This window comes from Panthera leo, chromosome B1, assembly GCF_018350215.1.
Source record: "Panthera leo isolate Ple1 chromosome B1, P.leo_Ple1_pat1.1, whole genome shotgun sequence".
NCBI lineage: Eukaryota > Metazoa > Chordata > Mammalia > Carnivora > Felidae > Panthera > Panthera leo.
Genome location: NC_056682.1, coordinates 183,002,852 through 183,275,322, shown reverse-complemented (window position 1 = coordinate 183,275,322; position 272,471 = coordinate 183,002,852). Strand labels below are relative to the sequence as shown.

General features: G+C 40.9%; 1 protein-coding gene, 1 long non-coding RNA gene and 1 pseudogene across 6 annotated transcripts; 1 reads left to right on the top strand and 2 right to left on the bottom strand.

Moving 5' to 3' along the window:
• Positions 1-53,716: 53,716 nt before the first annotated feature.
• LOC122218529 lies at positions 53,717-54,314 on the bottom strand (annotated as a pseudogene).
• A 28,679-nt stretch (positions 54,315-82,993) lies between these two features.
• LOC122218528 lies at positions 82,994-86,867 on the bottom strand. The gene is made up of 4 exons (XR_006201993.1): positions 86,786-86,867; positions 84,300-84,557; positions 83,887-84,016; positions 82,994-83,610 (listed from the first exon to the last, which is right to left on the bottom strand). It is a non-coding gene; the product is annotated as an uncharacterized LOC122218528 (long non-coding RNA).
• Positions 86,868-86,920: 53 nt separating this feature from the next.
• On the top strand, positions 86,921-238,700 carry STIM2 (stromal interaction molecule 2). Of its 5 annotated transcripts, XM_042936731.1 has the most exons (14): positions 124,836-125,014; positions 125,961-126,093; positions 149,047-149,177; positions 176,362-176,476; positions 207,131-207,242; positions 210,910-211,025; positions 213,881-214,058; positions 214,800-214,977; positions 219,733-219,900; positions 220,158-220,181; positions 220,613-220,713; positions 220,946-221,184; positions 231,033-231,306; positions 236,179-238,699. In XM_042936731.1, exons 3-14 carry the CDS (start codon positions 149,130-149,132, stop codon positions 236,654-236,656), a joined length of 2,031 nt encoding a protein of 676 aa, XP_042792665.1. In that variant the 5' UTR covers positions 124,836-125,014; positions 125,961-126,093; positions 149,047-149,129; the 3' UTR covers positions 236,657-238,699. The 5 variants fall into 5 exon arrangements, with proteins under 5 accessions (XP_042792667.1, XP_042792663.1, XP_042792664.1 ...); XM_042936733.1 differs by lacking the exons at positions 124,836-125,014; positions 125,961-126,093 and adding an exon at positions 86,921-86,942; XM_042936729.1 differs by lacking the exons at positions 124,836-125,014; positions 125,961-126,093 and adding an exon at positions 87,004-87,606 and having other exon boundaries at positions 236,179-238,700.
• Positions 238,701-272,471: the final 33,771 nt, after the last annotated feature.

Genomic DNA, 272,471 nt, shown 5'->3' with positions numbered 1-272,471 from the left:
CCTGGGTGGCTCAGTCAGTTGAGCGCCTGACTTCGGCTCGGGTCATGATCTCACAGCTCGTGAGTTCGAGCCCCGCATCAGGCTCTGTGCTGACAGCTCGGAGCCTGGAGCTTGCTTCGGATTCCATGTCTCCCTCTCCTGCCCTCCGCTGCTCACACTCTGTCTCTCTCTCCTTCAAAAATAAATAAACATTAAAAAAAAAAATTAAAAAGAGAGGATATAGGGTCTGGAGCTGCTGCCTAGAAATGGAAAGAGTGAAAAGCTGCCCTCTTGACCTGGTTGATCCCCCAGTCACATTCTACCAGTCTGCTCCCGGACTGGCACGTTACGTGAGCCAAAAGATTCTCTTTGCAACAGAAAGGATCCTAACTGAAGGAGTAGTTACCTTAACCTTTTAGGTGACCCACTACAACATGGGTATCATTACTTGGTACGGGATTCCTGTCTACATACTGCTTAAACTGGAGGAATCTTTTTTTTTTAACCTTTTTTCAATCAAGACACCACATGACCTTATAAGGATAAATTCTGGGTTTCAGACCTACTGAGCCACCCGAAGCACCTTAAACACACAGTGTGTCTCTCAACTTTGGCCCTTCGTCCATATAGCACCCTCTGCTGAGAATGCCTTCTCTTCCTTCTTTACCTCTTACTTGTACCTCAGAACCCAACTCGGGTGTTGCATCATCAGGGAAGACTGCTCCCTTATCAATTCTCCCCATACCCCAAGTTTACATAAGCTGGGTCATAATCATATATTAGCTTTCTTTCTCTTGTACTAGACTCCTAGTGACTCCTTAATGGCCGAAATGAATTCTTTTTCAGCTAGAACCTGGCATTGTGCTTGCCCTGTAGTGGGCTGTAATAAATATTTATTAAACAAACAGCTGAAATCATCTAATTCACTCATTTTACCGATAAGGAAACACGGGCAGTTCAATGACTTGTTCAGTGTTACGCAGCATTTTACCCACTAAGTTGATTTGTGGCCTTGTCCCTACAAGAGAGGATATCTTCCCTTCCAACGGGGAAGGCTATCTTGAGAGAAAAAAAAAACACTTCACACACAACTTACAGACACTTCAGCTCACTCAACTTTTTTCATTTAAATTCAATTTATTAAGGTATAACTTATGTGCGGTAAAATGTATGCATTTGAATGATATAGTTCCATAAGGTTTGACACACATCACCACATCACCATCTGCACCTCGATCATTTGTGGTGTAGAACATTCCCACCACCTGAAACGTTTCTCTTTAATCCCCTTCCCATTTGATCTCCCATATACACCTTCACTCCAGGCAGCCACTCGTCTGCTCTGTCCCTGAAGTTTAGATTGGCCTTTTCTAGAGTTTCATTTAAACAGAATGGTACATATGTACTCTTGTGTCTAGCTTCTTGTGCTCAGCACAATGTTTGACGGTCATCCATGTTGCCGTATGATTAGTTGTCCTTTCCTTTTTATCACTGAGCAGTATTTCATTGTGTGACTATTTCATACAGTTTGTTTATCCGTCATTGTTAATGGGCATCCACAGTGTTCTCATGTTTTGGTATATTATGGACACAGCTATTTTGAGCATTTGTGTGCAAGGCTTTCTGTGGACCCATAGCTTCCTTTTTTTTTTTTTTTGAGTAAATACCTAGGAGTAGAATGGCCGAGTCATACGTAAGCATAAATTTAACTTTCTACGAAACCTCTAAACTCTTTTCTGAGGTAGTTCTACCATTTTGCATGCCCACCAGCAGTGTGTAAGAGTTCCCCATGCTCCAAACCCTCACCAGCACTTGTTACTATCATGTTAATCATCCTAATAGGTGGTTTTCATTTGCATTTCCCCAATTACTGATGATGTTGAGCATCTTTTCATGCTTATTTGCCATTTATACATATTCGTTTGGAAAGTGTTCAAATATTGTGCCCATTTTTAATTAATTATCTTCAGTTGTAAGAATTTCTTATTCTGGATACACTTATGGTTTTAAAATTTTCTCCCATCCCGTGGCTTGTCTCTTAATTTTCTTAACTATCTTTCAAGGAGCAAAACTTTTAACTTTGTTGAATCAGTTTATCTTTTTTCTTTTTATGGATCATATTTTTTGTGTCCTATCCAAGAAATGTTTCCATAACTAAAGGACACAAGGATTTTTTTCCCCTATGTTTTCTTCTAGAAGCTTCAGTTTTAGCTCTTAATTTAAGGCTATGATCTTTTTTTTTTTTTTAAGTTTGTGTATAGTACAAAAGTTAAGGATTGAAGGTCATGTTTTTGCATATGGATGTGCAATTGTCCCAGCCCTATTTGCTAAAAAAACAAAAACAAAAACAAAAACAAAGCTATCCCTACTATGTCAGCCCCTCTGTATAAAATCAATTGATCATATATCTGTTAGCTTATTTCTGGACCCTTTCTATTCTGTTCCATGGATTTATATCTATCCTCCAATGCCACACTGTGTTGATTCTGCGGCTTTAGAGTAAATCTTGAAATTAGGTAGTATCAGTCCTCTAATTTCGTTTCCTATATCAAAATTATTTTTGCCTGTTCTAAGTTCTTTGCATTTCTAAATAACTTTTAGAACCAGCTTTCCCATTTGTACCAATTTTTTTAAAGGTGATGAGATTTGTATTGAGATAGCATTGAATCTCTAGATCAGTTGGAGACAATTGGTAACTCACCAATATGGAGCATTACAATCCATGAACATGAGATACCTCTCCATCTAGTTACGTCTTCTTTAATTCCATTCAGTAATATTTGGTAGTTCTCCATGTAGAGTCCTTATACATATTTGTCAAAATATCCCTAATTAATTCACATTTTATGCTTTTGTAAATGGTATTTTTAATTTCAATTTCCAATGGTTTGTTAATATAGAAACAGAATTGATTTTTTTAATATTGACCTTGTATCCTGAGACCTTGCTAAACTTACCACTTCTAATATCCCTTTTTGTAGCTTCCCTAAGATTTTCTACATATACAATATGTCATCTATAAATAAAGACAATTTTGCATTTTTTTCAAATCTATATGCTTTTTTTATTCACTGACTAGAACTTGCAATAGAATATAGATTTTAAATTAAATGTACCTCTTTCTCAAATAAGCGCAATAAATATTTTAACTATGTATCAGTGTAATAGTTTGGTCAATTTAGCAATAAAACAGTGGGAGGAAATGAAACAGATGCAGAAGGAGGTGGGAGACCTATCAATACACAGCGAAGAGAAATTTGGTCCGTTGTATGTCACTGATCATCCAAATGCTTTCTTCAAATTATTCCTTTTAATGTAAGCAGCTGGCCTCAGGTGTTATCAATGCCTTTTTTCCATTAATTAGGCAATTGTTTTCGTATTACTTCTTCAGTTGTTCTTAATCCTTAAAACTTTGTTCTTAGATAATGCGGTGTGTATATTCAACCTACATTAAATCCTTACTCAGAACACGGTATCCTGCTGAACATTCAATGTTGCTATGTATTTGTATGCTTGCTTTCTCAGTAACAAATGTGGTAAGAGAAAGTCCTTCTTATGTAAATGGAACACGAACACCTCTTTTTGCAGGCAATGGTGCCGTCCTTCCTTTGGTGGGAAGAGTAATGGTCCGCCATGTCCCAGTCCCTGAACTCATATGTGACCTTACATGGCAAAAGGCACTTTGCTTATGTGATTAAGTCAGATTTTGAGATGGGGAGATTATCTTGGGTTGTCAGGTGGGACCAATGTAGTGACCAGGGTCCTTCGAAGGGAAAGAGGGAGGCAGGCAGACGTGTCTGAGTCAGGGAGGGATGTGCTACTGGCTTTGACAATGGAGGAAGGGATACAGGTTGTTGTAGTAGCTGGAGAAGGCAAGGTGATGGGTTCTCCCCTACAGCCTTTAGGAAAAACCCAGCCCTGTTGACACCTTGATCTTAAGGCTTCTGACCTCCAGGACCATAAGATCGTAATTTTGTGTTGTTTTAAGCCACTAAATGTGTAGTCATTTATTGCAGCAACAACAGGAAATTAATCCACCTCCTCTCAGATAAATTGGATTTACCATATCAACTGTAACATGATAGCGAGTTCACATTGCTTTAATTCTCTTACCTATAAAATAGAGGATTCTACATGTCCGATGCCTCTCATGTGGTTTTTATAATGATCAAATAAGATAAAATGTGTAAAAATATTTTGAAGGCTACCTTCTGCTCTGCTACTGATAGGGAAAAGACCCCACAAAGTTCGGTAATTACAAGACAAGCATAACAGAGGAAGAGAGGTGTTGGGGAAAATGTATTGCCAAGTCCTAACATTTCTTTCCACGTGGAGGGAGTTCATTGGTGTAATGCTCCTCACTCCCTCTTCCCATGGAGGGGAGTAAATTATATTATTGATGAGGTTGGGATCAGTGAGTGGGGATACAAAGCCCACTCCTTTCTCTCATATTTCTCTTGGGATCCAGCAACCCAAAGCAAGCATATGTTCTGCACTGCTTCTCCACACCCTGGCTTTAGAAATCTGGATCCCATGGTATGGAAGGGGAGAGTGGTGGTTAGACGGGGTGGCTACAGTTGTTCAGTGCATCGCTGAGTGCATAAGTTTTGAAAAGCCTGTCCTTGCTGCAAAACTAAGTCACACTCCGGGGGGTTAACTTTATCAGTAAGAAAGATGATATATCTTCATCAGCTTTCATCTGCCTAGGTTTTAATTTTATCTCCCAAGCTCTCAGAACTCGGGCAGGAAGACAGGTGCTGTTTATTGGACCTCCAAGCCTTATTCAACTGGGCCAGGAAGTTAAGGGTCACAAGGAAGAAATGACAATGATGGGTCATGGAATCTAAGCTAGAAAAGAAAAGAAATGAAGGATAAGTACGGGATGGCGATAGATATGGAAACAGAGGGGTAGGAGGAGAGTGAAAGTAAAAACAAAAAACAAGTAAAAGCATTTTTAAAAAAATATTTGTTTTTTTAGAGAGAGAGTGCAGAAGGGGCAGGGGATGGGTGGGACAGAGTTTCCAAAGCAGGCTCTGCACTGACAGCAGAGAACCCAACGTGGGGCTCAAACTCACGAACCATGAGACCATGACCTGAGCCAGAGTTGGACGCTTAACCGACTGAGCCATCCAGGCGCCCTGAGTAAAAGCATTTTTGAAGGGAAGGTACCTCAGCAAGTAACTTGGAAGGATCATGCTTGTAACCGGAAGGAAATATTTGCGTTCGAAATTTTGAACTTGGTGCCAATTTTGTTGATGCCAAGATCTAAGGCATGGTGGATAGCTAAGGCAGAGTAGGAAAACATCGTTGACAGTATAAGGAAGTCAGGAAACCAAGAGTCCATGGCGTTGGATGACTCATCGGTCTAAATATTGAAGTCACCAAGAAGGATGACAGAAATAGGGAAGAAGAAGGAAACAGACTTGCGAGTTAGTTTTACCGAGAATCAGAAGGAAAGACTCAGAAAGTACTAGTTAGTAACTACAACTTGGAGGAGGAAGAATGGTGCGAGCAGATGGCATGAGCCTCAAAGGAGCAGAAGGGGTTCGCAAGAGGGAAGGGGGAGTACAACTCAAATTGGCACTGAGGAGTAAGGCTGGTGCTGAATCACTTTGGGTGTCAGAGAAAAGAAAGAACCCATTTGAGAGCGCTGCAGGGAACCGTGTCCCCAGGATACAGCCTGCTTCTAGTTACGTGAAGAGGGGCAGAGAACCTTCAGGAAAGAGGTTGAAAAATACAAGAGTTTATTGATTTCACCCTGGGAATTGGGAATTCCAAAGACAAAGGGGAGTGCTTCACTAGGGAGGGGAATAAAGAGTGGGGTGGGGATTAGGCCGATTAGAGGAAGGAAGTTTAGATAACTGATGACTGAGAGGCTTGGAATTCTGAGGCAGAGTGCCGTAAACAAGGCTGGGTGGACGGCTGATCCTCCCAGAGGTGACTGAGCGGCCTTCCGTTCTATTGCTTGGGTCCACACCGTTTCTTCCCGATGGGGCAGCTGCTCCCTCAGGCAGCCTGAGGTTGGCAGCTAATTATAGTCAGCTGCAGTTGTGGTTGCCTCTGACATAGCACTGCACTAGTTGGGTGACTTAGCTATTTTTTTTTTTCCACATCTAGTGAATTTGGTTCTCCAAATTCTTCACAAAAGTCTTCATGAAATAGAAAGCCACAGGTTATCTCCAGTACGCAACTTAATTTGCACCCATAGCATGTACAGTGATGAACTGACCCAAAGAGAGAGAGAGAGAGAGGGGTGGGGTGGGAGGGAATGAATGAATGAATGAGGATTACGAATGTCAATAGTAAGGGCCACCTGGGTGGCTCAGTCAAGCCCTCCGACTCTGGCTCAGGTCAAGATCTCGCAGTTCGTGGGTTCAAGCCCTGCGTCGGGCTCTGTGCTGACAGCTCCAGAGCCTGGAGCCTGCTTCAGATTCTCTCTCTCTCCCTCTCTGCCCCTCCCTCCTCACACTGTCTCTCTCTGTCTCAAAAATAAATAAACATTAAAAAAAATAAAAGAAAATAAAGAATGTCAATGGTATGACTCTATAGGGAGAAATAAGCAGGTTTTTCTTTGTCCCTCTGTCATCTTTCAAAGGACTGTAAGCCTTACCTTCAAAAAAGGGCATACGATTTTTTGTGTTGTTGGGCATCCTCCCCTAGTGTAGACGAAAACTGGCTGAATGATGAAGCATTTCATGTGTGAGAACCTCAAGAAAAGAAAGAGACTTGAATACATATGCAGAAAGAAAGATGTGGATCCATAGGCAGGCTGATAGAACCCCAACTCTGTCAGAGGCCTGATCTTACCAAGCTGGTGATGAAGTACAGAAATGTAAGGGGCCAATGTACGAGGGACGGAACTCCCCTGGGCAGAAGGCCACCCCAGGACTTCAGCCACAGGATAAGCTCAGTGGCCTCATCTGGTGAACAGGAATGACCTCGCACACTTCTCTTACCACTACATTCAACCACTGTGTGAAAACACCTCCCAGTATCACCCTCAGAATCTCTTTACTCTGAGGAATCACCAGACACCCATTCCATGTGAGGGAATTGGTTGGAAGAGACAGGGAGAGTTCCTATACCTGTGCTTTATAGAGAACCATGCATCTTAGTAACGCCTGTGCTAGAGACAGAGGGAACAGTCACCACTGCTGAAAACAAATATTTTCACAATATCCTCTATTTTTGTTTATACCCTATTAGACGTAGACTTGAAACCCAGTTCCAACACTTGCTAGCTGGGTGACCTTGGTAAAATTACCTAACCTTTATAAGCCTTAATTTCTTCATCTGTAAAATGCTAATCAATACCAAATAGGGCATATAGTATAAATTTCCTACTAAAAACTGTTTGAGCTGCGTTCCAAAAAATTTCCATATGTTGTGTTTTCATTTAGTTTAAATACTATCTAATTTCCCTCTGTGATTTGGTTGGCATCCTTTCAAATCTGTGGAGACTTGTTGGACGGCCCAAGATATGTTCCGTGTTCCATAAGAGTTCTGTGTGCACTTGAAATGAATGTGTCTTTTACTCTCGTTGGAGAAAGTGTAAGACGCATCATAAATTCGGTTAAAACCGGTGATAAAGAGAAAATCTTCAAAGCAGCCCAAGAATTCCCATTCTGTGCAGAACAGCAGGGTTAAGAATGGCAGCATATTACTGTTGGAAACATGCAAAATGAAGGACCGCGGACCAACATCTATAAAGCACTGCAAAAAATCGTGTCAGTCTAGAATTCTCTACCCAGTGAAGATATCTCTCAAAACTGAATGGGAAATAAAGACTCTTTTTTCATACATCGAAGAGCTGGAAGTATTCATTACCAGGAGACATGCCTCAAGTGGTAAAGGAAATCAAGTGGAAGAAAATCTGGGTCTACCGCCAAGGAATGAAGAGCACTGGAAATGATAATTATGTGAGTAAATAACAAAAAACAAAAACTTTGTTCTTATTATTTAAATTCGTTTTAAAAATAAACCATGTAGGGGCACCTGGCTAGCTCACAGTGGAAAGTGCACCCAACTTTTAATCTCGGGCTCATTGAAGCCCCATGTTGGGTGTAGAGAACAGTTAACTGAATCAATAAATAAACATATAAAGCAAAAATAATAATAAATCATGAGGTTTATGTATAAGTAAACTATGTGACCACAGTAGCACATCAGCAAGCAGGGTAGAAATGTAAGTACCCAGTGTTAGGTTCTATACATGAGTGGTACTCTATCACGTGAAGGCATAGTATCATTAATTAAAGATGTATGTAAAACTCCTAAAGCAACCACTTGAACAAAACAACCAAGCTACAATTAATCAGCTGAAGGAGATAAACTGGAATTATAAAAACATGCAGTTTGAAAGAAGGCAGAAAAAGAGTGAAAAGGAAGCAAAATACAGATAGAGAAAAGGAAACAAAATGCAGATTGTTTTACTGGATAAAAACAAACAAGCAAAAAAACCAATACCTAACTACGTGTTCCTTATAATAAACCCATTTTAATATGAAAACATAATTAGATTAAAAGTAAAAGGATGAAAAAAGACTTAGCAGGCTATCACTAATCAAAAGTAAGCTGGAATGGCTATATTAATATCAGACAAGTCAGATTTCAAAACAGAGAACATTATCATGATAAAAGGTGAAGTCCTCAAGAATACACGGCAGTCCCAAACATCTATACACACAGCTGAGTTTCTAAATATATGAAGTAAAATTGATAATGCTAAGAAAAATAGACAAATCTGAAATTGTAGTCAGAGATGTCAACATCCCTCAATCAATTATTTATAGGCAAAGTGGGCAGAAAAATCAGTAAGGAAATAAATGAACAACATTATTAGCCAAGTTCATTTAGTCATATTTATAGAACACTTCATCCAACAACAGCAAAATACACATTCATTTCAAGTGCACACAGAACTCTTATGGAACAGAGAACATATCTTGGGCCATTTAATGAGTCTCAACAGATTTAAAAGGATTCTAGCCATATAAAGTATGTTCTCTGGTAACAATGGAATTGTAGTAGAAATCAATAGCAAAGATATCTAGAGAAAACTTGAACTATTTGAAAACTAACACACTGCTAATTAACCCATGAATTGAAGAATACATCAAAAAGGGAAATTAGATAGTATTTGAACTAAATGAAAACACAATCTGTGGAAATTTTTGGAATGCAGCTAAAACAGTGTTTAGTGGGAAAATTGCACTCTAAAGTCTTATATTAGAAAAGTGGAAAGATTTCAAATCAATTATCTTAGCTCCATTAAAAAAATTAAAAAAAATAACATTCAACCAAAAATAGGGGGTAATTTCCAATCGAAATACAGCTCTTCCATATCTCATTTTGTCAACAATGGTAAACATGATTCTCAAGTACACAAGAAATGACAGAACAAAATATCTATAATTGTTTATCTTATCCAACGATTCACGTACCATAGTTTCAAAACAACGAAACTATCACCCTAACACAAAAAGGTTCTTAAATGTCTTTGTCATATGTTCACCTCCTTCTTGTACTATTACTTATAGTTGCACCATATCTATGTTCCAGAGCATATAGTCAGAATATACCACACCCCTCTTCCATTTAACCCTTATTTAGTCTTGGTTCTACAAGTAACTCTATTGAGTGCTCACCATCAATACTTAAGCCAGTGTCTTGCTAATCATTTTAGTTGTCTGAAGCTTTTTTTCTAGTAGATTCCTCAAGAAGGGCTCATGAGAGAGAGGGACAATAATCCCCAAGTCTTCATGCTGATTACAGTTTGTATGCATCTTTTTTTACCTGAAAGTAAGTTTAGCTGGATATAAAATCCTTGGCTCCCATTTTCTTTCCTTGAATATCTTAAATATGTTATTCTCTTTTCTTCTGCCCCAAAATGAGATGATAATCTAATTCTCTTTTCCTTATATGTCACCTGCCATTTTTGCCTCTATTTTCTAAGGCTTTGTTTCACTTTCTTTAAAGCCAAGTAATTAAAATATGTCTTGATGTTGGTTCTTTCCTGTTGATCTTCTGAGGTTCGTGGTGTGCTCTTTCAACATATAATTTGAATTTTTTTTTCCGGAAAATTTTCTTGATATAATTTTTAGTGTTTGTTGTGTTTCCTTGTTTTGTTTTGTTTTGTTTTGTTTTTCTACAGGAAACCCTGTATATCTTTATATAACTCTATTAGATAGGCTTTCTTATCCCCTTTTTTCAATTAATGAAACTGATGATCAGAAAAATTACATAAGTTGTTCAGGTTTCCACAGCTGGTAAGGGGAAGGTAGAACTCCAGTCTGCTTACCTCTGGATCCTGAGGTCTTTCTCCCACACTAGCTACCCAGGCCAGGTGTCACAAAGCTGGATTTTCCCTGTTTTTATTTCACTGCCTTTCTTTCCAATGGTCACTCTCATATGTCTTAAAACCTTGCTTCTCAAAGTAAGGTCCTCGGACCAGCAGCATTAGCATCTAAGGAGCATTGGCGCTCATTAGAACTGGGGAATCTCCTTTTCTTCAGGACAACTGAATGAGAATCCAAATTTTTGTAAGATGCCCTGGTAATTTCTGTTTGCATTAACAGTTGAGAAGCAGTGGTCTAGGAGAAAAATCTCAAGGTACTTTAGGCAGTGTTTCTCAAACTTTACTGCATGTTGGAATCACCCTGGAATCATTTAAAAATCCTGATACCCAGAGGCACCTGGGTGGCTCGGTCAGTTAAGAGTCCAACTTTTGATCTTGGCTCAGGTCATGATCTCATGGTTGGTGAGTTAGTTTGAGCCCCATGTCAGGCTCTCCCCTGCCAGCCCAGAGCCTGCTTGGGCTTTTCTCTCCGTCTCTCTCTGCCCCCTCCCCTTCTCGCTCGCTCTCAAAAAAAATAAACATTAAAAAATAAAATAAAATCAGGGGTGCCTGGGTGGCTCATTTGGTTGGGTGACCGACTTCAGCTCAGGTCATGATCTCACAGTTTGTGAGTCTGAGCCCCGCGTCGGGCTCTGTGCTGACAGCTCAGAGCCTGGAGCCTGCTTTGGGTTCTGTTCTCCTCCTCTCTCTACCCCTCCCCTGCTCATGCTCTGTGTCTCTCTGTCTCTCAATAATAAATAAACGTTAAAAAAAAATTTTTTTAAACAAAATAAAATCGAAATCAAAATCCTGACACCCAGGCCACAACCCTACCAATTAAATCAGAATCTCTGGGGGTGGAGTCCAGGTATCAATATATTTTTAAAAAGAAATTTTTTTTTTAACATTTATTTATTTTGAGACAGAGAGAGACAGAGCATGAAAGGGGAAGGTCAGAGAGAGAGGGAGACACAGAATCTGAAACAGGCTCCAGGCTCTGAGCTGTCAGCACAGAGTCCAACGCGGGGCTTGAACTCACGGACCATGAGATCATGACCTGAGCCGAAGTCAGACGCTTAACCGACTGAGCCACCCAGGCGCTCGTCAACGTAGTTTTAAAGTTCTGCCAAAGTACAGCCAGGTTTGGGAGCCAGTGGTCAAGGCAGTTCTCTTCTTTCATGTTCCTAGGAATCACCTGGGAGCATCTTAAATTACAGATGCTCATGCAGCGGATGGAGGGTGGGGTCTGGGATTTTGCATTTCCAGCAAGTTCCCAGATGACGGCTGCTGCTGGTTCCGAGGAGTTTCTGGTGCCAAATGAAACCGCCTGCCGTTTCCTTCAACAAGACCAACGGGTACAAATAGCACGGAATCCAGCAAGCTCCTGGAGGGCACAGGCCCGCCTGCTGATCTCTGTGGGCCATAAGACAAGGAACTCTAGGGCAGGGGAGGGGTGCCGCATACTCTTCTAGGGCCTTCCAGCTTACTTCACATCTGGTGCCCGGCTGAGCCGCCTCCTAGCTGGTTCCTGGGGCAGCACTGCAGTCCCAGGCCAAGAGCTCTTGCAAGCGCGCACCTCTCCCTGGCTGCCCGCCTCTCCCCTGGCTGCCTGCTTTCTCCTTCCCTAGTCTCTTTTCCGCACTTTGCCCTGGGTTCCTGGCTCTGGGCTCCCCGGGGCTCCCTGAGAAGTGCTCACTCTCCCCCCCCTGCCCCCCATGCTTACGTGGGCTTTGGACTCTGTCCAAACTGCAAAAGCTCGGGCCAGAACACTGGGAAACAGAAGCCAGGAGAACAAGGGCCACAGGCCTGAGTGCCTAAAAGACGCGGCAGGACAGAACGTGATTTGGTTTTCGGCCTGACTCCATCCGTGATGTGCAAGATTTGGGCTGACGACCGCAGCTTGGCGCGACTTGCCCTGTTCTTCCTCCAGCTTTTAATTTGCATATTTCTCTCCCTTGGCAAGACGCTAGCCACTGTCATCAGCAGGTTGTTTGAGGCAGCCCGGGGTTGGGTTTGCTGAGGCCCGGAGCTCTGACTCAAATCCCCTGGCCCGCGGCAGAGTGGGGACGGTTGCTTGCAAAGCAAAGGCTGAGTAAGGTCTTCTCTCTGGACACACCAAGGCTGAGGAATCCCCCCCGACAGCCTCCGCTGGCCCCGTTCCTGAGGGGGCAGGACACTCACCCAGAATTCCAGTGGGCCAGAAGCTCGCCTCTCCCACAGAGCAAACCGACTCCCTTGTCTCTAGGTTTGACAGAGGAAAGAACGAGGAGGGGTGGGGAGGGAAAAGCCGAGGACTTGCGGTGCCCATTGCCAAGGCAGCCAAGTCGGAGCGTCTTAAAATTTCAATTTCTACGTTGGGATCATCCATCCTGTGTTTTTTACCGGGGGCTTTGTTCACTGATATTTTCCTGAGCACTACTTACAAGGCATTTTCCCACATGCCAGATAAAATGAGTCATCAGGACACAACGTGTTTACCCTCTGGAATAACACTGTTTTCTCTTCCAGATCCTTAAGACTCTATTTAATTTCTTGCCAGTTTCTAAGGATTCAGAGAAAGCCACTCTGGGACCTAAAAGAATTAATGCAGCTCAAGGCTGAGCAGATTTCTCCTCTCTGCTGATCGTGTAATTAATCCTTATTGTTTCCCCAAAAGGTAGCCAAGGGAACGCTTCCTTCCCCGGGGAAGGTTCAACAGCCTCTCCAAAACCCTTGTCCCAGCTAGTAGTAAGTGGCCATGCACGCACGGCACAATCTGTGGGTTGGGCCCAGCCTCTTGGGATTGGCCTCTGGTCTCCCATAAGTAGTCTAAGTAGATGTAAGCTCCTGTCTTCACTTCCCCAACCCTAATAACACCCCCGGAATACTATTTCAAGGGAGCTGTTTTGAGGGCTGCAACAAAAGAAGAAATTCCCTGTTTTATAAGTAATTGGTCTAGCGAAACCTCACCTAGGGTGGTAGCTAATTAACTAAGAGGGAGCAGAGGAGGAAGCCTCTCTGGAGGAAATTCCATGACACGCAGAGAAATGAGCCAGGTGTGGAGGTTGGCTGGCTCTGGGACTGCCAGTGTCTGTGGGACCACTAAGAGCCTGTGGCAGCCGTAAGCATCCGACGAATGAGAGGAACTCCTTCAGGGCTCTAAGATTCAGGTCTGGAGCCACCTGCCCTGTAAAGCCCCAGAGTTACGATTCTGCTCTCCCCGCTCTGGTTCTCAGTGTGGTTGCCGGGGGAAGAGCATCAGCATGGCCCGGGAACTTGTCAGAAATGCACGTTCTCAGGCACTGTCCTAGATCTCCCGAGCCTGAATCCCTGGTGGTGGGATCCAGCACGTGCCTGAGCAAGTCCTCTAGGCGATTCCGGGGCAGGCTCGAGTTTGAGGACACCTGCTCTGCTGAAAAACTTCATTGTTTGTTCAGCCCCTTTTAAATCGGGATCATCCGGAGGGAAGAGGGGATGGGGATTTCAAATCAGCCTGCCTGGCTCTGAGGACTAGCTCTGCCACTTTCTAGTCCTGTGACCTTGTACATCTTCCCTCAGCTCTAGGATGGGGGAAGTAATGACTCTTCCCAGGAGGTCACGAGTGTCTGCCTCTTCCCCCCACCAGCAATCGATTGAATAGGAAATTTACAGAACATGACTCACTGTCCCTAGAATGGAAATCTGCAAGACAAGGAATGGCCACGCATGTGCAAGATGCTATGTTAATACATTTTTAATTAACATTTTTAAGTGGTTCTAGGTTTAAAAGAGTTCAGTTCAGCCTTTGAGTCCTGAGGATAAAGACTTTTTTTTCTTTTTTTTTAGCAGAAATATGTTTCCCCATGCTGACTCTCATCCAAATAGTTTCAAAGATTAGATTAAAACTTTCCTAAAAAGTGAAACTTAACTTCGTGCACTTATGCTTCCTTGTTCTTCTTTTTAAAAGAGAGAACAGATCATGTGAGCCTTGATTCTGTTTCTTTGTGTATGTAATTCAGGATTAGGCAAAGTTAAAATGGATCAAAATGATTTGAGCATTTTCCTTCTCTTCTCTTAAAGCAGAACATTTTCGACTCTGTTGCATGCTACACGGCTTTTTGCATACATATAAAAAAGCATATCTTTGTAGCAGGAATTTTAGAAAATACAGAGAAATATGAAGAAGAAAGAGAATACCCATATCCTACCACTCAGAGACAGCCACGGTTCATGTTTCAGTATATTTCTCCGTGGGTTGTTTTTTTCTGCTGAGGGGGAGGATTATTAACACGTGAATGTACCTAAGAACTTTTTAACGGGATCGTACCATTTTGTTGTGATCACCCTGCAGAGGTGAACCAAAGTTTGGTTCAGATGTCAAAACAGGTGATGCCACAGACACATACCGAGAGGATATGAAAAGGTTTGTTACGTTATCAGATTTCTGGGGAAGAGGGGTGCAGGGCAGGCTTCTAGGGAAGTCCAAGAATGGCTCAAGGGAGCAGGGAAAGGCAACTGGCGTTGGTTTTTATTGTGGTCGGAAGGGGGAGGCTGGGGTGAGGGCTCCTGCATAGCCCAGGCCTTGCACGGTTTGCCCGCCCTCTGATGCCAATGGAATGGCGACCCTGCGCTTTCTCGTCAGCTTGCCCAGGTCTGGGGCAGAAAGGGAGAGGGGACGGACGAGCTTGAAAGCTGTCACCAGCCAAACATCCAAACTGGAGTTAAGAGTCTTTATTACTTGCACAGTTTTGCATCTTTGTCTTAAATTTAATGTATGTTCTATGTTGAAGGGTGACCAAAAGTTTTATTGTCCAGCTAAATTTCTTTTGACCCTGGCATCTTGTGGCAACGCCAGTTCTCCCTGTAACTGGTCACTTATTCATTCATATTCCAGAATGATTTATGGATTAAAAGCACCATTGGTTCTTTTCTTATAAAACAAACAAACGAAAAGATCATGGGAGAATAAAACATAGCATATGTCCTGAAAGCAATGCATCCCTAGGTTTCCCTCGAAAATAAATACGGCTTGCTCAGGGAAAAGTATCCAGAGGGTTTTCTTGTTTGTGAGTATATTTGCATTTTTTATGATCGCACATAGTTCTCGCTATTCTGCAAAATATGACTGCAGAATGTGTGAGTCACATACCTAATCTGCTTTTAAATATTGGTTCTAAAGAACATAGGTACTTGTAATCCTACAGTTGGAGTCCACACCTTATAACAACAAAAGACAGCTCAAGTCAGCTTTGCAAACAGGAATCATAACTAACCGCGGGGCTATTTTTTCCATCTGTAATAAAGAATGTTCCAGCATCTTTAATGACCGAAGATAATCCTCTGTCGTCATCGTGCGCATCTCGGTTATAAAAATATATACGCTGCTTTGAAGAAAGGTTCTGGTCTGCTGATGTCAAGTGAAGGTCAGATTATGGAAAACTGGCATTGTTACAGCAAAAGATGAGGCCTACTTATGTTTTCTCTTGGTATTTTGAATAACGAATCTCACTACGTAGTTTCCAACTTGAAGATTTAATTAAGGGCATGAGGAGTGAGAACATTTTGAATAGATCAGGAAGATCAGAACAAACTGGAATATCTTATTCCAGGATAAAAAAGCACATGAAAGAAAGAAAGAAAGAAAGAAAGAAAGAAAGAAAGAAAGAAAAACTATTTGGTAGAAACATTAGCCAATCCTGCTTTTTCCCTCTAATGAAAACGAGCTTGTCGTCTCCGAGAAATACAGTGGGTATGATTTCTGAAGTGAAGTGGAAAGATTGGCAATGCAATGTCAAAATAGTAGCTAGATGAGGGGGGCCTGAGTGGCTCAGTCGGTGAAGTGTCAGACTTCCGCCCAGGTCATGATCTCGCAGCCCGTGAGTTCGAGCCCCGCGTCGGGCTCTGCGCTGACAGCTCGGAGCCTGGAGCCTGCTTCGGATTCCGTGTCTCGCTCTCTCTCTGCCCCTCCCCCGCTCACGCTCCGTGTCTCATAAATAAATAAATATTAAAAAAATTTAAAAAAAAATAGTAGCTAGATGAGGGCGGCACAAGACGGAAAGGCGGAGGCAGAGTGAACACGACGAGACAGAATGCTCTCCCACAGTTTTTAATTTAGAGAATCGGCTGTTCCTCCTACATCCCCTAAGAGGCATGGCCCAGGCCATGGCGGAAATGCTCCTGGAGCATGCCTTCTGGGACTGCGCTCTCCAGGAAGCTTCCCCACCCCGAGCTCCTGCTCCAGTCACCTGGGAGCCAGGCCAGAGCTGAGCACACCCTTCTTCCTCCTGGGAGCCCTGTGTGTTAACCTTGAGATGTTTAGCCACTCCATGCTTTTGGCTTCAAACTGCCTCTCCTGTTTTCCACCCTCAGTAAGAGCTCCCTCATTATCTTCACCAGGTATAGGAAACAACCTACATGAACTTGTTCACGCCAAGTGTTGGGGGGGGGGTGGGCGGGGGGAGGGGCACCGACCCTCTTCCTTCTCGGTTGCCCCGGCTGTGACAGAGGCTGTGGTTACTGACAGCAGCAGAGCAAGGATCCCAGGGCTTCTCCCAGTAAAGAATCTCGGAGGCTATGGCTTTGCGAGCATTTCTGTGCTCCATAAATCCAGGATGGAAAAGCCAGGGAGATTTAAGACTGGCGTCTAAGCCTCTTATCTCCCGGGCCCCAAGTCATCTAGTGACTGCCCAAAGCACTTGGCGGGAGCCCAGCCTGGATGGCAGGCTGGAGCTGGCTTCCTCATCACCTTGCCTCTGCAGGCAGTTCTGGCAAGTGCCTGGGCCAGTGGATGACTGGGCAAACCACCCGACTACAACCTAAAACACAACAGAAACCCTTGTTATGGGCATTCCCGAAGTTGGCTTTCCGATGCACCCGAGGGACATCCCCATGGGCTCTCTGTCTGCCTCTGCCTCCCCCCACCAGCTTCTAAGGCCTCTAGTTGTTGCCAAGCAAGAGCTCTGTGTGGTCATGTTCACTCTTGACCCGGAACAGGAGTGTTTGCGGTGACCTCAGTCTAACAAAGCTCCCGTGAATCTTCTGAAGACGTTAAGGAACTTAATTCCAGATCAAAATAACATGCTTGAGGATCCTTAGATCGCTTGCGTGGCACGTTCATGTCCCATTACTGAGCACTCTGAATTTGTGCAGGGAGAAGTAGTCCTCTGCCTTGGGGATCACTGGCGAATTATTTGTGGAGAGTTAAGAACTACCTTGATACACATTCAGGCTAAACCTCGGGCTGTATCACCCTCTAATATTAAAGAGTGAGGACTGATCATGAAAATAAAGATAATGGCCACAATTTGGTAAACACCGACTTTATGTCAGGTACCACGCTAGGCACTGCCTACATTCTCCCTAGTTTTCCCAAGAACACGAGACATTTTATGACCCCCGCTTCGCATGTTTGAAAACTGAGGCTCTGGGCGGTGAGGGGACTTGCCCAAGGCCACACAGCCTGTTAGAGTCAGTTCCACACCGGCTCTGCCTTTTATCTCCCTGCCCCCTCAATCTATTATTTTGGCATTGTATTGGCCATCTTTACAATCCAGTTCAAAAAGTTTGTATCTCGGGGATGACAAGTTCTTTTGAGCTAAGGGGGAAAATATTTCTCCCAAATCTCTCTCTCTCTTTCTCTCCCTCTCTTTCTCTGTCTTTAAGAGCTTTCACAGTAAGATAGGCTTTGCTGAACTGTGCATGCTGGGACTGAAGAAAATCAAAATGGCCCCGGAGAACGCCAAGAGCGCCTACCTCACGGGATTGTTTTGGCGGGATTCCAAAATGCGTGTGCGGTCAACACAATGCATATCACACAGTCAGCGCTGAAAATGTTGACTATCACCACCATGAGGATGGTGACAATGATAATGGCGATGATGCCATGGTGATTGCTGTCAAGAAGTTCACAGTCTAGTGGAGAAGGTACTCAAGTAAACAGATGATCCTAATACAGCATGGTGTGAATAATGCCTGAAGTCAGAGCAGGACCAGGGGGAGGAGAACTCAAGCCAGCCCCGGGGCAGGGGTGTGGCTGGGGACCACCGCATTCCGTCAACACTCAGACACCCAGTGCTTCTGGCACCGGGTGACTTACAATGGCCGCTCATCTATGGGTCTGGGTAAACAGGAACAGAGTTAGGTTCAGACAACTCCTACTTTCATCATTTCGTTTTCCTTGTGCTGCAGAGGACCAGGATCTCTAGCAGCTTTGAAAAATGTCCTCTTAGAGGCTACTGAGGAGTATTTCGGATTTGTATTCCAGTTATCAGAGATCCCATTGTAATATAAAGGGGCAGGCAGGATGGAAAGATAAAGAATTACGGTCGCCTAGGAAACGGAACACTACATTTCCTGTCTCAAGGCTGAAGTTCCGTGCTTGCTGCAGAATGTTTTTTGGGAAGAGTATAAAACCAGGGTTCTTTTGGGTTACTGGAGACTCTGGCTCAGGACACCGGCAAGAGGCCCTTTGTTGACCTTATGTGAATGGCTTCCCCTGGCTCAGGTCACCTGAAGACATGGCATCCTGGTTCCTGGTCATCTGGGAACATGGCTATTCTCAGCTGCCTATAAAAGCAGAGTAAATGTTCCATCATTGGCCAGTTGTCAGTAAGTATCCAATCTGCCCAAAGTGCTATGGCAGGCTTTACGAGGGACACCGGATCCCTGTCCTCAGCACTTCCAATCTAGTTAAGAAGATAACGTCCCCAATGTTTATAGCAGCACTATTGACAATAGCCAAAGTATGGAAAGAGCCCAAATGTCCATCGATGGATGACTGGATAAAAAAGATGTGGTATATATATACAATGGAGTACTACTCGGCAATCAAAAAGAAGGAAATCTTGCCATTTGTAACTACGTGGATGGAACTGGAGGGTCTTATGCTAAGTGAAATTAGAGAAAAACAAATATTATGTGGCTTTGCGCATATGAGGAATTTAAGATACTGAACAGCTGAACACAAGGGAAGGGAAGCAAAGAGAATATAAAAACAGGGAGGGGGACACAACATAAGAGACTCTTAAATATAGAGAACGGAGGGTTGCTGGAGGGGTTGTGGGAGGGGGGACGGGCTAAACGGGCAAGGGGCACTAAGGGATCGACTCCTGAGATCATTGTTGTACTATATGCCAACTAACTTGGATATAAATTAAACAATAAATACATTAAAAAAAAAAGATAATGTCTACACTAGGAGAGAAGTGTAGACAGTGTGGTGCTATAGTTGGGGTTCAGATACTGAGAGCCCCAGGAGTTTGGAAGAGGGAGAGAGCTGCCTTGCTGCATGTAGGTATTTGAGGGAGGAACAAAAGCATCAGTTGAGTGAGTGGATGGAGAGGTGGGTGGGTAGATGAACGTGGGCCTGGGTACAGCGGCATAACACGGAGGTTTTGAAGCCAGTTGGAGAAGAGCTGCTGTCCTGTGGTTTACCAGCTGAATGGCCTCAGGAGGCTTAACGAGCCCCTTCAGACCCAGCTCCCTCGCCTATAAAACAGAGACGACGATACTTGCCTCGGAAGCTTCCTGAGGGATTCATTCGCGGGTGGTAAGGCCTGCGAAGCAACCCGTGTATGGTTGGCACTCAATGGAGAACAACCATGCTTATTCGCCTTGGTAATGGTCTAGAAAAGTCTTCCAGTGGACATGGAATGAGAAGCAGGCCTCAGGAAAGACGGGGAAGAACAGAAAGTAGGAGAAGGGCAACCTGTCGGAAGAACTGGAGAATGAGAAGAGTACCTAGAAAATCTGGAGGCAAAGCAGCGGTGCTCCGAGAGGCTAACCAGAGCCACGGGCTCATGGGCTTAGAAAGTCGACTTGGCGCCTGAGTTGAGAGGCCTTGAAATGCCAAGAAGCTCCGGCTTTCCCCTGGGGGTCAGTTAGGAAGACTGAAGGTTCAGAAGGAAGCAGAAGGGCTCCCCCTGGGCCCCCTTTCTTCCTCTTCCTCAGCCCGACCTTGATCACATCCGGACTTCCTTTGAACTTGGAGGCTCTCATTTTTTTTTGTAGTATTTATAGTTCTCCTTACCTATGACAAGTAGTCTCTGGACTTCCTGTGCCCAAGACAGCTGCAGGACAGGGGCAGCCAGCTGTCCCCTCCATCCCCAGGGCAGCCGCCGAAAGGCGACTGCGAACACAAACCCTCTCTTGACCGTTAAGAAGCGAACGACTTTTAAAGATTAGCTGGCACCACGCGAAACGAGGCCCCTGAACCTCCCCTGTCAGATCCACGCTACCTGGGAATCCGAAGGAGCGGTCGGCCGTGACTCATGCTCTCTCAAGGCTCTGTGCAGAAGGCCGTCTGCCAGCAGATCCGGGGGCTCGGTTCCAGCAGCCAGACGCCTGGGGTTGTTGTGGGGACAGGCTGTGCTCTCCGCCACCACGCAGACCACATGGAGGCTGACACGGGAACCTACGAGGTGCCTGGAAGGTTTCCTTCCACAGGAGGCAGCAAAGGCAAGGGGAGAGGTTCTTTGTCCCCTGCTTTCTGGAAGCGGGAGTCGAGCGAAAGAGAGCCTAGAGTCCGGCTGACCTCAACGGACAAGGTTGACCTCAAGGGTGTCGTGCGGGGACACCCTTCAGGGAGCCTGTAAAGTCTGCAGAATTGGGCGGGTATGTGCGTTTTGTGAGGAGACGACCCACGGTTTTCGCCGGCTACTTTTCGTTCTAAGACCTCCTGCACGTCTTGAATCCATTTGGTCCAGAGAGCACGACTGACTCTCGAGAAGTCACTCCACCGGTGGGCAGCAGAGAAGAGGGTAGAGGCGGGCTCAGCGCCCTCCCGCTGCCCTGGCCCCACGAGGGGGCCTGAAGTGAGGTGACAGTCTGTGTTATTCTGAACATGGCCCCGGAGACAGAAATGAGATGCGTCAAGAGAGACCACTCGGAAAGTCCTTGGGCCACGGGCCCCTTTCCTCCTTCCAGTCGGCCCCTCCCCCATCAGGCAGGCAGTGACCAGGACAACACAGTCTCGGTGACAGGCACGTGCAATTGCAGAGGCTGCCTCACCGAGGACCCAGCACCCGGAGGGAGGGGGGATTGTTGGGGAGTTTCTGGCCCCCTTAGCTGTCCGCTCAGGAGAAACAAGCAGCTTGAGGATGAGCGGGGAGAAACGGGAGCACTCTGGGGTCTGAGAGTGACTGCTGCTTTTGTTGCTGTTGTTTGTCCCCATTTATTTGGAAGAGCGGTGGCCACTTGGACCTCACCTCTGTGGAACCTCACAGCGGTCGAAGCGATAAAGAGCCCTCGCTCTGGGGGCCAGCAACTGGGGTTTGAATCCCGGTTCCATCACTTATTACCGACACAACTTTAGGCGAGTTTCTTAACATCCCAGAACTTTTCTCGGGTGGGGAATAGCACATCAGGGCCCACCTTTGGCAGGCTGGCGTGTGCCAACTATTCACACGCAGCCACGCTCTTCTTCCCAGCCCAGCCTCCCTTGCCCTTGGGCCTGCTGTGTGATTGAATTCCTCAGTAAATGGGATGTGAGGGGAAGGGGTGTGCACTGATCCAGGCCTGGCCCAGCAAAACTTCCCCGGTGATCCTCTGGCTTCCCCACTGGCTGGCTGAGGGTGTCTAACAGGAACTTAAAGCCCCGTGGGATGACGGAGCCACCGAGTGGAAGGAGCCTGGGTCCCTGGATCACCATGTGGAAGGCCAGATACCTGCACTGAACTGTTATTTGAGTGAAAAAAAGCTTTCATTGCATTGAGATCCTGAGACTCTGGGTTGGGTTTCTACAGCAGTTAGTTTACTTCATAAAGTCGTTGCAAGAATTAAACGAATTCACATATGCAAAGTGCCCAACACAGTGCCCGGAACGTATATACATGAGCTATATACATAATTGCTATTATCATGATATTTGGACGATTGATAGGTAATGAGACAGATAAAGAGAATTATCTTTTTTTTTTGAGACATAATTATCTAAAAGGGTTGTAAAGGTAGTGGGCCAGAGTCTTTTCTCCCTGTTTCTTTTGAGATTCGGGACGTTAAGGTGCACAGCAGAATCGTTTGACTTGCATATATTGTGAAATCATCAGCACAAGAAGTTTAGTTAACTTTCATCATTTCAAATAGAGGCACACACAGAAAAGGGAAGAAAAATATCTTTTTTTCTTTGGGATGAGGACTCTTGGGACCTACTCTCTTAACACCTTTCAAACATACTATGCAACAGCGTTAACTGTAGTCACCACGCTGCATGTGACACCCTTAGTACCGATCTTAAAACCGCAAGTTGACGCCTCTTGACCACCTTTATCCAATCCCCCCACCCCTACTTCCGGTAACCACAAATCTGATCTCTTTTTCCAGGAGTTTGGTTTTTTTTGTTTGGTTGGTTGTCTTGTGGTTGGTTTGTTTGTTTTAGATTCCACATATAAGTGAGCTCATATAGTTTTTGTCTTTCTCCGTCTGATTTCTTTCACTTAGGTCGGAGTCTTATTTCTTAGATTATTACCAAGATAATATTAAAAATATATTTTACGGGGTGCCTGAGTGGCTCAGTCAGTTAAGCGTCCAAATCTTGACTTTGGCTCAGGTCATGGTCTCATAGTTCGTGAGTCTGAGCCCCACATCGGGCTCTGCACTGAGCGCCTGGTGCCTGCTTCGGACTCTGTGTCTCCCTCTCTCTCTGTTCCTCCTCCACTTGTTGCCCATCTCTCTCTCAAAATAAATAAAAATAATAAACTTTATATATATGCATACATTTACTTTACAGCTGTAGAGTTTGCATTTGGGGGTAAAAATGGCACTGTAGAAAAATAAATTGAGGGATTTATTACAACATTTCTATGTTTCTTGAAGAAAAAGAAACGGCAACCACTTTTCTCAAGGAGACATAATCTGGGTGAAATAGAGATTTTTTTCTTTAACCAAGTTATCTACGCAAAAATACTATCGTCTCTTTTCCAGTCACATAATTATTAAAATAATTTGCTTGTATGAGGAATAGAAGGAAAGAAGGAAGGAAGGGAGGAAGGAAGGTCATAACTGAGCCTACAACAGTAGACATTAGTATTTCTCCTGCAGTGTTGTCTTTCTGTCCCAGTCACAAAGGCTTAACCCCCAAGGTCATCATCAGTTTTTGTTTTTTGTGTTGTGTGTGTGTGTGTGCGTGTGTGTGTGTGTGTGTGTGTGTGTTTTACTATTACGATGACCTCCTACTAGCCAACCTGCTCCCAGTTTCCTCCTCACGCCTCCCTGCTCACTCCCAAATCCATCTAGCACACTTTCCACAGGATAATTGCCTCAAAATCTGCCTTTGTCACCATCTCTTTCCTGTTCCAAACCCTGCGTGGCCCTTGGTTGTTTCTCGCAGAGAATCTCAAACATTTTACAGAAGGGCTATAATGGTAGGGAAAAAAACTGGTGTGATGTATTCTTTAATCATTGATTGAATTCACTCAAATAACATTTCTGAGCACGTGCTATCAACCAAGGGATACAACAGTTAACAAAACAAGCACAACGTCTCTGCCCTCATGGAGCTTACTCTAGAATGTAGGAAGATAGAGAATAAATAAGTAAGTTAAATCATGATGCATTAAGTGGTGATAAACATAAGGAAAAAAAATAACTGTGGAGGAATAATAGTACATATCAAGAGAGGTGATAGGAGGATGTCATTTTATATAAGGTGATCAGGGGAAGACTCACTGAAAAGGGATATTTAAGCCAAGACCTAAAAGGTAGGGAGGAAAGTATGTACAGAGCTGAGAAAGAGCATTCCAGAAGGAAGAACTTTGGACCAAGAGCAGACGTGGTGTGTTTGAGGGGCAGCATGGAGTGCAGTGTGGCTGGCACGAGGTGAGTAGGAGAGTCCAGATCGAGTGAAGGCTAGAAAACAATCAGATGAGAGTTTGGCTTTTACCCTGAGTGAGCTGGGAAGCCATTGGAGGATTCCAAGAAAAGACACGTATTGAAATGATCGTTCTGGCTGTTGGATAGCAAAGGGCCTGACAAAGATAGAGCCAGAAGACCAGTAAGGAGCCCAAGATAGTAATTTGAGCAAGAGATGATGGATGATGGAAATTTAGACCAGGGTGGTACCCGTGGAAGCTCTAAATATAGTTTGAACATAGATCCAGGACGGTGTTCTGATTGATTGGATGTGGAGTATAAGAGTGAAAGAGTAAAAGAAGAATCCAGAGTGTGAAGCCTAAAAAGATAAAAGATGGCGTTGTCATTTAATGAGATGGGAGAGAAGCTGGTTTATTGTGGGAAGATTAGGAGTTTCCTTTTTGGGTGTGTGAAGCCAGATGCACACTAGACAACCAAGTGAGAATGACAAGTATGTGGTTGGAATTCAGGGGAAAGGTCCAGGCTGGAGACATAAATTTGGAAGCTGTCACCATATAGATGGTATTTGAATCTGTGAGACTGGCTGAGATCACCACTCAGAACACGTGGATAGTGATGACATCAAAGGGCTGAGACTGGGGGCCCCCCAAAACGAACTGGTCTGGTAAATGAGAAGGACCAACAGAGACTGAGGAGTGGCCACTGGGAGAGGTGAGACCAGCAGAACATGGGTCCTAGAAGCCAAGTGAAGGGTGCGTGATCCCAGAAGAGACTGATAAATGACATCAGATTTCTGCAACAGTCAAATAAGCTAAGGCAGTTAATTGGATTTAGCCACATGGAAGCTACTGGGTCCTTGAGCAAAGAGCAAAATGGGAATGGCTCTTTATCAGGATATTAGCAGAATCCTGATAAAGCCATCCCATCAGAAGAGACTAGGAGGAAGAGAAGTAGAAACAGTAAATGTCGACACACTTTGAATGAGTTTTGCTATAAAGGAAGCAAAATAGAGAGGCCATATCTAGAGGAGAATATGGGGTCGGGATGGTTTTCCTTAAGTTGGGAGAAATTCTATCGTAATTGTATGTCACCAGAAACTCAAGAGTTCATTGGCTGAAGTAGCCTGCCATAAGCATACAATTTGAAACCTTAAAGATGCACAGAAATTTTTCCTTTTACTCTGGAGAATATATGTTTTTTTTTTAAGTTTATTTATTTTGAGGGAGAGAGACAGAGCGTATGAGCAAAAGAGGGGCAGAGAGACAGAATCCCAAGCAGACGCCATGCTCAGTGCAGAATCTGTAGCAGGACTTAGTCTCCCAACTGTGAAATCATAACCAGAGCCAATAGCAAAAGTGTGATGCTCAAGTGACCGAGCCACCCGGGCACCCTGTTTTTTGTTTACAAGTCTCTATCCTCTCTGTGATATTGTGATTTACAAGAACAGATACACGTATTCGGGCTTTGTCCCCATTTCTGGCACAGAGCTCCTGAAACCCTTGAATTTCTTAAGTGATGAAGACAATAAAGGTGGCTTTTGGAAAGCCCCTAAGTAACCAAAGAATGAGAGCTGTTTGCCAGGGAACCCAGCCATGTGATTTGAGCATCCCACCCTCCCTCCGGTGTCTATCAGGATTCCTCCTTTGGTGTGTAACAGAAGTCCAATTCAAAGTTAACTAAGCAAATGTGGAATTTACTTGCTCACATAACTAGAAGGTTCAAAGGGGATGAATCAACTGCAGACATAGCAATCAAGCGTTCAGCTAAGGTCATTAAGAATCCGTCTCTGTCTCTGATCCTCTACCTTGACTTCTTTCTCAGACAGACTCTTCCTAGTGGTGACAAAGACCACCTCCAGCCACTGCAGACTCCCTTGCTTCCCTAGCACGTGAAATCTCAGGACAGAGAGAGTCTCTTTCCCGGTAGTTCCAACAAACCCTGGGAAGAGACTTGATTGGCCCATCTTGAGTCATGTGCCCATTCCTGGACCAATCACTGTGGCCAGGTAGACGCGGAACTCTGATTACCTAGGCCTGTGTCCTGTGGCTCCACCGTGACCTTAGAACTGAGATCCTCCCTTCTAGCCCGGGGATAAGGGAGAGGTTGTTCCCAAGGGGAAATTGATGTCCTGTTGCCTGAAGAAGGGGGATGCATATTACATGAGCAAAAGGAAATATTAATGTCCATTCTACACTACTAATTTCAATTTATTGTTGAAGGAAATTTTCCCATTTTACTCAAGAATTATTGTTGCTTACCTTTTCACATTTTGGGGGCTTATCTTGTCAATTCTTGGAACTTACTAGAAATTAAGTTTTTAAAAAGTAAGAAAATAAGCCAAATGAAACCAGGAAAATGAAATTAATAAAGACAGAAATCTAACATTAAAATAGAAATCAAGAAAATTGTGAAAGAATACATAAAAAACTGAATCATTTAAAAAGATTAATAGACTGAAGACTATAGATGCTGGAGAGGATGTGGAGAAACGGGAACCCTGTTGCACTGTTGGTGGGAATGCAAATTGGTGCAGCCACTCTGGAAAACAGTGTGGAGGTTCCTCAAAAAATTAAAAATAGACCTACCCTATGACCCAGCAATAGCACTGCTAGGAATTTACCAAGATACAGGAGTGCTGATGCATAGGGGCACTTGTACCCCAGTGTTTATAGCAGCACTCTCAACAATAGCCAAATTGTGGAAAGAGCCTAAATGTCCATCAACTGATGAATGGATAAAGAAATTGTGGTTTCTATACACAATGGAGTACTACGTGGCAATGAGAAAGAATGAAATATGGCCTCTTGTAGCAACATGGATGGAACTGGAGAGTGTGATGCTAAGTGAAATAAGCCATACAGAGAAAGACAGATACTGTATGTTTTCGCTCTTATGTGGATCCTGAGAAACTTAACAGAAACCATGGGGGAGGGGAAGGAAAAAAAAAAAAAGGAGGTTAGAGTGGGAGAGAGCCAAAGCATAAGAGACTCTTAAAAACTGAGAACTGAGGGTTGATGGGGGGTGGGAGGGAGGGGAGGGTGGGTGATGGGTATTGAGGAGGGCACCTTTTGGGGTGAGCACTGGGTGTTGTATGGAAACCAATTTCACAATAAATTTCATATATTGAAAAAAATAAAAATAAAAAATAAAAAATAAAAAGATTAATAGATCATATGAGCTTTGTTAAGGATAAAAGAAAGAATAGAAGCATAAAAATTTATAAATAAAAAAGAAGATACAACCACATATACAGAAGATATCAAAAGCCATAAATGGATGCACAATTGAAAACCTGAGAAATGTATGATTTTTAAATAAACTACAAAATATCAACATTAATCATAAAAGAACTAAAAACATTTTCAAAATTTAAAAATGGGTAATTAATGTTAGCTGATGTTATAGTAGTAATGTATCAAATCAACATGTTATACACCTTAAATTTATATACTGTTATTTGTCAAATTATATCTCAAGAAGAATAAAAAAAAATTAATTTTATTTATTTTGAGAGAGAGAGAGAGAGAGAGAGAGAGAACAAGTGGGAGGGGGCAGAGAGTGAGGGAGAGAGAGAATCCCAAACAGGAACCATAAGATGCTGACCTGAGATCAAGTTGTCTTAAGCAACTGAGCCACCCAGGTACCCCTAAAAACAAAACAACAACAACAAAAAAATGTAAAGGGATAATTAAATGTTACTTCAGTAATTCTAGGCCGTAGAAAAATGTAGAAAGTTCTGTAATTCAGAATTCAAAAAAGATAATCAACCAATCAGTGAAACATGCAAAATTTTTAAATTAGCCGATAGAAGCCAGCAATGAATCAAAGTAATATTCTCACAATCAAGTGGTGTTTATTCTAACAGTTCACGGTTAGTTTACTATAAGAAAATCTGTCAACATAATTCACTACTACAACATTTTTCCAATTTTCTATTAATGCTTAACAAATGACCCCAAAGCCTAGTGTCCTAAATACATAACAATGTATTATTTCTTGTGATTCTGTGGTGTGGCTGGGTTCAGCTGGGAAGTTCTGCTTCATACAGTGTAACTGAACGACTCACGATTGTCTTCAACTGGGAGTTCAGCTAGGCTGGAACATCCAAGATGCCTTCTCATCGTTTAGTAATTTAGCCCAAGCTTCGTTACACTTACGGTGTCTGGCTGCCAGGGGGGAAGGGTTGTTCTAAAAGGACCAATTCCGTTGTATAGGGGTTTATCAAGCTCTGGTTGCATCATCTGGCTGCTTATCAAGCTCTGGTCAACCATCATGATGATTGGTTGAAGTCACACAAAAAGCTATACAGAAGTGAGAATACTGGAAAATGTAGTTTGTTGGTGTCACCAGTGTAACAGTCTACCAAGAATATTAAAAGAGAAAAATCAAAGGACCCTGCCAACTAGTGCCCAAAACACATTTATAAAAATTTAACGGCCATTTTTTTTTTTTTTTTTTTTTGGTTTCCTATTTTTGAGAGAGAGATGGTGTCCACTTGTGAGAGCACAAGTGAGGGAGGAGCAGAGAGGGAGACAGAGAATTCGAAGCAGGTTTGGAGCTGTCCACACACACCCCTACGAGGGGCTCCAACCCATGAGCCAGGAGATCATGACCTGAGCCAAAGTCAGACAACCCCAACTGAGCCACCCAGGCACCCCTAATGGCCCTTTCTAATAAAAAGTTCAGACAAAGACGTGTGGGAACCAACTGCAAACATATCAAATCATGTGAGATCACCAATGTCCAACTCTTTTAAACCTATAAAACAGCATTTGCATGTGGTTTAACCTAATATTAACCCACATGGCAAGTGCAAAAACCATTTTCACTAAAATCTGGAACTTGAACAGAAAGCCGTAATCGATACTATTATTTAACATTATCTTGGGATTCTAACCAATGCATTGAGACACGAATATGAAATAACTGATATAAATGTCAAAAGAGTCTGATGGTTTATGATATGGTTATGTACTTAGAAAACCCAAGATAATCTTATAAAATATTACTAGAATTAATAAAAGAACTGAATGTTCTGTCTTCTGGCAATAAACATCTGGGTGAAAAAGTAGTAAATATGTTTCATTCAAAATAAACTAAAGGCTTGTCTAGAAATTGATTTAATAAGGACACTTAAATGAAAATATAACATCTGATCAAAATATCTAAACATAAATCTAACAAATAGAAAAAAAGTTTCTCAGTCTTGGTTGAGAAGACGACATAATGTAAAAGTCCATTCTCCCAAAATTAAGATGTAAATTTAATGCAATTACAGTTGAAAGGCCAGCAGCATTAGGAAGGTGAGAATTGGATAAAATTGTCTTAAAATGTATGCACAAGGATAAACGCCTGAGAAGAACTAAGGGAAAATATTGAATAGGTAGAAATTTAATATAAATTAAAATTAAGGGGGAAAATTATACAGTGAAAACTTTCCTCCTGTCCTTGTCTCAGATCTGCCCAAGTTTATCTCACCCCCCACCATTTGTATATCCTTCCAGAATTTTGACAGGTGATAGATAGATAGATATACAGAACTTGTTCTTTCCCTATTTTCTACATAAAGGGTATCATATTATACACTCTGAATCATGTTTTTCACTTACTAAATCTCCAAGGTATTTGTAGTACAAAAGAGCTTTGTGTTGTTTATTACATAGATGCTTCATGTTCTATTGTATAGATATAAAATAATTTATTTAACTAGTTCCCTATTATTGAACGTTGAGGTTGTTTGTAATGTTTTGTTACTGCCAGCAATGTTACGATGTGAGTGTGTGCGTCTGTGTGTGTGCACGCCTTTTCTCCTAAATATATCTGTAGAATAATTTCCCAAAAGTACCATCGCCAGGAATATACATTTGAAATACTGCCAAATTGCCTGACGTAGGGGTTGCACCAAGGGGTTATGCTTTTACCAGAAATGAATAAGAATCTGCTTGCCCATAGCATCACCAACAAGTTATGTTACCAAACTTTTGGCTTATTGCCAACTTAAGAGGTGAAAAATGGTATCTCACATAATTTTCATTTGTCCTTGTTTTTTCCGTCTTATTAAGAGTGAGATTGAGCATCTTTTAAGAGCCATTTGTAATTCCTTTTCAAAAACTCTTCATATTCTTTGCTTATATTTCTAATTGGTTGAAGGATAAACGAATGACTCAATGGAACAAAGCAGAGAGTCCCAACCATATATTTATAGTTTCAAGTAGGACAAAAGGGACTCTTCTTGTCTAGAAAAGGCAAATCAATAGACATAGAAAATAGATCTGTGGTTGCTTAGGCTAGAGGGTAAACAGATACAAGAAAACTTTTTGGGGTGATGGGAATGTTCTAAAACTGGATTGTGGTGATGGTTGCAAAACTCTATCAACTTACCAAAATCACTTAATGATGGATGAATTTCATAGCATGTAAATTATACTTCAATAAAGCTCCTTGTTTTGAAATTTAAACTTTTCATTCTAGTATAGTTAATAATAGTTTCGGGTGTACAATACAGTGATTAAACAATTCCACACAGCACCCAGTGCTCATCACAAGTGCCCTCCTTAATCCCCGTCACCTATTTCACTCATCCCCCCCCACCTCCCCTCTGGTAACCATCAGCTTGTTTTCTGTAGTTAAGAGTCTGTTTCTTGGTTTGTTTCTCTCTCTGTTTTTCCCTTTATTCATTTGTTTTGTTTCTTAAATTACACATATGAATGAAATTGTATAGTACATCTTTCTCTGACTGACTTATTTTGCTTAGCATTATGCTCTCTAGCTCCCTCCATGTGGTTGTAAATCAATAAAGCTGTCTTTAAAAAGTGATTTTTCAATCCAGTGGGGGAAGGATTAGGCATTAAATAAGGATGGAAGAATAAATGACGATCCAGCCAGAAGAAAATAAAATGAGACCTTCTCTCACCCCATACGCAACATAAGTTCTAGGTAGATTGAAGATCTATCAGTTTGTTCTCTGTAGTTAAGAGTCTGTTTCTTGGTTTGTTTCTGTCTCTTTTTTTTTCCTTTATTCGTTGTTTTGTTTGTAAAAAGTAAAACAATAATACTAGAACACCACACATAAAATGTAGGGTGGGTGAGAGCTTTTTAATCAATATTGGAAATTCAGAAGCTATAAAGCACGTATGTACACATTTGATGAGATAAAAATCGGAAGCTTTGGTTTGGAAAAGACACCATAAACTAAGTCAATAGATAAACGTTAGCCCGGGGAGCAAGTCAAAGTTCAAAGTGTGAACAGCTATAATAATAATAATATACAAAGAACTCTTACAAAACAAGGAAGTCAGGGATAAACACCACAACAGAAAACTGAGCAAAGGATATGAACAGGCAACTCACAGAAAAGCAATCCCAGGCGCCCAACATATATATGAAAAGAAGCTCAAACTCATGTGTAATCGGAGAGATAGGGAGTAAAGCCACAACAGGATATCAATTTACACTGATTGGATGGAAAAATGAGAGACCAAAAATCTCTGTTGCTAAAGGGGATATAGGGACTATACAGTACCTTTCTGGTTGGAAATACATATTAATGCAATCTTTTTGGAAAGCAATATGGCAACATCTTTTATGATTAAAAATACGTATGTGTTTGACTCAGGAATTGTACTCCCAGGAATCTATCTCTTTAAGACCTAAGGACATATATTCACAGAAATAGACTCCACTGTAACCAGTGATTAAATAAACAAACCAGCCAGAAACTGGAAACAAACTGAATATCATCTATATGGGAATGGTTACATCAATTATACTACTGCTATCCCATTGAGTTATATGTGACCATTAAAAAGCATAAATTCAAGGGGCGTCTGGGTGGCTCAGTCGGTTGAGCGTCTGACTTCGGCTCAGGTCATGATCTCAGGGTTCATGAGTTTGAGCCCCGCGTCGGGCTCTGTGCTGACAGCTCAGAGCCTGAAGCCTGTTTCAGATTCTGTGTCTCCCTCTCTCTCTGCCCCTCCCCTGCTCATGCTCTGTCTCTCTCTCTCTCTCTGTCAAAAATAAATAAACATTAAAAAAAAAGAAAGCATAAATTCAGGGTGGCAAAGTCTGCTTGGGATTCTCTCTCTCTCCCTCTCTCTCTGCCCCTCCCACACTCACTCTCTCTGTCACAAAAATAAATGAATACATTAATAAACTTAAAAAAAATTTTAATTAAAAATAAAAATAAAAAGGATAAATGGGAGCTAAACTGAGTGAATTAAGAGAGATTCCATTAGGTGCTGGAGGAAAAAAGGAAGACACAGAAAAATACAAAAATAATAAAACGGTGATAAACATATATGTATTTATATAGACGTACATTGATGTTTATAGGTGATTATATGACCACGGAGCAAAAATAGTGAAAGGCTAATGTCTTAGTCTCCTCCAGCTGCTATAACAAAATATCACAGACAGGATGGCTTTATCAGCAGACATTTATTTCCCACAGTTCGGGAAGCTGAAGTCCAAGTTCAAGGTGTGGCTAGATTTCATCTCTGGTAAAGACGCTTTTTCTGGCTCCCTGATGGCCCACCTCTGTCCTGCTGGCCAAGAGAGGAAGCTCTAAGGTCTCTTCCTCCTCTTATAAAGCCACTAATCCCACCATGGGGGCTCTACCCTCACTATCTCCCAAAGGCCCCGCCTCCTCATCCCATCACATTGAGAGGCAGGACTTCAATACACAAATTTGGAGAAACACAAACATCCAATCCATAACAGATCAATACTAGGTAGTCTATGCAGGTTGCCTGGGGGCACCAAGGCTGCGCTGAGGATGCGACAGAACAACTACAAAGGGAAAGGGGGACCAAAGAAGAAAATAAATTAAGATTCATCGGTTAAAATGAAGATTTACCTTTCACCAGCAGGTTTCAGCGCACCTGACAAACAGCTATTGCCTAGGAGATATCGCTCTGTTTTCAAGACGGAAAAATGCGGGCTCAGAGAGCATAATGTCCTCAGCCAGGGCCCCCCAGCAAGGCAGTTTCTGAGCCTCCTGACTTTCCCGTGGCTTGAATCCCAGATAAAGTATATTCCCAGCTAAATAGAAGTCATGGGTGTGGAATCGAGGAGCAAATGTATAGATGGTAAAGGCTGAAGCTTCGAGGACTGGGCTGGGGGGGGGGGGGGGGCGGGGGAGGGTGGTTTAGGAAGTGGCCTGCGACTAGAGCTGCCCAGGGTCACCTGGCTGGGCGGGGCGAGGGTGGCGGCCTCCCTGGGTTTCCGGAAGGAGCAGAAGTGAGAGCGGCCGCAGCCCTAGGCTTCAGCTACCACGGTCTAGCTCCAGGGTCTGCGGCGTCTGCGGCCAGCCGTGGCTTCGGAGGGCTGAGACGGGAGCAGGAGTGGGCGACCAGATGTAGCAGATGAGCGGGGAAATCTGTTCCTGGGTGGCTCTTGGCAGGACGTTCTGGCAGAGCCCGGGAGGAGGATGGCCAGGCAGGAGGTGGGGGGCGGGGAGGGGGGAGCGGAACGGCTCTTTTTCATTTTTGATTTTGCAGGGCCTTCTGCCCAAGAATCTGTCCTGGCTGCGTGTCTTTGGGAAACTGCAGCTAAATTATAGACAAAGAGAAGAGGCGGAGCGGTTGAGGTGGGAAACGTGGAATTTTCTGGAATTCAGTGGTCAATCTTAATTTCTCATTCTGTGGACTTGGCCCTCAGGACCTGGGGAATCTAAACCCTAAAAAATAAAAGCAAGCAGCGTTTTTTTTGTTTTTTTTTTTGTTTTTTTTTCTTCGTTGTTAAAAAGTTTACAACCTGTGATCCCGGACAGTGTATCATGAGTGTTCCCCCCAACCCCCCATCCTCCCCCTGGGACGTGACTCCCTCCAGAGCCGGTCCCCTGGGGCAAGTCCGAGGAACTCAGCTAAACTCACGTGTTGCAAAGGAGCAGGGTAGCAACTGTGCTTCGCTATAAGGGGCTCTGGCTTCGCCCCAAGGACGAGGCGTGACCGAGGCCGGGCTCTGCCCGAGCAGCTGCAGGGGAGGGGGGGTCAGCCTGGGCTTGCAGAACCTTCCACTCCTTCCTTGAGCACAGCCATCCGCTGTTTTCCTGCCCCCCACTTCCCGGGCACTCAGCGCGATAAATGAAGCTCTTAAATAAACGGGAAGAGGGGGACACAGTCCAGAGGGCAAGATTTATTTTTATTTAGAAAGGTTGAAGAGGAAAAATTTAGATCCGATTTAAATATTTACTTGAAGAGGAGATCCACAGACGGCTGTAACATTTCTAACCTAGACTCAGGACAAGAGGCTGACCGTTGCTTTTCCGAACTAAGCCATAGGCACCAGAGAAATCCCCTGGCTGAAAGAAAGAAAGAGGCCTGGAGACTCAGGAGATTCGTGAAATCTACTGAAGGCCACAGACGTTTGAATGCACGTGTCTGCGACCCTGGGCACCTTGCTCAGGCACTCTAAGCATTCTTGTTTCCATCTGTGACAGATGGAGGGGAGAAGGTATCTCACAAAATTCTTACGAGATTTAAAAAAACGAGAACTTTCATTCTTGTAAAGTGTTGGCACATAGGAGGTGTTTTGTTTTGGTTTTTTTCTAATGAAGGTATTTTTTTTAATGTTTATTTTTGAGAGAGAGAGAGAGAAAGACCACAGGCGGGGGGGGGGGGGGGGTGGCGGGGCAGGGGGGTCACACAGAGAAGGAGACACAGAATCCAAAGAGGCTCCAGGTTCTTAGCTGTCAGCACAGAACCCGGCACGGGGCTGGAACTCACAAGCCATGAGATCTTGACTTGAGTTGAAGTCGGAGGCTTAACCGACTGAGCCACCCAGGCCCCCAGGAAGTGCTTAATAAAAGCGAGCTTTTACCACTTGACCACAGTAGGCCTTCTAAGACTGCTGTGGCCCTCTTATATCAAGAGTCTGTGGGTCTGATATAGGCCCAGGGGTCTGTATTTCTAGCATACCCTCCAGAGTTCTCTACTGGGCAACCATGTTCAGGAAGCAGGGTCCCAGGAGCAGAGCCACACAGAAGTGGCCGTTATTCTCACCCCTGAAGAACCGTTCGGATTCAGCCTCTTGGCTTCAAAGACCAGCAAATGCCTAACACACAGGTTGAACTCAGGCTACTACCTCTGCCTGGCCTCATCCACCCCATCTCCCTATGGCACCCTAATTCTTCCAGAGAAATCCCCCCCTCCCCTTCACATGCAAGCGCAGTCCTGTCAACTGCACCCCAAACCCAGCCCTTTCTCCCAACCTCTGCCCTTACCTGGGCCAGCTTCCCCTCCTGCTCTGCTATTGACCGTTCTCCATGAACACAGCCAAGGAGCCCTTTATAAAGATGGAGTCGGGCGCCAGGGCCCCTCTGCTCTGAGGGCCTTCGCGTCTAACCTCATCTGCTCCTCGCTGCCTTGCGCTGTGCTTCAGCCCAGCCGCCTCCTTCCTCCCTCTCACACATGCTAAGCTTGTGCCTGACTCACGGCCTTGGCACCGGCTCTTCCCTCTTCCCTCCGGCTGGCACACTGGCTCGCCCCATCTGCCCTCCAGCCGGCTTTCTCCTCCGAGAGCTCCCAGAGCTCCTGCTTTCTCCTCAGACAAGCCCCCGCCTCCACGCCAGCCCCTCAGACACGAATGCCCCGGCTTCCAGAGCCAAAGGAAGCAGCTGTGTGACCCATGACGGGTTACTCAGCTTTTCTGGAGCTCCGTTTCCTCACCTCTAACATGGAGATAAGAATCGTACTTACCTCTTAGGGTTGCTAGGAGGATTGTATGAATTTACGTGTCCTTTTTTTTTTTTAATTTTTAAAATTAAAAATTTTCTCCAGTTTTATTGAGATACAATTGACGTATAGCCGTGTATTAGTTTAAGGTGGACAGCGTAACTATTTGATATATGTATATATTGTAAAATGATTACCACAATAAGTTTAACACCCATCCCCTCATATAGCTACAAATTTTTTCTTATGATGGGAACTTTTAAGTTCTCTTTTAAGTACTCTTAGGAACTTGCAAATATGCAACACAGTATTCTTTTTCTTCTAAAAATTACTTGAGAGAGAGAGAGAGAGAGGGAGAATGCATGCAAGAGAGGGAGAGGGGCAGAGGGAGAGAGAGAGACAATCCCAAGCAGGCCCCACACTCAGCGAGGACCCTGACGCGGGGCTTGATCCCATGACGTGAGCCGAAATCAAGAGTCAGACCCTCAAATGGTCGAGCCACCCAGACGCCCCTACAATACGGTATTCTTAACTGTAGTCGTAATGTTACACGTTACATCCCCAGAACTTACCTATCTTATAACTGAAAATGTACACCTTTTGACCCCCTTCACCTATTTCCATAACCCGCCCCCCCACGTCTGCCTCGGAAAACCGTACATTTGTCCTCTGTATTTATGAATTCATTTATTTTTTAAGATTCCACGTGTAAGTAAGATCGTACAGTGTTTGTCCTTCTCTGACTTATTTCACTTAGCATCATGCTCTCCAGGTTCATCCATGTTGTTGCAAATGGCAAGATTTCCTTCTTTTTTGATGTCTGAATAATGTTTCATTATACACACACACACACACACACACACACACACACATTCTTTAGCCATCCGTTCATCAATAGAAAATGTACATAGTTTAAAATGGTGCCGGGTCTTTAGTAAGTGCTCAATAAATATATAGTATTAGCTCATATTTAGGTCACGGGATTATACTAATTTACTTATGTGTCCACCTCTTCTGTAGACAGTGAAATTGTGGGAGAACTTACTCATTTTATATCCAGGCCAACTGGCAGGGTTTCTGGCATAAAGAAGACACCAAAACTGGGTTGAACAGTGTCCCCTGCCCCCCAAATCTATACCTATACAGAGTCTCGGAATGGGGCCTTATTTGGAAATAGAGTCTTTGCAGCTGCAAATAGCTAAGGTGAGATCATACTGGATTAGGATGGGCCCTAAATCCAATGACTGGTGTCCTCATAAAAGGCCATGTGAAGATACAGACACTGACACAGAGAGAAGAGAGGGCTATGCGATGAGAGGCAAAGATCACCCTGATGTACCTATGACCCCCAAAACGCAAAAGATTGCCAGCAAACGCCACAAGCCGGGAGACGCAACAAAGGATTGTCCCCTGGAGCCTCCAGAGAGAGCGTGGCCCCACCGACACCTTGACTTTGAACTTCCAGAACTGGAAGAGAATAAACGTCTGTGGTTCAAGCCACCCAGTTCATACTTTGGTGTGGCGGCCCTGGAAAAAATGACCCAACACCCAGTGACTGGTGCGTGAGTGAGTGAGTGAGTGAATAATTCCGACACCTCCTTCCCCCAAACTCTGACTCCCATGAGAAGGCAAAAGCTTCCCCTCTTCTCCCTAAGACGCTGCAGGAGGTTCCTAGGGGTGCTGGGATCCAGAGTCCTTGCCCCTCTCCATCTAGAAGTGGAGAGACCGGTAACTGCCCTGCCTCAGCCAAGGGCAGCTCTACGTAAACTGAGCCACCACTGTCACAAAGACAATGGCCTCTGTCCAGGAGGGAGGAAGTTGTTCAGACCCCACCACCGGTGGGACAACACTGGCCGGTGCCCACGGCGTGTAGTTGCGGGCTGACACCCAGCTCCCACAACCACTGCTCTGCCCTCTCTTGGGAAACCTCTCACTTCCTCTCTCACATCCTGGCTATTTATATATATATATCAAGCTGCCTCATTTTCCCAAGGGGGTCATTTGGTAAAGATAAAAATGGCTCCGAGAAACCACAGACCAAAATACGTTTCTGATGAGAACCGCCCACCCTTCCATGAGCCACTTGGCTTAGAGAGTTCATTCCCTCCCCTCCGCAGGGATCACAGTTTGCCCAGGACGCAAAAGCACCCAGGCTCTGTGGGCCTCTGTCTGGGTCCTGGAATCCTGGCCTTTTCAGGTCCACCCCGACATTCTCTAGGACAGGTCGTGGGTTGAAGACATAAGTAATCACAACTGATCTTACTTCCTCTGTGCACCGGGCACCGCGAGCATCACTGAATATTCATTACACCTCCAGGGCTAAGGGTTATTATGAACCCCACTTTGCTGATGGGGAAACTGAGGCATTAGGAGGTTGGATAAGTCGTCCAAGGTTACACGGCGAATAAGGCATAAACAATAAGCCAGACTGTGATGATGGCAGTCTGGCTCCAGAGCCCAGGCTCCCAGCCACTGCTCACGGCGCAGCTGAAGGACGCGTCTTTGCAGGAGGCAGACCATGGGTCACTGAGGACCCCAAAAAACGATTCCTCTAAGCCTGCTTACCTTGTTTGTTGTGTTTCTAAAAACAGCTAGTATGGATTTTCTTAGCAATCATCCACTACAAACCTTTACTGAAGCACAGAAGAATATGGAATTTGGAGTCAGTGGGACATAGACTCCATTCCTGGCGATGCCCTACTCGCTGTGTGACCTCGGGCAAGTCACTCAGCCTCTCTGGACCCTGGTTTCTCCATCTGCAAAGTGACGGCAATTACAAGTTGTCTGGCACACAGTAGGCATTCCGCAAGTTTAGTTCTGTCAGCCTCCTTCTGCCCAAGTAGATTTTCCATGAAATTTCACAGTTAAAGAGACATAACGTACCCACCTGTCTTAGCCCGTCTGGGCCTCCATAACAGACTACCATAGACCAGGTGGCTTAATAACAACAGAAATGGTTTTCTCACAGTTCTGGAGGGAGAAGAGTCCAAGACGAAGACCCTGTCCTCACGTGGTAGAAGGGAAAACTTTGGTCTCTTCAGTCCCCTATAAGGGCACGAATCCCATGGTTGAGGGCTCCACCGTCGTGCCCTGGTCACCTCCTAATACCGTCACACTGGAGGTTGGGATGTCAGCACATGAATTTGGTGAGGGGGGGGAGCACAATTTTCCATCTGTAGCACCCCCTAGGTCACACCTCATTTAAGTCAGATCATTATCAAGCCAAGAAATTTGATGGTGACAGGGACCTGCAGAAATTGAGAAGTCTGGTTACTGACCCTGGAGCACCAACCAAGCAATGATAAAGATGTATGGTAAACATTCAGAATGTGGTCCTTGCCGAGCGCCAATGACCTCGTCTCCTGGGGGGGACATAGTGTCCTGGAATGAACGCTGAACCTTGAGGCTAAAGATAAGCTTTGGCCTCCCGGCTCAATAGGGAATTGGTATTAATACCTGCTCTGCCCGGCGGACCCAGTGATTTTGAAGGAGAAGAGGTATGCAGTCAATGAAAAGTGATTTAGACGCTGTGTTGTGACAAGCTCACAAGTGTAAGGCATGGCTGGATAAAGCAGTGTTTGCCATGAAATGAGGGTTTGGGGCAGCGCAGATACCAGTCTGAATAGTGCAGGTCAAAGGCTGCGTCCCGGTGTGAGAGGTGGACTGGCTGTCCTTGATTCACTCGCCCCACTCTGTGCCCTGGGAGATGCTTCTCTTGGGCACATCATGTCACCGGAGCATCCGTCCTCTGGCCGGAGCATCTGATCCTTCGACACGGTGCTTCTGCCCTCAGCTTCTCGTCCAGCAAGCCGTCCCTGGTCAGGACTGCAATTTTCTGCCTCAGATCACACTCCTGTTGGGTAACCTGTCTTCCTCCATTCCAGCTCTCACCATCTTCCACCAAGAAGGTTGACTGGCTTAAGAAGACCTGTTTAGGGGAGTGGGGAAGAGGGCCAGGAAGAGGAAGGCGGCCAACACAGGGAGCATCCGTGGCACGTTGTGAGCCTTCTGCTCAGACCTCCGGAAACCAGCGTTGTAGAACAAGCCTCAGGGCTGTCCTGCCTGCGGGGAGAGGAGGCTGGGGTCCCCCCTTCGGGCCTTGGTGTACTGGGACTCCTGACACGTGCCTTCCCTCATGGCTGCCATTCATGACTGCCCACACCTCTGTCAACTGCGCTTTCACCTAACAACTCTCTTCTCTCCCCCTTGTGTGGGCTCTTTCCTGCCTTGACTCCAAGACCCGCCGTGTTCGTCCAGATTATTCTATCTGAATAACCAGTTGTAGTAGATGCTTGTGTCCCCCTTCATCCCTTGTCACTTGCTGTTCTTTTATACACCAATGGCTTCCTCTTCAAGTACCTGCGGGTACTCTCTGACTGAAGGCTCCCATGATCCTCACACAGGGAGGACGCAGTGTTGGGGCACTGAAGCGCCCAAGAGCAGCCCTTTGAGCAAAGACCAAGGGGATCCAGTGGGTAGCATTTCGCCCCTCAAGTGGAACGACTCTGAAGCTCATTCTACAGCTTTCCAGAGGTCTGAGGGGAGCTGCTCACGGCAACAACCTGCTTGTCAACACTCCCTGTAGTGGCCGCCTGCCCTTTCTCCAACCCGCTTCCCCATTCCCCTAACAGTTCTTTGAGTCACCTCCCAATTAGCCTTCTTGCCCTTGAATCTGTGTCTCAGAACCTGCTTCTGTGGGAACTCAGCCAGAGGTACCAGATGATCATACCTGGAAGGATGGGTGCCTTGATCGGTATAGGCCACCTCCAAGCCACCAGGGACTAACCCAGATTCCATGGCAGGGTTGACAAGACCTTTCACCAGCAGGCTTCTGCTCACTGTCCAGCTTCACTTTCCCCAGTAACTGTCCTCATTACACCGTCCCGCTTGACCTCCAGGGACCAGTTCTTGGAATATGTTTCAATCCTCTGGCCCTGTGCCATGCTATCTCTGTGTCAGGAACATCCTTCCCCATCATTCATTGGTCTACTTCCCACTTGCCTTCAAGGCGTCAGCCTTCCTTGACCACCCCCCACAAGCAAACACCCCAGCTGGGTGACATGTCCCTCTTACGTGCTCCCAGATTACTCTGTTCTGATATTGCCTACTTTCTCCCACTGGCCTGGAAGCTCCATGATGCAGGAACGCGATCTTACTCATCTTCAAATTCTGAAGCCTAGCACCGTAGGTACACGGAGGAGGTTTGGAACAAATGCTTGACGAATTAATGAAAAAAAAAAAAAGGTAGCAAATGGACAAAGCTTTTAATTTTGGACACGGAATAAGACACTGCCTCTCACACACGCGCTAACACAGGGTGAGAATCGTGAGGAAAGTCGAGACCACTTTTCCGGCTGCCAGATTACTTCCTGTAAAAGAGGTGCACTTTGGCTTTGAAGGTGATGAAGGGCGGTGATGGCTGGGCAACGGACTTGGAGAGGATGGGAAGCAGAAGCAGGAGGCGTTCCAGAGCGTAATATCCTAAGGCAGGACATTTCTGAGTCAGCCTGGGAAATGAGGAATGATCTGGGCCAGCAGAGTTCCGGATACCTAGAAGGGTGTTGGGGGGGGGGGGGGTGGGCAGCAAGGAAGGCGCAGATGGTGGTGTTTCCTCTGACTACACAGACACAGTCCCAAGGCACATGACTTTGCTTATTGTTTGATATACTGACCCTACCCACCCACCCCCAACATCTTTTCTTCCTTCCTCAGCTTCCTCTGTTAATGGGTGAGGCTTCCTGTTAAGTCGTTCTGAGAACGGTGTCTTTCAGAGCTTCAGAGACCAGGAATGCCTGCCAACAAAATTACCACTAGAGATCCCCACCGAATTCCATGAAACCATTCCTCCCGCTGCTGACCTGGCCGTTCCAGACCGTGCCAAGGGTCCACGGGGATAGAGAGTGGGAGATGTTGTCTTCGCTTTCAGGGGCCCGTCCTTGATGCGGGACTCAACGCCACTCAGGAAAAGTAGCTTGTCACTGCAGTTGTTGTCAACAAAGCCGAATTGTAACGAGCAGGGCCCTTGCTATTCAAAGTCAAATCCTGTGAATCACTTCCAGGACACAGGCTCTTGTAAAGTGGATCGCCATGTTCTTTTATTTTTAAATTCATATTTTTTAAAAGTCTGTATAAGGTAAATTTTCATTTTTCTAGAATCCAGATATGTATATATATACATATATATATATATATATATATATATATGTATATATATATGAGTAAGTAGTGAAAGAAAGACTATGTAAGGACAACATGCATTTGTAATATTGACAATAAAAGGCCACCAAATCCTAGGATGTTTTCTGAAAATTGAACCACTGGCAATAGTCCCTTATCCACAATTCCAAAATTCATTTAATAGCAAAAATTGACCTGAACTAATGAGAAGTCACTTATATTCATTTGTCTCACTACGAGCAAATGATCATACCTTTTGCTGCAGGCATATGAATGTGTTTTACTACAGGGTGCTGCCCTGGATTCTGCCTGGGGGGGGGGGGCGGGCATTGTATAATATATAGTTTATGGATGCTATTAGTTCTCTAGAATACAAAATCTTTTGAGTTCCAGAATGCATCTGGCCCAAAGAGCCTCAGGTGAGGGGTTACGGGCCTAAGCCTATAGAAATTATGTTCAACTTTATTTTAGTGTAGGCGCTTTTTAGGGTATTCCAGCTTTGTGAGGTTGGGACGCTGGCTATTCCCTTTTCATTGCCTGCCTCCTTCCTGTTCCCTCCTGGATCCATACTCCGCCATCCTGCCCTCTGCCCAGGGAGGCCACAAGTGGATGACCTCATTCTCGCTGACTCCCTTGATGGCCAAGGGCAGGGACCGGCGAAAGAACCGAAGGCCAAGAGAGGGAGGTTGGAGAGTTTCTTTCCACTACTTCTGGCCTCAGTGCCCGTCGCTGGCACTTCCTGCCCGGCAGCCCAGTTCACGTCCACAGCTGCAACACTCTGTGAGCTGGGGAAGATGATAGCGTCTCCTCCTTCAGCTCTTAGGAGAACTACTCCCCACTGATGCAGACCTTGGGATGCACCCACTGCATGCTTGTTCTCTGCACCCTGCCCACACCTTGTAAGCAGCCCCTTTATTAGAGTTTCTGCATTGCAACCAGCTGGAGCGAACACTTGTTTCCTGCCGCACAAGGACCAATGCACCGACAAACGAGAGTCCTTGTAGCGACCTGTAAAATGCATTGACCTGAAGTCAAGAGGCCCTAGTTCACGGGTTGGCTAGTTTGGGGCACTCACGTCACTTTTCTGGTCCTTGGGTTTCCCATCTGTAAAAAGGGGCTGATCATGCCTATGTCGGGGTGTGCTGTGATAATAAAACCAATTGATGTACGTGGAAAAGTCTAGGAAGCTCTAAAGAAGTCCAAAGAATTCAAGAACTCTTAGGAACCTAGAGTTATTCTGAATATTATGCACCACCAACCACCCCCCCCCCCCACCACCACCGCCCAACTCTTCTGGAGAAAAGAGTGTTTGTGTCTTAATCAGTTCAGGCTGCTATAACAAAAATACCAAAGACTGGGTAGTGTAAGCATTTATTTCTCACAGTTCTGGAGGCTGGGAAGTTCAGAGCAAGGTTGGCAGATTCTGTGTCTTGGTGAGAGCTGGCTTCTTGATTGGCAGGTGATCCTCATCTTCCTGTTGAATCCTCACATGGCAGAGAGAGGGATCCTATATCTCTTCCTCCTTTTATAAAGGTTTAATCGCATCATGAGGGCCCCACCATCTTGACCCAAGTATCTCCCAAGGCTCCACTTCCTACTACCATCCCATTGGGGATAAGGGTTTCAATATATGAACTGGGGGAGAGGTGGGGAACAAACATTCAATCCCTAAGAATTTGTTTAGAACAAAGTATCCCTATGCTCTCTTCTGAGACCGGAGGTGGCCACATGTGACTTGAAAAAGGAAAGCCCATGGTCTTCCCCCTCTCTCCTTCCTAAATGTCCACTTCAGGACTCAGATGTTCTTTGCTACCTGAGCTTAATTCCTATCATTCACTTCAGTGAGGGTCTTGGCAGAAGTTCGTGTGCTTAATCTTACACTAATCAATCTACTTTTCCTTTTCTATCTTCCACCATTTTGTAATTATTTGGGGTTTCATTTTTATGTCCTTCCAAGTCCTCAACATTGTATCCAGTTTAGCGGCTGCTTTATCTGCTTTAAAGTCACATGCTTCCCGGGGCGCCTGGGTAGCTCAGACGGTTAAGCAGCCGACTTCGGCTCAGGTCATGATCTCATGGTCCGTGAGTTCGAGCCCCGCGTCGGGCTCTGTGCTGACAGCTCAGAGCCTGGAGCCTGTTTCGGATTCTGTGTCTCCCTCTCTCTCTGACCCTCCCCCGTTCATGCTCTGTCTCTCTCTGTCTCAAAAATAAATAAACGTTAAAAAAAAAAAAAAAAAATTAAAAAAAAAAAAAATAAAGTCACATGCTTCCCTACAGCATAAAGTAATAATCTCTAGCAAGAACTCTATCACTCATGAAAATTCTTTCTTTTTTTTAAAGATTTTATTTTTAAGTAATCTCACACCCAACATGGGGCTCGAACTCACACCCCCCGAGGTCAAGAGTTGAATACTCTACCAACTGAGCCAGCCAGGCACCTCCAAAATTCTCTTCTCCTCTTTATCCCAACATCATCTCAAGCAAGAATCTCCTATGGATGGTTTCTACCAATAAGAAATTGTTGCTTTGGCTTTAGAAAAATCTAGATCGATTTTTGTGTGTGTGTATGTATGGTCAAAATTCATCAGAAAGATATGTAACTTTCTACTTTACTTTAATCATATAGGCTTGGCCTAAAAATCTGATCTTTCCCTGGAGGTGGTCTTTCCAGCACTACATGGTGTTCCCCATAAAAGGGAACAATCAACAAGATTAAGTTACTTTGAGTTCTTAATTGATTTTCCAGAACTTCCTCTTCCTATCACAAAACAGAGCCTTCTGAGCAACACATTCAATTTAGCCTAATCCTGCCTGTAGCTTTAGTAAACAAGATACATTCTGGAAATAAAACATGATTTCACATGTAAATGACAAATTGATACTTTCAACCTCCCAATAGCCCTCATTATTTATCTTTACCAAATCCTGTGCCAAAATAGATTCTGTCTTCATGTTGCACACCTTGAGATTGTTCGAATTCCTTTGATCCCTGGAGTTCTGTTGTACCAACGATTTGCTAGAAGTAAAGACGACATTCTTATAGGATTTGGCAATACTTACCTGTGCAAAGATTTTGGTCAGGCTAATCATGGTAGTTGTATTTATTTGTTATGACTTGGTGTAATTTTCCTTCTTGATAATTTATAGTTATACTTTAAAAGAAAAACAGAGTTAATCTCTTTTAAGTAAGACATGGCTTGACGCCCCCATTGTATGTATGGTAACCCAAATGGGGAACCGTATGCATTACTAGGTTCTAGGGCGGGAACACGCAGTACTTGCTATTACCCACCACCCAGGGCCTACAGAGCAGATGAATGCTCCCTGTGTGTGAGTTAAACAGAACTGAAGTTCAGTTCAGAAGAGGTCTCCTTCTTTTACCATGGGTCAGCAAACCTTTTCTATAAGGACCAAGTAGTAAATATGTTAGGCTTTTCAAGGCATATGGTCTCTGTTACAGCCTCTCAGTTCTGCCATTGTAGTGTAACAGTGGTCATAGACAATAGGGAAACAGATAACCATGGCTGTGTTCCAATAAAACTTTATTTACAAGATTGGTGTTGGGCTAGATTTTACGCAGGGGCTTCTAGCTTGCCATCCCTTGCTACACTGTGCTGTAATCATCTCTAACTTGTATCCTCCGTAAACCAGACACTTCTTCTAATGAAGATTCTCCCCTGTTAAAATTTTCAAAAATAAGATTCGGTCACTGGGCAACCCATCGTACAAATAATTGACTCAGGCGAGAATCATCAATGGATATTAAATTTTTTCTTTTAACGTTTATTTATTTTTGAGACAGAGAGAGACACAGCATGAATGGGGGAGGGGCAGAGAGAGAGGGAAACACAGAATCGGAAGCAGGCTCCAGGCTCTGAGCCATCAGCCCAGAGCCCAACACGGGGCTCGAACTCGCGGACAGCGAGATCGTGACCTGAGCTGAAGTCGGAGGCTTAACCGACTGAGCCACCCAGGCGCCCCTCATCAATGGATATTAAAACAAATGGGAGAGTCTGATGAGAAACAAGATACCTATATAGTCTCCAAATACCTCTCTACAGTATACTTACTAATTGCCAAGGGGAAAATAGTAACTTTACAGGGGAGGGCAGAAACCCCCTCCATCAAGTGATCGAAGTTAATATACCTGGTTGTGGGATTAAGCAAAACCGTATGCCTCACTTCCGTGGGATTCTAGCCCAAAGTAAATAACCTGAATCCAATCGTGTGAAAACCTCAAACAAATCCATGTTAAGGGACATGCTGCATAATGTTGGGTCTATACGCTTCCCAAATTATTAATGTCACAAAAGACAAAGACTGAAGAAGTGGTTCAGCTGCAGGAATAGACAGTGAATGCAATGCTTGATCTGGGATTTTTCTTTTTACGATAGACATTATTGGGATGATGGGCAAAATCTGAAAAATTTGTAGTCTGTAAACCGAGGAGGCGTTGGTATCAACGCTCGTTTCCAGATTTTGCTAACTGCACGGTGCTTGTGTCCCTGTTTTTAATCCGTACAGGCTGAAGTATTTACAGGTGAGTGGGCATCACGGCTGCAACTAGGGTGACCAGTTGTCTCATTTTTCCTGGGCCGGAAGGATGCAGGACTTTTCATGTTAATATCAGGAAAGTCCCAGGCAAAATGGGAGGGGTTGGTCACACTGACTGCAACTGACCCTCAGAAAGGTCAGGTAAAAAATGTATGTGGGCGCAAAACAAACGTGGTCCGGGTTAACATCTGGGGGATATGAGGGACGAATCTTTGCGCGATTCTTGCCATTTTTCTGTGTCTGAAATTATAGCAAAATAAAAAGGTGAAAGGAAGAAAAGCCCAAAACGGTTTGAAGAAACATCCCCCAAAGCAGATTCCAGTGTGTTGTGTCCCCGCAGCAAGGGCAGGGGACCAGGGCAGAAGCCACACTGATCTGAGTGGCTGGGTGTGCCCATCCCTACTGCGGAACAGGAAGTGGCTGTTTGCAAATATGAGATCGTGCCACAAATATCGACAGGGAAAGTTGTCAGTGATGTATTGATGAGGCAAATTAGACCTCTCCATTCAGCTTGCGTCGCATGAATCCCTGTGGCTGTTGAATCTGTGCGTGTGTAAAACTGTATGCGTACACACGCGTTTCGTGGTAATAGGAAGGTCAAAGACAGCAGGCCTCACAAACTTGAGAGTCCATAGAATCACCAGGTGAACTTGTTAAAATGCATATTCATACAGGGCTCTGCTCCTACTAAAGAAGCAGTTTGAGAGGGGACCCATGAATCTGCACTTCCAATGACCTCCTAGAATCAGCTATAAATCAAGCTATTTCCAATGGTTTCACCCAGAGAGTAGGAATTTTTACTTTTCACTTTAAAAAAAATTTTTTTTAACGTTTACTTTCGAGAGAGAAAGACAGACAGACCGTGAGCAGGGGAGAGGCAGAGAGAGAGAGAGAGGGAGACACAGAATCCAAAGCAGGCTCCAGGCTCTAAGCTGTCTGCATAGAGCCCGACGCGGGGCTCGAACCCACAAACCGTGAGATTACGACCTGAACTGAAGTCGGTCGCTTAACTGACTGAGCCACCCACGTGCCCCCTTACTTTTCATTTTGTACTAATTGTTTTACAAATAGCTACTTTAATTTTTTTTTAAGTTTATTTATTTATTTTGCGAAAGAGGGAGGGAGAGAGAGAAAGCAGGGGAGGGGCAGAGAGAGGAGAAAGAGAATCCCAAGCAGGCTCGGTGCTCTCAGCGCAGAGCCCGCCGCGGGGCTCGAACTCACAGACTGTGAGATTGTGACATGAGCTGAGATCAAGAGTCTGACACTTAACCGACTGAGCCACCCAGGCACGCCTCCTTTTTATTTTTTAAAAAGTGACATTTTATGAATATTTTAAAGCAAGCACGTGCCACTTTTATACTTTTAAAATTTATGTTTGGCCCTTGCCCTGATACCAGTCGTCTCTCACAGCCCCACACCTGCCCGACAGCCCGTGGACTCAAGACCAGAACTTCACTGACTGTCGACACCCGAGCCCCAGGGGAAGCAGAACATTGTAAGGCCATCTTGTTTAAGTGCTTCCTGATGTCAGACTCAAGGTAAAGCCCAGGGGTTAGCCCATATATAGAAAAATTATCTGAGCTTCTGGAAACAATGGCTGTGGCATCCTCCAAAAAATGGATGCCACGGAGACAGACGACACTTAACAAAGGCAGGTTGTGATCTCCCAGGGCAGCTGCTGGAAGCAAGGACAAAGCAAATCCCCCGGGGACTAACTGGTTCCTAAAACAAAAGAACAGCTGGGATTTTTTTCCTTAGTGTTTGTGAGCACTTTGCTCTGACCTTGGGTGTCTGTTTCCTTTCCCAGGATAGAGGCCCAGGAAGGTTCTGGGTACCAGAGAAGGTGCGTGGAGAGCAAGGTGGTTGGACGAAATCTCTGCTGTTGGGGATAGCTGCAAGGAGTGCCGATTCTTCTGGGGTCCTAGAGAATTCTTCCGGGGCCCGTCCCTGCTCTGTGTTGCTTGTGTGTTCCCTGAACAGAGTGGAGAGTGGTGGAGAGAGGAGGGAAGCGATCACACGGGGAAAAATTAAGTAAGAACTAAAAGTCTAAATGGAGCCAGCATCTAGTCATTTCTCGTCATTTCCGTGCCACACTCACAGGGGGTCCAAGCTGCCAGTGTCTCTCCCCCAGCTGGCTGTAATAGCCCTAGACAAGCCATAGCAATAGCAAAAGCTATGATGGCCCTGCTTCTGTTCTAGTCTCTTTCAGTCTGTGCTCAACACCGCCATCAAGGTCATTTGCCAATATCTAAATCAGACACACTGTGCTGCACCGGTGCTTCCGACGGTTTCCCATCTCACTCAGGATGAAGTCCAAACCCCTTAGGATGGCTCCTAAGGTGCTACCCAGCCGGGTTCGCAGACGTCTCTCTGACATTGTCCGATACTAGTCTCAGCCTCAATTACTCCTCTATGACTGAGCTGGCCCCTTACTCTTTCTCAAACTACCCAAACGTTTCATGCCTCTGGGCATCGGTACTTGCCCTTCCCTCTGCCTGGAATGCTTTTCCCTCAGATGGCTGCCTTTCTTCCTCACCAGTGTCAGTTCTCTGCTCAAATAACCCCTTCTCCATGAGGTTTTCTCTTGCAGCTGTGTCTGAAACCAGATTTCATACGCTCTCTCTGCTTTACTCTTCTCTTTGTCACTTACCACCACCTGACATGCTATACGTTTAACTTATTTGGCGATAGTCCTTGGCCCCATTAGACTGAAGCCTCCATCAGTGCAGAGATTTGTTTTCACGGCTGAATTGTCGGTCCCCAGAACATTTCCCGGAATATAGTAGGCACATAAATACCTGTTGACTGGTTACCAAATGGATGGGAATCTCTCTACTCAAGTTTCTGCATGCCCTGAGCCTGTGCTGCATTTGGTGCGGGGATGCGTGGGTTCTAACGTGATTCATGGAAGAGAGCACCACCTTTAGACTTACGCATGCGTGTGAATAAACACACAGTAGGTTCCAGACTGTTTGAAGGGCCTTTGCGTCCAAGCTGCTGTTTCTCTTAAAAGTCCGACCTTACGTCTTAGCAAATACAGTTAAATGCACCTATCGTGCATTTTAAACACCATCTTGGCTGAAAAAGTTTTAAAGGACTATTATAATTTTGGTTTGGAAATCGTTTGGTAATGAGTCACTCAGTGAATTTACAACTGGCTCTGAATTTGAGGGGCTCATCGGCACACCCTTGGGAGTTGTTTTGAAGTGAATCCAAATGTAACTTTCAAATAGTTCTCAAACGCAATGACGTTTTTATGAATAGTCAATGCAGTAGTTAGTGAAAGCTTTGTGCCTTGTAGGCATTTATGTGAGTGGGGGTCAATTCAGATTTTGTAATGTTCCTGGTGTACATTAGAGCTGACCTCATTTCTTTGGGGGACTCAACCATGTACATGGGCCCCTGCAACCTCAATAGGACCTAAGTTTTGGACCTAGAAAATCCAACAGATAAAACGGTCGTGGCAAGAATCAGGGATCAGAAAAAGGAGATCTCCCTTTACTGCCTGAGACTGTATGTCCTTGATGAGTGGTCGATGACTTGTGGGCGTGGCTGGGGGGGGGGCCCCGTAGATCCTTGATGAGCAGTCAATCATCTGTGGGCGTGGCTGGGAGCCAGGAAGCCACTGCGGGTCTCGCCATGGTTGTGGTCTCCCAGTGTGCTGTTGGGCACCAGTTAGCCTAGGACCCATTCTTCACGTGTGGCAGATCTCTGGGGGCCAGGCACGCCCCTTCCCTTTGTCACCCTCCTCTCCCCACTTCCATCATCTCCCGGACCCTGGCGGCAGAAGTGTTTTCACTGACATTTTATGACACTTTTGCAGAATTCGGTTGACTCATGTGAGACAAGATGGGGGATTTTTCTGCAGCAGCCGCCACGTGGGAAAACAGATCAGTTAGTCACATCAGATGCCAAGCCCTGCTGTTGTCTGTGCAGAGCATTTTTAATCATGTAGTCTTCAAAGCTGTCCCTCATTTGCAATGACATTAGCCTTGGTGAGTTTTTTTTCCCCCTCTCTTAAGCTGTCAGTCGCTGAGGTTTTCTTATTGCTTTCTCTGGCAGAGGCACATTTATTTATCGCAGAAGAGGCTGACTTTGAAAGGATTCGTGCAAACTCTCTGCTGGAAATGAAAAGAAAACATCTCATTCCCAGCCTGTGCTATCTACCGCAAACCTTTCACAACCAAAAGCTAGTGATCGTCCTGGCGGACAGATGTCATCTCAAGCAAGCATGGATCCCTCTGTTTGTTTTTCTTGCTAACCCTGCACGACTTTGAACCCACTCTGTAAATAAAAGAGCCAGGAGCACAAAACTCTTTACACTTCCTGCCTTCCACCCAGTGTGCTGACATTTCAAAGCCCCATATGTTTCCCTAAGCAACGTTTCATGAAAATACATATTAAAAATAAAAACAGTGTTTAGGTTATTTCAACCCAGGAGAAGAAAGTTGCCTGGGGCTGTTAACTGTGCCCTGTGAAGGGCAGTTTACAGGATGCTGTGATTGTCTCCGCCCCTTCTAATGGCAGCAGGCACTTCTGAAAGGCTTGAAATGGAGATGTGCTTGAAGATCTGTGACAAATGTATGCTTCTTCGTTTAGCCGTGCAAGTTAGAAATATTCTGCACTAAGCCACAGGCAGGATGTTGTTTTAGTAAATATTTCCCATCCAAGAATAAACAACTGGGGACACCTGGGTGGCTCAGTCGTTAAGCGTCCGAGTCTTGATTTTGGCTCAGGTCATGATCTCGCGGTTCATGAGTTGAAGCCCCGAGTCAGGCTCTGTGCTCTCTCAAAAATAAATAAAATAAATGTTAAAAAAAAATTAAAATTAAATTAAAAAATGAACAGCTGGATAGAGTTGAAAACAAGTCAGGCTACTAAAGACTTGGAACAGACATTTGCCAGTTTCCTCTTCAGCATGGATACTTCCCTTCCTGCTTTGATTTTCCTCGGGGATACACTCCTCTTCCATTCTCATTGGTGGTCAGGATGGGATTGATCCAGCCCCCAGCTCCAGGAATGGACTATAACGGGCTCAAGCCAATGATGTATCCCATTCCTCAGGCCACATGGATTGGTCAGGAATGAGCTTGTGATCCAATTTGGGCCAATGATTCATAGCGATAAATGCTTACATCAAGAAAAAAGAGCTCAAATAAACAACCTAACATTACACCTCAAGGAACCAGAAGAACCAATGAGGCCCAAAGTTAGCAGAAGGAAGGAAATCATGAAGATCAGAATGGAAATTATAAATGAAATAGAGTCTAAAAAGACACAAGGGGGAAAAAAATCAGTGAAACTAAGAGCTGCTTTTGAAAAAGATAAAACAGAGAAACCTTTAGCTAGACATACCAAAAAAAAAAAAAAAAAGAGGACTCAAATAAAATCAAAAATGAAAGAGGAGAGATTACAACTAACACCACAGAAATGCAGAGACTCAGAAGAAGCTGCTCTGAATGATTGTGTGGCAACAAACTGAACCATCTGGAAGAGATGGACAGATACCTGAAAGCATACAACCGACCAAGACTGAAATCATAAAGAAACGGAAATTCCGAGCAGACCTATTCCTCATAAGGAGATGGAATCGGTAACCAAAAACCTCCCAACAAAGAAGAATCCAGGACCAGGTGGCTTCACTGGTGAATTCTGCAAACCATTGAAAGAATTAACACCAAACCTTCTCGAACTCTTCCAGTTTGGGCCAGTGAGAGAAGTGACGCTCACGGGACTTGTCCGGGAAATACTACAGATTCTCTGTCCCTGGCTCACACCTGCTGTGGCGTGAGGATACGAGGTGTGGAGCTGCCAGAGCAATCCGCTAGCCTGGGGACAGAGCCTGTAGCTGCCAGGAGCCTTTGCGTGGAATCTGGAGATAATACTGTCACCGGTTTAAAACTAGGGAGACTGGAAGAGCCAGATCCTTGGGTGGCTTAGACTTCCTTGAAGCCAGCCCTACCTCTGGACTTTTCAGTTGTGTAAGTCAATAAATTCTCACCGTTGCTTACGCCGCGTCCGATTGAATTCTCTGTCAAGTGCAAACACGAGACCCAAATGATTCAAAGCCGCTAATGCTCTTCCTGGCCGTGCCTAGCCAGCATCTAAAGAAACTGAAATCTCCCCGTGAATGCATTTTCGTGCGTCTGTTATGATGGTTTTTAACTCACCAGCATCCTCCACTCTTCCTTTTCTACATGGAACCTCATTGTCTCTTAGGAAACCACCCTTCCCCCACTCTCACTCCCTGCCACCCTAGCCGACCCCGCCTCCTGGCTCCCACAGTAGACATGTAACCCAGGCATGACCAGTCAGGGCATTCCATTCATGTGACTATTTGATTGGATCGGGGATCAGTAAACTATCCCATGATGGCCAAGGAAAATCAGATCCAGGACTTTCATTTTAACTCTTATAAAAATGGCAGTTGGAGAATTTGCGGATGTAAACATCTCGATGGGCATATTTGCACCGTGAACTTCGTGCATGGAAAGAACATTCCTGAAAATAAAACAATAGAGAAAAAAGAAAGACAAAGGATAAAGAGATGGTGAGAGACAGACCAAGTCCTAAACAACTTTGCCTGAGGCCTGGATCCAGCCATACCTGAGGCATGTAAAGCAATAACTTCCTTCTTGTCAAGACAGTTTGATCTGGGTTTTCTGTCACTTGTAGTTTAGAATCTTGTATAATATGGACCTGAATTTTTTTTTTCGCACTGATACAAGTATTTATTTCTATTTATTGCAAAGCTCTTATTTTTCCTTAATGTGAGGTACTTAATGCAGAAAGTCTGGAAAACACAAAGAAACTAAAGCGAAATTTGCTTTTAGCGCTACACCTTTGAAATTATGACTGCTAACCTATAGTATGTTCTTTGAGTCTTTTCATATGCATGCTTATGGACTTCTGTAACATAATTTCCAGATCATGGAGATCGGGAATTTATTAAATTCCTTCTTTTTCACAGATGAAGTAAATTTTTTTCTTTCTTCTTATTTTTTTTTTTTGATTAACTGTTTACTGTCATAGGTTGATTCCAAATTTTTATTATAAATAATGTTTAAATGAATACACTTATTCATTTCTTTGTATGACATAAACTCCTAGGGGTAGAATTGCTGGGTAGGGGACGTGCTTGCTTAAGGTTTCTTTTTTTTTTTTTTTTTAACCTTGTTTCACACTTTATTCCCTGACTTCTGTAGCTTAATTAGCTGCAAAGAATGAATTGTGTCTAAGCAAAAACTGCAAAGCCCGGGCCCAAGGGGCTTGGGCTTAAACATGCTAGCGATCTAGATCGTATGAGATCCATAAACAACGTTTTAAAAAGCAATCCTAATATAAAATAGCAGCTCCCCGTGGTTTCTTCAGCTGCATCAAAATTCTCCACAACATCTGGAACTTCATCTTCACCCTCTTCGGTAGCCAGTGCTGCTTTTCCAGCCACAGGTTGCATGGGCAGAGCTCGGTCAGACCCACTTCTCAAACTAGTCAGACCCACTGCACCGCGATGGTTTAAGATCCTGGGTAGCGTTTCTGTCACCTGCTCGGTCTCCCCATAGCCTGTGATGGTGAAAGTGCTCGCTGCCGGGGAGACCTGGACTGTAGGGTTGTGAAGGTAGATGGCTGTTCCTCGGTTTGGGAACACACTCACTTCTTCAATACCGGAGATCTTGTTCAGCCCTAACTTCTTTAAGGTGAACTGAGGTTTTGTTTGTTTTTTATCGCCTGCAAACCACCTTCTCCTTTGGGCCAGCGGTTCCTTTCCCACCAATGCACCCTTGTGCTCGCAGGTTGGCGAGTTTCTCCCGGTTCGTGAGAGTTTCTTTCATCTTGTTGGAGCAGAAATGGGGACTCGGGTTGGCGCCCAAGGGGTCTGGGGGGGGGGGACCAGCTGACATTAGGGGCACACACGTGTGGGCGCAGGATGGTGTCTGGGGCTAAGACTTTTGATATAGTTTGTCATATTGCTCTGCAGAAGCCTGCTTGAATCTGTTCCTCTTGCTGCTCTGCCCGCCACACGATGGCACACACTGGCGACTACTGTTACCTCTATTACGACCAAGATGGACATTTTTTTCACATGTTGGTTGGCTATTTGTATATTTTCTTTTTTTTTTTTTAATTTTTTTTAACGTTTATTTATTTTTGAGACAGAGAGAGACAGAGCATGAACAGGGGAGGGTCACAGAGAGAGGGAGACACAGAATCTGAAACAGGCTCCAGGCTCTGAGCTGTCAGCACAGAGACCGACGCGGGGCTCGAACCCCGCGTGGACCGTGAGATCATGACCTGAGCCGAAGTCGGACGCTTAACCGACCAAGCCACCCAGGCGCCCCTGTTTTCTTTTTTAAAAAGGAAATCTTATCTTATTTTTTTTTTTATTAAAGTATATTTGACACACGATGTTGTGTTAGTTTCAGGGGTACAACTTAGTAATTTGCCAAGTCTCTGCATTATGCTGTGTTCACCCACAAGTTTGGTTACCATCTGTCCCCTTGCAGTATCATTGACTGTATTCCTTCTACTCTGCTTTTTATCCCATGACTTACTCACTCTGTAACTGGAGTCTTGTGTCTCCTTCTCCCCGTCACCTATTTTGCCCAACCCCCACTCTCCTCCGCTCTGGCAACCATCAGTTTGTTCTCTGTACTTATAGTTCTGATTCTGCTTTTGGTTTATTTATTTTCTTTCAAGATTCCTTTTAAGAGTGGAATTATATGATGTAGGTCTTTCTCAGTCTTATTTCAGTTAGTATAATACCCTCTCGGTCCATCCATGCGGTTTCAAATGGCATGATCTCATCTTTTTCGTGGCTGTGTAATACTCCGTTATATATACCACCTTTTCCTCATCCATTTGTCTATTGTTCGACACTTTGAGTGCCTATCGTATAATGCTGCAATAGACATAGGGGTGCATATATCTTTTCAAGTTAGTGTTTTCATTTTCCCTGGGTAAATACCCAATAGTGGAATTATTGGATCACCGGAGAGTTCTATTTTTCATTTTTTGAGGAACCTCCCTACTGTTTTCAGTGGCTGCACCGATTTACATCCCCACCGATAGTGGACGAGGGATCTTTTTTCTCCATGTCCTTGCCAACACTTCTTGTTTCTCATCTTTTTTATTTTAGCCATTCTAACAGATGTGAGGTGATAGCTCCTTGTGGTTTTCATTTGCATTTTCCTGCTGATTAGTGACATTGAACATCGTTTCATGTGTCTGTTGGCCACCTGTCTGTCTTCTTTAGAGGAATGTCTACTCAGTTCTTCTTCCTATATTTTCAATTTTTTTTAATGTTTATTTATTTCTGAGACAGAGAGAGACAGAGCATGAGTGGGGGAGGGGCAGAGAGAGAGGGGGACACGGAATCCGAAACAGGCTCCAGGCTGTGAGCCGTCAGCACAGAGCCCAATGCCGGGCTCGAACTCACAGACCGCGAGATCATGACCTGAGCCAAAGCTGGACTCTCAACCGACTGAGCCACCCAGGCACCCCTCTTCTTCCTATTTTTTAACTAGATTGGGTTTTTGTGGTGTTGAGTTGTAGAAGTAATTTATATATTTTTGATATTAACCCCTTATTGCATATATCATTTGCAAATATGTATTGATATTTTCTATATATTCTTGACTTGCCTCTTTACATCCCAAGGTTTGGAATTCTTTTTCTCTCTTTTCTTTCAGGAGTACCTGGAGAGATAAGGTAATGCCTCATTATCAACCATTTTAGTTAATTTTTCCACTGACATTTTCTGCATGTGCAAAAAACTCCAGACCCCAGTGGATGTATTTTGATTGGAAACATCCATTGTCCGTTGCTTTGAATTTTTTCTAACAATTTTCTCTATCACTGACCTGCCATGAGTTAATTACATTGACTCGAGAGGTACTATTGTGTATTATACTAGTTAATTTAAAATGGGTTTGGGACCAAGCTTTCTGGGGCCAAAACCCAGTCCTATCACTTAGCCATGGTGTGATATTGGATATTGTGCTGAAAATTTCTGTGCGTTTCCCTCATCTGTAAAATGGAGATAATAGTACCGATTACATAAGTTTTTTTTTCTTTTTAGAACAAGATCAGCCTTTTTTATATTTTTTATTTTTTTAAATTTACATAGGGTTTTTACAGTATCATTAAGAGGAGTCAAGCACTTGTGACGGGACCTCCTCATACAAGTTAGGCCCTCAATAAACATTAACTATTAGTAACAGACTATGAGAGCTACACCATGTTGAATGTTTACTGAGTTACAAATGAGATAAATAACCCGTGTGATCTTCACCAACTCTCTGAATTAACTTCTTTTGATATGTCCATCATATACATGAAGAAACTAAGATACATAGGGATTAAATAACTTAGCCAAATTCTCCTTGTTACTGTGGAACTAGGACTCACAGCCACCTGCATTGCCTCTGGGAAAATACAGAAGACAGAATTATTTGCATTTAAATTTTTTTTTTAATTTTCTTTGTAATGTTTATTTATTTTTGAGCACGAGCAGGGGAGGGCGGAGAGAGGGAGACACAGAATCCAAAGCAGGCTCCAGGCTCCAAGCTGTCAGCACAGAGCCCGATGTGGGGCTCGAACCCACGAACCATGAGATCATGACCTGAGCCAAAGCCGGGCACTTAACCAGCTGAGCCACCCAGGTGCCCCTTAAAAAATTTTTTTTAAGTTTCTTTATTTTGAGAGAGACAGAGACAACATTAGCAGGAGAAGGGTAGAGAGAGAGGGAGAGAGAGGGAGGATCCCAAGCAGGGTCTGTGCTCTCACTGCAGAGCCCGACGCGGGGCTCGCACTAAACTCATGAAACCATGAGATCATGACTTGAACCGAAACCAAGAGTTGGCTGCTCAACCGACTGAGCCAACCCGACACCCCCAGATTATTTGCATTTTTAAAAAGACCTCTCATTTGAAGACCATCTTTTTGTTAGAAAAGTTCATTTCCATTCCCTCTCTTGGTAGAACGTCACATTCTGCCTATCACTTAAACCGTAGAGCGATTTTGTCCAGCAAGCTAATACACAGTTAAGGATGACAATTACAATAAAAAGCAGGATATTTAAAACAATTTAAATCTTTTTAAAGATTTAACACAATTTAAAATTAAAGATTTAAAGCAATTTAAAACAATCTTACAGTACTGTCTGCTTACAGTAGTTGAAACATATTTAGAAAAAAAAAAATGAGTGGCATTCTACCGACCATGTTTTTAATTCTAAATACAAAGACCATCTCTATTAAGATAGTAGGGCTGTTACCATCATAAACGCTTCTCATTGCCCTTCAATACATCTCACAAAACACTCACTTTGGAAGTTATGGTTATAGTTGATGCCTACATGAATTTTGTCAGGTAAGGTTCAGCTAGATATTCAGCCATAACAACACCCAGTAAAGCTTGGCATAATGACGTTTCAAGATTTATGAGTCCGTTGGTAGGCAGAAAAGACATTGCTGTTTCTGCTTACTAAAGATTAGTGCCCGGTGTTCAGTAGATATTTATAATGGCTCTGGGTGTGGGTGGTGACGTAAATTGAGAGGACAGAGCAGAGAAAGCTCGGAGCGAAGTGTTATTGGCAATAAAAGATAAGCCCTTCCGGAGAAATAATAATAGATATGAAACAGGAATGAGCCTTCCCCGTCAAGTCAAGCAGTTCAGCCCCCTACTGAGATGTGGGGCAAGGAAGTCTCTCCCCTAAACTGGTTACTTAATGGCTTTTTCCCTAGAAGGTTTCACAACCTCTTTTATAAACTGTTAATGTGCTTATTCAATCGTATCATGGGGAAAGGTAACGAATTTTTAACTTTAACCAGGACAGCTTGACCTTGCCATCCTGTCTGGTGACCCAAGGCAGACTCCTGCTCAGAAGCTTTCTCTCCTTACCACAGTCTGTCGCCATAAATGACAAACAGAAAGACTGAAAACCTTCCATTTGCACTTTCGCTTGATTAAAATACTCAAATGTATGACTATTCAAATGATGTCTTGTCTTAGTCACCAGATCCGCCATTTGGGTCAAAACCATGAGGTTGGCTCCCACCTACTCACATCTGAATCCAAGCACATAGTTTTGAGGATGGGACGATTCTACTGGGCTTTGAGATGGACAGAGACTGCTTAACACGTACCTGCAGATTCCTCTAAGAAAACATTTTGAAATCGTTTCTCCAAGATCTGGTTTGGCAGATACTTTGATGTCTGTGGGATTAAAGGGTAGGATGGAAACTGTCCTGGGCTGCAAGTCAGAGTTCCTCAGCCCTGGTTCTCACTAGGTGCATGGTGCCCAAGAGAATTATTAGCAAGTACTCCGAGCCTCGGTTTCCTCTTCCCTAAAATGGGCAAAGAGAATCCACAAGCTGTGTGTGTGCACGCAAGGGGTGACCATTGTGATCTGCCCCCGGACTGACTTAATGTACATCAACCAGGGACATTAATTTTAGCCTCCTAGGCTGTAGCCTCAACTGTCTTAAATGGAGGCAGCCTGATTTGTGAACTCTGGCTTGGTCTAAAGTAGACTCTTCTGGCACTTTCTCCAGAAATTCACTATGGGAGCAGGGATGAAAGGAAAGCACTGAAACATCTGTGGCTGTTCCACATAATTTTGTAGCTGTTGCTTTTGGGCTGAAATCATTGGAATCAAATGGAGATCCTTCTGTCATTCCAAGTCATCTCTAGACTAGCCTTTGCTTAGATGGTAAAATACTTGATGGGTCGACATTTTAAAAAGTCCTGTTACAAACCATTGCTTCTTGGGGAGCCTTGGGTGGCTGAGTCAGTTAATCCTCCAACTCTTGATTCCAGCTCAGGCCATAATCTCACAGTTTGTTAGTTCGAGCCCCGTGTAGGGATTCTCTCTCTCTCTCTCTCTCTCTCTCTCTGTCCCTTTCCTGCTTGTGCATGTGTGTGTGTGCTCTCTCTCTCAAAATGAATAAAAACAAACATTAAAAAAATTGCTTCTCGAATTCATGATGCCCAAGCATAAGGCACTATGGTCAAGTAGTTAAGAGTGTGAACCCTGGAACCTCACCACCCTCCAATCCTGCTTTTGCCACTTATAAGCTGTGTGACCTTGGACAAGTTACTTATTTGTTTCATTGGTATTTCAGTTTCCTCATTGGTAAATAAAGATCATAAAAGTACCCACCTTATAGGATCATAGGGAGAGAGTGCTTAATTAACAAATGGAAAGGACTTAGGATATTCTAAGTGCTGTGTTCAGAGTTAGCCCTTAGCACAGTGTTTGGCAATTAGAGGCACTGAGTAAATGTTAGCTTTTACGTTACTGTTTTAAATGATAGAGGTCGTGATGCAGGAGAGTGGGAAGAAAGAACAGGACAGGGAGAATAGGACAAATCCATTTAGTTTGTACCCCTTAGTCATCGTATCTACAACTTTTATCAAACCAATTACCTTTCTGGAGAGCTACGAACTTTGCCTGGGCATCCACGGATGCCCAGAACTCAAGATTAGAAGGAAACACGAAGCTCAAATAACAGGTAATTAGAAGGAGCTCGCTTTGAAAAATATGTTTGCTTTTTAATGGAGCTTTAAATGAGCTCCTGGGAAGGTTATTATAAAGTGCTTGCTGGCACCAAGTGCCTTAATGGGAAAAGCCTTATTGCAATTTAGTTGTTTAAGTAATATACAGGCCATGTCCCTCCTGGGACTCAGTTCCTGCTGTGGGTGTGTTAAAGGTCTTTTGAATGTCCCAAGGTATTCTGAAGCTTCGGAAAAAATCACATTTAGAGCTAGAAGTTTCTTTAGAAATCATCTCCTTCCAAGCGACCTTTTTATGGCTGAAGAAACAAGACCAGAGGGGTTAAAAAATTTGCCTGAGGCCACCACTCGGCAACCAGGGAGCTAAAATCAACATCCACTTTCTTAACTTGTAGCCGGGTTCCTTTCCTGTAACACACTTCCAGTCTCCATAGAGGGAGGAACATGGTGGGGAGGGAGTGCTACATTCAAACAGGAAATTCTCCAATTTTTCCCCTCCCTCACGCAGCAAAAGGGATAAACTGATCACTTACCAGTAGCGACAATTACTATTTAGCAGAGAAATTATCTAGGCCAAGCAATGACTCACCGAATGTTCAGGGTAAAGTTTTATTAGAGGCAGGTAAGATTTCTTGTTTGTTTATTTTTAATTCATCAGCACCAAAACCTGTTGCTGCGTTGGGTCTAGGCAGCAGTTGGTGATGCCTGTGGACAAAGACCGTGACTGACTACCCAGGAGGTGGGGGGTTTCCACTCCCGGGAATTATTCTAGCAAGCGGTGTAACCTGACACAGGGCCAGCCCAGAGCTTTCCGGTGGGACAGGCCCTCAGCATGCCTACATATAGCTTACCTTTGGGAGATCTCTTCTGCACCCCTTCCATATCCATCAACAGTACAGGAACCATCCACTAAGTAGCCTGACTCGAGGAATAGGACTTCAGTGGTTTGGGCCATTTCATCCACTTATGGTTTCCCAACCTACCTTGGCCATGGCCCACAAAAGAGATTTCTGTAAAAAATCGACCCTACCAGAGGAGTGCTCAATCTCACATTTGAACTTGGGGGGAAGATTACATAACTGTTTACTGAACTTGACGAGTACTTGCAAATCACCCGCTCTGTTCCATCGATGAATAAACAATCCTTATATGCAAATGATACACACCCGTGTTTGGCCAGCACTTCCAAGCACTGTGTGTCAGCATGCCGGGGAGACTTCACCAGAGAGTTCTCTGCTCCCATCTTTAACTTGGCTGGCCAATCTTTCAGTTACTTTAGTTATGTGAGTGTATGTGACATCTGCCTCTGCAGAGAAGATGTTTCTGCAAAACGGACTTTCACTATACACCAAAGTGTGGACAAAAGTGAGCGATAGGAGATCGGTCCTTGCAATTAAGTGTGGGGCCCTCATGGAACTCTCAGGGCTGTGCAGTATTTGTGTGTTCCTGGCACAGTTACCACCTCTGACCTCTGCAGTAGTCTGTTACTGGAGATCCCCTAACCACCAGCTGACAGCTTCTGCAATTCAGAGGCAGACACAAGTTTTCGTTTGTATCTAAAGCCGCATAGGACAATGCCATAAATCTGCCCCTGCAGCCTAAAAACCCTTTAGGACCTCAGTTTTGAAAAACAAAGTGCCTGACTGTGAAGTGTGATTTTTCACGGCTCCTGGGATCTCCTTGATACTCTGCACACCCCCCTCCACAAAGTGGCCAGTGCCTGGAGTTCTGCCTTAGAGACTCATCCTTCCATAAAGAACTAATTAACCCAGACTGTGCAGGGAGGCTTCCGACCACGTGAACTCTTGAAATTATACATAGAGTTTGAGTGCATGTGCATTTGCCCATTTTCAGCTGTGAAGAGACGATCTTTACGTGTTTGCTGCTACCCAAAAATGTCAATAACCCACCAAAAGTTTAAGGGTGATTGTTGTTTTTTCTGATAAGATGTTTTAAGTTATGGGGCATTAAAGGTGCATGAAAACACATCGACGCCTGGGCATGAATGTTACATATCGCAAAGGAGGCCAACTGAAACCTTGCATAAGCTGCTTTCTAGGGAAAAAAGGCAAACAATAATTTAATTGACTTTTCTCCTAGTTTTCATTCAAAATAAAGTATCTGTATTAGTGAGAGAGAGATTATCATAACACGGATGCCACCTCTCTATGCTTAACTTCAAAAGTAAGGTCTGAACACACGTCTGGTGAGGATTCTGAAACTGACTCTGGAAAGTGTTGTCTCTTAGAACAGCAGTGCTCAGACTTCTATAAAGGGTCAGATAGTAAATATTTTTGGCTTTTCAGGCCACGTGATCTCTGCCAAGCTACACAACTCTGCTGTTGGGTGGAAAGTGGCCATTCACAACATGTAAACAAATGGGAGTGTGCTGTTTCAATAAAACTTTATTTACAAAAACAGGTGGTGGGCCAGATTTGGCCCATGGCAGCAGGTTGCCGATCCCCGTTTTAAAGTTTAAAGATGCCGTGGAATGAAAATAATAAGGCTCACATATCTGCCAGGTGTATAATCTATACCAGCTTCAAGCTACTTAGCAAAAACAAAATGCCTGATCTTGTTATCCTGCGGGTTGTTAACCTGGAATCGAAAGTAATTTCAACAAGTATCTCTACATGCTGGGCAAGCCACGGGTGATGTTAAACACCTAACAGTTAAAATTAAGAATTCCACATGTCAGATTTTTCCCGGGGATAAGACAAAAATAAAACTGGGTTCTTTAAAACGTGATTTGTCAGCCCGTGCAACTCAAGGAAATCAGATGTTTGGCAAATGACTACAGTAAAATAATGCTTTTACCTTACTGCCTCACTCCGGGTGGGAAATCCCTCCCTGATCGTCCAAAGGTAGCCTTTCTATTTTTTTCTAGAAACCTGATATCTTTTAGAATCACAGGCTTCTGGCATTGCAAACACAAGCAGGCAGTGCCTGCCAGGCTTCAGGCTGCTGCTTGTCCAAATGGGGAGAAAAGAGATCCTTGTGATGCTCCAAAAGTCTGCAACTGCTTTCATTTCCCAGGCAACATGGTGGAAAGGCTGGTCCTCTTTTTATTTTCCCCATTTGAAACAATTAGTCATTTTATCTTCCTGTTTAATATTTCGTTTTGAATGCTGCCTGGTTAGAACCTTTCGTGTCTGTACAGCAGCAGGCAGGGAAGGAGGCTTGAACAAATGAACTAAGAGGAAGGGAAAGGGGTTGGGATGGGCACCAGAGAAGCCGGGGACAAGTCAATCCCAAGGCGATGGAAGCATCTAGCAAAACTGAGATCGCTTCTCTGGCTCGAAATATGCTCCCTCGACATTAGTGAGTGCTGAATTCCCTGCAGGAAAAACACTCAAAATGTAAGTAAGCTCTGACCATCGTTCTCCAGGAGCTGAGTCGTGGCTGCAGACACACGGAGACCTGCATGGAGAGATTTTACTTGCCGGAAAACAGATTGAAATTGACACCAGTACTCAGACTTCACAAATGCCAAGGTAGGAGGTGGTGCAAGAGAGAAATCAGGGCTGCGATGCTTGTGTAAGATTCAGTAGGAAGGAAAGATATTCTTTTTTCTTTTAAAGTCAGGCTTTGGAGGCATAATTTACAAGCAGAAAAAACTCCCTTTTCAGTGCCTACTTCCCTGCATTTTGACACATACAGTGTTTGGTGGAACACTATTTCCACCACACAGAAAATTCCCTGGTGCTCCTTTGTAGTCAACCTCTGTGGCCACTCCCAGCCCCTGGCCACCACCGATTTGCTTTCTGTCCCTAGAGTTCTGCCTTTTTTCGCAATGGCAGATAAATGAAATCATACAGTGGGCAGCAGGAAAAAAAATGAGATTTTTAATCTCAAGAAAAGAGGAGATTTCCAGAGAACGAATATGTCTCAAGCACCGTAAGACAGATGGGGAGAGTGGGGTGGGGGAGGGGGAGAGGAGGGGAAGGCCCGGGTGGCTTAGTCAGTTGAGCTTCTGACTCTTGATCCCCGCTCAGGTCACGATCTCACGGTTCCTGAGTTCAAGCCCCGCATCAGGCTCTCTGCTGACAGCCCAGGGCCCGCTTCCGATTCTCTGTCCCTCTCTCCCTGCCCCTCCCCTGCTCATGCTCTCTCTCTCTCTCTCTCTCTCTCAGAAATAAACATTAGAAAAAAATTTTTTTTTAAAGGGCAGATGGGCAGCTGGTAAAGGTAGCTGGTGCTATAACAAGAGCCAAGGGTAATGGAGTGTCCTCTAGTATGTTCTTTCCACACAAAGTTCCTAGACGAATACCTGATCCCGTCTGATCCTTACTGTAAACCTTCACTGGTTTCCCCTGCCTTCAGGATAAAGCCCAAACTCTTCAGTGCGGCTTTCCAGGCCTTGCAAGATCTGACCCCCATCGGTTCCTCCAGCCCTGTCTCTCCCCATCCTTCTCCTCCCTGTTCTCTACTTCAAAATCCGTGTGCTGGCCACTCCGTATACACTCTGGTTCTTCCACATGAAGTGTACTCTCTCCCCAGCAGGCCTTTGGATGTGGGTTTCTATTGGGAGCATTTCCTGGCCCTCCCAGCTTGGTTCCGACACCATTCTGGTGGGCTCCAACACTCAGACCCCCTTGCCTTGGTGCTTATCAAACCACATCGTAACTGCATGTTTAATTGTGTCTTTCCAACTAGACTTTAAACTCCGTAAAGCTCCAGGGGAGCAGAAGCCACGTCTGTCTTACTTGCTGTTCTCTCTTCGGTATCTGGCAGCGTAGTTCCTCAAGGAATATACTTTAGGTTGAGCCTAAGAGACCAGTAAAATTCAGACAAAATTCAGGGGTGCCTGGGTGGCTCAGTCAGTTGAGCCTCTGACTCTTGATTTTGGCTCAGGTCATGATCTCGCGGTTTGTGAGTTCAATACCCACGTCGGGCTCTGTGCTCCTCTGTCTCCCTCTTTCTTTGCCCACCCCCTCTCTCTCAAAAATAAAAAAATGTAAAAAAAAAAATTCAAACAAAATTCAGAAGAGGGAGAAGTTTCTTTTAGTTGGGGGCGGTGGAGGGGCAGGGAAGGGGTGAAAAGTCCAGAAGTGCTTTGGGAAACACTCAGCATTTGAGCTGGGCCCTTGTCCAGGAGCTCCCCTGTAGCGTCATAGTCCACCTGTCCTTCCGTACTATGCTTTGTGGAGACAGGGTGGGGTATCTGAAAATTACCTTTCCCAGACTCTCTTGCCATCTGGACTCAGGGAAATCCAAAGGCAGCAGGAGAGTCCTGCTTTGGCTGCGGGAGTGAGGTAGTTGCTGGAGTAGCAGCAGGGTTTGGCGTTCCAGACTGTGGCAGCCCCCGCAGAGGCAACACCCCATTGAGCTGTTGCAGCCTGGGCCAGGGAGAACCCTCTGGCACATCCAGAAGTGACAAGCAGCATGAGTAGCAGGTGTGGATCTAGGGGTTTTAGACCAAGGGTGCTCAACTGTGGCTCCTTTTTTTGCTCCTTCAGCCCTCTTCCTCCTCCCTTTTGCTCTTCCCACCCTTCCAGCATCTCTGAAACCAGTTCCCTGGACTGAATTGAATTCCCTGTGTTTGAAACACCTAGAGTGGTTTCTATTCTCCTGTCCAAACCCAGTCCAATATGGCTTTGAAATCAGGATAAGGGATAATGACAGGGATTTTGTAGGGGAGAGCGACCATGAGCATAGGTCCAGAGGTGGGATAGTCTGCAGGAGTGTTTGGAGAAATCGTCGATTTGGCTGGGGCATGGTGATTGAATAGGAGAGTGGCAAGAGGAAAAGCCAGGGAGGCATAGCAGGCATATATTGTGGAGGAACTCAAATACTGGGTTGCAGAGTCTGCCCTGGCTTTGATCAATAGACGAGATTCACTGAGGAGTCAGGTGCTATGACTGGAGCTGGTCATGAGAAAATTGTTCTGTTTAGTGGTGCGTGTGATAAATTGGGAAGAAGGGAGGGACCTTCTTCACCCTGGCAAGAATATAATATTTAGAGGCTCTGGGGCTGGATTGGGTGAGATGAATGAGACAGCGAAAATCAAAGATGGCACCACAATTTTCCACCTTATTCACTGAGAGAAAGGTGGGGGCATTAGGCAAGGTCAGGAAGATAGAATTCAAGTGACCAGGAAGCTGTGGAAGGCAGACGAGAATCGGCATCTACATAGCCCTATGAATTTTCATCTGTCATCTCATTTGATTTCAATTCCAATTTTCTAGCTCTTTCCACTATACAATTGCTCGTTGGCATTGGCCTACAACTTGGCAAAGAAGCTGGGTTTATATAACATGATTTGGTAGTCATCTGCGTAGAAGAGAGAACCAAAAACATAATGCTGGGTGAGATCAGAGAGTAAAGGAATCCAGGCCCACAAGGATGCGTGTGGGCAGGTGGGTGGAAGGATGGAGGGTTGAAGGTGGGAGGAAGTAGAGAAATAGCAGGAAAGTAGGGAGCAGGAGGACCAAGACAGTTCTGGGCCTTGGAGGTCAAGGGAGACTTCATGAAAAATGGAACTTGCCACAACAGTCACCTCCTGCGAGGTGTTAAGAAGAATAAATACTGAAGAAAATTCCATGGAATTTGCAGACATCAATTTCAACGATGCAATGGACAGAATCTAGAATTCTAATGGCTAAAAAGTAGTTGAATAATGAGAACGTAAGAAAGTGAGAATGGCCTGTCTTTCCATTCTCTTGGCCCAGTTGGCATCCATTTCCTCTGCCTAACACAAAGCCCTTCCCTTCTCACACCCTCAGCGACACACCCATGAACTCCCCATCCCGTCTTCATCCAAGTCTAGGATGGGCCAACTGCTGGGATTGTGTGTACAGAGCTAGCTCGCTGACTTGGCAATTGCAGCCTATTGTGCAGGCTGAAGTTAATCATTAGCGTCAAAGTGTGATGCTCAGCGTTGTAGGTTAAGGGGGTTTACAGTTAGGCTCAGGGTTTTTTCTTAAGGATGTCTAGCAGTTTATTAAATGAAGGCTAACTGCTTTCCATAACTTCACTAGAAACCATCAGGAAAGAATTATACCACTCCCCACCCCCCACCGCCCTTTTTAATAAATGTAGCTTGTCTCATGTACTTGGCATTCACTCAAAGTCACAAAATCACATCAATGCACACCATTAAGTGTTGAAAGCCGCCTGTCTCACAAGACCCTGGTAAACTCCGCAGACCACGCTCTGCATCGTCAGCGAGGTAGGCCGCAGCGGGAGTGAGCAGGCTTCCTGTGCTTTGACAGACGAGCGGAAGCCCAGGTTACAATCTGATTACTTTGCAAGAGTTCCCAACCTTGACCTAAATCGCCCCGCAGAAATCCGCTAACAAATCAGAACAGAGCATCTCTGGTGGCCCCAAGCAAGAGGCATCCAGCTTTCAAAATCCTGGTACGTTCCCCTTCGCGGATGGGGTGTACTTCGCCCAGTTGAACCTTTCATAACATGCAGAGCCCTGCTAAATCTAGAGCTAACTCTGTGCCTGACAAAATACCAGCCTTCTAAATTACATTCCGTATGAACAAACACGACTGCAAAACATCCAAACAACGGTGCGGTGGGTGGAAACAGATGTCATCATTTATTTTCAGATTCGTTTATTCAACAATTGAAAAGAGGAATGTTGCTTATTCTACACAACAGCTTCGGATTTGAACAGTTTACTTGTTATTGAAAAAAAATATAGGGCTGTCAAATGGTTTTCTAGATTTTGGAAGTAGTGCCTCCACGCGGAATTCTGTGTTGTTCTGCGACACAAACATAATAGGTCTTCCCCGAAACCTGCTGTAAAAAATTCCGTTGCCCTAAGATAAAGTATTTTAAGGTAGCTTAAAAAAAAAAAAAAACAACAACAACACTCGGAATCAGTCTGAAACAACCTGATTTTATTTCTCCTAACGACCAATGCCGACAGCAATACATAGTCATGACTGGCATCTTTGAGTTTGACATGATCATCTGCAACGGTGAAATCTCAGTTAATTTCCACTGCTGGTCTTGAACTGATTGGTTGATTTTTTTCTAAAATGTAAAATTTTAAACGGAGATCTTCCTTCGAGTCATGTTGCTTTCCATCTTTCTCTGGTTATAAGGTGTGTGGGAAGGAGGATGCGGGAGACGTCCGGAGGGGTGGCTAGGTGGGTTCGAACCACGTTCCCGTCACCCTCGTTTAGGACAAGACACATCTGAGAACAACGAGCGCCTCCCCTTGCTGTCTCAGCTTCATCACCTCCCGTTCACGGCCCAGCCCACTGCCATCTGGCTTCCATTCCATCTCTCCATTCAGGCTGTTCCGAGTCAGATGTTACCAAGGTTTTCCCACTTGCCGGATCCGATGACCTATTTTTAGGCCCCTCTTACTTGACCTTTTGGCAGCATTGGACCCAGCGGCGCAGACCCGAGTTTCTGAACTCACGTGCCTACAGTAAGGGGCAAAACCGGGTTCAGTGAAGCGGCGCTTACGGATGCCTTGTGAGCCCTGGAAAGCGGTCACATGGTGGGCATGTGCCCCTTCTAGGAGACCAGCTGCTGCTCAGCTCTGGCTCGATTTTGGCCATGGAAACATGTTAAATCTCTTGATTTTTTTTTTTTTTTTTTTAAAGCTCAGTTTTTGTGAGACCGTTTCCAATTTTTAGATATTGGCTCAGATTCTTTATAATTTTTTTAACGTTTATTTATTTTTGAGAGAGACAGAGACAGAGCATGAGCGGGGGAGGGGCAGAGAGAGAGAGAGGGAGACACAGAACCCGAGGCAGGCTCCAGGCTCTGAGCTGTCAGCACAGAGCCCAGCATGGGGCTCAAACTCAGCAACTGCAAGATCATGACCTGAGCTGAAATCAGACGCTTAACCGACGGAGCCACCCAGGCGCCCCTGGCTCAGATTTTTTTTCAATGCTTGCGGGACAAGCAAACATCTCTCCAGACCTGCTAGGGGAAGCCTGTGCTGCAGAGGATTCCCGAGTTCTGCCGGCTTCTGGGCTACCCCTGTCTCTTCTGCCTGCTCATCTCTGCCTTACTTTCGCTTTTTTCCCCACCCACCTTTCTCCTGTTGAGGCTCCCTAGTCTACGTCCTTCTTTTTTTTATTATGAATATAATTTATTGTTCAAATTGGCTTCCATACAACACCCAGTGCTCATCCCAACAGGTGCCCTCCTCCGTGCCCATCACCCATTTTCCCCTCTCCCCACCCCTCCCATCCACTCTCAGTTTGTTCTCTGTATTTAAGAGTCTCTTGCCGTTTGCCTCCCTCCCTCTCTGTTTGTAACTATTTTTCCCCCTTCCCCTCCCCCCTGGTCTTCTGTTACGTTTCCCAAGATCCACATATGAGTGAAAACATATGATATCAGTCCTTCTCTGTCCCTAGTCTTCCTCCTCGGCTCTCTTCTCCCTCCGCCTCCTGGGTGACGTTGGGAGCCTAGGGCTGGCGCCATGGTTTTGCATCCGATGTGGTGACATGGGAGCCCACGCTCAAAAGGCCTCCGTGCTTGGGGTTTAATGCCCTGCAGCTGCTGTCTTCAAGTTCTTAAAATATCTTTGAATGTGTGTTTTATGAGTGAAGCCTAATGGGACAATGGAGCACATTCTGGAGGCTTGGCATCCCAATTCTGTGCACTCTCCCCACCTCCCTGGGAAGGGTTCTGGGCTCCTTCTCTTCGACCTTTGCACCCCTGGGTCCTGCCTGTCCCCCACCCCTGGCCCCCGCCATGCCTCCCCTACCCCTGTCCAAACTGCTGCCCTTCACTCTGGCAGGAATCTGAGCGCAGGCCCGAGGAGAGTGGAGGTCACAACCAGTGGCATCTGGGGCAAAGCCCAGCAGCGGTGGCTGTCACCTCACTCACTCCACCCCCAGGTTGACAGCAGTACAGCTCCATCAGTGGGCTAGTTGGCCAGGGCCAGCCTCTAGCCACCGTTGATCCAAACACCTAGCACATCCTGGCACGGAGGTTGCAACACACTTGGGGAGGCCCATCTGCTGTGGGTTGGGACAGCTGGCCTGTATAAAGGGGAAATGCCCGATTTGACTTCCTGGCTCCCTGCTGAGGTGTGGCACATTGGTGGTGGGGGTGCGGGGGGGGGGGATTGCTGGTGGGAGAGGAAACATGGCAGCGGTTAGGTCCACCTGCATGAGGACTTTGCCAGTCCCAGGGTGGGACCCCTGGCACCTGCAAGGCTCTGAATTCACCCTGCAAGTATCCCCAAATCCTTTGGGCCCACACCGTGCCTGGGGGAATCTTTTCTTCCTCCTTCTAACTTCCCTGAGTCTGGCTTGTGTTCATTTCTTATGACCAGCTTGAGTCACTGTCCAGGGTCAAGCCAAGAGATCCGTTGCATAATTTTAGTGATTCCAAGTTAAATGTTCTGATATTTGCATTTGGAACTGACATTGCACAATACAAAGATTAATGGTAAAATTCATGCCAATAAGTTTAAACTTTTATTTATTTAGAACAACGTTAAATAGCAAATAAAAACCTCTATGACATTTGGAAACAATTTCAAGTCTCTCCCTTTCTTCAATTTCCCATATCCAGTTGGCCACCAAGTTCCATCAGTTGTACTGAACGTTCCAAGCCCTCTGGTATCTCCGTGCTTGGGTAGGGTATGTGGTGCCTGAACTACCTGTTCAAAACCTGTTCAAAACCCAGATCATATATTATCTCCTCCAAAAAGCCTTTTTGTAACCGAGCAGGCAGAATTAGTCACTATATTTTCGGTGATCCAACAGCCTGTTTTTACAATATTTATTGTAATTATTCATTTATATGTCTGTCTCCCTTACTAGGCCGTGAGCAAATCAAAGATAGGGTATATTTATTTATCTGTATACTTTTTATGTCTAGCATAGTTTGTTGTAGACTTTCAGTAAGTGATAAATGGTACAGGAAAAATAAGACAGAATTTACAGGTACCAGAAAAAGCAGATTCTTGGGGTGCCTGGGTGGCACAGTCACTTAAGCATCTGAGTCTTGATTTGATCTTATGGTTTGTGAGTTTGAGTCCTACATCGGGCTGTGGACTGACAGAGCTGAGTCTGCTTGGGATTCTCTGTCTCCCTCTCTCTCTGCTCCTCCTCTGCTTGTGCTCTGTCTCTCTCTCTCTCTTTCAAAAAGAAATAAACATTAAAAAATAGCCTTAAAAAAAAAGAAAAAGCAGATTCTCACGGAGGGTAAATCTATTTGCTAGGGATACTTGAGCTCAGGGGCCGGGGGGGTGCATAAAATGAAGGTAGACCCCCCCATATCTGGGTTGAACATCTTGGATGTTCATTTCAATCACAGACTTGTTATAAAGAAGAAGAAGAAGAGAAGGAAGCAGCCAAAAAAAAAAAAATTCTTTGCTTCTGACAAAAACATGATTTAATGGAAATCAATGCGTTATAAGATAATTCCTGTACTTAAACAATTATTTTTTGGAAAGTTGTTAACATGACCCTTTATATTTTAAAAAATGTTTTGACATACAAAAAGCTGTCCATAATGTATATATCTTGATGGGCTTGGAGATACCCATGAAAGGATCACTATGATGTCTGATGTAAACTTATCCATCATCACCAAAACTTTTACCTCTTATATTCCCTCCTCCTCCTCCTCTTCCTCCTCCTCCTTCTCCTGCTTCTTCTTATTTTGTGATAAGAACACTTAACATAAGGTCTGCCTTCTTAGCAAATCTTTAAGTATGCAATACAGTGTTGTTACCCACAGGCACTACGCTGTACAGGAGATCTCTAGGACTTACTTATCCTGTATAACTGAAACCTCCGTGCCTTTGATAACACCTCCTTGTTTCCCCCTCCTCCCAGCCCCTGGCAAGCACCCTACTACTCACTCTCTGCTTCGAAGAGTTTGACTATTTTCTCTTCATCATGTAAGTGGTATCACGACACTTTTTAAAGCTTCATGCTTATTTAAACAGTATCAATGTCACGTCCCAGTATTCATGTGTCCCCAAACTTTTTAGTCATACCATGCATTGGATTGAGACTGCTCTATGTTCATTACATGTTTTTCTGTGTCTTACAAATAACCCGTCCTCCATCCACGTATCAGATGTTGGGACTAAATAGCTTGAGGAGTCAGAGAAAGGAGATGAGGTGCCAAAGCACTCTGGTGAAAATACTATGAAAAAAATGTTGTACTGACACCAGAGACCATTAATAACATATATTGCATTTTTATCAATATGAAATATGAAATCTGGGGCACGGTCTGTTGTTAATCCAAATTTTAAATGTGAGTAATGGCAGAGCAGGAGTTCTTTATTAAAAATGGAGTCATAAAAAATTAACTAAAGTCAGTGCAGGTATGATCCACAACTCCCCTGAAAATGCAGCTGATTATTTTTGGTAAGTCAGTACTTTCTTTTAATTTCGGAAATGAGGCTATCTACCACTTTCTGGGCAGAGTAATAGGCATTGACCTGGTCTGAGCTGGAGGCGTGGTAAAGTAGAGAGCTCTGTAGCAATTCCTAAATTAAATCTTTATAGCTCGATTCTACTGTTTCAGAATGTCTAGATCAAATCATCTTGGGTGTCTGTTACAAATGCCACTATGTGAGCCCCACTCCAGACCCACTAAATTAGGACCTTTGGAGGAAGGGCTGAGGAAGCTACATTTTTAACAAGCTCTCCATTTCGTCCCAAGTGACCATTAGCTGCTCCAGATTTTAGGAAAACCCAATTTCCAACATAGATACAATAATTTGAGATCGTCAAAGAAAACAACTTTTCATCTCTCTTCAACATCATTGGCAGAATTAGGAGTTCTAGCTTAAGTGAGTTTTCCAGAAGAATTTCAGTTTTCCAGAAGAATTTCATAAGTTCTAGAACTTCTAAATGTTTTAAACATTTTAATGAAAATCCTTCTACGCTGTGTTATATAATTCACCATCTTCCCAAACAGAATACATTGCACAAATGGGGCATCATTATTGGTGACTCAGGATCATTATTACAAGTATCCATTATTGTAAGAATAGCTTAAAAAGTTAGGAAGCCTGTAAACCTCCACTAAATGTTCCAGCTGGCTGTGTTTTTATGGTACTGCAATAGCTTTTTTGGTGTTTTGTTTAAATAATTTTCCTGTTTTCTTCCTTGCTGTCAGGTAACTTTTATTAATGGTATCATTACTTTTCCTACTTTCTGCTTTCGTCTTTAATAAGCTCTGGGAAAGCATGGGGAGGGAACTCTTTATGAGTAAAGTTTTTGCGTGGGTGCGAGGATGAGTTGGGATGCTTTCAGGTGTAATAAAAAGCCACAATTCAGACTGACTTAGACAATAAGGGAATTCATGATCTCACATAAAAAGCATCCGTGTTTTACATAGTTGAAATCAAACTGTATACACAAGTTTTATCCTGCTTTTTATACTTATTATATCAAGCCATTTCCTATGTCATTAATCCCTCTACAAATATTCTTATACGTAACATTTCACCATATTAATTCAACAAATGTTTCTGGGGGATTTTCTATGTGCGAAGCACAGGAAGATGATGGAGATGAAGTGGAGAGCAAGAATAGGCTGGTTCTGGGGCGCCTGGGTGGCTCAGTCAGTTGGGCAACGGACTTTGGCTCAGGTCATGATCTCACTGTTCATGGGTTCGAGCCCCACGTCAGGCTTCGTGCTTACAGCTAGGATCCTGGAGCCTTGCTTCGGATTCTGTGTCTCCCTCTCTCTCTCTGCCCCTCCCCCGCTCACACTCTGTCTCTCAAAAATAAATAAACGTTAAAAAAAAAAAAAAAAAAAAAAAGAATGGGCTGGTTCCCGGTGTCTAGGAGCTGTCAGTTTAGTAAAGTCTGCCATTATTTCTTTAACTGTTATTTTGTTTCCGGACAGTTATTTTGCAACGATAAATAATATTCTAATAAACATGTTGCTTAATTTGGGGTTTATTTCCATAAGAGTAATTCCTGAAAGGAATTATTGGGTCATATTAAGGTTCCTGTTCTATATATTTTTTGAGATTTTTTTAATTGTGGTAAAATACATATAAACAGATTTCTAAAATGGATTATACCTGGTTAGGTCTATTGACAGAATTTAAGTAATTCTTTTTCACAGTTTACTTGCCATAATTATATTTTTAAACTGTGTTAGTTAATAGTAGAAAAAAATTCTAGCAACCTTTTAACTGGTATTTCTTCATTCATTAGTCATGTAGGCCATTTTCAACTGTTTATATTTCTACTTTTGTGAAATGTCTATTTATATGTTCACCCTTCTATATATTAAAATCTTAAGATTTTTCTTATAGTCAGAGGTTTTTTTTTTTTTAAATAGAAGATAATTTTCCAATCATCAGATTTACTACACATATTTATCCCAGTTTATTTTAGCATTTTCATTTTGGCTAGGCTTCTTTTTGGATCTAAAGAAAATTTTTCACTTTAATGGAGTCAAATTTATCCGTTAGTATGTTTGTAAATGATACAACTTATTTTAAGCTTAGAAAAGTGTTTTCTACTAAGAGCATATTTCTTCACTGATGTTTTGCATTCAACACTTTGTCTGGAGTTGGATATATGGTGTAAGATGAACAGCAATTTATTTCCTTCTAAATAGCTAAGCGATTTCTACGGACTCTTTTTATTGCTAGCCTTTGTTCACCTTTCTGCTACATTTGACTGCTGCTAACCACTTCTTTTCAAAGTTCGTCTACTTTTTGGCTGCTCACTCTCTCCTGGTTTTCCTTGTACATTTTTGTTATTTCTTTTCAGCTTCCTTCACTGCACCTCCTCTTTATCCATTTCTAAGATCAATTTCAACCCTTTCTTCTTTTTAGGTTACACATTCTTTCTGAGTAATCTGCCTCTTGGATCCGTTTGCAAATGATGCCCTGCCATTTCTAAAACCTTTGGCAGACGCTTCTACCTGGGTTCCAGGTCTATGTGCTCAGTCATGGATTCATTCAATATCCACCAAATAGTAATTGAACATCTACTCTCCCAGGCACTTGTCTGGGCTCATACTTGTGGGTGAGAATGGCAATATGGTAAGTCTATACAATGTACAGTATTTTTTTTAGGTAAGGTAAGAGCTATGGAGAAAACTAAAGCAGGCAAGGAAGTTCAAACGTGTCTGTGGGTGGATGTGGGGGTTGCAGTTTTTTACCAAGTGGTCAGGGAAAGCCCCACTGAGGAGGAGACATTTATGCAAAGAGCTGAAGGAGACAGACGAGAGAGCAAACATGTGGTTATCCGTTGAAAGAACATTTCAGAAGGAAAAGCAAATGCAAAAGCCTTGAGGCAATGCTGTATCTGGTTTGTTTCAGGAATGAGGAGACCCCACACCTCCCCCAAATTCAAGGAGGAGAGAGCAACAAGATGCAAGGTCAGAGGTGTAATTGGAGCCAGATAACACAGGACCCAGTCACCATTTAATGGCTTTTCCTCCAAGAAAAATGGGCTATTTGAGGGTATTAAGAAGAGAAATAACATGACCTCTGGCAGATGTGTCGCGATAGAATTTGGAGGGCAAGGGCAAAGCAGGGAAGCCGGTTAAGAGGCAAGTGCAATAACCCAAGCAACTCAGGGTTGCTTGGACCAGAGCGGTAGCTGCAGAGGTGATAAAAAATGGTCAGATTATTTTTCTATTTCAAAGTTAGGGTCAATAGGATTTGCTGGGTGACGACGTAGGGATGAGAGGAGGGGTCTCTCAGTCACTGACTGAGATGGGAACGTAGAGAGAAGCAGGTTTGGGAGAGAATATCAGGAGCATGGTTTTTGAACATGTGAATTTGGGATGTTAATTAGATATTCAAGTGGAGATGTCAATATGAGTCTGGAGTTTACATGATAGCTCTGAGCCAGAAAAATGGATTTGGGAGTCAACAAAAGATGATGGCATTTAAAGCCATGAAAGCGGATGAAATTACCAAAGTGTCAGTGTAGGTAGAGAAGAGGTCTACACCCCGTGCTCTGGGAGCTCTGTCATATATTGAAATTGTTACTGCATTTTTGCACCTGCATATACTAAAGACATTTCAAACTAACTCTATCTTAAATTAAATTGCCCCTCCTCTTTAGTTCTTCAGTTCTATGTACAGAACCACCATTTTGGTAGAATAGCAAGTATCACTTTGAGCTTCCTCGTGGCCAAAGAATGAATACCACTTGTCAAGTTCTCAGACGTCTTGTTGCCATTGTTACTTCCTTCTCTTTCTTGACAATAATAAGCCACTAGCTTTTCTAAAGATCCCCTCCCACCCATTTTTGCTCCTGTGGGTGTACATCACTATGGCTTTCTTCCATCTGTCTGACCACATTGCTCATTAGGTAGAAATAAATCTCTAGGTTTAGATCTTTCAAATTATAATAGGGTGTACTAAGAGCTTTTGAAGTGGTTTGATATAAAATGCACACACACACACACACACACACACACACACATATCATGAGTTTGAGACCTCACAATGCCAAGCTCTATTATTCAATTATTTACATGATATTGTTGAGCAAAATATGATTGTTCTCCAAAGAGTGCATATTTACTGTTTTTTAAGAAAGTTTTTGCTTTCTCCATTTAATAAAAGTTCAGATGATATTACTGCGATTAGAATGTCTTTCTCTTCCCCTTTGTCTAGTTAGTCTTTGATTTGGTAACAGCTTCTTGTCCTTCAAAGCCATCTCAATTGTCGTCTCCTCTAAGAAGTCTTCCCTGGTGCCCCAGGAAGGCTGTGGTTATGGAGCATTCTAGTTTTACCTGTATCATCTCATTTTGTCTGTAAATATTTATACATATGTGTCCATCATTAGATGGAAAGCTGCTTGGGAGCAATCAATCCCTCTCTTTTTTTAAAAAAGTTTATTTATTTTGAGAGAGAGAGCTAGAGAGAGCACATGCACGTGCACACGTGTGCACGTGTGTGTGTGTGTGTGTGTGTGTACATGTGCGGGTGCAAGCAGGGAAAAGGCAGGGAGAGATGGAGAGAGAGAATCCCAAGTAGGCTCCAGGCTGTCAGCAGGCAGCCCCACCCAGGACTCAATCTCATGGACTGCGAGATCATGACCTGAGCAGAATTCAAGAGCCTGAGGTTTAACTGACTGAGCTCCACAATTGACTGAGCATCCTGCCAATTGCTTTCTTTCTTTTTTTTTTTTTTTAACCTTCTGATGTCCAACAAGTAGCACAGTGACTGGCACTAGTAATCAATTAGGAATTATAATTGATTGATTTGTAATCAATGAGTAAGTGTGTAATTAGTAAGACAAAGGGTATAAACCTGAGCAACTGAATTAATGTCCTTTGCAAACAAGAGAGCTTTAATTAGTACATGGAATGTTAGTTACCTGGAATTTAAATAAAAATTTGGAGAAATAAAAAAAAATAATAAGCACCTGGAAAAATTAAGATTCTCTTTTTGTTGGGGGCGCCCGGGTGGCTCAGTAGGTGAAGCGTCCCACTTCGGCCCAGGTCATGATCTCACAATTTGTGAGTTCGAGCCCCGTGTCAGGCTCTGTCCTGACAGCTTGGAACCTGGAACCTACTTCGGATTCTGTGTTTCCCTCTCTCTCTGCCCCTTCCCAGCTCATGCTCGCACTCTGTCTCTGTCAAAAATAAATAAACTTAAAAAAAAAAAAAGATTCTCTTTTTCTTGGGTGCACCTCTGAAGCTATATCATGTCAACTCTAAAACCTAAATCATTTCCCAGGTTTTAGGATCACCCAACACACTTATATTTGCAACTTTTGGTTGGCTCTGAAGCTAAGGGACATTTTCATTTTTTTTTTTTTTAATTTTTTTTAACGTTTATTTATTTTTGAGACAGAGAGAGACAGAGCATGAACAGGGGAGGGGCAGAGAGAGAGGGAGACACAGAATCTGAAACGGGCTCCAGGCTCTGAGCTGTCAGCACAGAGCTTGACGCGGGGCTCGAACTCACAGACCGTGAGATCATGACCTGAGCCGAAGTCGGACGCTCAACCGACCAAGCCACCCAGGCGCCCCCATTTTCATTATTTTTATAGCCAACTCATGCATGCTATCATGTTAATGGAAGGTTCTTTCAGGGATTGCACTTAGATCACTATTGCTTTTTAAACCATATTTTCTGCCACTCTACATTTGATTGTCTACCAGGTGCCAGGACTGTCTTAAATACTGTACTTATTTAAGCTTCAAGAGAGTCTTGTAATTTAGGTTTATTATTTTACATAGATAGGCCTTGTTATGGGTTGAATTGTGCCCTCCCCCATTCATATGGGAAGTCTTAACCCCCAGTACTCCAGAATGTGACTTTATTTGGAGATAGAGCCTTTGCAGGGGTAATCAAGTTCAAGCGAGGTTGTTAAGGTGGGCTTTGGTTCAATTTGACTGGTGTCCTTAAAAAATGGGGAAATTGACATATCCATAGAGGGAAGACAATGTGAAGAGACACAGGGAGATGTCCATCTATACGCCAAGGAAACAGACGGGGAACAGAGCCTGTTTTCACAGTCCTCAGAAGGAACCAGCCCTGCTGACACCCTGACCCTGGACTTTCGGCTTTCAGAATTTGTACGACAAATTTTTGTCCCATAAGCCAAATTTTTGTCCCATAAGGTCTGTGGTACTTTGTTGCGGCAGCCCTGGCAAATGAATACAGACACATAGTTTGGTTTTTCAATGGCAAAAAAAAAAAAAAATGTAGACCAATACCAGGATTGACTGGTTGCCAAGAGTTTTCCTTTTATTTTGAGGTATACTCTTTGACATCTCAAGCTTTGGCTGAGGGGTGCAAAGTGTGTAAACCTGACCTACTGAATTTCCTTTAATAGAGTCACTTGGGATCATTTGATCATTAGTTTAACTAAATTCCTTCTTTGCAGTTCTTTAAATATTTATTTTATTCTGTACTACCTCTATGGGTAGTGAAGCCGATAAATGTGTTCCTTGCTGTGATAAGTACTACTCTTTCTATCTGCACCTGCTTAGTGCATGAAAAACAATACAGAAAGGGCACATTTAGAGAACACGTGAATAATCTCATGGTGTTAAATTCAGTCTATATGCTGATGGCTCCTGAATTGAAATCTTCAGCTTGGGCTTTTCCTCTGGACTCCAGGATTGTTTATCAAACTGTCCACTGACATTTTTGCCGGATGCCTAATAGCACCTCCAGTTGAACCTAATCCAAAATAAGCTTCTAAACCTCCATCACCACCACCACCACCTGCCCCCAACCCACTCTCCTCACAATGTCCCCCACGGGAGGCCATTCTATGCTTCCAGACGCTTCTGCCAAACATTTCCGCATTATCTTTCGTGTTGCTCTCTGACACGTCGGATTTCGTTGGTCTGGGAAGCCTGTTGATTCTTCCTTTTAAGATTTACCAAGAATTCCACCACTTTAACCATCACTTCTGCTCCTATTCTGACCCAAACTTCCATCATCTCTTATCTGGGTTATTGCAGGAGGCTCCTAACTCTTGTTCCTGTTCCTGCCATGAAATAACTAGAGTGAAGCAATAAAGAAAGGATGCCTGTGGAGGTGGGGGAGGGGATGGGATGGGTGAAATAGGTGATGTGGATTAAGGAGGGCACTTGTGATGAGCACTGGGGGTGGTATGGAAGTGCTGATTAACTATATTGTACACCTGAAACCAACAGTACACTGTATGTTAACTAATTGAATTTTAAATTAAAAGAAAAAAAAGTATGCCTGATTGCATTGACGCTACTCAAAAACTTCCACTGGTTTCTGAACTCATTCAGAGGGAAAGGCTAAAGTTCTTACCATGATCTGTAACATCCTGCATGTTATGGCCCCTATCACGTCTCTTACAGGTTCTACTATTCTCTCCCTCGGTCTACTCTGGCCTTAGTAGACTACCTTCTTGCTATTTCTGAAACAAGCCACACACACCGTTTCCCCCAAACCCTTCTGCTTCCAGGGGTCCTCTCACCCCAGATAACTGTATAATTATTTCACTTCGTTCAAGTCCTTACTGAAAAGTCACCTCCACCCTCCTTGCTTTCTTAACCCCTTTAGCGCTTATCAATGTTTAACATGTGACATATTTTACTTATCTCACATATCACCGATCAGATTCCTCAATTAGAATGTAATTCCAAGGGATGGGTTTCCTTTTCTCCTTTTATTGGGTCATAGTAAAAGGGCCCGATCAATTTTGGCTATATAGCACTAATTTGTCCCAGTTAGAGAGACTACTTTAAAATCTTATTATCTTTTACCTTCTGGATTGGTAATAATGCCCTGAGAATGTGCTCCTCCATAATTTGAACCTCCACATTTCTAGGCTTTCTGCTTTCCATGTCAGGAAGGTTGTTCCCAATCTCTCCCGTGATGTTCCACTTCCCCATTGCAAACACATTTTGGAACACCTTTGTGTAAATTTTAAAACGTTTACCAGTTCCTGGAAGCTATATTATGTGAAGTATGAAATTATTCATAGACTCACTTGATTTTAATTTTTTGAGGCAAGAGCTTCTTGAACAAACTGTTTTCTTAACAATTTAGCCACACCAGAGGTTGTGGAACCAGCATTTGATGGTGGCAGAAATTATGAAATAACAAAGCATGAATGAATGAATGAATGAATGAATGAATGAATGAAATGTCTATCTTTCCTTTCATACACATACCTGACTGTGAGCTTCTCAGGTCTTCGACATAATAGGGATTCTCTTATTTATCTTTGATCCTATTACCTGACCCCTAAAATACATTCAGTATTTGAAAGCACGAAGGGCTTCTCTTAGTTCACCGTGCTTTTTATGCCTTGGTCCTCCCATGTTTCAGCCATTATCATTATATCGGAGCCAGTTTATGTAGCTCCCTGGATTTGCTTTGCCATCGTTTTCTGTGTAATGCTTTGATTACCATCTAGAACATTACTGCACTGCAACAGCCTCCTTCCAGGTTACAGAAGGGAGACTTACTGAACTCTGAGGCAGCCTTGGTGGTAGTGGCCTTGATGTTGTGAGGCTGTTTGCTCTAGGTCCCTTATGCTGCTTTGGGATATAACTTAATAACGTCTTGCTTCATGCCTTGAATCCCCAGCTTTTTTTAGGGGAGGCGGGGTGGGGGCAGGGGTGGTTCATATCTCCTGCAATAACCTTTGATTGACGGGAACGAGGAACTCCGGTGTTCTTCCTTCCTCTGTTCCAAAACACTGTGGTCTCCCAAGTCCTCCATGGAGACATCAGGTGAGACCGAACAGCCAGCACTCTTTCTTGTACCTCTGTGGCCAGCTCAGTAGTTCATCTTCTTGATTTTTTGCTATCTCTTTCCCTACTTCATTTCCCCTTTCCCCTCGCTCTTGCTTCGCTGGGGTTATATTCTCCAAGGAATTCCTGTCATATAGGCCTTTACCTCGGGTCCTGTGTTCTTGGAAACCTGGGTTAGAATATCATTGACTGTCCCTCCAGGCACATGACGCTGTAAAGCTTTTTACGTGCCTAGTTTTGTTGTATGTGCTTTTATGTATTTTTCATGTGTTCTCTCCACTTTCCTCTTTTGTGCAATTTATTTATTTTATTTTTTAATTTTTTTTTTTAATGTTTGATTTAGTTTTGAGAGGGAGAGAGACCGAGCACAAGTGGGGGAGGGTCAGAGAGAGAGGGAGACACAGAATCCTAAGCAGGCTCCAGGCTCTGAGCTGTCAGCACAGAGCCCGGTACGGGGCTCGAACTCGCGAGTTGTGAGATCATGACCTGAGCTGAAGTCGGACGCTTAACCGACTGAGCCACCCAGGCGTCCCTCTTTTGTGCAATTTAACTGAAAACAAGTTCTGTCCTTAACACCCTCAAGAGTTTAGATAATAATAGCCACCTGTGCACCAAGTCCCTTTACAACCATTTTTACCTCACAACAATCCTGTGTAGTTACGATCATTGTTGCCTTTTTACAGAATGGGAAACTAAGGCTAAGATGTTTAGAAACTTGGCCAAAGTCACACAATTGCTGTGTGAACGCTAGAATCTGTATCTTAAAGACACCATTCCTCAAATAAACCTCCAGCAAGGACCGGGCTTACAGGAACCGAGATATAGGAGCTCATGAAGGGTTTAAATTCCAAATGGCTGGACTTTTATGGCCATGTTGGTATACACTCAAACTTAACACCTTGCTTAACCTTGCAGTATCTGGATGGATTTTCCACAAAAGAAGAGTGAGGTGGGTAACCCTTTACAACTTTAAAAAGAAGTCTATTTTTCTCCTTCTTGCTCATGCATGTTCTATGGCATCTTTTCCAAAAATAGACACATTTGTATACTTTGAAAATGAGGGGAGGTAATGCCCTCTTAGATAATCTCTTCAAGTGTTTTTAAGAACCCCTAAGCAACTTTGTACCTCATAACTCACAGATGTTATAAATATTTGATTGGTGCTTTGGACCCATGGAACCACACTGTGCCCAAAACACATACTTTTCTGTCCTAAGCTTTCGTTCTAGAACAAACAGTTGGTCTTAGTGTGATTTAAGATTAGGTCAGTAGGCATCTGAACTTAGAAGCATACTCAAAAGTTTTTCCATCCCATCAATCACTTTTCTAGTCTCTTGCTGTCAAGAGTGTAGGCATATCATGTTTTACCTGTTGCATAATTTGCCTTTCATCTTCAGAATTATCATTACCGTCCAAGGACTCCTCTGTGTGCAAATGACATGGTGCTCATTTTCTCATCATTTTCGGTTATGAACATCTCTACTTTTGTCTTCTTCACAGTTTGATTCCTCTTTTTTAGGTCGTAACAGATATTATGTGATCGATAGTATTCATGGACCAGATTAAGCAGTAACAGAGCAAACACCCTTTTTAATAATAGAAATGACTCCATAAGCCCACTGATAAACTTTGGCAAAACTGACTTGCTTTTGCTCTGTTGGGTGGCTTTTTATTTTTTTTTTTAATTTTTTTTTTAATGTTTTTATTTATTTTTGAGACAGAGAGAGACAGAGCATGAACGGGGGAGGGGCAGAGAGAGAGGGAGACACAGAATCGGAAGCAGGCTCCAGGCTCTGAGCCATCAGCCCAGAGCCTGAGGCGGGGCTCGAACTCACGGACTGCGAGATCGTGACCTGAGCCGAAGTCGGACGCCCAACCGACTGAGCCACCCAGGCGCCCCTGGGTGGCTTTTTAAAAACTATGTTAATATGCCGAAATTCTTAAAAGAGTTTTTGGTTTTGGCCTCCGGATGCAAGATACCTTTTAAAAGACTTTCTTCCTCCATGTGCCAAGAAAGATGCAGTGAGGAAGTTTACCAACTTCACTTAGTTGGTTGAGGGCTCTTCCATGCCTTATTGGCTTTAGGGAGAAAGAATCTGGCAAATGAGTTATTCCACGATGTCACTTTTCTTCTTAGTATGTGGCTTTAATTCATTCAACAATTAGAAAACCATATTTATATGCAGAGGCTTCACTCTTTGGATCCTGGGGCCACCATATACGTAGTTACCACCTTAGAGATATTTCTAAAGGTCTCAGGACCTGAATTCCCTTGCAAGCCTGGGTGGGGAGTTAGTGGGAAAACAGAAAGTTGGTTGGTGCGCAACAGGGCTTCCACCAAAGGAAGTTCTTTGCATTTGTCCGAGGGGCTTAACTGTAATTTGCAAAAGAAGCGGGGTCTCGGATGATGCTCCGTCAGCCGCCAATATTCCAGGGTCGCGGAGTCAAGCCAAGAAATCTAACTCGCAAGTCGCTCTGTTGGGGAAAGGCGTGCTGGAGAAGCTCCGTGGGCGGGCAGGGCGCAGGAGGAAGCCCCTCTCAGTTACCGCGCACCGGAATTCCCCACGCCCCTACCTCCACCCCAGCTCCCGCTCCACGCCCACCCACAGCCTGCCGCGCCCGCCCGCGCGGTGACGTCATCGCCTGGCAGCCAGCCGCCTGGACGCACCGCCCACGGAGTGGGAGCCGGAAGCCAAGCTAGCTTCGGCGCGCTGGCGTCCCGGAACCGCGGGAGCCTGAGAGCTCGCGCACCTGGGGAAAAGGCGGTGGGAGACAGCGGGCATGCGCGAGGCTGCCTGGCGGCGCAGGCGCGCTTCTGGCTTCGCTCCCGGGACGAGATCCGGTTCTCCGGGTTGGAGCGGGTGGGGAGTCGTGGGCCGTCCTGGCAGCCGGGGAGAAGGGGGAGAAGAAGGAGATGGGGACGGAGCCCGACTCTTGGGAAGGGCTGGTTTGCTTCTGGGATGGGAGGGGCCGGCTGGACGGATCTTGCGTCTGTGCTGGGCGCGCCCCACGGAGTTAAGGCTTTTTTTTTTTTTTTTTTTGTCGGAAGATGAACTCAAACCACCACGCAGGCAAAGAGCGATGAGCTTATCCTAAATTAGGAACACGCTCAGAACACACGCCCAGAGCCTGGTGCCAGTTCTCCCTGAGGGATGAAAACGTACCTGTGTGCCAGGCAGCGCGCAAAGGCAGACCTGTTATTTCACTCTTCTCCCGCCACCAGCAGTCCTGTGGGGCTGGCATTATGACATGGTCCCTAATTTTCCCCTCCGAAAACCGAGGCCAGAGTAATTTTTCTACGGGTTACACAGCTGAAAAGTGGTGGAGTTGCCGTTTCCACGAGGTTTGTCTGATAAAAAGCTCAGTGCTCCCCATCACATGCTTGAAGTCAGAATGGGTGAAAATTAGACAGTAAAGATACTCTGTAAATGAATGGAAAGTCAAAAAGTTTGGACGTTAAAAACCGGGCTGCAGGAGTCAGGCAGGCGGAAAGGAGAAAGGTCTGTTTCCAAGTAGATTTTGAATGTGCTTTGGCAAGAGGAAAGAAGAAAGTTTGTGGGAGGCAAGGAAAAGGAAGGTAAAGGGTTGGAGGTGAGACAGGAAGTCTGAGATAAAAGGGAAGTGATTGTTTTAACGGGAACCTGGTGTTTCTGCTCGGCTTGCAAATAGAAGCATCTGTATGTAATTCTACAGATTGGCTTCTCTTCCAAAGCAATGGATTTTCTCTTTTCTGCACTTAGGTTTTTGCTAGATGCACAGTGACGCTCGCTATACCTCTGTTTCACAAGAGGATGCATTCTGGTCACTCTAATAGTCAGAAACTTCAGAACCCTTGACAAAGATGATATGAGATGATTTATTGCTGAACCCTGGCCTGAGACAGGTCTTTTCAGCGTTGGCAGGTATCTCCCTATCTCCTTTTTGGCTCCAGTGGTGAGAGGCATAAACAGTTAATCATAACCTCAAATCCAGTGCCCTTTCAGTGGCAACATCTATCTTTGAAAGGAAGGAGGGGTGCCTGGCTGGTTCAGTCTTTGGAGCATGTAACTCTTGATCTCTGGATGGTGAGTTCAAGCAAGCCCCAGGTCCTAGGGTGTGGAGCCTACTTGAAAGACAGAGAAAGAAAGAAAAAGAAAGAAAGAAACCCCCACATATCTTTGTTTAAAGAAGGTTGGCGTGGGTGATTTGTTAATTTGTTTGTGGTTTTATACTGCAATTATTGCTATAATACAGCTTGCTCTACCCAATTTAGCAACTGATTAAGTGCTACCTTGTATTAGTCTCTAATTATTTAATGGGTGTAAATTTTATCTCCTAAGCAAGATCATAAGATTTCCCAGGCAGGGACTGTGTTGTTTCTTATATCCCTGAGTACTGACTTAATAGACTTTTTTCTGTCTCTTATTCCTCCTGAATCCCAACTACTCAGTACCCTGCCTGGCACATACTAGGCATTCAGTAAATATTGAATGAATGAAATGTTGCCTTCTGGAGAGCAGAAAACAAGACTGTTATTTATATTTTTCTAGTCTTCCAGCAGAATTCTCTCCTTTTGGTAGACACTCAGCAAATGTGTGACTTGATTGCTGTGCCTTTCAGCAGGGGAAATATAATCTCCCTGTTGCCCTATGAAGAATTGCCACCTAAAACACTATGTTCCCAAGAAGTCTGTCAAGAAATAATTGTTGATAGATTGATTAGCTTCAAAGAAATTCTTGATTCTTTTCTGAAGTGTGCATCTGCCCTTCCACAGTGAATGATAATCATGGTTATATTGGCTACATTGCCTAAGAAATTCTTTGGGAGATTGTGTAATTTGAGGATCTTTTTGACTTAAGAAAACAAACCAACCAATAAAAACCAAAATCGAAGCCCTAACCCAACAATGAAAACCCAATACGAAACAGGACATTTATGCTTAAGAACCGTACCTGAAAATTTTAAACAACTTTTTGCTCTTGGGAAAGAGAATGGTGTGTGTGTGTGTGTGTGTGTAGGCGCGCTCTGCTTCGTTTCAGGTAGGTAAAGCCAAGTGTGAACAACCGTTCTGTAAACTTATTAAACTAACAGCAAAGAATCCTTGTTAGTGAGGTGGGAGTAGCGAGGTGGTGATTCAGGAAATGTTTGAACATAGGAAAGTCAGGGACAACGGCAAATCCATTTCAGTATTTCCATTCGGGGGTGCTAAATCTGGCCCTGTCTCCCATTTATCAGCTGTGGGACCTGGGGATAAGTTACTTAACATCTCTGGGCTGGGGTTGCCTCATTTGTACAATGGGGATGATAACGATACCACTATATAACTTTTAGAGTTACAATATGTAAATTTGCAAAGCCTTTCGAGCACTGCCTGGCACATGGGCTTGTAGCAAGCGCTTTAGGTAAATAAAACACTACGCTATGCTAACCTCCACTTCCACATTGCTAGCTTCTTGTAAGCCCCACCTATACTGAAATTCTAGAGACGCCGCTGTTTCTGATTACAAGGTTTTTTCGACCCATGCAATTATTTTTGTTGCCGTCTACATGCCTATAACTCGCCCAAACAATTTGGGAAGTCAGTACTCCTTTGTCCCGCCTCTTTGGTCCCCCCCCTACTCCTGTCTGGGCGGGGCCGTGAGTGGGGGAGGGGGCATGCCCGTCTTCCTACCCTCAAATCAAGCTGCTCAGCGAAAGCGTTAACTGCCTCCCCGCCGCACTCCGGTCCTCCCGGGAACGCCCCTGGAGGCGGGGCTGTGGCGCCGCGCAGGCGCAGTACAGCAGCGTCGCGCCTGCGCCGTGGAGGGGCTGAAGGAGGCGGGGGATTGGTATGCTGCGTGCGAGTGTGTGAGGGAGGAGGCGTCGGGGCCGAGCGTGGTACTACGACGGGCGCGGGCCGGAGAGGGCGGGGGGATGCGCCGCGGCGGCGGTGGCGCGGGCGCTGGGGCTGGTGTTGAGAGGCGCCAGAGCAGCGGATCCCGGTCTCGCCGCCGCAGGAGCGCGGGTGTCGCGCGCGGCCTGAAGACGCCGTACCTTTCTGCCCCTCACCTTTTTTTTTTTTTTTTTTTTTTAAATAACCGGAACCAATGAACGCAGCCGGGACCCGAGCTCCGGAGGCCGCCGGTGCCGAGGGGACCAGGCTGGCGCCCGGCAGGAGCTCGCGTCCGAGGCGGCGGGGGCGGCCCGAGGAGTCGCCGGCGGCGGCTGCAGCGCCTGGCAGAGCGGACGAGTGGCCGGCGGCCGTAGCGCCGCTGCGCTTTCCCCCTGCTCCTCCGCGCCCTCATCCTGCCGCGACGCCCGGCCCGGCCTCGGGCAGGCTGCGGCGGTGGCATTGGGCTGCGCTACTGGTGCTTGGGCTGCTGGTGGCCGGCGCGGCGGATGGATGCGAGCTGGTGTCCAGGCACCTCGGCGGGCGGCGGGCCTCGGGCTCTGCCGCCGCAGCCGCCTCCTCTCCCGCTGCGGCGGCGGGCGACAGTCCGGCGCTCATGACAGGTGAGGGCCCGGGGGGGTGGGGGGCGGCGGGCGGGGCGAGTCCGGCTGCTGAGGGACCCCCATCCCCGGGAGGGGCCCCTGCCGGGACCCCGCTATTCGACGGCCACGGGGCGATGCAGAGCGTGGCGCCCAGACGCCCGCGCCTTGGCCGCTGCTTCGTCGCGGTCCCCTACAGTCCGGACGCCTTCCCCCACCCCCCGCCGCCGCCGGCACCCCGCCCTCGACAGAGCCTCTCGACGGCACTCGCTTCCCCGCCCTACAGTCGGGTTCCCCGGTGTTCCACGCTGAGCAATGCGGCGGTCTCTCTTCCGTGCTGCAGAAGAGCCAGCAGGGTCTGCAGGGTACTGGGCTCAATTTTTTTTTTTTAAGCTGCTAGAAAAAGTCGGCAGCAGCAATGCGGTATTGAGTCGGCCTACGGTGCTGCTTTTGCAAAGGCAGCTGGCAGCGAGTCTCACAGGTTCAAAGCCCCGCTGAGCATAGTGTCCCCGGGGAGGCTGCTAAAGAGGATTCTTTGAGAGCCATAATACCTAGTGGTATGAGTGGTTCCGTATTAGTATGCGGAAACCTCTAAGTCTCATGTGTGTTTTTTGAAGGGTGGGAGGAACGTTTTAAAGGATGAGAAATATTTGCTGGTGGGAGCATCACTGGGTGACAAAGGGTGCCACCAGAAAGCTCTTCAGGTAACCAGAAACATACTTAAAATTTATCAAGTGCAGGGTATTCGGGGCTTGTATTTGAGCAAAACAGTTCTGATTGAGTGCATCAGCACCTTTGTAATACAGAACGTTCTCGAAATTACTGAAAACTTGCGAACATGTTGGGTAAGGATAGGTAGAAAATAGGATCCTTTTAAAGCTTTCCAGTGGCATGTATAAGCGGTCTGCATGGCTTAGGTAATGATGTAGGGATCTTGAAATGATTTCTTTTGGAAAAGTAGTGGAGCTGAAGTAATGTTTGTTTGCTTGTTTGTTTATTTATTGTACTTTATTTTTAAAAGTAATCCGTAGCTTTTCTGCATTGAATGCAAGACTAAAAAGGAAAAAGTAAAGTGGAACAAGATGACCCATCATTAATTTAACCAAAGTGATAGTCCAGCAGGCGTCTGAAAGTTACTAACAGCTGCTCTGAGAAGTGCTCAAGAGCTATATTCTTTGGAGCAAAGCAGCTATTCTCTGCGTTCTATGACAGGGTGTTTGCTATTTTAGAGAGGAGGGTGTTGGTAAGCTCTGTTAAGTGCTTTGTAGTTGTATGCAACATAATGAGCAGAATATTTAACTTGCTTTACCCTGAGACCTAGCAAGCTCCTCTAAAGGAAACTGGAAACCTCAAACCTATCACTGGGTAATTTGGAGAAAATGATTACAGAATACTCAGTATTAGGACCGTGATATGGTTTGGGAGGATATTTGGAATAATCTGAGGCTTGAATAGTCTTCATTCTCGAGATACAGATGTGGCAGATAAAAATGAAGAACAGTGATTATTAGGAAAGTAGCCAGATAAAACTATAATCGTGAAGGTTAAAGAAAGTAGGGAGATAAAACTGACTCTGAAGGTTTAATGCCTCATGCAGTAAGGGAGGGAGCAGAAATATTGGGGCTTCTAGAAGGTATAGCAGTGTGATGCTTGGTTTCTTGAGCAGAAGGGTTTGTTTAATAAATAATTGGCTAATGTTTTTATCAATATGTAATTGGTAGAAGGGCATATAATTCAGAAAATTTAGTATTTTTTAACCAGTGACAGTATAATGTATAATTATATCATACATAAAGTATAATGTAGATTATATCAAGGAAATTACTGCAGATGGAATTTTATTTTATTTAGCTGTTTATAATCCTTTTTGAAGATTTAAATTTCTCTGAGTTGTTTATGGCATTGTGAAAAAGGAAAGGTGATTCTTATTGGATAAAAAGTCTGGCGTATCACACAATGAGTTTGTGCTGTGGTGCTTTAAAATAAGTTTACAAAAATAGTATTAATTATGGAGTTTATTTTTAATGTTCTTTTCCTTTGTTGGAGTATTGATTTTTAACAAGTTAAACATTTCCATTTAAAGTTTAAAATAATCAGACTACACAATGTGCAAGTTAAATTGTGGTCATTAGTTTATTTAAATACAGTCAGTAGCACTGGTATCTGGGAAGTGGTAAATTGGAAGTCTGTAATAAAGTTGGAGCACATTGAAAATTTCTCTGAACTACGTATATGCTCTCTATAGGGCTCCTTCCTGTTCTTCTGATTATATGAATAACACTTTCATTTATGGTTTCCACTTGTAAATGTTGTGCTAGACCCAGAACATAATAGATTGTTGCTGATGTACACTTTAGGAAGTAGAATCATAGCCTGTACTTAATTACTGTTAACTACATTCTGGGTAGTGTTAATGGAGAGAAAAGGGGTAGAGAGCATTAGTAATAAAACGTAGCTACATGTGAATTTTGAAAGTGGACAATTCTTGAAAGAATTCTGAGAGAAGAATTGTTCTCTGGCTCTGTATTAAAATTGTCATTTAACTGTGAGTTTTCTTAATAGCTCTGAAAATGACAGTCCAAATCACATCTTCTCTTTTCCGCTACAGTTTGGTTCTTTAGGGACGTTGTAAGAGTTTGCCTCTTACTAATAAAACGTAGAAAGCATTCTTTTCCACTGATGTTTCCCTCTCAGTTTTATTTTTGAGGTTTAGTATATCCTAAGAATAAATTACCTTTAAGTCATCTATTGCATATTTCGTTTTGGGCAAGCAAGTGTTCTTACAGAGACTGAGAAATCATCAAAATAAACAGACTTACCATCATAATGAATATCCGTTTCTATTTTTCTTTTCTATATAACATTTTCAGGATTTTGCAAAAATTTGGTTTGGATGAGGTGAAACCAATATTTATACTATTGTGAAATAAAGGTTATATATGGGGATATAGGGCCCTTGCTTTGTAAGTGATTGAAATTTAAAGCAGGTTAGGGCTTGGTGACTAAGAGTTTGTTGATTACCATCTAAGGCAGTGCTTTAATAATTCAAAACATTTTTTTTCTTTTTTGCGTAACACATTTAGAATCAATGACTTGATCCCAGTAGAGAGAATAATTGATCTCATCTGGATATGGTCTCTGACAAATAGTTTATGAAAGGCAAGAAATACACTCAAATGTGTCATGTATATATGTGTGTGTGTGTGTGTATACATACATGCACACACGTATGTACATATATTTACATATATGTATATATTTACACACACACACATATATATGTATATGGAACACAGTTTTTTATTCTGGCAAAATATACAGAATTCAGTTGACCCTTGAGCAGCAGGGTTAGGAGTGCTGATGTCTACAGTTACAAATCCTAGTATAATTTTTGACTCCTCCAAAACTTAGCTACTAAAGCCTACTGTTGACTGGAAGCCTAATGTAAACAATTAACACATATTTCATGTTTTGTATTATGTACTGATTCTTAAAGTAAGTTAGAGAAAAGAAAGTGTAATTAATAAAATCATAAGAGAAAATACATTTACAATGCTGTACTGTATTTATAAAAAAAATCTGTATATAAGTGGATCCACAAAGTTTAAACCGACAGAGCTTAAGGGTCAACTGTAATTGACACATTTAAAACATATTTTCTTATATGTAGTTACTTGTTTCAGAATTAAAAAAAATTTTTTTTAATGTTTTGTTTATTTTTTGAGACAGAGAGAGACATAGTGTGAGCAGGGGAGGGGTAGAGAGAGAGCGAGGCACAGAATCCAAAGCAGGCTCCAGGCTCTGAGCTGTCAGCACAGAGCCTGTTGCGGGGCTGGAACTCACAAACTGCAAGATCATGACCTGAGCTGAAGTCGGACGCTTACCCGACTGAGCCACTCAGGCGCCCCAGTTTCAGAATTTTTTAAAACAAATTTTAGTTTCGGAAATATTTGTTTCTGTCGTTTTCTAAAGATGAGTTAATGCCACTTTCTTTAGTGCCTGTATAAAGGTTTACTTAACTATAATACTTGTCACTAGCTTGGTATGTTATTAGGAATGTAAAACACATTTTAAAATGTTTCTTGGAAGTATTAAAATTTCAGTGAAAACTTAAAGTATTCTTAATTTGAAGGAATACGATTTAGAAAGCGCCACTTTACTCAGTGTTAAACACATCTATGTAGTGGGGCTTTCGTTAATTTAGATGAAAATACTTTACATAAATATGATTATCATTGTAAAATCTTAAGGTTCACTTTTAAGTATCTCACCTTGAATGCCTAACATTTACGTAGCAAATGTCACCTTTTTATTTTTTTCTTTCTTTTTTTTTTTTTTATTGGTATTGGCTTGAGTATAGTTATGTACATGTTGCTTTGAGGAGTATTCTTTACAATGAATTTATAGTGCTAATGTTTATATTGTGACAGTGGTTAAACTTACAGTGTAGTTTACATAGTACTAGAAAATATTGTTCCTCTTTTTGTGAAATTGCTCTTTCCGAATTTAGCTTATATTTAGCTTATGAAGCCGTCTTTGGATGACTGGGTCTTCTGCTATATTTGCATTCTCTTTTGCCTTCCCAGGTAGTTCTCATTACTAGTCCTTTTCTTTATCAGTCTTTGGCCTTGCTGTAGGGGTTTTCCTTTCTTCTTTTCCTTTCTTTTCTTTTTGTTTTTGTTTTGTTCTCTAGCTAACTATAGGATTAAAGAATCTACTCATTTGTTTTTTGATATAGTCTATTCTGAACATTTAAGAATTAGTAATCTTACTGGTCTGGAAATATTGCATCCCTTGTACTTTTCTTGAGAATACCACGGCAGACCTGATTGGGCTCTTGAGGGAATCCCCTGCCTCGGGGTAACTTAGAGGACCAATTGGAAAAATGGGTTTGGGATTTGGCGTAGCTTTAGCAATAGGAGTATCCACATAGGAATTCTTTAATTTGCTAAGGGTTTTCTTGGTGGTTGGATACATGCTGAAGTTTTTAGATTAATTTAGACTTCTGAGTAACTATTATCAAGCATTTTGGATATTGGCAATGCAGTGTAGAATACTTTAAAATGGAGGTTGGAGATCTGTATCTATGTATATGGTAGCTAAAGTATAAACTGGTTAAGCTAATGTTAAACAGTTAATGGTATGATTAGTAAGCCATTTTTGATATTCACTGGAATTTGGACCTTATGTTATTAAGATCTATCAGATTTTATCAGCCAAGCACTTATTTTTTTTTTTTAATTTTTTTTTTTAACGTTTATTTATTTTTGAGACCGAGAGAGACAGAGCGTGAACGGGGGAGGGTCACAGAGAGAAGGAGACACAGAATCTGAAACAGGCTCCAGGCTCTGAGCTGTCAGCACAGAGCCTGACGCGGGGCTCGAACCCACGAACCGTGAGATCATGACCTGAGCCGAAGTCGGACTCTTAACCGACTGAGCCACCCAGGCGCCCCAGCCAAGCACTTATTAAGCACATGCAGAATACCGCATAATAGGAATGGGAAAGAATACAAACAAGAGTAGGACAATGAGTTGTGCCTATTGGGAATAATAGATATGTTTACTAAACTGTTACTAGTTGTCAGTATTGGGCTCAGTGATTTATATACATCACTATTTTTGATTCTGAGGTTAATCCTGTTGGAGATAACCTGCTACAGTCTTCATATAAAAGATGAGGAAACCTTTGGAGGATGATCTTAAGTAACTTGCCCAAAGTTATATTTAATAAATAGCAGAGTCAGAGATTGACCTGAGTTTCGTTGCTTTCAAAGCTTTGATTCTTAACTGGTATGTTATATGCATTCTTATACACACAACTAAATATAATAATGAGAGACTGTGATTAGTACCATAACAGACTGTAAAATGTTAGGGAAAGTAGGAGGGTAGAGTTTGAGTGGGACCTTGATAGCGACTTCTTGTGGTGATGAGTGAAAGAGCTTTCTGGAAGAAGGCATATGTAAGAATAAGGATTAAATTAATAGTTTTTTTTTTTTTTTTAAACGTTTATTTATTGAGACAGAGAGAGACAGAGCACGAACGGGGGAGAGTCAGAGAGAGAGGGAGACACAGAATCTGAAACAGGCTCCAGGCTCTGAGCTGTGAGCACAGAACCCGACGCGGGGCTTGAACTCACGGACTGTGAGATCATGACCTGAGCCGAAGTCAGACACTTAACCGACTGAGCCACCCAGGCACCCCAGGATTAAATTAATAGTTTTATTTGGAGTTCAGCATAGGGTGTATGTACAGTAGTGGGAAATGCAAAGACAAAGAAGATTTGGGCCAAATTATCAAGGGCTTTAATATTCCTTAGTTTATACCCTTTGTATTGAAATGCCAGCACGTTTAAAACTGTGGTACTCAACCAGTTCAGGAGTATGGGAAATTATATGTTTTCTTTTTTTATTAGAAGTTTTTTTTAAATGTAATTTTATTTTATTTTTGAGAGAGAGAGAAAGAGCACAAGCAGGGGAGGGGCAGAGAGAGAGGGAGACGCAGAATCTGAAGCAGACTCCAGGATCCGAGCTGTCAGCACAGAGCCCTATGTGGGGCTCGACCTCATGAAACATGAGATCATGACCTGAGCCGAAGTTGGAGGCTTAACTGACCGAGTCACCCAGGCGCCCCTGAAATTATACATTTGCTTAGCATTACTGGTTTTACTAGATTGTTTAAACGGAAAACAAACTTTCAGTGTTTAATCATTAGTGACTAACATTTAACAGTACCCAACATGCACATGTTATGGAGAATGCAGATTTAAATATTAAGGTAAAACCAAAGGTTTAAAAAGGTATTTTGATCTTTGCGTGTTTTGTTCGTAAGCTTAAGAGGAGTAAATCTGTTTTCTGGTCGGGTTAGGAAGCAGTGGTTTTTCAACATGAGACTGACATGATCTCTGTTTGAGAAAGTGGAGTCCAGGCAGACGGAAGTGAGGAGATAATAGAGCCGAATGAAGAGGTCAGTTAGGAAGCTGCATTGAAGTAAAGGTTTTGAGAGCTTAAATCATGAAGTTATGGTTATGAGGTGTTTAGAGAAAATTTTGTAAAAATTTGCTTTATTGTTAGGAAGGAATCTAGAAGAAGTCTAAGAAACAAAAAAATTACCTTTTACTTTTTTTCTTTTTTAATGTTTATTTATTTTGGGGGAGGAGGGACAGAGAGCAAGGAGAGAGAGAATCTCAAGCTGGGTCCACACTCACTGTGAAGTCTGATTCAGGGCTCGATCTCACGACTGTGAGATCATGACCTGAGCCGAAAATCAAGAGTCAGACGCTTAACTGACTGAGCTATCCAGGCGCCCTAAAAAATTGCCTTTGACTTTTAAACACCCTAGTGTTTGTAGAATGACTTAAATTGCTGCAAGTCCTTGAAAATATGCAAGAGGTGAAACAGTGTTGTATAGTGCCTTTATTTCAAATGTGCCTAGTTAAAATAAAAATTATTTTTATATGTGATTGGACTCATATGATGATTTACAAAGTTGTTTATATATGGCTTTTTAGTACTCCATATTTTAAAGTGCACGTTTGTTCTTTAATAAAGGATAACCGTTTTCAGATTGACTTAATACTATATTGCATCAAAATTGAACTTCCCCACCCCAACCATCTGTAAATAGCAGTATCTTGGAGTACTGGCATATTGTTTCAAAATTAACTTTTGAATTTTGCATCTGAATTTTAAGCTTGATCCTTAGGTGATGATTTCAAATGCCAAATCTAAATTATTTCTTCATTTCCTTATCCTTCTAGGTCTTTATGTTAGTAGATATTAGATAACTCCGTCCTTCTTGACACTTTCTAACCCTACCTTCAGTAACTGTTTTCCTTCACTGGTTTTACTGTTGCTAATTTTAAGGGTGGTTCTCTCCTGTCTCTGTCCTCAATCTTGTGTTCCTCTCATCTAGCTGAACATTTCCTTCTCAGAGAACTTCATTACTAGGAAAGTTCTAAATTGGGGATAGGAAACCCCAAGCCAATGATTGATTTGACTTGGCTTTATTTCATTTGGCTCTTTAGGTGATACTGTACAACCATGGTGGCTGCAGTCCTGAGAGTAATTTCCTTTCTGCTAGGCTTCCTTAGTCATATAGTTTAAAGTGAAACAACTTGGGATAAAGGCTAAGATTAGTTGTAGAGTGTTAAATAGTAACCATTTAGTGTTTTCTTTACCTGGTGGTAATTCCCCTCACCCCAGAACCACAGAGTAGTCAGCTGGACTAACATTCATCTCAGCACCCAAGCACCTGTATCTGTCCCAGTGTTTCTTGCAAAATGAATTTGCTTATGGCTCTTGGCCTCTGTTTAACTTATTTTCCCTCTGGTGGTTCTCACTTTCTCTACCCCTTTCTTTGTTCTTCCTGAACTTGCCATTATGTGGAACTGAAACACTTCAAAAATGACTTTATTGAATTAAATACTGGGTTTTTAATTGTAAAAATAATTGGAGTGAGTCTGATTTGTGTGATTTAAAAATACTGAACAACCCAGGGTACCTGGGTGGCTTAGTCAGTTAAGAGTCTGACTCTTGATTTTGGCTCAGGTCATGAACTCACAGTTCCTGAGATCTGTGCTGACAGCACTGAGCCTGCTTGGGATTCTCTCTCTCTCTCTCTCTCTCTCTCTCTCTCTCTCTCTCTCTTTTCCTCCCTCCCTCTCTCTCCCTCTCTCTCCCTCCCCCTCCCTCCCTCCCTCCCCCTCCCTCCCTCTCTCCCCCTCTCTCCCCCTCTCCCTCCCTCCCTCCCTCCCTCCCTCCCTCCCTCCCTCTCTCCCTCTGCCCCTCCCCCATTCATACTTTTTCTTTCTCTCAGAACAAGTAAATAAACATTAAAAGAAATACCAAACAACCTTATCACAAACCCCTTGGGTAATGAAAATGATTTGTAGTTGTTTGTTAAATGATTCTCAGTAAGTTAAAAAGGTTTTTTAAACCCTTACTGGAAATTTTTATCTGCTATTTACCATACAGGACATTTCACAGACCCATGTTATTGTGCAGGTATTTTCGTCCCTTTGTAAAAATATCTGGTGTTGAGGGGCATCTGGGTGGCTCAGTCAGTTGAACATTTGACTCTTGATTTTGGCTCAGGTCCTGATCTCATGGTTGGTGGGATCAAGCCCCACATCTGGCTCTGTGCTGACAGCATGGAGCCTGCTTGGGATTCTCTCCCTCTCTCTCTCTGCCCCTTCCTGCTTGCACTCTTTCTCCCTCTCAAAATAAATAAACATTAAAAAGAAAATCTGATGCTGAGTAAATAGTCTTAATCCTCCTTTATTCCTATTTTCCAACAATAATCCTCTGACTTTTCCATGTATGATAAGTATGTAATTTTTCCTGGTTCCCTACTTTCATCTTCAGCAATTCTTTCTGCTTTGTCACACACATTCAAACTGTTAATCTTTGATATTTCTTTCTTCTGTATTTCTGTATACCAAATTAAAAAAAAAATCTGCTTTAAATATTTGTTCATCTATGGGTATAGGTACTCTGCTATTTTATGAATTTGCTTTTTAAAACATCTCCTGTGATGTGCATCCAGTCTTTGGTTCTAGGTCTATTGAAATAGATCCTTAAAAGAAGTATAAAATCAGAAAGTCAGACTATGGTGAATCTGTGTGTGTGTGTGTGTGTGTGTGTGTGTGTGTACACATAAAGCTTTTAACATAATTAAGTGACTGTTTTATGCCAGATACGATGCAAGGAACTGGGGATATAAAGATGCCTGATCTCACCAACCATGAGATCAGGACCATTTTTATCATTGCAAGAACAATGTAAACTTGAAAATTGCCCAAGAGTAGATTGCATAATCTAAAAAAAAAAAGTATTAATATTGTATTTGTTTTTTAAAAGGAAACTGCTGTGGTAGCTTATCTAGTAGCATTACTGCATTTACTAAAAATATCATTAGAATATTTCTTAGAAGTTTTTTGTTACACATTTGCAGGATTGAAAATAAGCCTTCTTCCTTCTTTGGAACAAGGTGTGATGTAAATAAATATAGTTCTTTTTTGTTTGCTCTTTGGTATTTTATGCTTCACTAACAAGCAAACAAACAAACAAGATACTTCAGTTACTGTAATGTTCCAGTCACCAAGGTTGGTGTTTTGAATTTTAAGAGTAATAAGTTGTTGGGGCGTCTGGATGCCTCAGTCATTTAAGCATCTGACTTGGGCTCAGGTCATGATTTCATGGCTCGTGAGTTCGAGCCCCACATCGGGCTGTGTGCTGACAGCTCAGAGCCTGGAGCCTGCTTCAGATTCTGTGTCTCCCTCTCTTCTCTCTCTGCCCCTCCCCTGCTCACACTCTGTCTCTCTCTCAAAATTAAATAGACGTTAAAAAAAAAGAAAAGATTAATATGTTGTTGACCTTGCCATGTGTTCTAGGAGGAGATACCCCTTTTAAAGGGTGATAATACATTGTAACAAGAGTATAAGGGCATAAGGGCTATATTTAATAGAATTACAGAGATGGAGTTACTCATTTTGATGTGGAGAGGTGGGCTATTAATGAAGATTTTTTTTTTCCACAGTAGATAACTCACTGGGAATGCGTGAGAATTTGTCACATAGGGAAAAGTATAGCAGTGTGAGAGGAGGAAGCTGAGTAGGGAATGACATTTATTATAGACATTGCCATTTGAGAATGTTACATGGAGATTGTGAATTACCAAATACCTAAAATGCAACGGTCCTCCTGCCTGTAGTGTACCGCCATCCATATTTCCATGTGGGATTCATGTTTATGCCCGGCATTTTTGTATTTTATCTTATTTAATCCTTTAGAATCCTGGTGAGGTTATTATCACCCCCATAGATTACTACATATAATGGAGATTTAGGAGTGGTCTCAAATAGTTTATATCTTAAAAATCCTCCAGTGCCAAAGATCTGTATGATAAAGCACAGTGTATGATTGGAGGGGAATTAGGAAATGAGGCTGATGATACAGCAGAATTAAACATTCTGATTAATTTTAAATTCTTGGGCTTTATTGTCTAAAGAACATTATGAGTTTATTTTTCATTCATTTTTGGTAAATAGCCAGCTTTTTATTTCTTAAAATTTTGCATTTAGTATTCTGAAATCTTAAAAAATACTAATTTAAGATATATAATTTCTAGAAATTAGAAAAAATTGGTATCCTCATTAAGTGGGTAATTCCTATTTGTGGTTTGTTTTAATGAATATGCTGTAAGGATGGAGTGTCATTTTTAAGAAGCATAACATTTCATATCTTGAACTTTTACCTGGGTCACAAGTCTGCTCCCAGTTTTGTACAGTGAGATTAGGAGCATGGCCTCTAGACTAGAGCAGGATTTCTTGGGTGGTCCCAGTCTGACAGTGGTTTTGTAATTCGCGGTAGGTGATTTAATCTATTCATGCCTAAAAAGGGTTCCTGGACCCAATTCCAATGTGTGTGGGGAGACTCGCCCATACCAACAAGCAGTTCTCAGACACCAGCATGTGTCTGAGAATTCGTTGCAATTCTGACACTATCTACGTGCAGATAGAATCAGATTCCACAGGTTAGAAGTCTCAGTCCCACAAGACTACTCTCCACTTCAGAAGCCAGTCACAAGCCCAGGTTGTTACCTATGTTTCTGATTGACCTGTAAATCAGAGGTTCCCATGACCCCGTATTTGGGTTCATTTAGTTTGCTAGAGTGGCTCACAGAACTCAGGAAACCCATTTACTTACTAGATTACTAATTTATTACAAAGAATGTTAAAAGGTACAGATCAGCAGCCAGATGAGATGCCTAGGACAAAATCTCAAACAGAGGAGCTTTTGTCCTCCTGGAGTTTGGGGCTCTGGATAATGGCACATGGAAGCGTTCTGTTTCCCCAGAGTGGAAGCTGCCTGAACCCCCTTTTGGGTTTTTATGGAGACATTGGGTTTTCATTATATAGGTATGATTGATGAACTCAGTGGCCATTGGTGATTGATTCAACCAACCCCTCCCTCCTCCTTAGAAATCAGGGTGGGACTGAAAGTTCCAGATCTACATTCGAGCAGTATATGGTTCCTCTGGCAGCTAGCCCCCATCCTTTAGGTGCTTTGCAAAATTCGCCTTCAGTAACCTAAGCCCAGTTGTAGTGGGAAGGGTTTGTTATGAATAATAAGTCACTCCTTTCACCTTTATAGCTCTGAAGCTTTTTCAGAACAGGAAACAAGAGCCCAAATATAAAAGATGCTCTCTTTGCTCTTATCCATCAGGAAGTTCCATGGGTTTTGGGAACTGTGAGCCAAGTTTGGAAACTGTGGACAAAGACCAAACATGTATGAATTTTTATTTTGGTCATCTCCGTGACCAAATACATACATTTCTTATAAATTACAATATTACAGTGCCTAAATGTCCTTATCTCTAAAATGATTTGGCGATTACATGAGTTAATCTGTGTAAAGTGCTTAGAACAGAGTCTGGCAGATCTGAGTATTCAGTTGTTGGCTTTTTTTTCTTTTAACCTATAGATAAAGATGTAGGATAGTTGTAGAAATGTGCTGTGATATATTGAGTATTGTTAAGATGTTTTATGTTGCATTAAAAAATTTGAAGACATAGTTTGAGTCACATCTATGATCTAAATAACCATTAATGATCTGAGCTTTGAATGTATGTATGTATGTAACTATGGAGATTGAGATTGAGGAGTACTGTGGGATTTTTAAAAAATTGTGTCATTGGCTTAAATGATTTTTTTTTACCTTTTTGTAAGATTAAAAGATTTAAAGTATTCTGCAGTTGAAATATCAGATAAAATCTTTAAGGTCCCCATGAAGCTTGCATTTCATTTGGGAGTATAGGAAAAAAAAAAATGTTTTTAACTTGTGAGAAATGCTATCAAGGAACAAAAGAGGCCCAAGATAGAAAATAATGTGGATGGTGTGGGGACACCTACTAATTTAGGTAGGCTGGTTAGGAAGGGCTTCTGAGAAGGTGACATTTAAGGGGACATCTGAAGGGTCAGGAGCCAAATCTGTGAAGAGTCGGGTAATAGCATTCCACGAAATGGTAGTAGCATGGACAAAGACCAGGAGGCAAGAAAGAATTTGAATTATTTGAAGAAGCAAAAGTATCATTTTGACTGAGCATCTTGAGGAAGAGGGAGAGGAGTGTTTGATCTGGCTGTCCCAGTGGGAAGGGCCAGATGATACAGAGCCTCATAGACCATGTTTGGGGTTTATTCAGTGGGTGATAGGAAGCAGTTGAAGCACTTTAAGGAGAGTAGTTTATAATTCCTTTTTTGAGGGGAGGTTTGTTAGTGGTTTTTTTGCCCTGGAATTATTATGGAAAAGACATGTAACACAAAATTTACCATTTTAACCATTTTTTAAAAAGTTGTATTTATTTGTTTTGAGAGCATGTGTGTGTAAGCTGGGGAAGGGCAGAGGGAGAGAGAGAATCCCAGGTAGGCCCCTCGATGTCAGCACAGAGACATATGCGGGGCTCGATCCAGGTGAGACGATGACCTGAGCTGAAATGGATAATTGGATGCTTAATGGACAGAGCCACCCAGGTGCCCCTTAACCATTTTAAAGTGTGCAAATTCAGTAGTGTTAAGTATATCCACAGTGTTGTGAAACAGATCTCCAGAAGTTTTTAATCTTGCAAAACTGAAACTCCGTTAAATTTCAATCAGGAAAAGGAGGCAAACTGAAGAAGAAACAAAGAACTTTTATTTGGGGCCATAGAATTGGTAATTTAGGGAGCGCAGATTCACATAGCAGCTGGAGAAGTGTCCTGCTCATGTGGGGGAAAGCAAGGGGTTTTTATGAGAAAGAAGAAGGTAATTACATCACTTAGATATAGAAGAACGGACGAAAATGTTCATTGGTGCTAACCGGTTGAACTGCTTTTGATTATTCTCTAATCGACTACTTTATTGGTGCTATCAAATGAAACTATTCTTGGTATGCATTAGTTAACAGTTCTGTCTTCATGAAGTTCATACCAGCAGTTTTATGGTCCGAATGTCAGTTGTTCTGTTGTATTTTACTAGCAACTGCTGGAAACACTTGCCCCTTCTGGCTGAGTTTGAGTTCATTAATTAGAAAGGAAAGTGGAAGCTGCAGCTTTAAAGTGGAGTCTGTCTTTTCACACCATCAAACAGTAGTTCCTCACAGTCTCTGGGACCTTCATTCTGCTTTCGGTTTCTATGAATTTGACTCCTTTAGATACCTCAGTGTAAGTAGAATCATATAGTCTTTATTTTATCGTGACTAGCTTTGACTTAGCTTTAATGTCCTCAGTGTTCATCCATGTTGTAGCATATGGCAAGATTTCCTTCCTTCTTCAAGGCTAAATGATACTCCATTGCGTGTATGTGCCACATTTTTTATATCCGTTTGTCTGTCAGTGGACACTGGGGTTGCTCCTACCTTTTGGCTGTTGTGAGTAGTGTTGCTGTGAACGTGGGTGTGCAAATAGCTCTTTGAGACTGTGCTTTCAAGTCTTTTGTATATATATATTCAAAATGGGATTCAATATGGGATTGCTGGGTCATATGGTAATTCTATTTTTTGTCTTTTGAGGAACCTCATACTGTTTTCCATGGTGGTTATCCCATTTTACAGCCCCACCATCAGAGCACAAGTGTTTCAGTTGCTCCGTAATTTACATTTAAAGGATTTATTTGGCTGCTGTTTGGGGGATGAATTGTTGGGAGCAAGAGTCACCAAAAGGAGATTGCATAGGAAAGTAGTTATTAGTAGTCTAGTTGAGAATTACTAATGGCTTGGACTAGGATGGTAGGAGAAGAGGAGGGGTTAACAAGGTATTGTGGAGTTAGAATTGATTTGGCTTGCTGATGGATTGGGAAACAGCAGTGAGACAAAGGGAAGAATCAGTGACAGCTCTTAGATTGGTGACTTCTGGGTCCCTAGTGACCTCCACAATGCTAATGCAAGTAGGAAAGTCTTTCCCAGAAGCCCTCAAAATGTTTCTTCTCGTGTCTCCTATGTCAAGTCTGGGTTAGTAGACAAGGATTTCCCTTTTTAGAACAATCGTGTTTCATTCTCCTAGGACTGGGGGAGTGGCCCACTTTCCTGAGCACATTAGTACCCTATATATTTGAACAAAATGGAGGTTCTCTTAGGAAAGGAGAAGGGAGGGAATGACAGATTAACTAATTTGCTTTGTGAGTTTTGGGGAACTATCGTGATCTCTTTTGCCTCATTTGTAAACCGGGAATGTAAGTACCTCACAGGATTGTTGTGAAGATTAAAATAGTGGATTTGAAATGCTTAATGAGGAGTAAAATGCTCAGTAAATATTTTCTTTACCTGATTCCCTCTCCCCTCTTTTTTTTTTTTTTTTTTAACTTTGTATTTCTTTTAATGGTGCCACTGTTTTTCTAATCAATCAAACACAATTTCTTGGAGTTGCATTTGATCTTTCCCCCATTTTTCTATTCAAGTTCAGAGTGGGCACAAACTCCTTGATTATCTTTTGTATGTCATAAATATACTCCAGCAAAATTAGACTACCCCTTGTTCTTTGAATACACCTCATTGTCTCCCTTAGTCCCTTGCTTGCATGTTTCTCTCAAAGTAGAGTGTCATCTCCCATCTCTCAAGGTCCATTCCAGATATTTGTTCAGTCAGTAAATCTGTATTGAGAGTGTTCTATGTTCAGTGCACTGTTGTATGAGTTGTGGATACAGTGGTGGGAAAAGATTGACATGGTTCCTGCTCTCCGTATTTCTTTTGTCATAAAGTCTTTCCAAAGTTATCTTCAGTGAGGCATGACTTCTTCCACCTTGGAATTTTCTTAACAGATTGTTTATACCCTTTGTATTGCAATTCTAACTGGCAATATCTGTCTACTTATGTTGTATTACAGTGGTTCTTTCTTTTTTACCCATTTGAGGTTCTCTGTAACAATATCTTCTTTCTCATGGAGGTTGTCCCATAGCCTTCTAAATACTTTTCAACTTGAAGGTTTGTTTTTGGTTGTAATCTGTTGTAGTTGATGATGCCTTACATCTGTACAGTGATTAATGGTTTACAGATAGAACTTTGTGTCTAGTGTGTTCAGCACTTTACGATAATATGGGTAGTCTGGAGCATGGTATGATCTAATCACCGACATCTGTCCTTATCTAAGATGTTTTTTGTTGCTATTTGAAAAATTTTATGTGTTTAATATTCTTGGAAAAAAAGTGTAGCATATCTGTATTTGTGACTGCTAATAACTTTTAGTGGAAAAATGTTATAGGATCAACTTTCAGTTTTTCACTTACATAAACTAAGTAGTTATGATTAATATATTACTCAGTTGGCTTGAGTCATGAAGTCCTCTTTAGTTTATAATTTTACATCTTTTTGAAAGAGTTTAGGGAAATTAAAATGATGTGACTATTAAAAAGTCTGGAATTTTATTCAGTTTGTAATCTCATAGACATTTAAAAACGCTTAAAAAGTGCTGGTTAACGTGAAATTAAGAGTAGTAGAGTCCGTTTTAGGCATGGTCAGTGAGATTACATTGTGCTACTTAGTTTGGGAGTATATTTATTCAACAAATCTTTGAATGCCTACTGCTAGATACTTTTTAGGTGCTGGAGAAATAGAAAACTAAACAAGTCTCTGCTCTTATGATTTCACTCTTAGTGTTCTAGTCATTTGTCATGCAATAATAGTTTTGGTGTATACAGTATGTGATATTTGAACAAATTGGCAATGTCCTCATTTTGTGATTGCTGCTGATCCCAGTGTTCACTGGTTTCCACACTCTTGTAATTGAAACTGAGAGCCACGTTGTTTTTTACCTATTATTCTTTTTACTTATTTATAATATGTTATATAAGTCATGATAAATCTCTTTAAGTCTTCTACAAAGCATATATAAATATTTGTCTTTTAAAATCAACCTCAGTGCAGTATAATAGACCTAGAACTGGAACCCAGCTCTATTAACTCCTAGTGCTATGTTGTTTTTGCCATAGGCTATATACTATTTCTTTATGGGATCTATTTTTTTTTTTTTTTTTAATTTTTTTTTTCAACGTTTATTTATTTTTGGGACAGAGAGAGACAGAGCATGAACGGGGGAGGGACAGAGAGAGAGGGAGACACAGAATCGGAAACAGGCTCCAGGCTCTGAGCCATCAGCCCAGAGCCTGACGCGGGGCTCGAACTCCCGGACCGTGAGATCGTGACCTGGCTGAAGTCGGACGCTTAACCGACTGCGCCACCCAGGCGCCCCTTTATGGGATCTATTTTAAAATGTTATAGAAATGTGTAAATATGTTGGTCCTCTGAATTTAGTCAGACACATATGAAATTTTATAAGTTGTCTAAACTTATTTATAAAATTGTCATTTAGCTTTTATAGTGTACTAAAAATTAGTTTTACATTTTGAAGTCTTAAAAAATTTTTTTCAGGTAGCTGGCTGGTAGTCATGATATATTCGTCATAAATCTTGGTATGGAACTGTCAATAATTGGGACTTTTTCTTTTCTATTATAGATTAGTAAAAGAGTGAAAAAAATTATATTCTAGGGCCTGTGATTTATAATGAAAAGACTGTGCTTAGGAATTAAAAGATAATAAGATAAATCTTTTTTTTTTTTTTTTTTTTGTCTTTGGTCAGTTTTTAAAGATTTCTAGATATACAGCAGCTGTTTTTAGTTAAATACAAATTCCAAAGCAAGACATGGTATGTTTATAGATAATTTTTAATCATGATGAAGATGTACCTGAAAAGTCTTACCCTAGAAGAATTTGAAGTTGAAGAACTAACTTACAGGAAAAATAGGCTTCAAAGTGAGAGATCAATAACCCTATGAAAGTCTTTATTAACATTTATATTTGCTAAGAGGAAATGCCGTAGGAAAGAAATATTTGCATATTCTGAATTAGTACTTCAGAAAAGTTAATTTTTATTTATCTTTTCAATATAATGAAGTGTTCAGAATTTCCTTTTGTAGTTTGCAAGATGCTTGAAAACCCATCTTATTTCCTTTTATTTTTTTTAGAGAGAGAGAGAGCGCGTGCGTGAGTGGGGGAGAGGGACAGAGGAAGAGAGAGGGAATCTTAAGCAGGCTCCACGCTCAGTGTGGTGCCTGATGTGGGGCTCCATCCCACGACCCTGGGATCAATGACCTGAGCTGAAATCAAGAGTCAGATGCTCAACCGACTGAGCCACCCAGGTGTCCCTGAAAACCCAATTTAGGTTGTAGTAGACAGTATGCATTACTAAGGAGCATATTCATATGCTACTCAGTATTTAGTCCATCAGAAAGTTAGATATCCTTTTTCTGTTAGTTGGAATTGTTAATTTATATCTGAGGGTCCATGGTGGTTCCAGACGTGCTGATTGACTTAGATGAATAAAACGGGAAAAACTTTGGGTACGTTTATTTCACAGTTCTTTTTATATTCCTACTACTATGGCTCAAGCATCTTTAGTAATTCATAGAGTATTGGTAAAAATTGAGTTCTTCCTTTAGGAAACTTGTTATCAGGAGACATGAGGATTTTGAACATTCTGACTTGCCTCCGTTCCCACGACTTAAGTGGGTCTTTGGATCTTAGCACTTTCCCAGCTTTGAGACAGCAGAAGGATACTCTAAAGGTCAGGTAAACTTTACTTAGGTTTCCTTTAATTTAGGATTGCATTTTAAAAGTCTCAACCCTGTCTCTTCTCTGCTTTATTCTGATCAGTTTCTAGATGCCTCTTGTTTCCAGTCATCTGTGACACAAATTCTCACAATAGTGGACATGGTAAACCATAATTAAATTTGTAAAAGAATTTTCACAATGTAGAATGATCATCCCCGGGGATTTACTAAATTCATGCAAAGTAATTGTTTTTACAATACATAACTAAATGCCTTTATTTAATGTATTTGCTGAAAATTAATAGGTTTGGTTTTTTCTCTTTTTTTTTTTGTCAAAGTAATATAGTCTAAACATCTATATTTGTTTGGTTGCTGTTGGAAGGAAACTCTAATATGTGTTTATTTGGTTATAATTCATGTCTTTTTCATCTCTTACCACCCTTTTCTTCTCTTTCACCTGTTCCTCTAGTTAACTTTTTATGTGGAGATGGAAATAGTATGTTATTGTATTTTTATAGATAGTAGAGAGTATTTAACACTATCTGCTAAATACTTGCAGTATTTTATTATTTCAAGCTATATCTTTTGTCTCAACCCTTTGTTTTAACTTGCTCAATTTAAGATAATGATAGCTTCACAATTTTAAGAGTTTTCTGAGCTCCTTGGATCTGTGGTTTATTGTTTTTCATTAATTTTGGAATATCTCAACTATTCTCTTTTCAGATAATTTTTTTTTTGTCCTACTTTTCTTTCTTCTCCCTTTGGCACTCCAATTAAGGGTATGTTAGATCATTTGATACTGTCCCACAATTGTTGGGTGCATCCTTTTCTTTTCTTTTTTTTTTTTTTTTTTTTTTCAAACCCATTTTTACCCTTTTTATTTCAGTTTGGATAATTTCTGCTGACCTGTTTTAAGTGCACTGATAATTATGTGAAAGGAATTTTACACATTTGAAATTGTGTTTTTTTATTATCGTTTGACTGTCTTTCATAGTTTTCATATCTGTTGAGATTCTCCAGCTGTTTATACATATTGTCCAGATACTTTAACATATTAATTCTTTCCTCTAGATCTTTTAACATTAATCACAATTATTTTAGTCATCCTGTTTGATAATTCTAGCATCTGGGTTATCTCTGTGTTTTGGTTCTGTTTGCTTTATCTCTTGACAATGAAGTTTTTTCTTTTTTTCTTCCTTTTAAAAACGTGGTTCATAATTTTTTTAATGGCTCATAATTTTTGATTGACTGATAGCACAGTTGAGACTGAGATAAATATTGCCGATGTCCAGAAATGGGTGTGCTTCTTCTGTCAGACTATTAATGTGGTAGTTGAGATAGTTTTGCTAGTAGTTGAGCTGGGTATGGCTCTGTTGTTACTGGTCATTTTCGAGTGTACCACAGACCAGAAATTTCCTGTTACTTTGTGTTTTGTGTGGCCTGAGTAGTGTTCTTACTGCATTGGCTGCTGTCAGCAGCATGCCTGTACTGATGGGGGGCAGTGGAGGGGCTCCCTCTGTGTCCTAGATTTGTGGTGGGAGTGAAGGAGTGTTTGGTTTTCCTGATCTAGTTTAAGTCTTAGGCCTTGGGATTGGGCTTCCTCAGCCTTCTTCCTCTTCTCACAGTGGCAGCCAAACTCTGCCTTGTATCTGGGGGAGGGCTTAGGCTAGAGAGTTTCTTGTTCTTTGCCCAGGGGTAACGTACTTTGTTTTGGTGTGGGATCCAGGGATTCCTGGGCCAGGAGGGTTTCTTGTCCGTCTCCTGAAGCGGTGGGCTTTTACTTCTACCTCTTCCCAGGAGCAGTGGATATTTGCCTGGGCCCTGGGGATGTGAGAGTTTCCTAACCCTGTCTGTCTTTGCTTCTGTTGGTCTGTGCTTGTCCCTCAAACTGACTAATCATGGTTTTTGGTATGTGCCTCTTTGCCAGTGCTTTTCTTCCAGGCTATGGATTCTGTTCTCTTATCCTGTTACTTGTATTCCCTGTCTAGCTCTTGACTTCTGTTGACAATTATTTGCTCCTAGACTTCCATGGTCTAAGTTCCTGGTCTCGAGCTCCCTTTGCATTGTGTTCAGGTTGAGCTGTCAGCCTTACTTCCTAAGGTACTTACTGAAAAGTCAATAAACTTTTTGATTATTTTTGTGATTCAGGAATTGCCAGTTATTCTCGTTAATCTACATAACTGTGTGTAATACTAAACTCTTTAGACCTTAGGTTGTTGTGTAGTTTTTACCAAAAAGTCTCTAATGAGGATTATAGGATTCCATAGTTCTTCTTAGGGGTTCTTAATTTTTTAATCCTTGTTGCTCACCTGTGGTGAAGAGTGCATGGTGTTGTAGAGACTGAGTCAGATAACCTGGGTTTAAATTCCTGCTTCATCGTTTCTTTCATCTGGCCACTTCTCCATAAGACATTTGTTGACTCCTTTTTCTATTTTGGTGTTGGAGTCATTACTATGACTTCTGGCAGCTTTAATCTATGGAGCACAGTCATTGTGTTAAGTGTTTTTCATAGGTTCGCATGTAATCCTCTCTGCAACTTTAGAGAGCAGTAGGAATTATTTATAGTAATTATTGGAGGGATTATTGAGTAATTATTTTAGGAAACTGGAGGCCTGAATACTTAAGTGTCATATCCATTACCCCATATATAGTAAGAGATGCAGACCTTTAACAAACATTAGTTAACGTTCCATCTGATGTATGCTTCATAACATACTTAACTATTCCTTATTATTGGAAACACACTTGAAGTTTTAGTTTCATAAATAATGATTCATTCAGACTCCTAGGAGCTATACTTGATCGTTCTGGGTCCTTATCTCCCACATCCTGACCATCTGTTAGTAAATGCTATAACCACCCACACATATTTTGAGTTTTCTCCACTTTTCTCTATTTCCATTGCCATCACTCTAGTCCAGGCCACCATTACCTCTCATTGGGATGCCTGCAGTGGCTTCCTAACTTCTTGTTACTGCTCTTGACCTTCTACAGTCTGTTCTCCAAGAAGCCTGTAAAATTACACATAAGATCATATCCTTCTCCCTTCAGTAGCTTCCCTTTTTATTACAATAAAATAGACATTTCTCCTGGCCTGCAAATCCCTGCATGGTCTGGCTCCTGCCTACCTCTCCAGATTTATCTCCTTTTACCATTTTCTCCTACTCTGACTTCTTTTCTGCTGCTAGAATATGCCAAACTCTTTCCTTGTTTCTGAATTGTGGCACTTGAGGTTTCCTGTGTTTTGGCTGTTCCTCTATTCCTCAGCAGCTTCTTGCCTGGCTGCCTTTAGTTTTTGGTTTTGTATCTTTATCAGAAAGACTTACTTTGGTGATTGCCTATGGGAGCAGTTTCCTTCCTGCCTCTGCTCAACAAACGCATAAAACACATTTATATATTTATGTGCTTTTATATACTTACACATACTTATAACTAGAAATTATATTTTGATCTATTTAGTAACTTGCTACCTGTACTTACACGTAGAAGACTAAGCTCCTACAGGATTAGACCCGTGTCTGTCTTGTTCATATGTTACCTAGATAGTGTCTAGCGTGTCATAGGTAATCCATAAAACTTTTTGGATAGTGAATGTCTTGATTCACACCCTTTGTGCATAAACCTTTTTCTACGTTATGATGTTTTTTTCCTCCTTGAGAATAAAAAGCCAAAGAATTCAGGCAATGGAAATGTTTCATGTATTTTTTAAACATAATCTGCTAATTTAAACATTTCAGAAATGATCCCCTTCCTCCCCCTGGTTTTAGATCTTATGATACTTCAAGTGAGTGTTGTGTCATCTCCATTTTCATTCCTCTTTCATGTAGTTTTTCTTATTATTATAAACTTGGAAAATACAGACACATTTAGCAAAGAGAATAAAACAAATTTTATTCCTCGGGAACACTTTGGTATTCTTTTTTATATATGGCAAATATTATTTTATATAGTTGCAGTCTTCTTTGATGCAATTTTGCATCTTGTTTTTTTAAATTACATATTCTGAGTTTTTTCTTAACTAGTAAATGAAATAGAAGATGTAAATTATTTACTTGTCCTTACTGTTGGATAGATTCCCATTGTTGAATAGATGTTTTCAGTTCTGTTAAAAATATTTTTATAAACATTTATGCACATAAACCTTTTCTTCCTTCTGGATTTTAAGGCTATAATCCCATGAGCATACTATTAGAGTAAAAGGTATGAAAATTTTAAGATTAAAAATATATTGCTGACGGTAAAAATAATTGTATTCTGAAAAGATTATGTTTTTGAGTGCCCATTGGTATTTTAATTGAAAAAGAATCTTTGCTATTTGGGTGAAATATCATGTTTCATTTCTTTAATTATTGGAGTTTGAATGTTTTCGCCTTTGTGTATTGTTAAACACACTGTCCCTCTGATCAAAGGTTGGAATGGTCCTGACAACAGATCTCTTTTCTCAAACTAATAAGAGGATGAAGACTGATTCTTTTCTGACATTCCATTATGGTGACTCTTGTAAAAATGTGATACCATTAAATGAGCTCTCCGATAGGCAAATGGTGCTTTGATTTTCTCAGTGTTGTAAAGTTTCCACTGTTGGTGGTGGTTTTTTTTTTTTTTTTCTTCTTCCCCTCATTATGGTTTAATTCAGAAACCTAGTTTCTTGAATTTATAATTTAACAACTCAGGTTTCTGAGGAGTAAGTTACCATGAATATTAAAAATGTTGGTTGCCTTTATTTTCTGTTGCAAGTTTTTCTGGAATATTGACCTTTTTCTCTAAATGGCAAGGCCTGTGATAGATGCTTGATTGCATAGTTGGTCTGAAGTTTGTGTCATTTGTCTCACGGTTGGAACTATAGTGTGTAAATCCAGGCACTACCCATGTGCCCCTTCCACATGGAGACTGGTGACGGAGGCAACTGCAGAGTGAAAAAGAGGGAGGTTGGGAAGGGGAAGAGAGCATGGATGGAGGAAAAACTTAGCATGCGAACGTAGACCTGCCTTTTGAGTGTGTACCGTTACTAACTCAGAGTCTCTGTGCCTCAGTTTCTTCCTTTGGGGAAAAAGGAGATAATAATCTCTGTCTTTCAAGGTGCTAGTAAAGATTAAATTATATACACGCATAGCACATACATATATACCTGTGCTATAGGACATATTATTTTGTGTTCAGTAAATTAGGAAATTGTGTTTCTTTCCCCTAGGGAAATAAAGGATTGTTGTGATGTCTGGGAATACCATACTGTGAAGCACAGGTACGAGTTGTAATAATAGATGCTGGGACATTGTCTGAGGTGCTGAGCATATATATAGCAAGTGACAGTGTGGTGGGCAAAGCAGTTTAACAGATTCATTCTTTGTGACCAAGCCGTAGTAAAAGGGTTTAATTAACACAAAGTGTGAAAAGACTCTTTGAAAATTAATTTGAAATGAAAACTTCATGCTACATTTACGGATTTCTTTGAAGGAGGCTTATTGCCGTATCAGATAGTGCTCCTTTTGTAATGGAAGGAAAAAGCAAGTAAGATCTTGGAGCGTGGCAGCACAGAGTGGTGCAGGCACAACTGCAAGATTGTGTCTTTTGACGGGACATTGGTCACTTAATTTCCTGTGAGATGTCCATCAAATGGATTGTTAGCTGTCTATCGTCTTTGAAAAGTTATTGCTAACAACAGGATTATCGGATTGTCACCTGGATTAACACCGGGCAAATAGGTGAATCTCAGCAAACAAGAAAGTTATCTCAAGTAGGACTAAAATAATGGAATTACGCGCCTGAGTTCTTTATGTTCCTCTGGAAGAGGAAGTACTTGCTCTTGAATTCAGTCACATGCGCTTGGGCTTTCGAGTTCTTCTCATCTTTGTAACGAATTTGTTCCTAGTGAACATTCCTGAGCCCCTTCTGTGTGCCAAACTCTGTGCCAGCTCAGGGAATGGGGAGTTGAGGAATTCATATTCTAATGCGGAACAGCAGGTATAATTACAAAACATTGTGATAAGTATATATAAACAGTTGTGAGAGAATAAGGGGAGGAGATAAATGAAATCAAATGGGCTCAGAAGTAACATGGACTTAGGCCATTTCAGTCAGGCAGAACAGTGTACCTACTTAATGGGGTTGTCACATACAGTAAATGAGAACAGCATAGGAAAATGTTGAGTGCAACGTCTGCCACATAGTAGCTCTTACAAAGAGTTAGCTGTTGGTATTTTAAATTTCTGTAGTTTCTTTCTATGATGATGCAGTGCTGTAAATGGTTATTTATCTACTCCTTAAAGAAACTTGGCATAAAGAATTGAAAAAAGAACAAGAATGGGACTGGAGTATGACTTATTACTACTTTGAGCAACTGCTTTGGGAAATTAAAATTTGAAGAAAGCTAATAGTTCATGATCCTATTTTGTAGAAAAGTACTGTACAAGTTATTTTAAGAAGGGGTTCTTTGTTGCATTTCGGTGCCCATCTGTCAGTCGGCTGTGGTAGAAACACTGTTTATTTAGCATCATTGGGAGATTAAATATCCCACGTGAATGAAGAGCCAACATTTATTGAGTTCTTACTGTGTGTCAGGTGCTGTGATAAATGCTTTACACGAAATGACTCATTTGGTCCTCACAACAAGCTTCTGAGGTAGATCTTCGTTTTACAGGTGAGGTAACAGAGGTCCAGAGAACTTAAGTACAATTTTGCCAAACTGGCAAGTGCTAGACACAAGGTTCCACGAGCAGACTCAGATCCTTTTTTTTCTTTTTAAAGTTTTTAATGTTTGTTATTTTTGAGAGAGAGAGAGAGAGAGAGAGACCATGAGTGAGGGAGGGGTAAAGAGAGAGGGAGACACAGAATCCGAAGCAGGCTCCAGGCTCCCTGCTGTCAGCACGGGGCTTGAACCCATGAACCATGAGATCATGACCTGAGCCAAAGTCGGATGCTTAACAGACTGAGCCACCCAGGCGCCCCATACCAGAAGACTGAGATCGTTAACCAGTGTTCTTTTGACTCTTGAATAATTGCAGCTTAAGTCCTTTGAACTATAAACTTGTTTTATTTCAAACTTACTGGATGCAAGTTGTTTTTAAAATTTGTTAACTTCCTATGGCACCTGGGTGGCTCAGTGGGTTAAGCGTCCGACTTTGGCTCAGGTCATGATCTTATTATGAGTTCAAGTCCCACTTTGGGCTCTGTGCTGACAGCTAAGAGCCTGGAGCTGCTTTGGATTCTGTGTCTCCCTCTCTCTCTGTCCCTCCCCTGCTCGCTCTCTCTCTCTCTCTCTCTCTCTCTCTCTCAAAAATAAACAAACATTAAAAAAAAAAATTTGTTAACTTCCCTACTGAGTGCAGTTTAACCAGCACAGTGTTACTGTTAGTGCACATAGGTATTCTTCAGGGTTATTGATTTGTATAGAGCTGTTCATATTTGTATAGAGCTTATCTTTCATGGCCTTGAGTTGCTGTAATGTTTATCTCATTATAAGCTTTTTACTTAAGTATAACAGTACAGAAAATGGCACAAAATCAGAATTCAGCTCATCTGTTTTTCACCAAGTGGATCCTTCCATATCACTAGCACCCACATCGAGAAACATAATATTGCCTTCACCCCTGGTGAAGTTCCTCATGCCCCTCATCACTGTCTTGTCTCTGCCCGAGGTTAAACACTGTTCTGATTAAACACCAGAGAACAGCTTTCATGTTTTTGAATGTAATGTAAATGTGGATTCATCAGCGTAGATGATTGTATCACAGTTTATTCATTGGACATCTGCAATTAAAAAAAAAAATGGTGTCTTCAAAGGCTGGAAGATCGTATCAAAGCTTGAGTTGTTCTAATTCTTGGTAGTGTGAAGGATCCTCCTTTGAGTATAGCATGTAGAGTTTTAGTATGTGGTATTTGTGATGTGCTCTTCTCAGGATTTAGTTAATTTTTTCAGGCTTATCTATGTTTTGCTTAGGTCAAGTCAGAAGGAGCTTTCAGATAAATTGTTTACTGAGCTTATCAGACTAAAGAGTCTGGGAGCAGAGAAACTTAAAATGTAAGGTCCAGTGTTGTTTGCATTATGAGAGTGAAGCTAAATATAGCCCCTCAGGTTATAGTTAGATGCATGCAATTTATGTATACATATACAATGTTGATTTATCCTAAGTACTGAGAAATCCCATGATGGCTTATTAAAAATTGTATATTAAACTTTGTTTCAAATCTGATTTGTAAATACTAGATTTTTAGAAGCTGATTACCACAGGCCAGTTCCTCTTATTTGACAAATAAAGGAAGTTGGGGCTCTGGAAGCTCATAATTTGTATTTAAGTGGAAAAGAAGAAAAATGTGATAGGTAGAACATTCACTTTCCTTTTATATTTATTGCAAAACTAAATCAGGGTGAAGAATGGAAGAACTAGGAAGGTGTATCAGTTTTCCTGCTTAAAGATTTTACTGTATAATAGCATATTCATGTAATTGAGAAGATTGTTTGAAATGTTAACTTAAGGCTAATGTATTAGTAGTTCAACATGTATTTACTGAGCACTCCTAGACACTGTTCTAGGCACTGGGGCAGTGAAGAAAGCAATGCAAAACGACGAGCTTACGTGAAATTAAGTAAGATGGTAAACAAGTAGACAAGTAAATATGATATGTCAGGAGGTCATTAGTGCTGTGGAAGAAAATTATATAGGTGAGGGCAGTTAGAGAATGTCAGGGCAGAGTGTGGATGCATATATGCTATTTTGTATACAGTGCTTCAGAGAAAGCACAAGTGACATTTGAGAAGAGGGAAAGGAGTGGACAGAACGATGTGGTTCCCCTTAGGTGGAGAGATCCTGGCCCTGGGTATCATGTACAGCATCCTGATGGGGGCGGGGGAACGTGCTTGGATTTTGGAGAAATGTAAGGAGACTACTGGGCTGGTATGGAGTAAGCAATAGAGAGGGGAGTAGGAGATGAAGTCAGAGAGGTAGCCAAGGCCAGAATGTCCAGGGTCTTACAGACTGATGGAAGGACACTGGCATTTCTTGGAGTGAGATGCAGAACTCCTGCAGGGTTTTGAGAAGGTTGTGGCATGGTCTGACTTGTGTTTTAAAAGGTGATGTTAGTTATTTCGTTGGGATTAGAGTGTGGAAGGCCTGGTCTCGGGGAGGGGACACTCGTTAGGAGGTTTTTGTCCGTGGGAGAGAATAGCAGAGCTCTCGTGTTCTCCGTGGAGATGGAGGGAGGTGGCACAGGTGATTCTATATGCAGATACCAAAGACAGTGAAGGGCTTTGTGTTCTGTTGTCCTGAAAGTCAGGTTTACTGTAATATAAACCCTCACTGGGATGCAGAAACATAAGAGCTAATCCTGAATTATGTAATTTAAGGAGTTAAAACATTGGAACAGATTTATTGTAGTTTTCAAGTGCTGGGTATTACGGGATAGCATAAACATCAAGCCAAATAGTTAAACCTTATTTGCTTCTCTCCATGTCCCCAATCCCTTTAAAGCATAAAGTTTAATTTAGGTTTTTTCCCTTACTTTTGGTTGATATTTCATTTTTCTTAACTTTTGTTTGTTTCTGATTTTACACCTGATGTGGTTTTTTGTCCATACTTTTAATTAATTTTCCTTTAGTATTTTGTTAGGTATTTTTTTTACCTTTTTTCCTGATTTTGTATAATCTGTTACATAGTTCTCTTAAGCTTATATCATTGTCACTTCAAGGTATTTTGCTTTATTACATAATTAGAGCTTATTTCATTTTGCAGTCAGAGAGAATGAATTATTATCCGTGTCCAGCAGATAAGTAATACTTAGTAAATGTTTATTTTATTTTTTTTTGCTTTAGTCATTGTGTGTTAGTTTCTTGTTACGCTATTCACTTATCTGTTGCAAACTATATTCATTATGTATACGTTAAACAATTCATACATATACATATCTCAGTTATTACAGTCTGGTAAGAATTTCAGCTTTGCAATGAGACCAATATGAGTTATAATCTTGGTTCTGCTGATTAGTAGATTGGCAGGGTATTCTAGGCTTCTGTTAGTTTTGTATAAAGTGGAAAACACAATGCCCGTCTTTCTGGTGAAGTGCCTAGTGCAGAGTCTGGCTGTAGTGGTACTAATCCCTCAAATAGTTATTGTTTCCTTTCCCCTACAAGTGATTAGGTTAAACATTTAAGAATTAACAGAGACAAAATATATGAAGTATTTCATTGAATTTTCTTTTAGTTGGTACTCCCTTTGCTTTCTTTTTTCTTTCGCTTTCTTTGTTCTGGTCCCTTTGGAAAGAACTACAGAAATATAAATGCAGCCTTATCTGGACTTGTGCTAAGTGTAATACACCAAATGATGAAGCCCCTTAGGAACTACTTGTGAGATGAGCAGAAGCTGTTAACTGGTTTTAATAATGAGACTAGGAAAGTCAGTAAAAGTTGTTTCTATTTGGGTTGAAGTTTTGTTTTTGTTTTATCTTGCTAATGTAAAATCTGAGCATGCTGTAATATACAACAATAGACTTTCAATTAGAAGAGATGGACAAAAATAATGCTCAAATTTTCTGTTACAGGAACCCCTATGGTGCATTCTGGCCCCCACTCTCCCTTCCTGCCCATTCATTAGCTCCTCATATGCTTTCAGTGACTGGGAGCTCACTGGTTCCTGAACAGCCTTTTCCGTTAGGAGATAGCTCTGGTTTGTGAAAAGGTCTATGTCACAGTGAGCTGAAGTTATTCAGTACCTTCTACGTGTTCTACATCTATTTTTTGAAGCAAAGAATGGCTGTCTTTTTAAAAAATATTTTGAAGGACCCTGTATCAGTCAGGGTTCTCTAGAGAAATAGAATAGAAGAAGGAAAAAAATCTATAAATAAATTATGTTTTAATTAATAATTTACAATTTAAATATTAAAAATAACATGTATAGAATTGAAAGCTATTAATTTCAAGGAAATGGCTTAGGTGATTATAGGAACTGGTAAGTCTAAAATCTATAGAACAGGAGTTGCTGCTTCAGTCTTGACGCAGATTTTTTTCTTTCTCGGGGAAACCTAGTTTTGCTTTTAAGGCCTTCCGCATGATTGGATGAGGCCCATTCACATTATGGGAAATAATCTCCTTTCACCTGATTGTGAGGTTAACCACCTCTGCAAAATACTTTCACAGCAATATCTAGGGTAGTGTTTGAATGATTGATTATTATATACTAGCCAAGTTGACACATAAGGCTAACCATCACAGTCCATCCTGTTTTTAACCTGGCACTTAGACATGTCCCCTAAAAACCATATTTAATCTCCAAATAAATACAGAATCCCCTCACATGATAAAAGCTATTCTGTGTACAATGGAACACATGCTACGCCTTTCCTCAGGAGAGAATACAAAGTCGTTGTTCAGTCTTCTTGATCTCCTGTAACTTAATACTGTCATGTAAAGTTAACTGTTATCAATATATCTTACATGATAAGGGAATAGGAGAGGGAAGAAAACAAAGGTATTTGCTTAATAAATCTATAAATCGATTCATAACAAAATAAGGAAAAAATACTCATAACAATTAAAGTTTTCATTTCTCTGACTGCTCACGTGGTTGTAGCTGGTATCTGTGACTAACTTCTTCCACTACCTGTTCCATATTCTCTTTACCCTCAGCAAGCATCTTAGCTGGTTGGTTCTTTGCATAGTGGGGTGACCCAAAACTTCATTTTGGAAGGGCTGGGTTGTTAGTCCTACCTTGCCCGATTTGGGTTGTTGTAGTTTTCTATTGAATTTATTTTATTTTATTTTGTTTCAATTTTTTATTTAAATTCTAGTTAACACATATGGTGAAATTGGTTTCAGGTGTGGAATTTAGTGATTCATCACTAAACTCAACATAACACCCAACGCTCATCACAGTAAGTGCCCTCCTTACTATTGACTTTAATCACAAGGCTGGTAGTACTAAGAGTCACCTTAAGAGGTCTCCTGTATTTCAGACTTTTCTTTCTTACTGCCATTGTGTAATGGCAATCTAATCTTCTCTTGGTAATCAGGTTCAATCACATGAGTCAGTAAAGTAGCCGCCTTTGTTGCCCATTGGTGTGGAGAGAGGAAGAGCCCAGAGTGGCTGAGTAACAGATTTAACTTGCAGTTAGATGGAATCGTTGTGTATTATTCCTCCCTTTGGAAGCAAGATCTCTAGGCCGGCATGGCATAAGGTCATGGGGACAGGAAGCTAATGTTTCGCTCTTGGGTTACTAGGGGTAATAGTGAATGGTGTCACTCTCATTTCCATTCTTTGATTTCAGGGTCTGTGAATCCCAGGCTATGGGAGAAACAACACTGTTTATTGGATGCTGATTTAGAGTATATACAGCCTCCTGGAGAACACTGCCCTAGCCCTGCGAGGTATTGCCACCTTAACTAGCATGGTAACTGAGTCTTCAAAAGGCCATTCCACTGTTCTATCAGTCAGCTGCTCCGGGAAGATGGGGAACATAGTAAGACGAGTCATGAGTATGGGTCCATTGTTGCACTTCATGTGCTGTGAAGTGAGTTCCTTGATTAGAGGTAATGCTGTGTAGAGTATCATGATGGATGGTGGATGAGCATTCTGTAAGTCAACAGATGGTAGGTTTCGCAGAAATATTGGATACAGTGAAGGATTCTAGATACTAATCTGTATCCAGAATGTTTTTCTGTTAAGAACAGAACTTTTCTCCTTCTGTAATGGAAGCATTCCAGTGTAATCAACTTGCCACCGTATAGCTGGCTGGCTGATCACCCTGAGTAGTGGTGCCATGTTGGGGACTCAGCGATGATCTCTGCTGCTGGCATATGGGCCTCAGCAGTGGCTGTAGTCAGGTCAGCCATCATGGGTAGAAGTCCATGTTGCTGTCCATGCATAGCCTTCCTCCTTCCCATGATCACTTTGTGTAGGAGCCCATTGGGCAATGATAGGAGTGGCTGGGGAAAGGGACTGGCTGGTATATACAAAATGTGTCATCCTGTCCACATGATTATTAAAATTTTCCTCTGCTGAGTTGACCCTTTGGTGAACATTGACATGGGACACAGATATTTTCATATTTTTTGTGTCCATTCAGATATTTTCATATATTTTATCCATTTTTTGTGTATCTACAGACCTCTTGAGACTATCTTGTCACCATTTACTCAGTTATGTCCTTCAAGTTCCTGACCAGTGGCTACAACTTTTTTTTTTACATTTATTTATTTATTTATTATTTTTTTTATTTTTTCAATATATGAAATTTATTGTCAGATTGGTTTCCATACAACACCCAGTGCTCATCCCAAAAGGTGCCCTCCTCAATACCCATCACCCACCCTCCCCTCCCTCCCACCCCCCATCAACCCTCAGTTTGTTCTCAGTTTTTAAGAGTCTCTTATGCTTTGGCTCTCTCCCCCTCTAACCTCTTACATTTATTTATTTTTTGAGAGAGCACAAGTTGGGGAGGGGCAGAGAAAGAAGGAGACACAGAATCCGAAACAGGCTCCAGGCTCTGAGCTGTCAGCACAGAGCCCGACGCGGGGCTCGAACCCACGGACCGCGAGATCATGACCTGAGCTGAAGTCGGACGCTCAACCAACTGAGCCACCCAGGCGCCCCAACCAGTGGCTACATCTTAATGCGATGGCACCTCTGGCCATTTCTCCTTCCATGCAAAATGAACAGCCAGGTTTATTGCTTGAAGTTCTGTCCTCTGGGAGGATTTCCTTTATCACTATCCTTGAGGGATGTCCTGGGGAGGGATGTCGTACTGCAGCCGTCCCTTTTGGGTGGTGCCTTATATTGTACAGAATCCTCTGTAAACGCAGCCCCACTTTTCTCTTCTTCATTCCCCTGGTGGTGGGGAACTTCTCACGTGGTGATGGGTGTGGGCTGACTGCAAAGATAATGTAGCAGAAACAGGGGCTGTGGGCACTTGGACACTTCTTCCTATGACTGACTTGTGCCTCCAGGGCCTGTGCCATCTCCATCTCGTACGTACAATTTTCATTTGATGATGGAGTACTGGCGTGAATATCCAACTTTATGACTTAGTGGGTCACACGGTTGAGATCTTGACAGGCAGCTCATTTCACGTGGTAACTAGTTGCCCATCGTTAAGCATTAGTAGCCCAGTAGCAAGCCAAAATCTGTTCCTCAGAAAGAGTATTAACCCCTGAGGATGGCTGACTTTGTCGAAAACTCTAAGGGTCTGTACTGTGATTAACCTATATGGGCTTGCCAAAGGCTCCAGACAGCATCTCCCTCTGTTCTGACACTTCAAGTACCATTGGATCTGCTGGGTCATGTGCCCAAGTGGCAGAGCAGCTGGCAGGGCGGCCTGACGTGGTGGAGAGCCTTTTTTTCTTCTGGGCCGTACTCAGAACTATAGCTTTTTGGATCATTTGATGTGATGGATAAGTTTTATTTGGCTAGGGTATGGTGCCCAGTTGTTTGGTCAAACGCTAGTGTAGATGTTGGTGTGAGGGTAATTTGTGGATATAACTCTGTAAAGGAGATTATTGTGCATAATGTGGGTGGGCCTCAGTCCAATCAGTTGAAGGCCTTACTAGCAAAAACTGAGATTTCCCAGAAAAGAAGGAGTTCTGCCTCAAGATTATATCATATAAATCTTGCCTGAGTTTCTAGTGTGCTGTTCTGTGCTACAGATTTTGGAATCAAGACTTTGATATTAACGTCTATCTGAGTTGCCTGCCTGGTGGCCTGTACTACAAATTTCAGATGTGACGTGCCAGCCTGTGCAGCTTGTGTGAGCCAGCTCCTTATAATTACTCTTTTACTATGTACTTTTCTCCCTCCCCCTTCCTCCCCCATGTATGTGTTATCTCTCTCTCTCTGTGTATATATAATACATATACGTGTGTGTGTGTGTGTGTGTGTGTGTGTGTGTGTGTACACACACACATATATAGTCCCATTGATTCTGTATTTTTAAAAAAATCCTGATTGATACACTTGGTAGATGGGCTGGAATAGCACACCCAAATGGGGAGGGGAATATGTTGCCTGTAAAATCTAAAGAGGCCCACGGGGTGCTCCCTCTTTTTTGCGTGTGGGAGGGGCCAGATGCAACACCTTATCCGTTACCTTAGAAGGGGTATCTTGACATGCCCCACACTCTGGACTCCTAGAAATTTCAATTCAGTGGAAGACCCCTGAATATTTTTCCAGTTTATTTACCACCCTCTGACATGCAAATCTTTTAGCAGTAAGTCTGGAGTAGTTGCTGCTTCTTGCTCGTTAGATCCAATTAGCAATGGGCCAGTGTGATATCTTGTATAAGGGGGAGGCTGTCAACGTCCCTGAAAATTAAATTTTGACTGAGATCATAGAGCTCTGGAGAGTTGATGTACCTCTGAAGTGGGACAACTGCTGGACTTGCCAGCTGAAAACGGACTGCTTCTGATAGATTTTGTTAATATTGAGAAAAAAGCGCTTGTAAGATCTATATCTGCATATATCTGTGTCAATTTATTCAAGTGGTGAAACCGCATCTGGTAGAGCGGCCTCAATTGGAGCCATCACCGTTACGTTTGTGATAATCCACTGTTGTTCTCTAAGATCTATCTATCTGTTTTCAGCACAGGCCGCATAGTGAGTTGAATGTTGATGTGGTGGGAATCTCCACCTCTGCTTTCCTTAGGTCCTTGATGGTGGCACTAATCTGCGTTCCCTCCCCGAAAGCAGTATTGCAGTCGGCTTACTCTTTTTCCAGGTAGAGGCAGTTCTGGTGGCTGCCATGTGTCCTTTCTTGTCTTACTAGTCCTCACTCCACAGGTCTGGAAAACAGTGTGGGGATCTTGCCAGTTGCTGAGTATGTCTGTTTCAGTTATGGATTCTGGAATTGGGAAAATAACCAAAGGATGGATGCAGGGGACCCGCTGGACCCATTGTGATGTGCATCTGAGCTACAACTCCATTGATTACCTGACTTTCATAATCCCCTGCTCTGACCCATGGACTGCAGTGACATTTTGTCTCTTGAAATTAGTGTCAGTTCAGGACCAGGGTCCAAAGTCCCTGAAAAAGTCTAATTATTTCCTTTTCTCAATGCAGTCATCCTGGTAAAAGTCTGTACATCCATTTGGGGGAAGGCTGGGAGGAAAGATGAACTGTATGAAGTTTTGCTGTTTCACAGGGTCCTTCCTCAAGAGGACCTATCTTCCCCTTTATTTCAAGGGGTTTTGAGTCTGTAAACCGGCTCAAGTGTAGGAATTTTTGAGGGGTCATGATTTTGTTTTGGTAATTCAGGTTCCTAGAATTCTTTTGCCTATATAGATCAAGTAAGAAGTTAGTAGATGGCCCATCTGTTTTCTCTTCTAGAGGCCCCATGATCAACTAGTGAATGTCTTAGGACTCTGAGGTAGACTAATCTGTTTATCGTTTTCACTCTGCTGTCCATTGTGGTAACCATGTCTGTCTTGTATTTGGCAATTAAATATTGCCACCTAGCCCCTGACTCCCCAGGATCCAGTTGTCCCCATTGCATGTAAGGACCCTAGTTCAAGGGTAGCAGTTCCCACTGTAACCTCTGACCTGCAGAGAGGAGCAGTCATGCTGAGGCTCACTACATACATTTATTTGTCATAGTTAAGGTGCAAGGTATGTTCTCTGGATCCTCCTGGGGTGGGTGAACATGTTTTCCATGAGAAAACCATTTCAACATTCCAATCTCTCCAAGCCTTTGGATGTCTTCTTCTACATTATGCCAAGGCAGTTTTGGCATTTTGACTTCATTGGATGTAGGCCACCTTTTGGTCCATGTTTCAGCCCACCAACCAGTCAAATCACTAGAGCTACTACAACCCCGTGAGCTATAAGATTGAATCTAGAATCTCTGTTTAGTGTTCTCATATTAATAAATTTGGCCACATTCAACTTAAAAAAATTTTTAGTGTTTATTTTTGAGAGAGAGACAGCGGGGGAGGGACAGAGAGAGAGAGGGGAAGACACGGAGTCCGAAGCAGGCTCCAGGCTCCACACTGTCAGCACAGAGCCCAATATGGGCTCAAACCCACAAACCCTGAGATCATGACCTGAGTCAAAGTTGGATGCTTAAGCGACTGTGCCACCCAGGCACCCCAGCCACATTCAGTTTTATTTTTTCCATGTTATCCCACATCCTTGATACCAAATCCTATTCATATCCCCGAGGTTTCCTTTCTATATAAAGTGGGAAAATTGTGAATTCTAGTGTATCTCCTGGGGGTAACATTGTATACCTCATCTTTTGGGACCAGCTGGCTCTTGAATCTAGTTATAGGTCTAGAAGAAAGGGTGAATGGAGGTCCTGATGAGAATCTGCTGTCTGGTAAGGTGAGGCCATTACAGATTCTTCATGCAAAACAGAGTTCATCTCAGTTAAGTGTAGAAGGTCTGATTCTACTAGCAAAGAAGATCCTGCAGAATTTAGAGGTTCAGTGTCCCCCGCTTCCTTGAGATCTGGCTACATGTTTCCATTCCAATTTTCAGGATCCTGTTTCTTCCTAATGAGTACCCTTACTTTAACAGACAATATTGTATGAAGTTAGAAATTCAATTTTTGTTGTAATTCAGCCACTCACAGGAAGACACTCTGGGTTTGATTTTCAGACATCTCAGCTTTCAGGTTTTGGTAGATAAAGATCTCTGTCAGGGCAGACAGAAAGAAATGTCATTTATGTGGCATTTGAACTGGGCATATGAAGCCTTGAGCTTATCTTTTTATTTCCTACTTTATCCAAAGTTAGGAGTCACCACTAATGCCATTATAATCCTTAGTTTGATAAATGTTCTAAGGTGTCATTTGCATGTTCACCCAGAACCTTGCTTTTTATAAGTATTTGTTCAAGAGTTATCCAAGGGTTATAGTTCATACATCTCTTGCTGCGTCATGCCGTGCGCTGCTGGTGTTTTCTTTACCTTGTTATTGGAAATAGAGTCATTAGTGCCTTTAAATCTAATCAGAGTAGAGAATCCGCTGCAGAAACCCCAGAGCCAATTCAGAAAATTCATCCTTAAAATTCTGATCCTCTAAAACTATTCTTGGTTTCCAAATCAGTGTTAAGGTTCTTAAGAGAAACAGAACAATTACGTGTGTGTACACACACACACACACACACACACACACACACACACAGATATCTTTTAAGAAATTACCTCATGAGATTATGGGGACCAGCAAGTCAAATATTATTTGTAGGGCAGGTGGAAAAGTCACCTTGATCCACCATCAGGTCAAGAAATAGAATCCCACCAACACTTGTAGAAACTCCCTCTCCTGTATTCCCTCTTAATCATGACCTTTCCTCCTGCCAGAGGTAACATTAAATCTTCTGTGGTAATGATTTCCTTTCTTTTTGCTTTTATTTGTGTATGTATATTTAAACGCTATTATTTATTTTTGTCTTGATCTATATGTTAATAGAATCATTGTATTTTTTGTCTCTTGCTTTCACTTGACAAAAGTGGGAGTTTTGTTCATTTCGTTGTATGTAATTACAGTTCATTCTAGTGGAATTCTACAATATTCAATTAAAAATTTTTCTTTAACGTTCTATTTATTTTTAAGACAGAGACAGAGCATGAGTGGGGATGGGGCAGAGAGAGAGGGGGACACAGAATCTGAAGCAGGCTCCAGGCTCTAGGCTCTGAGCTGTCAGCACAGAGCCCTACGCAGGGCTCAAACTCACAAACTGTGAGATCATGACCTGAGCCGAAGTCAGACGCTTAACCAACTGAGCCACCTGGGCGCGCCCCTGTAGTGTTCTAGTTTTAAATACTCCACAGTCTAATCAGTTTTTCTAATGGACGTTTTGTTTGTTTCTAGTTTTGGCCTTTTATGAACAATGCTTCTGTGAATGTCCCAGCATTGCACATCTGTGTGAGTTTCTCAAGGGTATGTAACCAAGAAGGTTGCTGGGTCAGATGGTATCGACTGTGCTTAGTAATGCCTAATTATTTGCCAAAGGAGATGTATTAGTTTATTTTCCCAGCATCACCAACATTGCTATTATACACTTAAAAACAAATTCTGTGGTAGATAGGTAATGGTATCTTCTTGTGAGGTTAATTTGCTCATTACAATTGAAATTGAGCCTCATTTTATATTATTGGCCATTTGGATTTCTTCTTCTGGAGATTGTCTTTTTAAGTCTTTTGTCCACTTTTGTATTGGGTTGGTCCTTTTTGTCTTAGAGTGTTATGGAGTTCTGTATATTTCTGTTCTTTGGTTACAGAATATTTTTGGAATTCCTTATTTCTGTCCTTTGATTATAATTACAGTATCTCTCTTCAGTTTGTGGCTTGTCTTTGCATTTACTTTATGTTGTGTTAATGAATAGAAGTTCTTAATGTTAGTATTATCAAATTAACCAGCATTTTCCTTTATAGTTAAATGCTTTTGATGTCTTAGTTAAGAAATTTTTCCTTGCTCTTAGGATATTGTCTTACATTATTTTTTCAAAGCTATATAGTTTGTATTTCAAACTTCAGTTTTTAATTCAGTAGGAACTGATTTTTGGCTGTTTTGTGAGAATTGGGTTCGATTTCCTTTCTTTTTCTCATATGTAGATACTCAGCCAATTCCAGAACCATTTATTTTATTTAACAAGATAGAATTTTCCCCACCAATTTGCATTGCTAATTATGTCATATGTCTCTATATGTTCGGATCTATTTCTGAGTACTTTATTTCTTTCACTGGTTTGTCTGTTGCTTTGACAATAGTCACAAAGTTTTTAAGTTATAGATGTCTTACAAGTCTTAATATTTGGTTTGGTGGGTTTTCTTACTGTATTCTTCTTCAAAACTGGCTATTCTTTTCCCTTTGCATATTCGAACAGATTTCTCAATCAACTGGTCCAGCTTTAGGTGAAAAAACCCATTAGGAATTTGATTGGAATTGCAGAGTCTTTCAAATTGATTTGGAGACAGTTGACATCTTTATAACACTGAATCTTCACATCTAATAATCTGGTAATATCTCAATTCGTTTAAGTCTATTTTAGTGGCTCACATAAAGTTTTATAATTTTTTTGCCCTAGAGATCTTGCATATAGTTATATTTATTTCTAGGTACTTTGTGTTTTGATCTCCTCTTTAAAAAAAAAATTCAGTTGTCTTATTTTTATTAAAAAAATTTTTTTTAATATTCGTTTTTATTTTTGAGAGAGAGAGAGGGAGAGAGGGCGTGAGTTCCAGTGGGGGAGGGGCAGAAAGAGAGAGAGAGAGAGAGAGAGAGAGAGAGAGACAGAGAGAGACACACAACAGAATCTGAAACAGGCTCCAGGCTCCGAGCTGTCAGCACAGAGCCCGACGTAGGGTCAGACTCACCAGTTGTGAGATCATGACCTGAGCAGAAGTCAGACATTTAACTGACTGAGCTACCCAAGCGCCCCGCGTTATGTTTAATTTTTTGAGAAACTGCCACCTGATTTCCAGAGTGGTTGTACCACTTTACAGTCTCTCCAGCAAAGTATGAGAGATATAGTTTCTCTGCATCCTTGCCAGTGTTTGGCTGTATTGGAATTTTTTATTTTGCTCATTCTGATAGAGCACACGGTGCTGATAGATACCACACGGTGGTATCTCACTGTGATTTTAATTGGCATTATTCTAACGACAGGCAATATTGAGCATCTTTTTATGTATTTATCTGTCATCTATCTTCTAATGTCTTTACCCATTTTCTAATTGAGTTTTGATTAAAAAACATTTTTTTAACGTCTATTTATGTTTGAAAGAAGGAGACACAGCGTGAGCAGGGTAGGGGCAGAGAGGGAGTCACAGAATCAGAAACAGCTCCAGGCTCCAAGCTGTCAGCACAGAGCTCAACCTGGGGCTTGAACTCACTAACCACGAGATCATGAACTGAGCTGAAGTCAAAAACTTAACAGAAGTTGAAAGCTTAACCAGCTGAGCCACCCAGGTGCCCCAGAACTTTGATTGGTTTTTATGTGGATGTTTGCAAATAAATATAAAAGTTGAGGTAGTAGTAAAATGAACCCCAGTTCTGGAGCTTCAGCAGTTTCCCCATTTAGCCCTTTTGTTTCTTTTGAGAATTTCATAGCAAATCACACGCCTAGATTTCATGATCTTTCACTTGTAAATACTTCACTATGCATTTCTCTTGCAAAGATTTTTCAAAAATATAACCACCAGGATATCACCATACTTAATTTGAGACACCTGGGTGGCTCAGTTGGTTGAGGGTCTGACTTTGCCTTAGGTCATGATCTCAAGGTTCATTAGTTCAAGCCCCACATTGGGCTGTGTGTTGACAGCCTGTGAGCTCAGAGCCCACTTTGGTCTGCCCTTCCCCCGCTGTGCTCTCCCCAAAATAAATAAATTTAAAAAAAGATTAAAAAAGCAATAATTCTTTACTATTTAATACTAATAACCAATAGTGTTAGTATGTACTTAATGTATATTAGTAACTAGTACATATATTAGCAATGGATAATAGATATCTAATATCCAATACTTAATGCATATTTACATTTTTTTTGTTTCAAAGATGTATTTTTAAAAATGGTATGTTGGAATTAGAATTCAAACAAGATCGTTAGTTACATACTCTTTTTTGATAGTACTCCCTTTTTGTTCCTCAGGCAGTTGATTTGTTGGAGGAATTGGGTCATCTGCTAGAGTAATTTGGATTTGACTGATTCCTTTCTCTTTTTATCATTTAACTTGTTCTAATCCCCTAAACTCATAGGAAGATTTAGTAGTTTAGTTAGATTAGGATTCTGATTTTTAGAAACGAATCTTCACAGGGATACTGTGTATTCCCTGTTGCATTGTGTAAGGACCATAATGTTTGATTGTTGTACTTTTCATGCTTCAAAGTGAGATCAGTTGGTTCAGGTATTGTCAGTCCTGTCCTTACATTTAACAATTTTCCATTCATCTTTTGCCTAATGGTTATGGCTTCCATTGATGTTTGTTGCCTAGATCCAATACTTTATTTGGGGTTGTAGAATAGTGATTTCCTAATTTAGTTGTTTTTGCATTTATTTGCTGGACTTTTCTTTATTTCTTTGCTGGATTTTCAAGAAAATTTATTAACTTTTTGGTTTTCATGAAATGTATTCATACAGGAAAAGCAGGAAAAATGCTCAGTTCAGCATCACCACCACCCCCCCCCCCCCCCCCCCCACTTTATTTATCAGTTCTTAGAGTAGTGACTTGGTGCCCAAGCAGTCTATGGAAGACACCAGTGAAATGTTTGTTTTTTTTTTCTTCATCATTTTCTTTGGGTATCAGTTTGAATTTGTGGATTTTTTTAAAAGGTATTTGGTGCTTTTCAATGACATATTCTTTAAAATTTCACTTTTTGTTTGTAGGTGTTTAGACATATAATTGATTTTTGTACATTGAGTTTTTTGATCCAGCAACCTTGCTAAATTCGTTTATTTAAATTTATTTTCAGATTTTATCATCTGCAGATGGCAGTTTTTTTATTCTGCTTTTCAAGTCTTTATAACTTTCATTTCTTTTTCTTTCCTTACTGTAGTAGTATAGCACTCCAGTACTGTTTTAATAGAAGTGGGATAATGCAACCCTTCTCTTGTTCTTTACCTTAGAGGCAATGCTTCAATATCTCTCTATTAAGATTGTAGTTTGTTATAGGTTGTTTATCAGATTAAGGATATTTCCATATATCCCTACACATTTATCATGCATTAATGTCCAATTTTATGGAATGCTTTTCTGCATCTCTTCCCATGATCATTTGAGTTTTCTACTTTTAATCTGTTAATGCGAATTACATTATTGATTTTCTAATGTTAAATGGGTTTCCATTCCTGGAATGGATGTATTATTATCCTTTTTGTAGGTTAAGGAATTTAATTTGCTAATATTTTCTGATTTTTACATTTATGTTCACAAGTGAGGCTGGCTTTATAATTTTCATTTTCCAGTACTGTTTTCTTGGTTTTGGTACTAACGTTAAGCTCTTCTCATAAAACAAGTTTAGGAGAAGTTTCTTCTTTCTGTTCTCTGTAAGAGTCTGTTTTAAGGATGGAATTCATTTTTCTTAATTGTTTCTAGAACCTATTCATAAAGCCATTGGGGCTTGGAACTTTCTTTGTGGAGAAGATTCCCAGGTGGTTTAATTTTTAGTTCTTTGAAGAATACGAGGGGAAAGTAGAATCTTCCTGTGGTAAGAAGCTAGTAGTTACAAGTGAAAAATTCAGTTGTTTATTAATATTTTTTACTGACTGTTTTAAGTGGTTATGTCTCCAGTTTTTGAGGTATAGCCTGTATACTTGCTATTTGTAAATTATACTTATTTTGAATATTACTACATTTTAAAAAGGTTATTTACTATATTTCTTTAATACAGTTTAGATTTGTGTTTTAAGCTTCTGAAGTTTGTAAGATTTCTGAATAACGAATCTTTAAGGACTCTTTAGAGAACTTTCAGCCAGATATCTAAGTTCTGCTGGCTCTGCCAGTTACAGTCTTGAGTTTGTCTATTACTTTCTGGGCCTCACATCCCTCATTGATAAAAAGAATAGCCACTTCACGTAGTTTTCAGAGGATATACTGAGAAGTGCCTTATAAACCGTAAACTGTATAAGTGAAAGGTTTTAAAGATAGTGAATATAGGTGAAGTGTTCAAAGAAAGAGAGTTGGAGGAACCTTTGAGATTTGTTTAAGTCTCTCCATTTTATTGGAAGTAGAAGCTGCAAGTTTATGTGGAGAGCTGAATGCACAGCCCAGGCTTCCTGTTTCTCAAATCGCTGAGCTTTTTCTCTTTTGCCTTCCTGCAAATTAAATACTAGGTACTTGAGAGAAACTTTGACTTCTCTAGGTACATAATTGAGTGTATTATTCCTAAGAGGTTGGGTAGAAAAGTGCATGTGACATTAGGGAGAAAAAGGAATTTTAAGACTTTAGTTGCTTAAGTTACCCGTAATTAAAAGTGCTGTCAAAGTAGTGATTGTTATTTCCCCCCCAGAATTTAGACAAAGAGAGCCTTGTTATACTTTTCAGGGATTAAAATTCATCTAATACAGTAAGAAGTGAGGCCCTGTGTGGTTGCCACATAACTCTGTACTTGAAATTCCGTTGAAATTTTACTTTAAAAACCATTGCTTCAGTGTAATTTTAGTAAGACCGTGCCTTATATTTAACATGAAAACTTTCAAACTAATTGTGTTTTGCAAAGGGTGCCTCCTTAAAATTTAACTTGTCTACTTGATTCCTTAGTCTCTCCAAATACAGGCTCAAAAAAATTATTTCCTTTAAATCCTTAAGTTGATACTAATAATGAGAAGGTTTCTTATTATTTGAGCTTTGAAGATTCAATACGTTACATAGTATTTGCAGGAGGGGACTTCTTTCCTCCCTCCTTCTCCCCGTGGCAGCCTGTTAGAGATGCCGGCCGCAGGGCCCTCCTTCCCTCCAGCCCTGCTCCCCCTTCCCCTTTTCCTCCATAAGGTGCAGCATTCACTTGGTGCCCCTTACCTCCATTTCTGCTGTCTGCTCTCATTTAAGAATTTCCTCTTCCTTTCCTTCCCTTCTTACCCTTCCTATCCCAGAGAGTCTGTTTTGGTGAAATGGGGCGACACTAGGGACGTATTAAGGGGAGGAGCCCAGGTTTGCTGAGGCACTTTTAAAATCCCAGACATCATTATAGAAAGTATGTGTCTCCTATTTTAAATGAGTTCTTAAAAATTTTACTTAAGTCATTTTGATCACTTTTTTTTTTTTTTTTTTGAGCTAATACCATCAGATTCTAGATTTGTCAATAGTTACTATGAATAAAAAGTTTCTGGGAACTGAGGCTGTGTTCTTTTAGTTCAAATAGTAATTTCTGTGAGATTCATTATGCATTTATATCAAATTATAATTTTGTTGTCTTAAAGTTGAAGGTCAAATTTTTATTTATTTATTTATTGTTATTTTTTATTTTTTCAATATATGAAGTTTATTGTCAAATTGGTTTCCATACAACACCCAGTGCTCATCCCAAAAGGTGCCCTCCTCAATACCCATCACCCACCCTCCCCTCCCTCCCACCCCCCATCAACCCTCAGTTCTCAGTTTTTAAGAGTCTCTTATGCTTTGGCTCTCTCCCACTCTAACCTCCTTTTTTTTTTTTTTCCTTCCCCTCCCCCATGGTTTCTGTTAAGTTTCTCAGGATCCACATAAGAGTGAAAACATATGGTATCTGTCTTTGAAGGTCAAATTTAATGTTCAGTTGTTATAGGCTTGTGACTTTTTTCCCCTGAAAAACAAGACATTTTCTTTAAGTAAAACTCATTACATATATCCTCATCACAAAGGTAGAACTTAAACCTGACACACAGGAGGTTTAGTTCCTTTATATGTTAGTTTCTTTTTAGGTTTAGCGGATGTTAGCTTCACTACAGTTGTATAGGTTTTCTAGAACTGTGAATTATTATTTATATTTTTTCATTGCTCATCATAGGAATTCATGAGGGTGATGTTTTATGCTAGTTTTGCAGCCCTGGAAGCCAAGAACCAAAAGTGTTGAGAGGTTTGCTAAAGATTACGTAGTTAATAAATAGTGGAACTGAGATGTGAGCTCAGGTCTGACTAGAGAGTTGGTGGTCGTGTGATTATTTAGGGATAACGCTGGTTGATAGGTAGAGTTACTTGCTATTAAAATAGTTATGCATAAAATGCTGTTAAGAGTGGAGAATTGGGATTATCTGTTAGGAAGATCCGGAAGGCTTTACAGAGAGGATGAATCCTGGTGAAGTGGATTCTTCAGGGATCAGATTATGCCTTGATTTCATGCTGTGAAGACTGGGCTTTATCCTGTGGAGGACCTTGAGGTCCTGAAGGATTTCAGCAGGAGGGGTGATGTGATTAGCTTCATATTTACAGATGTGGCTCTCACTCATTTCTTTTCCCTGTCAAAAAACAGAGCAAAAAGTCTGTATTTAGAAGACTGACCCAGTGGTGATCTTAAAGAACTTTGCTCTCCTTACAAGTGCAGCTGCATTTAGGATAGAGATCACATCTTTTAGTGACAAAATGGTTTCTTTAGATGGGATCTAAATTTATGCCTGGATTATGGTAATATAAGTAAGATTTTTCAGTATAGGACCTACCCAGTGACATCATTTCAGGAAGCAAAGCTGGTATTACTTAAAATGATCACCATTTTATGAATGACTTCTTTCATTGCATTCTAGATCATTCAAAATCATTTCTTAGAAATGTCTGATCGAGTTCTGTAGGCAGAAAGAATGCAACGATTGTCAGTCTTTTTGACAACATGTCCTCATTGGCCAATTTCTACCTATTTGATGCCACCCTGCCTCATGTTTTTCTTCCTATATCCTGAGGTGGAAGAGAGCCGTTGCAGTGTCTAATCTGTCCTGTGGTAGGTGGAGTTTTCTTGGATTATCTGTAAGAACAGTCTTCCTGTTGTTAATGGGGCCAGATAAATAAAAGAGCTTGTAATGCTATGAGTTTAGTTTTTAGTATTTAATCATTCAGAAATTGACTTTGTGTGTATAGATGTATCTTCTCTAAAATTACAAAATACAAAAGAAAATTGTAGTTACCTTCATGTTTGATAATGAATAAGACCTTTTTGTGTTGATGACATCTCTACTTAATAGGGGCTATATACCATGGTGGAAAGAGTGGAGAGTTCTAGGTATTAGTAAAATTTACTTTGTAATATTTTTGCAGTCTGCCGCTTTCCATATCACCTCATTAGTATAGCCTTAGTTTAGACCTCATTGCTTGAGATAAAATTACTTGCTTCCCTGCCTCCAGTCTGCTGTCATTAAATCTACATTTTGCAGCTACATGCAAGCGTATTCTGTACACAACACAAATCTGACACTATCCCACCCATGTCTCCATGAATCTCTTAGCTCTAATAAGTTCTGCTAAATGCTTGGAGTTGTGATATAACTATAGTGGCTCCTTGAACATTTAATTTCCATGAAGTCTTGCTAGCTTAATACTTTTACACACATATGCCCCTCCCCCCAAAACATAGGTGTTTGATTTTTGTAAAATATTTTAGTGGATTTATTTCTTAATATACTTCAAGTACCATTTTACTTATTTTTTTACTTACCTTTTTTTACCTTTCATTTTTACTTTACCTTACATTTTTACTTACCTTTAATTAGTATTTATTAAAATTTAATAAAATACTGAATTTATTTCTTCATATGCTTCAAGTACCATTTTATTTATTTACTTAATTACTTTTAGTATTTATTAAAAAGATATAGGTAGATGTTAATTGAGGGAGGGATATAAAATTTGAAAAGATAGAAGATAGGACATCTAACTGATAGTAAATAAGAAATTGGCACAGATCTCTGTCAACTATGTTCATAATTTTGAAGGCCAAATTTCACTGAGGCTTGTAGAGAGTGCTAAGAATAATGAAAGGCATTTTGGAATGTTTTGTTTGGAGAGAAAACAAGGCAGCAAGTTGTTTCTGATCCTGTAATGATAATAGATGACTATACAAATTCAAACTCTTCACTGCCCATTGGATTCTCTCTTTTGTTAGGAAAATAATTGATCAAAAATGATAGATTCAAGTTATTGAAAGAGAATAGTAGGATGAGAAAGGAGCTAATTGTTCTCAGTGGCCAGGATATTTCGTTCTAGGGTTTAAAAACAACTAATTATTGGGGCGCCTGGGTGGCTCAGTCGGTTAAGTGTCTAAGTGTCTGACTTTGGCTCAGGTCATGATCTCGTAGTCTGTGAGTTCGCGACCCGCATTGGGGCTTTGTGCTAACAGCTCAAGGCTTGGAGCCTGCTTCTGATTCTGTGTCTCCCTCTCTCTGCCCCTCCCCCGCTTGTGTGCACGTGCGTGTGTGTGCTCTTTCTCTCTCTCTCCCTCTCTCTCTAAGTAAATAAACATTAAAAAAAGACAAATAATTATCTTATTTTCATGATCTCTGAGCTGTCATGGAGACTATGAATGGTATGTAAAGGCTGACAGTTTTATTTTTTAAACATTTTTTAAAGGTATAATTGGCATATAATAAATGGTTCCTATTTAAAGTGTACAATTTGGTAATTGTTAACATATGTATACATGCATAAAACCATCACCACAGTCAAGGTATGAGCATGACCACCATCCTCCACAGTTTCCTCATACCCCATGGAAGAGGAAACTGAGAACCAGCAGCAAGTGAGGAAGAGAACAAGAATATTAGGTTGTCCTGGAAACTGAATAAAGGAGAGAATGTGCAGATGATTACGGATAGGCCAAGTAACAGGGACATGTGAATTAACCATTGGATTTAGTAAGGTAGAAATTACTTGTGATTTTGACCAGGGTAGTTTTGGTGGAATCGTGAGAGCTGAAGCCTGATTGGAGTGTATCTTAAGACAGAAAGGGAGGAGAGAAATTGGAGATAGTAAGTTAGTAATGTTTTCAAGGAGATTTTCTACAAAGGGAAGCAAAGAAATGGGGTAGTAATGCAGTGAAGTTGAGAATGTCCCCCCCCCTTTTATTTTTTTTAAAGGAGGAAGAAAACCAATGTTTGTTCATATTCTGATGGCAGTGATTCATTGAAAGCAAAATGTTAAGTGTGTGAATTTCTGAAGTAGTGTAGTGCTCTTGAAGGGCCAAATGGGACGAAATTTTGTTCATGAATGTAGGGATTGGCATTATATAGAAACTTGGATAATTCATCGGTGACTACAGGCTGGAGACTCAGTTTGAGTTGTAGACATTGGGAGGTAGTTCATTGCATGATGCGAGTTCATGGAAGTTCTCTTCTGAATGCTTCATGTAATTTTTTTTTCTTTTGGTGAAGTATTTTCTTTTGTGAATGAGAATAGGGAGTAGAGACATCACGGGTGAGGACCAAGAAGGTGTGAAATAGGATAGAAGTGTGAACTGAGTTAAGGGTGCAGTGGAGGTCTGTGGTTATAGATTTAAGGCATCATGATCAGCCATGTTTAGATGTACGGGTGTAGATACAGAGTAAGTGGAGAACTAGGTTTTTACCAGGGCTATGGCTTTGTTAACCAAGTGTCATGAAAGGAGAGATGAGTCATGAACTTGAGTGTGTTTTCAGGAGAGTGATTATAGTAAGTGATCATAGATTTAGCTATGAAAGAAGGAGAGAAAAGACATTAAAGGGTGAAGGACAGTAGTCTCTGCAAGAGATGATGGTGACTTTGAATGGGGCAGAGTCTGGATAATGTTTTAAAGGTAGAACCAACAGATTTTCTGTGGTTGGATGTTATGTGTGTGAGGGTTGTAATCAAGGAATGACCTTAGAGTTTTTGGTCCTGAGCGGTTTCAAGATCTGAATTGTCAGCTGAAGTGCTTGCTACTTTATCACATTCAATGGTTTGGCTGTATTTTGTTGATTTGACTGTTGTGTATAAAAAGAAAATTTTCTAGTGTAATTAAGCTAGGCAAATATAAATGTAAATCAGCTTAATCCATGACTACTCATTCAATTTCCATATTGATTCATTCAGTAAGCCTTTGAGTGCTTGCTATGTTCCACGTGGTGTTCTAGGTGATGGGAATATGAACAAGACACATAATTAAATCAACTGTTTATATTGGTTTTAGTTCAAATTGAGAAATGAAAGTTTGGAAAATTTATGAAATAAAAGGAATTACTATGTCTTAGATGAAAATTTATATTATCTTTGTATTGAATTGCTAAGTATCTGGCTACGTTGACTATATTTATTTAGGCCAGTTTTACATCTTTAATACTCTTCTTCTGGGAACTTACATTATCATGCTGTTAATTTTTAGGTCACTTATTTAAAATAACTTAAGGTATTAATATTCTAAAAAATATAAAAGTAAGTTTCAGGGTTAATGAATTGAAATTTATTTTACAGTTTGTGGACTGCATGAGAAAATCTTTACTGGCACCAGATATCTTGTTTGGAGCAGAAATGATATTTTTCAAGTTGATAGCCTGAGCAGTTTCCAAAACGTAAATCTACCCTAAGTGGAAGAAATTATACTATTTTTTAAACATTTACTTATTATTTTTGAGAGAGAGAGAGAGAGAATGTGTGAACGAGCTAGGGAGGGGCAAAGGGAGAGAAAGAGACACAGAATCTGAAGCAGGCTCCAGGCTCTGAACTGTCAGCACAGAGCCCGACACGGGTCGCAAACCCACAGACCACAAGATCATGGCCTGAGCCGAAGTCTGATGCTTAACCAACTGAGCCACCCAGGTACCTCAGAAATTATACTATTTTTAAGAATATGCAGAAAACATTTTTGGGGGTAATTCTTTTAGTTGAGTCATGTGCGGCCTGAGTTTTGGACAGTGGCAGAGTTGTTGGAGAAAGTGTATATACTTTACTAAGGGACAATTCTCTGAATAGGAAGGTCAATATTTGTGTGCATATATTTTGATATATTGATTAAATAATTTAATTACTTTCAGTATTATCTTCAATAAAATCTGTGTTTAGAGAGAACACCTAAAAGTTGATTTGTTGGTGACAGCACATCATTACTACTGAAGAGCCAAAGTAAACACAGAGAAAAGAGGTTCCCTGGGAACTGTTTATGTCTGCCATACTGGTTATGAACAGTGTTGCCCACATATGAGGGATCTTCAGTAACGTCTCTGTAACTCTGAACTCACTCCCTTCTACTTAACATATTTCAAAGCAAAAACAGATGCTGGAATTATATGGTACAAAAAATCATGTGAAAAGGATAGATAGAAAAGACTCTATTGGAGACTGAAATTAATTGATGATCTTTAGAATTAGGCGTCGGTTCTCTCATAAACTAATAAACAGATGCTTTTGCCTGGTTCTGCTTTTTGCAGGAGGCCCTTTATAGGCTCCTAACAAATGCTTATATCTCTAGTTTCTCACTGCTGCTTTTGGATGTCTTTTTTTTTTTTTTTTTTTTTTTTTTAGCTTTGGATGTCTTTAAGAGGCTGTTTTGTCCATGAATATCTTAGCATTAGAAAATGATCAGTGAAATTCTTAGGGTATACATAAGCAGTGAGTGAAATGAAAGGTATGGAGTATGGACATCTGACATGAAGGAACAAAGGAAACAGACCTTGACAAACACAAATAAAAACATTTTTTTCTGATAAAATTGACATCCCTTGATGTTGGCCTTTTTGACTGAATTATTCCTGAGTTAGATACAGGTGTAGATTAGATGATACAGATGTCGATATATCTCTCCAGGGCTTTTTAGATACCAGTTTTGCTTTCTTTGCTAGTTCATACTTAAAATGTTATCATGTACTCAACTGTTTTAGGGATTCTTTGCACTGACACGCTTAATCGCCGTAGTTCATCCATATAGAACCAAGGGTTCTCATGAATATTACCCCCAACTCTAAATGGATATGTGATGCAGAAAAACAGTGAATCAGCTGAACCAGATGAATATAAATTTAAAATGCAGACTGTCTTTTGGTGACCTGTCTCAATCTCCGTTTGCTTACTGTAAAAATATAGATAGTAATAATTATGTTTCATTATTTAAAAAAAAATTTTTTTAACGTTTATTATTGAGAGACAGAGAGACACAGAGCATGAGCAGGGGAGGGGCAGAGAGAGGGGGAGACCCAGAATCTGAAGCAGGCTCCAGGCTCTGAGCTGTCAGCACAGAGCCTGACGTGGGGCTCGAACTCACAAACTGTGAGATCATGACCTGAGCCGAAGTCAGTTGCTCAACCAACTGAGCCACCCAGGCGCCCCTATGTTTCATTATTAATGTAAAAATTAGAACTAATGTGCTAAAAGAAATTACAGCAGAATCTGGTATATGCTCAATATTTAGTAGCAAATAAAAATTAAGAAAACCTCAGGGAAAAAAGAGGCTTAAAAAATTCTGGGAAGATATACATATATTTTAATTCAGAGACACCTTTCTAATATTTTCTGCTGTGATGTTTTAATTACCAATAAGGATTTATAATGTATAGTTGTGTAACTATACATTATTACTTAGGAGCCCTGTGTGTTGGAATCTGAATTTGCAAACCTTTAATGTGTGGATGGTTTTATGAAACTTCTCCTTCCCAAACAAAACAAAACCAGTGTCTGTTTCTCCATAAGATAAATGGTTCCTGGTTGTTTCTTTCTATGCCGTATGTATATAGGCAGTTCCCAACTTAGAAATGTTTGATTTACAAACATCCCGAACATCAAGCCTCTGGCTGTGGCCTCATTTCTCTCCTACGACTACCATGAGAAGTGCACATATGCCTCTCACTCTTTCATTGAATGAAGTATAACTTTGTAAATCTTTCTTCCATTACTGTGGAACAGTACATGAATGGGGATTTACCCATTTTTGTTGCTGAAACTAAATTGGTAGGGCATTGGATTCTGCTTCCCAGTTGGAAATGTGCATTTGTTTTCACTTAGAAACAGTAAGAGCTTTCTAAAATAATTGTTTGAACAAATTAATCCTATAAGTACATAGCAAAAACTTAAATGAGTGTTTTCCATTTTCAATATAATAATCTTTGGAGATTATATACTTGTAGTAAGTAATGCTCTTAATGAATCTGCTTTTAGAATTCCTGTTTTGTAATTTGCTTTCAGAATATTCTTTTTGGGTATTTTTAAAAATAGGAAGTCATTTTTTTTTTTTTTAACGGATTGTGGGAGATGAGGAAAAATAAAGGTCTTTTGAATTTCAACAAAATAGTTAACCAATTCTTTGATCTTGGGCATATTGCTTTGCAAATGAGAATTTGGTTTATTCATCATGCAAATGAGAATTTGGTTTATTCATCATGAAAAGAAGAAGCGAGGTTCATCCCAGTATAGCAGGGCTGTTGAGAGAAGTTGAATTAGATAACCAGGTAAAGCACCTGGTGTGTAAGTTACCCCCCAAATGCTCTATTCCCTCTTTATTTTCTCTCCTTGTGTTTTAGGGTATATTTGGTTTTGGAATCAACCAAAAGATGTTTAGAGTTAAGCCTAATTTAGAAAAATGCTGTTTTTGGTATCTGTTAAGGTAATAGTAATATCATAGGAAGACTAGACTTAGGTTGCAGGAGACTTAGTGTTGAGTTCCTCCTGTGCCATTTATTAGCTAATTCCTTCATCTTTCTGGATCATAGTAGTAGGTATCTACTGAGTTCCAAATATGTGCCACCCTCTGTGTTAGGTGCTTTATCTGCAGACGTCTCATTTAATCCTAACATCAGCTTTGCCAAGTTGCTGTCTCTTATTCCCATTCTACAGATGAGGAAGTTAAGGCAGAGAAGTTAAATAACTTTCCTGAGGTTATACAGTAAGTGGCAGGATGAGAATGAATTAAAAGTTCTTCTTTTCCTTTTACAGACTCCTCAACCTTCCTTTCTGTAAAATTGGGGTGCTAATTTTATTTTTCGAGATTGTTGTTAAGGTCTTGCACTGTGGGAGAAGTGAGATGGTGGTGTGCTCTCAGGTCAGTACCAGGCAGTAACAACAGTGCTCTTCTTATTTCCCGAGTGTTGATACAGGTAGGATGGCATTAATGACCTGTGTTCTCTATAGCTTGTGTTTGGTTGCAGCTTGTTTTCTTCTTTATTGTGGTAAAACATACATAATGTAAAATTTACCATTTAAACCATTTTAAGTACATGATTCAGTGTCATTAAGTGCATTCACAGTGTTCTGGTTGTCACTTTGAGTTACCACATTCTTCCCTCCAAAACAACTCCAAATAAATATGAGCATAGTTTTTGCTCTATTCTGTACACGTAACGTTGCTAATTGAAATGTTAGTGTTTATAGTATCCTGGGAAACCAGGGGTAAATAGATCAGTGTACCTGTGTACTTTTATTTTTTTTTTGCACCTAGTCAACATTATTTTCCCACATATGACAGATGCAGCAATGTTATAAACATATATTACTGCTTTCTAGGAACTTAAATATAAAACACAATGGAAATATACAACTGTCAGTGAATACAGAGATAAATACAGCTGCGTAAATACTCTTTCTCATTTATTTAAATACATTGAAGGAATGTATTGGTTACCATGAATATAAATGTAGATTTTTTTTGGATGAGGGATGTGGTGGTAAATGAGTTTCATATTAAGATAGTTTCAAGGCAGAGGCATTATCTTCTGTCTCCTATCTTTAGAGAGGCTGTTTTGAGAAGAGTAGCAGGAACTGTTTGAGGTGGCAAGGACAAGATGCATTTTATGGGTGGGGGAATAAGTGGAAGTCAAATAATCAGAAGATGGTAAATTGAAAAATGTTCCTGGAAAGCAGGAAGGGATCTCAGTAACTGAGTTTTTATCAGATGGTCTACTTAAAACATTTGGAAGGTTTAGTTGAACTGGACAGTTTTTTTAAGGGAAATTTTTAGCTAACAACCAGGGGAAACTTCTTTCTTTTTATAAGAGTAGGGACTAATTAATAGGTACTTTCATACAAAGTCAGTGATTAAAGAGATTCAGAACTCCAAGAGGCAGTCGTCAGTCAGGAGGGATTTAAAGTAAAGAAAGGCCCTTTATTTTCTGTTCAGTGTGACACGTAGGGCATAATTAGGTACCTCTGCAGTGGTTTCTCAGCCCTCTATTGGTAGGGTTTGTTTCCTTTAACTGATGAACTTTAATTGTCTGAGTAAATGTTAGAGATTCTAGAGCCTTCCACCTGCAGTTTTAGAGCATCTTGGTATAGCACTGTGTATACCAGTTGCAACTTTTTCTTTCTCATTTGTTGTTCTGGCATGTAATATGTTCTTAATAAATATGAACATATTTTAAATACCTACTATCTGCCAGAAAATATAATAGATAATGGGTTGAAACTCATTTCTCCCTAAAAAAGTATACAGTGGCCTTTATTATTATTTTATTAGATTTTTTGAGAAACATCCATTAATCTTACTGTATGCTAGGTAAGCATACAGTATGTTAGACACTGGGCATATAAGGGGCATAAGACGACTGTGCCCTAAACAGGATATCAGAGAAGACATTACTTACTTTTGAATTTGAATCATATCTTTGGTTTATTGAAAAATGACACCAAAGAATTATCTCTGAAGACTTTAGAGAACATTTATTCTCAAAATATTTGGATTGTAATATTTGATTTGGTAAATGCTTGAACTATTAATGGAGGTGCTAAATACAGTCAGTATTTATTTAAAGAATTTCTCTCAGTGGCGTTAATTAAGAAAAGCCTAATCATGAGACTCGTAAATAGTTGCCTGTATGGTAAGCCAAGTCTTGGCGGTATATGATGTTGCACATTGTTAAAGGGCTACAGTCATTGGTTAGTGATTAAGAGCCGGCCGGCTCCCCTTCTTGGTTTTTCTGTGTGAAATTTGCTGACGTTAAGGGTATTATGGGCGAGAAACTAGCTCTAAAGACTGGATTTACTTTCTCAGTTTTAGTTCTTCCTTTTTAAAAAATTTTTTCTTGTTTTATTTATTTATTTTTTTGAGAGAAGGAGAGAGAGAGAGAGCGAGAGAGCTCGTGCGTGCAAGCATCCACAAGCGGGGAAGGGGCAGAGAGAGGGAGAGAGGAAAAGAGGCAGAGAGAGGAAGAGAGGAAAAGAAGCAGGCTCTGACCTGACTTGGAGCTTGAACTCATGAACCCTGAGATCATGACCTGAGCTGAAATCAAGAGTTGCATACTCAACCGACTGAGTCACCCAGGTGTCCCAGCTTCAGTTATTATTATTATTATTATTTTTGATTTTTAAAATGTTTGTTTATTTTTGAGAGAGTGAGAGAGAGCATGAGTGGGAGAGGGGCAGAGAGAGAGAGGGAGACACAGAATCTGAAACAGGCTCTAGGCTCTGATCTGTCAGCACAGAGCCGGACACGGGGTGTGACCTTGGGAACAGCAAGATCATGACTGAAGTCAGCCGCTTAACCGACTGAGCCACCCAGGTGTCCCAGCTTCAGTTATTTCTTAAGCTCTTGTTTTCTTAGGTTTCTGAACTGTATTCCCTGTATATATCAGTTGAATGGGATGGTGGAATATAGAATGTGGAGTGAATATTTATTCCTCTTAAATATTGAAGGGTGAATGGAAACCCATTTAACACATTTTGTAACTCTATGTTGTTTGGTCTGGCTCAGCCTTTTTTTTTTTAACCTAGACTTTTAGGCCTGAAATGTCAATCATATTTGTCTTCTTTCTTGAGTACATTCAGTTGTCACTTCAGTATAACCTTTTCTTTCTGTCTTCACTGCCATGATTGTGGCTTGTATTTTGTTACTTCCTGCCTGGACTATTAGAACAGACACGAGTTGGTAAAAGCACGTAAACTAAAGTGATAGTTTCTTCTCTAGATTGAAATAAAACTGACTGTATGGGAAAGCATATTTTGAACTTGAAAGTGTTACACAAAATATAAATTGTAATTTCTCTGTTACAGTTCTTGTGTCACAGTCCTACTTAAAAATCATCAGTGACTTCTTTAGATGCCTCTTTCAGAGAGATTCATTGTCCTTCACTGACTGATAGCTCCAGGTTATTGTTCCAGATTCATATCCTGCTGTTGCCAGTGTTTTCTTCCTCTCTGGCGAGACTGTTGGCATAGCTGGGGACTCTGCTGTTCTGTGGTGTGTGGGACTGGCCTGTGCATTCTCGTTTAACATCCTTAGCCTCCACCCCTCCAATGGATGACTGTAGCAGCAGAGTGGAGAGAGGTGAGCGGGAGCGGGGAGGGCAGGGCACTGAGTGGCACTCTCGGTTGAGAACCAGTCTGTTAGCCAGACTACGCCTTGTGAGTTCCAGAGCCCATCTTATTTTCTGTTTGAGTTTTTTTTTTTTTTTTTTCTTTTCTTTTTTCTGACCCCACGTATTAAAATCCACTTTCTCTGAGCCTCCTGGGTGGCTCAGTCGGTTAAGCATCCGACATCAGCTCAGGTCATGATCTCACGGTTCGTGAGTTCAAGCCCCACGTTGGGCTCTGTGCTGACCGCTCAGAGCCTGGAGCCTGTTTCAGATTCTGTGTCTCCCTCTCTCTGCCCCTCCCCTGCTTGCACTCTGTCTCTCTCTCAAAAATGAATGGACATTAAATAAATAAGATCTAATTTTTCTTTCCTAATGCCACTAAAAATGTGATTGCTTGCATGTAAAAGTCAGACATCAGTATTTATTAGGTGTAGTAATATATAGTAATAATCTACATATTTTATATATATATATATTAGTAATAATATATAGAAAGTAAAACTGGCTTAGTCTTTTACCCCATGTAGTTTTATCTTAACTGCCAAGAGTATAAAAGCCTTAGAGAAGACCATCTTTAATATTTTAAAGTTCCCCTCAATTTTTTTTGCACAATTTGTTCTGTATTTTGTTAAATAAATATTTAAACAGTAATATTTGACAATGAACAAATAAACTTTATACTTTAGGTTCTAGGGAACCATTGAATGGTTTTAACTGGAAGAGTAAGGTTAATAAATTTCTACTAACTTAGGTAGATTTAACATTGTTATAAAGAGGTAAGGAGTTTTGTCGTCATTTTCTACATCATAGTATTCTTATCTGCCGTGTAATTTCTAGAAAAGTTGTTCTCTTCCAAACATTTATATTGAAAAACCAATTAGGCTAGTGATTCAGTACACAGATATTTTTTGAGCACTTGCTGTGAGCAGGCACTGTTCTAGGCACTCCGGAAAGAGCAGTGATCACAACGAAAGCCTGTAATCTCATGTTGACATTACAGTGGGGGAGTTGGGCAGTAAGCAAATACATAAATAGATACTGTAGTGCCCTGCAGTAAAGTGCTATGAAGAATAATAGGGCAAGCAGAGAGCCTAAAGGCCAAGGCTGTTTTGGAGAGGGAAATTAGATGGCCTTTGAGGAGAAACAGTTGAGTTGGAATGAAGGCAGTTACCTGAGCCTGCGTGGATTTGGAAGAAAACCCTGCAGGCCAAGGAACTAAGTGGGAGCTTTCAGTGAGTAATGTATTAATATTATTTTCTTTTCACTTTAGAATAATCCCTTCATAATCTGTCCCTCACTGATATTGTCAGTCTTTTCTCATAGTTTTCCAGTTAAATGGGAACAATAGGGGTGCTTGGGTTTCTCAGTCAGTTAAGCAGTTAAGCCTCTGATTCTTGATCTCTGCTCAGGTCAGTATCTCATGGTTTGTGGGATTGAGCCCTGCATGGGGCTCTGTGCTGACTGCAGGGAGCCTGCTTGAGATTCTGTCTGTCTGTCTCGCTCTGCCCCTCCCCTGCTTGTTTGTTCTCTCTCTCTCTCTCTCTCTCTCTCTCAAAAAAAAAAAAAAAAAATGAGAACAGTAGTGCTTACTTTCTAGGCAAAGTGAAATGTATAATAGGCAATTTACATATAGTTGTATATGATAGGCATTCTGTAATTAGTAGTTATTGTTGTCATTATGTTGTTAGTATAATAGCTATTAGCACATTATGTTCTTGCCTATACGTGTCTTCCTAGAGAACATTTGCTCGTCTTTTAAGAATAAATGTAAATATTACTTCTCCTTGAGTTTTTTCTTGCTATTCATGTAGACGGAACTACTCCTTTAGTTTTGCCACCATTATATATTTACTACATGTCTGCCATTGTACTTGCCATATTGAACTTTATTCACTTGCTCTACGTTTTGTATACCGGGCTTCTAACCTAGTGTCTGACATCTATACACTTTCTTGAGAAATAGTATTCAGAAATTCATTTATTTGCCTTGTAATACTTATGTATAAGTAAATCGTTCAATAAACGTATCAGTCACTGTGGTAATAATAAACTTACTATCAAGGTTTGTTCAAGGGGAGTGTGGCTTGAAGACATTATTAAAAGGAAAGGTAATGTAGGAAGCATAGGTATGTATTCTAGATTATCAACATCGTGCAGTAGTGTCCCTTCTGTGGGACACATTTATGCTTCTTGGTGTTCTTAGCTCCTTGGGCCCTGGTAATATTTGTGATAGCAATACTTTATTCTCTGATGTTGGTGACACTGTGACCCATTTACATTCATTATACTGATGCTGGAACATGGATTGGAGTCTTGAAGACTTCATCTGAATCCTAGCTCTGCCACTTCTAGGGATGTGATCTTGAGCAAGATACTCATGAGTGCCATTTCCTCATCTGAAAATGGAGATAATATGTGTCCCCCACAGGGTTGTAGAGATTATGTATATAAAGCAGTATTGGTTTCTGGAATGTAGTAGATGTTTCTTAGGTGAAATCATTTTACTTCATTAGACTTTGTTTCTGCAGAAATCATACTGAGGATTTGTTTGGCTTTGAGTAGAGGAAAACAAGTTGAAATTTTAACAGTGGTGTTGGTTGGTTGCTGACTTCGGTTAAGTTTTATTTTCTTTCGGCTGATTTCTTTTTCTTCGGCAGAAATTGCTGTCCTTGATCCAGAGAAAAGAAAGGACTGCTCACTGTATAGTGCTAGAAAGGTTTATGACACCATATTGCATTTAATACAAGTGGGGGCACGGAGCAGAGGAAATCTGTCCTAGTTGTCACACGGGTGTCCGGCACCAAGCACTAGGCTGGCACCTTACAGGCACTCCATATCATGTCTCAGTGAACAACTGAATTCTGTTTAGGTATCTGAGAAACACATTTCTGGCTGTGGAATACGGGAATGTGCTGGTGCATTTGGGTAGCTAAGGTGAGGTCAGTGAGGCAAAGGAGAGCCATTTTGGCATTTCAGCATTTGTCTTTGAAACCATCCTCCCTGATTTATTATATGCACAGATCTTTTGTAACAGTTTGTATGTTTGAAAAAGAAATTTAGGTCAGCCAATTTGGGTTAAAATGATCACTTGTGCTGAATTGACCTAGAAGGGATACAGTTGAGAAAGAAATGGAAAGGACTTTAGAACAGGTAATGGGGCTCAGAATTCACAACTGTTCTAAGTCAGATTTCTAGTCCTTAAGTCACCGTACCAAAAGGAAATACAATTTTATGTGGGGAAATGGATCACCCTTGCCTTATCCTCAACTCCTGTCTTTCCTTTCCTTCTGCAGTTCTAACTTGGCAAAACGCCAAATCCTAGAGCAGTCTTCGTCATTTACCTCCTCCATTCTTTGGAGGCCTGAGGTGCTGCGTGCTGCTAGGATTACAGTAGCACTTCCTGACCGCTGTGCCTCCCAGTCTTGCCTCCAGTCTGTTTTCCACTATCACCAGAACGATCTTTCTATAATGTATCTGATTGTGTTCGGCTTCTCCTTGAAAATCCTGTATGGGCTTCTCATAATTTTCAGGATGAAAATCCAAATTCCTTAGTGTGGGGAAAACCACCCTTAGTCTTAGAGATCTGGCCCCTTCCTTCTAATTTCTTACTGATCTCTTTTCTTCTTTCCATATATTCTCTGTACTCCAGACATATTAACCAGTGGCATTTCTCTGAACGTTCAACATTTTTCTCATGACACTGAACGTATGATGTTTCTTTTTCCACGCATGCTTTTCTCTCCTTCCCAAGGTCATCAGTTATAGGTCATATAAAACCCCCAAGGTTACCTCTAGAAAACATCTGACTTTTCTCTCCCGGTCTGCATTGGTGCTCTTCCTCCATGGCTCTCATAGCACTCTACACGTAGTGTTTTCAGTGGTCCCTAACTTAAAATATTGTTGTGGTCCGCATGCCTCCTTTATCACTAGACTGTTTCCTCATGCCTGTCACTGGTTTGCACAGCATAAAAGCCTAGAAGTTTGTGATTTTGTTAGCGTATGAAGTAACAATTTATCAGAGACACAAAATTGCTAAACTAAGCCCTGGGTATTATGAATGTGAGAAACAGAAGACGTTTTCCTGCCTTGGTCATAAGCTCAATTGTATAGACAAAAGGATTCGTGTAAGCAGTTAGAGATTAATAAAGTACAACATTAACGAGGACTTAGGTTGAATGATATGAGAATAAAATATAATCAGATTTCAAGTCCCTTGGCATTTCATATCTGCTCTTTATTTTTCTCCTCAGGACTTACGCACTGCTAGCTGCTAGCATGCTCTACCTTTTACTTCTTTATCTTGTTATGCTCATCTCCTCCACTATGCTGTAGTTTCATGAGGAATTTTTTTTTTTTTTTTTTTTTTTTTTTTTAACAGAGAAAGCGAGAGAGTGTGAGTGTGCACTGGGAGGGGCAGAGGGAGGGGGAGTGAGAGAATCTTAAGCAGGTTCCCCACCACCCAGGCCCCCCTCGTGAGGAATTTTTATCTCTCTTTTCACTATGGTATTTCCAATGCCCGACATATGGTAGATGCTTAAGAGATATTTGTTGAATGGTTGGAATGGTGTTCAGAGAAGGAAGTAATTGCTGGAAGATAGTATAGATATTTATGAAAGACTTCCTGGAGAAGTTACATCCTGCAACAGACCTTGAAAGATAAGGTTTATTAGATAAGTAAAAAAAAAAAAATCAATTTTATTTTTATATGAAATTTTTTCAGATCATATGTTTCTCCTAATTTTCTTTTAAAGCTTTATATGGTTTTTAGAGCCCTCAATATTCACTCCTTTTAGAGTTTGACAGGGTTGACAACAAAGCCTGTTTAGTCAGTAAGTGATGCCAACCCTTGTATGCTATTTGCAGTAACTTCGTATGTTTATTATGGACGCAATAACACATTGTATTCAGATCTTCTTTATTCTCTATGTTATGGTATCTGGGAGCTTTTGCTTCATAGCCAGTCAAAATAAGTACAAATGAGTTTGAATTTGTAGGCATATTAGGGCTCTGGTTGTTTCATGACTTAGGGGTCATAACTGACCATTGTTCCTGTAAGTTCTTAGATTTTAGCAAATCTTGATCAGAGTTTTAAATATGTATACACACATATGTCACAACGTTTATCATTGCATTTTCCCTTTTTACAGTTTCCTTTTCTGTTTCTTTCTCTTCCAAGACTAAATTAAAATTAGCTTTTGAATTAAAACTATTAAAAATGTTAACTCACCAAAATGAGTTATAACTGGAACATGTAGGTAATATAGATTTGCATTATTCTTTTACCAAAAAAATTTATTAATTGATTTCCAGTACTGGCTTTGTGCAGTGTTTTTTCCTAAGTACAGAATTAGATCATTTCTTAGGCCATTATAGCTACGGTAGATTTAGTAAGCATGGAGACAACTTTGTTTTAGAGGTGTGGTAACTAAGACACAAGGACAAGTGATTTGTCCAAAATCAGACTGTTAATTTGTAACAGGGCCAGAATGATAAACTAGATTTTTAGCTGTTGTTGAGAAAACCAAACTGTGGCTAACCCTTCTATTATGCTAGTAACTACTTTACTTAAAAAAATTGTTTTTAATGTTTATTTATTTGAAAAAAAAATTTTATCGTCTTATTTATTTTTGAGAGACAGAGCATGCGTGGGGGAGGGGCTGAGAGAAGGGAGACACTGACTCTGAAGCAGGTTCCAGGCTCTGAGCTGTCAGCACAGAGCCCGGACTGGGGCTGGAACCCACAAACTGCGAGATCATGACCTGAGCCATGAACTCTTTGATTCTTAAATAGAAGAGTGGAAAAAAAAGTTTCTAAGTATTGTGTGCCTATCCTGTATATATCCTTTTCTTGTATTCTCTGATATTTTCCTAGGATTCACATTTTAATTGAAGTGGATTATTCGAAAATAGCACCTTGTATTCTGTGCTTTTTAGGTTCTTTTTTTTTTTTTTTTTTTTTTTAAGAAAGGAGCTCTGTTTTTGGGGGGAAATAATTAGTAAATATAGTAGGTTGGATAAGAAGAAAATGGTTAAAGATGTGGAAGCAGTTAGACAACCTGAAGTCAGGACTGGAGTTACTCCTGGTTGTAGTTGCCTAGTAGCCATTAAATTCAGTTACTTATTTGTAGTCTGTTGTGTTCCTGTATTATACTTTCGATGACTTTGCTGGACTTTTTAAAATCTGTTGGTTTGACTTAGTCTGATATTTAATGTTGTTCTTCTTGTCACTTGTATGCCTGTGGTCTGTGTTTTGGCATGGCAAGCCATAACTGCCCTTCGTTCTGTTGCAGATCCCTGCCTGTCACTGAGTCCGCCGTGTTTCACAGAAGATGATCGATTCAGCCTGGAAGCTCTTCAGACAATCCATAAACAAATGGATGATGACAAAGATGGTGGAATTGAAGTAGATGAAAGTGATGAAGTAGGTGGAAAACTTTCCTTGGTGTTCTCTTAAATTTTCCCATTGTTCCTCGGGTGACTCGGCTCCATCTTTAACATCTTCAGTTTTTCTCTTTGCATTTTAATTTATATGGTTTTCCTTTGTTCTTTTCTCCCCAAGCATATAGAAGTCTTCCCAGTTTAATAAGAATCCTCACGTTCTTGCATTTCTCAAGCATAAATCTGTTTTGACGGTATCCGTTAACTGTGGCTGCTTTACAAACCACCACGAAACTTAGTGGCTTCAGGTGACAACGGTTTATCATTTTTCCTGATTCTCTGGGTTGATTGTGCTCAGCTGGGTATTTTCGCTGTTCCCTTAGGCATGGGTTGAGGTCACTGGTGGTTGCGTTCAGTTGGGGACTCTGCCGGGGCTGGAATGATGACCTCTTAGCCTTCACAGTCTGTCTCCATGTGGTCTCTCATCGTTCGGAATCTAGCTCAGGCTTCCTTACAGCATGGCAGCCGGCTTCCAGGGGGCAGTGATCGGAGACAGCCAAGTTCCCATGTGAAAGTGCTTATCATGCCCCTGCTTGCCAGTGCCTGTTAATATCAAATTGGCTTAAAGCAAGTTATTTGGCTAAGCTCATAGTCTGTGTAGGAGAGGATTATACAAGGGCATGAATGCCAGGAGTTGTGGTTTATTGGGGGTCACCAGAGTAATGGTCTGCTGTACCTGCTGTGTGTGTAAATCATGTTTCATTTCTTCAGCATTCTCATCTTCCCCCCAGCGTACCTCCAGTGTCCCTCTTAGTTTCTCCATGGAAGTTGTTTTCTTCACTTGGCTGTAGTCTTATTCTAGCCAAATCCCCTGGTCATTTTCAGGCCTCTTCCTTTGTTATGTTTGTCATGGTTGAGTTGCTTCTCTTTTGGTTCATAGGATACTAAATTACATTATCGTCTAATGTTACGTAACAGTGACATTCTCTAATCACATTGTTATCTAATAGTAACATTCTCTTCAGATTAATTCTTGATCTGCCGTATAAAACATTTGTCCTGCAGATGCACATCCTTTTGTAGGCTCTACTGGACCCCCCCCCCCCCCCCCCCCCCCCCATCTCTAAGCCAGGCCACCTTCCTGACCGGCCTATATTGCTTTCTGTCTGACATCTTTTGAGTGTTCTTACTTCTGCTTTTGTCTGAAACAAAATCTCAGCTCTCCTCTTTGAAATCCCTCACTGTTCAGTGGCACCTCTCTGTACCTACTTCTCCTCAGTTCTAATTATTCTAAGTCAGGGTTGTCAGACTTTTTGTTGTAAAGGCCCAAATTATGGGTTGAAATGTGTCCCCCGCACTCCCCAAAAAAGGACATATTTTGAATTCCTAACTTCTGACTCCTCAGAATGTGACCTTATTTGTAAGTAGAGTCATTTCAGATGTACTTAGTTAGGCTAAGGATATACTGGACTTGTGTGGGCCCCTAATCCAGTATGACTGGTATCCGTGTAAGAGAGGAGAAGCACCATGCAATGGGGAGACACTTGCAATGGGGAGAAGATGACCCTGTGACAGTGGAGGCAGAGGTGGGAGTTACAGCGCTGCAAGTCAGGGAATGACAAGAATTGCTGACGACATCAGAAGCTAAGAGAAAGGCATGGAAAAGAGTTCTCTGTTTCTACAGAGCTCAGTTTCCTCAGTGGTCAGGTGGGTGGGACTGAAAGTTCCAGCCCTCTAATCACCTGGTCTTTGTGCTGACCTGCCCCGTCCTGAGATGATCTAGAGGCCCCATTCTAAGTCATCTTTTAGCATGAACTCAGGTGTGATCAAAAGGGGCAAAATACTCTCCTATCGCTCAGGAAATTCCTGTGCCAGGAACCAAGGACAAAGGCCAAATATATTTCTTACTACATCACAATTACAGAAACATTTAAGTCTGAAAAGAATAGCAAAAATGCACATTTTTTTAAGTCATTAAAAGTGCCATCAGAGGGAGATCTGTTAAAGTTGTGTATAATATATAGACAGAGAGGTATTAAGTAAGCTTATGCAGGTATTTGACAGCCTATTTAAATGTATCTGATTGCATAATAGTTCCTCGAATTACAAGTTATTTTAATCTTTTTAACCTCATCATCAGATATTAAATGCTCAAATGTGTGAAGTGTTATTATTGCCATGCGAAACAAAGTAAGCATGTGTGGCTATATAACTTGTACCTCAGGGAGACTCGTCTTGAGTCATTCCAGTTTCAGTGGAGTTCCAAACATTTTGTAATAAAAGTTAGAACTAAAAACCTTTTGTTAAAATTTAAAATTTATGTTAAAAGAACTTAAGAATTCTGTGGGTATGACAGGTGCTTTGATGTTTAGAAACAGAAGATGCTATCCTTGGCTCTGCATTTCTTCTAATATTAATATTTAAAAGCAAATAAAGTATGCCTTTATGTTTCATCAGTACCGTACAGAATCTAGGAATCCACTGCCCAGTGTGTAGCTACTAGCTGCATTGGGCTGTCGAGCACCTAAAATTGACCTGTGTTAAAAGTGTAAAATGCACTTCAGATTTTGAATATGAGAAAAATAATGTAAAATATTTGAACTTTAAAATACCGATTACCTGTTGGGAATGATAATATTACGGACATAGTGGATTACGTAAGATATAAAACTAATTTCATGTGTTTCTTTTTACTTTTTTAATGTGACTTCTGGAAAAGTTAACACCACTTACTTAGATCAAATTAATTTGTATTGCACAGCTCTGATCTAGAGACTGGCATGTTGTAGACTTTAAGGAATGAGTTGTTAATTCTGTGGCCCCTGGACTGTTTGGTGCCTTCTGTTCAGAATAGCTACATCCTGATTTGTATTTCTCGTAAGTGTCTGTTTTTTAAAGAAGTAAATGGTAATACCGTTATGGGTTTCGAGCAGTCATCATTCAAAAACTTAATGAGTTTAATAGAAAATCTTTTTTTCTTTAAGTTTATTCATTTATTTTTGAGAGAGAGACAGAGAGAGTAATGGGGGTGAGGGGAGCAGAGAGAGAGGGAGAGAGGGAACCCTAAGCAGGCTCCACACTGTCCAGTGTGGGTCTCGAACTCACAAGTGTGAGATCTTGACCTAAGCCAAAACCAAGAATCAGACATTAACTGACTGAGCCACTCAAGGTGCCCAATGGGAAATCTTAATTAAGAAAATTAAAATACCTAATTTCTTGTGATTTTTTTTTTGTTTGAAATGTTATTTTTTTTTAATTTAGAAAAATATTTAGCATTTGAAAATGCGAGTTGAAAACTTAATTTTTTTTCTCTGTAGTTAGTGCCTCTGCTTTTTGTTTTTTTTTGTTTTCGGTTATATGAGAAAGCATTTACTTTTCTAATTTATTCATGCATTTAATATTGAGCTAATATTTGAGGGTCTGGTTATGCCAGATACTCAAATAGAGCTTAGAGTGTATCCGGGACAAAACAGAATCCCACATAAATCTTCAAGCCCTTCAGTGAACATTCTGTTGGGGCGAAAAGGCAGACTAAACAAAAAACAAAATAAGCTGAGAAAAGAGGGCTGAGGACAGGTAGATGATAGATAGCTGTGATTTTAAATAGGGTGGTCATGGCAGGCCTCATTAAGAAGGTAACATTTACTTAAAGTGTATGCAGTATTCAGTACTTGGACAAGTAAGAGAGTAGGTATCTGGCAGTTTTCCAGTACTATTCTCAAACTGAAATTAGAGGACATGAGTGTTTTAGATTAGGAACAGGATGTAAAGCTTTTGCTCCGGCCTCAGATCAAAAAGATTAGCTGTCAGTGCATGCCCAATCTGTGTGTGACCTGTTTGGATTGAGTTTTTGATTACCTTCAGGGTTGTCTGTTCTGCCAGTATTGAAGATATGTTGGAAAGTGTAGGTACTTTCTTAACAAATACTTTGAATAAGAGAAATGGATGGTTTCATTGCCCTGAGCACAGTGTAGGAGGCAGTGAGAATTCATGTTGTTATTGCCTGCTTTGTGACTGAAAACCTTATTATAGTTTCTAGGGTGTCTGCACTTTGTTGTCTGTTTTTACTTTTCCTCTTTTTAAAAAAAATTTAAAAATCCTTTCCCCTCACCTAATTTTTCTTCCTTTTTATCCATGCTTCCCTTTTAGTGAGGTCATTTAGAATACGTAGTTTTAGAGTTTTTGTTCTTATCAGCTGTTTGATGTATATAATCAAGTTTAAAACCAATTTATATAAAAAAACTGTACCTGGTATTTTGGTTTTTCTTACATTTAGCTGTTCTGCCTGATACGCACCTTTGTCATCATTTGTATATACACTGCTTAGAAAACTTAGCTAACAGCACAGATATGTGTCTGAAATAAGGAGAATCACGATGAAAGCAGGCAAAAGTAGGGTTAGAAAAACCTAGTAGAAAATACCTTTTATTTATTATTGTTATTATTTTTTAACGTTTAGTTATTTTTGAGAGAGAGAGGGAGACAGAGCGTGAGCAGGGGAGGGACAGAGAGAGGGAGAACCAGAATCTGCACCAGGCTCCAGGCTCTGGGCTGTCAGCACAGAGTCCAATGTGGGGCTTGAACTCACAGACGATGAGATCATGACCTGAGTCGAAGTCAGACCCTTAACCAATTGAGCCACCCAGGCACCCCTAGAAAATACTTTTAAAATAGGATCAGTGAGTTTTGGAATTATGTGGAGTACTGCTTCCAAAGGAATAAATGCATGTAGTTTTTACTGAAAATTTTAAGTTAAAGTTGTAACTTATGTATTATCTTTTGCTATGGAGCAAATTCCCCCCAAACTTGGTGGCTTACCGCGGCGAAAGTTGACCATCTCAGTTTCTGTGGGTCCCAAATCCAGGTGTGGCTTAGCTGGGTCTTCTGGCTTGTGGGGCTTTCACCAGGCCGCTGTTCAGACACCAGCTGGGATTTCGGTCTCAAGGCCTGGTACACGGGGCTCTGGGTTGTTGGTTGGAGATAACAGTTTCCTGACACATGGCTCTCTCCATGGGGCTGCTCATAGCATGGCAATGGGTTTCCCTCAGAGACAGTGGGAGGGCACTTTGGGAGAGAGAGAGGGAGAGACGGAGAGAGAGAGAGAGCGAGTGTGCTCGTGCGCAGGAGAAGGCAACAACATGGAAGTTCGTCTTTTTGTAAGCTAAGCTTGGAATTGGAATCCCTTTTTACTTTTTTGCCATATTCTCTTTGTTAGAAGGGACTCGTTAGGTCCAGCTGGTATGCAAGGGGAGGCTGTCAGACAAGGTATGAAGGTGAGGATGTTGGGCTCATGAGGGGCCATTTTAGAGGCTGCTTACCAGTTTGTTTCTGTGCTCTGCTAACTAGAGACATTTGATGGGGAATTCTCGAGCCATGGAATTATAAAGTAGAAAAACAATAAACTCATAGAACTTCCTTCAACAGGCTCCATATTGCAGGGGACCCATAATAAGACTTCATGTTGATCTTAGTATATGTCTAGAATTTTAAAGCATTGCTATGTCTGATTAAAATTATCTTTGAAATTTTTTTTTTTTTGCTGGGAAGAGTGAGAGAGAAAGTGCGAGTGGGGGAAGGGCTGAGAGGCAAGAGAGAGAGAGAGAGAGAATGAGAATCTTAAGCAGGCCCCGATGCGGGGCTTGATCTCACAACCATGAGATCATGACCTGAACCGAAATCAAGAATCGGGCACTTAGCTGACTGAGCCAGCCAGGCACCCCTAAAAGTATCTGTTAAGCAGTGGGTTGCATGTGTAATCATGTACCAGTACCACTTATGTGACCGAAGGATCACTTGGCATTGACCTGAAAAGACAAGCAGGGTAGAGGTGAGGTGAGGACAGTGGGTGCTACAGAGCTCTTGCTGTCTGTTAAGTTGTAATTATTGAGGGGTTTTCCTATGTATTTGAAAGTTTTATAGTTTCATAGTTTAGTTAACTAACGTGTCATCATAAAAACAGACTTTAAATCTTTCTGGAAAATAATAGCAATAAGCATCCAGTTTAGGGTGGCAGAGGGTGTTAATAGGTATTCAGTAGAAAAAAAGAGGGTTAAATGGCCAAAATTGGGAAGTGATGGATTCATTTAGTTTCGTTACTACAGGAATTCTCGAACTTATGTTTATGGCTTTGTGTACTAAAAGAATAGGAAACATTTATTGAGCATTTGCTGTTTGTTTTGCACTCTGAGCACTTTGCATGGATTATGGCATGGGCTTCTCGCAGCAACCCTGTGAACAAAGAGGATCCTCTTTATCTTATTTGCAGGTGAGGAAACAGGCTTAGGGAGGTGAAATGGTGTGCCCATGGCCACCAGCTTGTAAGTGCTACAGCCCAGGTTTGATGCCACACTGAATTCATGTTCTTGGTTTCTAGTGTGTTGCTTTCTTATGTTGATGAGTACAGCACATCACCATCATTATGCCCTCCCTGGTACAATTTACAAATCAGTAGCTATATGTAAGTAGTATATAGATTTAGTAGATGTACTGATACCTACCTACACACACACACACACACACACACACACACACACACACACAGTTGTATTAGATGTATTTGATATATGTACACATGCTGTAATCCTGTTACGCCTTTTTATAGTGTTCACAAACATGCAAATTAAAAATGAGATAAAATCAAATATAAATGGAAGTTCTAATATTTTCTCCCTCATGAGTGGATTAGATTGTATATCCCTATGGGGTCTGGGGAATTGAAACTGGAGACTGCTGCACGAATGAATTATAAAGCAAGATCTGTTTTCAGTCACATATACTTCATTCCGTTTTTATGAGAACAGGTAATTGTGAGGAGTTTTCAAAACAAATTCCTACTAGTGTTAATATTTTTTCTTCTCTAATTTTCATTGTTCACTATACACAGGTTTCTTTTTCCTTTTTAAAAAGTTCATTTATTTATTTTGAGACAGAGAGAGAGAGCGAGAGAGCGGGAGCACAAGCCATGGACAGACAGAAACAAAGAGAAAGAGAATCCCAAGCAGGTACCAAGCTGTCAGCTCAGAGCCTGACACAGGGCTTGACCTCACAAACTGTGAGATCGTGACCTGAGCCAAAACCAAGAGCCAGATGCTTAACTGAGCCACCCAGGTGGCCCTGTATATAGGTCTCTTAACTGTGTAGCATATCAGTTCCTGATGTTCTTTTTTTTTTTTTTTTTTTTTTAATGTTTGTTTATTTTTGAGAGAGAGAACATGAGCAGGGTAGGGCAGAGAGAAGGGGGACAGAGGATCCAAAGCAGGCTCTGTGCTGACTGCAGACAGCCTGATGTGGGGCTCAAACTCCCGAACCGTGAGATCATAACCTGAGCTGAAATCAAGAGTAGGACACTTAACCAACTGAGCCACCCACGCGCTCCTAAATTTTTTTTTTTTTTTTTTTTTCCTAACTGCAGTTTGGGCAATTCAGAATAATATAGAGGCTGTGTGTTTGGAAGCAAGGTAGACAAATGGTTGGGGCACTCTTCTTTGCATGATACCTATGGAATGAGGAAGCAAAGGCGATAAATCCATAAGACAAAGTGGATCACTGCAACCAAATCTTTGGGCTTAAGGAAGAGAAGTGGATGAAAAGGAGTTGGTACAAGTTTAAAAGATTGCTCTAGGGATTCAAAGTATGCTTCCTGGACAAAGTGGCAACTTTTGGAAATGCAAATACTCAGGTCCCATCCCAGACCTACTGAATCAGAAATGTGGGAGTGGGGCTCAGAAATCTGTTGTAACAAGTCCTCTGTTGATTCTGATGCCCATGTTGTCCTTTAATAAATGTAATAGCTGTTTTTTGCACTATACTTTTGTAACAGTTTTTATAATCTGAGGCACAGTATTTATATTTGGCTACTGTGATGGTCTTGCAAAAGATATTGTTTCCTGCCCCTATACTTTGTGCTTTCACTTTGCCCAAGTCCTACCTTAAGTTTTTCTTAATATGTTCTACAGGAAGTCATAAACATGTATAACACAATAATTATTACTGTAAAGCAGAGTGTGCCTGTGTTTTGCTGGGGACAGAATTCTTTACTTTTGCTCAAGTAAGATGGTTTTATAACTTAGAATGGTTAAGAACCATTGTATAAATTATTGAGAGAGATACTAAGAGCATATGTTTATTATTTCATAGTTGTGCTTGGGATATTTCTTAAGTTCTAAGTTTTCTGCCCTGCTTTATCTAGTTGAGTATCTGGGCTCTTTATGTTTTGTCTTGACAATTGTAGTACCTCTTTACTGGGCTTCTTTCTCTGTCTCTTGCTTTTCCAGTTAATTTACCAACTGCTATTATCTTTCTGTTTATATTTGATAAGATCTAATTCTCTCAGACTGTTTCTATTCTTGTGTCTCCTTGTCCCTCAAAGCAACCACCATAATAACCAGAGGACTTTGTCTTAACCCTACCCTGTCTTGCCATCCAGACTGTCTTGCCCTTGCCTCTGCCCCCTCTGACTTTGATGTATTACAATGGGTTCCCTCTTCTTCTTTTTAAAGTTTTTTTGTAAATGTCTTACTTACTTTTGGGAGTGAGAGAGCAACATGTGCAAGAGAGGGGGAGTGGCAGAGAGAGAGGAGGATAGAGAGTCCCAAGCAGACTCTCTGCTGTCAGCATGGAGCCCCATGTGGGGCTCGAACTCAAGAGCCATGAGATCATGACCTGAGCCAGAATTGGATGCTCAACTGACTGAGCCCCCCCCCCCCCCCAGGTGCCCCTAATGGGTTCCCTCTTCTTGATACATCCTTAGCTGCGTGTCATTTGAGGAGTTCAGTACATATGGATTAAGTGGGCTTTTGTGCTGCCAGTAGGTAGGTACTTAAATATCATAATAGTGTCTGTGGAAAGATAGGTTTCAAATGGCAGATACGTATATTTAAATGCAACCAGTTTATAAACTGGGAATGAATGGTCTATAGTATGAGATCTGTCTATAAAGAGCCAAAAACTTACGAAATCATTTTCAACTCAGCACCTTTGCCTCTTTCTAGGAAGTTACCACAACCCCTGCTTCAACTAGTAAATCTTTTAGTCCCTTCCTCCAAATTATTTCCTCTTTCTTTAGTCAGAATGTCTGGCAATTATGTTTTCATGAAAAAGAATCCTTTCCCATTCTTGTTCCATTCATTTTTAATTTCCATTGATAGGAGTTTTGTGTTACATACCGTTGTAGACCGGATGAGGGCAGAGCGGCAGGAATGTGAATGAGGACCTGTGTCTGTACTGAGCGCAATGTCCAGTCCTGCCCCTCTCCTCCCCTTCTTCCCTGGGCATTTTCAGGATCACGGCGTGGCACTGCATTTATGGAATGTATATTTTTTGAGTGTGTAGCAAACTTCACGTATTGTCTCGTCTTCTGAAACATCTTTCAGTTGCGGTGTACAAAACCTATTTATTCCTGTTTCACAAATGAGTTAAATAAATTTGTGCTTTTACTGTAACATTAACTCCATCTGTCTTACTTTGTTGTTATGGATAGGGTGACCATATAATTCATCATCCAAACTGGAATACTTTTGAGAGTAAATGAGTTTGCTATTAATAATTACACCAGGACAACAGGTGAATGGGGACTGTCCTAGGCAAATGGGGCCCCGTAATGAACTCACTCTGTCTTACTGCAGTCTGCTTTCTGTTGTAATTACCTTTACCCACGTCTTACGCACTTCACTAAGTTGTTATTAAATTGATCCAAGTATTGTGCCAAGGTTTGTGCTATTAGTAAAGCTTGGATTTCAGTTTAGTTTATCAGGCTGTCTTTATGTATGGAGCACTTTGTTTTCTAGTAACATGACAGAGACTTCAGCATTATTCCATTTTTCCTAGAGTTAAGTGATTTTTTTTTTTTTTTGTCTTTTTATTCCCTGGAAATAATACAGTTTAACAATATTTTCTGTATTAAGGTGAACTAGTACTCATTGACCCTTTCATTGATTGCTAGGATTTTTTTGTAGTAGGTTTCTGGTTGTCCCAAATTTTCATATCTGAAGAATATTCCATAATAGTCTAAATTTTCCTATGCACCTATCCAGTGTTTGGCCTGCCAGAATTTCTCCCACAAGTAAGTGCTGCAGTCACTAACCACATGGTCTTCAGAAGACTGTTTTGCTCTAGGCAGCATTTCGTGTGGCCTTAAGGTAAGGTGCTGTGCTGTATCAGGGAGCTGGATGTAAGGTAAACTGTTCTTTTCCTCAGATAGCCCTGCCGTATGTTGATTATACCATCATGGTTCAGAAAGCATTTATGGTGTCTCACATGCTCTTTAGCAATGCTGTTTTGGGATAGGCAAGACAGGTCATATCCCTGTTTTATAGATGAGGAGACGGAGGCTTAGATTGTTACTTAGGTCACATAGCGTAGGAGCGGGGATAGAGCCCAACCGTCCCAACTTCCGTTCATTCTGGAACATGTTGAGACACAATTCCAGGTTGTTGCGTTTTGAACTTGTGTTCAGTTTTGAGCCTTGGACTCAGAAGGAGTCTCCCTGGATACGTTCTTGAACTGTGTTTCTATTAATGACCTCAATGTTAGTTGCAGAACTCTAGACGTTGATGTCAGCTCTTTCACTAGAGCCTCATACCTGCTTCTTCCCCGTATTTGTTCTGAATCATACTGACTTACATCTTAAGTGTTATTTTAAGCAAGGCTGGAGAACCTGCCTCACCTCACCTTAAAGACTACTTTCCCCCTGTATTCCCTTTAGGCTTCCTATCCTGGCTTTGCTGGGTCTGCCTGGCTTGACACGGCTCATGGCATTGATCTAGTACTGGTAACACCAGGTGTTGATGAGCTGCTTTTTATTACCCTCCCACCCCCCAGCCTTTTTATAGGGCTATTGGGCCTGGAGGCTGAAACTATAAGGCTATGAAACTCAGTTGGTAAAGAGAACCTTTTTAAAACTGAAGCAATATTTTGTCTTAATCCTGAAAATGTTTAAAATAATCGATAAAAAATATTTGAGAGCCTTTCACTTGAATTGCTAACACTTGCCAATTGACCTTTATTTTTATATCTCCTAAGTTCCTAAAATTTCTTTCAAGTCTTAGAGAAGTACAGGAATTTTTATGGTCTTTAAAAACTATTTCTCGAACTAAATAGCTGGGTTTTTTTTGTTTTCATTTTTCTTTTTACTTAGTTCCTTCAAGGGCTTGGGAAATATGCCCAGGCTCCTAAGGGTGTTGTTGAGCATTCATTTAAAAACAAAACACACCTAAGGCTTTAAAGTTTCTATTTATATATATAGCACTGTATGAATATGGGGCAGAATGAAACAAGCCAGCATAGACTTCCACGAGCTTACCCTCTACTAGGGATATAAAGACAACGTATGTCAGGGCATATTATGTACTAGGGATACACGTGAATCGTGGAAGTGCTCTTGTGTCTCAGAAGAGAGAGTGTACATTTGTTTGAAGAGCATCTAGAAAAACCTGGAGTAGGAGTCCTTGAGATGGGCCTTTGGAAGTGGGCAAGGTTTTCACAGGTGTAAACGATAGGTGAGACACTCCAAGAGGAAGGGTCAGAGTAGGGAAAATGTATTAAAGGAAGAACAAAGGATACTAATTTATGTAATAGAGAATACTCAGTCTGACTGGAGTATGGTGGTGTGGGGGATAGCATTGAAAAGAACTTGCTTGCTGTTTTTTTTTTCCTTTTCCTACTTCTGGCTACTTCTCTGATCTCTTCATTGTTCTTACTTTTCTTGCACCCTAAAGTGTATGTATTCCATAATTTTTTTTTTAAGATTTAATTTTTTTTTTTTTTTTTTTAGAGCAATTGGGGTTTACTACAAACTTGAGAGGGAGATACCGTAATTTCCCGTATACCCCCACCCCCACAATGGGGTGCGTTCTCTTTCATTATCACCCACCACATTGGTATGTTTTTTACCCAGAATGAACCTACACTGACATGTTGTAATCACCCCAAGTCCGTGGTTTTCATTAGGGCTTGTTCTTGGTGTTGTATATTCTCTGGGTTTGGATGAATATATAAGGATATGTATCCATCACTAAAATGTTATACACAATATCTTCACTGCCCTGAAATCCTCAGTCTTTATTGTTTCTGGTGTTTCTTCTGTTTCTCTCTCTTTCTCCTGGTATTCCCATTACACCTATGTTATACCTTCTGTAGTTGCCTCATAGTCCTGTTTTGTTTTCCTTCAGTCCTCTCTTTACTTTCTGGGTTTTGAAGTTTCTTTCAATACATCTGTCCTCTACCACAGAGAGGTTTTCTCAGCTCTGCCCAGTCTACCCATCAAAAGAATTCTTCACTTGTGTTATAGTATTTTTGATCTGTAGCATTTCTTTCTGGTTCTTTCTTAGGATTTGCATCTCTGCTTATATTGCTTATCTGTTCTTACATACTACCTACTTTATCCACTAGAATCCTTAGTGTATTAATCATGGTGATTTTAAATTCCTGGTCTGATAATTCCCTACTATGTCTGGTTCTGATGCTTTTCTGTCTCTTCAGATTGTTTTTTGCCTTCTGGTATGTCTTGCCATGTTTTCTTGAGAGCTAGACATGATGTATGGGACAAAAGAAACTGCTGTAAATAGACCTGCGGTAATTGGGTGGTGTGGTGTCGGGGGGAGGGGAAGTGTTCTGTAGACCCATGATTAGGTCTCTGTCTTTCATTGAACCTATGGTTCTGGACTGTAACCTTCACAAGTCTTTCTCATTTTTGTTTTTTTGTTTTCCCTTAGGTGAGACAGGATGGCTGGAGCGAGCTGGAGTTGGGTATATCTCTTCTCCCACTGGAAGGCTAGAGCCCAGTAGAGTTGAGCTGAGCCTTGTCAGTTAGGCTCTGATAATACCCTTGCAGGTTAGGCTCTGGTTAACTAGTTGCCCCTGAGGGTAGGCCTTGTTAAGAGGAACAGAGTGCTCTGGAGCACACATCTTTTTCTCAGTTTACAAGGATTATATTCCAATATACCCATCGTAAGTTGAAAATGTTGTAAGTCGAACATACATTTAATACACCTAACCTACTTTAAATGTGTTCAGAACACTGACATTAGCCTACAATTGGGCAGAATAATCTAACACGAAGCCTGAATATAATAAAATGCTGAATATCTTATGTAATTTATTGAATACTGCACTGAAAGTGAGAAAAAGGAAGGTTGTAGGGACACAGAGTGGTTGTGAGTGAATTGGTTGTTTACCCTTGTGATTGCGCCACCGGCTGGGCGATGCCATGCCACTGGCCCTGCCCAGCAGTGTGACAGTATCGTAACACATGTCACTAGCCCGCAAAAGGTGCGAATTCGAAAATCAAAGTACGGTTTCTACTGAATGTGTATCTCTTTCGCACCATCATTAAGTCGAAGAATCCTAAGTTGAACCATTGTAGGTTGGGAACCGTCTGTATTTGGAAGTGGTTTTTTTCCCCTCTACCTGCCAGAAGCAGGAGGAGATTCCTCTTCAGTGTTCCCTGTGGTAATCTGATTGAGCTCCTGGAGGCAAATCTCATGATGCAGTAGGCACCCCTCCCGTCCCCCTCCACCCCATGACTGGATATCCCTGGAGGTTTTACCTCTCAGACTGGCCTGCATTGATCCTGCAGCCCTTCCTCAGTTAGTTTGGGTCCCCACCCCCTCCCCAATCCCCCAGCAGTTTCGGGTCCTTGGCCTCTGCTTCGGCTAAAGTCAGCTGAGGTTCCCTGCATTTGCTTGCCAGTCTCTCCAGTCCTGGGGGCAGCAGTTTGTCCTGGGCCCTCCCCTCTCTTACAGATCCAGGAAGAGTTTACTCTTCAGTCTGGTCAACTTTTTGCTGGTTGTTAGGGTGGACTGGTGACTTCCAAGCTCTTTACACTGGGATTGGAAAACAGAAGTCTCTTCCATAACATTCCTGTCTTTGGGCCTCTTCTGTTCTTTCTTTCCCTTTCTAGGAAGTTTTATTCAGGCTCGTGGCTTTAATTATCATTTTTGTATAAGCTTAGTTCTGACTTCTCTAGTGAATTCCATTCTCACGTTTTGCCTGCTAAGATCTCTAACACAGCATCCTAAATGCTAAAAGAGAGAATGCTAAAGATGCTAAAAAAAAAAAAAAAAAAAAAAAAAAAAGAAATACATTGCTGTCTTTCTTTGTTTTCCTTTCTAGAGAAGTTCACGCTGAACCAATCACCACCTTCCTCAAAATACTGTTTTCTGGGGTTGCCTGGGTGGCTTAGTCGGTTAAGCATCCAACTCTTGATCTTGGCTCACAGTTCGTGAGTTCGAGCTCTGCATTGGCCTCTGTGACACTCTAGAATCAACATCCAGGCAGTTTTTATTGGTGATCTAATCCACTAGGTCAGTTTTTCTAAATTAATCATCACTTTTTTAATTTCCCCTTTTTGCTGCTAGACCTTTCTTTTTTTTTTTTTTTTTACGTTTATTTATTTTTCAGACAGAGAGAGACACAGCATGAACAGGGGAGGGGCAGAGAGAGAGGGAAACACAGAATCGGAAGCAGGCTCCAGGCTCTGAGCCATCAGCCCAGAGCCCAACGCGGGGCTCGAACCCGCGGACCGCGAGATCGTGACCTGAGCCGAAGTCGGACGCTTAACCGACTGAGCCACCCAGGCGCCCCTAGACCTTACTTCCTTAGGGTGATGATATTTTTCTTTTGCACTCATGTTAGTCTGTGTCCTCCAAGAAGCAAACACCAGTAGCAGATTAAACATGCTAGAAATTTATTAGGGGCGTTGCCAGTGAGAGACAAGGGTAGGGAGCTGAGAGAGGCCTTGTCCTGAACTTGGGTGAAGGAGAGAGGGAAGGAAGGAAGGAAGGAAGGAAGGAAGGAAGGAAGGAAGGAGCAGGTGGTGTTGATGGAGCAGACCCTGCTTGGGATTCTCTGTCTCCCTCTCTCTGCCCCTCCCCCATGCTCTCTTGCACTCTCAAAAAGAAATAAATATTCAGAAAAAAATATCGTTGGGGTGCCTGGGTGGCTCAGTGACTTGAGCATCCGACTCTTGGTTTCATCTCAGGTCGTGATCTCTTGGTTTGTGGCTTCTAGCCCCGTGTTGGGCTCTGTGCTGCCAATGCAGAGCCTGCTTGGGATTCTTTCTCTCTCCCCCTCTCTCTGCCCCTCCTGCGCTCTCTCTCTCTCTCTCTCTCTAAAAATAAATAAATAAACTTCTAAACATTTTTTAAAAGTTTAGAAAATACTGTTTTCTTCTCTTTTTTTTATTAAAAAAATTGTTTTTAATGTTTTTATTTATTTTTGAGACAGAGGCAGCATGAGTGAGGGAGGGGCAGAGAGAGAGGGAGACGCAGAATCTGAAGCAGGCTCCAGGCTCTGAGCTGTCAGCCCAGAGCCCGACGCGGGGCTCGAACTCACGAGCTGTGAGACCGCGACCTGAGCCGAAGTCTGACGCTCGACCGACTGAGCCACCCAGGCACCCCTTTTCTTCTCTCTTCTATGTTATTTTTGTTGCTGGTATCCCTGTTTTACCTACAACTCAGGCTTGATGCTCCAGTCTCATCTTTGTCTGCATTTTTGTTTCCTCTCTGAGTTGTTTTAGTCTTTGATTTCTGACTTGTCTTGCCATTGCCAGTCTTTTCCTCCTTTAAAATCCATTTCGACGATTACTACTTGATTAAAACACTTTGGAACATATTTTGTTTTCCTCTTCCCCTTCCCCAGACTCAGCAACTTCTAGTGGGTCTTCATAGGCTGGTTGTATCAAGCTGTAGTGTGCAGCAGCGAATCACCTGGAGGACGTGTTGAAACCCAGGTTTTAACTCTAGAATTTCTGATTCCGTAGGTCTGGCATGAGACCCAACAATTTGACTTGCTGACATGTTCCCAGATGCTGACATTGCTGGCCCAGGAACCACACTTTGAGAGTCACTACTAGAGTCTACCACATACAGCCCAGACTTCTTCATTTGGCATTTAAGACCTTTTATGTCCTTCTAGCCATTGTCATTTACTCTGCATCTTCTTGGTGATGCACTCTCTCCTCCAGCCACAGTTAACTGCAGACAGACTGCTCTTCGTACACATCCCATATTTTTATATGCCTCTCCGGGCATTTCACTCATGATTTCTCCGTTTCTTTCTGTATGTTAAATTATATGCAGCTCATAAGATTAATTTTAAGATTTAGCAGAAACAGAATGTCATCCATGTAGTTATTCATCCATCTATATAGAATGTCTTTCCAATAGTCCTCGCTATTTTACTGTGTGTGTGTGTGTGTGTGTGTGTGTGTGTGTGTGTGTGTGTGTGTGTTCCTCTATTACTCTTCTAAGCCAGGGACGCCTGGGTGGCTCAGTTGGTTGAGCAACTGACTTTGGCTCATGTCATGATCTTGCAGTTTGTGAGTGTGAGCCCCGTGTTTGGCTCTGTGCTGACAGCTCAGAGCCTGGAACCTGCCTCGGATTCTGTGTCTCCCTCTCTCTGCCCCTTCCCTGCTCATGCTCTGTCTCTCTCTGTCTCTCAAAAATGAATAAATGTTAAAAAAAAAAATTATTATTCTTCTAAGCCAGAGAAATTTCTTGCATTTGGTTTTCCCATATGGCATTTGTTGCTTTATAGTTCAGTGTGACCCTTATTTTCATTTCATTTCCTTCTGGCAGACAACTCTGTGTTTTACCTGTCTCTCATTAGTTACATAGTATATGTATGTGGTGATAGTAGGAAATTAAATTCTTTCTGTGGCTATAACTAGGAGGTCAAACAAGCCTCCTAGCTGGGATTGTCATATTCAGAGAAATAGGAATACCACCGTAGGATCATCATATTCGGAGAAATAGGTCACAGAGGTCCAAGCAGGTAGGGGGGGCCGGAGGAGTGGCAGGTGCCAGGCAATCCAGCTTTGTGAAAGGCATTTGGCACACTGGGGGCTGCGTGCACCCAGCCCATGCCTGCCCTGCCACCATGATGCCCAGGAGGAAGATCAGGTCCACTGAGGGAGCAGTGAAGGAGGAGCCCAAAAGGGGCATCAGCAAGGTTTTCATCTAAACCTGCTTCTGCAGAAGTGGAAACCAAGTCAAAAATGACAGCAGGAAAGGCTAAATCTTCAGATAAAGAAGTGCAAATGAAAGGGAAAGGGGAGCAAAACGAACAGGCTGAAGTGGCTAAGAAATGAGAGGAGACTTCCCCGCAGAAGACAGAGAAACTAGCAATTAGGAGAGTCGCCTCTGATGCAGCAGGAGAGAAAAAGCTCAGTCTAATTAATATTGCATACCATGTCTTTATCAGTGGTCCCTACCTCCCTTCTTATACAGTCCAGAGGAACTATTTTGTAAATGCAAGTTTTTAATAGTTCTACAAACAGTTTTAAGGAGAGAGTCCCACCTTATCCCATTTTTTTTTTTTTATGTGTAATTACTTTTTAAAAGAAGCAAAATCATTTCCTGGTTGTTTATTTTTTGGTACAGCCCGAAAATGGTGGGATATTGAGTGTGGGAGGCTTTGATCATCTTGGGTGTCAGCCTGATATTCCAGGCTGTAGTATTCCAAGGGGTAGTTTTATATCTTATAACACAAAGCATATTAAATGGTAACTTGATGTCAGTCATGCATTTAATATATCTTGAACATTTTAAATGATTTCTGTTCCTGTGTTGCTTTTGGTAGAATTGTTTCTTCAAGAAAACCACTCCTTGAAATCTTGGCTCTCCCTGTCCTAATTTTGTACACTCTGTAACAGCTTTGGTTATTGTACTCCAGTTTTCCTAGTAACTTTGTTAGTGTGCCCTGACGGATGAAAATTTGAGTGTGTGGTGTATATGATACAGTGAATTAGTGGGCCGTAACTGTGTAACATTGTATAATATATAAAGATATTGGTACTTAATATCTGTTGAAGGAAAATTTGCCTCCAGATTTTAAGCTGGAAAGTCACCAGAATAGCTGCTTAGAAAAGAATCATAAGTGCATGATTTTTTAGGTTTTTGGTACGTATGTGAAGAGCTGTATACACATTGAAGTGTCTGTGTACTGATCCTCAGAACAGCCAATAAAATCTCAATTATGACAAAATAAAACAACCAAAAAACACAAAGAAACAGGTTATAGTTACAACCCTGAGTCTCACTGATGGAAGTATTTTAAACACTTCAACCCTGAAAAACCAAACAATGATAAAAAGACATGAAAAAGTATAATATATGGCAAATTAATGTCATCTCTTAAAGGTTGGGTTAACAATCATGAGAGATGAGCAATACATTTAAAGTAATATCTTTTTAATGAATAAAATTGTGCCTATGAAAGATAATGAATTTCTTGAAATTCTTGATGGTTTAAATATTTGAGGTATATCTTACATTCAATTCAGTGCAGAAATTTTAGCTTTACAGTTTCATGAATTTTGACAAATGTATATACCCATGTATCCAGTTTTGATACACTTGTGCCATTTTGATTCTCAAATTTTGAAACTGTTACTTTCTTGTGTAGAAGATAGCGAAGAGAAATCTTTGTGTTGCTGTAAAATCTATTAAGTGTGATTGGTCATAATTTTCCTTTTCTTTCCCCCTGCTAGTTTATTTCCTATACTTTTCCCAGCTATGTGATAACTAACCAGAGATCTAAGGATTGGGGTAGGAGGATTCTTTCCTTTCTCCTTGGCAGAGGCCATGTAAGGCTACTGGGAGGCTCATTCACCTTCCTGTGTGGCTGTAAACTGTATGTTCTCTCCTGTTAACTGTCGATTCATTCACTGTTCGTGCTCCTTGCAAAAGCGAATTTTTCCATCCAAGCACTTCATCTCATCTCCTGTCTCCTGTGGACAACTTGAGGACAGTGCTTTAGCAATGTACCGTTTCCTACTGATCTTTCCCATCTGACTCAAACCTGCCATTGTCTTGCACCTCATAAACGCAGCAGTATGAAAACTTCCAACTCTTTGTTCTCCCTTTGGTGATTGCCCAATTCCTTTCTTCTTTTTTTCCAACAAGTTCCCTCAAAAGGATTTCTGTACTAGTTTTCTCATCTCATTCTTGAAGTCACTTAAGCTTTTGCCTCTGTTACTCCTCCAAAACTGTTCTAACTATGCTCCGATTTCCGTCTGGTCTTATTTTCCTTCTGCTTATACGGCTTTTAAGAACAGTTCCAGCAGTACGGGACTTCCTGTGATAAACCCTTACTGTTTGTCCAAAAAGGTTTTTATTTTGCCTTCATCTTTGGAAGCTGTTTTTGCTGGGTAAGAATCCTAGGTTAGCAGTTTTTTCTTTCACACTTTAAGTGTGCTTCCTAAGTGGTCTCTGGATTATGTTCTCTGACAATTCTGTCCTCCTTATCTCTGTTCCTCTGTTCCTATTGTGTTTTCATCCCCTCTCCCCCCTCCCAAGTTGCTTTTAGATTACTCTCTTTATCCCTGACTTTAAGCTATTAGATTATGATGTGTATTGGTGTAGTTTTCTTTATGTTTCTTGTCTTGAAGTATATTGATCTTCTGGGATCTGTGGGTTTATAGTTTTAATAAAATTTGGAAAAATTTCGGCCATTATTTCTTGAAGTATACTTTTTTTGTCACTCCCTCTTGGCTCCTTATGGACTCCAATTACACTTATGTTAGGCTGTATGAAATTGCCCCACAGCTCGCTCTCTGATTTGGATAGTTTCTCATGCTTATTGTATTTAGGTTTGCTGATATTTTAGTCTGTCATGTTTATTATTAATCTCATTCAGTGTATTTTTCATCTCGGTAATTGTAGTTTTAATGTTTAGAATTTTGATTTGGGTCTTTAAAAGAAACGCTTTGACCTTACATGTCTGCAGTAACACACTCAGAATTTACTTTAGCTTCTTGAATATATAGAATATAGCTGTAATAACTACTTTAATATCTTTGTTTACTAATTCTCTCATCTTTGCCATTTTTGAATTGGCTTTGAATTTTCTCCTAGTTTTGGGTTCTATTTTTCTGTATCTTAGCATACGAGGTAGTTTTTCATTGGACGCCAGACATTGTAGATTTTACCTTGTTAGGTACTGAGTATCTTGTGTCCATAGAAGTGTTCTTAAGCTTTATTCTAGGACAGGGTTAGGTCACGTGGGAGCACTTTAATCCCCTTGCCTTGTATTTATAAGCTGTTTTGAGGGCAGAGTCCATGTAGAATTTAGTCTGGGGTTCGTGTTCCACAGTACTGAGACAAAACCTTTCCCACAAATTATGAGATTTTTCACTCTGTCTTATTGGAACAAGCACTATATGTAATCTGCTATATGTAATCTTCAGGGATTGTTTCCTCTAAATTTTTTGTGTGTCTTCTTTCCTTAGCTTGCTATGGCTTTCTTGTACTCACGGGCTGATCAGTAGTCAGTAAAGACTCCAGGCAGCCCCTCCCTCCCTCCCTCCCTCCCTCCCTCCCTCTCTCTCTCTCTCTCTCTCTCTCTCTCTCTCTCTCTCTTTTAGATAATCCACGCTTCCCTCTCTGTGCAGTCCACTCTTCTCTGTACCGAGTCCTGTAACCCCTCCTCTCCCTAGTTCTCCCCAAGCTCCCACCTCCACCTCTTCACCTCAGGAGGCTGCTGGTCTCTGCCTGATTCCCCCTTTCTGTGCATTATCCTGAAAATTCTGGAAGTTCTCTTTAGGAATTAATTTAGGGCAGTCACAGGGCATACTGTATTTAGAGTCTCCAGGAATCACTGTACTTTGTTGTCTTGATGTTCATGGCAGTATAGAACCTTATTTATTTGTTTACTATTGAATAGACTGATGGAATCATAGGTAGTTTTGTTAGAGATTTTTGGATTATAATCAATAATAATCTCGAAGAGTAGTCATTATATAGGTGATGTATTGGTTCCTGTGAAACAAACTTCAGCTCATAAATACATTGTGTCTTACAAGTCTTTGTAAATTAGTTGTTTGACTCTGTCGTCTGTCATCTCTCATCCGATCATTCAGTTGAATTAGTGTCATAAATACTGGGTAAGTTCTCCAGCTAGCGCATAAAAGGCTGTGGTTTAGTTTAAATGGTGTTCAAAGTCATTGTGAGGCCAGTTGAACTCTGAGCTGTTCTGAGAACAGAATATTAAGGAGGTCATTGGTGCATTTATTGTGGGTAAACTAAAGATTGACTGATGGGTTTTTGATGTTGGAAATTTAGGGAGTGGGATTAAGGGCTGAAATGGTACTGTAGCAGCTGGACAAAGTGTAAAGGTAAGATGTGGAAACCGTCCAAATCAGCTTGAAATTTTCATTAGTATAGATTTTTAATGTTTGAAAAAAAATTGAATGTAGGATCTGAAGAATTTTTTCTCAGATATTAAGTGATTTACCTTTTTTCATTTGTAATTCCATGAAAACATGTCCCAGTTGCCTGTGTTCTCTTAGGTTCTGTGTAGGTGTCATCATTTGTCTTAGATGAGAAGATCAGAGTTATTAACACAGAACTATCTTAGCACTAGCCCGTGTCCCTGCATTGTTACAGCATTCTGTGTGGTAAGTATCAAGCAGGATTTGATATTGCTGCTCCGTAGATTTAATTCTTAGACCAGTGATTATCAGTGGCGTTTTATAGTGCCTCAGAGTCATCTTCTGGCATTTCAAGAAATGATGCAAAGCAAGGCAAAGATTTAACTCATTATCTTAAAAAATGATTTACATGAAATAGCTGAGTTGTTGAGTGTTTACTGTATACCAAGCACTATTCTTTACACTTCATATGAAATAAGCCACTTAAACCTCACAACCTGTTGATACATGACTCTGGTCACCATTTTGCTGACGAGAAAACTGAAGCACAGAGAGGGAAGTAACTTACTAAAGTCATACGGCAAATAGTAAATTTGAGATACAACTACACTAGTATGTATCGGTCTGAAGATTGAGTCTGCACTCTCAACCACTGTGTTCACTTTTGGGATGAAGAAATATGGACAATTCATGCTTTATTAACATGGTATCATTTCTAAGAGTTTGGGAATCAGTGCATTTTTCAGAATATCCAGGTTAGGATGGTGGTGTGAATAGTGGTGAAGGACTTAAACTTTGGAATTCTTTAAAATTTATGTTGGTATTAGGTTTCCTAAATAACTGTATGAAATGGAATGAATTGCCAACCCTCCCTTAGCCTTAGCTTTTTCGTCTTTACGGGTGAGAATAACAGTGATCCTTTCTGGTATGCATTCTTTCCCATTAGACATTATACTAAGCTATTTTAGTAATCTTTTTAAGTTTATATATTTGCGGAAGGGGGGGGGGAGGAAGAGCCATACTGTCAGTGCAGACAGAGCTGGATAGGGACTCAAACTCATGAACTGCGAGATCGTGACCTAAGCCAAAATCAAGACTTGGATATTTAATCAGCTAGGTCACCCAGGTGCCCTGGAACCCATTTACTTTAACTGACTCACGTATCAGACCTTGGACACTGTTGATGACAGATTTCCTTGGGAAGATCTCTGCTTACATTGTCAATGAAAAGGCTGTGGTTTTCCTCTTCATCTCTGTGTTAGGTATGTATTTTGTTTCAGAGGTCTGAAATGGTTGTCTTAAGAATATTAGGAAATCCTAGCTTCTTAAATGTCTATTATTTTCCAAAATGTATATTAAACCTACCAGACTACTCAAGGTGAAAGTAATTTATTCAGGCTTTAAACTTCAACAGCAATAATAACATTGATATATAAAAACGACTCAAATTACTTTTATTTTCTGACACTCCTGTGTGCTAGGTATGCATTTTTAAATGAATTTTCTTCATAACCATTTGTGTTAGGTAATTTTATTTTCCTCACTATACAGAAGAGAAATACGAGGCTAAAAAGAATGTAAGTAGTGGAGTCAGGTTTTGAATATAGTCTGTTACACTCAGAGTCTGAGTGCTTAACTGTGATGATAAATCACCTCTCCATGAATATTGAGATCTTAAAATCATATATTTAAAAATCAAAGGGGAAACACTTATGTGTCATTGTTATGTCATGGAAATCAGGACAAGAATTGTGTAGCCCAAGCCTCCTCAGGAGCTGAACTGGAAGTCATCAGGAATCGAGCCAGTTCCTGGTGCCATTTCTTTCTTGCTGTGCTCTCTTTCGTTTCTTTCTCTTTTGGCGTTTTGACTTCTTCTGTATGTGGTTCGTCTTGACTGTTCATAGAGTGATACCTTCGACACCAGTTTCCTTATCACCTTAAAGATCCAGAACCATCACCAAGTGACCTAGCCTTTTATGGTCGGAATTGCAGTTTCTTGTGAAATAGAATCCTTTCATCCTGGTCATGCTCTGGATTGTTTTCTTCTGGGTCAAGTGTCCATCCCTTAGTCACATGGCTGTGGCAGTGGGTGATAGGTTGAGTGAAGGATGAGCTACACTGATGTTGGTAGGGGAAGAGGTATAGGCTGAAAAGGGCCCCAGATATGAGTGCACTATTATGTGTCAGACTTTATTAAGCACTACTATAAAAATAATAGCACAAATATAAATGCAAATCTAATAAAAACAAAAAATGCATAGCATCACAAATGTAAAATATACATACAAAATACAAAGTAATGTGTATATTAGAGATATAGGGAACTGAAATCAACTTATCATCTAAAAGTTAACTTCCTGAAACTGGATATGTAAATTCCATAATGGTATTAAAAGAATATATTTAAAAGATTCATCTGGGTGAATGTTTTTGAAAAGAATATTCAGTAGTCATTTATTTGAGTACTTCTGTATTTGTATTGTCAATTCAGGCTTTCCTATAGTAGGTTTAACTAGGCGCATAATTGGATATGTTTAGCCAGGAACTCTAATGTAATTTGCAGTACATTGTTTGAAGATTTACCTCATAGAATTTGAATCTATTTTCTGATTTCTTAATTCACAGATTTCAACAAATAAGAAGTGTTTTTCGTTTTCTCATGCATTTTCAATTATTGGTGACTGCTTTTAAAATTTCTTCTGTTAGCCTGTCTCATTTCTACAATTTGCACTTCTTTATGAAGTTAAAGAAAAGTCTGAACAGTCAGAATGCTCTATAGGATATTGGGAAGAGAATTTAATGGAAGCTGATGAGTTCTAGTATGTTTGGTTGAGTTAAAAATTTTCCAACTTAATTTCAACATAAAGTGATTCTGCTTTCTAGTCACATTGTGATAAAAATGTTGAAGATATAGGAGATACAGACTACACTTCTATGTGGTTTGTTATGAATTGTATTATTTTGGGGCTGTGTTTTAAAACAGAAGCATATACTCCAGGGAAAATATAATTCTGTGCATTTATATAGTTTTGACCCACCTTTTGTAAGAGCCAGATAGTTCTTTTACATTAAGTGAACTATGTAGATAATCTTCATGAGCTTTTTTTTAATTGTCCTTCTTTGATACCTAAATTCTTTTATTTATTTATTTTTAAATGTTTGTTTATTTTGAGAGAGAGCAAGCGGGGCAAGGGGCAGAGAGAGAGGGAGAGAGAATTCCAAGCAGGTTCCGCCTGTCAGCACAGAGTCCAGTGTGGGGCTCGATCCCACAAACTGTGAGATCGTCACCTGAACTGAAATGAAGAGTTGGATGCTCAACCAGCTGAGCGACCCAGGCACCCCAATTCTTTTATTTTGTTAAACACGTAATTTGGCAGATGTCTATACACATCCTAGGCTTTCTAAAATAGTTCAGTAGCTAGAATGTCTCATCTAGTCCATGTATGGAAATTAGCTCTATTTTCCAAAATATATTGATCCTGAACCCACAGAACTCTATTTTTATGTTGTGTTCATGTAGTGGAAAGAATTTCCTAGGACATTGGTTTTCTTTTTTTATTTTTCATGTATCACAAGTATGAAACAGTTGCCATTTGTTCCAAGTGGCTGGACTATTTCCAAGGCAGGCTTCCTCCCTGCTTTTTTCATCATCGTGCTTTTCAATATAGAATTTCTCTCTAGCTCTTGAACCTTTTCCACGCTAGGGGCGGTTTCTGAACATCTCAGTGGCATTGATTTTTCCAGGTATACCTACTAGATTTTGAAGGTATCTGGAAGAGCAAAGAGGAAGGGGCAGAAACAGGAAAAGAGAAAATATGAAATAGAACTAGGCAAGAGTTGTAGCAAAGATTTTAAAATCTTTAAAAATCACTTGTAAAAATGGTATTTAGAAAACAAGGGTGAGGCACTGTCTTTAGAACAGCAAAAATACATACGTAATAGACCTAGATACCTGCCTTTCAAGTTATCTATGGTGAAGGACCAGAGTTTTCATTTCCTGTTCATTACAGATAGGGCCTACATGATAAATACATTTATCACATGCTTGGGTCAGAATTTTTGAAAGTGTATAATTGCTATAAAGGTTTCTAAATGGCTTCTCTCCATTTCTATACATATTGTAGATGAGAATCAGTTTGCTGACTGACATCAGTCCCACGACCACATGTTGAGTAGTAGTGTTGATCCTAAAATGTTTTTTCTTCGTTTTATAACTGAGGTTATTAAAGCTCAGAAAAGTGAAATGATTTTTCAGTATTACACAGCTATTAAAAATTTATTTTTTTTAGGGGCGCCTGGGTGGCTTAGTCGGTTGAGCATTTGACTTCAGCTCAGGTCATGATCTCACGGTTTGTGGGTTCGAGCCCCGCATCAGGCGCTGTGCTGACCGCTCAGAGCCTGGAGCCTGCTTCAGATTCTGTGTCTTCCTCTCTCTCTGCCCCTCCCCTGCTCATGCTCTGTCTCTTTTCTTTTATTATTCCAAAAATAAATAAAAACATTTAAAAAAAAGTATTTTTTTTAGTTTCAGTAGAAAACAATACAAAAGTAAAATTTGACCTTTGTCTGAAGATGATGTTCATTGTCAGCATATAAAAGTCAGAAAAATAGGTCTTGGGGGTTGGGAGTTCTAGGGGATTTTCACTTTCTGCATTATGGATTTCTGAAATAATCTTTTATATGATCTTTTATTTTTGAAATTAGAAACATTGATAAAGATATCAAATAAAATAAAACCAAAACAAGAAAAATCAGTAATGAGAAAAAGCATAATAATACAGAAAACTATTTGTTTCATATAATTAAAGTAATGAGTTTATATGGGGAAAGTATCAAGGGATCAGGGCTAAAAGATTGTCAGGAATAGGATTGGGAAATGGTATATAAGCCATAAAAAAAAAAGCCATAAAAAAAAGTAGTTTGCTTTTTATTTGGGAGACAGTGGGGAACATCTGAAGGATTTTATGTAATGAAGTAACATAGAGCAGGTTGCTTTTAGCAAAGAAAATTTTAGTGCACTCTCTATATTTTATTTATTCTTCTTTAACAAAATTCTTTTCACATTTTTTGTTTATTTGGGGGAGGGGCAGAGAGAGGGGGAGAGAGAGAATCCCAAGCAGGCTCCGCGCTGTCAGCCCAGAGCCCGACACAGGGCTTGATCCTATGAATCATGAGATAATGAGCCAAAAATCAAGGGTGAGATGCTCAAGCGAGCCACCCAGGTGCCTCTTTCCATATATATTTTAAAGTAAGATTAATGGAGGATCTGCTTTAGTTTTATAAAATACTTTAGTTCTGACCACTATGGTCAAATGCCTTTCAGTTGTAAATGATAGCTTCCAAGGTAGGAGAACACAGAAATATGAAGCAGTAGTTGAGATGAGTACTCATTGTGTTTCAAAACACCCTGTCACTAAGTATTTGGTAAAAATGTATAATGTTGAGGCAGTATGCCATGTTTTTGAGCATTAGAAACCTCCTGGGTTGAAAGCTCTGCTGCTTGTGATTTTTCCAACCTTGGGCAAACTATTTTACTTCTTTGGGTCTCAGTTTTCTCATCTATAAAATGGAGATACATAATATAGAACTGTCAATAAAGTTAAAAGACTGTGTGTGTGTGTGTGTGTGTGTGTGTAGATACATAGACATGGTATGTAATGTAGAATAGTAGCTGGTAAATAATGAGCATTAAATAAGTACTTTGTCTTTTAAAGGTTTATTTATTTATTTTGAGAGAGAAGAAGAGACAATCCCAAGCAGGCTTCTCATTCTTAACATAGAGCCTCACATGGGGCTCGAACCCATGAACTGTGAGATTATGAAATCAGTGAAAATCAAGTCAGACATTTCACCAACTGATCTGCCCAGGTGCCCCTAAATTTTTGTTGCTGTTATGATTAGTAGAAGACATTTTGTTAAATAAATTTTATAAGCATATAAGAATAATGTGAATACAAAATATACCAAAAATATACCAGTTATTATCTGAAAATTGCCACCTACTGGATTTCGAACTTTTCTCAGTTTAGAGACTAGAATAGTGCATTTAAGTTTACTTAATTTAGTGTTTTTTCTTTTATAGTTTATCAGAGAAGATATGAAATATAAAGATGCTACTAATAAACACAGCCATCTGCACAGAGAAGATAAGCATATAACTGTTGAGGATTTGTGGAAACAGTGGAAAACATCAGAAGGTAAGACTTTTTAGTGAACTGAATCCCTCACCTGCCCTTTGCCCTACATAGCCATTGTCAACTCACTAATTGCATATGATTTTATGAAAAAAATCAAACTACCATTTTCTGTGAGGATACTTATATTTTAGTAAATTTTCCACTTTTGATTTTGAAAAATGATTTTTATCTTTCTTAGGATTCATTATGGGTCAGCCTGTTGCCAGATAATTTGATACCTTGTACTAGAATAAGTAAGGTAATGCATGTCTGAGAGCTTAAAGTTGTGGCGTATTGCTTCAGCTGTTAAGTGACATTATTATAAAAGATTTATCAAATAAATATGGATCCCAAAGTTGTGTTTTTAATTATCACATACAGTTTTCTGAAGTCTTCAGAAGGCACAGAATGTTTAAGCTTTTCCTTAAATAAGTTCTTTATGAAGTCTCCTAATAGTTGCATGATAAGTTATATAATTTATATTTTATCATTTTTCTGCCCTTAGATCCTCAGGCTGTCTCATGGACAGTAACTAATTGGGGCAGGAAAAGTGTATGACCTGAAACCTCACCTCGATCCCTAATACTAGAAAAGAAGAAGATTATTATTATTATTATTATTTTATTTTTGAGTAACAGAGTCAACCAAAATGTCTTTTTCCAAATGTTTTTATGTTTCTATTCTTTTATCAGTCAACCATTGGTGTTGTGTATATTTTTCTCTGCACCTTTGAATGGTGAAATGAAAGGAGGAGGAAGTTGGGACAGACTGCCACATAAGAGGATAAAGACATAATAAAGTTCACTAGACTGGCTCTGGTAACATTTGGAAATGGGAAAATACAGAATGCTACCCCATTAGTGCTTGGTATTTGTATTAATATATGAGAAGGTTTATAGCGTGCTTTAAAAATCTGTCTCTCCATTTCCCTTCCCTACTACCAATTTGAAGTAGTCGGAACTTGGGTAGTACTAGAAATGAAAGAATATCAGTCTCATGAGGGGAAAGTGCTAGCATGGTGGGAAGCTCCGTAAAACTTAATCTGTGTACAGATATGCCTTGGAGATACCGCAGGTTTGGTTCCAGACCACCACTCTAAAGCGTATGTTGCAGTAAAGCAAGTCACGTGGTTTTTTGGTTTCCCAGCGCATATGCATATAAAAGTTACGTTTACACTATACTGTATTCTGTGAAGCGTGCCATAGATAACATTATGTCAAAGAAGATGTCCATCCCTTAATTAAAAAATGCTTTATTGCCAAAACATGCCAACCGCCATGTGAGCTTTCAGCAAGGTCTCATCTTTTTGCTGGTGGACGACTTGCCTCACTGAGGGTGGCCGCTGACCGGCCAGAGCGCTTGCTGGAGGTGGAGTTGGCCGTGGCAAGTTCTTAAAACAGGACGGCAATGAAGTTTGCCACGCCCACCGACTCTTCCTTTCCTGAGCAGTTTCTCAGTAACATGCAGTGCTGTTTGATAGCATTTTATCCACAGTGGCACTTTTTTCCTAACTGCGAACCCCGCCCCAGCTTTATCAACTAGATTGATGTCATATTCTAAATCCTTTGTTGTCGTTTTACCAGTGCTCACAGCATCTTCACCGGGAGTAGATTCCATCTCAGGAAAACACTTTCCTTGCTCACCCATAAGCAGCTCCTCATCTGTTCAAGTTTTATCATGAGATTGAAGCAATTCAGTCCCGTCTTCAGGCTCCCTTCCTAATTCTATTCTTGCTGTTTCCGCCACATCCGTAGTTACTTCCTCCACTGAAGTCCTGAACCCCTCAAAGTCCTCCAGGAGGTTGGAATCCACTTCTTCCAAACTCCAGTTAATGTTGATAGTTGCCCCTCTTCCCATGAATCACGAATGTTCCTAATGGCATTTCGAGTCATGAATCCTTTCCAGAAGGTTTTTAATTTACTTCCCAGATCTATCAGAGGAATCATTATGGCAGTATAGCCTAATGAAATGTGTTTGTTAACTGGTAAGACTTGAAAGTGGAAATTATTCCTTGATTCATGGGCCGTAGAATGGATGTTGTGTTAGCAGGCATGAAAACAACATTAATCTTGTTGTACATCTCCATCAGAACTCTTGGGTGACCAGGCGCATTGTCCGTGAGTGGTAATATTTTGAAAGGAATCTTTATTTTCTGAGCAGCAGGTCTCAACAGTGGGCTTAAAATATTCAGTAAACTGTGTTGTAAACGGACGTGCTGTCATCCAGGCTTTGTGGTTCCATTTATGGAGCACAGGCAGAGTGAATTTAGCATAATTCTTCGGGGCCCTAGGATTTTCATAATAGTAAACGAACATTGCCTTCCTCTTAAAGTCACCAGCGTCATTAGCGCCTAACAAAAGAGTCAGCCTTTTCTTGGAAGCTGTGAAGCCAGGCACTGATTTCCCTTCTCTAGCTGTGAAAGTCCTGGATGGCATCTCATAGTCTAAGGCTATTTTGTGTGCATTGAATATTTGTTGTGTAGTGTGACCACCTTGGTTACTTACCTCCTGGATAGCTTGCTTCAGCTTCTGCCTAGCCCTTGCTGCTTCACCTTGCGCTTTCACGCCGTGGAGAAATCTCGTGAACCAATCTCTGCCAGCTTCTAACTAGAAATCTGCAACTTCCTCACCTCTTTCAGGCTTCACAGAATTGAAGAGGGCCAGGGTCTTGCTCTGGATTAGGCTTTGGCTTAAGGGAACATCGTGGCTGATTTGATTCTATATCTAGACACTAAAACTTTCTCCATACCAATAAGACTGTTTCACTTTCTTATTGCGTGTACACAGGAGTAGCACTTTCAATTTCCTTCAAGAACTTTCCTTTCTGTTGACAACTTGGCTAACAGGCACAAGAGACCTAGCTTTCAGCCTGTCTCAGCTTTTCACATGCCTTCCTCTCTAGGTTTAATCATTTCTAGACAGATTAATTTTTTTGTTAAAAAATTTTTTTTAGTGTTCATTTTTGAGAGAGACAGACAGACAGACATGAGTAGGGGAGGTGCAGAGAGAGAGAGAGGGGAAGACATAGAATCCAAAGCAGGCTCTGAGCTGTCAGCACAGAGCCCAACACGGGGCTCGAACTCAAGAACCGTGAGATCATGACCTGAGCTGAAGTCGGACGCTCAGCCGACTGAGCCACCCAGGCGCCCTTCTAGCTTTTGATTTAAAGTGAGATGTGATTCTTTCTTTCACTTGAACACTTGTAGGTTATATTATATTATATTATATTATATTATATTATATTATATATATAATATATATATTATATTATATTATAATGTATATATTATATTATATATTATTATATATATTATATATAAAAATATATATATTATATAATATAATATAACATATATAATATAATACATATATTATTAATTGGCCTGATTTCAGTATTGTGTCTCAGGGAATAGGGAGGCCCCAGGAGAAGGGGGTGGGGAACAGCCAGTTGATGGAGCAGTCAGAACACACATATTTATCAGTTAAGTTTGCCATCTTATATGGGTGCTGTTCGTGCCACCCTAAAACAGTGACAGGAATGACATCAAGATCACCAATCACAGATCACCATAACAAATACAATAATGAAAAAGTTGGAAAGAGTGCGAGAGTTACTAAAATGTGACACAGAGACAGGAAGTGAGCAAATGCTGTTGGCAAAGTGGTGCTGGTAGACTTGCTCGATGCAGGGCTGCCGCAGGCCTTCACTTCGCGAAAGGCAAGATCTGTGTGATGTCGGTGACGTGCAACAAATAAATAGAAGTGAGGTAAAACAAGGTCTGCCCTTGTGTGAACTGTCTCTGCAGTACATACGCATTACTGAAGGAGTTAGAGGTCCCTTATAGAGTCTGTTGCGACTAGTATATTTTAGATTTTGGATAAGAATAAGTTGAGTGGAACCCACTTAACTCCGTTTGAATGAAGGAAAAAAGGTGCGGTACCTTGTTATCACCTGGCGTGCTCCCACGTGGTTCAGCCCCGTCCCTTGCTGGGGTAGTTGCAGCATCTGCCCTGTGTCCCCATGCTTGTGCTGTGCTGCGTTCTGTACTCAGCTCAACAGAGTCATCTGCTTAAAATATAAGTCAGGTTTGCTTTGTCCTGTGGCAGCTCAGAGTAAAGGCCAAAATCTCTACAAAGACCCGTAAGCCTCTACCTGACCTGCCCTCCCCTGCCTTCTCTCCTCCTCCCTCTTGTGTCCCGCCCGTCTGTCTCTCTCACGCTTGTCCTCCACTGCAGGACTGCGCCTGTCCTCGCTCGCGGACCCTCAGGGAGGCCCACCCTCAGCACTCTGTTTAAGATGGATGATCACACCCCTCACCCCCTTCTACCCTTGTTCTTGGCACGCTTATCTTGTAGTCAGCTTCACATTTCCTTCCCCCATATCGAGTATCATCTTCTGGAGTATTATATAATTGACTTACTCGTTATGTTGGCGTCCTTTCTCTCTCCTGCCTCTGAGAATGCAAACTGCAGAGAGCAGGGGTTCTTTGTTTATTTTCTTTATTAATGTATCCCAAATCCTTGGGGACTCTGTCCTCAAACCATGTTTTGGTTTTTGACCATAGGGAGTTTGGTGAGATCTTTTGTGATCTATAAAAATGTTTTGTTTTGTTTTGCTTTGGCTTGAGGCCTTTCCAAGTTGAGTAGCCTCTTAAATCTCTTTCTCCCTGGGCTTTCGCCTTAATTTCCACCCCCTAAAATTTTTACCATTATGATGCTGAGATTTACATCTAAGTCACCAAACAGCCTAAATTTATGTACTGTATTATTTTTCTCCAAACCCCAGTCTCTCACATCACCTCCTAAGGAAGTAGCACATGGGAGGAGTCTTACAGCTGCATGAGAGGAAATAGAGAAATGAATCTCAGATAAAATAAACCTCCATTAGAAGCTTTATAATCACCTAATTGATTTTCTCAATCCATGTGAGACATTTATTAAAGGAGTCATGTAAAGGCAGGGCATCGTTGCTAGATCAGCAGCATTTATTTATTGATGGATGGATGGATGGATGTTTATTCTGAAAGGGGGGGTTCGTGCAGAGAGAGAGACAGAGAATCCCAAGCAGGCTCCCCACTGTCAGTGCAGAGCCTGATGCGGGGCTGGAACTCAGGAACCATGAGATCCATAACCTGAGCCAAAATCAAAAGTCAGATGTTTAACTGACTGAGCCACCCAGGTACCCCAAGATCATTGGTTTTTAAATTATAGCCTGAAAAGACTCTGGTATCATGAAGACATCTTAAGGCCAGGACATGTGGAATGTGCAGGATTCTGCTTTTATCTGGTGTGTTTTATTTCTATCTAAGATTTTTGTTAGGAAACAAAAAGTAATTCTTTTGAAAAGGTTTGGAAACTGCTGCTATAGACATTAGAATGTACCTCCAGCAACAGTATGTAATTCAAGGTTGTTCGGTAGAACGTAATACAAACACACACTAGCGTGCGTGCATGCCTGCGGATGCTGGCAAACATATGGGCATATGTGACTCCAGTGCCTAGAGCGGTGCCCTGTTTACTTTGATATTCAGTAAATATTGGTCAGATGCATGAATCGTACCTGATGAGCATTGGCTATTTAGTATTTCAGTTCATCCGTACTTTTGGGTATACGCATTTCTGTTGCAATAAAATATACGCGTTCTTGAAAAACTTCTGTTTTGTAAAATTAGGAACTTAAAAATTACAAAAGTTTATGTGAAAAACGGGGTTGCAGCAGGCTGCTCAAGATTTATGCAGCTTTATAACCAAAGCACTAACAGTACTAATAAAAATACTAGCACAAATTGAAAAGATGTGTCAAATTCCAGATCAGTTAATACGGTAGTGGGTGTGTGCCTTTACCTTAAACAAGTAGGTCAAGATGACTTCAGGGATGGAGGTGTTAGATAAGGCTGAGGTTGCTAAATTGTGTAGACAAAGGAGACCTGAGCCAGAAGCCCTGCTGAGACAGGCGGTGGCCCAATTGGGCTGAGAGGAAGGAGTGCAGCAGACAGCATGTCCGTAGCCTGCTGTTTGGCATTCTGTACACTTTGTACCCATTTGCTGTTACTTTGCGGTATAAAGTGCTGATTAAGTCACACTTGAAATGGTGTGACTGTTACATTTTATTGACATGATCCTTGTTGACCAGTTGCATGTAAGCTAATTCGTGGCACAGAAGCACATGCGGCAGAACAGGTGGTATCTGTGGTGTACTAAGTAGGCCCTGGATCCCAGGTATTAGTGATGAATTAAACATATCTCTGGGCAAGAAGGAGTAATCGCTGAGTAGGAAAGACAGACAAATAATTGCAGTACGTGGTGATGGGTACGATAATAGAAAAAAGTGTAGGACATGGAGATAGCTCACTGGAGGAGAAGCGAGCTCTCTGGTAGGATTATATACAGAAGGTGGTGCTTGTGATAGGTTCAGAGGATTGACCAGGAGTTCTGGAGGGGGGTGAGGAGGTGGACCGTTCATGGTGGCCCCTCATGGCTCTTTCTTCAGGTACCTGGAACTTGCTGGCTGTGGAAGTGGCATGCCACAGGAAGCGTGGGGGCTTTCACGCTCTACAGACTTAAGCCCCAGCCCTTCTTTTTATGAGCATTCTCTGGAGGGTGAAGTGGACCTAAGACCTTTATGGCGTTGTTAACTGGGGAAAAGTAAAATTGTGTGATGCAGAAATCGTTCCTGGTGAGACTCACAGAGAGAAATTTCAGTGTCACCTGAATATACTTTTTGTGTTTGTGTGGACAATGCTTGATCAGTCTGCACATGGCAGTAGTCCGGTGCACATGAAAGCCATTTTAGAAGCTAGTATTAGATTTCAGATAGATTCTGATAAACTGGATACGTTGTTAGAATTAGGAATGCATTTAAAGAGTGGCTAGATACCTAGTGAAGAAAAATGGAGAGAGGAAATTATTGGTTTATGTTTAAGTTTGAGGCACCATAATGGATAAAAAACTGATTAAGTAATACACTTTTTAAAAATGGTAACTCATTGGGCTAAATATTTATTATGACATGTGACAACCATGAGGTAATCTTTCCATCCTGTTCAGCACGGGTCTTATCTTACCTAAGATCACTGTGTAATTTGGGGCTTTACAAATTGAATAGACATTTGGAAATTTTTCAGAAAGTTTAATTTTTTTTTTTTTTTGTATTAGAAATTTAAAGAACTGAAATTGCCTGAGAGAAGAGAGATGTAGGCATACAAGTAATGGTTGTTTTCAGTTGTATATAAATTCCACCTGAAGAGAAGTGACCAAGAGTATTTTCTGTTTAAGAAAGCAAAAAATGTGAATGTCACATTAAAGGATAAGTAAAGGAAAAAAAAAAAATCCTGACATTGAATGTTAAAGTTCTAAAAGTAAGGAGAATTAATAGATATTTCCTTGATATGTAGATCCTTAATATTCATAAGAATATTCTTCTGGGTGTGAAGTACGAGTGGATCTCTACATGTTGATAAAAATCTTTGAGTTTTTTTTAGGTGTATGCTATTGGTTACAATGAGATTGGGATGAAAAAGAAGTATCTGTGCATGTTTAGCATTATGAGAAGGGTAACTGTAGACGTAGACCTTGCATGTGATGAGGTATCATTATCTTTGTGGCATCCGTTAACATTTATTTGGAAACTTACAGTCGGCATGGCAGTCACTTTGGTAGAACACAAGTATGAGATAAGACCTTTCTCCTCAAGGGGCTTACAGTACTGTCCCATGTGCACAGATGAAATGTTAAGTAACAATTGAAGAAGGTGTGATTAAGTAGCAGGTAAGTGTTACTATTATGAGAGTTTTAGCAAATGGACGGATTTGTTATGAGGAAGTCTTCATTAGGGAGATGACTCTTCAGCAGGATTTTGAAAGACTTAAAATGTCCTTAGAAATGATAAAGAGGAATATACAGATTAGCACATTAAAATGAGTAAGTAGATATGTGTAATTCCAGGCTTAAGTTCTAAATCCCTCAAATAAGCACAGTTTACAAATCATAAATATAATAATTTTTAGTGTATGTGAGATAAGAATAAACCCCTGTTTTAATATTTGTCTTTTGCTATTACATGTAATGCTTAACCATTCTGTATCTTTGTCATCTGCTAAATGGAGATAAAAATTGTGTACCACGTCAGATTGTTGAGGATGAGATGAATTTGTCCACCTAAAGTGCTTAGAACAGTGCCTGGCACATAGCGAGTGCTAAATGACCATCCCTTGTTACCACTGTTTTTGTAAGATAGATGTGGGGACGTGGAGACTGATACAGATGGAAGAGGTGTCTGGGTTGGGGAATAGTAGAAAATAGGGTCAGAGGGAGAACAGACTGGTGAGCCTTGATGTTTAAACTTGATGTGCTGTTCCAGGAGTGGTAAGATTCCACTCATGAACCAGTGCTTACCATTTGGTGGTGGTTGCCTATAGCACTTATTAAAGAAGCTTGCTCTGTGTCTGGTCTCAGCAAAAAAGATGTTATTGTAGAAATCGGTCGTTGGCAATATTTACTGTATCTATGGCAGGTGGTAGTGTATTTTAGCATTTTATTCATCATCACACTAAGTATGAGGAACTATTTTAACAGCTTCCCATTGTAGAAAGACTTATAATGTAGAATAGTTAAGGGAAATGAATTCACTTAGGAAGACTAGCTTTGAGTTTAATACAGTGTGGATTTTAGTGGGAAGAATGAAAAAATCATGAATTCTGACAAATGTTTTACAGGAAGACTTGAATCAACTTTCCCCCTTTGTTCAGAATGAATCCCATTTTATTTTTTTTTCCTCCTTGTGATTTTAGACCCATTGGACTTGAAGAGAATCATTTAACTGACTCATACAGTGTACCTATTTTAGTAAATATTTATTATGAGCAAGACATTGTTCTAGTTACTGAAGATACACAGATGAAGAATATTTTTTCTGTCTTCCACCTGCCTAGAGTCTATTATTGGAGAAAAATCTGTTAATAAGCAGTTAAAGGATGTGATATGATCTAGCACAGAGATAGGTAGTAGGCATTGTGGGATAATAGAATAAGAACATGTTGGTCTGTCCACAGAGGGCAAGTAACGCTCGAGGAGTTAGTTGCATTAAGGTACATTACCCTTCATCTCTTGTTATCTCTTCACCGGGAGGCACTCTGCTGGATCAATTGCTTTCAAGATATTTGTAGTTAATATAGCACATTTCAAAAACACAGCGCTCTTAATATGCCTCTTAATATGCTTGTGCTGTCTTATTAACTCAGGTTCTTAACACTTTTCAACTTTTGTATGATACTTTTGGCTCCAGGAGAAGCTGTTGTTAGCCGTCTGTAGGGGTTCTGGGTTTTCATTGTCTACAGAAAGCAGTTTATACAAGAGAAGGCCTGTTCTTGAGGTGGAGTCTAATTTCAGAATGACAAATGTCATTATTTCTAACGTTAGTTCTAACTAACAAAAGTCTTTTGTAGTCCAAGTTGTATGTAGAGAACAGGTCACACAAATGTATTGCTCATTTATTACTGTCAACCGGCTTATTTTAAGTGCTTAACATGCGTTTTTGTTAGAGGAGTAGCATGAACATTACTTGATCAATTTGCAAAGCACTGTTCTATATTAATCAGAATTGATTTCTATACTATGCATAATATATGCCCTTTTAAAATTCATTAAATAGCTTTCTTTTCATTGTAAAATTACATGAGGTCTGAGCACTCATAATAGGTTTCTGATCTTATTTATTCATCATTGTATGTCAGCATTTCAGTCTCCCTTTATTTCATATCTGTTTATTGGGGCTAACTGTTTTGGTGTTTATAATTTTCATTTTCTTCTTATTTCTCTTTTGTTGTTGACCCTTTTCCTTTTTTACTTCAGAATACTTGACTTTTGGAGATTTAGGGTCATTGTGTGTACTGATTTGTTAGGATTAATTATGTCTGTTTAATCTGTGGAAGATACTTCACTTTGAGATGGCTGTGTCTTTTACAGTTGTTTTGATTTTATTCTGAAATAGAGACCATCTCAGAATAGGATGCAGAGAACAATTGCCTATCGTATCTCTCTATACTTTGGGTTCTAAAAATTGACAGTTTCTATTCTTTGGGAACTCATGAAATAGATATGTTGTGAGCCTCACTTGTTTCTCAGATAACAAATTTTCCAGTATGTAATTCATCATATGATGAAAATGTTCTTATAATTTAAGGAAGTACTATTCTAAAATTGTTTGTAAATTTGCCTTATTATGGTTTTCTATGCACCTGAGTTATTCTACATTTCTCCTCTGCTATGTTCACAGACTCAAGGGATACCTCAAGTTTGGAGTACAGTAACAGAACCTTCTGCAGAAGGTAAAAATGAGGGCTGTCCACTTTTCACTATGATGGACTATTTAGAAAACAGTAGCCTTTCTTAAACATCTTAATGTTCTTTCTTCATTTTCCCCAGCAGTTGGGAATTGATTCCATGTAGATTTGTGTTAAATTTGGCTTTACCATTCCTTGGTTTGGGAAGTGGGTGGGTAGGATGGACTCTGGTTATAGTTCTGTATGTTAAAATGTATATTATTACAGGAGATTCACTACATTAAATTCTACTTTAGGTGGAACAAAATTTTATTCCTGCTCTTTTAGATAAGGGACTTGTTTGTTGACAATAGTATTCTCTTCTTCAAAGACGGACAGTTGTACAAAAAAACTGTTTGTTTTTTTTTTTTCCCCCAAACAAGTCTGTGTTTACTTGGGTCTTTTTTGCTATTCCATCGATTATTACTTAGCGGTTTGGAAGCAATTATAATAGAAATAATGCAGGTTACAAGTGCATTGAAAATAAAATTTTCAGAGATATTCAATAACCTATTTCTGTTTGAATATGAACATGATTTATTTCTGAAAACTCTAAACATTTTTGTAATTCTGGATCATATATATGTATATATGTTTTATTACATATATAAATATGTGGCTCAGAGAGAATGAATGATAAAAAATAGGGTTAACCCCATAGTGTATGTGTATGTATCATACTTAAATACTTTCACTCTGTGGATGGTTACTCTATCAAAATCGAGTCCTGAGCACATATAAAGCTTGTTTTCTAACTTTCTCATCTGGTTAAGATGCTCTTCAATAAGACATCCTAAATGAGCATTCTTCTAACATTTGGCCACTCTTGTGTTTCTGTTTCTTTTTCTATCAGTGTGAATTCTTCCAGGTTGTTGAAAATGGTGGACCATTTACATACTTTTGATTTAGAGTATTTAAAATCAACTGCTTACTTAAGTTACTGACTTAAAAAAAAAAATTAAGAGTCTAGATCAGTCTGACAAAGTGAAACAGTAAATGTCAGTTGCGTTGAATTAAGTTTTTACTTCCATCATCATTTCTTTTCCTTATCATCAGGTAAAAAGAAAGTATAAAACAGGTGTTTATCACTAGGAGTTTATGGCTGCTTAAGGGCTATGTTCTCAGACAAAATTAACAACAAAGAGTTTTAATAACTCACATAAAGGTATTATAGGTAAAGTCAGATGACTTGAGAGTTTAGTAAGAGAAGGAAAGAGAATAGCTCCCTGGGAATACTGCTGATAAGGCAAAAGCTGAGAATTAGCTAATGAAGCAAGTAATAGCTATCAGAAACATGGGAGGTAAATCAGAAAGTCTAGAGAGAAACGTTTTCAGGACGTAATGGATGGTTGCATAGTTGAGGGCATAGTCTCCATATTGCAGAGTATCTGCTGAAAGCCCTCATGAAGAATGTTCTTTTTCACATCTCTGTAATAGGAACACATGTCTCATGTCTTTCATGTCTCTTTACGTTATTTGAATCTTGATAAATTTCTTCTCCCTCACTTCCTTAGTGGTGGGTAGAGAGAGAAGACATGAAAAGTGGCTAGTAGTTCCGATATGGAGAAAAAGGATGTATTGGGACAAACCCATGAGACTGGGCAAGAAGAAAGTCATTAACCTTCAAGAATCAATTTAAACATTGATAGGAGGAATTGAATCACATATACACACAAAATAAGTGTTAAAACAGATTTAAGTGGAAGCAAGCTGAATGTGCATCAGTGGGTAAATGGATAAGGAAAATGTGGCATATACATATGATGGAATATTATTCAGCCTTAAAAAGAAAGAAATTCTGGCATGTGTTACAACATGGATGAACCTTGAGGACATTATGCTGAGTGAGATAAACCTGTCATAAAAGGACAAATGCTGTATGATTCCATTTATCTGAGATGCCTAGAGTAGTCAAGATCATAGAGAAAGAAAGCAGAATGGTGGTTGCCAGGAGCTGGGGAGAGGGGAGTGGGGAGTTACTGGTCAGTGGGCACAGAGTTTCAGTTTTGTAAGAGGAAGAGTTCTGAAGTCGGATGGTGGTGATGGTTGTACAACAATGTGAATACTTAGTACTATTGAACTGTGTGCTTAAAAATGGTGAAGATGGTAACTTTTATGTATTTTAACCTCAATTAAAAAAAATGGTCTAAGAGAATGGGTAGATGAGAAGTAGAGAAACAGTGGACAACCTTTTGAGGTACAGGCAAGAAAGTGGAGGGAAATTGAATGGTAGTTACAAATGGCTAGTATGATCAAGTAAAGGGCTTTCTTAAGAACTGGTAGAGTTGACTGTGCTTAAAGAAACAGGGAAGCACTCTACTGACATTTTTAAAAGTTGAACATTTTTTAAAAAATTTCAATTCAGGGAGTACTTTGTTCAAAAAGTACTGCGTATAAGAGTTGTAATTGGAATTCTACCTTATTACATCATTTAATGCCAGCATTTATTTTCTTCATGGATAATTGTGTTGGTTTATGGATTGAAAAGATATTGTTGGCTAATAAAAAATGAATTTAAGCTAAGACAGGCTTGTGGACAGAATTGCTAGCTGGCACTCCTTACAGGCACGTCACTAAATGTTTTCAAATCCTTCATAGAATTTATTTCCTGTGAAGAATTTGACTGACAATTCAAAAACGATGTCTTAACCTTTTGGGAAGGGGATGGGGGGGACTAGGAAAAGAGGAATTGGGAGGGTGAGTAATTAAGGCCCAAGAGAGACCCTACCTTTTGAATTTGCTTACGCATTTGTTTGGTTTCTGAATTGTATGTTGTAAGAATATAGAATTCTAACGTCATTGTTTTCCATGTTTTGACCAGTACGAAACATTTTATGACAGACTTTTAATGATAGTGCTACAGCTCTACTGCTACAATGAATAATGATAGGTTTCTGTGTACTAGCTGCATTCCCACTGATCCAGAGCCTGTGACCTTAGCAAAGGTAAGCATGCCCCAGATTGCAGTGTGAGATAGTTGAAGATTGATCTGCTTTGGTAGTTGTCTAAATTTGTCTCATCTGTTTTTAATGAGCATGCTTGGTTGCATGAATTTGACCATGACATTAGACTGCATTCTCTTTTAGATGTGCAATTGGAAGCTTTTGGGTGTATAATTGGAAAAAGGGGAGGCCTAGTTTTAAGTTAGTGGATATGTTTTAAGACCGTGTCCCGATACTTTGAGTGGTTTTTAAGAATGTCCAAAAAAGTAATCACTCTAGTTTCTAATGGAACCTGCACTATATTAAGTACTGGAGGCTGAATTTATCATAAAACTAAATGCTTGATCGATTAAGTTATGTGCATAACTGATTGTTCGACATGCTTTGTTGAGTGGCTTGAAATTACAGTATACTATGTCTTCTTTTTTACTACAGAGCTTTATTTTAAAGATGGAGCAGTTTGTGTTTTAGTATGTCTTATTTTGTGACAGAAGGTAAAGACAGACTCAAATTACCTCAAATATATTGGGATATTTGTTGTAAGGATACTTTATCATCAATGATTTTACTAATTGCAGGTGATAAAAATCAGACACTTGATCCCATTCATTCATTGTGTCATCAAATGTGTATTTAGTTCTTGCTGTGAGACAGGCATTATTCTGGGTTTTGGGCATAAAGCATTGAGCAAATTAAATATTCTGCCCTCCTGAAGTTAATACTCCTTTAGGGAGACAGATAGTAAACAAATTTGCAGGTGTGTATATGCTCATAAGACTACTGGAACAGATAAGTGATAGGATAAAAGTAAAGCAGGGTAGCATATAGTCATTGACCAGGTAGGGTGAGAGGGCTTTTTAAGTAATGCAGTCAAGGAAGAACTCTGCAGAGAAGTGATATTCCTCGGTTCTAGATGTGAGTGTCAAGAGAGAGTGAGCCAAGGGGAGGTCTAGGTGAAGTACATTCCAGGCTTAGGGATCAGCCAGGCTAAGACCCTGAGGCTGGTGTGACCTCAAAGTATTTAGGGGATTATGAGAAGGCTAGTATAGCTAGAAGATCATAAAGGATGGGGAAAGTTGTACGAGACAAATCAGATCTGTGAGGCAGACAGGGGCCAGATCTCCTAGGACCTTGTAGGGCCCAATAAAGAGTTGGGGTTCTGTTGTAAGTGTAATGTAGTATATTCTATGTCTAGATTCATTTGGGAGTTTTGAGCAAAGTAGTGATACAATTTTTCTTTTGAAAAGATTACTGTAGTAACTCTGTGGGTGTTCAACTTTGAGGAAAGGGGACGGGAGTAGAAGTGAAAGGCTGAGAGGCCTTGAGGCTCTTGCAGCGACTTGGTAGGAGGAGGGTAGCAGAGAGGTCTGACTGATAATGTAGTTGAAGGAGTAACGGACAGGACTTGCTGCTGGATTGGATTCAGAAGTTGGTCGGGGGTGGGGACAGGAACTAACGATGGCTAGATGTTATGGACCTGTGGTATTAAAATTTTTTGGAGATGGAGGCAATTAGGAGAAAAAATCTGAACAAGCCCAATTAGGGGACTAATAATGGGGGGAGAAGTTGATAAACACTGAGATCATGATGTAAAGACAATGCTAGGAGGTCAGGAAGCAGAGGGAGGAGCCAGAAAAGACGAGCAGTGGCCAGTGAGGTGCTATATGAGGGGAACTGGGAGAACATGAGATCCTAGAAGCTTAGGCAGGACGTTTTTTTGTTTTTGTTTTTTTTAATGTTTATTTATTTATTTTGATGGAAGGGAGAAGGGCAGAGGGAGAGAGGGAGAGAGAATTCCAGGCAGGGGGCTCGATCTCACAAACCGCGAGACCATGACCTGAGCTGAAATCAAGAGGGGGACACTCAAGCTACTGAGCCACCCAGGTGCCCCAAGGAAGGAAACGTTTTAAGAAACAGGGCACAGTCCGTGTCAGATGTTCCAGAAGTTCAGATAAGACGGTGACCGAGATGAGGTTGGCAAAGCAGAGGTTAAGGTTGTTAGTGATCTTGACAAAAAGCAGTTGACTGCAGTGGTGGAAGTGAAAGTGTCATTGGAGTGGGTTAAAGAAGAAGTGAAGTTGGTAAATACTGTTGGCTTTCAAACTAGACTTTGAGAAGAGAAGGTAAGAGAAAAGCTTAAAAGGTGTAGATAGGTGGGGTCTGGCAGAATGGGTCCCCTGATAAAAAAAAAATATATAGCTACTCCTTCAGAAATATCTGATATATTCTTGATATTTAGCCAAGTCTAAAATTGGGGCTAGAAATGGATTTTCTTTTTTTTTTTTTTTTAATATATGAATTTTATTGTCAAATTGGTTTCCATACAACACCCAGTGCTCATCCCAAAAGGTGCCCTCCTCAATACCCATCACCCACCCTGCCCTCCCTCCCACCCCCCATCAACCCTCAGTTTGTTCTCAGTTTTTAACAGTCTCTTATGCTTTGGCTCTCTCCCACTCTAACCTCTTTTTTTTTTTTTTTTTTCTTCCCCTTCCCCATGGGTTTCTGTTAAGTTTCTCAGGATCCACACAAGAGTGAAACCATATGGTATCTGTCTTTCTCTGTATGGCTTATTTCACTTAGCATCACACTCTCCAGTTCCATCCATGTTGCTACAAGAGGCCATATTTCATTCTTTCTCATTGCCACGTAGTACTCCATTGTGTATATAAACCACAACTTCTTTATCCATTCATCAGTTGATGGACATTTAGGCTCTTTCCATAATTTGGCTATTGTTGAGAGTGCTGCTATAAACATTGGGGTACAAGTGCCCCTATGCATCAGTACTCCTGTATCCCTTGGGTAAATTCCTAGCGGTGCTATTGCTGGGTCATAGGGTAGGTCTATTTTTAATTTTCTGAGGAACCTCCACACTGCTTAGAAATGGATTTTCTTATGGGCTTCTTTTGGTCTTACTCTGTGTCTTATAATTACATCATTTCCCAAATACAGATGGTTTATTAAATCCCATTTTGATGTTTTAATGAAATGAGCTAATGTAACTCTCAACACTGAGAATTCTGTCGGTAAATTTTACTCCACTTTCCGCTTTCCAAAATCTTATTGGCTATTACGGATTTTCCCTACTGCACACGATTTCTTACTTTGACAAGGTGAAACCCTTGTCACTGTGTTCACTTAGGATCACTAGACATGTCTGTGTTGTGTACGGGGAAATATAGGTGTTTGGAAAAGCATCATTGGAGGAGCAGGAAAGTGAATTTGACAGAAACTAGGCGCTGTCCATTCTGAGTTACTTTGCAAATCTTGAGAAAGGGATGCACTCCAGATACCTATAAATTCAGGGAATAGATGATTCTTGGTACATGATCTAAACACCCCCAAAAGTCAAACAGTATTCATCAACTGAAGTGATATCTAAGAATACCAATGACTCTTCCCAACTACTATTAGGCTTATAAAGAGTAAGAATGTGGAAGGTTTTTGTAGTGCTTTGTCTTCCTGATGTCCTGGATTTCTTGTCTGAGTCACTCCCGAATTTTTGCCAAATGAGGCCTTTGCAATAGGGAAGAAGAACAAATGTGATATCAGAGAGCCAATGAGTATGGCGTTTACTAAGGTATCAGAGAATTAGTTGTCTAGGAGCATTTGCCTTTATGAAATTACAAAAAGGGCTTAAGTTATACATAGTTATAGGTAATATCTTGTTATCAATTCTAGGAAAAGCAATACTTTTATGTCACTTAGGCTGCTATAAGAAATGGTAGTTTTATAGTTTACAGTGCTGTCTTCATTTTCCAGATTAAAAAAAAATTTTTTTTAATGTTTATTTATTTTTGACAGAGAGACCAAGCATGAGTGGGGGAGGGGCAGAGAGAGAGGGAGACGCAGAATCCGAAGCAGGCTCCAGGCTCCGAGCTGTCAGTACAGAGCCCGACGTGGGGCTTGAACCCACAGACCGTGAGATCATGACCTGAGCCGAAGTCGGACGCTTAACCGACTGAGCCACCCAGGCGCCCCATTTTCCGTATTTTTTAATGGAAAATTTGGTATTTTTTCAGAAATGAATTTCATGTCATTATGAACGTCTTTCATTTTTCTGTATATTAATAGGAAGCAAGGAGCAGAACTCTCTGAAATACCAAATGGATGCAATATTTTTATTAGTAGCATTTGTGTAGATTGAAAGCATGTATAAACTACAAATAGGTATGGTGTTTGTCTTCTAGAATATAAGAATTGGTTCAGTTTGCAAGTCAGTTGTTTAGGCAGGATTTAGAGGTTACCAGTTTTGGTTTGTCAACACTTCCATTAAAATAGTAATGATTGGGGCGCCTGGGTGGCTCAGTCGGTTAAGCGTCCGACTTCGGCTCAGGTCATGATCTCACGGTCTGTGAGTTCGAGCCCCGCGTCGGGCTCTGTGCTGACAGCTCAGAGCCTGGAGCCTGTTTCAGATTCTGTGTCTCCCTCTCTCTGACCCTCCCCCGTTCATGCTCTGTCTCTCTCTGTCTCAAAAAAAAAAAAAAATAAACGTTAAAAAAATTTTTTTTTAAATAGTAATGATTACTTACTAGAGTAAGCTGTCTTATTTTCACCGAATAACAAGCATAAGAAAGTGTAATTTATAATTTAAGAACTCTGAATTTGATTATTTAGTAATAGCTTGTTGGTTTGTCTGCCAACAGTATCACCAAAAGAAACAGAATTACTTTCTTCCCCTTTGGCACAGCTGGGGCCTAGGGAGAAAAAAAGTTAGAACAGGAAAGCGTTTCCGGATCTGGGAGGTAAGTCATTTGCAAGAGAACAAAGAAATACAACTGGGAATTATTGAGTACACAATTAGAAAATGCAAAAAAAAAAAAAAATACATATATATATATATATGAAGCAGGTTATTTCAACTCCAGCTGGTAAAAGTAAAGCAGTAATAAAGTTTAAATGTTCAGTAATTTAAGCCAGTGTAATTACCGTATTCCTAAAAAAGATTACTAAAATTTCACATTATTTCTGAATGTAACCTAAGAAAATTTAAAGTAGTTTTCAAAAGGCATCATAAACATTTTTGTAGTAGTTTATTAGTTTTTTGCTGGATAAACAGCCTAAATCCATTCTAGAAGCTTTCTAAGAGGGTGAATTTAGTATCTTACATCTTTTCAACCTGGTACTAAGTGAGTAATGAACAATAAGTAAACTTTATGGGTTCTGAGGCTTCATAATCACTGAGGCTTCTCATATTTTAGACACTTATTTCTTGAGAAACCTCAGGGTACAGCTGTCCTTTCCTGAAGAGATACTATCCCAAAGTAATGTGGAACTTGACTGCCTATGTTCAGTTCTTTACACAGCACTTACTAGATTTGTGACCTTGGGCAAGTACCTTAATCTCTGTGTCCCTAACTTTCCCCGTCTGTAAAATGTAGCTAATATAGCACCCACTTTAGAGGATTGTGTTGAAGATTAAATGAGTTAATGACAATTTAGAGGTTAGAACAATGCTTGATAACTAATGAGAGCCTAGTGTTTGCTATTATCATTGTTAGAGTGAAAAAATTACTACTCTTTATTTAAGAAGAACACAAGCTACAGAGTGATAGAGAAGTCAGCAATTATTAGAACTCTACCTGCATAATTGAAAAAAAATGGAAAGATTTCTTTTTAAAATTTTAATGTTTTAAGACAGTTTCAAATTTAGTGAAAAGTTGCAAGACCAGAACAAAGAACTCTGGTCCTGCAACTTGTACACACTAGTTTTAGCATTGCTGGATATTTCTTGCCTGAATTAATTAACTCTGATGGTTGCCAAATTGTAATTTTTTGAGTTCCATTATTCCTTCTATTCCTGGATTTTACTGTAAGGGAGAGATTTAAACAGTGTATTATCAACATCTTGTGAAGAGGGTGGGGGAGATAATAGATGTATCTTGAAATTAGAAATTGGAGAAATAGTCTCCAATCTTATGATCTGAAGATTGATTTCCTGCACTTAAATTTACATCGGTGTGGGTGGACTCTTGGATTTGTACTTTATTCGGTGGCTTATAATTTGTTGCTCTCATTATTTTGGTCCTCAGATTGTTCCAGATTTGGCTGGTGGAAAGCCTTTCAAGCTGGCTGGTTTCTGTATTCTTTTATATGTATATCTCCATCATTTTTGAGCTCTTCCTTACTTTCTGGCACAAAAGAGGTGTTCCAGGCTCAGACTTTGTTATTTGTCAGCCCTAGGCCTGGAAACAACCATTCCTTCAAGGAGTCATGGTTGCTGATAGTTTAGATAGTATTTAGAAGCCGTGATTTGCGCACTAGACGTGATCACTGCTACTGAGGTGTTGCTGTTGGCGAGCCTTCTCAGTGAACAGTTAAGAAACGCGCACCTCTCTATTTCTGTCTGTATATTAAAAAGTCTTGAGCATCATTGTCACCTGATACCACGTCATACCGCTACCAGTACAACACTACCGCGTTAGTTCTGCTGAATCCCTTTCCCTATTTGTAGCTTCTTTTACTCAGCAGGAAAACCCTAGCTCTGCCGTCTTCAATGTATTTTCTTATTTGCCCGTCCCCGGGTAATTGCCAATCTCTTGACCCCTTTGGGCTGCTGCCTTACCCGGGAGCCTGTGTGTATAGCCCCCCTCTGCCCTCGCGGAGCCCTCATCCCAGTGTCCCATTATGGAGACTCTGGTCACCACTGGCCTGTCTTCTCGTCCTCTTATGGAACCTGGCCACTGCTGGGCAATTGAAAGACTGTGAAATGAATTTAAGAAAGAGAAAAAATTTTGGAGAGAAGTCTGAGCCCTCTCCAGTTGACACTATGTCAATGAGCCTGTCTTTACGAATTACTTTTTATTACCGAAGCACATTATTCACACTTTTCCTTTGTCACATAACTCTAGCTATTGAGAAAGTAACATGGCAATGGGGAGGTTATTTAGTATTTTAATGTTTTAACCATTGTGTCAGTACTCACAAAACGAGAGAACTTTTCTTAAAAGTAATTTTGTCATTAATAACTAGTTAAACCACTGCTGTATATAGTAAATGAAACCCAAGTTGGAAAATAGCTAGTAACTATCTGTGAGATATTAAATTTCTTTAGTGTCAAATGTACTAGAAAAAGGCATTTATAGTTGCAGATCAAACAGAAGCTGCCTGAGTAAATTATCTTGAAACTGCTTCTGTCATTAAAATTGGTGAATTTTTCTGTTCCAGAAGAAAGTAGGATTAAAAGTTTTGAACATAGTGTCTTCCTGCCTGGAGATTGTATGACAGGCTCTGATAGCTTAATTTTTAGCTGGCCTTTAGTTTAATCTCCTTTAGAAAGAGTTTATTCACTGGGCTGGCTTTTGTATTCATTTTTTGTTGAACTCTTTTTTTCTTTTTAATGTTTAATTATTCAGAGAGAGAGAGAGAGAGAGAGAGGGAGAAAGAGAATCCCAAGCAGGCCCCTCACTGTCAGCACAGAGCCTGAGCGACATGGGGCTCGAACTCAAGAACCATGAAATCATGACCTGAGCCGAAATCAAGATTCAGATACTTAACTGACTGAGCCACCCACGTGCTCCGTGTTGAATTCCCTCTTAAATCAGTACATTTGCTTACTTTGAGCTTTCTGATAGTCTTGGTAGTAATTTCCTGACTCTGACGTTTTACATTTATTTTACTCAGTGCCCAATAGTAACTATACTTGCGAACTCAGTAAATATTTGCTGAATAAAAGAATCCCAAGTTGCCTGTACAGAAAACCTCTTGAAGAAACCTTCAGATTCTAAGGGAAGAAAAATGGATTATTTTTAATAATTATAATAGAAAATTAAAGCAAACATTTGTAAAGCTGTCATTTAAAGGTAGAATTTTTGTTGTTAAACATAGTCTTTGAAAAGCAGCCTCCACTCCATTTTATGAAACTTAGTCATACTCCTGAAGATGTTTGTTGCTTTATCTAGAAATGCCACTAAGAAGAGTGAATGAAGGTGACATTTTCCTGGCAGCCTTGGTTGATAGAATCACTTTGCCATCTATTCACTCACCCGACAAGCATTAATTGAGTTCCTAAGACGTTTCTGCCATCCCACATTTATTTAGTGCTTGCTATATTTTTGATGTTGTACACTATGTTGGGAATGTAAAAATGAGTAAGAAATATTGTCTGCCCTCAAAGAACTTACCTTCATTTAATGTGAAATGCTCTTTTTATTCCCAGTTTGGTGTTTAAAAAGTGAGTAAGTCAGTGAATGAATGAATGAGTGAATGGACAAAGGAACGAAAGAAGGAGGGTGGCTGAGGGCTGAGTGTACCGTGAAAGAATGTATAAGCAGAGATACAGCCACTCTACCCCTGAGGTGATATCTTTAATGACACAACAATGAGGTATTCCGGAAAACTTGAGTTTATTAAACTTTAAGGTTTTTTTTATGGCTCTTGAGTCTACTGGCTTGTTGACTCAAGAAAGTGCATTCCTTGAATTTCCTTAATTACAAAAACTTTCTGATCCATTGTTATTTATTTTACTGTGATAATAATTTACATTTGTAGAGTACTTTTGCCATGGCTAAGAGTCATTCCCACATACATTTTGCTAATCTTCAGAACAGGCACACAGTTTTGAGACTGTTTCTCCGGTTTTTATTTTTAAGATATGTCTTTGTTATTCTTCACCATCTTCATGGAATTAAGGGTTGACACTACACTCTGTTTAAATGCTAATAAGATTGCGGTTCACAATCGAAAAAGTAGTAGAGCCTTCTCTTTACATCCGTGGTACCACTCCTGAGAAGAGCAACACCCTGGTAATTTTTAGTTCTGAATGTTCAGACATTGACCAACATTTAAGCAGTGTGCCTAAAAATTACATGTAGTTCTTACCTGGTAAAAGGTCAGGAGGTCATGAGAGAAAGTGTGTGGATTTATTCCTCTTTGGTACAGCTACTAACAGATGGACTTCCCAAGTTCAGGGTGTGGCTTTTCGGTGTCCAAATATAGCATGTTGCAGGAATTTAGTCCATGCTACGGAGACGGGCCCCGCCAGACAGCGTGTGAACGAGCTCACATTCGGGCTCCATTCTGAAGATAAGCCTGTCTGGACCGTGCGGGGCAGCTGATCACCGGCCTCGCTCTGAAGTCACATCATAAAGTCTGCAAACACGGACCGAGTGAAGATGAAATGGGGAAGGCTTTCAACTTTTTCATCTTTTGTATTCTACAAAGTAATATGCAAATGTTTCTGTTACATTTAGCTGAAGTTGCTTTTCATCACAGTCGTGCTGTATTGTACCTTAGGTTAACTGTGTTTTCCTGTGACAAGTTACGTCTGTCACTGTAAAGAGAACTTCTGAGGTTTTAGTTACTTGAAGTTCTCAGTGAAATTGAATTTAGATAAGTGGCAAATACTGGTGTGCACCTGTATTTTAGAATATGGTACTTCATATAAACATGCCAATAATTCAGATTTCTTTTAACCCGCAAGTGGTTTTTAGCTTCTTTGTCAGAGAAGCTGACAGAGAGAACTTCTCTGAATAACCCTGTTATGTGGCCAACTTGACATGTAGCTACCTTTGTTAACAGTGTTTATTCTTTCTCCTCCCTGACCTTTTTACCAAACCTTTTGGTATTTATCAAGGTGTTTTCATGCTTTGATAGAAAGTAGTGAGTGTGTATGGAACGTATTGTATTTAAGTCTACATTACTGTATTACGATATCAGAAGTTGATTTTTCTAAAATACGTTAGTTTGCCAGAAGAAAATTTTGTGCCAGTTGCTTTCTTAACATTAAGAACATTACAAGAGTTTTTTTTTTTTTTTTCTATCATAAATTTAGGATGTGGCATTTTTTGAAAAGTAGTAGGAAAGCTATTAAGACATGAAGTACAGAATAAATGTAATGTGCGTATTATACCCAAGTTCTGACATGGCTGATGGTGACTTTGGCTGTATTTTGAAATTTTTTCATCATGCAGAGGAGGGAGAGGAGGAGGGGGTGGGGGTAATAGTCAGAAGCTGGGGCTTCGAAGTCCGCAGATCCTGTCTCCACCACTTGTGTGCATGTAGACAAGTTACTCTCACTGTCTGAGCCTCAGCTTCCTGATCCGTGGACCAAGATTTTACTATTACTCGTAAAACCTATTTCAGAGAGTTGTTGAAAGAATTTCATGAAATGATTCATGTAAAGCATTTAGCAAAGTTACTGGAAATTGCCAGGTGCTCACAAAATGTCAGCTACTGCTGTTCTTAACATGTTCTGTGTGTGCACTAATGCCTTATAATTAGAGATCAGTTTTTTCTCACAGTATTTAGGTAATTTTACAGATCATCTTTGAAGGTTTTTAGGACAGCATGTACTTACATTGAATATAACAGATGAAAACTTACATGGTGGTACCTCACTAAGTTGTTTTGTATTTTTAGGCCTGTAACTTAATACAAGTCTATGGCTAAGTACACCGGGTGCATTGGTTTTATAAGATTGCCTTTTACATGTGAAAAGAGCAAGTGAATATGTAAATTTTAATCTTCGGAAGTTTGTTTTTCACACTGGTTTGTGTATGTCGTGTTTGCTTCAGTGAGGGCTGGGCTGGAAGCAACCAGATTCTCATCTCACCTTCTGTCCCAACACACAGCTTCCGACCTCCAGTATGTCCTAGGTGTCTGTGATCCCGTTTGGCGTCCAGCCTCCTCCAGTGCTGCTTTGGAATAGGATATCGTGAAAACAGTATTTTTGTCTTTCACACGACTGTAGGTGTGGCATAGCCCGTAGACACAATTCAAAACAAAACAAAACAGGTTTGGTTCTCACCCTTAGGGGTCAGGTATACATACAACTAATACTTAAACGGCCACTTTATCCTGGGCGGCGTAGTTCCTGCCTTATGGAAGCTCACAGTATAGTAGGGACGTAAGATATAATTAAGCAGATGCTTGGAAAATGAGGCAGCGTGTGTGGTGTGCCATTTGGGAGAAACAGTAAGTCCTACAGAAATTCAGGGAGGGAGAGATCACTTTCAGTTGCACTGTCTCTTCTGCTTAGAACCAGTTTGTACACGAGGATGTACCTGTGCGTGACTCATGTGTTTCTGTAAGAAGGCTGCTTCAGCGTGGTCGCCACAGGAACGCTAGCTTCTCTTTCTGTTGTTGGCTATTTCTAGCCCTTCCTCTCTCTTCATTCTCTCCATTACTACACGTCGTCCTGCTGACTAAAAACTTTCTCCCCTCAGGTCCAGTCATTATTTTTCATCTTTTTCAACTGCTGATCCAAAATAATTACATGCCGGAGAGACTGACACTTGCAAGGAGGAAGGAGAAGAGAGGGAAACTGTTTTGGTACAGAATCAGGAACTTTGTTCCCTATTAAAATAGCCCTGTTGAGGGCAAGGGGAGGGATAATGAAAAGGAGAATCCTTATCTTGCCTCTGTTCCTGTGAAAATCCATAAACGGGTACCCCCACACATCCTACATCCCCACACCCACTCATCTCCTGCAGATTTGGTTCTACTCACCATCCTGTCCCCACTCTTTCCTGTTCCCCACCACCTGCTTTGCGCCAGAGCCCTGCTCTGGCTCTGAATCCCCTGGCTCTTTGAAATCTTGTCATTTAGGCTTTTTCAAGTCTTAGGAGTCACCCCATGATGAAGAACTGGAATAAGTGCCTTTGCGCTGTTTGTCGTGTTACTGTTTCCACGCCCTCAGTAGGCCACAGTGTGCGCTAGATGTCTCTAGCAGAATCCCGAATCCGTGAATGCGATCACCTATGGCAGATTGCTCATAAACGATGTTTAACTCTCGTATTACTGTTAGTACTATGTGTCTAGAAGGTTTGTTCCAAAGAGAACCTGTGTTTTCCGTTTTAAACAGTGAGCTATTCTTCCTCAAAATGTTTTTGATGTTGGTTTATTTATTTTGAGAGAGATGGAAGGAGGGGCAGAGAGAGAGGGAGAAGAGAATCCCAAGCAGGCTCCACGCTGTCAGCACAGAACCCCACATGGAGTTCGAGCTCAAGAACCGTGAGATCATAACCTGAGCCAAGATCAGGAGTCAGATAGATGTGTAAGTGACGGAGCCACCGAGGCGCCCCTAAGCAGTGAGCTAATCTAAGTCAGGAGACACCTATATTGGCAGTGAACTTGGATTCTGCAGATGAGAGTTCAGATTCTAACTCTTCCAGTTAATAGACAGATGTGACCACATATGTAATTACTTGGGCCTCTTTTGGCCACAGTCCTCTGTATAGACTAGAGAGAACAGCTATCTCTCAAAGGTGAACATGGGGAGTTAAATGAGGATATATATGAAAGTATAATAAAATGTACAATCCTGTATCAAAGGAGTGTGGCTTTTGGGTATTAGGTAAAAGAACAGGTTCCTGCCCTCTAGGAATTCATCACCTGGGGGTAAGACAGGCATGAGTGGTCGTGTGAGAGTATGTGACAGATCCTGTGGCAGATTCATGTACATGTGATGTGGAGCACAAAGAAGAGCGACTATGATCTGGGAATTGATGGGTAGGGAGAACTTCGTGGAGGAGGGACTTCCTGATCTGAGAATTAAAGGCTATGGAAGAACATGCTGGGCAAAGAAGGAAGAAGGGAAGACCATCCCAGGTGGAAGGAGTGGCATGGGGGAGGGTGGCACATTCAGAAAGCTGCAGATATGGCTGCACATGTGACCGGAACATAAACTGTGTACTTGCAGCGTGTAATTTGATTATGGGGAGCACTTACCTAACTCTAAGAAGACAGTGTTACTGCCCAGTGGTGGACAGCTCCAGAAGCAAACTTGGTCTGAAAGCTGCTTTGATCGTTTACTAATCTGTTAGGTCTAATTAAGAACGTCACCTTCGTAGACTTTCAAGTTCAGTGTGGTGATCAGAGTACCTACTTCAAAGGGTTGTTGCAGTGAGTATTTGAAACAATGTTTGCAAATCTCCTGGTATTTAATACGCACATGATAAACATTAGCAGCACTTTTTGATGCTGTCCTGAAAGTTCTTAGAGGCACTTTTCCCCTGTCAGTATTTTTTTTTTAATTTTTTTAATGTTTTTGTGTTTATTTTTGGGAGAGAGAGAACATGAACAGGGGAGGGTCAGAGAGGGAGAGGGAGACGCAGAATCTGAAGCAGGCTCTAGGCTCTGAGCTGTCAGCACAGAGCCCAACGTGGGGCTCGAACTCCGGGACCACAAGATCATGACCTGAGCCGAAGTTGGATGCTTAACTGAGCCACCCAGACGCACCATCCCCCACCCCCTGTCAGTATTTTATCATCTACTTTCTAGGCCAGCAGTTTAGTAATATTTTAAACACCAACTTTTGTTTGTTATAATGGAATCAGAATTTGAATGAATTAAAAAAAAATTTTTTTTAACATTTATTTTTGAGAGAAGAGAGAGAGCATGAGCCGGGGAGGGGTAGGGAGGAGTCTGAAGCAGGCTCCAGGCTCCAAGCTGTCAGCACAGAACCCGATGCGGGGTTTGAACCCATGAACTATGAGATCGTGGCCTAAGTCAAAGTCTGACCCGTAACTGACTGAGCCACCCAGGTGCCCCAAATTTGAGTGAATTTTAAAAGATGGTCTAGCCTGATTTTATCATTTTGTATGTGAAGAAACTGAGTTGCATTTAATAACCTGGCTGTGGTAAATCAGTGATACAGCTGGGACCAGAATCAGGTCTCTTCCTGTTCCGGAGGTCTTTCTACTTGCCTTGGAATAAATGTCAAAAGTCACTCAGTGACACGATTTCTAGCAGAAACCACATAAGGTAATAGCACAGAAATAGGCTTTGCTGGAGCTTTGCAGATAGGGAAATTTTAGTTTTTGACGAAATACACTCTCCTCCTCTGGCCGCCCTCTGGTGGAAGTGCTATGTAGCAACAGCATATGTGAAAGAGCAATGGAGAGGCAGGTGACAAGGAACCAGATAATTCTTAAATGTGTAACTACAGACAATCTCCTTTTTATTTGGGTCTCTTCACTAAAATGTGAAAATAGATTTTCATAGTATCTGTCAATTAAGCATGTTCTAATTCATGTATTCTAGAGGATCCAACAGATAATTTGTTGAACATCTTTTGTGTACCAAATGCTGGGAATAGAATGATGAGCAAAAAAAAGTGTGCTTTAGTGAAATAAACAGATGTTGAAATAATAATCATACAAATAAATAATTACAGTTAATGCTATGCCTAAAAAGTACCGAGTGATTTATGACCAATAGCAGTGTTTGGGAAGGCTCCCTTGAGGAATTAAGGTTTTAACTGAGATTGGAAGTCTTGGTAAAGTGAATAGACAAAGATGAGTCAGCGATGGAGAAAAGAGTCTCTATATTGAGGAAACAGCAGGTGCAAAGGCCCTGAGGAAGGACATCGTATGACCTCTCCTAAGAATTGAAAGGCAACTAGTATATTTGGAGCAGAGAAAGCTAATATAAAATACAAGTCCTGGTCATGAAAAGTGAAGGTATTTACTAGGCATCACCAAAGAAACCAAAAAGCACAAGAAGAAGTGAGCTTCCTCTCAAAGTAAACTGTGTGCTCTTTGTTAGGATTTTGTTGTTTTAAAGATTCATTGTAAAAGAAATGAGTTTAGAACCACTAGAATATTCTGTTTACAGAGTAGAGTGACATCAGGATTTGGGCACTTTAAATATGTATTTTTTTTTCACTAGATTTTTCTTCCTTTCTATCCTGGCTCATTGGGAATTGAAGGAATATTTTGATATGCTGGAGTGTTGAGATCAGGGACTTCTGTTGTTGATCAGTTGAACAGCCATGGAAATGACAGAGAGGATCTTCTCCTGTTTTCTTGGCTGAGATTTTTGTGTGGGTGTACGAGGTGCAGCTGCATGTTGGTTTCTTGGCAATCAAGACAAGTAATTCTCAGTGCAGTTCATGTTGAATGGGAAGCAACTTAAGAGAAAAAAGGCTATTTCGAATTTATTAAATTCATTGGAAAGCACCGAGGGCCTGAACCTTTAGCTGGTATTCTAAGTTATTTGGCCAAATGGATACAGCAGCCTCAGGCATGTGTCCAAGCTTATGCCAGGAACACATGAAGGAGAGAAAAATTTTTAAATAGTCCAAGTTTTGTCTCGGTATAAAATAATCAATTACCATATGTAGGTTTTAAATGAATTTTTGCTACCTGCTTTCTTGTTGTGACTTATTGAAGCTTTTTCTCTAAAGAACACTTAATGAAAAAGGCAGATTATGAAAATTTAGCTTTGCTTGCAGAAGTGAATTCCTAATTTTCTGTAGTTTATCAGGAAGGTATTTCTCAGATTTATGCATACACAGATGGATTCCCAGATCTGCTTTTATTTTTTTTTTTAATTTTTTAATGTTTATTTATTTTTGAGAGAGAGAGCGTGAGCACAAGCAGGGGAGGGGCAAAGAGAGAGAAGGAGACACAGTTCGAAGCAGGCTCCAGGCTCTGAGCTGTCAGCACAGAGCCTGATGTGGGGCTCAAACCCACGAGCTGTGAGATCGTGACCCGAGCTTAACCGACTGAGCCACCGAGGTGCTCACTCATGTTCTTCACTATCCTCTGACCTTTCTGTGGTCTATAAGCACTTTATGTTCCCAAACCTCAAACTAAATGCAGACAATCTGGAGCTCTTAATTTTTTAAGGACACTTGCATCCTTCCCTTTGGATATTCTCATCATTGTCCTTCATATTCTTCAAGCAGAAATGTCTGAATTGCTTCCAGTCTTTAACTGCTTGTTTACATCTCTACTGCTATTTAATATTATTGCTCTCAGAATAGCATAGGGTCAGGTCCTACAGTCAGTTGGCCTGGGTTCAAATCCAGTCCTGCTACTATCTATCTTGGTCCCATTAACCTTTTAGTTTCTCATCTCCATAAATGAAAATAATTATGTTAGTGTTTCATAAGTTTTGTGTGTTTTTAAATAAGGCTTAAAGGAAAAAAATGTGAACATAAAGGGCTTAATTCAAAATAAGTGTCCAGGAGAAAAGATGTTAGCTATCATTTTCTTCATGATTTAGGGCCAGTCTCCTGGAGTCCATTAATAGCTGTGTTCAGTGTCCTGGGTGATCTCATTCAGTCTAAAGACCATCCAAATGCTGAAGACTCTCAATTTTTATATCTCTGTTTCTAATCTCACTCTTCCCTAAGCTCCAGACTTGTATATCTGACTGCTACTATGTGTCCGCACTTAAATATCTAATATATCCTTCAAATATAACATGTCTAAAAACAGAACTTTTGATCTGTCACCTGCCTTGCTTGTCTTCCCAGTCTCTTCCTCCCATTCTTTACTATTGCAGTTGATGGTACTGTCCTCTCTACTTTTGTTTTGTTTTGTTTTGTTTTTGTTTGTTTGTTTTTTACTTTCCTGTAGTTACTAGCCCCCATCTATTTCATTAACACATCTAACAGCATTCTCCCCACAATATATCCTAAATCTGACCACTTGTCACCATATCCTCTACTGACACCATAGTCCAAGAGTGATATAGCCTCTTGTATGGACTGCTCTATAAAGGAATGTTCTCCTTACTGCTTTGGGCTTTCAGTCTTGTCTCCTACACAATCTACAATCCATTATCCACATTGAAGAGTAAATATAGATTTAAAAACATTATTTACCCTCCCCCCCCCCCCCCACTTCTTACTGAAATTAGAAAAATATCCAGAATTTTTTAAAGTCTTCTATGACCTGGCCCCTCTGCTTTCTCTTTCTTTTTCTCAAATACAGCTAGTTCATTCCTTTAGTAAGGCCTTTATACTGCTAGCTTTTCCATCTGTTTGAGATATTTTTCTCCCGGATGATCACAGTGTTGGCTCCTTGCAAAGTTTTAGGTCTCAGTTCAGATAATAGTTCCTCAGAGGCTGATCCTGACATCTTTCTCCTTTCTTTCTTAATAGCTGATCAGTGTCTGAAATTTTCTTCACTTTTCTTCCTTCTCTTGTAAATTGCCCCCTCCCCCCCCATCCCATGAGGGCAAGGATTTTCTGCATTTGCTTATTACCATATTCCATTGCATTAGAATGGAACCTGATATTCACAAGCTTTACAATATTCTGTGGATGGATGACTAAATGAAAGAAAGAATGAGTGAATAGATACATGTCTTGTAAGTTTTTCTACAACCAGGGAAATGATGGAGTATTTCCTTCTGTATGAATTTTGCATAGATGCTTGTTTTAGAATTAATCGTGCTAATATTTTATTCTTTTTCTTTCATGCTTTCTCTGTTATAGATTATAAACTTAAGTATAGGAAGTATGTCTCCACTGTTTTCAGCTTCTCATAGAATGCCAGATATCATTTAAGTACTTTGTGTTGATTGAATTGAAAATTCAATCTAACATCCTCTGAAGTTTTAGTAATTTTATATACATGTGTATGTATGTGTATATAAATATATATGTGTAAATTATGTAAAGTTTCAAAGCTGATAATTATCTGTTTAAAATATGCCTTCCCCTTTTGTCTCTTGCAGTTCATAATTGGACCCTTGAAGACACGCTTCAGTGGTTGATAGAATTTGTTGAACTACCCCAATATGAGAAGAATTTTAGAGACAATAATGTCAAAGGAACAACGCTTCCCAGGTGAGTCTTTATTATCCAAATGCATTTTTTTTCCACTCAAGGAGAATTATATACTAGATGTTACTTTTCTGTGCCAAATTTATAAGTTATCTCTGTGACTAAGGGCTCAAAGGAAATATTATATCCATTCTTTAATTTTTTAAGGTGTGAATTTGTAAGTTTTAATCATTTTTCTTTGTCTAAATAATCAAGCTCTTTTTAAAATTTATTCCCAAAGAAAGTAATTTTTGGAATTAGAAGGTAGGCCAACTACATCTTTGTTAGATAACATCAAAAGCCCAACCTCTGACCATGTGGTAAATATAACAAAAACATATTCATTTGATATGAATCCACCTTTATGAAAAACCTATTTGAGTGGGTTAATGTACAGATCTTTCTTAATTGTATTCTTTAATAATAATAGTCACTTAATATTAGTGGCCACAAGTTAAAGCTCAAAAAAAAAGCTTAATAAAATGTAAATAATAGCCATTTTTTAAGTTTATTTTGAGAGAGAGAGCACACGCCTCTGATTCTAAGGAGGTGACAGAGAGAGAGAGAGAGAGAGAGAGAGAGAGAGAGAGAGAGAATCCCAAGCAGGCTCCAGTGCTCTCAGCAAGGAGCCCAGTGCAGAGCTTGAACTCATGAACCGTGAGATCATGATCTGAGCCGAAATCAAGAGTTGGATGCTTAAGTGACTGAGTCACCCATGAGTCCCTGATAGCAACCATTTTAAAATGTATGTAACATAAAGGTACTCTGTATTATGTCATTTAAACTTCATGGTTAAAATTAAGTATGTATTGTTATCCCCATTTTGCAGATAAAAAGCAAATCAGAGAAAAGTCAAATATTTTGCCCAATTCAGCACTTGAACCTAGATAGATCTGATACCAAAGTCTAGGATGCCAGTTTATCCCTTAGATGCCTGGAATTATTCGTTTTCTAAATTTTACTTTCTAAATCTCCATTAGTTAACTTAAAAATCTTTAAAGACTCAAATGTCAAAATTTGCAACGATTCTACCAGAACTTGCTTATGTTCCATTCCTCTCTCAAATGTTTCTTGAATCAAAAAAGACTCTAATCCCTTATTATTATCTCATTATTATTTGTGATGAAATATGCATATTGTATTTCTAATCAATTTGCTTACATACTCTATTGAAATAAGTGGCTGTTGTTTCTTTGGACTTCAGATTTTGGATTGAGTTGAAAATGTTCGTATCTCCCGTAAATATGTTTTGTGAACATCAACAACAGTATTTTACTGGTTTTGCTGTGCATATGGTTATATTGAGGAAATAATGGGAATGAGAGTCAGTTCAACAAGTCTGTATTGAGTATCTGGTGTGTTCAAGGTGCAACTAGATGGTGGAAAGAAGACAAAATGAAGATAGGGTTTTTGCTTTTAAGTAAGTTTCTAAGCTAAAACAGGATAGTAGAGTATTAAAGTGGGATTAGGGTTGTTTTGTTTTTGTTTTTGTTTTTGTTTTGAGTTGTATGTTACCCTAGTTATGAGGAACTCCTAGTATTTTTCTTATGTTGTCTTTTGGGAAGTTTTTTTGTACAACAGCATGAAATGAAATAGGTTGCTCAGTGTGTTGGCAATAAATGTTATAGCCACTTTTTTTCCTTTGGTTAAATAAGGGGTGCCAGAGATAGCTCAGCTTCTTGGAGAATTGTTGAAATAACATCACACTTCATCAAGATCAATTTTTTTTTTTTTTTTAAATAGTGAACATGTTACCAGAAAAGACAGGTTATCAATACAGAAGTTCAGCTTTCAGGTGAGCTCATGGGAGCTTCTGTGAGCAGAGAAGAAAGGGAAACCAGAATACCCATCATCAAGCCCCTTTCATAGGGGTAATGGCAATTAGAGGACTCGCTTAAAGGGACTTAAGTATCAATTAACTTAAATAGCAATATGAGTTACGGGACTTTTTGTAGGGTAATTGTAGGTACAAGAGCTACTTAGAAGAATGTGTAAGAAAATGTATTACACATTTCGGATGGACAGGTACCTACAGCAGTTCATTGTTTCCTTTCTGTGACATTAAAATACTGTCGCATTGCAATAGGTAGCCCAAATTATGTTAGTTTTATGTTATCACGGTTATCATAAGCCTTTTACTGATTTTCTATAGTCTGAAATTCTTATTACCAGAGCTTAAACTAAGGCTCTCTTCGCCTGACGCATGCCTCCTCATTCCTTTCAGACCTGTGTGAACTCCCCTGACATCCTCACCCACTCAGGTAGAACCACTTCCACCTCCCGGGCTCATACTGAACCTTGTATAAAACTGTTATGTGGTATCCTTTTTACTACATCTCATTGTTTCTCTTCAGTTTAGTCTACCAGTATTGTTGCTGTTAATTCATTCATGCATCCATCCATGCATTCACTTATGTATTCTACAAACATTTATCAAGCATCTACTTTTGCCAAGCATAATGCTAGGTTTGGGGATACTGAGATAAGACATAGCTCTGCCTTCCAGCAGTTTGGGAAGTGTCACGTTAAAGGTGTAACAGGAGCCATACACAAAAGGTGCTTGCAGAGAAGATGAAGGAAGGCATCTTGCAAAGGGAAAGAGTTCTTTACACTGTAAAGATTTATGGAAGCCTGTAGCAGTTATAGGAGTTTTTGTAACTTCTGCACACTCACACGTTCTGGTATCTATCATAAGAAAATGCAGTGGATTCAGAGTACAGTCATTGGAATCATACATATTTGGGTTTGAATCCCTGCCCCACCTCTTACTACTAATTGGGCAAGTTACTCAATCTCTCCCTACCTTAGTTTCCTCATCTGTGAAATGGGAATTTTGTATCTGTTTGAGGTGTTCTTCAATTTTGATTTAGCCTTTGACCCAGGACCGGGCATATAGTACATGCTTGTTTTTATCGTCATTGTTATTAACTATTATATGATTATTATTAGACTTTGTGTTATAAGATCTTCATTGGTGTCATACTTGGTTGTTAAGAAATGTTAGTTGATGATGGGGCAACTTGGACTTGACGTCCAAAACAAAGTGATTTTATTTCCTTCTTCCACCTGTGCCTTTTGGCCCCCTACATGTTTTTTTTTCATTGCTAATGAAATGGTTCAGTATTTCCTGTTACATAAATGTCTCAGTTTTCTCCCCCCAACCATGATGACTTCTTATTCTCACTTATGACTTCCGTGGACTCTGTTTAATTTATAAACAGTTTACATATTAGAATGTAAAGCTACAGGTTTTTCAGACACTTTTAAAGAAAAGTGATACGATCTAAATTGAAAAGTATATTTTATAGTTTGTTATTGATGTTAAGTCAATTACCTAACAATTTTCTTGTTCTCTGTGAAATGATAATAAAATGCAGAGGTAATTAATGGTTATAAAATGCTTTTGCATTGGTTAAATTTCTGCATTCAAGTAAATTATAGCATAAAGTTAACCTTAGAAAACAAAAACGTCAACATAACAAGTAAATAATTAATGCAGGGTGTCTTACAGCTAAGTTTGCACCGAGAAGTTTTTTGACACCTGTTAGTAAAGTATTAAATCACATGGATGAGCTCTTAACAGTAGTAGGTCGTCACTAATGTGTAAAGTATTACATGTATTGCTCAAATATTTAAATTTACATACTAGAAATATTTTCATTTAATATGTATATATTTTTTGAATGAACAGGATAGCAGTGCATGAACCTTCATTTATGAGCTCCCAGTTGAAAATCAGCGATCGGAGTCACAGACAAAAACTTCAGCTCAAGGCGCTGGATGTGGTTTTGTTTGGACCTCTAACACGTTAGTATTCTCTCTCACAGAGTATGATGCAAAAGAATAATCAGATCACATATTCTTCATTTATTTTTATTTTTTTAAATTTATTTTTGAGAGAGAGAGAGAGAGAGAGAGAGAGAGAGAGAGAGAGAGAGAGAATGAGTGGGGGAGGGGCGGAGAGGGAGACAGGATCGGAAGCATTCTCTGTGCTGACCTCAGGGCTCGTACTCACTAACCTCGAGATCATGACCTGAGCCAAAGTCCGATACTTAACTGACTGAGCCACCCAGGCACCCCTGTTATTTAAAGAAGAAAAAGTAAGAAAGATAAAACACTAAGAAAATCGTCTGTTAGGTATAAAGGAAATGTAATATTATCTTAAAAGATTTATAGGGTGAGATTTTCTGTCATTGAAATGTGGAATGTCACATTGCCAAGCTGGTTCCTGAAGATCCACTTGAAATTTTCCATGATAACAGACCATCCTGGCAAAGCACAAGATGGAGAATGTTATTTGATTGTATTGAAGAAGAACATTTAAGAAATTATTATGTCATATTTGTAAGGAAAATAAACCTTGTATTTCTTTACTTTTGACAGGAATACTTTTTTTTTTTTTTCAGAAGGGAAGTTTAATATGTTTATTTAATTTCAAGTTTTAAACAGCTTTGGGGAAAAGTATTTGAATATTCTACATTTTTAGAGGTTTTATATTCTATTTTTCAGAAGCCAAAAAGGAGTAACAATTAATACAAGAAAAATGGCTTCCAGAAATGATAAATTAGGAAACTAATATTTATTTTACCTCAGTTTTCGGAGTTGGGAGACTTGCAGGTTTCTGTGATCGGTTTGGGGGGTGACACTACCAAAAAAGGGTTACTGGAGCCGTTGGGTAGATTCCATGATGGGACTGGTGGTTCTTTTTTGGCTCAGGCTGAGAGCAGCTGGTCAAACAGCTGGAACTCTGCTTTGTGAGAGTTGGTGGAAATGCACTGTTGTTGGAAATTACAAACCCTAGGAAATCGAACACTCCTGAAATGCCGGGCATTCCACAGAGGTGACACCCTAAGTTTTCTGCTGAATCTGTTGGGGATTGTCTCCTGTGAGGTTCTGTCTGATTTGTTCATGTGAATGATTGGTGCAAATAGGAATGAAACTATATAACTTGCCTCTGTATACAGCTTGGTCAGGAATATTTATATTTTATTAAGCCAGGAACAAACTCCCTCTAAGCCAAAACAGTATTTCATTGTCATTTGAAAAGAAACCAAACTAGTCAAAAGAATGCTGGAAACAAATGTTTTAATAAACCAGCGAAGAAGTTAATGATGCGTTACCTTTTTAATGTGTTTGTCTTAAAATTATTATTTGAGGGAATGAGCCCTGCAGTGGGAACACCAGCATTAGATTTATAACAAACTAACACTGTCAAACGAACAGACACACATTGTAAAGGAGTTTTCGCTGAAATCTTTTTCAGTTTGTGGCACTTACTATAGAGTTTGGTACTTGACCATTCTCTTTATTGTTATTTCTGGTGAGTAATATTTTGGCCTGAACTGGGCTCATGTTTAAACTAGAACATGAGCTGAACTTCTCAGTCTGAGGCGGAAGTAAAAATAAATCCTTTTGAGACTCTGGTCTTCCGCAGTGCATCTGTTTCACCGTAGGTGAGGGCGTGAGCTCTGGAAATAGGGTGTCTGGCATAGGGCTTGGCATTCCTCACACGGTGTAAACACACACGAACCTGAGTGAGCATGAGAAGTCCTGATGTCTACGGAGCCTCGTGTTTCATCACACATACAACATAGACGTGCTGGAGGCCTGGGCAGTTTGGTAGTTTTTCCGCTGTAAACTCTATCTCTTGGGAGCAAATCATGCATTACATTGTCTTCCTTATCATTGTGTATCACTCCAGAGAGCCCTCTGAATCTTAGTGTGTGTTAAGAGTCAGGGATAGACTAGGAAGTTATTTGCTAGTGACTTCTGTGTTTTGTATCACTGAGGACAGTAGGCCCTGGCTCCTTACTCCTTACTGTAGAAACTGCTGGAAATTACTGACATGCCTAGTGGTGGAGAAGGTGATCCTGTTCTTTCCTGCTAGTAACCCAGAAATCTCTGGCAAATAGCACCTAAAATATGACTTGTTATGATCATTTAACTCATGGTTACTCAACCTTGGCACTTCATGATTTGGGCTGGATGATTCCTGGGTAATTCTCTGTTACTGGCAGAAGCAGGGCAGGAAAGTGTCTTGTGCGTTTTTGTCTGTTTAGCAACATCCCTGGCCTCTTCCCACTAGACACCGGTAGCAACTCCCCCACCCATTTTACACCCTCCCTGCTGTGGCAAGCAAAAATTGTCAAATGTCCACTGTGGGAGATATCGCCCTTGGTTGAGAATCACTGACTAATCCTCATTACATGACTGCTTGCTTGGGGGCGGGGGGTGCTCTTTTGTTGAAGGATTAGGCTTCCAGTGTGTGTATCAAAGCATGACATGTCCCTAACCTGACTGAAGGAAAGCAGTTGGGATGATAGGGGTGGTATTCTTTATGCCTGCTTTCACCCCACAGAGGACATGATTGGAGATACTCTTGCTTTTGCAGGGTCCCCAGAACTTTTGTTGCTGCCTCCTGTGCCACAGGGGTGTGGTGCATCCATGTGGGCTTATCTGTGCCCTCTGGAGGGTCTAGTATATCAGTGTTACGATAAGCACTTTGATTGTTTGAAGAAATAGTTTTTAAAAGAATGGAGCTTGTTTATGGGAGGCTCATCAGAAAACATTTGCTTGTTTTAGCTACCTACTACAAAATGCCTCTGTATGAAGATTCTGTTACACTCAAAGATTAATTTGACCATCTGCATTTTTTTTCATAGGCCCGCCTCATAACTGGATGAAGGATTTTATTCTCACAGTTTCTATAGTAATTGGCGTTGGGGGGTGCTGGTTTGCTTACACACAGAATAAGACATCAAAAGAACATGTTGCAAAAATGATGAAAGACTTGGAGAGTTTACAAACCGCAGAGCAAAGTCTCATGGACTTACAAGAGAGGTACGTTTAAAAAGCTATAAGTCTTATTTATGTTGGCAAATACAATTTGTGAAAACGTAATGTGGGTGTGTGCTTACACACTTATGTTTAGTTTGTGACACATATCAGTAACGTATGTACACTTCATATTTTTATAAAACTTACAATGTCCTAATTATAGATTTATATTAAAGGTATGCTCTAGTGAATAAATGGGCAGATCAGTAGAAATAAATATAGGTGGAGTGATATGTATAGTGAAATTTTATTTTTAATGTTTTATTTTTTTAATGTTTTTATTTATATTAGAGAGAGACAGAGAGTGAGTGGGGAGGGGCAGAGAGAGAGAGAGACAGAATCCGAAGCAGGCTCCACGCTCTGTGCTGTCAGCACAGAGCCCAACACAGGGCTAGAACTCATGAGCCATGAGATCATGACCTGAGCCAAAGTCAGATGCCCAACTGACTGAGCCACCCAGGCGCCCCTAGTGAAATTTTATTTTTAACATGATTTAGATAATTATGAATTTCTTAGAAGTCTCTTTGCTTGAAGAGTGATTCCCTGCTATCACTGTATTTTGAGCTCAAGATAACCAAACAACTATACCATGGGCCACCTGCTGTTTTGCTATTCAGATGTAAGATTAATAGAAAATAGTGTGATTTTGGATTGAAACATGTATGTTGTTGCTTGATATGTAGTTATTCTTCATAAAAAAGATGAAACTTTGGTGAGGAATTTTTACTTTTATCATTCTGTAAGGCTTGAAAAGGCACAGGAAGAAAACAGAAACGTTGCTGTAGAAAAGCAAAATCTAGAGCGCAAAATGATGGATGAAATCAATTACGCAAAGGAAGAGGCCTGTCGGCTGAGAGAGCTAAGGGAAGGAGCCGAGTGTGAGCTGAGTAGAAGGCAGTATGCAGAGCAGGAACTGGAACAGGTATTCACAAAAAGGGTTTGTTAGGACGTTTGCGTTGCCACTCTGGGGGGGCTTTTCCTGTTTGGTCTTCTACCTTTAGTGGCATTGTATATTCTTCCTTAGTTAATAAAAGAATTCTCTGTTTATATTGTTAGCATTGATCAAAGTCCATGTAGCAAATAACAAAGTAATAATTCAAAGATAAAGTTACCATCATGTTCACTCACTCATGAAATCTTACCCTGTGCCAAGTTAATTATCGCCAGTGAATTTAAGGTGTTTATTTAATCTAACATCTGTAATATGTTTTAGTATCTAACTGTAACCTAGTAAAGTATATCTAGTGTTAAACTTCTCTGCAAGGGTAAAGAATCTCTGTTTAACATCCATTTGAATCCTGTTAAATGGTTTTAGAACATAATTTGCTAAAAATTGTGAAGTTGTCTAAAGAGATCTTTCCAGTATCCGCCGCTACCTTGCCAGTCAAGATGGAACGTGAGCCTGCAGGCATAGCTCGCTCCTTCAGGGAAGCGGAGAGGGGGTCCCGGCAGAAGTTAATTACAGACAGATATTTTAGTTTACTCACTGTTCTTGCTATAAAAAATTACCACAAACTTAGTGGCTTAAAACAACACACATTTGCTATCTTACAGTTCCTAAGACAGAGTTTAAAATAGACTCCCAGGGCTGCATTCCTCCGGAGGCTCTAGGGGAGGATCTGTTTCCTTGCCTTTTCCAGCTTCTGGAGGCTGCCTGCATTTCTTGGCTCTTGGCCCCCTCCTTCATCTTCAAAACATGTCACTCCAACCTCTGCTTCTGTGGTCTCCTCTCCTCCTTCTGACTTTGACCCTTTCTTTACTGATAAAGACGCTGCCGGCCAGAAGGCTTGCCCAAGATCAGAGAGTGCCTCGGTGGTAAAGCGGGGCCAAGGACCTGGGTGTTCTGCCCCCTGCTCTGCCGTGTGCCCTGTGGCCTTCTCGGCCAGGTGCTAAATAAGGAATAAGAATTGTGTGATGAATGAGTTTCACTTTCAACTCATGAGAAAATAAATGTTCAGCGTGCATTTGTTTCCTTCAGGATTGTCATTTTTGGTAGAATTTGTCTGACTAAATGCAGCTATCTCTTTTATTAATGGTTAGCTATTGTTTCCCTCATACCCCAGACATCTGTTTGTTGGATCTTTTCCCTGTAAGGAGATTGTTCTCTTAAGCTGACTCCTACGTGTATTTTATGGTCAGGTCCTATTTACCTGGCAAACCTTATCTGTACAGAATGTAGTAAAGGACAAGGGAGTTAACAGAAAAGAAAAGAATAGAAAAAACGGCTTAGCCAAAATTCTACTGTGTTCAAAAGTTGGATATTATGCCTTTTATTCCTGTGAGAACTTATTTCCTTTTCCCACCAAAGCTTCTAACTCTTGGTTTATTCCTAGTACTAAACTAAAAAGCTTGCTAGCTATTTTTCTGAGCTTTATAGGTAAGAAAGAGCAAATCCAAAAGCAGTAGTGATAATTCTTCTATGGAAACATAAACTGATAGCAGTATTTTACAGGTGACTGCAGAGCAGGCATCCTATAGAAAAGGGCCCACAAATCACAAACATTCTAATTTGAGTTTTTTGGCAGAGAGGCATTGCATACGTCAGTAGACCTTAGGATCACCACGATATGTCCCAGTACAGATGTAATAGTCCTAATGAGATCCTGAATCAGTAAGGGGTGGTTTAAAGGAGTTACACTGGTATTTAAAAAGAACTCTGTCCAACATGATTATAGTAATAAGAAACACAATTTTAAGAGTGCTTACTGTGTGCCAGAAGTTTGTGCTGTGCACATTGCAAATGAATTTGCTCGGAAGTTTTAATCCTCACAATAAATAGATATTATCCTCATTTACAGATGAGATGTGGAGAGAGGTTAAAAAACTTGCCTGAAGTCACACAGCTGTTACATGGCAAAGGCAAGATTTTGTGTGTCTTATTCCAAGGTTGTTTTCCTATACTGTTAAAAGTTTTGTTTATAGAAGTAAATTTAACTGGGAAGCTAATTTACGTATAATGTCCTGTAATCCACAGCTTCACATAGTTGGAAGTATTACTGTAGCTCATCTGGGAGATAATCAGCTTCTCAAAATTAGAAGTCAGGAATATCTGGCACATACATTGCATCGTGCTATTTCCCCTAAAACAAAAACTTCCGGGTGAATAATAGTACTACTTCATGTTTTGTGTGGTTTACATACTTTTCACATAAATTACTTTGTATTTGAAGTTTCAAGAAAAGCAAAGTCGGGATGAGTCGTAGTATACATACCCTGTTCTACACAAGACCATAAACCTCAGGTTAGAAAGTAAAGAACTTGCAGGTCACAGAAGTCATAATCCTAGAGTTGGGTCTAGAATCATGTTTTCAGATATATAGGGTGTTTCTTTCTGTGATACCATGTTTTTACTTAGTACTGGTCTATTCCTGAGACACAAAAATTAGGTATCTAATTATCATTTTTGTAAACAATTTAATAATTCATCATTTGTTAAAAGCTTTTAATTACTCAATTTTTACTGGGTCCATGCCCCTATGCATAACCATGTAATTCGAACTAAAGGCTGGAATTTACGTCAAATGATAAACTTAATGAATAATAGCAGAGAAAATAGTTAAAATAGTTGCTGTTACTGGCAGGTCCTGATTTCCAAAATTTTGAAACATTATTTGACAGTCAATCGAAGCATTTCAGCCTCAGTTAATGCTAGAAATATAATCATTATACGTTACATGCATTTATTGAGTTCTTTTAGGGGAAATAAATGTATGGACATAACATAAATCTTTATGATTAAAGAGAAAAACTTGAGTGAAATTTGAAAATAGGTTCCCTGTTTAGTTCCTTGGCAGTGAAAATCGTGTAGAAACGTTAGAAGATTGACAAGTGTAAGTCTTGTGAGAAAGAGGGCCTGCTGACCCAGACTTGGTGGTGGTATATGGAGCTCCACGTTCCGGGACCTGGCCTCCGACTCTGTCTTCCGGAGGGAGAAGGGATGCCACACAGCTTAGCCAGCCAGTGGAAGCCAGTACTGTCCCACGCTCATGGCACGGTGAAATGTGTCGGGCACGTGTTGCTTAGGATTTTGCTTTCAGGGAGTAATGTCTCACTTTCTGATTGTCTGCTTGGTGCCCCATTGTGATTTTGTTTTCTAATTTTGGAGTTTTGAAAAAATACTTCTTCTTATACTTTGCTTTCTATAGTATCTGACAGCTGTTCCTTTTCTTTATCAGAACAAACTTGTGTACAGTACTCGTATTAGTTTATTCTGGCACACAGTAAAGTTTATTTAAGTAAGTTGGGTTTGTTCAGATCAGACGTTGTTCTGCACATGAGTTTCGGAGTGGAGTTTCTAGTGACCTTACTTGGCTTTGAGGAAGATAATTTGCAGTTACGGTGCTCCAGAAGTGGGATGCTCCCCAGTTCATTTGTGACTTTGTCTCAAGGTCTTGAGTAGGTACATAACTCTTCATATTCTATTGTGTGTCTTTACATACCTTTAGCTTGAACTCTTGCTAGTTTTCAGATGAATCATTTCTAGAATGAATTGTCTTTTCTTTCTGTGTTCTTTTCATAGGCTTTAAGAGTTTTTTCCTTAGCATCTAATACCAACTGATGCACTAAGCATTTTAGTTTTCTAACTGTTTATTGTCTGGCTCTCCTAAAGGGCAGTCAAAGGAAGACTTTGACACCCTGACCCTGAAGCCTAGGTATAGTTTCTCATGGAAACATCAAGCAGAGGCTCACTCAGAACCTATTTTCTTAAAATTTACACATGGTCTGCCAGTGCTGATTTATCTACTTTCTGGTATGTTAGAAGCAGTGAATTGAGTAGAAGTAGGTGAAACAGACTATAATGGACAGACGTGCTTGTAATAGTGAGACATAAGTAACCATGAAGAAGATGTGAAAACCTTCAAAAATGGTCCATGTAAATAGCTTACAGTAGTGCCCTCTGGGAACATTAGAAGGGGCACCAGGACAAGTGTTTTCACTGTGTTTCGGATACTTCTTTGTGTTCTCCACAAACAAGCCCCGCGTTACGAGAAAAACATGATCAGTTTTGGTTTGTACGTGCCTGGCATTTTCTTCTCTCTGGTGAGTCTGGCTATTATAAAATATAAAAACTAAATAATACAGCTTAAGATCTATGTAAACCCCTTCTACCCCTTGGCTTTCCAGCTTTGCTTAGTGAGTTAAGATGCACTTAAAACTTCAGTTTTAGTTTTAAATTTTTTTTTTTTAACATTTATTTATTTTGAGAGACAGAGAGAGGCAGAGCATGAGCAGGGGAGGGGGAGAGAGAGAGAGAGATAGAGAGAGAGAGACAGAGACAGAATCTGAAGTAGGCTCCAGGCTCTGAGGTGTCAGCACAGAGCCTGATCCAGGGCTCGAACCCACGGACCGTGAGATCATGACCTGAGCTGAGGTCAGACGCTCAACTGACTGAGCCACCCATGCGCCCCAGTTCAGCTTTAGTTTTAATGTTAGAAATACATTGTTTTAAACTCAGTGATTTGAGAAAGATGTTTATGAAGAGCATAATTCAGATTGCTTTCTCTCTTAACTTTGATACCAAAAAAAAATCTTAATTTCTTAAAATGTATCTCAATATAAATATCTTTTTTAAAAAAAGACATTTCTCTCTCTTTCTTGCTCCGTCTCCATCCATCTCCCCCCCCCCCCCTCTCATCCATTCTGTCTCCCCCACTCTTCCTTCCTCCCTCACTCCCAGGTTCGAATGGCACTGAAAAAGGCTGAAAAAGAATTTGAACTCAGGAGCAGCTGGTCTGTCCCAGATGCACTTCAGAAATGGCTTCAGTTAACACATGAAGTAGAAGTACAGTACTACAATATTAAAAGACAAAATGCTGAAATGCAGTTAGCTATTGCTAAGGATGAGGTACTCTATTTCAAAACTTAATACATTTCTAAAGAGATTAACCAATTAAGAGAGAAAAATATGAATAAAATCTGTATTTGTTGTACCTTCTTTTTGTGAATTGAAACTTACTTATCTTAATGGACTCTTATAAGGCCGTAGAGTAAAATTACTGTATGTAGAGAAGTATATACTTTTCAGAATGACCTTCGTGTCATTTAAAAACCATCCCTGTTATCGTTATCACAAATGTTTTATACAGAGCTTTTCTCCTCCAGGTTGCTTCTTCATATCTGATTCAGGTTAGTAGTTACTAGAAATTAATATTTGACTCTTAATTAAATTGTGTGAAATAAGATTAAGTTTTAATCTGATTTCTAGCAAAAAAAAAAAAAAAAAAAAAAAAAAAACTCAGTTCACTCACTAACACCTCATTGCGGTAGGATATAATTAATGTTATTTTGTTAGTTTTAATAGAAGATTCGGGTCTTTTCTGAACCATCAAAATAAGTGAAAAATTTTCCAGAACAAAGTTTTGAATTCTGTTGATTGGCTTAGGAAAGCATGCTTTCTCCTTCATCTGTTTTCTTTTCTGGAAATTAGGGCCTTATTTTGGTTATATAATTCTCCACTGGTTTCATCATTATTAATATATTCAAAACAAAATAAGCTTGTATGTGTGTTATTTTTTTTTTCCAGACCTACCTTATTTTCTCTCTCCTTGGGTTTCTAGGCAGAGAAGATTAAAAAGAAGAGAAGTACAGTCTTTGGGACTCTGCATGTTGCACACAGCTCCTCCTTAGATGAGGTAGACCACAAAATTCTGGAAGCAAAGTAAGAATGTTATTTTAGTTACCTGTTTATTTGTATTATGCTGAAATTTGTAATTTATGAACAGTTTATCATTTAATCACGTACAATTACATAATTTATACTAATTCTGAGAACGGATAATTCCTTCTTGAAATTAGTTTATTGCCATGGTCTGTTCATGTAGTTGCCCTTTTTTAGTGCCATATTGAAGACTCGTTGATACCATAAGTAATTTCCACCTTGGCTTTTACAGGAAAGCACTCTCCGAGTTGACAACTTGTTTACGAGAACGACTTTTTCGCTGGCAACAGATTGAGAAGATCTGTGGCTTTCAGATAGCCCATAACTCGGGCCTCCCCAGCTTGACCTCTTCCCTGTATTCTGATCACAGCTGGGTGGTGATGCCCAGAGTCTCCATTCCACCCTATCCAATTGCTGGGGGAGTTGATGATTTAGATGAAGATACGCCCCCAATAGTGTCACAGTTTCCTGGTAAGTGCTGAATTCAAAAAAGAGAGTTTGGTGCAGTTTTAAATTTTTTTTTTTATGTTTGTTCATTTTTGAGAGGCAGAGAGAGAGGGAGACACAGATTCCAAAGCAGGCTCCAGGCTCCCAGCTGTCAGCACAGAGCCCGACGTGGGGCTCGAACCCATGAACTGTGAGATCATGACCTGAGCCAAAGTCAGACGCTTAACCAGTTGAGCCGCCCAGGCGCCCTGAGTTGGTGCAGTTTTTAAAGTAACTTCCTACCGTGCCTTTTATGACTCATTGACTTTGAAATCTATGATAAAAATTTTGTTCGTTCTTCATTTTCTCTTTTTTCTACTTGTGATTAATAATTTGTCTTTATTATGTGAGAATAATACATCAGATGCATGTCTGTGTATATCTATACACACACATATGTATAAAGTAATACATCATACATGCTAAATAATGTACAGGTGAAGTACTCAGCTTTGAGGGTAAATATCCTTTCAAATCGCAGCTTAATCTATAGTAAAAATTAGGGGAAGATCTTGGAAACTTGAGTTCTGGTCCTAGCTCTGCCACTGACTAACCAACTGTGTGACTTTGAGCCTGTCTGTGATTTATCTTAAATTGAGTTGCCCTTCCCAGTAGGTATGTTTTTGTTGTTGTTGGTTTGCTTTTCTAATTCTGTCCTTTCATTGAGAAGAGTATTATCTTGCTGTATTTTAACTCCTGAAGCACTGAATCCCTTTACTTTTAAATAAAACTTAAACTGTGCTTATGTTAAGGAAAACATTTTTTTGTTGCTAGGTAGTGGAACGCCTCCAAAGGAGGCTTTTAAAAAAATTTTTTTTTTATAATTCTTTTTTTAATGTTTGTGTATTTTGGAGAGAGAGGGAACGTGCACACATGCACAAGAGAGCAGGGGAGGGGCAGAGAGAGAAGGAGACAGAGGATACAAAGCAGGAGCCCGATGAGGGGCTCGAACCCAGGAACCGTGATATCATGACCTGAGCTGACGTCAGATGCTTAACTGATTGACCCAAAGGTGGTTTTAACGTGGACAGTTTTCATTATATTGCTTTGTTATGCTGCATTCTTTGAAAATTTTTACATTGTAAGGAATGCATTTTGGTAGGAAGGTGAAATTTAAGTATTTTAGATTTTGTTAATTATTTTTAGAATTTATTAATACATATTTGGACTTTTTGCAAAGTTCTGGAGAGCTTGAATTTAAAATGGGTGTATTCTTATATTAGAAATCATTTGAAAAACTCTTCATCCTTGTTATTGCCTGCCTGATTCATTCTCCCAATCTTTGTGACTTTTCGAAACAGTGTAGGTAGAACAAGATTCCAAAGAATGGAAAACGGAATTTAATTATTGATTTGGTTGAAAACTTACACAGAAATTTTAGTCTCAAGACAAATCATATGTAAACATTTTCCAGTTTGAATTTTTTCTATCCAGTTGTTACAGTTTTCCTGATGTTACGATTTACAGAGTTCTAATTTTTAAACTTTTATGAAATAAAGCCCTAAATTTGCAGATAAATAGTGAATGACTATGCGCTTGGGTTCATTTCTGTGGCTTTAATTCTCAGGCTTAATGGCAGACAGATAACAGGAGTCAGCTGGGGAGCCACCAGACTCTTAAAACAGGAGGGAAGAGAGGACAGATTATAAATGCAGTGAATGCTGGAATGTGCTCATTTCACTGGCCCCATGCTGCAGGGTGGTTACAGTTGCAAAGTTATACCTAGATCTGGGCCAGCTCTGCTGTTGGAATATTGTCAACTTGTGTTTATTTGAACTATATGTCCTTAAACTTGCCAAATGCAACACTGATTCATAAGTATTTGATTTTGTTTAAAAATTGTAGCTTTTTAAAGTCACAGTTCCTCCTCAGAATCCGTAATTCTTCAGTATCAGAAGTATGGATGAAGATATGTTCCCTAAATTAACTAATTTATTTTCTTGGCTTTTTTGTTTTGAAGTTCTTTTGATATCTTATCTTTGATAAGATATGATATCTTTGATGGGGCAAAATATAGCTCTGTGTGGCTAATTACCTTAAGTTTTCAGTGATTGTAAAACAGAGAAATTTGAAATTGAAAAAAGTATAAAAGTTGATTTTAAATTTAGTATGATGTTTTAGAAATTCTGTGATCAAATTTATTATCTGTGAACAAGAACTCCTGCCAAAGATTGCACTTTGAGAGCTCTACTTCCACCCAGTGGCACAACAGTGATACTGCACTCTGCTTAGTTAGGAAAGCACAATTTCTTATGCTTTGGTAGGATGAAGTCTAGGGCAGGATGAAGGCCGTTTTATTATATGCCCTCTGAAAAGTTTTACATTTGTACCATGGGTATGTGTAAATTGTCTAAGTGAAATAACGGTAAGGAAACATGCCTGTGGTGTGTTGGAAGCAAAGTAAAAGATTGTAGAACTGTACACAGAATAATACCGTCTGTGTTTAATTTTGCATAAATAAAAAAGAGAGAGGCGCCTTGGGTGGCTCAGTCGGTTAAGCACCCGACTCTTGGTTTCCAACTCAGGTCATGGTCTCGTGGGTTATGAGATCAAGCCCCGTGTCAGGCTCTGAGCTGACAGCACGGAACCTACTTGGGATTCTCTCTCTCCCTCTCTGTCTCTGTTCCTCCGCTGCTCATACTCTCTCTCTCTCTCTCTCTCTCTCTCTCAAAATAAATAAATAAACATTAAATAAAGGAGAGAAAATATTGTCAAAGCTTAGCTCCTTGTGGGTAGGAGAACAGATGATAGATTGCTCCTATTTTATAGTATCTGCTAAATATTCACTGTGGGAATGTGGTTGCAATTTATTTAAAAGTTTGTAATTATTTATTTATTTTTTTTTAAAGTTTGTAATTATTAAGTCCTTCAGATGTACTTATAAGAACTGAAAATAAAATGTTTACTTGCTACAAAGATAAACAGATTTTAATATTTTGCCTTAATTCATCTCTTTGCCCAAAATAAACTATTATACATACAGCTAAAGCACATGGCCTCACCTTCCTACTCTTCTCAAGTTGTAAGAAGAGCCTATTCTACTTTTATTATATGCAGATGTATCTGTAAACAACAGACAAAATTGTTTAAAACTTTGCTCACGGGGGTCACCTAGTAGCTCAGTCGGTTGAGTGGCTGAGTCTTGATTTCAGCTCAGGTCGTGATACCAGGGTCGTGGGATCGAGCCCCGCATAGGGCTCCGCTGAATGTGGATCCTGCTTAAGATTCTTTCTCTCTCTGCCTGCCCTTCTCCCTGTCTCAGGCTCTCTTTCTCAAATTAAATATATATATATGTGTGTGTATATATATATATATATATATATATACACACACATATATACGTATATATACACACACACATATATACATATATATATACACACACATATATACGTATATATACAGACACACATATATATATACATATATACACACACACACACATATATATATATATATATATATATATATATATACACACACACACACATAAATGTTCATCAAACTGTAGGTAATGTTTTGCAGCTCCTTTTGCTCACAAGTATATATTTAGAAATTTTCTGTATACTGCATTAAATATAAATATACTACATTAAATTCACTATGACTGTTTAATGATTTAACCACAGTGTATCTGTTTATTCATGGTAATAAGCCACAGTCTATCCATTTTTCTCCTGAGATAGGTAGGCTCTTTGCACTTTTTTGCCTTTGCAGACAGTACTGCAGTGAGCATCCTTACCTTACCTTTCCTTTATCTCCTTTATGCATGAGTTTGAGAGTCTCTGGGTGGATACCTGGAAAATGGATCGCGTTCAGTCATTGGGAGGGCAGCTGTTACTAGGCATTGTGAGGTCGCTCTCAAAATGGCTCTGTTCCTTTGTATACCCACCGTTTATGAGAGCTTTTCTGCCTCTATCCTCACCAGTACTTGGGATAATCTGATTTCTTTTGTGACTTGCCTGAGTATTATATGATACCAAAGTGTTATTACAATTTTTATTTCCTTGGTGACTTTTGAGGTTGAGTACCGTTTCATTTATTAGTGTTTGTCATTCAGATTTCTTCCTATCTGAGTTGCTTATTCCTACTATGGAATCTCTCCCAAGATTCCTTACTGATCTGGAAGAGTGTTTTGTTGTTGTTTTTTTTTTAATATTTTCTCTTTTTTTTTAATATGAAATTTATTGTCAAATTGGTTTCCATACAACACCCAGTGCTCATCCCAACAGGTGCCCTCCTCAATGCCCGTCACCCACTTTCCCCTCCCTCCCACCCCCTCCATCATCCCTCAGTTTATTCTCAGTTTTTAAGAGTCTCTTATGGTTTGGCTCCCTCGCTCTCCAACTTTTTTTTTTTCCTTCCCCTCCCCCATGGTCTTCTGTTAAGCTTCTCAGGATCCATATAAGAGTGAAAACATATGGTATCTGTCTTTCTCTGTATGACTTATTTCACTTAGCATCACACTCTCCAGTTCCATCCACGTTGCTACAAAAGGCCATATTTCATTCTTTCTCATTGCCACGTAGTATTCCATTGTGTATATAAACCACAATTTCTTTATCCATTCATCAGTTGATGGACATTTAGGCTCTTTCCATAATTTGGCTATTGTTGAAAGTGCTGCTCTAAACATTGGGGTACAAGTGCCCCTATGCATCAGCACTCCTGTATCCCTTGGGTAAATTCCTAGCAGTGCTCTTGCTGGGTCATAGGGTAGATCTATTTTTCATTTTTTGAGGAACCTCCGCACTGTTTTCCAGAGCAGCTGCACCAGTTTGCATTCCCACCAACAGTGCAAGAGGGTTCCCGTTTCTCCACATCCTCTCTAGCATCTGTCATCTCCTGATTTGTTCATTTTAGCCACTCTGACTGGCGTGAGGTGGTATCTGAGTGTGGTTTTGATTTGTATTTCCCTGACGAGAAGTGACGTTGAACACCTTTTCATGTGCCTGTTGGCCATCCGGATGTCTTCTTTAGAGAAGTGTCTATTCATGTTTTCTGCCCATCTCTTCACTGGATTATTTGTTTTTCGGGTGTGGAGTTTGGTGAGTTCCTTATAGATTTTGGATACTAGCCCTTTGTCCGATATGTCATTTGCAAATATCTTTTCCCATTCCATTGGTTGCCTTTTAGTTTTGTTGATTGTTTCTTTTGCAGTGCAGAAGCTTTTTATCTTCATGAGGTCCCAGTACTTCATTTTTTGCTTTTAATTCCCTTGCCTTTGGAGATGTGTCAAGTAAGAAATTGTTGCAGCTGAGGTCAGAGAGGTTTTTCCTGCTTTCTCCTCTAGGGTTTTGATGGTTTCCTGTCTCACATTCAGGTCCTTTATCCATTTTGAGTTTATTTTTGTGAATGGTGTAAGAAAGTGGTCTAGTTTCATTCTTCTGCATGTTGCTGTCCACTTCTCCCAGCACCATTTGTTAAAGAGACTCTTTTTTCCATTGGATATTCTTTCCTGCTTTGTCAAAGATTAGTTGGCCATATGTTTGTGGGTCTAGTTCTGGGGTTTCTATTCTATCCCATTGGTCTATGTGTCTGTTGCCAATACCATGCTGTCTTGATGATTACAGCTTTGTAGTAGAGGCTAAAATCTGGGATTGTGACGCCTCCCGCTTTGGTCTTCTTCAAAATTACTTTGGCTATTCGGGGCCTTTTGTGGTTCCATACGAATTTTAGGATTGCTTGTTCTAGCTTCAAGAAGAATGCTGGTGCAATTTTGATTGGGATCGCTTTGAATGTGTAGACAGCTTTGGGTAGGATTGACATTTTAACAATATTTATTCTTCCAATTCATGAGCACAGAATGTTTTTCCATTTCTTTATGTCTTCTTCAATTTCCTTCATAAGCTTTCTATACTTTTCAGCATACAGATCTTTTACATCTTTGGTTAGGTTTATTCCTAGGTATTTTATGATTCTTGGTGCAGTTGTGAATGGGATCAGTTTATTTCTCTTTCTGTTGCTTCATTATTAATGTATAAGAACTCAACTGATTTCTGTACATTACTTTTGTATCCTGCGACTTTGCTGAATTCATGTATCAATTCTAGCAGACTTTTGGTGGAGTCTGTCGGGTTTTCCATGTATAATATCATGTCATCTGCAAAAAGCGAAAGCTTGACTTCATCTTTGCCAATTTTGATGCCTTTGATTTCCTTTTGTTGTCTGATTGCTGATGCTAGAGCTTCCAGCACTATGTTAAACAACAGCGGTGAGAGTGGACATCCCTGTCGTGTTCCTGATCTCAGGGGAAAAGCTCTCAGTTTTTCCCCATTGAGGATGATATTAGCTGTGGGCTTTTCATAAATGGCTTTTATGATGTTTAAGTATGTTCCTTCTATCCCGAGTTTCTCGAGGGTTTTTATTAAGAAAGAATGCTGAATTTTGTCAAATGGTTTTTCTGCATCGATTGACAAGATCATATGGTTCTTTTCTTTTATTAATGTGATGTATCACATTGATTGGTTTGCGAATGTTGAACCAGCCCTGCAGCCCAGGAATGAATCCCACTTGATCTTGGTGAATAGTTCTTTTTATATGTTGTTGAATTCGATTTGCTAGTATCCTGTTGAGAATTTTTGCATCCATATTCATCAAGGATATTGGCCTATAGTTCTCTTTTTTTGCTCTCTGGTTATTTGATGGTTGTAGATAGCTTCTCTCAGGCTTTGGCTTTTCTTTTTTAGTGAACTCTGTTGTTTTCTTTTTCAATCATATGAGTTTTTAAAAGAACATTTCTAATGACAAATTGGTGAACCTGATTTGTGTTTTTTAATGTCTTTTTTAGAAGATGATAGATGTTTCCTCTCCTAAAAGTTTTTTAGATTTGCATTAATCCCTTAGTCTTTTAATCTACCTGGAAGTTATTTTTGTTCATATTGCAAGATAGGAATCTAAATCTGTCTCCTGATGTGTGGATAAACAGGTGTCCCAGCCTCATTCCTGCTCTCTCCCTGCTCATCTGTAACTCCACTTCTCTCCACAGGTGCACACGTGCTTACAGGCTCTCTGTTTTGTTCCATTGCTTTCATTCTGCTTTAGTTGCTATTTATAGTTTGATAGTATGTGTTGGGGTTTGCTAGATCTAAATCGTCCTTTATTATTCAAATTCAGAATTGTTATTCTTGGCCAGTATGAATTTTAGGATTAGCTTATGAAATTCCATGAAAAGTTTCATTGAGCTTTTAATGGAATTTCTTTGAATTTATTGATGCATTTGGGAAGAGTTATTACTCATAAATTTTATTTATTGAGATTTGGTTTTATGTCTTTAAGTAAAATTTAAATTTTTCTCTGTACTGTTCTTGCACATCTTTTCTAAAAAGATTAATTTCTGAAAAAAAAAATAAATAGATTAATTTCTGGATATCCCCATAGGATTTTTTTTTTTTTTTTTTGGTAGTTACACGTTAACTTTCTTAAAAAAAAATTATATGTGAAATTGCTTATTGCTGATGTCTAGGGAAGTGCTGTTGACTTTGCTAAGTATCTTATATACAGAAATAGTGAATTCTCATATGAGTCTTTTGGATTTTTTTGTGTGTGCAGTAATAAGTTGTTTTTTTCCTTTTCAGTCCTTATGTCCCCCCCACCCCCCATCCCCGCTTATTTTCTAGTCAGAGACTTCCAGTCAAATGTTGAATAATAGCAGTGATTGCAGGCAATAACGATTGCCATTTCTGACTTTAAAGGGAATGCTCTCCACCGTGAAATGTGATTTATTTTTTTTGTTTTTGGTTTTGGTTTTGGTAGATTGCTTTTAAGGAAATTAATTTTATTCCTGTTTTACTAAGAAAGGTTTTCCTTTTAAATCAGTGGATGTTAAATTTCACCAAATTCTTTCCTGTGTAATTTGAGGTGATCACTTGCATTATTATTTTTCTTTATTCTGTTGTGTAAAAGGAGCCTAGTGTGTGAATGCATTTAGAAAAGTCAAGGGAAGGACAGAGTAATAATCAATGTCAGGTGCTGGTCAAATTTCAGGGAAGGATTGAGTGATCTGTTGAATTTAGCAACAAGGGAATAGATTATGAATCGTTGAGAACAGTTGTGGCGAAATTATATGTGAGCACTTTACACTCCGAATGAAGTAAAATGAAGTGGTGGAGAAAGTAACAGAGGAAATTCTTCATAAGAGGAAGAGAGATATGCCAGTTGAAAAACAGTCTGAGGATGGAGACGAGTGTTTTGTCGCTGCTATTGTTTAGCATTTTGTTTTTTTAGGTTTATTGTGTCCGCATTTTTTAAATGCTATTGGGATGTAGAAGATGCAAATAAAGGCAACAGAAGGACTACACAAAAGAGTTAAGGTGCTTGAGCTTGGAGTAGAGAATGGGACAGATAAGTGGAAGGAGCAGAGTGTTTGAACTAGAAAGGTAGACACATGGTCCGAATCTCCGTTGTCCGTCTGCCGTCTTGATATACAATACCAAAAATGGAGCAGCGCTGAATGACTAGGGCAAGACAGGGTTTAAGAGTGGGTGGCGGTGTAAATGTCTGGAGAAGAGGGGAAACCACGAGTGGTTAAGGTGTTGGGAGGTCTTCCCAATGAGATTGCTCAAGCGGAAGATAGATAGGTAAGGAAATGACTGGGAGGTGGGATGAATGGGGTTGTAGAGATGGCAGTTTCAAGAGGCTTAGTGTTAGCTTCAGAAAGAACATGTTTTTATAAAAGGGCGTAGGAGTGAGGGTTTCCAGAGAAGAGTGCTGGGGAATGAGAAGGCCACCAACCTGATGTTCTGGTGTTGCAGCACATGAGGTATACACAACGGGGAGCAGCCTCAGCTTGCGAAGGCTGTTCTGACTTCAGGGTGTTAGGTTTCAATTAAGGCAAGGACATGGAGTGCCCATTCTATGAAGATATTAAGTGTGTAGGGGCAGTTTTCTACTTGCACGGGACTAGGCAGAGACTGGCAGCAGAAACAAGATGATCTAAGACTTCTGGTTAGTTCCACAGTCATCAGTGTTCAGGAAACAAGTTTTTGTCTGACCCCTGCCTAACTGGTTGGGAGACTATGTATACAGTGTTCAAATGACCCTTGAGTAAAAACTTCTTAAAGAGTGGGAGGCAAACCATAAGAGACTGTTAATTACAGTGAACAAACTGAGGCTTGCTAGAGGAGAGGTGGGCAGGGGATAGACTTAGATGGGTGATGTGTATTAAGGAGGGCACTTGTGATGAGCATATGTAAGCGATGAGTCACTGAATTCTACCCCTGGAACCAATATTGCTCTGTATCTTAACTAACTAGAATTTAAATCAAAACTAGAAACATGAGAAAAAAAAAAAACCTTCTTGAAGTTCAAACAAGTTACACGATCTCGAGAGATACCCATTGAAAAATGCAGCCTGTTTTTTTTTCTAATAGTTTTCATCCTGTAATGGTGAAACTAACAAAGTTTTGCAACAAAGTACAGATTCCTTAATATGCTGTATTGATTTTTTAACTTAAAGATTTACTATCTTGGGTAAATTTTCAAGACTTTGTGGTTAGGAATGCCAAATTTCATGTTAGAGCCTCATGTGTTTATGTTTTCTTCTGTTTATTTTCTAGACCTGCTTTCATTTTTATCACACTTTAATTTTTTATTTCTGAACTTTGCCAAGAAGCAGTAGAGATGATGGGGGAGGGTAATGACCAATGCAGGTCCTTACCCAGCGAGGGCCCGTTCCGGGGTGGTGGGTAGTAAGGGCCCTTCTCCCTTGTGTGTGTGTGTGTGTGTGTGTGTGTGTGTGTGTGTGTGTGTGCGTGCGCGCGCGCATTCGTCCACGGTGTGCCTGGAGGCAGCCCTGGTTTCATGTGCATGTGTGTGTTTGTGCTTCGTTTCAGGGACCATGGCCAAACCCGCTGGGTCGTTAGCCAGAAGCAGCAGCCTGTGCCGCTCCCGCCGCAGCATCGTGCCAGCCTCGCCGCAGTGTCCACGCGCACAGCTTCCTCCGCACGCCCCTCACCAGGTCCACGCCCGGCACCCCCAGCACCCTCAGCACCCGCAGCACTCCTTGCCTTCCCCGGATCCCGATATCCTCTCGGTGTCAAGTTGCCCTGTCCTTTATCGCAATGAGGAGGAGGAGGAGGCCATATACTTCTCTGCTGAAAAGCAATGGTATTGCAGTGAATCGACTACAGTAGATGTTGGGCTGGGTGGTGGGGAGGTGGGCGTGGGTGGGTCGGAGTGATGCGTTGGATTAATTTTCTGTTGCTGCACAGTGAGTGACCACAGACTTAGCAGCTTCGGGCAGCATCCGTTTATTAGCCCCGGGTTCTGTTTGACAAAGTCCGAGCTTACTGTGCCTGGGATTTCTGCTCAGGGACTCGCAAGGCCAAATGCAAGGTGGTTTGCCCAGCTTCGTTCTTCCTTGACGCTTGAGGGCCACTTCTGACTCCTTTGGTTGTGACAGAGTTCGCCTCCCGTGGCTACAGCACGGAGGTCCCGGTTTCCACGCCTGCTCTCAGGCTGCTTCCATGCTGCTGCCAGTTCCTGGCAGGTGCACAGTGGCCCTTGCTGTGCGTGGCCTCCGTCTTCAGAGACTAGGCCTTCTGACAGGTCCCTTGGAATCTGTGATGCCCCCTGTCTCTGATCTCTGGACGCGATTTTAAAAGGCTCACTCATCACTTGGATAGTCCTTTCTCTGTCTGAAAATCAGCTGGTGTGGGGCCTTAATGACATCCGCAGAGCCCCTTCATGGCAGCACCTCTGTTCGCGTTTCATAGAATGATTGGCGGGACGTGTGTGTACCCCAGAGCTAGAAACTTGGGGACCGTCTCAGAATTCCGCCCACCACAGGCAGAGGTAGATATTCTGACATATAACTGCTTAGAGACCGACCACTGCACACAATTGACTCAAGTCTCACAGCACAAACTTGACTTGTGAGCAGTTTTATATGTAAAATACAAAGGCATGAACTTAAATATACTTGAACACAAACATTAAATATGACTGTTTAAAATACTTGTTGCCACTTAATGGTTTTTTCTGTCGTGTGCTAGTACTTGGCTAGTGAACAGGAATTATCAGGCGTCAAAGGTGGAAGAAAATGTTAAGAACTTAAAGGAGGGCGTTACGTTCACACGAATTTCTTGGCATAAAGTGGGCATAGCAGCTGTGTGTTCGGTCCAGCCAAAGGACCACCGTGCTCCACGAGCCCCACTGATCGGAGGCTCCCTCCTAAACCACGTCTGTCTTCGGAGCAGTGTGGCAGTAAGCGACAGGAAAACTGACGCTGGCTTCTGATTTTGTGACACTTAGCAGCCATGTAGCCCCAAAGTCTTCTGTCCTCAGATGAGAAAGAAAACCAGAGGCAATGGCTGGCTGTTCTCGGTGACCTGTTGCGGCTCTTCTCTGTCATGTGATTCTTTAGTTGGCATCGTCATCAAATGATAATTTTCACACATGATTGTTTTATCTCTAGTGAGAGTCAACTTTGTGAGTAGCCAAGATCATTACAGCATATTACTGAGCAGATAGTCCAAGGTTTGTATCCTCATTACAGCTGGAGAATTTGACGTGGCTTTGCGTGGATACCACTTTCTGATTAGTTTTTTGTATAATCTTCACAGTAAAACTGTGGCCACCTGCAAGATGGCTTTACTGACAGAACCAATTTGTGTGGCTTATGGAAATTAATAGGAAAGCTAGAGCTCTGTCTCCAGTAGAATTTTCACGTTTATGGAAATGTTTAGTCTTCCTTTCAAATAGCAATGTCAGAAATGCACAGTAAATATGAGAATTTGGATTCAGAAAACTTTTCCTCTTTATTTAGTCTCTTACATGATGAACCACTAGAACCCTTACAAAACAGTAATAGTAACAACATTTACTGTTTACTGGTCTTTTATGTTCTCTGCATTATGTACATGGATGCTCATTTACATCTTACCTTGAGTTTTGTTACATAGGCCTTAAACTTGCACGAATTCACCTATTCCTCACTGTGAGAAAGAAATAGAAAAAAACAGCATAAATGGTACACATAATTAAGCTCAACATTCCAAAGAATATATGTTCTAAAAAAAAAATGCTCACAGATTATACCATTCCTGCACTCCAAAGCTGACTGGTTATGCAGAAGAAGCAGCACTTCATTATTTATTTTGGAGTTAGGATGTTAGAACTAGAAGTAATTTTAGAGATTAATCAAATTATCTTCCTTTGACAGTGAAATTGAGTCCCGGTTACATTAAGTGATTTGCCCAAGGTTGTGTGGCTGATTAATGGCAGGGCCAGGACAGGAATCTAGGTCTCCTAACTTAGATCAGTATTCTTTTCACATATTATTTAGATTTTAGAGACCAGTTTTTGAAATATTTTTAACCTAGCTTAGAATTTCATACACCAAGCAGCCAAACCACAAAGCAGAGTAGAAGTAAATTTATAAAATTCTAACTAAATCAGCTTCTGGTTCTGGAAGCTGAACAGCTTCAGGGAACAGTGATATATGCTGTATAGTTAATGGGTATCCACTCCAAAAGGAAGCTAACAGAAAATTCCCTACCAGCGATTGATTTCTGAGTCCTTTCTTTTTATCTGAGCTGCCTTGTGCCCTCCGTAAGCACTCCCCATTATCATATTGTAAAAGCACTTAAAAAGTCTGCAGCACGTGTAACTGTATTGTGTGAAAGCATCATTTAAGTCTTTATTTGCCCAGGGGATTTTGTACCTTCTGAGAGCTTGTAGTGTAATAGAAACAATCTTCACATACATGTGTAAAATACATAGAAATGACCAGTTACATTGAGCCATCTAAGATCAAGGTTTAAAACACGGTATTAACATGAAAAACATGTCAGAAGTAATATCACTATGTGAATAATGAGAGTAATCACAGGTCATCTGAGGTGAGAGATCATTCAGTTCATTTACTCTATAAATATGAACTTAGTTCCTTGCCGTATGCCGTGCACTTGCTAATAACTTGAGCTGCCAAGACAAGTGAGACAAGGTCCTGGCCTCGCTCTAGCTGGTGGATTATGATCATCTGTGTTCTTGCCTTTCTCTTGTGGCTTCAGCTCTCTTCCTTGTCCCACCTTATTCCTTTTGCCACTTACTTTTTACCGTGACTCTACTTTTTATTTCTTACCGTTTCTTTCAGAGAGTGAACAATATTTGTGTCATGTGTGGTACATATCAGAACAAGTAAGACATGATCTCTGTTATCTGAGATCTTTTCTCCTTTTCTTTCATCTCTCTCTCGTCCATTTGTTCATTCATTCGCTCATTCATTGAGTGTATCACATATTTATTAAATACCCACTGTGAGCTTACCACTACTCCAGTGCAGAGGATACAGAAGTTAGAAAGACTCCCTGTCCTCATTAACTTTTCTTTCTTCTGGAGAGACATATCAAAAGTTAATACAAAATATCGTTTTAGGTAGTGGAATTTTCTGGGATGCTACACAAAGGTAAAAAGAAAGAGAATACTTCCTGGATAGAGTGGTTAGGGGAAGTCTCTCTGGAGAGAGAACAGTTGAGCCAGTGACCTGAAAGACATTGAGAAGCCATGTAGAGATGGAGGGAAGGAAAATCGGAGGCAGAGGAAACAGCAGGTGCAAGAGCCCTGGGGGAGTCACGAGATCGGCACGTTGGGAGGAACACGAGGAGGCCATGATGTAATGAGACGGGGAATGGTGGCCTTCCGCTGGAGGGGTCGCCGTGGTCCTGATCCTGCTGGGCTTTGTGGACTTTGACAAGGTCTTTGGATTTTAGCCTGAGTATGGGAGGAAGCGTTAGTGAGTTTTGAGCAAATAAATGATGTGCTGTGAGTTTTTAAAAACCACTTCAGCATCTGTGTAGAGAAGTAGTTAGGAGGGAGGAACAAGAAGGGAAGCAGGGAGACCCGTTAGGACGCCATCACAATCCTTGAGGTGAGTCCGGGGGGGTGGGTAGTTCAGAAAGAGGGGCAGTGCCAGTGGGGGAGTGACGAGTGTTGGATTTGAGGTATATTTTGAAGTAATGGCTGATAGCATTTACTATATGTTGGCCTTGGGGTTGTGAACTTTTGTCTTTTCATTTTCTCTCTTTACTGTGGAGAAGGGGCGGGGGCAAAAATCACAAAGGGATAAATCCATGAGAATTTATTGAATGTCTGCCTTTTTAAAAATAGCATTGGGGGGCCTGGGTGGCTCAGGCAGTTAGGTGTTTGACTTTCGATTTCAGCTCAGGTCCTGATCTCACAGTCTGTGGGATCGAGCTCCGTGTCGAGCTCTATGCTGACAGTGCAGAGCCTGCTTGGCATTCATTCTCTCTCTCTCTCTCTCTCTCTCTCTCTCTCTCTCTCTCTCTCTCTCTCTTTTTCTCTTTCCCTCTCCCTCCCTCTCTCTCTGCCCTTCCCCACTCGAGCCCTGTTTCTGTCTCTAAATAAATAAATAAACTTAAGAAAAAAAGTGTTATGTCATTGACTTTCACCTCCCATCCCCCCCCTCAATTGTACCTCAGCTTCCTTCCCCCATTTTTAAACTTGGGAGAACTTACATTTTAGCTTAGTATATTCCTTTCTTCCTACCTCAGGAAGATATATTTCATCAATTTAATGACAAAAAAAATAAAGGGAGAGACAGTGACTGAAGTTCATCTTTTAAAATATATAATGTCAACTGTGTGATTTAGAAAGAAAAAATAGTATTGAAACAAAACACAAAAGTAGCTGAAATAAAATTACTAAATCTGTAAAATTTAAACATTTTTATTTGTCTGACAATTGAAGAAGGTGTAACTTGAGTTATGTTTCTTAGATTGGAAGATTCCATTTTTATAGTTCATGTAAATATTAAACATGGAGCTTTGATAAGTTGTATTATTTAAAGTAGTAAGTTTCCGATTTTGTCAAAATGCGTGCAGAATTTTAGCATTTCTCCCATTTACATGTTGATAGATTAAAAAATGGAAGTTGTTTTAGTTAGAATTAATTACAGTGTCGGCTGGTAGTCTTAAAAATATTGATTTAAGATTTTACCTCTGTCTCCCTGTCATCCAGGGAAGTACCAGACACGGCTTCAGAATGTGACTCCTTAAATTCTTCCATTGGAAGGAAACAGTCTCCTCCCTCAAGCCTGGAGATATACCAGACATTGTCTCCTCGCAAGATATCGCGGGATGAGCTCTCTCTAGAGGATTCATCCAGAGGAGAGTCCCCGGTAACTGCAGATACCTCGCGGGGCTCTCCTGATTGTGTGGGTCTGACAGAAACGAAGAGTATGATCTTCAGTCCTGCCAGCAAAGTGTACAATGGCATCTTGGAGAAATCCTGTAGCATGAACCAGCTCTCTAGCGGCATCCCGGTGCCGAAACCTCGCCACACATCCTGTTCCTCCGCCGGCAACGACAGCAAAGCAGTTCAGGAAGCCCCTCACGTCGCCAGGATAAGCAGCATCCCACACGATCTTTGTCATCACGGAGAGAAAAGCAAAAAGCCATCAAAAATTAAAAGCCTTTTTAAGAAGAAGTCTAAGTGAACCGGCTGACTTGATGGAATTCGTTCAAGGGGCATCTTTAAACTGTTACCTCCCGTCCTCCACCCCCTCCCTTTGTGTTGTTTTAATTTTAGGAATGTAACTCCACTGGGGCTCTCCAGACTGGATGCCGCAGTGGAGTGTCCTAAGGGCAACTGTCTACTGTCTGCTTATTTAAATGACTATATAATCAGTTCATCAAGCCAGTTATTACTGAGAAATCATTAAGAGATGAGACAGTTTACAGTCATTTCTGCCTATTTATTTCTGCTTTGTTATTAGTGATGTATATACAACATTTTGTTGAAAGCCACTATGGACTTACAAGCTTTAATGGACTAGTAAGCCAGCATGGGCTTGCAAAAAGTTCTTGTTTACCACACCATCTTCTTATCTTTCCACAGAGCTATTTACATCCTGGACTAAATAACTTAAAGTAAAACTAATTGCACTACCGTTTTCCAGACTGGAAAAAAAAAAAAAAATCTCTGCAAGTGAAACTGTATAGAGTTTATAAAATGACTATGGATAGGGGACTGTTTTCACTTTTAGATCAAAATGGGTTTTTAAGTAGAACCTAGGGTTTCTAATTGACTTGATTTCTGGAAATGAAAACCCACGCTTTTATTATGGGAAGCTTCTTTAAATGCATTTAATATTATAAAGTTTCAAGTCCTGCTGTAAAGATCATGTTGTTTTGTTTTTCCCAGGGCTTTCACTGTGATTTACTGCATTGCAGGCTGTATGATAAAATACAAATAATTTAGGGAGAGAAGGCTCTTGATTCCTTACACATGTGGAAGAGTTAAAACTTGATTGAAGGACTTAAACATTCACAAGCTTAAACTGAGGTTGGGGACGTGGGGATTCAAGCACTTGTTTACAGACTTTGAATAACATCAAAGAAGTTACGGTTTGTGAAGAATTTGTACTGTGGAAAAGATAATAAATTGGAGACGTTATTTTGTGGGACTGTGTTGATTTTTGTTGATAACACTCCACTGAAAACACTATACATTTTCTGGAGAGCTCAGTAAGCGGTCTTGTTGCTTAATTGCACTATAAGAAATAGTGATTTGGAAGTTGTCAACAAGTTTCTTTCCATTTTATATTGTTTGTCATACTTTTATGTAGTTTGAAATGTTTAAATGTTCTAATATCAAGATTAACAAATATAAATTTATGGTGCATTTAGATTGTGTCGTATCAATTTGTAAAGCTTGGGGTTCATTGAACAACTAGGTTATTGTAAGGGTAGCTTTTACTGTGGAGATGGTCACATAGAGCAGAAAAGCACGGTCAAATCTGGGGAGTTTTTGCCTAAATACTTTTTCTTTTAAAAATTCAGTCATAAATGATGCGGTTAATGCAGTGTGGATGGATGTTTGGATGAATAGTGGATACGTATTAGGATGGCTTTTTAGCATTATGGCTAAAATATGTAATGTCCAACCCAGTCCCGCTTAGATGAAAATGCTGATTGATAGGAAGTTTATTTGAGATACGCTCCAAAGAAATACTTTATCAAGAATATGAACAGTCACCTGAAGTCTCCTGAAAGTTGTGGTTGTTTATTCTCTCTAGTACTGTTGTTAAAAACTATTGAGGTCTCGGATGATATTTATATATACAGATACTTATATATGTAAGAGACAGTGTTGCAAGGGCAAAAATGGATTGACTGAAGCAGACGTAGTGTTGTGGACCAATCAGAAGGTAAGATAACCTGACAGGTCAGGAGTTGAGCAGTGGCACTGAAGTTTATGGGGTGGGGAGACGCGTGCAGGAAGAAATGAAAAGCGTTCTGGAAAGTTTCTTCAGAGTGAGGGGAATACCTTTATCTTTCTCCTTCTTAACAACCAGGCAGTTCTTCTCTTTGAAAATTGCAAAAAGGGTGAGACTTTGTGGTTTGACAGGTGGAAGAGGTAAAAGCCGCTGGGACAGGTTATGGGGTGGGAGAGGATGGCTCTAGGGGCTCCTGCCTGGCCCTCAACCTGTTGAAGGTTAGCAGGGAATTCTGGGTCAAAGCCACCGACGCTGGTGCGTGGGGGCTGGGGTGGGAGGGGCCGACTCTCAGGAACGCATGGTTTGTGCTAACTTCCATGTGCTTATTTAGAAACAAATTCAACCAAGGGATTTTCACTGCTGTGTGTTGCTTCTATTACTTGGCGTTAGTACAGTGCTCTGTATTTACAAACTCAACAGAGCATAATTGAGTTTTAGAAAGTCACAATAATTTCTGTATCATACCATTTATGTGTGTAGAGTCGGGCATTTGTATGCTTTTTAAACTACCAGTTTGTTACCTTATTAACCTTATAAAACTATGGTGTTTTTCTGATTTTAAAAGTAATCCCCTCCTTATTGTAAAAAAACGATTCATGATAGAAAAGTATGAAAGAAGAAAAACGAGCAATTGGGTCAAATTCTACTGCCCAGTATAATTGCTTTTCAGACCTTGGTACGTTTTCTGCCAGATCATTTTCTACATATTGATACGTATTTTACATAATTGAAAACATAATATATGTACTTAATTTTACATCATGCTTTTCTCTTAATCTAAGCATTTCTCTAACATCGTTAAAACTTCATGAACAACATTTTAATGACTGTCATATGCCATTGTGTGGATTTATCATAATACTTGTAATCATTCTTCTATTATTAACCTTTAGGTTATTTCTGATTTCTGATGTGTGAAATACTAGGATTTTACATTTATTGAGCACTCTGTACTAGGCACAGTTTTAAACCCTAATATATATTCTCATAGAATCTTTACACCCACCTTGTAAAATAGGTAGTTTTGTTTTGTTTTGTTTTGTTTTGTTTTTAAGAAATCATTCCACTGAAGAGGAAACTGAGCCCAGAAAGTTAATAGTTTGCTGAAGGTCACATACCTAGTAAGTGGTAGTGTTAACTTCTAAGTCATACATACCACATGAATTCTAATCAGCATCTTAATTCCTTAGAATATATATTTTTAGAAGTGTATAGAAAAGCTTAAAGATAATTTATATGTATGTATGTGTATATATATATATATATGTATCTACACACACATCGTCTTACATATATACCTTGAGTATAACTGTGTTGGAGGTTTCTTATCTGGATGGCCATGTGTATAGCCCCCCAATACTTGAGTGTATGAATGCCCCTTCACACTGTCACTTCTGAATTACCATTTGGTTAAAACTTTGCTAATTTAATCGGTAAATAATGTCTAGTATGGTTGGAAAGTTTTTCATGTTATGTATTTTTCATTTCAGTGAAGTGTCTGTTCATGTCCTTTGCCCATTAAGTTCCTGGGGTCCTAGTGTTTTTCTAAATCTTCTACGGTCTTGCAAATGTAGCTATTCTTGTATTCTCCATTTACGAACTAAAACAGTGATTTTTAAAAATCATGTTTGCAGTTTCCATGTTTATTTTTTGAAGTAAGCAAAGGGAAACCTACATAAAAGTTTTAGTCTTATCTATTGCCTGTTTTTAGGTCTTGAGTGGTTTTTCCCAAAATATTACAAAGACAATATAGAATCCACTTAATTCATTCAACAAATATTGAATAGTCCACCGAGCATCACAGACATCAGCTCTGCAGGTATAGAGACTAATGTGACCAGCACCTCCCCTAAAGGAGCTCCTCAGTATCTAGTAGGGGAGACAGACCGAACAAAAATCCTTATAATACGGGCAGTCACAGAAATGTAAACCAAATGTTGGGAAGGTGGGAGCTAATGGGGAGAGGGGCTATATAGTTCAAAAGTATTTATTAAATCAAGGACCAATGTAATGGTGCTAATTTCCAAGGACATGGAGAGATTTGCTCTGGCTGAAACGTTCAGATCCAAGGGCAACTTAGTATTAGGACTTCCACTAACTAGTAGTCTCCTTCTAGCAAATGAGCTTGCGGTTACTGAGTTCCAGCCAGACACTTTGTAACAGCTGGGAAGGTCCTCGTCGTGGGGTAAGTTGTTTATCAGAGAGAAGCACAGCATTTGAGCAATCCCCCCGACAGTACTGATAAGACGGTTTCCTTCCGCCTACCCCAGCCCTAAAACAAGGTAGTCTTTGTTGAAGGGCAGACTCCTTTAGATTTACCCAGGTAGGCCTGATCTTATCTTGAATCCATTGGCTTCAGGCCAGCCTTGAGGATTTTGCCTCAGTCCCACGCTTGAGCTTTCCTGAGGTTTCCTGCAGGGCTCTGCAGTGGCCCTCGTGTCCATGACCGTGTTTGCTAGAGGCCCAGATAGGACATTGCAGGGAGGCCTCAGTCCAGATCTTGATTTCTTACCTGTGAAGGGAGTGAGACTGCACCCGGGATCCTTGCATGCGTTACAGGATTTTATCTGCCAGATTCTCCATTGTCCTGATGTCCCAGTTTTTACTGGATTATGCTGTGGTGTCCTCATCAGCCTCCAAAAGTGATTGACACCAGTGCACTCGAGGCAGACAGTTTGCCTTCCCCTCCTGGAACAGCGCTGCGGTTGTGTCCCAGGGAGACACGGTTGTGCAGCCGTTCCAGATCTCCAGGCCTTAGAGCAACAAGCAGAACTTGTGATTCTGCTGCCTTCCCTCTCCCTGGTTTGCCCCGGCAGATTCCAGTTCCCTGTGAAAGTAGGACTCTAGGAGGCTTTAACTGGGTCAAAATGGTTCTTCGTCCCTTGTTTCAGATTGCCACATTTTAGGGGTGGTTTGTTTTTTTTTTTAATATTTTGTGAGCGAGACAGCATGAACGGGGGAGGGGCAGAGAAAGAGGGGGAGAGAGAATTCCAAGCAGGCTCTGCATTGACAGTGGGACCTGAGATCCCAAACCTTGAGATAATGACCTGAGGTAAAATCAAGAATTGGATGCTTAACCGCCTGAGCCACCCAGATGCCCTAAGTTTCTTTTTTTTTTAATTGAAGTGTAATTGGCATGCAATATCCTATTTGTTTCAGGGGTACATGATAGTGATTCAATATTTTTATACATTTTTGTAATGTATGATCCCCCCCCATGAATGTGGTTACCATCTGTCCTCATACAAAGTTATTACAGTATTATTGACTATATTTTCTATGCTGTACGTTACATCCCCATGACTTACTTTATAATGAGGTTTATACCTCTTAGTCCCCTTCACCTATTTTGCCCACCCCTTAACCTTCTTTACTCTGGTGACTGACAGTTTGTTTCCTGTGCCCGTGAGTCTGTTTATTTTGTTTTGCTTTTTAGATTCTACATGTAAGTGAAATTGTATGTTGTCTTTCTCTGGCTTATTTCTCTTAGCATAACACCCTCTAGGTCCATCTATGTTGTTGCAAATGGCAAGATTTCATTCTTTTTTCATGGCTGGGTACTATTTCATTGTATATACGTACCACATCTTTACTCATCTTTCCATGGAGACTTAGGTTGCTTTCATGTATTGGCTATTGTAAATAATGCTGCAGTGACCATAGGGGTGCATATAGTTTCTGAGTTAGTGTTTTGTTTTCTTTGGATAAATAGCCAAAAGTGGAATTGCTGGATTGAATGTTCTATTTTTAATTTTGGCGGGGGAGGGGGTGGTGGTGGGATTTTCATACTGTTTTCCTTAGTAGCTGTACCAATTTATATTCCCACCAACAGCATTATAAGGGTTCCCTTTTCTCCACATTCTCACCAAGACTTGTTTGTTTTGTTTTGTTTTGTTTTTGGTCCTTTTGATACTAGTTAATCTGACAGGTGAGAGGTGATAGCTCATTGCAGTTCTAATTTTCATTTCTCTGATGATTTAATGGAGCATCTTTTTGTACACCTGTTGGCCATCTGTGTGTCTTCTTTGGAAAAAGTGTTCAGCCCATTGTTTAAATTGGGTTGTTTGTTTATTTGATGTTATGTGGTGTGACTGCTATATATATTTGGATATCAACCCCTGTGGAATATATGATTCGCAAATATCTCCTCCCATTTAGTAGGTTGCCTTTCTGTTTCACTGATGGCTTCCTTTGCTGTGCTAAAGCTTTCACATTTTGGCTGCAAATCGTTGTTACATAGCAGCTGCCCTAGTGTTGCAGTTCCGTTAAGAATATCTTGTGTTTATTTCTTGGGTACAGCTTCTTTAATTGAAGCATCGTAGTTCTCAAAAAGCCACGTGAGCTAATGGCCCATGTCTGAGAATGTTAAGTGCTGAAATACTCTTAAGACCTCTGGTCCCTGAGATGCAGTTGTACCAGATTCTAGGGAGGTTGAAGGACATCACCACTTAGGAACTGGAAAAGGTTTCTAGAGTAAGAATGTGGCTTTTTTGTTTTGCTTTGCTTTGTTTTTGAAAATCAGCTATTCAAGTTTGATTCTCCTTGAAAAAGCTCTCTATTAACACTCAAGATGTACATCTGTAGCCAAAAAGTAGAATGAAAATAAAAGAAAGGGGGATTGGATTGCAGAGGATAGAATGAAGCCTGGTGTAGCCAGAGGTTACCTTTGACCTTTAAAGGTCAGAAGATGAACCTGGAAATAGGACTGGGCATAGGACCTTGGAAAAGGAGGGGAGGTAGGGAGGGAAAGGGTGCATTTATTGTCAAATCACCAACTCTTACTCATTTAATCCCTGAATTTTCTGCGAATGCCCCTGTCTACTGCCCTGAGACCTTGCCTTCTTCATTCCTAATTTTATTAACTTCCGCAAGCTAACTGAACCAGCCTCACCCTCTTTGATCCTCTTGTGGGTGAGCTCAGCCACACGTTGGATTTTCTCTGATTAAAACCTTTTTGTGCCTTTCCATTGCCTGTAGGATAAAATATAAACAGAGACTAGCGAAAGACCTTGATGTGCTGGGCCCTGCTTTTCCACCATCCCCAGGGCTTCCCATTATGGACAGAACCTAACCAGTTACACAGAACTTCGTGCAGTTTCCTGGAAAAGCCAGGCTGTTTGACACCCACCTCCCTGACTGCACACTCGCTGCTTTTGCCTGAATGTCCTCTCCTTGGGCCACTAACTCAGGACTTTTAACTCAGCTCCAGGACGTCTCCATTCATGTCCTCAGCATGGATGATCCAGCACTTGTGTGGATGTCCAGAATTTTGTTTATCATAGCACCTCCACGTCATGTGGCAACGGCCAGTTAACATGTTTGCCCAGTAAACCGTACTGTCCAAGTGCAGGGACTCTGCCTTATTTAGTTTTGAACTCCCAGGGACTGGGCTTTTAGGAACTAGATACATAACGTGCCTGATGAATGGATAAATGTCAGACATTATTGCTGCCTTCAATTTTCAGATAGCTAAGGGTATTCATAAGTTTAATGATTAGAAAACAGTTCCAGACTATTTCCCAACATAAATCAGCGTTGCATGCTGTGTTTCCATTGTCTTATATGGAGATTCCAAGGAAGGAAGAGATCAAAATGGCATGGAATGACTAGTATGCTTTCTTCGCAAAACATATTTTTACAGCTGGGCCCTGAATGATGAGTGAGGTCTGAATAAGCCTAATAGGAGAAACAGATTCTTTTCCTACCAGGCTCTGTTTAGGTGTGTGCTTTGTACAGATAGCCTGTTCTGTTTGGAGCTCAGCCCCTCTCCTGAGCCCAGCATTTAATGGCTATGCTACCTATCTGGTAATTAATGCGATTTCTTATACTGTTAGATCTCTTTCAATAATGGCAGAGTAAGCATCTATGATGTGCCGAGTGCTGGGCATATGGCAATAACTAAGATAAACATAGCCCTTTCTTACCTTGTTGAGCAAATCCATAGATAATTGTTTGCGTTAATATGTGTGTTATTAGTGCCATGAAGAAAAAAGTCCCCAGAGCCATGGAATTGCTTGATGGAAGTCAAGAAGGACCCTGCTGAGAAAGACATTTGCGCTTCACCTTGCAGATTCCGTAGGAAACAGACAAGGAGGAGAACAGGTTTCTAAGTGGCCCAGGCAATGGTAACAGCATGTGTAGAAGGACACCAGAAAAGGAAGAATTGGGTGTGTTCCAGAAGCGCAAAGGAGGTCAGTATGACTGGATTGTGGCCAGGGAGTTAGAGGAAGGGGCAGGATTGTGCAGGGCCTTACAGGCCATAGTTAAGATTTTAGGCTCGATTCTGAATCAGTGGGAAGGAATTGAAAGGGTTAAAGTGTGGGAAAAAAACATTCTCTTTTATTTATTTTATCTCTATTGCTTCCAGATAGTTTGAAGGGTAAACACATTGGTTTCTATGGCCTTAAATTCCCTCTGAGCACCTGTCACTGAATTAGATACTCAGTAAATATTTAGCAATTTGGCTTCCAAATGGCGGGAGACAAGTATAAGGCCAAGAGTGAGAGGGCACTTCAGAGGACTAACCCTTGACAGAATCTGGGGATCAGTGGGAAGCGAAGTTAGCAGGGTGGTCAGCACCTGCAGTTAGAGGCTTCGTATTAGCTCCAGTGGCTGTAACAAAACATCATAGGCTGGGGGGCGGGGGGCCGAAACAGCAGAAACTTATTTTCTGAGTCTTGGAGGCTAAAAGCCCAAGATCAAGGTGCTAGAAAGGTTGGGCTGTGTTAAGAGGCCCCTTTTGGATTTGCTCACAGCTGCCTTCTTGCTGTTTCTTCACATGGTGCACATACATGTGAACACCCCCACACACGCAGAGAACGTGCCAGTCCTATCAGATTAGGACCCCACCCTTATGATCTAGCTTATGCTTAATTACCTCCCTGTAGGCTCTGTCTCCAAATACAGTGACATTAGGAGTTAGGCCTTCAACATACGAATTTGGGGGGACACAGTGAAATATATAACGTGAAACCACCAAAGCAGTGATTCTCAGTCAGGGGGGTATGAGTCGGTAGAACTAAGGAGCCTTCTCAAACTTGATATTTAAAGGACCTTGGGAGTCCTTGGGAGTTTCAGTTTTGTTTAATCCTAGGCTAGAGACTCAGAATCTACATTTTTTTCAACAATCTCTCTGGGATGATTCTGATTGTATCAGGAAACAGTTGCTATATTTCTGTATTTGGGAAATACATTCCATTCCCTCTTTCCACTTTCTCTGTTTTTGTTTTTGTTTCTGTTTTTTTTTCCTGATTAGAGTTGAGAGAAGTGACCATTTTCTAGGCCTGTGGAGGAAACACACCTGGCCTTTAGCTCTCTTACGCTCTATTATTTGCCCTGCCGTGACTGACTGGACTGCTCAGCCACAATCTTCTGTGTCGTTGGCTGGATGAGTGCCTTTCACGTCTAACTTTCCCACAAGTGGATTGCAAGGCCGAGATTCGAAGGAGAGAAAATAGGAAGCACGGTTATGAGCTCAGAAATTTTAAGAGGATTGCATTCAGTTCCAAGCCCCAGAAGACACGACTAAGCAACGAGTGGCTCGAAGAATCAGGGGTTTCGTGTCCTGCTCTGACGGGACGTGCAGAGGTAGGACGGTGGCCCTGTGATGCCTTCAGAGACTGAGCCCCTCCACTCTTCACGTACTCATCCTGAGTGGCCTCGTGGCCCAAGATCACCGTGCGACTTCTGGCATCACGCTCGCATGCCAGCCAGGAAGAAGGTCAAAGGCATCACGGTGGTGCCAGCTGACACTAATCCCTTGTGAAGAGCTTTTCAGGAAGCCCCACCCAGCACCTGCCTCTTTTCAGCTCCTCGACCGGAACTGTGCCCACATGGCTATCCTCAGCTGGAGAAGCTGGGAAATAGAGTGGTTTAGCATGTATGCATGTACGTGTCTATGTATGTCTGTTGCTGCCCTCAAATACACCTGCGGTTCTACCGGGAAGAAAGGAGGGTGCAGCGGATGTTGAGTAAGTAACTAGAAACCTCTGCCGCAGGGACAAGGTGAATTCTTACGTCTAACTCTACCCGGGAACTCTGCTCTCCAGGGCAGAAGTGTGCGTGGATGCAACAGAGTGTCACCGGGCACTTGCCTGACCCTGAGATAAATCGTAAAATGTTTTGAGTTTCTACCATGTGCCAGAAACCATTCTAGATGCTGGCGAATACAAATGGGACAAAAGTAAGCACAAGGGACAAAACCCCTGCCCTGGAGGGGTCTGCACTCCAGCGGGGGGCCCCATAAACAGATGCCCTATGTAGTACGTGGGGTGAAGGACATGAGGAATGCCCAAGCAGCGGGGGTGGAGCTGATGGGCTGCCATTTTCAGATGGGAGCTCAGGGAAGTCCGGGGTTAGGAAGCGGGCACTCGAGTGACAACGCGAAGTGAGGGATGGAGTCGTGCCACGACCCCGGAAGGAGCGTCCGAGGCAGAGGCATCGGGAACAACAGATACGAAGGCCCTGGGTTCTTTCCGTACTTCTGATGTTTGCTTGTTTTATGGGTTCTCACATTTTGGTCTTAATTTCTCCATATGGACATTGGTGGGTGCCATTAAAAGGGCAACTCAGGGGGTGCCTGGGTGGCTCGGTCGGTTAAGCGTCCAACTTCGGCTCAGGTCATGATCTCACGGTCCGTGAGTTCGAGCCCCGCGTCGGGCTCTGTGCTGACGGCTCAGAGCCTGGAGCCTGCTTCCGATTCTGTGTCTCCCTCTCTCTCTGACCCTCCCCCATTCATGCTCTGTCTCTCTCTGTCTCAAAAATAAATAAACGTTAAAAAAAAAAAAAAAAAAAAAAAAAGGGCAACTCGGTAGGGGTACCGGGTGCTTTCCTCCCGCTTTGGAAGAAGCGCGGTGCCTGAATGTACATCTTGAGCAATTAAACGCCTTTGCTCCCTTCTCTCCACCGCCTGAATCCTGTTTCCTTAGTTCCTTATTCTTTGGGAGACTAGACGCTGTTGTAATTATGAAAACGGACTTTGGCATCTTGAGACCTCTGAGCAGGAGCCCTGATACTTCCTGTCTCTGATATTAGGCAAATAACTGATCCTCTCAGAGTCTGTTTGCTCATCTGTGAAGTCGGATGCTGATGCCTCCTTTATTATGTTGTGAGTATCAGAGGAGATGATATGTGTAGAGGGCCCACCACAGCCTGGGTGACTATCAGGTATCCCTATCCTTTCCCCTTCCTTGTGATCTGCAACCCACAGGCACGTAGAATATCTGGGATAAGTCAAGTGCTGTCCTAATAAAAAACTTACACTTGACCAGCATGTGAGAGCCTCTTGTCACATTTATATTCTTTTTAAAATTTTTTTTTTAGTGTTTATTTAATTTTTGAGAGAGAGAGACAGAGCATGGGTGGGGGAGGGTTAGACAGAGAGGGAGACACAGAATCTGAAGCAGGCTCCAGGCTCCGAGCTGTCAACACAGAGCCTGATGTGGGGCTCGAACCCACAAACTGCAAGATCATGACCTGAGCTGAAGTCAAACGCTCAACCGACTTGTCTTATGGGTTCTAATGGGCACCCAGGTGCCCCTCTATTCCTTTTTTTAAGATGTGTTTATTTATTGAGAGAGAGAGAAAGAGCGAATGTGCACAGTAGCGGGGGAGGGGCAGAGAGAAAGGAGCAAGAGAATCCCAGAGCCCAATATCAGGTTCGAACTCACAAACTGTGAGATCACGTCCTGAGCTGAAACCAAGAGTCAGATGCTTAACCGACTGAGCCACCCAGGTGCCCCATCATATTTATATTCTTCAATGAAGTTACGTTTGCCAGCCTGTTCCTGCACCCCACCCCCAAGTCTTTTGAGAGGTTGAGATGAGACCGTTAACTACTGGAGTGTCAGCAGTGCTGCTCCCCCGTTTCAGGGACGGTCATCATCAGGGACGGTCCACTTGTACACTCCATCCCCAACCTCTCCCTGTGCCTCTTCAGTGCCGGTTCCTTTGCTCTGTGTCACCTTTCCACCCTTGTCATGGAGCCCAGTCTCTGGTACCATCCCCTTTCTCTATGTCCATCGACAACATTCTAGCTTTCTTCCTGTGTTCTCCTCCCAGAATTTCACAACACATCATTGCAGTCTCCTGGAACTTGCTCCCACTCGTCCCTGGTTCCCCAGCAGAAATCCCACATAGAGATTAGCAGAGCCAACTAACTCCCTTTTCAGCTCTGACTCCCAGGTTGTTCCAAACAGGCCCCCTTTCCAACTTCTATCAGTGGCCGCTCAAGTCCTTACGACGCCTTCGTATCACCCACAACACCACCATGCCCTCGGGCCCAAGAACAGATGGCTTATTTGGTATGAACATCTTCAACTTCTTATCCTGGAACCTACAAAATTATCTATGTGTACAACTATCCTTTCCTCTTTTCTACACTATCAGAGGAAAAGTTGGTTATTTTTCTTGCCAAGAGTCATCCAGCCTTCCTGTTTGTGAACTTTGTGCTTTCCTGTTTTTCTTGGGATTTGACCCATTGCCTCGTCTTTACTATATCTTTAATATTTCTCTTACCATGGCATTTTTAAAAATTGTGAAACAGGCTCAAATCTTTATTATCTTAAGAGAAGAAAAAACATAATTGTCTCTAGCTTTTATATATATCTTGCCCAAGCATCTAGGAAGGAGGTCAATGATTATATACCTAATTTTTAAATTATTTTATTTATATTATATATTTATATAATATATTATTTATATAATATATATAACATATTATATAATATATACATATTATATATTATATAATATATAATAAATATATTATTTATAATATATTATATAATATATAATATATATTTATATATATTATATATAAAATTTATAAATATATATTTATTTATAAAACATTTATTAAATTAATGAAGGACTCAGTGAAATGGTAAAGCTAGTCAAAGAAAATGGAAGACTAGGTATGTAAAGTCATTAAAAGGGTGCTAGGATGAAATTGCTAAATCATACATAAAATAAATCATAACTTTTGGGTTATAATATTTTCATTTGCATCTCTACAGGGACAAATTTCATTTTCATTCACATTGAACAAAAATAATGTCCATCTCTGTGTTTTTATGAGTTAGCATTTACCCTTACAGAGTCAAAAAATATCCTAGATAGTAAATAAAGTTGCACCATCCTAGAGAATCAGAATAACTCTGGACAGGCTTGTTGTTCAACACAACACTGAAATGACAGTCAGAAATCTCTCTGCCCACTTCTGGGGTTTGGACTCCATTTCTAACAGCTATCCCTTGTGATCATAAATAATCTCTGAGGATTATCCTTGATCACTAAAGCTGGTCTAATTTTATTTTGTTCTGATTCATTAACTCATTAACATTGGTGCAGCGGGAAGTATTTATATATGTGTATATATATATATATCTATACACACACATATGTGTATATATATATACATATATATATATACACACACACACATATGTGTATATATATATATACACATATATATATGCACACTTATATTTATTTTTATTTATATATTTATATTTATATATTTGTATATATTTTTTACTTATATAAGATATATTATATATATTTTACTTTTATATACTTTATATATGTTTATATTTTATATAAATATATTTTATAAATATAAATATATTTTATATCTATATATCTATGTATCTATATATATTTTTACTTATATATTATATATAAATATATATATTTTTTACTTATATATATAAATTTTTTTTACTCATGTATATATACATATATATGTGTGTGTGTGTGTGTATATATATATATATATATATATATATATATATAAAAGTTTCCTTGGAGTATGGTCAACAAATCTAGTGATGTGTGGTATTGAACAACTACTATGGCCAAAAAAAAAAAAAGAAAGAAAAATTTAACCTCTGTCTGAGTCCATTCTCACATGGAATCTAGTATTATATTTTCAATGGGCTCTATTATTCCAGAGAAATCTTTATTGTTCTTATTTGCATTCGTGTTCTGTGACTAGAAAACCAAAGCCAAGGAATGTATTTCTACCAGTTTTGCTTGCAGTACCTGTAAATGTTAATGAATTTATGAATTTCTCTCTTTCCTTGAGCCACCTCCCCCCTCCCTCCCCCCAGCAATCTGCTAGGTACTGGTTTTTCTTTTCCATATAAAATTCCAGAACCTCAAAAACCACAGAAAAGGTGCCAGAATGGTCTCTGGGGAGAGCTTTGTGAGCTTTGATTTCACATATGAAGCACACTTGTTGCCCAGTGAGGGGCTTATCATACCCCGTTAAATGAGATTTATTTTCGTATGAGACTTCAACTATAGTTTTGCTTACCCAATTAACTTCCTAACCATATCCTGCTTAAAACCAAAAACCAAAAACCAAAAAACAAACCAAAAGAATCTCTTATTGACCTCTTGGAAAACTCTCGTGTTTTTAAAAGCAAAGGGACTTAGTAAAGTATTTGTCTCTGAATTTTGAGGTGTCCGTGAGGACAAAACATAATTTAAATAATGTTTTATTTCAGTTTGCAAAAGCATAGTCTAAAACCCGGATCAGCAAACTCTGTACAGGACCAGATAATAAACGTTTCCAGTTTGTGGGCCATGGCTCTCTGTTGCAAGATTTGTGCTCAGATCTGCCATTGTAGCAGGAGGAAACTATAGACAATATGTAAACAATGGGCTTTCCATTGACTGTCTAACCTGTGGTGAGCTGGATTTGGCTTATGGACCAGTTTGCTAACTCCTGGTTTAGAGATGGGCGCCTGGGTGGTTCAATCAGTTAGGCGTGCTCTGTGCTGACAGCTCAGAGCCTGAAGCCCACTTCGGGTTCTGTGTCTCCCTCTCTCTCTCTCTGCCTGTCCTCTGCCCATACTTTCTCTCTCTCTCTCTCTCTCTCTGTGTCTCTCAAAAAAAATTAAAACATTAAAAAAAATTAAATAAAGTTTAGGGATAGTGCAAGAAGAAAGAGAAAGGGCTTTATCATGTACCCGTAACAAAATAGAACATTAAAAATAATACCAAGATACAATAAATAAGTAGGTAAATAATATCCCCAAACAACCACAATTATATTATCACCTTATCAATTTTTTTTTCCAGTTCATGTGATTAATACTTTTTGCACAGGATGTTGGGTCTTCAGTCTGCTTTTACAAAGTTGCTGCTTCTGGATTGAAAGAGTCCTGGAAGTCAGGACTCAGTCCCCTGACCTATTTGGTAGTTAGCTAAGGGGTGTCAGCTTAGAAGTCTGTACCTATGAATCCATTACTTAAATTATCAATAGGTAAGAGTAACTAGTCCTTTTCAGTGAGGTTCTGAGGATGTGTGTCTTTGTTAAACACCTACTTTTAGCCTGTGGCTTATAGCAAAGTCTCCAGGTAGGCGTGACAGGAAGGCCAGAAGTCGATGACAGGATTGAGTAGTGGTGGCACTTTTACTTTTTATTTATTTTTACAGGAGTCAACGATATTGGAATGGAGGAAAGCAAAATCATCTGTAAGGGTGATGTTATGAATAACTATTTTATGAGATTTGGGCAAGGACATTGACAACTCTTTGGGACATTCCTAAAACATACAATCTCGAAGAAAAAAAAGGTTAAGCCTTTTTTGGGAAGGTTAAGCTTCTCCTTTCCATTTAGCTCTCAGGCAGCTCTCACCTTTATTTTTTCCCCTGGACTCAATCCGTTGCCCTTTTCTCTTATCCATTGTGTGTTTTTTCTGAGAAATGTTTTTTTCTATTACTCTGATATCTGATGGGCATTGAGGAAGGCACCTGTTGGGATGAGCACTGGGTGCTGTATGGAAACAAATTTGACAACAAATTATATTTAATATAAAAAATCTGATATCAAGTGTCTCTATACTAACAAATTGCATTTTTGTAAATCTTGCCAATTCTCATAATCTCCCCCCGGATGTCTCCACCCGTAGGTCTCAGAATCATAGAAAAGGAGACTCAATCTGTTTAAATTGGAACTTCTTGCAACTTCCATTCTTACCCTGATGGGGTAACTGACCTGCCATAAACAATGTAAAACAGATCAATATATATGAGGAAGTTAGTTTCAGGCATTACAAAACAAGTAATGTCAGACCATTTCTTAAGAAAAGGGAAGTATATCAAGTGAACCATTTACGTCACCCAGCTGTCTGCTTGGGGCACTTTTTGGACTGCAGTGGGGTGTGCAGGTGCATAGGGGCTTCTTATGGGTTCTTAGCTATGAGTTGGGCTGTGCATACAGAGAGTGGCTTCATAAGGCTTACAAAAGACTGGTTGCTGATGGGCCAGTGGTTATGAAATGCTGTGAAACATTGAGTTTTGGTCAGTCCAGGATGGAATGTGTTCAGTGAACACTGGGCATTCAGTTGAGACCATATTCTAGGAGTAGGAACCATGCCCTAGACCAGAGGTTGGGAAACTATGGCCAAATCTAGCTTGTGGCCTTTTTTTGTGTGGCCAATGAACTATGATTGCTTTTTTTTTTTTTTCTTTTTTACATTTTTAAGAGGTTGTTCAAAAGCAACAGCAGCAGGAGGAAGAGGTGAGGGAAGAAGAAAAAGAGGAAGAAAAGAGAGGAAAAAGGAGACAGAAACCGTACATTGCTCATAAGGCTAAAATATTTATTACCTGGTCTTTTATAGACAGTATTTTCTACCCCCCTATAATATAGTAAAGGCCTCATCCTGGGATGAAGAATGAATATGAAATAGAACCACCCTAACAAAACAAACAATCAAACAAAAAAAAAACCAAGAGTAAGGAAATTAGCCAGTAATTAGCTGCTTTGCAAAACAAAACTAAACCTTTTTTAAAGAAAACAACATAATCCAGACTCCACAGATGGCCCACAATGTTTAGCATACAACGAAACATTGCTAGACACATGAGAAATTAGGATTGTGTTACCTATGGTCAAGGAAACAGTAACCAGTCAATAGAAATAGACTTTGATATGACCCAGACATTGTACTTAGTAGACTAGGACCTTAAAACTACCATTATATGTATGTTAAGAAACTAAAAGGAAAGGATGTACACAATAAATTAACAGATGGGAGATCTCAGTGGAGAAATGGAACCATATGGAAATTCTAAAACTGTATTATGATATTGCAAGTGGAAAGTTTACTGGATGAATTAAACAGAAAATTGGAGACTTCAAAAGAAAAGGACAGTGAGCTTGAAGAGAAGGCAATAGAATTGTCCTATCTGAGGAAGAAAGATAAAAAAAGATGAAAACAAGGAACAGACCCTCAGTGACCTCTGGGAGGCTGTTAAACTGTCTATTAAGAATCCAAGAAAGAGGGGGAGTGGAGTAGAAAAATGTCTGAGGAAATAATATCTGGCAGTTTCCCAAGTGTGGTAGGAAAATAATTACTCATCTAAGAGCTCAGCAAATTCTAAACGAGTACAAAGAAAACCATACTTAGACACATCATAGTCATCCTTCTGAAAACCAAAGATAAAAGGAATATTTTAAAGACAGCCAGGGGAAAAAAGACCAAATATTTACAGAGGAACAGTCATGCATCTGACAATGCTCCCAAGAAACAATGAAGGACAGAAGAAAATGGAGGAACGTTTTTAACATTTTGGAAGAAGAGGAAAAAAAGACCTGTCATTCAAGAATTCTCTATATAACATGGATATCCTTAAAAAATTAAGACGAAATAAAGAGATTTTCTGATAAATAAAACCAGAAAACTTGTGGCAAGCAGACAAGCACTGCAAGCAAGGCTAAAGGAGTTTTTTTTTTAGCCTAAAGAGTAATGATATCAGTGGAAACAATGAAACGATGAAAACAAATGAAATAAACAAGAGGAACAATGAAAACAAACAAGAAAGATGGGAAAAATAGAGGACCAATAGTAAGATAGTGGAATTAAACACAATCATATTAATTACTTAAAGTGAATTGACTGAACTCTTTTTTTTTTTTTTAGGGACACTTGATTTTTTTTTTTAAGTTTATTTATTTATTTTGATAGAGAGAGGGAGAGAGTACACGTGAGCAGGGAAGGGCCAGAAAGAGAGGAAGAGAGAGAATCCCAAGCAGGCTCCATGCTGTCACCACAGAGCCCAACAAGGATTCAAATGCATGAGCCTTGAGATCATGACCTGAGCTGAAGTCGAGTTAGATGCTCAACTGACTGAGCCACCAGGGCGCCCTTTGACCAAACTCTTTATTTAAGAGGCAGAGACTGGATAGAAATGTAAGACTCAACGATACGCAAATTATAGACCATGCAATTTAAGTGCATGTAAATATATGTATTTTGAATGAAAGAAGGGAAATGATATGCAATAAAATAGTAAGCATAAGAAAGCTGCTGTGCCTAAATCAGTTTCACACAAAATAGACTTCAAGACAAAGGTGTTTATTGCATGTAAATAGGGACTTTTCATAATGGTGAGTTAATTCACCAAGACGTCTCAGAAACCCTAACTACATATATGGATGCACAGGATAACAGACCTTTAAAACACATGAAACAAAAACTCACAGAATTAAAGCAGGGACTAGACAAAGCCATAATTATAACTGGAGAATTTCATACCTTGTTTTCATAGGTTGGTGGATAAGAAGGCAAAATGAGATCAGTAAAAGAAGAGTGGGAGAGGGGTGCACCCCCCTTCCCCCCCACCTACACTGACCACTTATGCTCTTGATCTCTTGTACACATATTTGAAATGTTTTCCTTTACTTCTCTGTTTATCGAAAGTATGTGAAATCAACTAAGTAAATTATGACACCTATGTTGTGGTTCTCTTTGTTCTGGGACGGTAGAAGTCTATGATTATTTAAATAAAAGGGGAAGCCCAGCACATTTATCATCTTGGTACAAGTCAATTGACAGGGCCAGGCAATTACAACATCCCCACTGGCCTGGTATCTCGCTCACTACCTGCAAACATTTGCTTGCTCAATAGGGACACGTGCAAAGCTTGGCATCACTTTGGTTTTCTTTTCTTTTTTTCTTTTGTTTTGTTTTCTGTTTTGTTTTACTCTCTTCTGTGGTGTGACCTTATGGCCGTACTACTTATCATTTTCAACTTGTTTTTTGCAATTATTTGAAAACAATATCAGAACAGATACCCTAGGGTTTTTTTGGCCATTTTTGCCTTTGGCAATTTTTTCTTTTTTTTAATTTTTGTTTTTTTAACGTTTATTTATTTTTGGGACAGAGAGAGACAGAGCATGAACTGGGGAGGGGCAGAGAGAGAGGGAGACACAGAATCGGAAGCAGGCTCCAGGCTCTGAGCCGTCAGCCCAGAGCCCGACGCGGGGCTCGAACTCACGGACCGCGAGATTGTGACCTGAGCCAAAGTCGGACGCCCAACCGACGGAGCCACCCAGGCGCCCCCTTTGGCAATTTTTTCTAAGCTCTCTTCTCCTTCCTTCCTTTCCCATCATGTCTTCTGTTCCTTGGTTCACAATGCTTGGGGGAGATTTCTTAGCTGTAACCCGGGCTAGGAGAGAGGTCTGGCCTAACACACTCATGATTCAGCATTATAGACACGTTGACCTGTGTGGGTAGGTGGGAAAATAGCTAATTGCGTTTGTATATAGAAGACTTTGCATATTTCATTAAGTTCTACGTCACGGAAGTCTATGAATTACGGAGCTCGGAGAGCTAAAGCTAATATTATGTTAGAATCTTGTCTTCCTACTTGACTAGACTGGCCCTTCCGGGTATGGCACAACACCTTCACTTTGTAAATTTCCAAGCTGATAACAACCCTCCGGGCTTTCTCCTCCTTTCTCATCTGGTCAATAGTCAGTCACTCATGATATTTTCTCTTCCCTTTGAGCCAAAGTGGGGCCTCAAACATGTTTTATTTAGATGGCACAGTTCAATTTCCTCAACGGTGCCAGATTGAGGTATCTGGAGATCTCCCAAACAAATGCAAATGTTCAGCTTTTCTTAAACCAACAAGGACAAAAAGGAAATTCTGGGCATTACTAAGCCTGGGCCTGCTCCTTCAGTCAGGTGGCCTTCTGAGTTTGTTCCTCCTCCTACATCCTTCTACAACCTCCCAAATACCCTAGAGTTTGGAAAAGTAAAAACAGGTTTGGAGAGCTCTGATTTAAGGCAGGTAAGTGAAGGGGTTCAGAGCAAGTCTCCCCAAAATGTGACACTTTGGCATGTGGACTATTTTGAACTGAAGGCAATTGAGACCCTGTGAGCTACAAGAAAGTTTTACCCCACCTTTATCTACCTTGACAACTCTAGACTGGGGTCTTTCCCAGAATTAGAGTTATTAGCAAAGATACATTTTATCGGAGGGACCCATCTGTATGACAGAGCAAATATCTAATTATTGAAGCATCTTCTCTTTTTATTGTTCTGTGAATTGTCCTCCCCTTTAAATCCCCAGACCCTTATCCCTTTCCTTAGCTTAGGATGGCATATATACATCATTTTACTTTTCTACCTCTGAACGCCTCATGTATGTGGGGTTCCTATGCATACAAAATTAAATTGGAGTTTCTTCTGCGAATCTGTCTCATGCCAATTTACTGCTTAGGTCAGCCAGAAGAACATTTCAAAGGCAGATAAAAATTCCTCCTCTCCAACAGTTTTGGCAAACCGGCCAGGAGACCTCACTTGGATGAGCACTGCTCATCCCAAAGCTGCTGCTCCAGAAAGATCTCAGGGCCTCTGATAAGAGCTGGCCAAAAGTGAGAATTCTTACCATGTGAGGCTCCCAGATCTCTACCTGCAGATTACAGCAGCAGCCGCAGAGTGTGGAAGTCCTCTTTTTCTTTTCTAAGGTTAGATTAGCAGGAGAAAGTTCTTGTGGAGCTGGTTTCTTGGGTCTTAGCAGCCCTGGTGATCCTTTCGCTCCTGGGGTCGTTACTGTTTTTCTGTGTCTGTTGTGTCCTTTGTCTTAAGGGAGGAAACCTAGGGCAGAACACAGACATGGGCCCTATAAGACTGCTATTCTAGCTGCCCTCACACCCTGGTGCATTCACGGTCCTCATCAGGACCAGCGTCCGTTCGGACAAAATTTGCAATGGGTTAACGTGAACATGAGATAGAGGCTGTTGCTAAGGAACGTCTTGGAAGCCAAAGCTGCAAAATCGGTGGGCACGGGGTGAGAGGTATTAGTTTGGTTCCAAGAGACTCGAGGCTTAGCCAAAGCTGTTATGTGCATATCAGAAGAAACAAACGAGGCTTTCCTTTCATCTTATTCGATGATCTGAGAGCTTGGTTTTGTGACCAGTGAAAATATTCTCTGTGTTCTCCACCACCCAAGAGGGGTAGTTACTGAAGTACAGCTTGGTGGCCAAATAGCCTGGAGTTCCAAGCAGCATTCTCTTTGGCCTGCTGGTGGGGAAATGTGTCAGAAGGAGCCTCAGTCTCTAAGGGGCCTTTGTTGTCTCAACCTTCATTGCTTTCCTAGTGTTGGAAAAGTCCCATTCCTGTGACACTTATGTGGTGTCACAGATTGACGAGTTTATGACTGGAGGCATCTCACGTTGTCGCGGGAAACCGCACTACTAGTAGTAGTTTGCACGGTCTTACAGGATGCCGCCTTCGCTTTGGGTCAAGTCATAAAGAGGCTTCCTGGTTTGAGTTGCTCTTCAGAGATCCTACTGGTCAATGCCCACCTGATGGATCCTTTGAATGGCCTGTATTTGCAGGGAAAATAATTTAGAGAGCTCTCATCCTTAAACGATTTATTGACACCTGTGGAGAGACCAAATTCAAAAGAGGACATAAAGAAATGTAATCACTAGCCTTAGAGGCTCACATAAGATGAAAACACAGACATTAGAATAAAAATTAAATCCAAAGTAAATTCCCCTTCTCAAAATCCAGCCCCATTTCTCTATTTTAATTTCCTGTTTTTTCTACAAGATTGACGAGAGAATACTGTAGCCCCATCTCTAGGCCTAGGGTATAAAGTTACCCCCCCCATAAATGTTGAAAGTCAGGAAGCAAATTTTGCAGAGAAGCCTGGGACACGCAGTGGGGCTCACTTTGCTGGGCTCCCTAATCAGGCTCTGCCAGTTTCAAGCCTTCCTACGCAATATCTTTTGTAGACATATCCTGGATCCCCACCAAAGGAAGTCGTGTCTCCTGGACGGCAGCCGGACCTTTCCAGAAGATTCTACCAACTTTAGAGAAGAATTAGATCAGTGACCATTCACAAATCATGCCCCCCTCCCTGCAGAGAGGAAAAAATGAGGAGGATTTCTCCAAGGCCCTCCTGCAAAGGATTAGCTGACAGCCTGATGTTCAGAGACTGATAGAAAAGGGAAAAAAAAAATCTCACGATGCCCTTTCCTTTCCAAATCCAGCCCCATTGGTTACTGATCTGTTCTGTTTCCAATATAGCTATGGACTTCCCGCCTGGGACATGCAGGCTATTAGTTCTTTCTTTTGGCTATCTTTGGGGGTGACTGGATCTTGGAAAGATAGAATCCTCTGCACACTCTTTGAGGACCCGTCTTACAAGGGGGGTGATTTAATACTGCCAGAAATATTTACTGTTTGTTCTGGCTGAAGACTGAGAAGATATTTAACATATACATATACATATATGTATGTATATGTATATGTTAAATGTGTGTGTGTATATATATTTTAGGGTATATATATACATATACATATGTATATATATGTGTGTGTATGTATGTGTGTGTGTGTGTGTGTGTGTGTATTCATTCTAGGGTAGGTCTGTAATCAAAACTTTGCCAGATTGGAAGCATAATAGAATTTTTAAAAGCCTTTATCCCCTAAGTTAGAATACAACCATGTACCCAGAGGGAAAGAAACAAATCCCCAATTCCTTGAGGGTTTAAAAACAACTGTCCTGGGGCGCCTGGGTGGCGCAGTCGGTTAAGCGTCCGACTTCAGCCAGGTCACGATCTCGCGGCCCGTGAGTTCGAGCCCCGCGTCAGGCTCTGGGCTGATGGCTCGGAGCCTGGAGCCTGTTTCCGATTCTGTGTCTCCCTCTCTCTCTGCCCCTCCCCCGTTCATGCTCTGTCTCTCTCTGTCCCAAAAATAAATAAAAAACGTTGAAAAAAAAATTAAAAAAAAAAAAAATAAAAACAACTGTCCTCATTTCACAAATCTTTGCAGAACTAGAAATATGGCTCTGAAAGAGTTCAATGTCAGTCTGTCCTTTTCACCAATCCCCAAACCTTCCCCTTTTATCTTAAAAGGCTTGTAAGTATTGTCCCTGGGAAACCTTCTTGGTGGAATTTGGGGTACTTTCTTTGTGACATTGTGATGTAGATTTTCTATCCCCCTCTTCTTTTGGACCTAAGAGCCATTATTTGAAATGCAGACTGTAGAGAGAGGTTTCTTATCAGAAGAAAAAAAAAAAAAGGAGAGAGGAAATATTTGGAATTTGGGCAAAAGCGAAAGCTCCACAAATATTAGTAACCGTAAGGTCTCTGCATCTGTTCATGTGTATCTACGTGTATATGTGTTGTAGATGTGTGATATTTTTCTACCTCCAGATGGTGTTGCCAAAATTAATTTGTAAAGACTTCTATTTAGTTGGTTTGCAAGCAAGTACTTATAAGGATTGGGTATGCTAAAATTCTGAGAAATATCAAAACTAACCCAAATGTTTTTCAGGTTCATGTAATCTAGGATTAATCTTTAACAAATAAAAGCTAATTGAAGTTTGTTGGTTTAATTAAAATAGGCATGCCTTTAGAGTTATCAGCATTAAATGTAATACTTCTATTCTACCTAGGTTTCCTAAAAGTCAAATAAGCCCCTGTTATCTCTGTTAAAGAATTTGTCAGCAAGAAAGAAAACCCAAAGATGACGGCTGGTTATTTATTTTATTTTTTTAAATTATTTAAAAAAAATTTTTTTTTAAATTTATTTATTTTTGAGACAGAGAGAGACAGAGCACGAACGGGGGGAGCATCAGAGAGAGGGAGACAAAGAATCTGAAGCAGGCTCTAGGCCCTGAGCTGTCAGCACAGAGCCTGATGTGGGGCTCGAACTCATGGGCCGCGAGATCATGACCTGAGCCAAAGTTGGACGCCCAACCGACTGAGCCACCCAGGTGCCCCGACGGCTGGTTATTTAATATCACATGAAATTTTTACGGTGAATCCAAGCATAATTATTAAAAACAAACAAATGAAATAGATGGAAGTAAAATAAAAGTTTACAAGTGAACTGTTTGGCAGTATTTATGTTTTATGGTACGCCTACTAAATAATTCCCCAAATCTCCTTTGCATTTTGCTAAGTTAGATTAAATGATGAAAATTCATTGTATGTCTAGGTCATTTCCAAATATGATGAAATACTTGAAATATTAATTGCTAAACAAAGCTAAGTTTGCCAACTCTTATCTTCTTGTAACCTAGAGGCTGGAGATAAATTTGGGTCTACTGGTAAACACGTTTTGAGTTTATTGAAAGTTTGTACTATGAGAAAGCACACATTTTGAGAAATTATGAAATGTATTAATAAATTCGCCAATCTAAAGAATGCTGGTGTAGTCGTTGACAATTGCTCACTTAGTTTTCACTAGAAACTAAGGGTTTTTAGAAGTTAAGAATTCTAATTAATATATGTAATCAAAGCTACTAGAAATAATAAGGGAAACAGCTCTGTATGCAGGAAATGTAGGCTGTGTTTTTTTGTAAGAAAACATGTGAGGAATGGAGATGCATTTTTGTTTAGGGAAATAAAAGTAATTTTGTCTTAAAGATTTTTTCAGGGTGTCAAAGAGAACCAGGGACAAATTTAGAGTAGACATAGAAAGTTGTAGAAGGTTTATGAAAAAGGGATCTTGGGAAAGGAATTTGATGGGGGACCAAACTGGATAAGAGTGAATGAGTCTGTTATAAGGGTATTAAAAATAAGCTTTAATATCAATAGTGTACTTATATAAAACCAGAACTTAATTTTATTTCATCTGTGAAAAAGACGAGATTTTCTTGAACTATTGGTCTGCTCCATAAAATTGTAAATTTTTTTTTTTTTTTTTTTTTTTTTTTTTTTTTTTTTGCTTTTTAAAGTTATCTGCCTACAAAACAAAGATTCTATGCTCTGCTAAAATAATTTCCTGTGTTTATCGGGTCTTTGATTAAGAAAACAGAATCCTTTTAATATTAAAAGAGCTAAGTTTTGCCAATGACTATGTAAGCTTTTGTATTTGCCTTTAAAAATCTTTTATTGTCACTGGTTAAATAGATAACTAAGTATTATTTCACAATGACCTACATTCCTGTCGACCAAGTGCTTTAAAATCTTTTTTTAAAAAAATATTTTGACAAACATCCCCAAATCAAATCTCAATAAAGACTTTTGACCTGGAGAAAAACTTTTAAGATTTTTCCAGACCAGTCCCTGGAACATTCTAAAGGATTTGTTAAACTAATTAGGTTCATTTGATATGTTAAATTACATGGGAAACATTGACAAATAAAAATAATACTAAACCTTCTTTATGTTGTATTTGTAGAGGTATATTTTATTTTATTTTTTATTATTATTATTTTTTATTATATGAAATTTATTGTCAAATTAGTTTCCATATAACACCCAGTGCTCATCCCAAAAGATGCCCTCTTCAATGCCCATCACCTACCCTTCCCTCCCTCCCACCCCCCATCAACCCTCAGTTTGTTCTCAGTTTTTAAGAGTCTCTTATGCTTTGGCTCTCTCTCCCACTCTAACCTGTAGAGGTATATTTTATAAGTATTCTAGAAATTGTATAAAATTCTTAAACTTTTGATGTGTCCTGGTATGTTCTATCACTTTTAATTCTAATTATTAAAATGCTGGGTGTCACAGAAATAATCAAATTCCCTAGTCAGTTCCATTACAATGACTTCTCATCAGATGTCTAACGATGGACGTTAAAAAATATTTTGTCATTTACAGTTATTGTTTTAGTCAGATGCTTTTACAAAATTGTCTCTGCAAAAGTGCTTCACCTTCGGAGAGATTCATCGGAAGGCCTTTTGACAAATACAGCTTTCTGATAACCTTTAAGTTCATAAAAGTAAACCGTGTAAGAATTTCCAGCATTAGTAAGAAAACTGGATTTAAGCAGAACAAGAATTGATAACATGGAACTAAATGAACTGAGGAAGATGATTATAATTTTTATGACTCTTATTTGAAACATTGCTGGTTCTCTGGTGTTTGCTTTTCCAGATTGAAGGAAACTTCTCTTAAGCTCTCTGTGACTTAGAGCAATTGACAAAATATACCTTTGTAAGCAAATATGAAACATTTTTCTTTGTCTTCCTACCTGATCCGTCCAGAATTCAGAAACTCTCAATGAGTATTCTTATTTTCATGGCAATATAGTTATTTCAGTAAGTTCAATAGTTCGATATGAATTTGTTTTTCTTATAATAAGACATAATTAGAAACATTGTTTATGTGACCAAGGCCTTGACTGGAAGGTCATACTTGAGAGATGTGCACAGACTCAGAAAAGACCAGACAGCTTTAAAGAACTAAGGTTGACTCTAGGGGGCCAATAGAACCCATTAGAAAAACAGCCTGCTCATTTTTTTTAGGGTTCCCAGCAGTCCAACTAGATGAACAAGGAAGCTACGGGAATCTCAGGATATTTGGGGGACCTCAGGAAGAGAGGAATTCACCCAAATCTATAGGGTATAGCAGGTGAAGTCTGATGGCAAGTCCTTGACTTGGCTTTCCTGGCCTTGAGAGGCCTTTAAAAGTTCAATCTCAAATGCCTTATGAAAAATGCTAACAAAACAGATTCGAAAGAACCTGTATGGTCAATCCCTATCCTTGCTGCATTTCTATAATCAGGCCACATTCGTTGAAACTGGACTTATTTTACAAGCAAATGAGAGTGATTTTAGAGAGAAAAATTACATTTCAGTAACACACGTTTGTGGATGTTAGATTCTGGTTCTGATCAACTTTCCTTGAGAATTTGTTGTATGTACCTACAAACTGGACTGGATCCTGAATCCTTCTGTCTTCCTCAAATAGCTGGCTGGACGACTCTCCCCACTAATGTTTCTAATTTTCTCCCATCTTTCTGACTTGCAAGTTGACAATTCAGGCTGCCCTTTTCCCTGAAGCCCTGCGAGCCGAAGCTGGGCAACTTGATATAAACTTCAGAGAAGTCGTCACAACAGCCTCCCTTCACACAATCTTTGTGCCTGTTGCTGGGCTGGCTGCACAGAAAGATCACCAGAGATGCTCAAACTGCGAGCACCGGGTGCCATCGCTCTGTCTTCAGGCACTTCCTTCCTGACGTCTAGAAATGTTCTCATTGGCAGCACCCAGGACTTAGATACTGGGTTTATAATTCGCTCCAACCATTAACCTTTATTTTTCTTTTGTTCCCTTAAAAATGCCTCTTATGAGTTACCTGATTGCGCACCACAGGCCTCACTTTGGGAGCCTCGCTGCAAGGCCACCTCCTGAAACGAGACGACTCTTCACCTGAACTGACCCATTCTTGACACCGGTTCATCGAGATAAGGAGAAATCCGCCAGCTTAGTTTCTGGGTTGTGGAACTTCTTTAAAGTGTCAAAGGCAGGACTAGAGGGGTTCAGAGTAAGTCTCCCCAAAATGTGCCACTTTGGCATGTGCCTGTTCTGAGCTGAAGGCAATTGAGGCCCTCCAGTCTCAAAGAGAAACTTCGCCCCTCCCTTAACTACCTAGAAGAAGCTAAATTGGGTGTCTTTCCCAGAATTAGAGTTATTAGCAGAGATGTTTTAGTTGAGTGACCCCTCTGTATGGTAGTGCGACTATCTACTTACCAAACGTGTATGCTTCTCACTGCCCTGTGAATTCCCCTTTTCCCCTTTGAAACCCCAGACCCCTATGTCGTTCCCTAGCTCAGGATGGCATATATCCGTCACTTTACCTTCCTGTCTTTGAACCTCTCGTGTACGTAGGGTTCCGGTACATATAAAATTAAACCTGATTTTCTCCTGTTACGCTGTCTCGTGCCAATTTAATTCTTCGATCAGCTGGAAGAGCTTAGGAAGGATAGATAAACATTTTTCCTCCCCAACGTAAGAATCAGAGGGATCACATTATTTAAAAATCTGAGTCTCCTTTTCCTGTCATTATCAGATATACACGCAAACCCCTTGATTTCGTTTCTTTTACATGCCTGGGGAAAAAAAAAACAATCCGAAAAAGAACAAGGCTGAAACTTTGCATAGCTTCCTCTAGATGGCAGTATTGTACCAGTATTATGGCAAATACCCCTCATTCCAGCTACCTCTGAAATGTTACTTCTCTAATTTTTCAGCGGGAATAATTTTCGTTTCTACATTTATTACAGTATTTTTTCAATAATGTCAAATTTATCAGGAAGCAGGTAGAGTCCATAAGCTGCAATGTTTTAAACAAGAACAAACGACAATCTCCCCCCGCTCCACCCCCTTCCAGAGCTTTTGGGGTTGATTATTTGAAGCAGAACATATTGCGACGGATAATTGTCACGATTACGCGGGCTGTTCATTTGGCGTTTGCGTGTGTACATGCAGTCAGCTGTCACATCTGCAGTGAGTGCTGGAAAAATAGCCCCTTCTCCGTACACTTTGAAGCAGCAAATGTTTCTCATTTGGAACAATTTCCTTATTTTGTTTTGTGGATAATGAATGTTACCCACAACTCTGAGAGGCAAGGGAGCAGAAAAGAGTCTGTATGATGAGGGGAGGCTCTCAGAGATACACGCACACATGAGTAGACAAATGTGAGCCATGTGTTGGCCCCTTGCGTAAACAAGGCAAGTGCCGCCCGAGAGAATCGTGTGTGTGTGTGTGTGTGTGTGTGTGTGTGTGTGTGTTAATTAGATTAATGGGTTGAGAGCAAATCCATTTCCGAGCAGCTAATTAAATATTTCATTTTGAGTTGTTTTGCGTAATGTGCTTTGGTAGGCGACAGACACCTGCGAGGCCTTGAATTTTACCTTCAGGCACAACCCGCTAATATTTCACTGGTGTAATTCCTTGGTTTGGTTGCTTTGGGTTTTGAAAGCACCGCATTTCTCGTCCTGGTTAATCCACTTGGCGGTGGAGTTTGAAACAGGCACCCTGCCCTTCCCTTTCCTAAAGCTTGGCCAGTGACATCTTGGACCAACCTAAGGAGGCTTTAAGCTGCCTTGAGGTCATCACCTTGATCGTGTCCTAAAATTTAGTTTTGGACGAGCTCCACGAGGGCCTCTGTCCCCCAGGGTTCAAGTGTTACGATTTCTCTGACGGACTGGTCCTCTCCAGTCCCTGCACGAGCTTCTTAGGGACGAAAAGTCAGGGGTGGCCTCAGTAGTGGCTCCTCTAAGGGACAGAGCTTACGGGGACGTGCGTCCTCACAGAGAGCCAAGGGGACAGCAAGGGCGGGGAGGCAATGCAGGCAGACAGGTGAGCAGGATTGCTGCCTGGGGAGCTCTGTAGGTGACAGGGACAAGTCTGCGCCCTCAGCACGGCCCTCCAGCCCACTTACTCTGATGTCACTGGAAATGGCACATGGGGTGGAACCCGTCCTCCTTTCTTGGCTGATCCAAACAACAGGAGGCGGCACCCTCTGTGACCTGGCCCTGCTATGATGAAAGAGACAGGCTTCTTTCTGTGGTCCAGACTCCTCCCCTTTCCCCTCCCCCCTCCCCCCCTCCCGCCCCGACGCCCCTGAACTGAATGCCTTGAATCTTAGATCGAAGCGATGGATTTTGACCAATGGTTTTTACCATTGTTCTCCGCTTGGCACACCCCTTTTCCCACATCCTGCTTGGCGTCTGGCCTTTGGGTCAAGCTTGGCAGCACCATATAGGGCGTCTAGAGAAAAGGTCGCCGGTAGCCTTTCTTTGCTCTCAGGCGCCTCCCCTGTTAGCGGTGGCTGCGTGCTACCCACCCCGTCAAAATCAGAGTCAGCTCAGCCTCCTCTCGTGCAGCTCTTCCCGCCGCCTGGCCAGGGATCCAGCCTGAGTTTTGCTATTCCAGGCCCTCCCAGACACCCTTCCTTGCTTCCTCCCCACCTCTTCCTTCTGCGTTGCTCAGGGCCTCCAGGAAGTCTATGTGTCTTCCACCAGGCCTTCCTGGACTCACCTCTGTCTGCACAGCAACATTTTCCCTCCCTAAAAGCCTCCGGATCCTCAACCCACCCGCTTCGAGGTAATTTGAAAGATCCCCCTGGACAGGTATGGGCCCTGACCGTCTTTCTGTCCAGGTTTGCCGCGGCTCTAACCCCGGGGTAAATGAAATCCGAATCCGGGCGAACACACATCCACCCCCTCCGGCATTTGAAGCTCTGACAGTCTTTCTAGTTTCGAGAAAACTTCCAGGACAACTTACCTGTCATCCACAGCGCGTGTTTTCAGCCCCGCAGCCTTGGGTTAAGGGGACCTGGTTATAGGAGGCGTGCGGTCTGCCTTTCCACCTTGGGACCATCTCGTCTTGCCTCGGGCCTGGAAGTCCCGGGTTAAACCGGGCTCTCGGGTCAAAACGCTCACGGTGAAATGGAGAGCATTCGCAGAGGCGGAACGGCTTCAAGGAACGGGAAGGGAAGAGCTGGGCCCAGAGGCAGCTCCAGCGGGCAGACGCCCTGACTTCTGACTCAGAGGGTCTTCAAGGCAGAGCAGGTGTTGTCCGAGAGGGTGAAGCGAGGAGTCGCCTTCCAGGCGGAGGGACGGACGTGTGCAGAGGCGGGGCGCGACGAGCTCAGCTAAAGTCCGGCCTTCTTCACAGAGGATGACCTCAGGCCCCAGTGGGTTCACTGTTTCGGCTTGTCACATCCTCACGCCGCCCCCCCACCCCCCGCCCCCACCCCAGGAGACCAGCTCCGGCCTTTTCTGTACCTGCCCGGTCCCCAGGACGGTGCCGTCCAACCTCCCAGAGACCGACGTCGCGTAGGGGGGGGGTCCAGGATGAATGAAACCAAATCTTGCAGGTGACCAGCTCCTCACGGGCCCTGCGACCAAGGAAAAGATCCTCCTCCTGGAATGTGAGAGGTGACCGAAGTGCGGGAGCTTCTTTTGGTGGAAACCACGGGGAAGGGAGCTGAAACATCGCTGCCTTTTCACCACGCAAGCTGTTGTTTTTCTGCAAGATGAAGGGTTTTGGTTTTGCTTCTTTGTTTCCTTGTTTTAGCAAGACCCTGCATTCCTTTTTCTTTTTAATATTTATCTATTTAGAGTGAGCGAGCAGGGTAGGGGCAGAGAGGTCGAGAGAGAGATTCCCAGGCAGGCTCAGCACCGCCAGCACGGAGCCCGACATGGGGGCTCGATCCCACGAACCAGGAGATCATAACCTGAGCCAAACTCAGGAGTCGGATGCTTAACTGACTGAGCCACCCCGCCGCCCCTGCAAGGTGCCGTGTTTTTCCTCTCTGGTGCGTGTTTGAGGATGCTGCACAGTAGCAACTCTGAATTCTGGGCTCAGCTCAGAGGCTTGTCCCCATGCCTCTAAAAGAGAGCCCCATGAAAGAATCAGCTTCCCCATTCCTGCGTTTGCATCATTTACACATAAACCTTCAGAAGGATTCCTCCTCTGGCTTCCCATCCCCCCCCCCCCCCCCCCCCCCCCCCCGCAACCCGGCTCTAATGCTGGCCTTTTAAGAACCACGTGTCTGGCCAGGTTGCACCCCTCCAATCACCAAAACCGGAAAGCCGCCCTCATTACTGAATAAAATCTGAAACCGCCTCCCAATCGTGCAGTTGATGTGAATGTTTGCCTTACTCCACTGTAATCAGTGATAGATGGCAAGGGCGGGGGGCGCGCTGGGGGACCCTGTCTGGGGCTGTCGACACTGGGGACGTTAAGTGGGGCTGCAACCACGCAGCCACCTGTCGTTACGGGAACCCTGAAGGCTCTGCCCAGCTGAGGGCCGCCCACCGCTTGACGGGACGAGGCGCGGGTTTGCTCGGGTTCATTACATGATGCCTTCAGTCTAGAAGGTTGGAGAGGTCTGACATTTACTGACAAAAAAACACTTTTTTTTTTTTTTTTTGGACCTTCTGGTTGGTCTCGCTCACTGCATCTCCAGGTCCCCGATCGGTGAGGAAACGTGCGAGGCTGGGGCTGGCTTAGAATTCTAACGCGTTTTCTGTCCGCCGCGTTATTACTGTCTTTAATGAAGCCAAGGCACATTGAGGAGGGAGGGGAGACCGTGAAGAGTTCTCTCTCTTTGATTTGCCCAAAGTGTGTTTGGCTCACAATAAAATGCAGCCGAAGCTACGTATCTTTCCCGATCTTTCCCGAAGAGCATGGAATTATAGAAACAGTCCACTGAGGAGGCCTCAAAGCTGGAGGTGTTTGAAAACTTGTTTCTGTTTTTTGTTTAATTTTTAAAACATTTTTCATTTCATTTTGAGAGACAGAGAGACAGAGGGCGAGCAGGGGAGGGGCAGAGAGAGAGAGAGAGAGAGGGAGATGCAGAGTCCGAAGCAGGCTCCGGGCTCCGAGCTGTCAGCCCAGAGTCCGACGCGGGGCTCAAACTCATGAACCTTGAGATCATGACCTGAGCCGAAGTCGGATGCTTAACCGACTGAGACACCCAGGCGCCCCTAGTTTGCTTTTTAAGGTTTATTTATTTAGTTTTGAGAGAGAGCGAGTGGGGAGTGGCAGAGAAAGAGGGAGAGAGAGAGAATCCCCAGCAGGCTCCCCACTGTCAGCATAGAGCCCCGCACAGGGCTCGAACTCATGAACCAGGTGCTGGCCAGTCCTTCTGTGGCACCTCTACGGATCAGGTGGCTGATGGTGATAGAGACCAGGTAATAGACTATTTCGGTAAAGAGCTAGAATTTCTCTTTGCTTCTTGTAGAATCTTCTCTTTTATCCTTCATTTCCAAATAGGTCAGGAAAAATGGGGCTGTCTCCAGCGTACGTGTTAACTCATTACCTGTCAATTGCAATTTCTCAGATGTCTGCAAACTTTGCACTTCACGTGGTACGTATTTTATTAATTTACATATAAACCAATGTTGGCAGTCACTCAACAATCCACCCGAAGCAGGCAGATCCTTTACCAACGTCCTATGTTGATTCTCTCTTGGGTTCTTTCCTATCATATTTATATCCCCTTTGGTAGCAACTTGTTTTATTACCATTCATCGTCCTTTTATCTCTTTAAATACAGAGTGAATTTCTTGTGTGGCAAACTTCTGGAAGATTACCTTCTAAAATATGGTTGTGTTGATTTGATAAATGCTTTGTAAATATTTGAAATGATGGGATTTGATAATAAACCACTGGCTTCTGACTCTCCGGTGAACATGTACATGCAAATAAATTATGATTCCTGTCTTATCCCCCACTTCCCTGGTCCCCCAAGTCTGTGCCTCTTATTTCTATCTTTGTTACCATTGTCAGTGAATATAGGTTCTGCTTCACTTAAAAAAAATTTACTCATCATCAGTTGGAAGGGCGAATTGTCCCTACTTTTATACAAAGCAGCCCATCACCTGCATCAAATACAGTTGTCTGAGCAAGATGGGAACACAGGGGACAAAATTGGAAGGGGGATAAGAAGAATTAACGTTCACTGTCGACTCTGTGCTGAGTGTATTACATAGGTTATGACATTTCTTTTGCACAATGACCCTGTAAAACAGATATCAGATGCAAGCCATGAGACCCAGAAGTTAAATTTTTCAGTCAGGGCCATGCAGTGGTAGAGATGAGATTTGAACCGGCCAAATATGGGTTTGGAATATAATGGGGATTTAGCGGGAGAGGACAGATGGGAGGGGAAAGGATGGGTTGAAGATGATAAATTTCACGCAGTAAGGAGCAGTTAGTAAGAACACATGTAAGGACACAGATATACAAGATTAATCTCAGGACCCAGGAACAGAAAAGGAAGTATTGTAGCCCGCACTGAGAGACCGTACGAAGGCATGCTGCTGTGTTGCCCCAGGAACCTCTCGACGGGAGCCAGGAGCTGCAAGTTGCAGGCCAGTCCCCAGGCACGATAACACACTCCCTCCCCACTGTGACCCACTCTGTTTGTGACCCAAGCAGCCCAGGTGCTCCTACAATGCGCCATGTTCTGAACACATGGGCAATGCCACTTCTGTCCTACAAAAGGCAACTCCGCCATCATGGCCTCATTCCTTTGAGACCTGGAGTATCTGGGGCTTCTGGGAAGTCTTCCTAGATTGTTTTCTAGGACCCAGTTCTGTTTTGCATCCTAATCTGCCAGCGGTAAGACTAATACCACAACCAGGCAGAGCCAAAATGGCGCCCAGGTCCAAAGGGAGATGAGAGGGTCCACGAAAATTAATTCATTGGATGTTCTACGGAAGGCTTCCTGCTTTGGGTACCTCCTGCCAGAGCCTCAGAACAGAGACTTCAACAAAGTAAAACACTCAATCAAAGGCTCAATAGACATTTGATGAAAGATGGAAGGAAGGAAGGGAGGAATCTTATCAGTTAGTGTATTTACCCGCCTGTTGCAATGGAGGGTAACGTTGACTGTATAATACCCGAGTACTTCTCAAAGTTCCAAACAGTACAAAGCTTTCTTCCATTACATTGACCTTGGAAGTCACCACGCTTAAGCACTCTGTAGTGGCTCCTGGTTTTTTTATGTCATCCAAAGGGTCTGTTCTCATTTGCCAGCAGTGGCTGCAGCTGGGTTTGCGGGGCTCCGTAGGCTGGCCTTGACTCTTGTCGCTTCATCATTGGGGTATTTTCTTCACAGTTTCAGAATTTTTAACGTATGATGTGGCTCTTCTTTCGATGTGACAGGATGTTGCTTCCCTCTACAAAACCAATGGTGCCCGCAGCAATGGTGGCCCCGTCGATGGCATTCCGTCCCCTAAATTATGAAAACATCCATCTCCCTTGATTCTGGCTGGGAGTTCACCAGGGGGCAGAGTGGTGGTTCCCAAGGACGGGTCCCAGAGCACCAGCCCCGCGTTGCACAAACCCCAAAGGGCTGGTTTAGTTGTATGTGCATAAAAACACACACTCAGGGAAGAGATCCTTTTGAACATAAACTGGCAAGGCTGTCCGAAAGTAATCGCGAAGACTCTCCTGTCGTTTGTAACTTTTCCTGAGGGTTTGTTCAGCCGCTAAGGGAAGCGGACTCTAGTTTCCTGAGCGTTGGCTTCTGTTTAGAAAATCGGATCTGCATTTGTCTTCGAACTGGCTGTTGCCGTGAAAACACAAGGCAGCGCACGCTTCCCCCACCCCTGCCTCAGTCCCCGTTCACACCCCGGGAGCGGTTACGGCATCCTGTTTCAGCTGGGAGGGCACACGCTCCCCGAATGAGCGAGGTGTCTGCACAACGTGAACAAGTAATGCAGTTCGAGGCGACTCTTCTGGGACACGTATTCCCTGGATTCTAAACCGGCGCTCCTGGACGTCGAAACCAGAAACAGAACGGTAAAAATGGAAACCCCCAGTTAATGGAACAGCAAGATCCTCCCATTGGATCTGGAAAACTCAGCTCTCTTTGAAATGGCTGGAGCTCTGGCCTGAGGAGGCCCTGGGGCTGCGGGAGAGGCAGGTGCGACGGACACGGTGGATGGGGAGGCTGGGGGAGCCGGGATGTGGCCGGTGAGTGGGACGATGCAGTGACTTTGGGCGGCAGCTCAATGTCACTCTCTCTCCGCCCGCTTCACACATCTGCCAAAGACGCGTAACAACCCAGCCTCATCTCACGTGGGGGCTGAGGATTAATTAATAAGCGATTGCAAATTACTTGCTGCTCCTCGGAGGAAACGCATCCTGTAAGCGCAAAGCGTTGTAATTATCAAGCATTTCTCTGGCTCTGAAGTAATAATGGCTTCAGGGAGGCTGTCGGGACAGGTGCCGTGGCCCTTCCAGGGTGGAAACCAGAGGCTGCGGGATGGTGGGGCACGTTATTTCCCCCCGTCAGCCCTCCTATGAAACAGGGCAGTCTCCCCCAACCCCAGCAATGGTGGCCCCATCGATGGCATCCCGTCCCCTAAATTATGAAAACGTCCATCTCCCTTGATTCTGGCTGGGAATTCACCACGGGGCAGAGTCGGTGGTTCCCAAGGACGGGTCCCAGAGCACCAGCCCCGCGTGGCACAAACCCCAAAGGGCTTTGTGGGGAGCACCACACGTTATAGTCTCCTCTTGCAG

What these genes read in the sequence shown, in the direction of transcription:
- STIM2 (XM_042936729.1), top strand. Translation starts at nt 87,201, where the DNA reads ATGAACGCAGCCGGGACCCGAGCTCCGGAGGCCGCCGGTGCCGAGGGG. An exon ending in AAAGGAACAACGCTTCCCAG is followed by an intron (nt 207,243 to 210,909) that starts GTGAGTCTTTAT and finishes TTGAATGAACAG; the next exon opens with GATAGCAGTGCATGAACCTT. An exon ending in AATAGTGTCACAGTTTCCTG is followed by an intron (nt 221,185 to 231,032) that starts GTAAGTGCTGAA and finishes GCTTCGTTTCAG; the next exon opens with GGACCATGGCCAAACCCGCT.